Source organism: Ctenopharyngodon idella, chromosome 18 (assembly GCF_019924925.1).
Source record: "Ctenopharyngodon idella isolate HZGC_01 chromosome 18, HZGC01, whole genome shotgun sequence".
In the NCBI taxonomy this organism is placed as follows: Eukaryota; Metazoa; Chordata; class Actinopteri; order Cypriniformes; family Xenocyprididae; genus Ctenopharyngodon; species Ctenopharyngodon idella.
In genome coordinates this window covers 3,704,830-3,980,947 of record NC_067237.1, presented here as the reverse complement: position 1 = coordinate 3,980,947, position 276,118 = coordinate 3,704,830, and the positions used below count along the sequence as shown (strand labels likewise).

General features: G+C 37.2%; 10 protein-coding genes and 1 long non-coding RNA gene across 18 annotated transcripts; 5 read left to right on the top strand and 6 right to left on the bottom strand.

Annotated features, from left to right (window-relative positions):
* Positions 1–2,463: 2,463 nt before the first annotated feature.
* Positions 2,464–22,382, top strand: ap2m1b (adaptor related protein complex 2 subunit mu 1b). 3 transcript variants are annotated; one of them, XM_051870085.1, is made up of 12 exons: positions 2,464–2,667; positions 5,161–5,319; positions 8,821–9,086; positions 11,190–11,272; positions 11,933–12,068; positions 12,211–12,355; positions 14,120–14,134; positions 16,831–16,950; positions 17,056–17,191; positions 17,283–17,380; positions 19,227–19,338; positions 19,924–22,382. In XM_051870085.1, the coding sequence occupies exons 2-12, from the start codon at positions 5,246–5,248 to the stop codon at positions 20,056–20,058; spliced, it is 1,320 nt and encodes a 439-aa protein (XP_051726045.1). In that variant the 5' UTR covers positions 2,464–2,667; positions 5,161–5,245; the 3' UTR covers positions 20,059–22,382. The 3 variants fall into 3 exon arrangements, with proteins under 3 accessions (XP_051726045.1, XP_051726044.1, XP_051726046.1); XM_051870084.1 differs by having other exon boundaries at positions 2,471–2,667; positions 5,205–5,319; XM_051870086.1 differs by lacking the exon at positions 14,120–14,134 and having other exon boundaries at positions 2,471–2,667; positions 5,205–5,319.
* Positions 22,383–27,729: 5,347 nt separating this feature from the next.
* mmp23bb (matrix metallopeptidase 23bb) lies at positions 27,730–41,889 on the top strand. Its single transcript, XM_051870799.1, has 8 exons — positions 27,730–28,492; positions 31,052–31,194; positions 31,511–31,650; positions 31,775–31,942; positions 35,485–35,649; positions 36,706–36,816; positions 37,034–37,160; positions 38,309–41,889. The coding sequence occupies exons 1-8, from the start codon at positions 28,412–28,414 to the stop codon at positions 38,502–38,504; spliced, it is 1,131 nt and encodes a 376-aa protein (XP_051726759.1). The 5' UTR covers positions 27,730–28,411; the 3' UTR covers positions 38,505–41,889.
* Positions 41,203–50,255, bottom strand: pcyt1ab (phosphate cytidylyltransferase 1A, choline b). The gene is made up of 9 exons (XM_051870798.1): positions 50,028–50,255; positions 47,454–47,560; positions 47,256–47,352; positions 47,064–47,180; positions 46,701–46,852; positions 44,299–44,377; positions 44,051–44,193; positions 43,763–43,951; positions 41,203–42,431 (listed from the first exon to the last, which is right to left on the bottom strand). Exons 1-9 carry the CDS (start codon positions 50,089–50,091, stop codon positions 42,231–42,233), a joined length of 1,149 nt encoding a protein of 382 aa, XP_051726758.1. The 5' UTR covers positions 50,092–50,255; the 3' UTR covers positions 41,203–42,230.
* A 3,135-nt stretch (positions 50,256–53,390) lies between these two features.
* On the bottom strand, positions 53,391–145,463 carry LOC127499295 (spectrin beta chain, non-erythrocytic 4-like). Of its 4 annotated transcripts, none has more exons than XM_051869455.1 (37): positions 145,074–145,463; positions 132,133–132,300; positions 131,057–131,208; positions 128,620–128,793; positions 124,242–124,333; positions 124,036–124,116; positions 123,838–123,953; positions 123,560–123,672; positions 123,284–123,471; positions 120,699–120,816; positions 119,552–119,710; positions 119,159–119,461; positions 117,953–118,103; positions 115,750–116,620; positions 112,839–112,976; positions 107,908–108,664; positions 105,044–105,246; positions 101,964–102,054; positions 93,160–93,306; positions 78,305–78,568; positions 74,670–74,894; positions 74,493–74,582; positions 71,658–71,936; positions 71,007–71,137; positions 70,529–70,733; positions 70,203–70,448; positions 68,284–68,418; positions 67,929–68,173; positions 65,635–65,773; positions 65,104–65,188; positions 64,817–65,013; positions 63,238–64,031; positions 60,944–61,004; positions 60,608–60,867; positions 59,563–59,733; positions 59,425–59,467; positions 53,391–56,390 (listed from the first exon to the last, which is right to left on the bottom strand). In XM_051869455.1, exons 2-37 carry the CDS (start codon positions 132,275–132,277, stop codon positions 56,157–56,159), a joined length of 7,803 nt encoding a protein of 2,600 aa, XP_051725415.1. In that variant the 5' UTR covers positions 132,278–132,300; positions 145,074–145,463; the 3' UTR covers positions 53,391–56,156. The 4 variants fall into 4 exon arrangements, with proteins under 4 accessions (XP_051725415.1, XP_051725417.1, XP_051725414.1 ...); XM_051869457.1 differs by having other exon boundaries at positions 59,563–59,730; positions 145,074–145,462; XM_051869454.1 differs by having other exon boundaries at positions 65,635–65,821; positions 145,074–145,402.
* On the bottom strand, positions 108,128–208,481 carry prx (periaxin). Of its 2 annotated transcripts, XM_051869453.1 has the most exons (9): positions 208,343–208,481; positions 198,126–198,175; positions 197,915–198,022; positions 197,695–197,814; positions 197,340–197,505; positions 196,940–197,133; positions 190,833–196,803; positions 189,081–189,185; positions 108,128–108,147 (listed from the first exon to the last, which is right to left on the bottom strand). In XM_051869453.1, exons 4-9 carry the CDS (start codon positions 197,728–197,730, stop codon positions 108,128–108,130), a joined length of 6,492 nt encoding a protein of 2,163 aa, XP_051725413.1. In that variant the 5' UTR covers positions 197,731–197,814; positions 197,915–198,022; positions 198,126–198,175; positions 208,343–208,481. The 2 variants fall into 2 exon arrangements, with proteins under 2 accessions (XP_051725413.1, XP_051725412.1); XM_051869452.1 differs by lacking the exon at positions 108,128–108,147 and having other exon boundaries at positions 186,245–196,803.
* Positions 148,136–153,566, top strand: blvrb (biliverdin reductase B). The gene is made up of 5 exons (XM_051869460.1): positions 148,136–148,379; positions 150,724–150,887; positions 151,978–152,065; positions 152,173–152,304; positions 152,880–153,566. The coding sequence occupies exons 1-5, from the start codon at positions 148,295–148,297 to the stop codon at positions 153,032–153,034; spliced, it is 624 nt and encodes a 207-aa protein (XP_051725420.1). The 5' UTR covers positions 148,136–148,294; the 3' UTR covers positions 153,035–153,566.
* sertad3 (SERTA domain containing 3) lies at positions 153,697–157,114 on the top strand. The gene is made up of 2 exons (XM_051869459.1): positions 153,697–153,846; positions 155,510–157,114. Exons 1-2 carry the CDS (start codon positions 153,789–153,791, stop codon positions 156,337–156,339), a joined length of 888 nt encoding a protein of 295 aa, XP_051725419.1. The 5' UTR covers positions 153,697–153,788; the 3' UTR covers positions 156,340–157,114.
* Positions 159,909–168,313, bottom strand: kcnk6 (potassium channel, subfamily K, member 6). Its single transcript, XM_051869461.1, has 3 exons — positions 167,866–168,313; positions 163,975–164,370; positions 159,909–160,946 (listed from the first exon to the last, which is right to left on the bottom strand). The coding sequence occupies exons 1-3, from the start codon at positions 168,179–168,181 to the stop codon at positions 160,711–160,713; spliced, it is 948 nt and encodes a 315-aa protein (XP_051725421.1). The 5' UTR covers positions 168,182–168,313; the 3' UTR covers positions 159,909–160,710.
* On the bottom strand, positions 171,111–181,557 carry si:ch211-14c7.2 (uncharacterized). The gene is made up of 6 exons (XM_051869458.1): positions 181,159–181,557; positions 177,633–179,462; positions 175,138–175,337; positions 172,925–173,046; positions 172,377–172,500; positions 171,111–172,133 (listed from the first exon to the last, which is right to left on the bottom strand). Exons 2-6 carry the CDS (start codon positions 179,434–179,436, stop codon positions 172,005–172,007), a joined length of 2,379 nt encoding a protein of 792 aa, XP_051725418.1. The 5' UTR covers positions 179,437–179,462; positions 181,159–181,557; the 3' UTR covers positions 171,111–172,004.
* An 11,759-nt stretch (positions 208,482–220,240) lies between the features above and the next one.
* On the bottom strand, positions 220,241–233,274 carry pld3 (phospholipase D family, member 3). The gene is made up of 12 exons (XM_051870432.1): positions 233,062–233,274; positions 231,753–231,822; positions 231,511–231,561; positions 229,109–229,269; positions 228,723–228,903; positions 226,666–226,783; positions 225,978–226,105; positions 225,059–225,256; positions 224,708–224,847; positions 223,206–223,368; positions 222,505–222,604; positions 220,241–221,215 (listed from the first exon to the last, which is right to left on the bottom strand). Exons 2-12 carry the CDS (start codon positions 231,777–231,779, stop codon positions 221,028–221,030), a joined length of 1,455 nt encoding a protein of 484 aa, XP_051726392.1. The 5' UTR covers positions 231,780–231,822; positions 233,062–233,274; the 3' UTR covers positions 220,241–221,027.
* A 30-nt stretch (positions 233,275–233,304) lies between these two features.
* LOC127499824 (uncharacterized) lies at positions 233,305–250,126 on the top strand. 2 transcript variants are annotated; one of them, XR_007926199.1, is made up of 6 exons: positions 233,305–233,390; positions 237,966–238,021; positions 239,998–240,160; positions 242,755–242,838; positions 248,058–248,206; positions 249,265–250,125. It is a non-coding gene; the product is annotated as an uncharacterized LOC127499824 (long non-coding RNA). The 2 variants fall into 2 exon arrangements; XR_007926200.1 differs by lacking the exon at positions 233,305–233,390 and adding an exon at positions 233,404–233,708 and having other exon boundaries at positions 249,265–250,126.
* The last annotated feature ends 25,992 nt before the right edge of the window (positions 250,127–276,118 follow it).

Sequence of the window (276,118 nt, the reverse complement as noted above, 5' to 3'; positions counted from 1 at the left end):
TAAAATGACAGCATGGAAACAACACTCTACTACAACAACTCTTCCTCTCCTCTAAAGCAGCCCAACATGGCCTCACGCCCTTTGTTGTGTGTTCTTGGGGGCAGGGTTTATGTACATTTTAGGGTTAGTGATGTCACTAACCCGGGAAGAAGCTCGTTGTAGTCCCTACCAGCTTTGTTGTTGTTGAGCAACCGAAGCACAAGCTGTTGGTTGTGTTGTGAGAACAAGATATGGCTTAGTGCGATCAGCAAATCGCAAGCGACGTGAGTGCTTTTGTGCAAAAAAACATAATTTACCACTTTATTTACAAAATAATATTATCCAAAGCAAGTTCACGTGTGCATTGTGATGTTCTCGTGAACCCGTGTTGCAGATTAATATTTTCGTAAATAAAGTGGTAAAGTATTTTTTTTTTTGTTGTTGTTGTGCAAAGCACTCGCGCCGCTTCATAAAATTGAGGTTAAACCACTGGAGTCACATGGATTACTTTAATGATGTTTTTACTACCTTTCTGGACCTTGAAAGTGGTAGTTGCGTTGGATCTCTATGAAGGGACAGAAAGCTCTCGGATTTCATCAAAAAGATCTTCATTTGTGTTCCGAAGATGAACGAAAGTCTTACGGATGTTGAATGACACGAGGGTAATAAATGACAGAATTTTCATTTTTGTGTGAGCCCTTTAAGTATTTTAAGAAACACAGTCATGAATGTGTACTATATTTAAGTACACTTAAATGGTCTTTAATTAATATTATATTATCTACAAGTATGGTTTTTTAAAAACATACTTTTAAGATTTGTAGTACACTACAAGTGCACATTCGAGACAACACATTTCTTTTTCAAAAGGGGTTTAATGGTTGAAAATGAAGTTTGTTCTCTTTGGCTCTCAGAAGAGCTGTTCTATGATTTACATTTCCACTGTATCAAAAGAAGATCCAGGGACAAGCCATAATTTATATACAACTCAGACAAAAACACTTACACATGATGAAGCATCTCGAGATGATTATGCATCCTTTATACAGACATAAATCATGCAGCTTGTTGAGGAGCTAGTATTATAAGTGACCAGATGACAATTTTCACCTTTTGACATTAAAACTGAAGATAAATCCCATAAACTTCCATTAAAGGGCTTTTTTTTTAAAGTGTTTTTTGGCAGCTAACACTGAAATGTAAGAAAGCCAACAAGAAGCTGTAATAAACCATGCGGTCTGAATTCATTTTGCTCTTAAAAATGTCTTGGATTCCAGAAAGCAGACAAAGAAGAGGAGCAAAAGCCAGCACAAAATATGAAAACTTACAGTACCTAAGAAAATTATATACAGACTTTTGCTGTGATCTGTAGCCCTTCATTTGACAAGATGAAGCACAATCAATCACACAGTGAAAAACTCTCAACACTACACATCTGGAGTCAAATCCAATCCAGCAGTCTTCGAGTTTATTTACACAAAACTTTAATGTTAAAGAAGTACTCTTTAGCATACTTTTAAAAAGAGTATTATAGAAATAATATACTTTAAAAGAATATGCTTAAGTGTGAACTGAATGTAATGTTTTCAGAAGGCACTTAAATGCATGTTCATTGCAATTGAATGAATAGTTTAAATTTATATTAAATCCATTTAGTTGAACTTTTTAAACCACATCTTTATATGTAATTTAATTTCCTATCTCTATTGTCTTTGAAATATGGTTAAAGAGTACTGACAAGCATTTATGGAAACCTAACCTATACTTTATATAAAATGTATTTTTTATTGAAGCTTGTTATGTCATACATTTAAATATAATACATTTGTAATGATGAAACTTAGTACTTTTAAAATAATATATTAACTTTAAATGTAATATTGAATAACACACTACAGTTAAAATTATACTCAAGTACTTTACATGTGCTTTAGTGTGTTTAGAGATTATTAAAGCAGTGATTTAAAATGTACTTTAAAGTAAAACTTTTATTTTGGCATAAGTGCACGTTTTAAAAGTTTACTAAAGTGTGTTAAGAAACAAGTGTACTCTCTTTTATTAACATTATATTATCTGCAAGTAATTTTTTAAATATACTTTTTAGATTTGAAGTAGTACAATACAAGTACACATTCAATACAATTAAGCACGCTTCTTTTTCACAAGGGAATGCATTTTTAGGACTTAATTATTTAATTACTTAAGTATTATTTATTTAAGCACACCTATAGCGTCAGCCCCCTAAAGCACTATACCTGTGAGCATTTTGTTTTCGTTTGTTACCTGCCATCAAACTGAGGCTTACCTAGGCTACATCTCAAATGTGGAGTGTCCCTTTTACCTAAATGACCTTATTTTCTTCAGCGGAGGTTGGAAAGTCAAGTTAAGGTTAGAGTTCAGCAAATAACCACCTCAGTACGCATAGAAAGCATTGCGCCTATAGGATGTCCTCAGTAATATCGTGAAACCAACATGTGTGTGCGTGCGCGCGAGCGTGTCAGCTGACGGCTGCAGAGGGAGGGAGGAGCGGGCGACATCTTGGATTCATGAGTGAACGGTGACCGCAGCCTGAAACACCAAATACACTCAATAACTCAGAGCTTCGGTCAGAACCGAATACATCTGTCTCTGCTGAGCTGAGCCGGTCCGGTCCGGTCCGGAGGGAGACACAGAGACAGACACGCAGAGGTGAGTGAGTGAGTGAGTGAATCCACCGGTCCGGACAGTCGTGACACAACCGAGCTGGGCTAGTTAGTTAGCTTAACCAGCTAACTAGCCGGACGCGGGGTGTTTTACGTTATATTCACTAAAGGAGATATGTTAAATGAATAACGTGGATTAATTGGGACCAGTTATTTAAAGAAAACGCAATACGTTTAAAATCGTGATGTTTGTGAGTTTGAATGGGAAGAGCTGCGGCTCGCGCCTCATACCTTTACATTCAGCAATATCGTCTGTTTCACACAAACATTTTAAATTAAATAACAATCTCTTCTTCATAACGATACTATAATATAGAGTCTGGATTGAATGTGTTTGTTTATTAATGTCCTGTGATTTTTCGAGGCGACAGGCAGTCCGCAGTGGGCTGGTCTGAGGCTCCATCAGCAAAAATAGATGCGGCAGAGGATTACACATCTATTTAAAATCATTATTAGAAATAATGAAAATTTTATAATATCCCCGCCAGCATTACCATGTGAACTCTTCTATTTTTCCATCAGCAGCCGCGATGGATGCTGTAGAGCTGAGAAATGACATCATCATCAAAATATTCATCTAGTTTATGAATATTCAAATATATTCATAAGCACTGTAACTGTTTTGGTGTCCCAGTAACAATTCCTAATGTTGTTTTGTCAGTGGGGTGTAATCTAGTGTACAAGCTATGCAGACTGACTGTGTATTAATATTAATTTCACTCACAATTCATTGCAGAGGTTACGCCTGACTGCATAATCATGTTCAGGTTCATTTTGGTTGAATTACAACAGCTGTTATCTGTTCCTGTTATTTTTCCGCTTTGTTCAATGGCAGGGGTCCTGTCATCCAGAGAGATGAGTGTGTCAGTGACTGGGAAATGTCAGTTTAACCCTGTAAAACCTGACATATGAAATAATAGTCAAATTCTAGTTTACTGAACCTATGGACCAAATATATAATATACAAATGTTTTATTTTTAACTGAACACAAAAGGAGATGTTTTGCAGAATGTCCACGCTGCTCTTTTCCATCCAATGAATGAGTGCAGTGCTGTTGAACTCCACAAATGAAAACAGCATCGTAAAAGTAGTGCGCATGGCTCGTGTCCTATAAATTTGTCTGTCATCTTAAAGGGATAGTTCACCCTAAAATGAAAATTATTCTAGGGCTGGGACAATACATTGAATCTCATTTCATATGGAGCGATTCTGATATTTTCCGATGCATCGCGAATCTCTCTCGAATTCTGACCTTAGTTTTTAAACAGCAGATGGCACTGTACTATACATGCTTTAGAAACACTCGTACACTGCCTGCTTCCAGTTCCTTTACACACACCACTTAAACCTAAAATAATCATTCATAAAGTTCAAAAAGGTTGAAGCGAATTACAAATCTTGCATCATAAAAGCATTCTGAGCTGAGGTGCAAGTATATTTAACCACTTACATGACTCAGCCGAAAGCACGAGTCTTCTTCATGAGTGTTTGAGAGTGTGCAGTTAAAAACTAGCCTAGAGCGCCATCTGCTGTTAAAACTAAGCTCAGAATTGATTAGCGAGAGAAAATATCTGGATCGATCCAGATTCATTGTATCAATCGAGAATCGATGTATTGTCCTAGCCCTAAGTTATTCCATAATTTACTCACCCTCAAGCCATCCTAGGTGTATGGCTTTCTTCTTTCAGCCAAACACAATCAGAGTTAAACAACATCCTGGCTCTTCCCAGCTTTGTAATGGCATTGAATTGAGTTTTTGAACCTCCAAAAAGCGCATCCATCCATCATAAAAGTAATCCATGTGACTCAAGTGGGTTAATAAAGTCCTTCTGAAATGAAGCGATAGGTTTTTGTAAGAAAAATATCCATATTTAAAACATTACAAACTATAATCACTGGCTTACGGCAATGTCGTGCCAGTTATGCATTTTTCGTAAGTTAAATACGGAAGACTTAAGACGTAGTGTAAGTGTTTTGAAATGCGAGAGGCGTTACACTTTCTTCGTAAGTTGAATACAGAAGGCGGAAGCTAGTTATTTTACTTGTTAAATACGGATATTTTTCTTACATAAACACATTGCTTTACTTCAGAAGAACTTTATTAACCCCCCGGAGCCGTGTGGAGTATGTTTATGGTGGATGGATGCACTTTCTTCAGCTCACTTCACTTTCATTATAAAGCCTGGGATGCATCAGGATATTTATTAATATAACTCTGATTGTGTTCATCAGAAAGAAGAAAGTCATATACACCTAGGATGGCTTGAGGGTGAGTAAAGCTTGGAGTAATTTTCATTTTAAAGTGAACTAATACATTTTTCCTTATTTGTCCTCTTTTTTTTTTTTCTATATTTTTAAATTTAAGCTCAAAAAGAAATTTTTAAAAACTCAGAACAAAAAAAACAAACAGAATAAGCTAAGTTCCATGCAACAAAATATTACCATGGCGTGAACATACAATTAAATTGTTTTTGGCAGATTATCTTTCCAGTGACTGACAGCTTGGCTCTGCCTCTATTCAGTTTTCCAAAATGGCCTGTAAACACTGAGTGAGACCACCACCATGATCGGAGGACTCTTCATCTACAACCACAAGGGCGAGGTGCTGATCTCCCGTGTCTACCGTGATGACATCGGGTAAGTCAGTGTGGTTTGTGAATTGTTTCGGCTGGTGAGAAGATAGATCTAGTAGATCTAGGTTTTAACATCAAGGGTATGTGTTCTTGTATTTCAGCTCTTACCTTTGTGCTCCTTTAAGCTCCTATCATTTTTGGCCTCTGTATAAATAATGGCAATCAAATGTTGCGACCCTCCTCTTTTAAAATTTTTTTTTTTTTTTTTTTTAAATCCCATTTGATCCCAGTATGACCCAGTTCCTCCTGCACTTTCAGTAGGGATATAAAGAGAAAGGGGAGAGTGAGACTTTTAGAACACGGCCTGTGATTGCGTGGAAGTTCCGTTCTGGAATATTCAGGCAGCCGTCTAGTCATGGTCTGTTCAGAGAAGGGTTGCTATGGATACAGTGGGTCTGTACATCGCTGCCAACTCATACTGTCGCAGTGTGTGTGCTCATGCACGCATGCAGGGCTGTATGAAAAAGAGAGATCATTAGATGAAGTAACAGTGCGTGTGCATGTCGAGTGTGCCTGGAGGAGAGAGGGGCTGAAAATGTGTATGTAGCATAAAAACAGACAGCTAAAATGATGCTTATTTTATAAACCCAGAGATGAGCTAAACGTAAGTTTGATTCCAACGTCTAGTAAGTTGCCTACCTAGACAGCATATCTTTAATTTTTAAAAAATGTTTTATCATGTTTAATCAAAACGTCATAACTGGATCTTCCTGTGAAAATGGCAGACTTGTCATGCTAATGCCAAACTGTCGGAATCAACTGTCAATCACTTTTCTTGTGTGCTTTGCTTTAGGATCAATATAATAAGTGTTGCTTTCTCTAGAGTGTTCCAGTCTCATCACTTACGAGGTGTCAGTTCAGTTAAGGTGTTGACTTAGGGTGTGTTCACACTTGGCAGGATTGGTTCGATTAAAACAAACTCTGGTGCGATTGCTCTGTTAGTGCGGTCCATTTGAATAAGTGTAAACACTGCCATCCGTACCCTGGTACACCAAACAAATGGACCCTGATCTGCTTTCAAACAAACTCTGGTGCGGTTCAACAGATATATGAATGCAACACGGACCAAAGACAAAACCAAAAACAGGACACAATGTCACAAGATGCAACCCTAAAAAGGACAGAACGCGTCTCCTCGCAGCAGATCTTCGTTTGTGTGTGACGGAGGGATTTCTGCCACTGTTTTGACTCTTTTACACATTTTCTAAGCTTGTCATGAGTTGTCAGCTCCATCATATACCATACCGTACGCACATATAGCGAGAGCATTTAGCCCAGCACACAGCATTGTTTTGGATGTTCGACAAGTTACTTCGCAAAATATACATCATAAAAGCCTTTTATTCTTTTTTGTATCTTTAGATTCTGTGTTAAGTGAGCCAGGACTGACATCGTGTCCTAACCAACGATAAGATTCCAGTGACAAACAATTTGTCTGTCCACACCAGACGCGACACAACTATGAGAAGCAATAAAGTAAATCAAAAATCAGTGCCAATCAGAAGAATGCATGGGCGGGCTCTCTCTGCAAGCTCCCGGTGTTGTGCCGAATTTTGACCCCCTGCCAAATTATTACCCCCCTCATTGAAGTCGCTAACTGATTGCCTAATCTTAACCCCACCCCTAATCCTAACCCCTCCCCCACACCTACTCCTAAACCTACCAATACTAGGGGGGTAATAATCTGGCAGGGGGTTGAAATTCGGTACAACACTGGCAGTCGCAATGATATGGATGAGTACATAATCAAATTCATGAATATTGCACCGTTTTAACATTATTAAAAACACATACTGAGTTACTGAAATAATCTTTGTCATAGAATACAATTGTCTGTTCACAATAAGTTGACCGTTTGGTCCTTGTTTCCTTTTATTTATTTTGAAGATCTGAGGTGAATTGTTCATTGTTGCTTTCAGTGCAGCTATAAAAGACACACAAAATGATATTCAAACTCATGTTAGACGCTTTTAACATTAAATAAAGTGCATAAACAGTACCTGAGATTATCGTTATCATACTTTGTGTTGTTGTTCCAGCCGTGACGTAGCAGACAAATAGAAACCGTTTCTAAAATAGAATCGTTGTGTGTCGCCGTCGCAGCTAGTTAGGACAAAAACTCTGATTAACATAGAAAAGATACCTTTTATCATGTGTCATTTTTTGATTAGTCGATTAACCTAACGGTTATTTTTAAATAAATCTACACCAACAGGGCTTGACAGTAAGGACTGCCCGATGGCCCGGGGCCAGTGTGAATGATGCTCGGAGCAGTAGACGGAACTGCCACTTGCCCGATCGGGCCAGTGCTGTAGTGTGTGCGTATATTGTCTATGATATTGTAATTGTTGATTTAATGATCTGACATTACAGAGTACGTCCCACACTTTACAAAACCCAAACAAAAACACACACATTGAGTGCACGCATACACTACGTGATGTAGCCTAGAGGGTTAGACTAGTGCGCGTGCATATTTAGTGCACGATTTCACTGCGTGATTTAGTCTATTAAAATGGCCCCAGAATTCAAGATATGGGGCAAAATGCCCCTGTATGTCTTTTATATTTATATAATTTAATATAGTTAACCAATATTACACGAAGAGCGCCATTTTTATCCAAATATAAGTGATTACAAATGTGATTCTGATTTTATACAATGTACAGTTTAATAAACAAGTAGTTTATATTAAATAACTTACATTTTAGACACCAAATCGCTTGTTTCGCTCTATTTCGCCAACGAAAATGGTTCCAAACACAGTCCACCGAATTGTTTTGCGTCTCTTGAGCAACACTGAATGAATCAGCCGTTTGAATGAATCGGTTGAATCTCAATGTCTCCCTCATTAACAGGGTCTTGCTGCCACCTACTGGTGGGTTTAATTTCACATTTAAAGGATCTTTTCATTTTATACGTAATTTCAAATAACACTATTTAACGTTTTATATTTTCATCACTTCAAAACATTATTTATGCATCTGTAACTGCTCTTGACTGATTAACTTTATTAAAGTTTAATCTATAGTTATATAGTTATACATTAGATTACAATTTCTGTACCTGAAACAGATTTAAGCCTACATAACCTGAAAAGCACTGTTTTTATTTTATTTTTATTTTTTATGTTTATTCTGTTGTATTTAGGCTATTTTTGCCATTACTTGTAATTTGATTATTTGTTCCTATTTTACTGTTTACTTGTCTAACAATATTTAAAATTTAAGTGAGTTAATCTAGAAGCTTTTGGTGTCATAACCTTATTTATTAAGGTTACATGTATTAAAAACAACGAAGACCATAAATAGGCTTATTTTATAGGCCCCTTTTCTTTTCTTTTCTTTTCTTTTTATTCTTTTATTATTATTTTTTTATTGTGGGGCCAGTGAAAATTTTGGCAGGGCAAGTAAAAATTTTAACCACTGGCCCAATCGGGCCAGCGCAAAAAATCCTTAGCGTTGAGCCCTGACCAATCTCACACCCTCCCATGGTCTTTCTGCAGGAGGAATGCGGTGGATGCGTTCCGTGTGAACGTGATCCACGCACGTCAGCAGGTGCGCTCGCCCGTCACAAACATCGCCCGCACCAGCTTCTTCCACGTCAAGCGCTCTAACATCTGGTTGGCTGCCGTTACCAAGCAGAATGTCAACGCAGCCATGGTGTTTGAGTTCCTCTACAAGATGTGTGACGTCATGACCGCCTATTTCGGCAAGATCAGCGAGGAGAACATCAAGAACAACTTTGTGTTGATCTACGAGCTTCTAGATGGTACGAAGACTTTCTTCTTCATTCAGCGGAATTATCTTTCCATTATTATTACCATAGTAAAGAGATAATTACCTCTATCTATTGCTTGACTGTAACATTGATTATACTGCAGTTCCCTTCTTTGCCAGTTCCAGCCACGAACTCTTCCCACAACTGTTGTGCTGTTGTTTTTTTAGGTTTTGATTTTTATGAAATGTTGATGAGAAAATCGAAGCCTAAAGAAAATACTGCACAGACAGACAGACATCTCCTCTGCTCCCTGAGATGGATGCTGTTGATTTACATTTGAGCTCAAGTCGTCACATTTATTTATATAGCGCTTTATACAATACAGATTGTTTCAAAGCAGCTTCACAGTAATAAACGGGAAAATAAGTGTCAATGTTGCGAAGTTTATCAATTATGAAACGCCTTCAATTTCAGCTATAAAGCAGCTTTGCAGAACTGTGTCATGACTGATTATATTGTACAATAACCTTAAAATCTCTTGTGACACCTGACGTTTAAGACTCCATGACGTGGATTGGTGAGCATAGTTTTCTTTCCTGCAATGACTTGAATTTTTTTTTTTTTTTTTTTTGGGACAACCATTACCTGTTCAAGATACTTTACTTCCCTTCCCTATAAAACTTCACTTGACAGACTTTACAATGGACGAAAGCAATAATTGCACATTTTTCAAATAAATTCCAGCCTATGATTGTTGGGAAAGTATATAAAATCTAAGCATTAGTGCAGTATATTTTAAAGGAACAAAAAAAAGAGGACAAATTGTCTTTTTGCTTCAATTAAAAAATTTAATAATTACATTTTTTTTTTTTTAATCATATAATAAAAATATAAATAATTATAGTAACAATTACATTTAAATAATATAATTAAGTTTATATTAATAATATTTAAGTTATTATTAATTAAAATTTTGGTTTGTGTCATTTTCCTGAAAAAAATGAGTACATTATGGGTGGGAGAAAAAAATTGATTATCCAATGCATCGCTATTCTCTCTTCAATGTATCTGAGATTCGTTTTACCCTTAGATGTGGAATGGCATTATGTTTGCTGCTTGCTTCCAATTCTACACACACACACAAACCCTCGAACCTTCCATAAAATGATCTTCTATAAAATTGTATAAGATTGAAACGAGTTACAAGGGCAATCGCATGCTTTATTGCACAGGAAATGCGCTGTGAGAAATACGTGCTTTGCTCTGTTCCGATTACAATGTGTGGCCTGCTGGCATTTCAGTGTTTTCCCTTGAAAATGCTCTCCGAAGGCATCATTTTTGCCATTTGCAATGCAGTTAGCCTATATATTCAATACACAAAATTCACTTACTGACAGACAGCTGCTTTCAAATGCTCACGTTCACTTTGAGGAGCACTCGCAGCCTGCGGCTCTGTGTCAGCAGATAAATGCACTTCTCAAAATGCTTTTATGACAAAAAAAAATTAATGTTAACAGTCACAGTAATGCAAACACAGTAATGTCTTAAGGGATTAGATAGACAGGACAAAACATCTGATCTGTCAAAACAGATCTCTGCAATAGTGTGAATGCAGCCTTTTAGATTCCCGCTGTCTATGATGTCATTTAAACTAGCTTCTGGATGACGACCGTACGCATAATGTGCAAGTCGACTTGCGCCAAATGAGTAGCCTGTGACACGATGTATGACACAGGATAATTTTCCTTTTTGAGTGAACTATCCCTTTAAAGCACACTTTGATACCGAAAGCACTCTGTTTATTGCTTTAAATAGTTTCTTTATTATTTCTTTATTTTTTTACGATTTGCTTGTATATTTTGAAGCTATATTTAGTCAGTTGAAAATTCTTAATGTACAATTGTTTTAATGTAATTTTTCATTTGTAATTATTTTAAAAAGTGCTTATAACTAAGTAATTAAATAAAAATGTACAAATAAATTTAAGATTTAAAGTCAGTAAACTTATATTTATTTTTCTTATTAATTAATTAATATCAAGAATTGTTTTGGAATCTGATTGTGACTCCCAGAATCGGATCTGGAGTCTGTAGAGCAGTGCTGCTTTATTAGTTCAACACATACTCATAGTTTGTCTCTTTGTCCGCACTACAGAGATCCTGGATTTTGGATACCCCCAGAACTCTGAGACCGGAGCCTTGAAGACCTTCATTACTCAACAGGGTATTAAGAGCCAGGTAAGTTCTGCTTGACACACCAGCATATGGTTCATTTGGTTTCTTAATATGCTTTATGAGAATGGACACCATTAATGTACCTGTAGCAAAAGTGTGTAAATCTAAGTTTATGGAGCACAGCCTTTATTTGATGCATGTGGAAACTGAACTGTGTGTAATGTTTCTGACACCCTCGTCTTCGCATCACTGCTCACCACGTGACTGATGACCTGTAACTCACTGCGCCCAGCATCATGTAAGCACAGTTATTCTTTTACAATTATAGAGTAGTGGCATTTTTGATGGCCAACCTGGAAGTCACTCTGGTTCCCTCAACAAAACCCCAGTGGGTTTTTTGCATTGGTGTTTTATGCCATTATTGAATAAAATGTGAAAATATTTTGAACTTGTGTTCACCACAGACCTTATTTCAGCCATTTAACCAAAAACCCATTCAAAAAACCCATAGGGTAATGGAACCGGAAGTGCAAAAATGATAACGTTTTTTTCAGGTTTTGGCCTACAAAAGTATGTCATCCCTACAACGCTTTATATCTCACATTTATATTTTCAATGATGTTTTCACATGACAACTCGTAATGTGTAATATACAAAATATCTGGTTCGTATTTTGGCTGTGCTCATGTTTCTCTTGCACGCTATACATTGCGTTCTTCTCAGACGAAAGAGGAGCAGTCTCAGATTACCAGTCAGGTCACTGGACAGATCGGCTGGAGACGTGAAGGCATCAAATATCGCCGCAATGAACTCTTCCTGGATGTACTGGAAAGTGTGAACTTGCTGATGTCACCGCAGGGTGAGTGTTACCGTCCTCTACTGGACAAATAGTTACAGTAGATTCATTGTTGAGAATTACAGTACTACTAATTTTAATGTCATCCATCACTGTGTAATGAAACTGCACATAGTGATTGTATTCTGTGCGTCTGTGTGTGCAGGTCAGGTGTTGAGTGCCCATGTGTCAGGCCGTGTGGTGATGAAGAGCTACCTGAGTGGAATGCCAGAGTGCAAGTTCGGCATGAACGACAAGATTGTCATCGACAAGCAGGGCAAAGGTGGCACTACTGATGACTCAGGCAAGAGGTGAGTTGGATGACACTCGTATGGAAATGTGAGGGCTGCTGTGGTGAGTAAACCATTGAACAAGAGGGGTTTTTACTTATTTACTAATTGCCATATAATGACTCCTCAGAGTAAAGTGTTCTAAATTTAAATTTTAAACATTTAAAAAAAAAAATTAAAGTGAAATTTATTCTAGCTTTGGCATTTGTATCAATATCTCACAAACCCCCTGCTGCAGTTCTATCATGAGCCCCTAGAGGTTCACAGACACACATTTCAGAACCTGAATTGTTTTTAAAAAGCAGGTTTTCACCCCCCAAAAAATTTTGTCCTCATTTACTCACCCTCATGTTGTTCCATACCTGTATGAGTTTTTCTTCAGTTGAACACAAAAGAAGATATTTTAAAGAATGTTGGTAACCAGACAGATGACAAAATTTAGTTTTTGGATGAACTATCCCTTTAAGGAGTGACATTGCACTGTTGATAATTGAAAAATCATATTTTTCAATCCCTTCCCTCCAACCACCTGTCATATTGTTATAGTTTTCAGTCACATGACTGGAACAGAGACCTGGAGAGCAAAACATTCACTGAACTGCAGCACAAGCCTGTTGATTTACCATCTGTTTCAAGCCACGAATATTTAGATCACCTCTAAGAAACAAAGATATGTGAATAGACTGCAAGTTTTGGGCACTTGTGATACATATACAGCACCTGAAGAAGTATTTCAGTCACTAAAAACAGCAGGACATTCTAAAACAGTTAACATGAAAAACACTTAACATGCCCTAATGTACTAAGACAGTGATATTATAAGATCAAATTCAATATACAGTTTTGATGATGCATACTATATACAGGCAAGCACATGAATTCAGAGTATGAAAATAAAGTGTTTTTTCATTAAGCGTTTTATTAATTATGGTTTTCTATGGGAAAATGCTTAACGTGAAATTTGAACTGTTTTATATTTTGGGTTGATCTTACCTGTACATAGCATGTTTTATTAATAAGATGTGTACTGAATTTGGTCCTCAAATATTACTATCTTAATGCATTAAGCACTTTCTTTATAATGGTTTTCTATGGGAAAACTCTTAACATGGAAGTTGGCATGTTGCATTAATATTCTGTGTGCATCTGCATTAAGCTGAGTTTGGTCTTTTGTTTAGTACATTAGTACAAACCTGGTGAGAATAACTGGTGGGAAGCAGAGGAAAGCTTTGTTTTGCCCTCCAGGTGGGCATTCTTATAAGTGTGTAACGTTTAAGAATAGGGACTTTTCACAGTCCAGTCAGTTCCGACTAATAAAGTCCTGTTGAATGTTTTGTTTTACTTGGAAGTGCATCACATTGTTGAAGTAAAATGAGCTGCAAAAGCCATTTTATGTTGACTTTAAGGACTAAATAATTTATAGCATATGCTATCATCATGTTTTGATTATAGCATCCTTCCCAGAATAATCTTTGACAAAGCCTTATGAGCACCCAGGAGAACAAAAGTGCTGAAAGGTAAGATGTGCAATGAAGTGCAGAACATTTGGACATGATAATTACAGGAAATCTCACGTGGAGCAAATTCATTCTCCCTGGCCCCATTATGTTCTGTAACATACCGTCTTAGTCTTGCTCTCCCCCTGTTGCCTTTTGTGCTGGTAGGTATTTGTATCTTTATTGAGGAATGTTTTATTCTGAGGTGCCGTTTGTTTTAGCCCTTTATTTTTTCCATTTTTTTTCTGTTGATTTGTGTGCCTCTTTCCTCTCTCCCGCTGGACTTCAGTGAGTTGGGAGGCAGGTAGCGTAACTCTCACTCCTGACATCACCTGATCTATCACTTCACTCAGTCCTGTCTTAGCCGTTTGTCAGCTGTCTTTGTGTCATGCCATCAAACGTCTCAATAAAGATGATCTTTTTGCATGGGATGACACTGCCTTTGCCTCCTGATATGCGAGGAAGTGTGTGAGTGAGGTGTTTAGCGGCTCTAAGTGAAGGAGCGTAGCTTTTTCTTTAGTTCATTTGTCTCGTCTCATACCGACAGTCTTTCCCCTGTCTTGTTTTACTGAAGAACCTCTTACCTGAACTGATAGCCACTCTCATTAGAGTCTGTGTTAAAGTTGATATCTTTTCTTGTGACCCCTCAAACGCCTCCCCTCCTCAGCTCTGACCACAGCATAATGCTTTATTTCTTCTAATCTGGTATCAGCAAATCACAAACCTTTGCAGTTTTGTTGTGGTCACAGTGCTGGAAGCAAACATCCTTCCCAACATAATGGCAGTATAGAAGACATGTTGTGCATTATGGGTAATAGAGGTTGGCGGTATGACAAAAAAACTTGCATAATATAATCATAATCAATAATCACAATCATAATATACTGAATATAATAAATATACACTACTGTTGAAAAGTTTAAGGGTCAGTACAATTTTGTTTGAAAGAAATTAAAGGATTAGTCCACTTTCAAAAAAAAAAAAAGGAAAGAAAATTCCTGATAATTTACTCACCCCCATGTCATCCAAGATGTCCATGTCCTTCTTTCTTCAGTCGAAAAGAAATTAAGTTTTTTGATGAAAACATTCCAGGATTATTCTCCTTATAGTGGACTTCAATTGGCCCCAAATGGTTTAAGGTCAAAATTACAGTTCCAGTGCAGCTTCAAAGGGCTTTGAATGATACCAGACGAGGAATAACTAAATTGTCATATACAATATGCTAGCGCAAGTATATAACAATTAGTTCAAACTTTGACCTGTGGAGGGCAGTAATACACTTAGCAGCATCTACACTGCCGGAATTCTAATAGAGAAGAAGAAGAGAGCTAGTTCAAGACGAACGTCTATGGTTAAAACGTATACAATTTTTTTTTTTTTTTTTTTTTTTTAGAAAATGACCGATTGTTTCGCTAGATAAGACCCTTATTCTTCGTCTAGTATCATTTAAAGCCCTTTGAAGCTGCACTGAAACTGTAATTTTGACCTTCAACCGTTTGGGGCCAGTTGAAGTCCACTATAAGGAGAAAAATCCTGGAATGTTTTCATTAAAAACCTTAATTTCTTTTCGACTGAAGAAAGAAGGACAAGGACATCTTGGATGACATGGAGGTGAGTAAATCATCAGGAAATTTTTATTTGAAAGTGGACTAATCCTTTAATACTTTATTCTGCAAGGATGCATTGAACGAATCAAATGTGACAGTAAATGCATTTATAATGTTACAAAAGATTTCAAGTAAATATTTTTCTTTTGAACGTTCTATTTAATCCTGAAAAAAAAAAAAGTATCACAGTTTTGACAAAATATGAAGCAGCACGTTTTCAGCATTTATAATAATAAGAAATGTTTCTTGAGCGGCATATTAGAATGATTTCTAATCAAATAAAGGATCATGTGACACTGAAGACTGGAGTAATGATTCTGAAAATTTAGCTTTGAATCAGGAATAAATTACATTTTAAAATATTACAATAGAAAATAGTTATTCTTTGTGCTTGGCCCCTTAATTGCTGCTTGCAGCTATATTTTTTTTAAAATTGTAATAATATTTCACAATATAACCATTTACAGATTACTTTATTAGATTTTTTTTTTGATCAAATAAATGCTGCCTTGGTGAGCATAAAACACCCTAAAACTTTTGAAATGGTAAAAATGGTTTATAATATCACTATTTTATTGTCCTTGTTACACATTTTACATGTACTTACTGTAATTGTAACTAACCCTAAACCAAACCCTATTCCTAACTCTAATTTTATAATAAGTACATGTTGTCAATTAATTTTACTCTGTACTTAAATGTATAAGCACACTGTAACAAGGACACCTTAAAATAAAGTAATAAAGTGTAACCTGGTTTAGATAGAAGACATTTTTGGATAATTCACTGATTAAAAGATACTTAATTTAATTTTTAATTGAATTTATTTTCACTTTGGATCTTGGACATGTACTCAATTATGTTATTGTAACTGATGTCACATTACGCGCAAGTACACAAAACAAATTTTACTCAATTCTCATTGGATGAGCCACATTTAAAGCTGTTATAAAGTACTCCACGTATCAGTTAAAATCTCCATAAATGCGCCAAGTTGCGAGGTTGCTTGGCAATCGTAAACAATGTTAACCCCGCCTTGTGTTGTGCCTAACAACACACATTAACACGTTTTTCTTCATTTTGACTTGTGAAAATACAAAGTGTGATGTTTCCCAAACATTATTCCATGTTTCTTCATCGCTCTAACATGTAAATACATAAAGTAGCCCTTCTCATCAATAGTCATCTAAATATGTCTTGCGTTATATCAAAATCTCTACCAGTTGACACTTTCCTACTGTCACACAGTATATACCGTCATGCCGCCCACCCCTGATGAGTAATATGTGTGTGTGTGTGTGTGTGTGTGTGTGTGTGTGTGTGTGCGGTCTCTCTGCAGTCTCTGCTCATTGCTTCATTGTTGTGTTTCTCTCCTCTGTGTCCCCTGCTGCAGTGGGAAACAGTCCATTGCGATCGATGACTGCACGTTCCACCAGTGTGTCCGTCTCAGCAAGTTTGACTCTGAGCGGAGTATTAGCTTCATCCCTCCCGATGGAGAGTATGAGCTCATGAGGTCAGTGAAGAGTGTGTGTGTGTGTGTGTGTGTGTGTGTGTGTGTGTGTGTGTCTGTGCTGTGTGAGACAAACGCAAGCACACAATGACAGCGCCCTTGTCTCAGGTACCGCACCACTAAAGACATCATCCTCCCTTTCCGCGTCATCCCATTGGTCCGTGAGGTGGGCCGCACCAAGCTGGAGGTAAAGGTGGTGATCAAGTCCAACTTCAAGCCCTCCCTACTAGCACAGAAAATAGAGGTGAGACTGTCAGCAGAAATAACCTTCATTAGTCTTAAAATGACCGATAGACGTGCTATATTGGTTGTACATGTTGTGTGTGTCTCTACAGGTGCGCATTCCTACTCCACTCAACACCAGTGGGGTTCAGGTCATCTGTATGAAGGGAAAAGCCAAGTACAAAGCCAGTGAGAACGCCATTGTTTGGAAGTACGGCTTGATTTTACCTCCAGCACTTGTACAAGTTCATTATCTTAATTTGCATTTTCATCTGTTTTTGGCAAATTTTTGTCCAGTGCAGATGGTGAGACATTTGTTTCAGTATCTGGGATAAAGTAATCAGTACTTGACATGGTAAACAGGGATCAGGCCATTCTCACATTACCCTCAAAATGTTCAGTTTCCAATCCCACTGTTTCATTTTACCCTTCTACTTAGGGAGTGAGGATCTGATAAAACCAAACTCGCTTCATTCTCGCATAAGTGATTTCTTGCAACAACAAATTTTACAGACCCCAAAACTTTGAATGATAGTGTAGTTATTTTTGATGGAAATTAAATAAAATAAAAATGGTTTAGATATTAAATAAGACATATTTTTGGATAAATCACTTGAATGAAAGATACTTAATCTGATTTATTTTCTTGTTATTTGGAACTTGGATGTATACTCAATATTGTAATAAATGAATGTCACATTATGCAACACAAGTACTCAAAACAAATTTGACTCTAAATTTTGATTGGATGAGCCACATTCGAAGCTGTTGTAAAATAGCCATTATCTGGTAAAATCAATGAATCAGTTAAAATCTCAATTAATGTGCCAAGTTGCAAGGTTGCTTGACAGTCGTAAACAATGTAAAGTTTGCCTGTGTTGTGCCTAACAACACATACATTAAATCCCACTGTTTAGTTTTAGCTTTCTACTGAGTGAAGATCTGATAAAACCAAACTCGCTTCAAGACATATTAAACTGTGCTCCAACTGTGAATGAAACCCTGAGAATAGCAGAGAATTTTAAGTTTGTAATTTCCAGGACCGTAAGTCAGGGAAATTATTTTATTTAATCCGTCTGTCTGTCCATACCATTGACTGTAAAAAAAAAAAAAAAAAAAAAAATATATGGATGACGTACCTCCACTCTCTTCCATTGTAGAAAAGTGAAGCCGCCAATGTCCCAATATGGCGATGACATCTTGTGCTGATTCAGGACATGAGTCTGTGCAGTAGTGAGAGTGAAGTGGAGCTGCGGTATCAATACCCCGCCCACACTCCCACAGAATCATTTAGTACAGTTTACTGCAGGAACAACTCATTATGTCGGTGTGAAATAAACACATTTCTGGAAATGTAGAAATTAAAGTTAAAGCTCCGAACTCTCCTCCTGAAAATTCCAAAAATAAGTCCGTTGGAGCCTCAGTGATGACTTCGCTCAGAGAAGCTGTCAATCTCAGCTGTCAATCATGACGTCACACCACCATTTTTATAGCATCAAATAACTAAACAAGTACATCGAAGTGTAATGGATTAGCGTATAACGAATAATTGAATTAGGACAGTCATGGCCTAATGGTTAGAGAGTCAGACTGGTAACCCGAAGGTTGCGGGTTCGATTCTCAATACCGTCAGGAAATGCCCCAAACCTCAAAATACCCCAAATGCTCCCCGGGCACCACAGTAAACAATGGCTGCTCCAGGTGTGTGTTCACTACTCACTACTCCTAATGTGTGTGCAGTAACTTGGATGGGTTAAATGCAGAGGACAAATTCAGAGTATGGGTTACATCATAAAATGTCATAACAGTTATGACATTTTGATCAGAATTACGAGGTCAGTTTTCTTAAAATATGAATGAATCTTTCACACTAAGATCTATAACATCAATTTAGAAAATAGATAGGGTAAATTTTCTTTTCATGCCTACTTTAAAATGATTATAGAAATACTTTTGAGCAACTGGAAAAGCTGTGTGAATTCATTGATCAAAAAGGTGCTGAATATCCATGACCTGCGATGCTTTACATGGAGCTGATTTTTGTTGTTCTTTTGTAGGATCAAGCGAATGGCTGGTATGAAGGAGTCTCAGATCAGCGCTGAGATTGAGCTGCTACCCACTAATGACAAAAAGAAGTGGGCTCGCCCACCCATCTCCATGAACTTTGAGGTCAGCTTGAATCCCTGAAGAGCCCCAAATACTTTCACACATGCAGTCATTGACTTTAAACACACTTCTTGTTCAGGATGTTCTGCAATTCTGCAACAGCTTGATCTCTAAAACTGGATAGAAAATGTTTTATGTTCTGTTAAGTGACACATCAGTTATGCTGATATAATAGTATAGCAGTTTAAAAATGTTTTAGGTAACACTTTACAAAAATGTCTCGTTCATGATCATCAGTTAATGCATTAACTAACATGAATTAACAATTAACAATATATTTTTACAGCATTTATTAACCTTTGTTAATGTTAGTCAATACAAATGTTCATGTTGGTTCACAGTGCATTAAATAATGTTAACAGATACAACTGTTAATTTGATCTTAAAAATGTATTAGTAAATTCTAAGATAAACATGAACAATACCTCTACAGCATTGATTAATCTTAGTTAATGTTAACTAATGTTTACAAATGAAACCTTATTGTAAAGTGTTAGCCTGTTTTGTTTTGAGATTTTGTCTTTAGATGGATGATTTTCTTTAGGCAGTCTCTGTTTAAACAAGTGTGAATTTTCTTTCTCTTTCCAGGTACCTTTTGCTCCATCAGGACTGAAAGTGCGCTACCTGAAGGTCTTCGAGCCGAAGCTGAACTACAGCGACCATGATGTCATCAAATGGGTGCGTTACATCGGCCGCAGCGGCATCTATGAGACCCGCTGCTAACAGCAGCCCCTCCGTGAGGAGGGGGGAGAGACGTAGACGAATAGTTGGGCGGGATGAACCGAGGACGAGGAGAATGGAGTTATTCATTGTCTCACTCTCCCCTCCCTCCCTCAACTTTTTATACGGGGCTCTGTTCACAACGAAAACAACAACAAAGGGAAACACTAAAAGAACATCCAAAACAACATCACAGATCAAAACAAATGTGCCCTTCAGAATAAAACATAAAGTTTATCTGTAATAATAAAAATAGTTTATCCTCATGAGCCCCCTCCAGAAGTTCACTTGCTATGAGATGAGACGTAAACCCCCACTCATTTCTCCTTTCTAATTCTTCCACAACATGCATTCCAGACCCTCAGTCCCCATTGAATCCCAGCTAATGTGGGGCCCCTTTCATCCCGTGATTAGCACTGAACCTGTGTTTCTGCTCACAGGCACTGTCAGTGTGGTCATTTCCTGGTCCTTAGTCTCTAAGGGCCTTTCGCACCGGATAGTTCTAGGAACTAGTAGCCACCAGGGTGGTTCCCCGAGAACTAATAGTTCCCCTAGGATTGTTTTCCTGGCTGCATTAGCACCGCCAGTAGGAACTATGAAGTGATTTAAGCTGTGCTTATTGTTGTGACTTTTATTTTGACGGCATGGCAGACCTTTATTTTGATGGCGCTGAGAACGGCAGAGCCTGAGAACACAGCACTCCCATTCTCCATCTTCATTAGTTTACAATTTGTTTAACAGCCTGTTAAAATCTATGGTATTAGAACTGTTATACAAAGAAATAAAAAACATTAGCGTTTGCGGTGTGGTTGATGTCCAATGTCACTAGCTGAGCAGAAATACAATCATGTTTCGCTTCGTCCCCTCAAAGTTGCATTAGGTTTTCTCCTTAACTCGAGAGGTCCATCTGTCATTGTTTTCCATGTTTGTAGAGTTAGTTTGTGGAGTAAATGTATAGGCTATAAACTTTGTGTGTACTCGGCCTTTTAAAAAAGGCGGGTAACGGTGTTTCGCGTGTGTTCGGCCAATCAGCATACACTTAAGTCACTGATAGTTCCTATAGTGCTGGTTTAGACCCTACTCTGAAGTAGGAGCTAATTTAGTTCCCCCAAATGAGTTCCTAGAACTAAAATCGTTTCTAGTTCCTGCGGTGTGAACGCAGCAAAATGCGGGTACTTCCGGCAATAGTTCTAGGAACTATGAAAAGGTTCCTCCGGTGCAAAAGCCCCTTCTGTAAACATTACCTTTCATACTTCATTTTTGTAGTAGTGTCTCCTAAGAGTATTAGTTAGGTATGGTTCATGTTCTTGTTCTCAGTGAATTGGTGTAAATGTTAAGCCAATGGCCCCACAATGTTCTTGAGCGTAAACTTTTCGTTGTCCATAAAACTGGTTTTACATACGTAAGTTACCATTTTGTCTTAATTTTTTTTTGTCTCAATATAAAAGAATTTCTCAATGTGACCAAAATGAGGTGCGAGGATGTTTGAATTAAAGCAACAAACCGTACTAATGCTTAAGTCCAGCTGTCTGTGTGCATTTACAATACTATATACACTGTAACAAAACCACCACGCCGATTTAGAGTTTCATCTTTCATTTGGTGTCATATAGTGACTGGTGTGTACGTGTGTGGGTCAGGGGTCCCCAACATCTCTCAGGGACTTTGCATTTGTGTGCTAAACATTCTTTCCGTGTCACACTTTAACTTTCTACATTTACCACTTTGTTTACTTGACTGAAGTTTACTGTGCATTTCAACATTTCTCCTGAGATTAGTTTGCCTGCAAATGCAACTTCAAAAGGACGCATTTCACTAAATACATAAGAGAGGGGCTAGAATATTAGGGAGTCCCTCGGATTGTTTCTAGGGATGATCTCTAAACCTCTTTCTTTAGTCCTGATCTAAGGCAGGAGATTTGGGAGATGTCAAAACATATAAGCCATGTCTGCCTTTAAGGTCTATAACACCGTGCTCGTTCCTTTCATGTGCATGAAAACTCTTCACTCTGCGGAAGACTCTGGAGGATTTATCTTAATGCGAAGGCATATTAGTTGAACAGCACAGAGATGGAAGCACAGTTTAGTTGACAAAAACTGTCTGGCCTTGACATTTGAGCTATCTACCTTATGTTTTAGGCAACACTTCAAACTCGACCCTGCAGATTTAAGTGTGCATAATCTTGAACACTTTTGCCATAAACTTACACCGTCTGACCTCAGTGTGTTTCAGCTCTGAGAGATGATGAGGCTCCTTTTGCAGTGTATTGTCTTCATTTGTTAACTTTGTGATGTTGTCTTAATCCTAATAAAATGTGTAATCAATTACTCTTAGTGGAGTTGGTGTTTTTTTTTTATATTATATGAATATTGTTTCATTTGTATGCCATTTTTTAAATAGGGTATTTAAGTCTTCTCTCAATCATTGTCGTGATTGACAATTAAAGAGTTCATCAAATGTTAGGTTTGTATCTACCCCACAGGGGTAGATACAAGGATGTGAATCTATTAGATATCTATGGAAGCTTTTTCTCTCACAATTCTAACTTTATCTCAGAATTGTGAGTTTACATCTCGCAATTCTTACTTTTTTCTCGCAGTTGTGAGTTTATATCTCGCAATTCTGACTTACTTTCTCAGAATTGAGATGTAAAAAACTTGCAATTGCAAGTTATAAAGTCTAATTCAGAGGGAAAAAAGACTTACATTTTTTTAGAATTACAAGTTTATATCACAATTCTAAGAAAATTCAGAATTGCTAGTTTATTTTGCAATTCTTATATCTCGCAATTCTAACTTTTAAACACAATTGCAACTATCATGCAATTCTGATGTTATAACTCGCAATTACGAGTTTATATCGCAATTCTAAGAAAAAAGTCAGAATTGCAAGTTTATATCTCACAATTCTGACTTTTTTTCTCGCAATTGCGACTATATCATGCAATTCTGTTTTTTTTTTTTTTTCTCAGTTGCGAGTTATAAGATCAGAGTTGCATGATATAGTTGTAATAGTGAGGGGGAAAAAAAGTCACAATTACCTTTTTTTATTTTTGTTATTCGGTGGTGGAAACAAGCTTCCATAGATATCTGTGCAAATTAAGGAAAAAGACTGTTTGGAACTAAGCATTCCAAACAAGTGTTTGAAGGTTTACTATCAGCAGGTCCAGATGCATCTGCAGACCTCTTTCTGAAAGTTTTATGGATGGGTTTAAATATTTATTTATATTGGACGCAGTGTACTGTTCTACTCTAGATGCTTTTAATCAACTTTCAGAAAGAGGTCTGCAGATGCATCTGGGCCTGCTGAACTGGAAAACCTCCAAACGCTTGTTTGGAATGGCTAGTTCCAAGCGGTCTTTTTTTGCTTTTAATCAACTTTGCCAAAATATTGAATATGTGAACACACAAGCTGCAAAGAATGTGTAGAATCTTGTGAATCGTTTAAGTTCTGAAGACATCAGTGGAGGAAAGTTGAATGACGTGGAAGCTACGTCAACCACCCAAACCCTCAGCATGAGTGAGACTTGTGACTGAATAGCCTTCAGTATTCAATGGCTTTGTTTTGTAAAAGTGAAGGAGCTTTAGTCAAACATATCAAAAGTTCTGCGTAGCATCAATCTGTTTGGATGGGTGACACCGAGCAAACTGTTACTCAAAACTGAACCATGAAGTTTGACAAAAAGATAATAGAGATAGTTCACCCAAAAATGAATATTAATTTGTCATTTACTCACCCTCATGTCATTCCAAAACTGTATTATTTGTTTTTTCTTTGTGGAACATTAAAGAAGATATTTTGAAAAATGCTGAGGTCAATGGTCTCCAAAACTCTTTGGTTACTAACATACTTCAAAATATCTTCTTTTGTGTTCTGCAGGAGAAAGAAAATCATACAGGTTTGGAACAACATGAGGGGGAGAAAATGATGACAGAATTTTCTCTTTTTTTCGATTTTTATTTTAATAATGCATCAGTTTGCAAATGGGAGAAGATCATGTGTTCATGTCTTTGCTGCACAGCAAAATACAAGATAAATCTGTTTATATTTCGATACTCTACTGTTAAAAAGTTTGGGTCAGTAAGATTTTTAAAAAAAATAGTTTTGTTCAGCAAGGATGCATTAAATTGATCAAAATTGACAAATGATGGTTTCTATTTCAAATAAATGCTGTTCTATTCATCAAAAAAAAATCACAAATGTTTTCACAAAAAATATGAAGCAGCACAACTGTTTTCAACATTGATAATTATAATGTTTCTTGAGCAGCAAATCTGCATATTAGTATAATTTCTGAAGGATCCTATGACACTGAAGACGAGCAATGATGCTGAAAATTCAGCTTTAACATCACAGGAATAAATTACATTTCAAAATATATTTAAATATAAATTGTAATAATATTTCACAATAATACTCATTTTATTGTATTTTTGATCAAATAAATTCTGCTTTGGTGAGCTAACATAACAGAACAGAACAATATTTCTGTAAAACAACCATTAGAAATGCATACTTTTTTACACAGCGATGTATTTGTTGTGTTCGTCGCATTGCTGGTGGTCTGAAGACGCGTTTTGTTGAACCGTTATAGCTGGTTGGTAGCTCTTTTCCTGCAGTAGGGATGGGCAGAGGGTGTTTGTGTGGGAAGTCACTCATTAGTGCGAGTATTTAGGCTGACGTCATGGCCAATCATTAAGTGGGTGCAGGAGCCAGAGGACCTACTGATGGATCGATGGCCAATTAAACTCTCATCTCTCAGGGCCCCTGAAAGAGAATCTCCTGTCCTGCTACTCTTTTTCTCCTCCGTCCTTCCGTCTCCCTCTCCCTTTCTTTTTCGCTCTTTCCCAGAGTGAGTGACAGCGAAGGGTCAAGCAGCCCCCGGTTCCGCAGTCACCTGGAGTGCAGCCAAAGCCTGGGCCTCCAGCCAGATTCAAAACGACTCGCAAAAGATATGAGGCTGCCTTTCAGGTGCCCTTCTCCAAATCCATGTTTCTCTCGGCTTCAGGAATTCCATACTTTATGTTAATACAGTGGTGTCGCTGCAGTTCGAATGAAACTGACTGAAAACCAACCGTCAGCTCACTGAGTAATGTAGAGCTGCAGCTTAAATTGAATTCTATAAAAACGTTTACACCGTAATTTTACTAGGTGATTTTTTTTTGGAAAGCATAAGACCCCACCCTCCCTTCAGAGCGCTCTCCAAAGCCACGCCTTCTTCAAAACACATGAACGCGTACAGCAAACAAAAGTGTTACAAGAGACTGCGTTAAACTACCTCATGTCTCAAAGAACATAACATTACAATAATAATGAACATAAACAACTTAAAGAGCACTGACCTGTACCACCTGACTGCTGCAGATTCATTTCTCCGTTGATAGTGTTGTCATTGAAACATAAATTCGAGTCACGAACCGCTCCGAGTATAACGTCACGGGTTTCCATCTCTTCCAAATTATGGTAGTTATGGCGTGAACGCAGCATAAGCTTGTTGTTTTGGTTCAGGAGGAACTGCTGCTGTTTTTGTTGCGGTGCTTGTGACTGGCGTCTGTCTTAAAGGTGCATTGTGTAAATTTTAGGAGGATCTATTGACAGAAATGCAATATAATATACATAACTATGTTTTCAGTGGTGTATAAAGATCTTACATAATGAACCGTTATGTTTTTATTACCTTAGAATCATCCATTTCTATCTACATTTGCGCCGGCATGTTTCTACAGTTGCCCTAAATAGACAAACTGCTCTATAGTGTGTGTTTCGTCACTATGTTGTTGTTGTTCTTCTTTGTTGGTGTTTTTAGAGGCAGCTTGCATCGTCACTGCGTTGAATACGCACAAAAAAGTAGTAGTAGTAGTAGTAGTAGTTGTCTGGTTTATTAGAAGCAGAGACCGTTCTTTGTTAGAAATAAGAAGAAACCTCATTGCTTGACTGGCTACTCTCTGCTGTCTCAGACGACAAAATCTTTGTCCTGTGTCAGGCACCGTAGCTTCTCTATGTGCTTCGAAAGGGAGGGGTGAGCGCCGTTGATTGCAATTCGCAACCACACCAGTAGATGCCGCTAAAATCTACACACTGCATCTTTAAGGGCTCGTTCACACAGAACGCGGCTTTGCATCTAAAAAACGCGAGACGCAGTGCTCAGGAATAGCTTTAAAAAAACCGCAGTGCATGGCCTCCTCCGCCATGTTGCCGTCAAATAAAACAATTGCCATACCAACTTGCTGCTGTAAACAAAAGCTCACAATGCTTGCCCCGCCTCCGAGTTCCTCTAATTGGTCCACTGTTTTGGAACTGACATTGATGAACGGTGCTGCGTGTAAAAGTTTAAATAATTTTAACTTGACACTGCGTCTTAAAAACGCAGCGCTCATGTGCGAGGCGCTGCAGAAGACGCGAGACGCAAGCGTAACGGTCATACACGTCCGTCTAGGGTGTGTTTACATATAAAAACAATGGGAAAGTAGCGCATTGGAATAGAAAACAGTTGCCACGCCAACTTGCTACTGTAAACAAAAGCTCACAACGCTTGCCCCGCCTCCGAGTTCTTCTGATTGGTCCACTGTTTTGGAACTGACATTGATGAGCAGCGCTGCGTGTAAAAGTTGAAATTATTTTAACTTGACACTGCGTCTTAAAAACGCAGCGCTCATGTGCGAGGCACTGCAAAAGATGCGAGACGCGAGCGTAACAGTCATACACGTCCGTCTAGGGCGTGTTTAGTTAGAAAAACAATGGGAAAGTAGCGCATTGGAATAGAAAACAGTTGCCACGCCAACTTGCTACTGTAAACAAACGCTCACAACGCTTGCCCCGCCTCCGAGTTCTTCTGATTGGTCCACTGTTTTGGAACTGAGGGATATGATTGGACGATCATTTTATGATCCTACGCCTTCCACTGATGATATACATATACATTTAGACCACTTAACTTAGTGATTGCTATCAGGATATGAAGAGACTTTCAACAAGCATAACAAAAAAAAAGTTTTTAAAGCAAATCACCTACCCTGCCTTTAATGTGGAGCTGCTTTGAAACAATCTGTATTGTATAAAGCGCTATATAAATAAATGTAACTTGCTGTCTTCAGACTAGGATTGAGTGAAGAACCTTTAATGGCCTTGTGCTTATGTATACGTAATTTGGTTTTAAAATATTAGATTAGCAATTTGCGGCTGAATGGGTGCCCAGCCATTGTTTTGTATACAAGGCTAACTTTTGAATGCTGCGTCTTTTAGATGTCTACAAAAAGCTGTCTGGTGTATAATGAATGTGAAGCCAAACAGCACTGAACAGCCTGTACACTGACCCTGCAGGTCGAAGAAATAAATCCATCATAAACGACTGACTTCCTCTCAGAAAGACTGACTTCTCTCCATAGTGATGTGAGAGCTAAAGTAAAGCTCTGTGAAAAAACCCAGGCTGTTCCTGAACCCTCTGAAGGTCAACCAGACTAATGAGGTTAGGGCTAGAGACTGAGGGCCATTTGGCCATGAATGCCATGTGTTATGCCAAAATCTGCAATTCTACACAATGGATTTTTAATGAGCGCAGCTTAAGCATGCTTAATTTGTGGCCCTTTCAAAATGCTCCCTTGCATGTTGACTTGGAGTTCTAGCATGATACCAGTGAAAGTGCAAAAATGAGGACACTATCTTTTGGTGTTGAAAGTGAGGTAAGCTTTCCTACTTTCAGTCTTTCTAATGATTTATACCTCTTGCCAAATACTTTTTTTGCAGGCACACGAGGGGAAAAAAACTGTTGTGACTTACTAGGGGTGTGGAGCGGGAAAACGAATCCCAGTTACCATTTCTATAGGGAAAATCAAGAGCAATTCAGATTTTCATGTATTTTGTCTAGTCAAAAAGACATTTATTTTTGCCCTACAACTGAATTTTAGCTAACGTTAATCGGGAAAAATGTATGTTTTTTGCAAGACGAGAAGACAAGGCGCTAAGACAAATACATGTTTGCAGCATTTCGGATAATTATGTTATTGTGAGTGGATAAACAGAGACTACACATGCTTGAAGAGTAAAGGGAGGAGATGAGGAGATCAGATTGGAGCAGGGCGGCGCTTTATGCTCCTGCGGGATTCTTCCTGCGCCCTAGAGAGAGCGAAAGTTCAGAGCAAGAGGCAGAAGTGCACTAAATAAAGTCTAAACAGATTCAACTGAAACATTCGCGCGAATCTGTCCGGAGGCGCGCGGACACATCTGTCTTCAGCACGGGTGCGCGCGCGTCTGGATGCGGTTAGTTCTGTGGAAATACTTTCTTGCTCAAGAATTTATGGATGAAACACAAACCCAAAGTGCAAGGTAAAAAAGTGGAAGTTGTGTGTGCGATTTGAAGATGCGCTGGGTCTGCTCCTGCGCGCTGTTGCTGATGGTGCTGGATAACGCTGTGACCGTGCCTGCGTGGACAAAACACACGGTAAGAGCTCAATATCGTGTCAACTTGATATCATGATCTTTGCTTTTTGGTGTAGTCCCGGACCATTCAGCGTAAGTGTGACATCTGAAATGCCTGTATTTCATCAAAATGATTTTAAACAGCATTTTCTAATTATTTTGTCATTTTCATACATGCATTTTTATGCATGGAATATATTTACTTTTAAAAAATGCATTTGTGCCACAGAGCACTATTAAAGTGAACCACAGAGAAAATGATCTTGAAAGAAATGGTTATGCCTAAAAAATACACTTTCCTTTATGTTTGATATATATGGTGTAGGATTTACAAGCAATTTTCACTCAAAAAATTGCTTGCAAATTTCAAAAATAATTGTAAAGAACACATGAAATAGTATTTTCGTGCTCCAATGAAATGTTTTATTTACAATTATCTTTTTCTACAGTATGTTTGATCTAAAATCTTGATGTCACACTGAAACGTGCATTCACGTGCATTTTTTTTTTCTGGAGAGAGTTGTAAAATCTTTGCAAAGATCAAAAGGAGGAGGAAGAGAGAGAGGAGCAGTGTTGAAGGTCACGGGGGAGGGGGAGCGGGGCCTTCACATATGGGTGACAGATATTCCAAACCTTCGGCTGAATGGAGTTACTGACTACAGCTACTGATATGATGAGCAGGTAGAAGAGAACCAAAACACAGAACAGCTGAACATCTGAGCAGAATGAGGAAGCAGCTGTCATTAGCTCTCCTGATTTAGTTTATTATTTGTTTCTCCAAAAGTTCACATATCTGAGATTAGGTTATGGAAAAAAGTACTTAGCATACTTTTAAAAAGAGTACTTATTATGGAAATAATATAATAAGAATATACTTAAGTGGCAACTGAATGTGATGTTTTTGGACACTTAAAATTAGTGCAATTAGTTGAACTTGAACTGTTTTGACGCACTTAAGCAACAATTACTTCTATTGTCTTTATGGTTAAAGTATGTCAGTATGGTTAAGTGTAATATCGAATAACAAACTACAGTTAAATTATAATCAAGTACTTTAGTATGTTAGTCAACACCTCATAAAGTGTACTTATAAGCATGACAAAAGATTATTAAATACTCTGTACTTTAAAGTAAAACTTTTCATTTGACATTATTAGAAAGTGCACTTGTGTTAAGTGCACTTAAGTGGCCTTTTATTTAATTTCATTATATTATATGCAAATAGTTCAAAAAAACAGAATAGAGATTTAGTTAAAGTTAAACTTTTAGATAAAGTTTTAGTAAGTGTTATCAATGAGATTATGTGGTTTTTATGATCAATTAACACTTCTTTTGTCATTTTTTACAAGATGGACAAAATTTGTCACCAAAAAAGTCATTCGGTTTAACTAAAATTTTCGGTTTTACCGAATTACACTTTTGGTTATACCGAATGACGATATTTTCAAACAATGCTAACAGGCTGATATCTAGCTAGCTAGCAAAAGGACAGTCAAACATTTTATATTTAGTACAAGTTTTTAAAATTTTACAACATTTTCCATGTTTTATAGCGGTTGTACCAAATGACCTGATGCTTCGGGACATGCGTATGAGCAAGTGAAAACCTGAATTTTTCAAATAGTTAAGAGAGAGTTAGTTACTTTGCTTCACGACCATGTGGTCCTTTGCAGGTGTTTGAATGATGTCACATGATACTGACCGCATGATTTGATCCAAAATGGTCCCTTTATATTGGTTACACCGAATGACATCAATGAAATTCATTTTTCCGGACATTCTTTCTCATAACAAAGCATCGACTTCTACACATAATTTTAATACCATTTTGCACTATGTTGATATATGATGTTATAAAATCATGCCAGAATAAAACATATATACATTTATTACATTTTAATATATTTTAATCACAAATGAAATGGCTGTATTGGCCTATGGATGGTTAAACCGAATGACCTTTTTACACTTCAAAATCTTTAAAATACCTTTATATGTAGCAAAATATAATTAAAACCTTTTATATACTTCTAAGATTTGAAGTGCTCTACAAATGCACATTCAATACAATTAAGCACACTTCTTTTTAATAGGGATAAGCTTAACTATCTGAGCACCTGGATGGAGATCTAGCTTCCTGCAGCGTTTAACTTGAACACTCTTGGTGTGTTCAAGTCATGTCGGAAAGATGGTATTTACGAGCTGAACGCACATGAACGCCAAGTTTACACTGGCTTAATAAAATAATTAAAGCAAAACACTCCTGATGCACATTCTTTGTTCTTCATTTTCAAGAAGTAGAGTTAAAAAAACCTTGCTGTATTTTTGTGTAGTTAATTAAGAGAAGGTACGCTGCCATCTTGCTCCGTCTTGAACGCACCTGACATCGTAAACATGACTTCCCAACTCGTGAATACGACTTGAACGCACCATCTCACCTGAAGATTAATCAGGTTATAACAGGGTTGGTGCTCAAATCTCAAGAATCACCCCTAAAATATGATCAGAATTACTATATGTTAACAATGTACAAAATAAAACACACAATATATAAGCTTGCCTTTTTCTATCTTCCTCTCAGGTGGCCAGTATTCAGCTGCATAAGCCATGTGTGCAGGTACCGGCACCTGCGGACACGAGGTCTCATCGAGGTCCGGCCCGATCCAAGCGCTATGCCATCAACCCACTGGGATACAAGTGGGAGCATTTCAACGTCACTTACAAGTGAGAGAGACATACCAGGAAAATCAATAAAGACATTAATTTAGTATACTTTATAACTGACTTTCTGGTGGAAAGCCTTTCTATTAATGGCCATGATTGGTGAATGCTTAAAGTGTGAACAGACAGATGCAGGAGGTGGACAAAAAAAAGTAATCTGGGGTTCAGATGATGATGGATATTTTGGGAGCAGCAGATTGATTTCAGGAGTGTTGTGCTTTTGTAAATGTGCTTTCTGATTGATAGCAGACACAAAGACTCTTTGAAAGCGTGTCATTCGTTTTTGGCTGGAAGTAATTTACGTTTCTCTCGCTTAAAGGATCACGAAGTTCCCCAACACACTGAATAAAGATGATACCCGCAAAGCTATCAGCATCGCCTTCACGAAATGGAGCGATGTTTCTCCTCTGACTTTCACTGAAATCACCAACCCCAACAAAAGTGCTGACATCACTATAGGTAAATAAATCAGCAGGAAAAGAGCCAAAACATCAGGGATGTGCACTTTGGCAGGCTGACAGATTATTTTATGCAGTTTTTTAATCTCCCATTTTTGCATGAAACTCTCCTTTTTCTGAGACAGGGTTCTACACGTACAATCACACCGATTGTTGGTGGTCTCCGTTGCACCCGTGTTTTGACGGACTGAACGGTGAGCTGGCCCACGCCTTCCTTCCTCCACGTGGAGAGATCCACTTTGACAACCATGAATTCTGGATTCTGGGAAAGTCCCGCTTCAGCTGGAAACAAGGTGCTGATCTAATACATTTATTTATGAAAGTGGGTGGATGTGCTGTGCAGAATACAGATATCACTCTGCTCAATGATTATACGTTTTTAGAACTTAGAAATTTTGACAGATGGGTGGCTCTAATAATAATATTAGAAATAGAGTGAATATGCAAAAGTGTTGCTGGTGTAACTTGCTTACATTGACTCACTTTTGAGGTCCTTAAATTGTCTGACCTAAATCTGAATTTTGCACATTTTTAGTGTGAAAAGTCAGTTTCAGACAAAAGATTATGGAAATAGAAAGGACCAGGTGATTTTTGTGTAACACTTTATTTTCATGGCCCACTTTAGACATTGTACTGACTTTAAGTAACTTGTCAACTACATGTCAACTAACTCTCATTTAGACGGTGCCTCATTTAGTATACGCGCTTCTATGAATATGCAAATTAGCCCCGCCTCCACTCCCACCAGCTCAGAGTTCCACTCGTTGACGATCACTCAATAGGCTTGTTCGACTTGATGCAGCACCGTACAGACCGATCGGCAGCTGACTTGAAGCAGTACATGCCGGTAAGAAATTTTGTCCGACTTGAGACAGCGCTGACGCCATGTGACTGACGTATGGCTTCAAAGTACCGCAAGAGCGATTCGAGATAGCCGCCTGAGTTTCTCAAGAGGAGCTGCACGAGCTCTGATGACGACACAGCTGTTTCACGATTGGCCGGATTCACCGCATGACAACGATAACATGTGTTTCGTGTTTAATGTCATGCCTTCAGTTCAACTAATGCTCACAAACCTTTATTTTTATAACAGTTAAAGCTCTTTTCATGTAGTCGCGATGTTATATTGTGTCATGTTTATCAAAAATAATGCTGATTAAAAACTTAGACCCCACTACATTAGTTTTTATATAGTATATGCTTATATTGAACTTTATTCTTGTAAAAACAGAAGCTGTAAGCATAAAGTATTGAATGAAAATGTCTCTGAAACATCGGCGTATTAGTCAAATATTGCATTTACTTCAGCTGTGACAGAGTATGCTAACGCAGCGTGAGCGACACTACGAGAAGCAGAAAGTGTCCGACTTCACGTCTTCACGTTTTCAGCTCCTCCCCGCTCGATCGGTTACATCCAGCCGCAGCCGATGTCGAACACACCTTTTGACGTGATTGGTTACAAGGTAGTTTGTGATGTCAGAAACACCAGCAATTTCAAACCGTGTTTTTGAGACTGTCTTTGGTTTACTGCAGTTTTAAGGAGAAAATACTCAGCAATGGTGTTGACTTATGAATTTGCACATAGTTTGTGTTAAAGCATAATAAAAACACCACATAGACGTATAAACCACATTAAAAACTTGATTTTCACCACATGGGGACTTTAAGCAAACAGTCTACTAATACTCTAATGAGAGTTAGTTGACATGTAGTTGCAAAATTACTTATAGTTAGTAGAATGTCTAAAGTGGACCTTCGAAATAAAGTATTACTGATTTTTGTTTCTAGACCATATGGTTTGGTTTGAAATTTAATTCTAAAATGTACATAAAAATTTGGACTGTAGGTGGTGCTGGAGAGATTGAGATACTGAGGATTTCACAGAGCACTTTCAAAATGGCTGCCACAAACATTTGTCTAGCTTGAGAAGCCTTTTTTCATTAGTGAGTTCACTTTAGTGATGGGAGAAACTAAGCTTTTCAACTGAACCAGATGCTTCGCAAAATTATTCACTGCTGGTCAAAATGTTGTAAATGCACTGTAATCTTAGCCCAAATGTGTATAATGACATCTTTTACAAACCAACTGCAGATGTTTTCATGAAAGTGTAATCTATTAAACGTAATCTACAAATAAATAAATACCATTGAATATTAAGTTTTTGTAAAACGTGTGTTGTTGTGTCAATGTGTAGCAATTTTGTGTAGGCTTGGTAAACTAGGTAAATTATAATCAATTAAGTATCGTTCTCCTTTTTGTATTATACATGCAGAAGTATTAAAAATCATAAAATAAAAAGGTGACCCAAGATACAAAATAGGTGTGCATATTCAGAAAATGTATTTACAAAACGGCGCCACCTTTCAACCAACAACAACAACGACAAGCAACAACAAAAATTTATTTTGGTCCTTACAGTCAATTTTTCATAAGAAATAAAAATATATATAATAGCCGAAAAAGGTGTAGGCTGAAGCCACTGCTTATTATAACTACCCTTTATACATATATATCAAATGAACGTCACTTTTTTCCCTGGACTTGATTACTACAAGATAACACAAGACATTTTCCAACAATATACATAGATAATTTCAAAAATACACATTTCAAATAATAATACAATAGTTTAAATATTACATACACAAATATTTCATATTAAATTATATAATTATTTATCACCTTGTTTTTAAACATTTTCTTGAATTTACAAAGTGATATACACAATTTTAATTCCTTGTCACAATTATTCCATAAATTTACCCCTTTGACAGATATACTTCTATTTTTTATATTAGTTCTTGCCCTTATTTTGTTAAACATACATAATCCTCTTAATTTATACTGACTTTCTCTTATTGTGAATAGCCTCTGGAAACAATTTGGAAGTAAATTATTATATACCTTAAACATTACCTGTGCAGTATAAAAATCCACTAAATCAACTCATTTTAAAGCATGTAATTTATTAAACAATTTATTAGTTGGTTCATAATTGTCAGCGTTATTTATAATCCTTATAGCTCTTTTTTGTAACATATATATTGCATTTATATTAGTTTTATATGTATAACCCCACACCTCCACACAATAAATCATGTATGGAGCTATGAGCGAACAATACAAAACATATGAGTTTTCATTCAAAATATGTTTTGTTCTATTTAATATTGCAATTTATTTTGACATTTTACTTTTTGCATTATTTATATGTGGTTTACAACATAATTTATGATCTATTATAACACCTAAAAATTTATTTTCATATACTCTTTCAATTTCCTCATTGTTAATCCTAATTTTAGCTTTGTTATTACATTGTCTATTGCTAAATATTATGAACACTGTGCCTGATAAAGACCTGACTGTTCAAAACGTTGCAGTGTTTGTAAATAAATATGCTGTAATTTCACTGTGCAGACATCAATCTTTTTTCGAGATCAGTTAAAACCAACAGACAATCACTGATAGGTTCACCAGATCAATGTCAACTAGTGGCGAACCGTTGAATTTTGAAATGCTTTGAAACCAAGCCTTGTTTGCTTGAATCACGTGACTTGCGAAGTTTGATCGAAACTCTGAACCACTAACTCAAAACAAAAGATTTGTAAATGTTTCGAAGCTTCATGAAGCAGTGTTTCGAAAGCACCCATCACTAGTTCACTTTCAATTTTAAATGTTTAAACTCAAAAATCACATATAAGTAACATAAACGACTGAGGAGATATAGATGACTTGATAGTCATGTCCAAAACTGAGGAAACTGAAGAGAAACACTACATCCATTCGTCTTTCCCTTTACTCTTTGATTTGATGGCGTGTTGTCTCTGCACAGGTGTGTGGCTGAATGACCTGGTTCAGGTAGCTGCTCATGAAATCGGTCACGCTTTAGGCCTCTGGCATTCACAGGACCCTAATGCATTAATGCACCCCAATGCAACGTACACGGGTCAGCGGAACATCGCTCAGGATGATATCTGGGGCATCCAGCGCCTTTATGGTAAGCAATGAAATGGAAGTAGTGACAGATCTTTTCTTCTGTATTGTGATGTACATCAGGGTGTAATAGGTTAACGGAAAAAAATGTTGGGTGGGGACTTGGTTCTATACATCGGTTGTTGATTGGATGTTAAAATTAAGGGTGTGATGTCTGTCAGTCATGACACGGATTCAACATTTGAAACAGTTTATAATACGTACTTACAAATCATTTGCAAACAATTAGTTTAAAGCTAATTCATAGTTTATATATTGTAGTCTCTAGATTGTTAATATATTATTAGGCTATACAAATAGTGAGTTTTTCATTCATTGTCACTGTAATTAACCAAATTATTATTGTTTAATTAGCTCATATGTAAAGAGTTCGATAATGTTTTTTATACTTTGTTAACATCTTATTAACCGTAAATAGTTCCCACTTTAGATTGGGTCACAGAAGATCCGGAAATGTCATTAATTAAGTGCTGTAAACTAACCTTTATTGGATATTAATTGCATTAGTATTGTACATTAAGCATATATTAAGCATATATATATATATATACTGCCTGGCCAAAAAAAAAAAGTTGCTGTTTGGATTTTAATAGGCAAATACTTAAGAATCTATCAATGGATCATTATTAAAGTGATTATTATGTTTCTAGCATGTTTTATGTTTGGCAACGGTGATTTTAACCCTAACAGATGGAGTGTGTAGCTTTTCATTTCTTAAACAACCATGTAGGAAGATGAATCATATTCCAGGATGACAATGCCAATATTTATCAGGGTTAAAATTGTGAAAGAATGGTTCAGAGAACATGAAGAATCACCAGAGCTTAAATTCATTGAAAGTCTTTGGGATGTGCTGGAGGAGACTTTACAGAGTGCTCACCTCTTGCATTGTCAATACAAGATCTTGACCAAAAACTGATGCACCTCCTGATGGAAATAACATCACAAAATTTATTTCCATCAGGAGGTGCATGAATTTCATTTAAAAAATATTCACGTTGAACATGTTCACATATCTCTGGAGTTTTGGAGCTTATGCTTGTTTCTATCATCTGTTCAGGATGCTTAGACAAGAAGCGTGTGTGTGATCCTTGGTCCCGGTTGGGTTTCTGTGAGAGGAGACGGAGCTTCATGAAGAAAAACTGCCCGCAGCGATGCGACCTGTGCTACGGTGAGACGCTCAAAACATCCTCCTCCAACATCTCCTGCAGCGCTAACTTCCCATCCAAATCCTTCCACTCACACACAATATTCTTCTTTATGCAGGTGGACAGACTTTGTCAGCTACTTTAGATAAACCAAAGAATAATATAAAGTAGATGGTAGTGAATATTATGGAGAAACACACTCGTACAGATAACTCTTTAAAGTGCTTGTTTACTCCTCAGAGCCTCCGGATGCCGTATCTACCCCGACCCCTCCTCCTGAAAATGTGAAGATCAAAATTGTGCCTCGTGGAAAAGTTGTGGGCTTCCGCTGTGGGACAAAAAATACCAGAGTGCCTCCAAAAGTCAGGTAGAGTATCCTTAACCCTATAAGCCTACTGGATCATATCTGATAAAGTTCTACAGCCTCTAAATGATCAACATGATCAAAACTTTGCTGAAAAACCTGTTGCACACAATCTACTACATGCCTCCTGTCGTCTAATATATGTATGTATCAAACATGATCCATCAGGGTTTTGAGGAACGTTTATTTGTTCATCTCTCAATCATCATAGTATTGCATTGTATTGGACAATAAAAACTACAGAGCTTTGATCATAAATCTAAGCACTTAAATATCATCTTACTAAGACATACTGTATTAGTGTCGCAATTGCATGTTATAAAGTCAGAATAGTGAGAAAAACAATTGCGAGTTACAATGTCAGAATTGCGAGATATAAAGTCAGAATTGCGAGAAAAAAGTCAGAATTGCGAGACATAAGCTCACAATTGTGAGATATAACGTCGCAATTGCGAGTTATAAAGTCATAATTGCGAGATAGTTGCAATTCTGACTTTTTCTCGCAATTGCGAGATAACACAATTGCGAGTTAAAAAGTCAGTATTGCGAGAAAAAAGTCAGAATCTGACTTTATAACGCAATTGCGACTTTATATCTCACAATTCTGACTTTATAACTCGCAATTGCTAGTTTAAATCTCACAATTCTGAGAAAAAAGTCAGAATTTTGAGATAAAACGTGACAAATACTTTTTTTTTTATTTAGTGGTGGAAACAAGCTTCCATACCATATTCTCACTATATTATATTGTATGGGGTATAAAATATATGGGCCTGATGTATTAAATGTTATTAAATTAAATGATATTCAACACAAAAAAATGTTGTTGTTGTTGTTGTTTTTTTTAGAGTTTGTCTAAAGGTTGAAGAAACTCTTCCATTTCATAAAAATAGGATTTATTTGACTATTATGTCATGTCATGCTTTACAAGGTTAACTCCTAATGTACAGATCAAGGGATACATTGAGAAGAAAGCTGTTATATCATTTTCTTTTTATTATTTAAGTGTTTTTTTCCTTCTTACAATGTCAGTACTAAAACAGTCGTTTTGTTTTCACCATTCTTGTGCAAATGTAGTCTTATGTTGATACATTTATCTGGAATGCATCATATTTAGTTTCAGTCAGTTTCTCTCTTTCGTCTTTCGGCAGCTGGTATAAGGATGGTGAGCAGTTGCTGACATCCATTCCTGGCTATATTGTAATTAAAGATCGGGACCTGCGGCTCGTGGCCAACGAATTCAATGAAGGCACGTACACCTGCCGCATCCATCGGCGCGGTAACGTGGTCTCTGCCAACTCCTGGGCCATCCGGCTGAAGCCAGAGCAGTCCTCCAACAACAGCTGATGGAGTGACTGAAGCTCGACACATTGACACTTGCTCTACCTCCAGGGCTCAAGACCACTCAGACCTGCTCTCCTCCGCTGCAGCGCACACATCGCTGTTTGGCGGTCAGAGTCGTAATGGACGACCTGCACAAGCAGTGGATCCTGACCTTCGTAACTCTGAGGTCCCGTATTGTCCAAGACAATATTTGGAAGGACCACCAAATGGATTTCCTGTTGTACTTCTGCTGCACAACGACAAAGGTGCTTGCTTTTTTTTTATTAACATAAATGCCACTTCTGAGGTATAATAAATAGTTTCATAGATGCTTAAAATTTGCCATTATAAACATTGTAGATCAATTGAGGGCAAAACAAATTCAAAAACATCTCAATTTTGTTTGCAAGGGTACAATTTCATTCTCTACAGTGAAAAAAGATCAGTAGTGCATGTGAAGTCCCTGATTTTTAGTGGTTTTAAGGGCTGTTCACACCAAGGACTATAACAATGTTTTAATAATCTTTCTAATTCTATGAGATTATGAAATTCCACACCACAGCGATAACGACACAAGTCAAACTCGAGTCAAGTCCAATGTATTTGTATAGCACTTTTCACAAATACACATTGTTTCAAAGCAGCTTTACAGAAAATCATGATGTTAATGTTTATAATATCTTAATTTCTTCATGCCTTGTATTCGCATTCAGCAGATTCCCAGCTAACAGGGAATGTTCTCAGAACTTTGGCTAATGTTCTGGCAAGGTTCTCTCAAAGATATGAACAAACATTATTCCAGTAACATTAACGTTCAGAGTTATCTAGTCTTTAGAGGGGACCTATAATGCCCCTTTTACAAGATGTAATATAAGTCTCTTATAATATATAAGCTTCAGCTCAAAATACTCCACAGATCATTTATTATAGCTTGTCAAATTTGCCCCTATTTGGGTGTGAGCAAAAAAACCATTTTTGTGTGTGTCCCTTTAAATGCAAATGAGCTGCTGTTCCCGGCCCCCTTTCAAGAAGAGGGCGGAGCTTTAACAGCTCACGCATCGGTTGCTCAACAACAACAAAGCTGGAGAATCTCACTCAGACAAAATGAGGATTGTCAGTAACGTGTTCAGCCTTACATTGTTCAAACCGGAGTCGACACTGATGGAGAGACTCAGGAAGAAGTTTTAGAATGCAACTGGACATTTCTGAACAGTGTTGAATTGACCCTCATTTGTGAAGCAGTCCGGTGTAAAATGACGGCATGGCAACAACACTCTACTACAACAACTACATCCTCTTCTCTAAAGCATCCCAACATGGCCTCGCCCCCTTTGTTGTGTGTTCTCAGGGGTGGGGTTTATGTAAATTTTATGGTTAGTGATGTCAGAAGCTCGTTGTAGTCCCTACCAGCCATTTGTTGTAGTCCTTAAACAGCGAATTCTTTAAAAGAAAATATCTCCCTTTGCATTGAACTTTGAGCGTCATAACTTTGCAGATGTTGTTTATGCTCAAACAGCAACATTACACACTAACTAAAGTAAAAAACTGAAATCATAATCAAGGACCTCCGTAATAACGTTATAAAAAAACATTAGCACAAAACATTTATACATCATTCATTTTTTTTTTTCCTTAAATGTTTTACTTGGCTGTTTATTCAACATTTTGTAAATGTAACTACTTGTTTCAGAATGTTTAGAGAACATTCAAAAGTAGCATTTCCATAATGTTTGCGTTATGATAAAATAACGCAAACATTCAGATAACCAAGAAAAAAACATTTTAAAAACAGGACGTTTTGAATGTTCAGAACATTCAGAAATAACGTTTTCATAACTTAATGGGAACGTTAGTAAAATGATTTTAGATTTTTTTTTTTTTTTACATTTTGCAATGATACAAGCAATCAAGCAGGTGAGATTTGTTATATACTCTATATCGTAAGTGTACTGTGTGTATGTGGATAAAGTTAGAGATACTAAAATCATTTATAACTTTACACAAAGGTACAATATAATTGGAATCATTCAGGTTTTTTTTTTCTAGCTGATGAATGATAAAAACTTTGACAGCCAATCAGAATCCACCTGACTTTAAAGAGCTGGAGCATTTAAAGCGGCAGATGACAAAACTGCACAGCACTTACAATAAACAGAATGTTGGTGTGGATGCCAATATAGTTATCGTTCTTGGTGTGAATGGGCCTTTAACCTTTTATTTGTTGATTATTTTATTATTATTATTTCGTTTATTTCATTTAAATGAAAGTTGTGTTGCGGCCCTTGTTGAAGTTCACTCACGGCCTCTATGAAGTCCTTCAGTTGAGAAGCACTTCGAGGCAGATGTGGATCTGTGAATGGAAGATCCTACTATGTCACAGACTCATAAAATTGTGAAGGGCATGTCATCTACAGTAGGAAGTATGGCCTTGTTTACATGCGCTGCATGATTCCTACTGTACACACAGGGCGACTGACGTGATGCAGCTGCTAGAACTAGTGATAGAATTTGGAAAGCATAAATGTAATTTGAACTATCATGTGTCTGTAACTGATGTTGACTGTATCTGATGTTATGTCCATTTAACTATTCAGAAATGACAGGTTAGTGTTAGTTTTTTTTAATCATCTTTTTCTAAAAGCTTATATTGTTGGACATTAAAGGTTCATAGTGTGTGTCTTTTAGTCCTTGTGAATGAGTAACACACCACAAGACAAATGTATTCTTCTTTCAACATGGTTTAGTGATTCACTGGCATTATTGTTCACAGTTCTTTTGATTCCCAATGATCATCTAAAACAAATCAAATCTTAATCATGTTCCTGACAACAGCCATCTTTTTGCTGGCAAACATGTACAGTAATCCTACTGTCGTCTTCCTGTCCTATGCAAACTTGTAAACAAACAGGTCCTCGTAGCCTTTCGCATTAACACTGTTCCTTCACTGGGCTTGGGTAATGTAAACATTCAGCAGGCAAATCCTTTCCAAAAAGGCTGGGACCCGTGCCACAGAATAGCACAGGGTTTAAATGGAGGTGCCAGACGGCATCACTGCCAGGCCTCAAAATTATTACTTCACATCAGAGTCTGAGAGAGAAGTTCATATGAGGAGAAACAGCTAATGAACTTCAGCAGAAACATAAAAAAATCAGAAACACAAATTGATGTTCTAAACGTACAAGTGAAAAGTAAAAGTAGACTTTGAGACTAAATACAGTGAGAAATAACCATACAGAGACGACTGATCCCGGGATCCCTCCCTCATCCCGGAATTAGTCTCAAATTTGGCCCCTGTTTCCAGTATGAAAAGATCTAGACAATGAAGGCAGGTGAGGGTGAGTTTTATGCACAACCGAGAATGAGATTATGTGCAAACAGACCAAAAAAAAGAAAAAAAGAAAAGAGAGAAGCACTAAAATGCATAATTATTCAAGGTCCAGGCTGAATACAAAATGTATCCAAGGAATAGGCCAACAATATGAAGCCTTTTGGTTTAGTGGTGTGTGGCAAATCTCTGAAGCGAGAGGGAGACGTGGGATCAAAACCTTTAGAAAGTACGGGTGGAATAATTTGGTCACTATTGTGCATTTCGTGAACGCCGGTTCAATGCATTTTCCTTATTCAAATAAATCTTAAGCTAGTCCATCCTTCATTTATATTCTTGGCTGTTCACAATGGCTTTAAGAAAGCATATAAAACACAAACGATGTGGGAAAACTCCAACAGCTGCTTTCTAGAAACAGATGCATCCTAGTCCTCCTCATCTTTGTCTGCGCCGCTGTGATGATGATGATGATGATGAGGAGGCGAGAAGAATGGTGAAGAGGTGAAGAAGGGAAGACGGAAGGTGGGGGACGGAGAGCGCTCCTCGCGTACGGGACTGCTGCTGGGGCTTTGTCTGGGACTGATGGCCTGTAACATCCGTCCTCTTCCCTCCTTCAACATGTGCTTCTGTTAGACACATAATACATGATATTAGAGAATTTTATCTGTGGACAGGAACATATTTTAAGAAACAAGTGAAATGAAAATGTACTCGTATTTGTTAAAAAGCTTTTCTCCACTATAGCGCTTAAATTTAATTTACGTATGTTCAAAAATGGTGTGTGACGTTGCTGCAGATAAGACGTCAATGACTCCAAATGTCATTAGTTTTTGTGGATTATCAGTAGATGACAACTCAAATTTGGGCTTTTGTATGACTTGAGAAGACTTGTGGACCACGTTTTTTTTTTTTTTTGTCCTGTTTGGAGTAGTAAACAGTGCATCATAGGGCTGCAAGATGAATCGAATTAAAATTGAAATCCCGATATGGCTTAGTGTGATTATCAAAATTTTATTTATTTGAATAAATATAAGAGGCGTTGTGTTTCAGAGTGAAGCGCAGCACTGTCATCTTTTTTGGTTCAACCTTAATGTTATGAAGTGATGAGAATATTTTCTGTGCACGAAAACAAAAACAAAATAATGTCTTAAGAGAAGAAATTGTTGAATAAAGTTGTTATTTTGTTTTTGTTTTGTGCACAAAAAGTATTCTCGTCATTTCATAACATTAAAGTTGAACCAATGTAGTCACATGGACTATTTTATCACCTATTTTACCTTTCTGTACCTCAAAAGGTGCAATGACATTGCTGCCTGTGGTTCAGAAACCCTCGGATTTCATTAAAAATATCTTAATTTGTGTTCTGAAAACGAACGAAGGTCTTTGAACGGGTGTGGAACGACATGAGGGTGAGTAATTAATGACAGAAATTTTAATTTTTGGGTGAACTAACCATTAAAAGGGATAGTTCACCCAAAATGTTGATGTAACCAAACAGTTGATGGACGCCATTAACTTCCATAGTATGGAAAAACATACTATGGAAGTCAATGGGGTCCATCAACTGTTTGGTTACAGACATTTATCAAAATATCTTCTTTTGTCTTCAGGAGAAGAAAGAAATTTATACAGGTTTGGAACAGCTTGAGGATGAGAAAATTAGTACAGATTTTTCATTTTTGCCTAAACTATTGCTTTACGACAGGGATTCTCAACTCTGGCCCTCGAGGTCCACTTTCCTACAGAGTTTTGCCCCAACTTTGAACAAAATCACCCATCTGTGACTTTCTAGTACTCCTGAAGACCTTGATTAGCTTGTTCAGGTGTGTTTGATTAGGGTTGGAGCTGATCTCTGCAGGAAAGTGGACCTCGAGGGCCAGAGCTGAGAACTCATGCTTTACATACTAAAACAACAATCTCTGAGATGTATGGAATAGCTGCACATGTCCATACTCACCAGCGCCCCATCAGGCCCGAACATCTGCAGGAAGTTGCCGATGAACTCGCGTGACTTCTCCTCCCATTTCTGAATGAGGTCGATACCCTTTTCCTCCACCTTCTGCACAAACTCTTTACTCTTTTCCTCCACATCTCGGACCTTCTGCTTCACCTTATCGACGTGTTCCTGAAGGTGGTACTTCTTCTCCTGGGAAAAAAGAGAAACAGAGTCAAGTTGCTTTCAAAAGAACTATTTCCTTTCAATGGCTTTAATAAAAGATGTCAGTGTGTAGTCAAGCACACGCACATTGATGAAGCTGACGTTCAGTTCTTTCGCAGTGTAGCCTCTCTGGAGGTTGCGGCGCACATAAACGTCATAGTCACGTACGATTCGTGTGATTATGTCGGATGTGGAGATGCCTTCTGTTCTCTGAGTCGGTGCGAACATACCTTAAAAAAGAGAATTTCAGGAACAAATCTGGTGATTCTGTTGACAAATAAAAACTGATTTATTGTCTACCTTAACTGTATTATGCAGAAGTTTTTGATATCTACCTGCGTCCTTTATATGTTTGTAAACATCATCACTTCCTGCTGAGATGTATGGAATGTCGTCATGGGCGACAAAGTCTATCTAGGGAGAACATGTCATCATGTCAGTGTTTATTAAGACTATGGCTGCATCTGAAATCGCATACTTCCCTAGTATATAGTAGGTGAACAACAGTATTATTTCCAAATTCACAGTAAATAGTAGGCAAAAAGTACCCAGATGACCTACTACTTCTTTCGTCAAGATTCTGAAGTGTGCATGTGATGGACACTTTACTATCCCATGAGGCCACGGGAGAGGATTTGTAAATGGCAGTGAAGTGACACAACTGACGCTGGTAGGTCACGTGAAAAGGGCAACATGGCGAATGTAGTATGTCCGGATTACATTCATACTAAACACACTCTACAAACATGCTTTTTTAGCAGTCGTGAAGTAATTACTTATTCAAAATAAGTACCTACTCAAGAGAGTATGCGATTTTGGACGCAGCCAATCTCTTTCCCACTGAGTTGGACAGTAATACTGAACCACATTCAGGTCAAAATCTGAAATCAGTTCAAAAAATATTTATCTTAATGATTGCTAACGCTTTATTTTACAATGCCGTAGTTACGACATATACTTACTATGGTAATAACAGTAAATTATGCATAATTACAGGTAACTAACCCTAAACCAAACCCTAACCCTAACTGTAACTCTATAGTAAGTACATGTAGTTAATTAATAGTACTCAGTACTTATTTGAGTAATTACAATGTAACTACGGCACTGTAAAATGAAGTGTAACCTAATGATTTATTGTACTTTTGTTGTAAATTATTTTTTAATGTTAAAGCATAAGCTAACACTATTTTACACTGTCCATGTTACACGATACATGTACTTACTATGCATAATTACAAGCGACTAACCCTAAACCAAACCTAACTCTACCCCATAGTAAGTAAATGTAGTTAATTAATACTACTCATTTCGGTAACACTTTATTTTACAGTGTCACTGTTACATATGTTACATGTAGTTACTATAGTAATAACTATAAATTATGTATAATTAAATGCAACTAACCCTAAACCAAATAGTAAGTACATGTAGTTACTTGATATTACTCTGTACTTACATGATTAGTTACAGTGTAACAGAGACTCCTTAAAATAAAGTGTAACCCACATTTGTTATTTGTGTAATCACACTGTAACAAGGACACATTCAAATAAAGTTTAACCAAGAATAAAAGTTCACCCAAACATGAAAATTCTGTCATTATTTACTCGCTCTCGTGTTGTTCCAAACTTATATTATTTTTTCCTGTGAAACTCGAAAGGATTCAAATGGGTCGTATGGATACTTTTATCGGAGCATAACAGGTAACACTTTACAATAAGGTTCATTAGTTATCAACGTTAGTTAACATGAACTAATAATGAACTGCACTTATACAGCATTTATTAATCTTAGTTAGTTAATTTCAACATTTACTAAAACATTATTAAAATCAAGAGTTGTATTTGTTAACATTAGTTAATGCGCTGTGAAGTAACATGAACAAACCATGAACAACTGGATTTTTATTAACTAACACATCAGAACTTTTTTGATATTGTAATTGTTTCCTGCTAGGTCTCTTCTGGGAAGCCATGAACAAGTGTCTATATGGTTTTTACCTGATCTTGGATCAGTTCTATACATTGGTAGACATTTTTAAAGAAACATTTGTATAGTAGAATGAAGAGTTTTAGTTAATAGTCTCTTATTGGCCTGATTAACCAAGCTCTCCATAAAACAAACAAAAAAAGCCCTACAATTTAACAAAATAACCCACATTTTACAGACACTTCATATTTAATGGTATTATGACTTGCTAATTGCATTAAATAGATTACATTTTCAATAAAACATTTGCAATTAGTTTGTAAAGGTGTATTTATGCATGTCTTGGTTGAGTTTTTGTTGCATTTACACCGTTCTGACCAGCAGGTGTCACCAGCGTGTGGTGTTTAGATCGTTTTGAACAGTGAATCATTTTGTGAAGAAACTGGTCCAGTTAATTCAAACTTTCTCCCCTCACTACTTAACAGACGTGTTCCCTGTGAGTTGTTTTTGGATGGAAAATAACTGCAGAAAGATTCTTCACATGGTTGAGAAGGACATGAAGGTGAGTAAATAAACTATCCCTTTAACCACAACATGTTAACAGTTACACACCTCACAATGTCACGTGGTAACCTTCGGAAATTCATATTTGGAAGACGCTTTTCCCCCAAAACATTCAAGCTATATGTTTGATCAATTCATGCATTCCCTGGGAATCAAACCCATGACCTTGGCATTGCTAGCGCCATGCTTTACTGATTGAGCTACAGGAAAGGAAATGTGTCATTGCCATCTGGATACTCACTCTGTGCTCGGCCAGAAATTCAGGAGTCAGCGTCCATGGAGCATTGCGGACCACCTCATCGACATACCGACAGTGACTCACAGCGTCGTAACGTTCATCCTCGTTCATGACAGTGAAACCCTTAAATTTATGCGTCAAATCGTCGCTGCACACTGAAAGACAAACACATTACTGTAACACTTTACTCATTATTAGTTAATGCAATATATAATGTTAACTAATGAAAACTTATTATAAAGTGTTACTTTTGTAATTCTGTTTGGTGACACTAGTGGCACATAAATGAAACGAAGAGCTGATTTCCTGGTTGAATCACACTGCAGGGATGCACGTGACAAAAGACGGCCCTTTGTTGAAACTCACCGCCCACAATGAGATGTGTGTTGGGGAAAAGGCACTTGGCCTGCATTAAAGCACGAGCATGTCCGGAATGGAACATATCAAAGATCCCATCAGCATAGACGCGCACTGGACGGTCCTCTGAAAAGGAGGATTGAAGAAGAGAGAGGTCATACAGAGAATGTGTCAGTGTGGGTAAAACTGCTATTTACGCACCTGGAGTGCCATGACGGGCTTCTTCCATGCTAACACGAACGTATGGTGTTTTTGCAGCCACCAGCTCATCAGAGAACGGTGCAGGTTCACTCATCCCCTGAAACATACACACACACCTCAAGACGAGTGTATGATTTGCACAGGAAGTTATGTCATCGCACTCGAGTGCTGACTGACAGCGACCTTCCCAACACTCACCAAAGTTCTCCGTGGAATTTTCCGGAAACACTCTGCCTCCCTGATCTCGCCATTCGACTCCTCTCTCTTCCTCTTCCTGCCGAGGCCTGAACTGTGCGCATCCATCCCTGCATAGAAATTTTTTTTATCTTTTATTTTATATTAGTGTTCTGAAATCATACAGACAAATTCAAGTATTTACTGAAAATCTTCCCAGCTACTTTTGATTTGTTTTAATTAACTGGTAAAAATCGTAATGCTTTAGCGGCACATTTCATCTGGAAACAGCAGTAATTTACATTTTTTTCCCACGAGACGAGAAATATCCGTAAAGTGTGAATTAAATAAAAAAGGTGAATATATACATGCACATACATTAATAATCAGTTGAATTTAACATGTTAAAGGGTTAGTTCACCCAAAAATTTAAATTCTGTCATTTATTGCTCACGATCATGTCTTTCTACACCCGTAAGTGGTTCATCTTCAGAACACAAATTAAGATATTTTTGATAAAATCTGATGGCTCAGTGAGGCCTGCATTGACAGCAAGATAATTAACACTTTCAGATGCCCAGAAAGATACTAAAAACATTTAAAACAGTTCATGTGACTACAGTGGTTCAATCTTAATGTTATGAAGTGACGAGAATACTTTTTGTGCGCCAAAAAAACAAAATAGCGACTTTATTCAATAATATCTAGTGATGGGCGATTTCAAAACACTGCTTCATGAAGCTTGGAAGCTTTACGAATCTTTTGTTTCAAATCAGTGGTTTGGAGCATGTATCAAACTGCCAAAGTCACGTGAACTTTTGAAATTTCAAAACACTTATGCCATAACAAAGCCTTGTTTACTGAAATCATGTGATTTTGGGCTCCGAACCACTGATTCGAAACAAAAGATTCGTAAAGCTTCGAAGCTTCATGAAGCAGTGTTTTGAAATCGCCCTTCACTAGATATTGTTGAATAAAGTCACTATTTTGTATTTTTGGCGCACAAAAAGTATTCTTGTCGCTTCATAACATTAAGGTTGAACCACTGAAGTCACATGAACTGTTTTAAATATAACGTTAGTAGCTTTCTGGGCATTGAAAAAGGAAATGATCTTGCTGGCGATGCAGGTCTCATTGAGCCATCAGATTTCATCAAAAATATCTTAATTTGTGTTCCGAAGATGAACAAAGATGTGAAACAACATGAGGGTGAGTAATTAATGACAGAATTTTCAGTTTTGGGTGAACTAACACTTTAAAATTGTGTTGTAAATATAGTGTGCAAAAGAAAGCCACTTTTTGTCATTAATATATATTACAAGTATTTATCAAGATAATAAATGTTTCATTTTAATCAATAGAAATAATAAATATGCTCATTTACATTACCAAAGTGTTTATTTTAGGGCTGGGTTTTGACAGATATCACACATCAAATCAATTTTAAATCAAAAGCTCTTGATTACATTTGATTCCGATTTAAATTTAAATTTATATTAATTCATTTCGATATAAATCAGGTAAAGTAGAATTTTAGATGTAAACTAAAGCTGTAATCTATACGGGGAATCCTGTCAGTTGGTACATTTCTTAAAACAGTTAAGTGTCCTATTTCAGTTTCAATTTATTTTTATATATAATAATCACTCAAATGAAAACTGATTTGTATACAAACATTTTAAATTGCACATAATAGTTTATTAGATCAACTTTTAATGATGTAATTATGTGTCTATGCCAATTCATTTTTGAAATATAAACAGTGAAGTTTATAACTGGAGGAACAAGTTATATTTTCTGTAGTAATCGACAGTACAGTATGTTACAGATGCTGTCAAATGATTTAACCAGGAATGTTCCTTTAATGATGGGTCAGTAGATACACATGGACAGTAAAGTGCTCGCCACGCTGACCCAGATCATCTCAACATGATGATGATGATGATGATGTAGGACAGTGAGGGATGAGGCACTAGAGCGGAAAACAATCAATGTTTTCATTCCCCCTTTCTTCCTTCTAAATTGCTTTATTGTTCACTTAAATGTCGTCAATATGTTCAGCTATAAACCTCAGGCATGAGTCCAGGGTTCCCATACCTCTGACCAATCCATTGTTCAGACAATTGTGAACCATGACTGTACTTTTTTTTTTAAATGAAGATTTTTAAAAATCATTTAAAAGTAACTGGACTCAAAAATAGAGCAAATGTATAGTCACTGTAGACATTTCCACGACTTTCTAGAGATGTTTATTTCTATTTTAAAATCTCCTGGACCTCAAATCTCTTTCACTGTCTCTTTAAAGTACTATGTTCAACTAAACATAAAATAATTACTTTATTTTGATTAAAAAAAAAACAAAACAACAACAACATAAACGTTAAATAAAAAACGCAGCAGAGGCAACAAACTAACATAAGTATATTAAAACAGTGTTACTGGACAGAAGTATCAGTATCTTAACCGTATGAAAAGGACTTTTTCCTCAATGCAGAAGAGAGCAAACACAACTAACAATATCACATATATTTAAAATCTTTGTTTAAGTAAGAAAGAGCATATTATTTTAAAATATGATAAGAGATGTAAAGTACTAACCTCGATTCGGAAGCTGGTTTCCTCCTTCTACGCTCCTTTCCTCAGTATCATGGGTTGAAGACATCACTTGGCTTATGAACAACCCATTTCTGTTTGAAAGACTTTATAGAGATGATTCTCCATATGCTGCTGATATGACAGCTCTGCCTTCTCACTGCATTAACATCATCATCACTGCTCTGTAACAACACGCACACTTCCGCTCATAAGTCACACTTCCGCTTTGAAATCACGACATCTAGAGGTCACTTACTGCAACAACCGCTAATAAAACTACAAAATGCAGAGTCAGACCGATAATAAAATACAGCTGCGCAGGGCAACAACTCACTGCGTGATGGAGCCGACAGAATGCAGCTAGAATGCCTCTAAAATTCAAGATCAGGGCAAAAATTTGTGTTTTTTTTATCATATGATATAGTTAAGCAATATCACACGAGTAACGAAAAATCACACGAGTGCTGTTTTTGTCCCGATTCAGTTCAGTCAGTTCAAATGTGATATTGATTATACATCAGTTCAATAAATAATAAGTTAATATTGTGACATATTTCGCACGCAATATTGTCTGTTTTTGCTCAATATTGCCAAAGAAAATATTACCTATAAAGCCAGAGCAGAACTGTTGTGCGTCTTCGAGCAACACAGAGCTGAATGAACGCGCGTTTTGAGCGAATCAATCGGGTGAACCAACGATTCAATGGCCCATTCATAAAGAGAGCCATTTACTTCATTCCGTTTGAACGAATCGAATGAATGAATGACTCAATGACTTACACATTTAGATATTTACCGCCACCTACTGGAAGTTTTAGTTTCTTATTTAGAGTATAATTTCGTTTTTTAAAAAAAATAATAATAATTTAATATTTTTTGGGATAGTTTGCCCAAAAACGAAAATTCCGTTCATTTACATTTACTCACCCTCATGTCATTTCAAACCTGTATGACTTTCTTCCTTTTGCAGAATATAAAAAGATATTTTTAAGAATCTTTGTAAAACTGTTTTTGTCTGTAAATATATTTAAATATAGGCTACCAATTCAAATGCAGCTTCTGAAAACAATCATGGCCGTTGTAGCGTAAAAGTTCATGTGTAATAAATTCTATGTTTAACCAAATAAAATATTTCTTTTTAAAGCTACTTTTTGTAATGTCTATCTGATGCTTTTCATATTTTAACACAATAATGACTTTAAATGATCTTTTGGGGTAATTTCTCAGCCAAATTTGATGTGCGATTAATTTGTGATTGATTTAATTAATCAATCGGAACATCATGCAATTAATTAGATTAAAAAAATTAATCAGTTGACAGCCTTAAATATAATATAATATAATATGCAACCTGCAAGTCTGCAACCCTTTTAGCCATGACTTATTCATGATACAGAACTAGCCTCGAATACCTTATTGCTTTTATAAACGGTTACCACACAATACAAATATTAAAGCCAAAAATATGTATCAAAGCAACATTCATGAAGTAAACTTTCACTAAAAGCCTTCCTTCCGCCAGAAAAAAATAGTCCCTGACCATGAATAGCAACAGAAGTTACATTATTACGCCATTAGATGGCGGCAAACACTGTCTTTATGAGTGTGTCAGTCAGTAGCGAAGACTTTTACATTGAAAAGACTGAATTGTTGTGAACACGGAACAAGACGCAACTGACAAATGCTTTGACTAGCGGCGTCAGTCACGGGAAAACCCCTTAACTGTTAAAAGGTCAAGATAATACATCGGACATTTAAACTGATTTTCAGAATCAAGGACAGGAACTAACCGTTTTATAAAAAGTTATAAATATGGATATTTTTCTTGCAAAAACCAATCGCTTTGCTTCAGAAGGCCTTTATTAAACCCCTGGAGTCATATGGATTACTTTTATGATGGATGGATGTGCTTTTTTCGGCTTCAAAATCTTGGTTACTATTCACTCCCATTATAAAGCTTTTTTTTTTTTTATATAACTCTGATTGTGTTTGGCTGAAAGAATAAAGTCATATACACCTAGGATGGCTTGAGGTGAATAAATTATGGGATAATTTTCATTTTTGGACGAACTAACCCTTTAACAAATTAAAGACAACTACATGCATAGTACTTGTAGAGCTGCACGATTAATCGTTTAAAGATGGCGATCTCGATTCAAACACCCACACGATCTCATTATCTGTCTATTAAACTTTTAACAAGTAGGCCTACAATCACAGCGAACATTCAGATCTGTGTTCGTGCAGGTATGAAACAGCTTCAGTCTTTTCAATCACACAGTTGCCTATTTCTGTAACAATAATTCAAATGATCAAAGTAGTACTGGAATAAAAGTTTATAGTTCGAATTTGTCCACGTTACCGATCGAAAGAGAGTAAATCACGTTTTGAATCTTGACACTTCAATAGTTGTATCAATCACATCTTTACACCAGTAGTTGGCGACAAGTGACTGTTATTTGTCTTGAATATATTTGCCATCGAATCATTCATTCAAGAGATTCGTTTAAAACGCTGATTCATCCATTAATGAAACAAGTCTTTATGAGTGAGTCATTGAATCATTCATTCAAACTCATTAGATATTTATAATAGACTGCAATAATTAAAGGGTTAGTTCACCCAAAAATGAAAATAATGTCATTTATTACTCACCCTCATGTCGTTCTACACCCGTAAGACCTTTATTCATCTTCGGAACACAAATTAAGATATTTTTGATTAAATCCGATGGCTCAGTGAGGCATTCAAAGCAATGACATTTCCTCTCTCAAGATACATAAAGGTACTAAAAACTTATTTAAAACAGTTCATGTGAGTTCAGTGGTTCTACCTTAATATTATAAAGTGAGGAGAATACTTTTTGTGCGCCAAAAAAACAAAACAAAATAACGACTTGTCAACAATATAGCGATGGGCCGATTTCAAAACACTGCTTCGGAGCTTTACGAATCGAATCAGTGACTCGGAGCGCCAAAGTCACGTGATTTCAACAGTTTAGCCGTTTGATAGGAGATCCGAGTCACTGATTCGATTCGTAAAGCATCAAAATATCTTAATTTGTGTTCCGAAGATGAATGAAGGCCTTACGGGTGTAGAACGACATGAGGGTAAGTAATAAATGACAGTATTTTCATTTTTGGGTGAACTAACCCTTTAACATTTTGTTAGAACCTTTAGTAAATTACGTTTTTTTTTTTTTTTTTGTTGGGTTAGTGGACTATTCAGAATAGTGAACTTTATTTTAATAATAATAAAAAAGAATCACGATTCTCAATTTATCCAGAATCGTGCAGCTCTAACTTGTAGCAAGGTCTTTACACGGACATGAGGATGCCAATTACAGAACAAATGAAAAATGAGACGTTTGACATATCACAAGCTGTATTTATCAAGGAATTAACTGTACAGAGTCAGTCAGGATCTGAATTATACAGCATTCATTCATTCACTGTTTCCATGTGTATTAGTGTCACCCTTGTACAGTGGCTGTGAGTGAGAATGACAGTGGTTTCATCATGCACAGCAGTACCATTACAGGGACAATGTTATTCATGCAACCTGAATTGCCCAGTTTCCTTTCAATTTCTTTCCTTTGAGCTTTGGAGAAATAACCCCACTGATATTCAAAACTGATATTAAAACCCATAAAATGTTCTTATTTCACAGCAGAAAAAAAGAGCATTTTTTGTCTGTACAGAAGCGATTACAATTTGTACAGGTCATCGAGCTGCTGAGCTAAAACCAGTGGTGCTTAAGGGTCTGACACTACAGACAGGACAGGGGGAGTGAGATTCAGCTGTACCCACACATTTAAAGAAGATAAAAATACTACTACAAGGGTTCATCTGCCAAAAAAAAAAAAAAAAAAACACATAACATGTGTGATACTTCATATATAAAAGTAATTAAAGAACTTCAAGAATATAGACAACACAATAAACCCCTAAAATATTAGAGCAGGAGCTGAAGTAGACAAATATTTACTGCTAGGGTTGTGCTTTCTGTTGAGTCAATGGTTCAGATCCAACATTTTCTAAACGTTTCCAAACCTTTAAACTTGTACATCTCAACTGATTCATGTCCATCAATTCATATGTGGTAGAAGCAGCAGATATAAATGTGTGTATGAATGAGAGTGTGAGTCGAGGGTATTAGAGCAGAATTTTCGCAAGATATCTATAAATAAGTAGCTGAATGAATGCATTTTGTAGTAATGCTCGTCCCAGACCCTCAAGCACCAATCCTCTGCTCACAATAGCACTGTGCAATGGGGCAGTAATTTAGTGCAAAGGAAAAGTTGCATAAATTTTCTACTTGCAAGTGTATACATTATTTCCATTCGCCACCACGTTGGATACTTTATCTGCATACCCTCTGCCTGTATAAGTTATTCTATTGCATAAAAATAGGATTTTTTTGTACCAAAAATTAGACTTGGAGACAAAACCAAGGGCATCAAAGGAAGAGAAATACAGACCCAGACACAGAAAACTCTTTAGATATATACAGTATACAATACTTTGAGATTGTATAGAGAAATGAGAGCTGACAATTGTATATTTCAAAGCAGGGACATTACAAAAGCATTTGCATGATGCTGTGTTCAGATAAAGGAACAAACATGAACTTGCAGAGAGAAAACAACTTGTTGATTGAACAAAACTTCTCCTCCCTCTGGTTTACATTTCTAGGACCATTGCTTCTAACATTATTTAGCCTTTTTTACATTTAAAGGACCACAGCTGACAGACTTTAGGACAATGAGGCACAAATATGATACCTGAAACCATTCCGTTTCCATTTAACATACTATGACATTTTAACCCTGTATGTTGCATGAAAAATCAGCTCATTTTCAACTGCAGTTTGTGCATGTGTATTGATGGACCTCAAAAGAACAAAATTAGATTTGTGTCATCATTTGTCTAAAGCATATACCACTTTTCTTGCAATATACCTTGCATTTTTGCTAGCTATGGGCTTTCTATACTATTACCTGCAGAACTACACAATTCAAAGACGTATTTCACCCGGTTTCTGCCAATCAGGAAAGACAGTCACATAATAACATCTACATGGCATTCAGTTGTTATCTAACAAACATACATCACCATTTAAACGCCTGCATCCATTCAGTCCTCAGTGCAATGCTTGGAAATAATGTCGAGAGAAACATAATTTGTAGTTAAACTAAATAAGCTTCTGGAGTTTTACAAAACAATCAAGTTCTGTGCTTGGAAGACTTTTGAGGATAAATAAAAGGATGTAAACCCGATCTCGCGTTCAGAATAGCTTGATGACGGATGCAATGGGTACATGCAGAGACACATACACAACTGATTTGGTCGTTATAAGAGCAAATGAACTCACACTCAACATTTAATGCATAATATGAGATTAATGATTGAGACTTGTACGAAACCAACAAACCCTAGAAATCAGATCTGAGAATACACACTCACAGCAGATGAGCTGCTTCTCTTTATTTGAAACAAACCGTTCTTCATTTGAAAGTTAAACCTTGTAGGCATGCTCTGATATGTCATATGGCGTTCAAACATGTGGTCTACAAAGTGGCAAGACGAGAATCAAAATCGTGTGGAAGAGCCAATGAATACAAATCAACACATTAATAGTATAAAAGAGCAAAACAACTTACAAATAAACAGACAAAACATGCTCTTCAGAAAAAAGACCAACCTTGAGAAAGAATTTGGCATATTTCCATTCTCTTCAGCGTGAGATTGTATAGAACTGATGTCGAGACGTACAATATACAAAGAGAGAGACGGGTACACATACATATGGGTCATCGTTTTCACATACGGATTAGAAAATAATCTTCATGAGCTACTTTACTATAACATCTTTCTCTTTTATCCTCCATTTGCCTATGCTATCAGCTCTTTGGCCCATATGGAGCTCCTGAATTGTCTTAGTCCTCGGCAGCCACTAGAGGGCGCTCACTGACACATGAGCTCCGTGCACCTCCGCGCTGCCTGATTCCATACTCAGCTGGACAGCAAGACATAAAGGGAGTTCACAGTGGCGCCTTCGTTTCCTGATTCCGTCAGAGCACTTTCCAGGATTTCCGAAGTCCTGGCTCCTGTCTTGCTGTTATCGGGTGCCTCATTTCTTCTTGCCCGTCTTTTTCTCAGGCTTTTCACCCTTGTCTGAACGCACCGATCCCCCGTCGGCTCGGTCTGACTTTTCGCCTCTTTCCGAACCGCCTGCCCTGCTGCCATCCCTGCGCGTTCCCTCGTCAGTAGATGAGGTAGTTGGATGGGTCTGCCCCCGTTTGGCAATCTCTTCATGCTCGCTTATACTGGCGGTTATACTTGTGATCCAGATTTTCAGATCCTCCTGCAGGCCAAAGAGAGATTGAAGAACATGTTTTCATGCAAAAATGTTTGCTTAATCAATTGAACGAGTTACACGCAGAACCCGAGACCTCCATAGAAAGCTTGGGAGATTTCTGTAGAATTGGAACAGATGTCATTCACAAAGTTCTACACATCCCTCAAATCTCTTGCGTTTTTCTTTATTAAATATTTTGTTGAATTTGATTTCTGCTTTCAATAAGTGTGTAGTCCCTGCAACTGAAAGCAGCTTAGGGTGGAAACTGGTTTTACATGGATTCCAACTGGTCCAAGCTTGTCACTCATAGGCCCTGTTTACACCTGGTATTAAGATGTGTTTTGTTCGATCGGATCACAAGTGGACGACTCTAAATACAGGTGTAAACAGGGTCTAAAACGTTTTGAGCTTGTCCACTTTCGACCACTTCCAGAGGTAGTCGAAAATGCATTCGATCGGATTGCTTTCGTAGTGGAAACGCTCATGTGGTCGAACAGCCACAAAAGACCACCTACTGACCTAATGCGTAAACATTATGGAAAGCACGCTAGCCAGACGGGATTTAAACTTTGTCGGCTGAAGACCCAAGTTTAGTTTGAAGACGAAAAACCAAAGCACAATGTTTTCTCACCATTCCTGATTTCTAACATGCACTCACTGTGTTTGGCGTGATCTTGCGGCAATTAGAGCAGAAATGAAAGCTGCTGCTCTCCGTATGTTTTTCCATCATCTCTGGTCACGTTCATATGTAAATTATTTGAGCTTATTTTGTCTATTAGATCGAAAGATCGGAAAAAGCCCATACATTTACCCACCCATAGACCCTCCTCTTGAAGAAATCAGGACAGAAGTGGTTGAAAGTTGAAAAAAAGAGACAGATTAAAACTCCAGGTGTAAACGGATATGTGTCTCCTTCGCCTACTTGTGATCCGATTGACCAAAACGCATCTTAAGCCACGTTTCCACCACAGGAACTTTCCCCAGGAACTAGGGACTTTGTGGTGGTACTCTGTGTGTTTCGACCGCAGGGACCAGGGTCTAAATGAAGTTCTGGGTAAAAATTTACCCCTCAGAAAGTCCCTGCTCGCAAGGTAGTACTTTTTCAAAGTTCAGGAACTTTCGGGGGTGGGACCTGGGCACTGAACATGCTGATTGGTTGAGTTTATGCAGCATTTTGATTGGTTGACTCCACGCAGCATTTTATTTCAACAACCATTTTTAAAAGTCTGTTGCGGTGCGTGCAGTAAGAGTTGTTTGCTATTCGAATAAACACAGGAGTGTAAAAAATATGACCGACGGACCAACGACGAGCTTCATATATGTGGAGGATGAACAAATAGCCTTGTTTCCACTGAAATTACCCAGAACAATTTGTCCCAGGAACTTTTTTCCAGCAACTTTTTTTCCCCCAAACCTGTTGTTGTCTACGTTTCCATCGCGGTCTAAAGTACCGTGAAGATTAAGTCTGGTGACGTAGGACTGCACGCGAATTTCCATTTCCAGCTGGATTTCATCCTCCACATATAAGCTTAAAAAAGCCTGAACCTCGTCGTCAGTCCATCTGTCATATTTTTTAAACTCCATTGTTGATTCGAATAGCAAACAACTCTTACTGCACACACACCGCAACAGAGTTTTAAAAATGGTGGTTGAAATAAAATGCTGTGTGGAGTAGGGCTGGGCGATATGGCTGAAAACTGTATCACGATATCAGTGTTTCATATCGGTCGATATCGATAATTATTGATATTTTTTATGACCCATTTAAAATAAGGACCAGGAGAAAAATATATTACATTTAAACATTTTTATTTTAAACTTAACCTTCCTCTGATCATAATCCCCTCAGTTATTAAGACAGAAATGTCAACAACCATGGAAAACTCAAATAATTAAAATGTTGTGCGGTGTTGCAGCTACAGATGTTGTTGGTTGAATACGGCTGTGCTCCAAAGGGTGAGCGCAGCTAAGGTGGTACATCAAGTTCGTGGTATTACCAGTCTTGACGGGGACGACGGTCTTGCATAATTTGCAGACGACATTGGTCTGACTACGGTCAGACTTATAATATCCAAAAAACTGCCATACTGGCGAGCTGACTTTTCCTGTTTTATTTACAATTTCCTCGCTCGCTGCGGCACTCATTTTCTGCTTATCAGTCGCCGGTTACTGAAGAGGAATCCAGCAGACCAGCACGAGACAACGATATGGCGCAACCAAACATGATACTGTTACATGATTGGCTGTTAGCATGTCACTCCCTACGTTGCTAGGTTACCAGAGAGCGAGTGCCTTTGTTAATGCAACCAAACTTGCTTCGCAACCTCTGTTTTCTTCCGACGAAGAATAAAAAAATATTGAACGTTTTATCGAACACATTTTTTATTGATATCGATCACGTGTCTATCGCGATACATATCGTTATCGTTTTATCGCCCAGCCCTAGTGTGGAGTCAACAATGTACCCCCCAAAAGTTCCTGAAATTTGAAAAAGTACTACCCCGCGAGTAGGTACTTTCTGAGGGGGAAATTTTTACCCAGAACTTCATTTAGACCCTGGTTCCTGTGGTCAAAACACACAGAGTACCACCCCAAAGTCCATAGTTCCTGGGGAAATTTGCCTAATCTTCACGGTACTTCAGACCGCGATGGAAATGCAGACAGCAACAGGTCTGGGTAAAAAAAAATTCCTGGGAAAAAAGTTCCTGGGACAAATTGTTCCAGGCAATTTCGGTGGAAACGCGGCTTTAATAGCAGGTGTAAACAGGGCCATAGTCATTAGCTTCTCCAAGCTGGACTACTGGCTACTGGTAGGTGGACTGGCTTGGCCAAGCTGGTTTAAGCTGGTAAACTACCTTAAAACAGCAACGGACCAGCTTCTACTCTATGCTCCAAAAGTCTACTTTGCAGAAAAGGCCTGCAGATCCCATCTAGGCCTGGTTATGACTTAATGTATTACCCACTTAAATACACAGATTTTGCCCCCCCCCCAAAAAAACAACAACATGTGAAACCAACTAGTATAAAAAAAGCAACTCACCTCATCTTTAGCATGGAACAGAAACTCACTTCCATCCTTAGTTCTAAAATTATAAAGCAAAATGAATGTTATGAAAAGTGAACACTACACACGTAGCCAATCTTTTTGGAAAAGCTAATAAAAAAGCCAATAAAGTACTTAAGCGTGAAGACATTCTTCTTCTTTTTGTAACCATTGTTGATATCACAGGCACAGCGGCTCAGGTTGATAAGCGGCTCGTTGTTGTAAGGTGTGGCGGTGTTCTTCGCGTCCTTATAGAAGCCTAGCTCACCTTTATTCAGCACACAGTACAGGTTCACCCAAGATCTGCTGTAATGTGGGAAAGAAAACAGAAGATTTGGCCATCAGAGCCCATCTGATACCATGTGCCAACTAGCTACTCACCTACTGAGTCTGGGATGACCAGCCCCAAGACCAAACTGCTGCAGAGATCATTACAAGACTTTTAGACATAGATAGGCAGACCATGGCTTACCTTTGTAGAGAGGGAGAAGAACAGGCATCGGCAAAGAGAGCACAAAAAAGAAGAGAGATTTTGGTTAATGACATATACTATGCTAGCAAAAAAATGGCTTCAGTGGACAGGCAAATTATGTGCACATACATGCTACAAAAGAACAGACAGCCATTCTTTTGAGTTCAGTAAACTCCTCAAAGCAATGAATTGTTTTGTGACTTGGGCTGCAGAGGCGGTGTATCCAGTCTTGTACAAAACGGCTGAATAAAGCTGTGAAGGGTGAAGGCTTCATACCTTGCTAGCCATGGCTTCAGAAACCCAGCATCTGTTGGTCTTCTGACACAGCATCATCCACCAACCAGATTTTAGATGTTACCATGCAAGTGGCAAGCAGTGCTAACAGCTAGCTATTTTCTGCCATTGCTGGATATGAAACTTGTAATCAGTAATGACAGCCAAACAGCTGCTCCTCAGTTTCATTTCTGGAAACATTTTAGGCTTGTAAAGCATTCAAGCATATCCCAGTTTGACTTGAATCTTGGTGAATGAAAATATGAGCTGCCTTGTAATAACAAATGTTAGTGCTCTCAGCATCAGTACACAATGCTAATAACAACATTAGCATAGCTTTGAATAACCAATCATACTGATTGGCATATTTGATTTAGCCATTTCCATGCTAATTCCATGCCATGTGCCCATCATTTTTATACCAGAAAACCCCACCTGTTTGAACTCTTCTTTTGGCCATCAATGTCTATTTTGCGGAAGAGGAATCCTTCATGCTGGGCCGTGTGGGTTGGTGGCAGGGGTACTGGTGGGCTGCTCTGGGCTGGCGCAGACCTCGAGCGTCGCGTTTCGCCAGCTGTTGTCTCCTTGGGTCGTGGTCTTCTTCTCGGTTTGGGTCTGTCGCGAGCCCGTGGCCGGTCAGGTCGAGAAGACTTCTCAGGAAGACCATTGGGTAGACGTGGAATCTCTCCTCGGGCCTGAAATATACAGCAATGTGCATGTGACATAAAATGTAGTTTAAAACAAAAGACAAACATTAGATTGTTCACACACCTGTGCTGCCTCTCTTTCCTGAAGCTGCTCCACAATCTCAGCTAGCGTGGACCTTTTTTCCCTGCCAACAAAAAAAAGGGAAATTTGAGACCTGGAAAAGGTATTTTGCATAAATAGAGAAAGTGCTGCGTCAAAGCTTTAAAGTCAATACGGGAAGGCATTTACAATCCTTTTACTTCCTTAATGAGACAAGTGAAACAGGATGTTCAACAAGACAATGTACAACAGGAGGATTTTATCTATTGTGAATTGATTGGATTAAGAGAAATACACAGTCAATGAGTTATCACATGATTTAGGTATTTTTTAGGTATCTGTGAACCAGTGGCGTGCAGTGGTGTTCTGAAATGAGGAGGCAAATTTTTTATTTATTTATGAATCAATGTAAATTCATGTGCATTACTCTTAACGTTGACACATCTTCCTTGTTAAATGAACATTATTTTACATTACATCAAAAAAGAAAAAAAGAAACCAAATACAATTCTATTTTGTAATTTTACATTAACAATGTATTGTAATAAATGTTCTATTTATCAAAACCAAGTCAATTTCATCAAGTTAGTGTTTTAAGCATTTCTACATTCATTCCAAAATAATAACTAAAGGCAATAATAATTTAAACAATATATTTTATTTGTGTATTGATGTTTTTCTTTTTAATAGTTAACTTAGGCTATTTTGGATCATCAGTCATGCTCTGTAAACACCGTCTGTCACAGACACAAATTGTATTTTTAATTTCACCACGCTGATTGCACTAAAAAACCCCGCAGTCATCTTGTTTTCAGTCCATTTCAAGTTTGATTTTGATGTGACATAAAGCGGTGATATCTAACTGGGTGATCTGTTTACTTACTTTTCAATTAGTCTTCCCATTGACGCCATCATTTGTTCATTCAAACTGACGCGCGGAACGTGCACGTAAACAAGAGGCGGGATTTATCGCACAAACCAATCATAACCAATTACATCCAATCATAGCGCGATGGAGACGTTGCCTCCTCTCATGTGACTTTCCCCCATTCCTTCTCAATTACCCCCCACAAAACCCACCGCACACCAGGGGACTGATGGTTTTCTATGAGAGCAAAAGGAGGCATGACTCCTGCTGTAACTTTACCTGCGGGTGTCACTGTTGGGCAGTGTTCCTTAAGAAATACGAGTGACTTGCGCTCTTTTTAATGTCATAATTTGTAATATTTGTGTTGTTTTATATGTAATATGGATTATTTTCTCATCCTACTTTTTTATTCCTGGTGCACTCGGAGGAAACGCCCCTGCTGCGAACTGACTTAGTGACCAGCATGTGGAAGCCTAAAGGTGAAGTTCACCCTCAACAGAATCTCGACATGTCACTATTATAATACTTCTTTTTTTAAATCAAATCTTAGCGTTATCACTGCTATAACTTTGTTTCAATAAGGATAACTGGAATTAAATGACTTCTTTTTACTATTGGCAAGATTTTAGAAAGGCTAAGTAGAAGGGGTGAGACAGTTAGCTCACGAGACGAGACAACGAGATTGAGTTCACGAGAATCGTTTTTTTTACCAAGAAGAAATCTAGAAAAATAGTCTGCCGGTGCATTTGAAATATTTTAACTAATCATCTTGTAATGAATGACATTTCAGATCTACTTTCTGAGTATGAATTATCATATGCAGTAAAAGACAACAATATCCAAGCACTGTAAAAGGTTTTGCCACAAAGTCATCTGACGGGGTATTGAAATCGTGTTTGAATGCACGCTCGCATTTTACTTTCACTTTCACATTTTACTTTCACTTTCACGATTGCGTGTACTCTGTGAATCGGGAGCGGTAGTGCTGAGCATGCATTCTACAAGATCAGACATTTGTCAGACACTTGGGCTCTGTTGTGCAACGAATCCTCCGCCATGGTTTTGTCAGTCATCTCGTCACTTACTCTCATCACATGGTTAGTGTACTCTGATTCCTGGTGCACTACATACGACTCTGCCACTCGTGTTGGATGAGCTGGATGGAATTGTAGCGACCATTATCCAACTGAATTAAATGGTTTTTATTTCTATAAAAAGCAAAATGACAGTGGAGGCGTAATGTAAATGTAGCGGTGTCATATTCTATCCTAAATTCATGGCAATATCGCGAGACAGCTTTTCCCCTCAACAAGAAATCTCGTTACATCCCTACCAAGTAGCCTAAACTGGTTTGATTTGGCTAATAATGGGTAAGATTAATAGTCGGTGCATCCAAGGTGATGCTGAAAAGGGACGCTGTTTCTAAGGTGGTTTGTTTGCTTTCACTCACCCGCCACCAGAGCGTCTGTCCGACTGCTCCCTGGCCTCATGCTCACTGCTCTCCTGTCTTTCCAGTCTATGTCTGTCCCTACGCCGCACCTCATGACCCTCCTGTTCACTAGATGTCTGCCTCTCCAGCCTCCTCTCTGCCCTCTCAGCTCGTTCCCTCCACACCTCCTGAGGCAGCTCGTCCCTCCGTGCTTGAATCAGCTGCTCGGTAGATAGTTGTCTCTCCAACCGCGACTCCCTCGGTGGGGGATGCTGCTCCACGAGAAGCTCAGAGCGACTGCTCCCGCTCCCTCCCACCACGCTGTTTAGCCGCTCCCTTCCTCCGCCCGGCTCCTGAAGCACCACCTCTGCCATCACGTTCTCATGATACCGCTCCCTCTCTCTCTCCAGTAGGGGGTGGACCACCTCATGGATGTGTTCGATCTTCTGATGTGAGGTTTGAGCTTTGAATTCAGCTCGCAATTGGGTGACCTTATGCTCCATAGCAGTGCCCAGTCCTGCAGCCACACCAACAATCCCAGCATTCCTGGCTTCCTGAAGGCGATAAGTAGCAGCTCCATTCATGATGGGAGTGTAGTTGGCCACAGTAGAACCAAGTCTGCGGGCCACAGAAGAGGGAGAGGGCTGAGGGGTGATGCGCTCCAACCGGGCCTCACCCTGCTCATAAATGGTCTGTCTTATGATGGAGGAAGGGCTACTGCGAGCAGGAGAAGAGTCTTGAGGGTCCAAGAAAACTTTCCGTCCCAACAAAGGAGTTGGGGGAAGCTTACTCTGCTCTGCTTTTATCTTCTCTACCTAAACCATTAAACGAAAAATTTGTTATATGCCCACAATTGCATTCTGTAAAATAATTGTAAAAAAAGGACATTGTTATACACATAATTAATCTCTTAGTAAAATTTTGAGTTTCAGTAGGTAGACTATCAATGCATTTAAACCAGGGCTGGGCAAACTCGGTCCTGGAGGGCTACTGTCCTGCAGACTTTTGCTCCAACCCTAATCAAACACGCCTGAAACAGCTAATCAATGTGTTTAATATTACTAGAAGGCTGCAGTCAGGTGAGTTATTATAAGGGTTGGAGCTAAACTCTGCAGGACAGTGGCCCTCCAGGACTGAGTTTGCCCGTCCCTGGTTTAAACTATGTTCAAATTAACATTTTGTTAAGGTTTTTGACTTATAAAAATTGTTTAAGTTGAAAGTGACTGCCAACTTCTCTTGCCTGACCACCGGAATATCATGTTAAAAAACAAAATGGCAGTCGCCTCATCAGTCAAAGGTAGTTAGGTACACATACTGTTTGATATTGGTAAATTTTCTAAAGCTGTGTGGATCTATTTTGTTGTTATGAATTTTGGCCAGGGGTATCCAATCCTGCTCCCGCAGGGCCATTATTCTTGGAGTTCAGCTCCAATCCTAATCAAAAACACCTGAACCAGCTAATCAAGATCATCAGGATTACTCAAAACTTCTAGCCAAGCGTGTTTGGCCAGATTGGAGCTAAACTCAGCAAGACATTGGCCCTCCAGGAGCAGAATTGGACGCCCCTGCCCCTTGGGTTTAGTTGGCTGGTCGCTGTTACCGTGGTAAGACGACGTAAAGAGCTGAAGCGCTCTTCCCATGTGGCAGCAGCTTTGCGGAAGGCTTCGTGTCGGCGAATCAGCTGCTCAACCTCATCCACACTGCCGCCTAGTTCATTACTACTTATGAAAGGTTCCTGAGCAGTGAGCCAGGCCTCTGCTACTACCGCTTCCTGAGCAAACTGATGCACCTCCAACACTGAGAAGACGCAGAAAGAGAGTGAGATGTTGGAAAGCGCATGAAACTGATTACATGATGTTTGATCTCTATTAGTCTCATTTCACTAACTTTGCTGCAACTCTTCCCAGTGTCTGTCCCATTTCTCAGTCAGTTCTTGCTGCTTGGCCAAAACCTTCTCCAGCTTTTCTTTGATCTGAAACATTCAACAATACCATCGTCAGGTACCGACAGAAGACAGCTTGAAATATCATGCAGTCATTCATCATCTCTTAGGCTGGAAACATCCCTTACACAAGTACACCAACGCAGAAACAAACGGTTGGCCAATGCACTACATACTCGACATGCTTTTTTGAATTGCTGTGGTAGTAACAAACTGCATATACTCATTCAGGATATATTAATAGTCAGGTAGCTACTTATAAACATGTCAACTTTCAATTTTTAAAAGAGAACTGACTGTAGAAGAAGAGTTTATATTAATAGACACTTGAGAATGCAGTGTAATTGTGGTCTGACAGATTTCAGATTGCAACAATGTGTGCAATTGAACATGCATGGAGTATGTTTTGGGCCTTGCAGTGATTTAAAAGTTACAGCAGTTTCTGAACAGGTTGTGCTGGCTGTTTTGTGTGTCACCTCTTCTGATGCAGGGTTGCGGGCGGCCAGTAAAGTCTTGCCCATCTCGATACACTGTAGGACACTCTTGTTGCGGGCCTCCACCTCACTCTTGAGGCTCTGGTGATAGTTCATCAGGACCTCCACAGATGACACATCCCTGCAAGCACCAGAGAGCCCATATCCCATTAAAGCTCTGAGGAAAGAGCTGACAGTGAGAGGAGAGAGAGTTACTCGAGCAAGAATTCACGGGCCATGTCTGCCCACAGAAAGAAACAGCAACAGAAGGCCATTTTAACACGATGAAAAGTGGCTCCTGAGGTTTTGCAGAATTATAAGTTCTTTATTAAGGCTTTCAATATATATATAAAACCTAGATAAGCACTATAGCTGTGTTCCAAAACCCAGTGAGCTGCCTACCTAGACAGCATTTTAACAGCAAAAGCTGTTTCAGTAGGCAGCGACATTATGCTGTCTTCTAAGATAGGGTCTTTTGGCAAAATACCTTCTAAGGCAACAACGCATGTACCCTTTGCAGAGAAGGCCATCCTAGAATGCATTACAACAAACTCAGTGGTGAAAAGATGGTGGATGATTCAAGAAAAATGTTGATATAATTCATTAAATACTGAGAAGTATCAATAAAAAGTTTTTTTATCTAATTATTGTGCATACTGTGATAGGCAAGGCAAGTTTATTTATACAGCACATTTCATACACAATTCAAAGTGCTTTACATAGAAAAGGAGTTAAAATAATCATAAAATAATCGCAACATATACATAAGAAATAAAATATCATGCATGGGAAATAAAAATAACAATCGTATTTAAGTAAAGGCTGCCTGAATCAATCTCTAACGGCCTGAATCACTAAGTTTGGGGCGCCCCTGCCTGAATGTAAGAGTCAAAGATCTTCGATTCGTGAGACACACTAGTAGCAAATATATAGATAGTTAGCAACTTGCAATGTCAGACAAAAAAAAAAATTTACATGAAATGTGCCACTTGAAAAGCATATCAAATTCTCTTTGGTTAGGTCGTAGCCTAAGAAGGTAGTTGCCTATGTAGGCAGTAGGGTTGCAAAGGGGCAGAAAATTTCCGGAAACTTTCCATGGGAAGTTAAACTAGGGGATTTAAAGTTGAAAACTTCATGGGAATTACATGGAATTAATTGGAAATTTAAGGGTAATTCATACAAACTGTATCATATACAAACAAAAATATAAACATTTTGTTTGGTCTTAAGCAGACATGCATGCAAACTAATACAAATGTAATGACATTTAATGACATTTTTGACTTTGATTTATTTGTGAGTACAACTTTAATCGATTCTTTCACTGAACAACAGAAGAGCATGAATGTTGAATAAAATAAACATGTTTGCAAATGTACACAGCCTTTCCTTCTACATTGGCTGAGGTGAAATGCATCCACACATCAGATGGCTCACGTGGCATTGTTCTGTAGAATAAGATTACAAAAAAGCTTGTAAAAAACACTAATGCCATGCACAGATATATATATATATAGTTAGCTAAACAATTGGAATGGTAAAAATATTTTACAATTGATGCTGGACAAATGAATAAAAATAGACTAGATGAATAGATGAACACTTCTCAATCAGTATGCTAAAACTATAAAAATATATTTACCCTAGTAATGTCATCAAAACTTACATGACTGGATGTAGTCCTTGGGCTCAAATGAAGTAGTGTGGCTTCAACAGTCCTGCTGTAGTGTGCAGGATTCTAGAAATTATCTGTGCATGTGATGAAGGAATGCACAGTGCATGCAGGGGGTGTGGCCTCAATAGCCCTGCAGTAAGTATGTGATTGAGGAACGTGCAAGGTAGAAATTCAACTAAATTTGCATTAAATCTGGTTGTTTCAACCAAGATTATACTGCAAGATTTTGCAAATTTAGAGTTTATTCCCATTGATTCCCGTTAATTCCCACGGAAAGTTTCCCACTTTGAAAATTCACAGAATTTTGCAAGCCCTAGTAGGCAGCAAAGCATCTCACTAAATTTTGTAACAGATCTATTGTGTTTCTAACAGAAATCCTAAACAGAGCTCTTAATAGATACTATTACACTTAATCGTAATATGATGTGTAAATACTCTTGTGGTTCATGCACTTACCAACTTATCACTTATTTGTGCTCGTGGTATGATACCTATAGTACCCTCCAGCGGCCACAGAGGCTGCTCTCCAGCTGACCTGACGCAAACCTTCATGCATTATAATGTTAAAGCACCTTAATGATTTCCTATAAGCAGAGAACAGGTGTCCCAGCACGTGTCTTACCTTGGTTTCTCCCCAGTTCCTATCTGACAGATGATGCTGTCCATCCACATCAGCTGATCACGCACCATCCCAAAGAAACGTAACTTGTCAGTCGCTGTGGTGATCTGCATTCGGCAGTCCTCACAGGATATGAGCAGCTCTTTCCACGCCTGCATCACTTCGTGCTCCTGCATGGCGATGGCTTCTGCTTTCTCGCCGGCATAAACGGTTCGGAGCTGGGCTGCACTCTCCTGTAACTGTCTTACCTGAGGAAAACAACTCTTTTTATAAAAATGTTGCCACCTTGTAGAGATCTATCCACAAACTTTACATATATAACTATTTAATTTGTATTCCTTGTGTTGCATTAGTTCACCTGTGTAACAAGTAGCTGAATATCATGTTCAAAAGTCTGCATGAGTCTCTGTAGAGTGCTGGTGTTTGAAGTGCCTCCTTGACAGGCACGAACCTCAGGCAACCTCCGCTGCTTATCCTCAATCTGTGCAAACACCTGAAACACATACACACGCAGACTTGTGTTATTCCACACATGCAGACACATTGTGTGCAGCACATATACCTGCTCTCAATTATCCTGTACACACAGTAAACACAATAACACACACAAACTGAGCCCCAACACCTGCAGCAGAAGGGCAAACACACCTCAGCATTATCCCACAAATGTCACTGTGATAAATTAAAATATATACACAAAAAGCATCCCAGGACAACAAGGAGAACTAGGACTGTTACTCAACCAGTAATATAAAGTACACTGCCCATGCATATGCTTGCTCCTGCAAAAGTTGGCACCACAATAGCTGTTTCCATCCAACTATTGCGAATGTTGGGTTATCGCATAAAAACAACGTTATGTGGTCGATTTAGGCAGATATTTTTTTTTTTATCTGATAAGAAGAGATGCGTATAAACGCAGCATCTAAACGCAAGTTCTAGTCGACTATTAATCGTTCATTTAAGCCATTAGTCGACTAATCACAGATTTATATTAATTTAATTACTTAATTACTTAAATATATACTGAGGAGAATACTAAACCATAATGAGCATTTAATATATATATATATATATATATATATAAAATATAGCCTTGCCGCAAAGCACCAGTAAAAGTAATGACATTTTAATTATTTATTAATAAAGTAGTGTTTTCTGAGTCAGGATCAGCTGCAAAGACTATGTAGATTTTCGCCGCTAGAGGTCACCTATTCAAAACAAAGGCGTAGCTTGATGACACCAAGATTGAGCGCGGATTTATGGGAAATGTCTTCACCTCACAGCCGGTGGAAAAGAATCAGGACAGGACTCGGGCAGAAATCATGTTCATGGATGAGATTAATAACGTTACTGTAGTATGAACGCTATGTTAGCCACTGTTTTTCTCTGAGACATGGTGGAAACATGCAGTCGCGGAAAATCAAGAAAACGAGATTTACACAATAAGACTAAATGTGTTGAGCTATATAACAATAATTACTTTTCTGTCTATAAATATATCCAAACAGTTGTTTTATTGTCTAATAAAACATGTAATATATTAAAGTGTCTTTGGCGTTTCCATGGTTTCTACAAAATAAAATCGAGGGTAATGCACGTATGACGTCACTGATAGGTGACGCACGGACACGGTCCGTGTCCTAGTTAAAATTGCTTATTTCTCTGGATTTAAACATTCTTGGAAACATCTGGGATAATGTAAGTACACAAGTCAACTAAATATATTACACTGTTCTAGTGGTTTTTGGATATTTTAATCCAAAAATCTTACATAAATCTTGTGCCTTTAAGTTGATTTTTTAAATTATTTTTTAAAATTTTAAGTTGTTTCCGCTGTTATCAGAAAAAAATCCATGTCTTGCACGCTATACTTCCACACTCCACACAAACACTTGGATATGCGCCTAATAATAGCGCACATTTATCTAGGTTAATGTTAGAGCGAGTGGCCATGTAAAGTTGCTACTACTTACATGTTTCAAATGATAAGCCATATTTGAGGTCGATGGATGATAGGTGAACGTTTGGATATACCACCAGACATAATTACCACGAAGACCTGCTGTTAACAATCTCTCCCTCACGGACTGCTGACTTCGCCACAAGGTTGTTGTTTTTTCTGTGACTAACCGACTAATACAATTTTGGTCGACTAAGCCTCTTCTAGTTGACTAACGATTAGTCCTAGTTAAGTATGAGAAATAGTCATAGTAATGATGTCCTTTGCAAACTAATTTTAGATGCTCGAATTAATCAGTCTGCATTTCTACATACCTCTCGGCAGTCGGAGAAGAACTTGTGTAACTGGTGTGAAGCAGCGAGCATCTGTCCACGCGTCTCCATCAGCTCCAGAAGATCCGCCCAGGCCTCGTTCACTCCATCCTTCCATTCAGCAATGGTGGCTGCATCCGCGTGGCCGTAATCTATGAGCTCATCAACCATCTGGTTGACAGCTGTGACCCTCTCCTGCCCCAGGCTCCCTGTCTCCGCTGCAAATTCTGTGAATTTCTCCTGCAGAATCTGAGGATCATGACAGGACAGAAGTGTTAAGAAACAGAAGAGCTACTGTTGATCACCTGATGCAACGGTGTAAAACTGACCGTGACATGCTCAAAGTCCTGTCCGAGTTCAGTGGAGCTGGCGATGACCTCCCTCTCTGCTATCCACTGCTCCAGTTCATCCACTTCCCTGTTGAGCTGAAAGAGCCAGTACTGCTGCTCCAGACGAGACTTCCTCTCCTCCACCAGGTCCTTCAGAGACACGTACAGCCTGTCGATCTGAGACTGACGCTTACTGATCTGCTCACTGAGGCACAAGCATACACACACATACTTGGATTTCATTCAAAGGAAAAAAAATCAGTGAAATCTGTTACTCTTGATAGGTTTTATCACTGGAATACAAATAAATGTTTGATGGTAATGACATCTGTGATTACTCAAAAGTGAAAAGCTAAAAGAGTGTTGTGTGTTTGTAAGTTTGATTCGGTCAGCAGGTACATAGAAATACAGTTTTCTTTATAATGGCAGTCAAGGGATCTGTGCTTCTCTGACTGTAAGGCGACTGCTGAACATTTACCAGTCGGGATGTCCGAGCTCCAGCAGCTGTCTACACTGCTGAGAGAGCAGTCCGATGGTCTCAGCATAGTCCTCTATAGTCTGCTCCAGCGCCAGCTGTTTCTTCAGCAACTGCAGAGTGCTGGCTTCATCCTTAAGAGAGAGGACACAGCTCAGATACATTCATCCTGCTCCTGTGTCACCTCACAGCAGCCCAGAAAACTACCTACTGCAGGTGTCCTTGCCAGAAACTAAAGGTTCCTGAAAAACTGCTGTCTACACAGGTCTCAACAATGAGGATTTTTCTTTCTGCTCGCCCAGTGCGAACAGTAGTTCAGATTTTGTACTTGTCCTATACACCGATAACATTATGACCACTGACAGGTGAAGAGAATAACACTGATGATCTCTTCATCACGGCACCTGTTAGTGGGTGGGATATATTAGGCAGCAAGTGAACATTTTGTCCTCAAAGTTGATGTGTTAGAAGCAGGAAAAATTGGCAAGCGTAAGGAATTTGAGTTTGACGAGGGCCAAATTTTTTTATTATTTATTTGATACTATTTAATTTGAACAATATTTTATATCTTTTTAAGAGTTATCGAAACATCATCCTAGTGTGGCTGTCTGGAGTCTCTCACCCCCACATGACCTCTCTGTTCTCCTTTCCTACCTTTCCCGTCTCCTCGTTCATCATGTGCAGTTCCTGCTCGCTGAGCCAGGCCTCCACCTCTCCCACATCAAAGTAGTACTGCTGCGCCTGGTACATGGCATCCAGCATGAGCTGCCGGCGCTCAGTCTCGGCCCACAGCACCTCCCACAGGTGATGGAGCTGCTCCATGCCATCCCTGATGCTGTCTGCCTCTGGACTGCGGATGGACGCGATCACCCCTGCTCGCTCCAGAACATCCTCCACACGCGCACGATGACCATGAAGCTCTTTCTGCAGACTCTGAGAGGAGATGACCATGAGAAACAGATTCAGTGAAATCCATATCTTTATATTTTTCTCTTGAGTGCTCAGTGGCAAAAATAACATGGGATGTTGGTGTCCCTAAATGCCAGTTCACACCGCACAGACAAACATCAACAAACACCAACAAACAAGTTGGATTTAAGATTTTATGAAAAATAACTGTCATGTTCTCATTGTCCCAACAAACACCAGCAAACGCTGATTGAACATGTTCAGTCCGGTGAAAACAAACCCTGACCAATGGCAACAGATGCCGACAGTGATCCGACAAAACCCAACAAACGTGTTTGTTGGCGTTTGTCTGTGCATTGTGAATTAATAACAGTCATTTTAAGTATCCTAACTTTAAGGACATCCTTGGTCAGCCAGTTTCACTCGAAAGATTATGTTGTTAGACTAAAGGCTGGAATACACTACACATCGGAACACGTTTTAAAACATACACTTGCCGACTTCGTAAATTGTACAGAGAAAATCTGGGCATCATAACACTAAACGACACACACTACCAGACACAAGAAGTTCAAGAAGTTCCAAATACAACAAAGGATCTATGAACGGGTAAATGTATGGGCTTTTTCAGATCTTTTGATCTAATAGACAAAATAAGCTTGTGCAATTTACATATGAACGCGAAAGGAGATGACGGAAAAACATGGAGAGCATCAGCTTTTGCGTCTGGTCTGATAGCTGCAAGACCACGCCGAATGCTCTGAGTGTGTTAGAAATCAGGAACAAAGTTTAAATCTCGTCTGGCTAGTGCGCTTTCCATAATATTTATGCATTAGGTCAGTAGGCGGAGAGTAGTTGGTCTTTTTTGGCTGTTCGGACACATTGGAAACTACAATATACTACGAAAGCAATCTGGTTGAATGCGTTTTCTGCTACCTCTGGGAGTGGTCAAAATTAAGGGTTGTCCACTTGTGATTGGATTGATGAAAACACTACTTAATACCAGGTGTAAACAGGGACAAACTCACACAGAAACATGTGCCTCGTTACTAGGGCCACCTGGTATTAAGATGCATTTTGTTCGATCGGATCACAAGTGGACGACGCTAAATACAGGTGTAAACGGGATCTAAAACGTTTTGAGCTTGTCCACTTTCAACCACTTACAGAAGTAGTCGAAAACACATTTGACCGGATTGCTTTCGTAGTGTAGACGAATGTGTTCAAAAAGACCACCTACTCTCCACCTACTGACCGTGTAAACATTATGGGAAGCGCGCTAGCCAGACGGGATTTAAACTTTGTCGGCTGAAGACACAAGTTTGGTTTGAAGACGAAAAACATACCAAGCACAATGTTCTCTCACCATTCCTGATTTCTAACACACACTCACTGAGTTCGCCGTGGTCTTGCAGCTATCAGAGCAGATATGAAAGTTGCTGCTCTCCGTATGTTTTTCCGTCGTCTTCGTCTCCATTCATATGTAATTTTTTGCAAATTTTTGGTGTAAACGGGTATGTGTCTCCCTCGTCTACTTGTGATCTAATCGACCAAAACGCATTTTAATACCAGGTGGATGAAAACAATGTGTTTTAAAATCAGCTCAAAATATCAAGCATGTTTGATCTTCTCCGACTGGATGGAATCATAATCTGAAGCTAAAAAAAATCAGACTCTATGGCAGTCATACACTTTTCTGTGAAATCTGTCAACTTGAAATCTGTCAACTTCTGTAAAATCTGCAGACTGCCTCTGAATTTTGATAACTAGGGCCCTATCATACACCTGGCCCAATGCGACGCCAGGCACAACGCAATTGTTTTTTTTCTAGTTTCAGCCCGACGCAGTTATCATTTTCACTTCCAGCGCCCACGTTGTTTAAATGCACTCGTGCCCATCTGTTCGCCCATGGGTGTGTTGGTCTGAAAACGAGGTGTGTTCAGGTGCATTGTTGGCGTGTTGCTATTTTGAGGCAACTGAAAACGACTGCACCACTGACCAACAAAAAACCTGGTCTAAAGTCAATGACGCAGTATTTTTTTTGTTATTTAAAGGGTGCGTTAGTAATATGCGCCTATAGGCGTGTGCACAACATGCGTACACTCTGCTTGTTACACACACAGGGACCCGCAGCAGCACACAAACAATATTAAAAAATAAAAGGATTCCTCTCTGGAGAAGCATTCAGTCTTTCCGCTTGCAAATTCCGCCATGTAAATAGCAATCTGCAATGGTGCAAGCGCACCTGGCTTTTAAAGTAAATGGGAGATGATACTCTGATTGGTTTATTGCACATCATACCCAAAACACACCCATGACTCATTAAGTACAACCCTTTTGGACCATGCGCCTGGCAAAAGTGGATTCGGACACGCCCTAAGTGCACCTGCGCCATGCACTTCAGACCATGTGATTAGATCATTAAAATAGAGCCCCTAGTGTTGAGTCAGACTGAAAATTGGGTCAACAATCTGTCGTGTATTCCAGCCTCAAGTGAACCAGCTAGACCAGCACCAGACTAGCCTAAACCGGCACCATCTAAGCTGTTCTCAGTAAGATAGAGATTTTGATGTTGCTTACTTGATTCTTCTTCATGAGTTGCTGTACAGCTTGTAAACTTGTCCCATGTTCCTGAGAAGTGGCCATTGGAAGACGCTCTTGTATCCACAACTGTGGACAAACACATACACAATATGTGCAATATATGCACATTAAAAATATCAAAATTAATGGTTGTAATGAGGTTGTTAAACTCACAATTTCATCCTCAAGGTCACGGCCAACTTGGTGCACTTCTTTAGAGGCCAGCAGGATACGACGTCTCTCCTTCAGAGGCTCAATCAGTCGTACAATTCGTGTTTCCACACCGACTTGTTTCTCGGACACCTTTTCCATCACCTCCCCCTGCTGAGGGATGGAAGCCGCCTGTGCCTGCAGGTCTCCAACCTCTTTATACCACTGCTCCATATGACACTCCATCGTCTGAAAGCAAGAGAGTGGTGGAAGTGGAGTGAACATGATGAATGAGCAACGGTTGAGGTGTAGAACAGGAAAGAAAGTCAGGAGAACAAAGTGGACATCCAAGAGAGAGGGACAGAGAAATACACAGTTAAACATTATGACAATACAGACAGTGGGGAAGAGGAGACAGAGAACACCAGAAAGACAAGAGGAGACAGGAAGTGAGTTATGACATCATCATAAACTTTTCAAACTTCCAAAGAAAACGTGTCGGCTTATTAAATTTAAAATGTGCTTGTTAAAAGTTGAAGCCATTGAAAATTGCAAACTAGGTATAATAGCAAAGATATCTTCAGCACATATACTACGGTTCAAAAGTTTGGGTTCAGTAAGATTTTTTTTTTTCCTGGGGAAAGAAATACTTTTATTCAGCAGGGATGGATTAAATTTAGTCGCTCAAATTCAAATTCAGTTCTCTTTCGCAGCTTACTGCACTCGAACGGTCAAATACACACACAATTATGTCAATAGTTCATGAAAACACAGTCGGTTATGTCTTAAGTGAACATAAACAGTTGGGAAAGAAATCGGATGTGTGTCAATAGAATCCGTCCATTTGGTCTTAAAGTGACAGCAGCCTAATACAGTAAACCTGCTGCTGTCTGTCAAACAACAAAACATAAAGAGAAAATCACTCACTGATCTTGACTGAATAACTTTTGTAGCTTTATTATGAAACAATGTATATTTAATTCATGTGAAAACTATGCAGTGTTTTAATTTTACATTTGATTATACAGTTTCTGTATTGTTTTTAACTTGAACGCTACTGTTAAATTGATCTAATGTAGGCCTACCTGAAAAACTTCAAGCTCTGTTTACAGTATTTCATATTTCATTTGTATCTTTGTTTTATTGTATTTGTCCTATTGTTGAAACATATACAGAATATATATACAGTGCTCAGCGTAAATGAATACACCCCCTTTAAAAAGTAACATTTTAAACAATATCTCAATGAACACAAAAACAGTTTCCAAAATGTTGACAAGACTAAGTTTAATATAACATCTGTTTAACTTATAAAATGAAAGTAAGGTTAATAATATAACTTAGAGAACAAAATATTCAGTTTCACTCAAATTAGGGTGATGCAAAAATGAGTACACCCCACTGAAAGTCTCTGGAGCAATGAGCTGCATGAGTGCTGCTGGTGTCGGGGAGCTGCATTTCATTGATGGCATCATGAATTCACAGATGTACTGCTCTATACTGAAAGAGAAGATGCTACCATCACTCCGTGCCCTTGGTCGTCGTGCACTTTTCCAACATGACAATGATCCTAAACACACATCTAAGGCCACTGTTGGATTTCTGAAGAAGAACAGGGTGAAAGTGATTCAGTGGCTCCTGATCTGAACCCAGTCGAACACCTATGGGGAATTCTGAAGAGACAAGTTGAGCATCACTCTCAATCCAGCATCCAGTCTCTAAAAGAGGTCATTCTTGAAGAATGGAAAAAGATAGATGTTGCAAAATGTCGCCAACTTGTTCATTCCATGCCTAGAAAACTTGGTGCTGTCATTAAAAATCACGGAGGCCATACAAAGTACTAGATGTAGTAGTTTTTGTTGTGGGGTGTACTCATTTTTGCATCACCCTAATTTGAGTAAAATTGAAAAATGTGTAATCTAAGTTATATTATTAACCTTACTTTCATGTTATAAGTTAAACAGATGTTATATAAAACTTAGTCTTGTCAACATTTTGGAAATGGTTTTTTGTGTTAATTGAGATATTGTTTAAAATGTTACTTTTCAAAGGGGGTGTACTCATTTACGCTGAGCACTGTATACATACATATATACACATGCACACACATATATATATATATATATATATATATATATATATATATATATATATATATATTGGTGGTATCATTTTCAGTTTTTAAATATATTTAAATATAATTTAAATTGATTTTACATATTTAAAGCATTATCGTGTTGCATTATTTAACAAGTTTTTGTATTTTTTCTTCAATATCGTGTAGCCCTAATTAAATTGATCGAAAGTGACAGTAAAGACATTTATGTTACTATTTCAAATAAATGCTGTTCTTTTGAACCTTCTATTCATCAATGTATCTTGAAAGATGTCAAAAATAAGCACTACAACTGTTTTCAACATAATATTAATAATAGCACCATATTCAAATGATTTCTGAAAGATCATGTGACTGAAGACTGGAGTAATGATGCTGAAATTCAGATTTACTATCACAGGAATAAAGTATATTATGTAAAATGTATAAAAATTTTAATAATATTTTACAATATTACTGTTTTACTTCAATTTTGATCAAATAAATACAGCCTTTGTGAGTTTAAGACAAAAACATTAAAAAAAGTCTTACCAATCCCAAACTTCTGAGAAAGATCCACATGCCCCATTCGTTTAAATCGTTACATAAATTAAGACAGTGAAGTGAACTAGAGTAAATGACCAATCCAAACTCATATATCAAGGGCATTTCTCATAATTACAATAATGAGATTTAAACTTGTGGCCTATTATTGGAAACATGTCATTATTATTGTCACTCTGAAATGAGAAGCAGCAATTCATTGAGTTAAAGCACAGTTAACATCAAACTAAAAGAGACTTCCTGTATTGCATCCCTATAACTAAGTTATTACTAGTATTATAAAATACGCAACTGAACCTTAAAAAGAAAATAGAATTAGAATGACTATACTCAAAATATTTAATTTTGACATGCACACCTAGTATATGGAGAGAGACAGAAAGCTAACAAACTACAAGAGCTCAGTTTGTAATTACAGTAACTCTTACTGAAGGCAAATGTTTCTTTAGTGACAATTTGAAATATGCTGATGTATAAAAGGATAGGAAATATAACACAATAAAAACCACACACTCCCATACACACATATGATGCACATATGAAATATATTCTGGTGAAGATTGATGGGAATTTAAAGAGAGAAAAAATGCAAACTGAAAGAAAGAGAGGGTGTGTGCAAATCAAGAAAGCGAAATGAAGATGCTACAATACCGCTGATGGTGATGTGGGTGGAGTGACGTGGGAACAGAGCTGAAACTGAACTCAGATCAGCTGAGAGCCATGGCATGCTGTCAGAGAGGAGAGCCACACCAGCGACATGAATAACACTCATACGGTGGACAGTGATGAGGCTCATATTACCAGTAAATGCAGCAGTGGAAAACAAAATAAAAGTCTTCAGCACAGGAATCAGAAAGAAATAAAGAGCAAATTAAAGGCATGTTGGAAACCAGCAATCTGATAAAAGCAAGTTCTGGAGGAAACATCATCTTGATGCGCAAAGAGTTTTTAAACACTGAAAGCTGCTGACGCATGTGTCTGTAAAAGAAAGAATCAAGACCTGTAGTTTCTTCAGCTGCTTGTTGACAGTGGTCAGGTCCTGGCCGTAGTCCACATGTGCCAGCTGTCCCTCAAGCTGCTCGAGGCGTTGGTCCAGGCTGGAGTAGCTCTGCACCAGCAGGTCGGCCCGGTTGGCCTCAAACAGCTGCCGGGCTTTGGCTTGGGTGGTGCTCTCCAGATCCTGCCAGCACTCACGGATCTCCTCCAGTTTCTTCTTCACCAGCGCGCTCAGCTCTGGCTTCTCCTGCATTAACCGCTGGCCCTCCTGAGAACACAGAGTGGAAGAGAGAACCATTAGTACTGAAAGGTGAAGACTGTTTCTGTTCCACTCGTGGCCACTGCAATTTGCCCCTATTTGGGTGTGAGCAAAAACACACCATTTTGTGTGTGTCCCTTTAAATGCAAATGAGCTGCTGCTCCCGGCCCACTTTCCAGAAGAGGGCGGAGCTTTAACAGCTCATGCTTCGGTTACTCAACAACAACAAAGCTGGAGATTTGCCTACAAAATGAACATGTACAGCAAACTGGTCGAGTCATGAATCGAATCAAATCAATGAAACATTTTTAAAACAGTTCAATTAAACCGAAAGCTCAAATCGCTCAAGACACGCAGCTCACGAAAGCCAACATGTTCTAAGAAAGGAAACGACACACCTGTAAAAAAAAAAGCACTGGCTAAATCTGAGAGATTAACTAGTCATTACCACATCACAGTAATCACAGCTCAGTTTAACAGAGTGCTGAGGACTGTGATTCACACAAGTACAGTTGGCCGTGTCTGGACTTCAGCCTACCTAAAAGAAAACTGCACCTGCGTCACTTCAGATCAGCTCAGGACACAGAGAGCTGATCTAACAATGAGAGCAGATGCTTCATCACAGACACACATAGATTATAAAACTGCTGAAGTCTATTTGTTCTTAGACACTCATCTGTGCTCCACATTTAGCTTGAAAAGTTAGAACTAATCAAACAGAATACAGTTTTAAAGAAGGTACATCTGGCATGTAGGCCTGTTACTGCATCTATCACTATTACTACCCTTGTGAAAAAGAAATGTGCTTTATTATATTAAATATACACTTATTGTGTACTGAAAGCGTTCACCCAAAAATGAAAATTATCCCATGATTTACTCACCCTCAAGCCATCCTAGGTGTATTTGAATATCTTCTTTCAGACTAACACATAGTAGATATATTTAAAAATATCCTGGATCCGTGCCAGGATTTTGAAGCCCCAAAAAGCACATCCATCCATCATAAAAAATAATCCATACAGCTCCAGGGGGTTAATAAAGACCTTCTGAATCCAAGCGATTGTTTTTTGTAAGAAAAATATCCATATTTAAAACTTTGTAAACTAAAATAACTAGCTTCCAACAGACGACCGTACACACACTGCACAAGTCAACTTGCGCCACGAGAGTAACCCCTGACACGATGTATGACGCAGGATGTGGGAGTATCGTAAGCTCTTGAGGTTTAAACAAATAAGGCTGGGCAACAAACTCAACTTTCTCTTCTCTTATATCGAAATCCTCTGACATTTCTCTTTAAAATATCTCATTTTAGACTTCTAATTCATGACCTGTGTTTTGTTTTGCTCTATCCTCTAAGCTTCCGCGTTTGTCATTACGTCATGCGTCGGGTCAGAGGTCACTCTTCCGTGGCAAATCGATGCATGCAGCCGTCTGCTAGAAGCTAGTTATTATACTTAATGAAGTATGGATTATTTTTATGATGCATGGATGCATTTTTTTGGGCATTTGCTACCATTATAAAGCTTGGAAGAGCCAGGATATTTTTTAAATATAACTGTGATTGTGTTCGTCTGAAAGAAGATAGTCATATGCACCTAGGATGGCTTGAGGGTGAGTAAATCATGGGATAATTTTCATTTTTGGGTGAACTATCTCTTTAAAGTATGTTAAAGTAAAACCTATTTATATCTCATCGTTTCTTTGTTTTTTTTCCTCGTTCATTACAAATACTCTTGTGCACAGGCAGTTTTTTGGAACATTTTTCCATATTACAGACAGTGCCAAGGTCTACAGAAGCTGGCATGAGCGCAGACTAAACTGGTACACCTCAAACACACATTGTCCCTCCCCCACCTGATCTCCACACAGACCATGGGATCCTAAAACACACATGCACATACACAGACATGCAGCGTTCCTCCCCCAACACAGTGAACCATTATAACTCATCCTCTCTGTCAGGACTGGGTGAGGGGGAAGGGGGTTGGTACAGCGATACAGCAGTGACCATGGAAATGATGCCCAAGAGCACAGGAATCAGACCGGCTGCTTCCCACTCAAACACACACACACACACACCGTCAGCCAATCAATGACATCACAGGCTATCTGAAGTGTGTGTGAAAAAACAAAGATGGAAGTATGTAGCTATGCACAATGAAGTGAAAAAATTGTGTAGGATTTACTTTGAAACCATTTTCAATCAGGATTTGAATCTAATTGAATGCAACAAGAACACAACAAGACTAAAACTGTATTTTCTTGCAAAACATATTCCAATATTCTGCTTTAACAACTTCAAAAAGCATTTTTTACAGTGTATGTACAGTGTACAGTCAACAATATGTTAAAGCCTAATTACATAATGTACAGAAAAATGAGCTAATTAATCCCTTGACCTTTTTTAAACCCTGGGTTCAGACAGTTTCATCTCTGGATTAAGCAACGTTTTCACATTTGTAATTTTAAAAGAGGTTAGCACCTTTATGAGTCTTGCCTGAACTGCAGTGCTAAATTAAACTATGCTTATATCATTAAATATTCGTGCGTTTTTTTAAATATATGTAAATGACAGCTTAACCAAGGATGATGACTATGTCAGCCAAACACAGAATTTAGCTCACACAGACTTATATAATAAAAATAAACGATTAGTACTGCATTACAACAAATTATGTTATTACTACTTATTAACATGAAACATCTAAGGGGATCACATGAGTCTAAGGGGATCACATGAGATTTGCATCCAGTATAGACGCATGTAACGGCAGTGTCTGTCCACATTATAAGTGCCCCTCAGTGATGTTGCATATGTGTAATCTGATGGGAGTCTGTGCCAGTCATGCATGTCACATTGCAACAGCTGCCGCAAAGTCTTTTTTAGATGTGAGAAGAGAGCTGGGAAATAGGACAAGTGATCTCTAAAGGTTACATTAGCTGTGGTATTAGAAATGGATTCACAGGCATTTTTATTGTTCTGTATGCCTGAAGATGAGGACAGAACAGACTGTATGGGTAAATCACATGTCCAGTCACATTACACCCCAAAACATTACAGAATAAGACATTTGGATTAAACATGAAGCCTTTTTAATGATCATTAAGACTGTATTTTGACTTTAATAAAAGGAGCTACCAGTGACGTAAGTGTACGCTGATATGTTGAAACACCAGCACCCGCCATTTTTAAAAAGCTGTGTACACAGCCTATATATTTACTCCACGAACTAACTCTACAAACATGGAAAACAGTAATAGATGGACCTCGTATGCTAAGGAGAAAATCCAGGGCGACTTTGAGCAGACCAAGCAAAACATGATTATGTATTTCTGCTAAGCTAGCGACATTGGCAAGCTGACCAATACTTTTTCATATACTGTCTACTTCCTTTGTATAACAGTTCTATCTAATAACGTATTAGACAGGACTGTTAAACAGATCGTAAACTAATGAAAACGGAGAATGCGAGCACTATGTGCTCAGGATCTGTCTGAACTGTTCTCAGCGCCGTCAAAATAAAAGAAACAACAACAAGCGCAGTTTACGTCACTGCAGGCTCTAGGGGAACATTAGTTCTCGGGGAACCACACTGGTGGCAAAAGCCCCTATTATTATACCATGCATATGTTGACTTTTTTTATTATTATTTAAAGAAGAAACCAAACCAATATATAGTTGACATCTGAGGTTTAATGGTATAGAAAAACAATAAAAAATTGTGTTTTCAGATTGTTTTTTTTATTTTTATACAAAAATATGGGCATGCAGTTGCTTCAAAAAATGGTATAAAGCTATTCAGTACATCATTAAATGTTAATTGTGATAATCAAAATTAATAATCGCAATTACAATTTCAAGGGAATAATCGACAATTTTGATTTTTGTCTTAATCGTGCAAGCATCCAAACATTTTACTTTCGATTTCCATTCATTTCCAGATCCACCTTTTTGTGTGTTTTTGGAGTATGGGAAAGCAGCACTGCATCTGCACTGAAAATAAAGGTTCTTTATTGGCATTGATGGTTCCGTGAAGAACCTTTAATAACCATGGAACATTTCTAGAGCACAAAAGGTTCTTTACAGTGGAAAAAAAGTTCTTTAGATTAATAAAATGTTCTAAGAAAAATGCCTCTTTTAAGAACTGTTCACTGAGACGTTCTTTGGGGCACAAAAAATGGTTCTTCTATGGCATCTCTGCGAAAACCCCCTATTTTTAAAGGGATAGTTCACCCAAAAATGAAAATTCTGTTGTCATTTACTCACCCTCAAGTTGTTCCAAACCTGTATGAATTTTGCTGAACACAAAAGAAGATATTTTGGAGAATATGGGTAACCAAACACTTGATGAACCCCATTGACTTCTATAGTATGGAAAAAAAAAATACTATAGAAGTCAATGGAGCCCATCAACTGTTTTGTTACCGACATTCTTCAAAATATCTTCTTTTGTATTCAGCAGAAGAAAGAAATTCATACAAGTTTGAAACAACTTGAGGGTGAGTAAATGATGACAGAATTTTTATTTTTGGGTGAACTATCCCTTTGTGAGTGTGTGAGCTATAGAGACGAGGACTGTAGAGGTTTTGGTGTGCAGTAGAGCCGCTTTACACAACAGAACTGGGTTAAAAATGGTGCTGCGTGAGGCTTTATGTAACAACTCTCTTGGTGACGGCATTACTTGTTCTCTGCCTCCTCAGGAATCTTGCCTGAGCTCTTCCAACATGCACTGGATGTGCGCAAAATCACATTGTTGACTTTTGTGTCACCGTGCTGTGGCAGTGACAAAACACTAAAGAGTGAACACTTGAGAGAAGAATTGGTGTGGGAGAAGTGGGTGGTAGGAGGAATAAGACATAATCTGTGTCTGAGTGTGTAATGAGTCACAATGTAGGACTCTTGAAGTTTCATCAAAGTGATAATGTCACTGTGATTTTGCAAGTCCTTTTGAGATGGCAGCAAACAAAATTCAGATTATTGAAATGTTGGCAATTAATATGCGGAACACCAGCAAATCATGTGTATGTGAGTCCACAAGCAACCAATGATACACAACATTGAACTAGTAAGGTGCCATATTGCTCTGGGAATTAGTTACCCCAGGCCCAGCTGTTAGCACGATTCCCAGAGGAGCAAACCATGATAAATACCCTCCGGGAAACAGTGTTTTGACAGAGGGCTGGAGATACATTATGCTAATATCAAAAAAGTCCTTCAAGGATGTAAACAATCATTTAAGGACAAGTTTCAGAAATTGAGCAGGAATAATTGAAGCTAGATTAAGAATTTATAGGGATAGTTTGCAATTGATGACAGAATTTTAAATTTTGGGTAAACTGTCCCTTTAAATAGCGGCCAGGAAAAAAAATCTTATTTTGGTGAATTCCTCTGTTTTTAATTTATAACATCTGATGTAGTTTAGTAGTATGTTCTAGTCCTAGTTATGTTAATTTTATGGGCAAGAGGTAATAAATTATTAATTTAGACTGACAGTTTGTCTTTATGAGTTACTTAAATGGAAGTATTTACCAGAGATGGACAACAGTGTATATAGTTTATATTGTTTAGGGCTGTCACTAATGATTATTTTGGTAATCGAGTAATCGGTCGATTGTTTTGACAATCAATCGAACAACCGGTCGATTATTTTGGCGACTAATCAAGTAATCGGTCGATTATTTTGATGATCAATTGAGTTACTGGTCGAATAATTGCGTGATTGGGTGATTATTTTGACGGTTAATCAAGCGAACGGTCGATTTTTGTTGATTAATCCAGTAATTGGTTGGTTATTTTGACAATTAATCGAGTGATTGGTTATTAATATGGTGGTTGAGTAATTGGTCGATTATTTTGACGGTTAATCGGGCGATTAGTCTGACGATTATTCGAGTAATCAGACAATTATTTTGGTGGTTAATCAAGTAGGATATTTTTTGTGGTAATAAAAATATACCTAAGCAAAGACCTAAGCCTTTAAAATGGCTTAAAATACATATATAATAACAATGAGGCAATAATATTTGTTTCAAATAAAGTATCAAAAGCGAGTAATCATATGGTTTTATAGAACAACACTGTTAAAATACATAATATACATAATATAAACAATCATCTTATGTACATTATGTATTATTACAAATGTCTGCAGAGGGCGCTAATGGCCTGGTTTTGTTACACTTTACAGCAGATCAAATCCTTGTTTAATACTGGCCAAACAACATTTAATTCAAATGTTTACTTAATCTTTAATATTTGGCCAATTCTTTATGATAGAAGTGCTACAGCCACTGTAATTTCAAACATGCAAACTCAGAGGGCACTATGCTATAGTTTTTAAATGGTTTTAATACATCGTGCAGCCTTAGAAAACGATCTAGTAATGCGGGTCATGGATTCTTTGTCTGTGGAATGTGCCACTACGGTATTTTGCCGGTTACTCAACATGGGTAAATTGCAATAGAGGATTTTTTTTTTTTTTTAAATCGAGTACTCGAATTTAATTCGAGGAATCGTGACAGCCCTAATATTGTTAAAAAAAAAACAAAAAACAAAAAAAAACTGATGCGGTCGTGAATGTTAAAAATGCATCTGACAATCAGATCCAGGGGGCCAACATTGTCCCTTAACAGAGGTAATTTCAGGAAATGTATATATACATTAATATACATTATATTCTCAAATATAACAAACAATAAAATCAGAGAGAGCAAAGAAACTGCATGGAGGAGAAGGCTGTAAACAGAGAGAGATCACACTCACAGATCTTCCCTCAGGCTTTAAAACAAACAGGTCCAGGAAATTGTGTGGTTAATTGGACATGCTTGCTAGATAAATCCCAATTAAATAATGAGGTCGTTTAATTATCTGCCTTGATAAACACACCATCTTATGTGATTTGAGTAAAGAAAAAAGTTTTTGTAACAAATAAACATCATTATCCCAATATTACTTCCTATATTTTCTTGCTTTTTGAAGAAACATTTCTGTATATAGAGGGTAAAACCTGACAATAAGGTTTGATTTGTTAACATTAGTTAACTATATTGGTTAAGATTGGTTATCTGTTAATATTATTTAATGGACCTGAGCTATAACATGAACTAACAATGAACATTATTAATCTTTGTTAACATTACTTAATAAAAATATTAAATACTTTGACAAAGTATTAGTTAACGCATTAACTACGGATATCTTTATTGCATAAAACTGCAAAACATAAAATGTGTTAGATTTGTTTTCTGGCACCAGGATTATTCCGGTTCATTCTGACCTGGAAGTGCATCTCATCACTTCCTGTGAGCTACAACAAAAAAGGATGTGCGAGGATGAGGTAGTACAAATGACCTTCACACATGGGAGCTCTAGGGTTTGGGGGGTGGGGGGGATGAGGAAACTGTTACCTAGCAACAGATACTCCCCTTCCCTTCACTTCACTTGGCATGACTGCTCCATCTGACAGCTGCCGGGTTAGTGACATTGGAGCAGAACTAGTCAAAACAGCATGTTTGTAATTATAACGCATGTGTCCATTGCAAAGGGTGAATCGCTGCACAACACTGTTTACTGGAAAATACAGACTAATGAGCAGAAGCTCTGACTATGAGCATGTAAAGAAGATATTGCTTCAGAAGGTCAAGGTCAGGATTTTCATTAGAAAATACATTAAATTTAATATCACATACCCCCCAGAACACTTGGAATATACAGCACGTGTCGCATGGGATCGTTCTGTGATACTTTTGTGTCTTTTTGATGCTGGTCGCGATTCACTGCCATTATATGGACGAACGCAAGCGGGACATTTAAAAAAAAAAAAAAAAATCCTTTTGTGGTCCATAAAAGAAAGAAGGGCATACGGCATTAGAACAACACCAGGGTGAGTAATTTATGACTCAATTTTCATTTTAGAGTGAACTATCGCTTTCATAACAGTGTTATTCTTACACGCACATTCTTCGTAAAATACTTTTTTTCCCAACATAATTGCAATATAGTGAAAACCTCATGAAGTTTCTCAAAAAGAATGAACACTATCCCAAAATGAAGGTCATATTTATGCCCACTATCACTCAATACCACCAACTCAAAATTGTGTATGAATATGAAATGAATTGTAGACAATGGAAACTCAACAAAAGCAACTTCTCTGAGTATCCTAATTCAGAGGCATCAATGTGACTGACCATGAATTTGACATTTCTGCCTGTCTAAATGTCAAACACTTCCACATCCATGAGGATATAGTCGATCATATCATAATTTGATGTTTTATTTTCATATTACTATATTGGAGAAAGTAGGGATAACTTTAATGCAAAAATGTGACATTTCAGAGGTACATTTCAGTGCATCAATGCACTGAGCATTTTTTGTTTAGCAACTGTGTCCTTAAACAGTGCGTGAACTGGAAAAAATATGCCGGTACTCTCTTGTACACGGTAGTGGTTCTGGCTTATTTGGTGTCCGAAATCAAACATCCCCCCCCTGCAAGTCTGTTCTGATTGGTTGATAACTTCTGGCAACCTTAAATCCAGGAGAGAGGAGAATTCTAGGGCCAGAATCTGTATCTTATTTTGTAACACAAAATTAGCCTATTTTCTTTGAATGTGTGAGACTTCCGATTTGATTGCCACTATATAGAAAGTACCTGTCATATACAGCTGCCCGTGATTGAGCGATGGACATGAGAAAAGTATTTTTAATGCTTAAAACAGCTTGTAACATGTCAAAGTAAACTTTTTACATGGCAGGTAAAATTAATTTTATATCAAAGCTAATTTATCCAATATTATATATGGTTGGTGAATGCGTGAATCATTTAGAAAGCAGGTAAAGCAAGGTAAACCTGTCCAAACAGGCCAAATTCAGCAGAAAATACGAGCTTAGTACATGAATCCAGGGCGCTCTTATAAATATGTAGCCAGCACAGTTCAGCATATTTCTATTCCTGGTAACTAGTTTAAGGTTATATGACAGAGAAATGGGCCCCAGCATTCAGCTGTCTGCAGGAAATACTAGGTCAAGAAGACAGAGCAGAGAGAAACCTTCACACACACTAATCTCACATACTATCACACACTGTGGCTGTTCAATATCAAATATTTACAATATATTCATGATCATTTCACTGGCAATATCAAATTAATATCAAAGGCCATGTACACACTGCAAGGTTTCAGGAGTGACCGCCACATTTAAATACAGGAGTGAATCCCCTAAATTATAGCTCTGTGTGTGTACGTAAAACAAATCACTCCTGAAATTGAGATGATTGACAGCATGGTAACCATAACAAAGTTCGGGTGTCTTGCGTATTTGGTATCCACTATTTTTGACTAAAGTAATATTCCATTGACCAAAGACTCACTGTGTTCTGCGATTTTAACTCAACCACCGTCTACTGAGGTGTTGTGTTTTTTATGTTTGTAAGGATGCTTCACAGGGCATGCTTGAAGTGTTGTCATTTCCACTTTATTATAAGCATTTTTGGACTTATTATTTGGGTTTGGTTCATAAAGCGATCAAGTTTTATGAATTCATTCCCTCGATTCACTAAATCATGCGCAAGATTTATGAATTTGTTCCCTCGATTCGCTAAATCATCCGCACGATTTACTAATTTGTTCCCTCAATTTGCTAAATCGGGCGCAAGATTTATGAATTCGTTCCCTCGATTCGCTAAATCATCTGCACGATTTACTAATTCGTTACCTCAATTTGCTAAATCAGGACGCAAGATTTATGAATTCTTTCCCTCGATTCGCTAAATCATCTGCACGATTTACTAATTTGTTCCCTCAATTTGCTAAATCGGGAAGCAAGATTTATGAATTTGTTCCCTCGATTCGCTAAATCATGCGCAAGATTTATGAATTCGTTCCCTCGATTCGCTAAATGATCCACACGATTTACTAATTTGTTCCCTCAATTTGCTAAATCGGGCGCAAGATTTATGAATTCGTTCCCTCGATTCGCTAAATCATCTGCACGATTTACTAATTCGTTACCTCAATTTGCTAAATCAGGACGCAAGATTTATGAATTCTTTCCCTCGATTCGCTAAATCATCTGCACGATTTACTAATTTGTTCCCTCAATTTGCTAAATCGGGCGCAAGATTTATGAATACGTTCCCTCGATTCGCTAAATCGTCTGCACGATTTACTAATTCGTTACCTCAATTTGCTAAATCAGGACGCAAGATTTATGAATTCTTTCCCTCGATTCGCTAAATCATCTGCACGATTTACTAATTTGTTACCTCAATTTGCTAAATCAGGACGCAAGATTTATGAATTCTTTCCCTCGATTCGCTAAATAATCTGCACGATTTACTAATTCGTTCCCTCAATTTGCTAAATTGGGACGCAAGATTTATGAATTCGTTCCCTCGATTCGCTAAATCATCCGCATGATTTACTAATTCGTTTCCTCGATTTATAAATTGTGCTCATGGTTTAGCAAATCGAGGGAACAAATTAGTAAATTGTGTGCACGATTTGGCCTACTAGTTTTTTCCTGCATATCATGTGCAGGGCTCCGTAAAATTGTCTCAGATATCAATAGCGACTTTAATTTAGTCTTCAGAAGCAAAAATGGGGTTAGAGTTATGGTAGTAAATTCAAATCCTTTCTGTGAACGTAACGATTATATTCTGTTATGTTCTGTTTCGGCTTAGTTTCATTGGGCCTAATTTATCAATCTAACATAGAAACACGCGAAGAACTCATCTTACAACAGGGTTCACGTGTGATTCATGAAACATTTGTATGCTGCCGTAATGTGAATGATCGTACATTGATAAATGTGGCAGCTGAAAACAATCGTCATTTAAATATCACAGCCCTAAAAATTCACGGTTTAAAAGCCTTGCCCCTAGAGTTTACGACATGGAGAAACGTAACCCGGCCAAGAAGAGGAAGTAATCTCATGAAAGAGAAATTGATCTTACTCCAAAAACACCCGTTAACCTCGTAATTGCAAAAATTAAATAAATTTCTATAAATATTAAATATCGGTAAATAAAATGAAACATTTACAAACATTATAAATACTAAACATAACCTAGGCTATTTTAGTTCCCCTCACTCCACAACAAATCCTTTAAATTTATCGGTAGGCTATTCAGACCAGAACAAGAATGAAAAATAAGTAGCTATTAAATTATAAAACACATTAGGCTATAGTGACATTCAATATAAACAACATACAAATGTCAAGCCAAAATGAATTTATTTAAAGCGAAACTGAAACAGCATTGGGCTCACGTAGGCTACATCTCTCATTCAGCACAAATTTAATTGTTTCCATATTCGTGATCTAACATTTGGTTGCTAAACTATTATTTATTATGTAAACAAGGCTTCACTCATGTTCCAATACTATCCACATAAAACATCATCCTTGAAAATGCGATACACCTTCTGCCGTCTCAGTTTCTGTGAACTTGTTTGTGGAGTGTGTTGTTTATGCTGCTATTTGTGCATGTAAAACTAAACACCTGGAGAAAAAAAATACATTTGTGGTATTTTTAAAGGGTCACAGACACCTATCTATTCTAATTGAATTGAATTTTAATTTGACATTTTAATTAAGGAAAATAATCCTAATGAACAAAATGTTCCACCAGATTTGCTATGCTGCGCGCAAGTTCAACTCAAAAACTTGCGTACACAAGCCGAGAACTGACGTGAGATTTGATCGTAGCCACCGCTCACGTCCATATTGATAAATGGCAAGTTTTGCACAGAAACAACCGTATGGTAGAGCTGCACGATTCTGGATAAAATGAGAATCACGATTTTTTGGTTTCAAAAAGAGATCACGATTCTCCCACGATTCTGAATATACAACCAAACAAAATAACGTAATTTACTAGAGGTTCTGACAAAATATAAATTGCTGACTCTAATTGCTGGAAAATTTTAGATTGAATTATTTAAAAAATGGTTTTGAATGAATTCAATGACTCATTAATAAATACTTGTTTCATTGCTGGATAAATCAGTGTTTTTGAACGAATCTTTTGAATGAACGATTCAATGACAAATACATTTTTTAACAGTCAGTTTTCGCCACCTAGTGGAATTAGATGTAATTGATACAACCGTTATTTGACGTGCCAAGTTCGTTTCAAAAGGTAGTTTGCTCTATTTTGATCGCTATCGTCGACATCGGTGTTCAAATACTAACTTAAAACTTATATCTCAGTACTTCTGTGATAATGTGAACATTTGTAACACAGAAATAACTAATGTGTGATTCAAAACGGCTCTCTCTGGCTCTGGCAGCACGAACACAGATTTGAACGTTTCGGTATGATTTTGTCAAAGGTTTAATAGACGCTGGAGAATCGTTGTCATTAATAAAGTAGGATTGCGTGGATGCTTGAAGAGAGATTGCGATCTTGTTACGATTAATCGTGCAGCTCTACCGTACGGCCAATTTTCTGTCGTACATTCATTTCAGAAATGAGGGACATTGTGTTTTAGTTCTGTTCCTGTTTGCCTGTGTGCCCTGTCATTTGACCTAGTTTCCCAATGTGTTTGATTAATGAGTCCTTTCACCTTTTGTTCAATTAATTAGCTCTTTTGCTCCTCTGTGTATTTACATCCTGTCTTCATTCAGTTCTTTGTTCAGTGTCGTCAACGTTATAGTAATATCTATTTCCCTTGTTGAATCAGTTCAAACTGTCTATTTCAATTAAATCTGATTTAACCGTTTGTACCATGTGTCATGACTCAAAAACATTTACTGAAGTTGCAATGCGGCATTTTTAAAGGGATCATGAACTGCATTATTTATTATTTTATAATGTTTCCTTGGGGTGCAATTATAATGTCAGTATGATTTTTACATCAAAAACTGACTTAATTTAGAAATAAAAGGCTACCCTGATTTTAGCCCTCTGATTTGAACGCTCTGTTTTAAGGGGCGTGTCTGCTGTGAGTCTTCAGTGTAAACGCCCACTGCTGTGATTGGCTGACATCTTTGCATATGAAATAGTATTACATGTGGAATTCTCTTTTAGCATGTTTTTACTATTACAGTTCTCAAGGTTAACTAATCATGTAAAGTGTTGATTATATTTAGATCTATGGCATCATATTTAGATCGTGGCATGAAAGGTTGCAGTGATGAGCATGTAGCTGAGCACATTAATGCAGTGACCTCGTCACTGTAACTCGATTTCTGCACACTAATGAATGCTTTCATCATAACTAACAGTGCAAACACAACGTAAATAAGATTCGTAGTTTCTGTTGGGAGTTTTGGCACGAGTCCAGAACACTCAAGCTGTTTGATTGACAGCTCCAGTGACTGCAAAGGGAGCGTTCTTTGATCAGTTTCTATTTATAATTTAATCACAGTTTAAATAACAGATTATTTTCATCCTACGAAGAGAAACATTGTGAAGTTGACTGTGTAGTCACTGGTTTGATTTACTGACAACAATCAATGATTTAACCAAGAGATTTAACCGTTTGTACTGTATGTGTCATGACTCAAAAATGTTTACTGAAGTTGCCATGGGGCATTTTTAAATATATTAATATATTTTCATCAAAATATGCAGTACGTTAAATTATATAGACAAATATTGCTGTTCATTCATATGTATAATTCCACTGGTTGATTTAATGAGAAAAATGAAAGATTCACAGACACCTTGCTTCAATGTCTGTTTCTGAAAAAAAAAAAAAAAAAAACTGCCTTTTGAGCAATTTCATATTTTGAGCAATATATTGTTCAATTTCATTTTTTTTTTTTTTTTGGTTATGTCACCAAGCCCTATCACACACCCATATCATCTGTTCACTCAGTGTTTCTGATTCATACACATTTATGCAGACTAAAATGAGTAAAGGTGCCTGAATTGTTCCTGGTATCCCACGCTTACCGACACGCACAACCTTATTCAACAATAACAAACAATAAGACTCTTATGCTTTGTTATTGCAGCTGATCACAGAATATAATGATTAATGGATTTGTGAGATGCCCATGATCATTCAAGATGGCCTTGGCAGCTGAAGACAGTCCATTCAATCCACCAACAATGTCAATAAAACAGCGTAACTGACAGATTAAACAACATCAGTCTTTCAATCAGACATCAGTGAACTGCAAGAATCAGGGCTTTTACATCTATCTAAAATGCATTTCAGAAACACTTTCAGTTATAGAAGCTAGCTATATACTATAATATAATATAATATAATATAATATAATATAATATAATAAGCTGAACAATATAGAAAGTGCGTGCGTACCACTAAATATAACACCAAGCGGATTTGCCCTTGCTAAATGCTATGCCATCTCTGCTATTACAGTAATGCTATTACTGGCTCTGTTTCACTTGAGTCCTTCACTAGAATGGAATATGAGTCAACAGAGAAAGACTTTCAGCTGAGTTGTGTTTTCATTTCAAGGTGCCCAATAGCATTTTTCAAGCCAAGCGAAGAAGGGCACTGAGCATTCAAACACTTAATTATCTGACAGAGAAAAGGCTAATATATTAAACAGTATCAACTACTATTAGCAAAGATAGTGAGCACAGCATAACCTTGAGAGCTGAACTTACATTCTCGATCTTGTCCAGCCACTCCTTGTTCTGAGCCAGTTCTGCCATGAAGGTCTGATGTTTCAGCCACTTTTTATGAAGCTTCTGAGTCTCGTCGCGGGAGGTGTCGCGCGCCATTAGCATCTTTTCTGCCACCCAATCACCAATCTATTAAAAACATACAAAACCATAAACACGTGTTAGGAATCACACTCATAACTCACGTCTCCAAAAAATTTATTTAAACAAAAAAACATTACAAATGGATTTCAGACTAACTTACATATACCTTGTCTATAATAAATGTTTTAAATTTAATATTATAATATCAATATATTAACATTTGAAGAAAAATCTAATTCAGTGTGGTATAACCAAAAATGCATATTTGTAAAAAAAAAAAAAAAAAAAAAAAAGAAAAAAAAAGAAAAGGTGTGTGTATATTGAAATGACCTTATTGAAATGCAAACATGTACAGTATGTAATCAGCACACCAAGCTTCCGCCAAATCATATAATTATAATATTACAACACACAGAAAACAACACAAAACATTTAACCCAGTAAACACTGTTAAAATACTTTTACAAAAGACTATGAAAATAATCCTCAAAAAGTTTACCATGCACAAGTGATCCCAAACAACGTATCACTTTATTATACATTCCTGCACAAACCACCAGTGTTGGGGAAAGTTACTTGTAAAAGTAATGCATTATGATATTGCATTACTCCCTAAAAAAGTAACTAATTGCGTTACTTAGTTACTTTTTATGAAAAGTAATGCGTTACAGTACTTTTGCGTTACTTTTTCACACCTGGGCTGGGCTTGCTTGCTTGTTTTTTAATAACAACAAAAAAAGTTAAAAGTCACCAAAAAGTGAAATGAATAAGCATCAGGATGAAGGAAATGCACTTTTACTCCTGTACAGTAGAGGGCGCAACTCAAACAAATCTTTCAGCTGTGCTGCCATTCTGGATTGAAGAAGAATAGGATACAGAAGGAAGTTCAACACTCTTATTTCTAAATCTGATCTAAAGTAATTTTTCCTTATTAGTATGGTTAAATTAGATCATTGAAGGTCAACAGCAAAGACATTGGTTAATAAAGTGAGATTAAATACATAAAGTATATTTGTGTAATTTAATATAGTTAAATATTACAGGTTTGCATAAAATTCTAAGATTGCGTTTAACTGTTTTTATTCATTTTGAGGAATATTGAATGTTTTCGTGCAAGTGCGATGAGTAAATGCATGTTCACATTTAGTGTAAAACTACAATAACCATCATGTTCACACAGCGCTCACTACACCTCTGCGGTTTATTTCTCTCAACATGAGGACAGGAGAGCTGTCAGTCAATAAATGTGAAAAAGTAACTTGTGTTACTTATTTGAAAAAAGTTACAAATTATGCGTTACTTTACTAGTTACGTGAAAATGTAATCTGATTACGTAACTCAAGTTACTTGTAATGCGTTACAAACCACAATATATCATATACCTTTTGTTATATTATATAGTAGTTGACTTCCTAAAGTAAATGTCAAGCAGTGTCCTGCTGTGTGACATGCATTACTTAATCTAAAACTATTTTAAATTTTAATTATTATATTTGTACTTATAATGACTTGCAGGACTATTTAAGTGAACTGCAAAAAGCTGATTATTAAAATAGTGAAAAACAAAATGATCACAAGTCACAGCACCTAAAACATACACTTTACATACAATAACATCAGAAATGTATATACATATTTCATTATGCTATATATAAAAATATAATGTTTTACAATAAAAAAAAATGCTTTGGGAAAAAAAGTTCATGAACATGTTATTTGTGAAGATACATTATTATGTCATGTTATAATTACCACCTGAATCAGGCTGTGGAGAATCTGTCACTCAAGTTCCCAAATCCACATTGTTCACTTTCAGCCCAGGTGAGCAGCAAAACACAACACACACGAGCAGTCCAAAAACTGTGCTGGATGAAATATTCAAGACATGTGCAGAGAAATCAGCGTGCACTATTTTTGGACCATCTGTATTAAATCCAGTGAAAACAAGAAGTGGTTTACATCTTAGTAAAAAACAAAGAAAATCCCAAAAAAGGTACAAGACTTGCAGTCTTGAGCCCGTGCAGAGGCCTGACTGAGTTACAGCGAGGAGAGAAATGAGCCCAGTAGCAGTGATTATTGATGTTACAAACGCTGGCCACGGACACAGAGAGAGAGAGAGAGAGAGAGAGAGAGAGAAAGAGAGAGAGAGAGAGAGTGGGCGTTGGAGAGTGCCAAGAGGGAGGATGTGGGGACCGTTTTTCCCTCCCCTCCTCCGAGCGATCCAGACACACTCTTCACCCCGTTTGTACAGCATCTTGCATCTCAAACAAATCCATATTGTCTTCTTTCAGTCCGCGCTGCCCTCTTTTCTCTCCTCCTCCTGTTTTGTAATATAAGCTTGACTCAATACTGCAGTGCCTCTTCTGCCTGAGCTGAAAGACCCAATTTCTCCCGCTGCAGCATCCACGATGAGAGAAAAGCATGCGGAGAGACAGATAGACGGAAAGCGAGGAAGAGAGACGAGGAGGGAGGGGGAGAGAACCACATAGAGAGAGAAAGAGAGAGAGAGGGAGCCTACGTAGTTCCAAGCGTCACAAGGACAACACTAGGCTCTTTAAGCAGGCAGGGAAGCGAATACGAATGAGTGATTGAAACGGAGGGAAGGGAAACAGAGAAGCAGAGGTCCAAAAATAAGGGAATGAGTGGCAAACGCTCATAATCTGTCAGATCACAACAGTCTTTTAAAAATAAAGGTTGCAAAAGGGGATTTTCGTAGCAATGCCATAGAAGAACCATATTTGGTTACCCAAAGAACCTTTCAGTGAGCAGCTTGTAAAAGAACAATTTTTCTTAGTGTGAAGAACATTTTAATAATCTAAAGAACCTTTTCCACAATAAAGAACCATTTGTGGAATGCAAAGGTTCCATGGATGAATGATAAACATTCTTTATTGGCATTTATGGTTAACATGAAGAACCTTTAACGTTATGGAACTCTTCCATTCATTTTAAAGGATTAGTTCGCTTCAGAATTAAAATTTCCTGATAATTTACTCACCCCCATGTTATCCAAGATGTTTATGTTTTTCTTTAGAAAAGACCCTTATTCCTCGTCTGGGATCGTGTAGAGCTCTTTGAAGCTGCACTGAAACTGTAATTTGGACCTTCAACCCGTTGAACCCCAGTGAAGTCCACTATATGGAGAAAAATCCTGGAATGTTTTTCTCAAAAACCTTAATTTCTTTTCAACTGAAGAAAGAAAGAAAGACATAAACATCTTGGATGACATGGGGGTGAGTAAATTATAAGGAAATTTTAATTCTGAAGTGAACTAATCCTTTAAGAGCTGGTAGATGGCAGTTTAAAATCATTCATACTTTAGGACTAACTGTGCTTTTTAACCTCTCTCTAGTGCCTACTAAACACTACAGTGACCTCTGCCCTCATGAAGCACCCGGCGCTCTCACCCATAAAGACATTTAGGTCAATCATAGTTATTCCTCAAAGAGACCCTGGGGGGAATGAAGCAATAAATCCAAGGAAGAGCGAGTGACCATCCAGGGACACAGGAATTAATTATCCAGTAAACTGATGGTTAACTACACCATCACCACCAACACCAGAGAGTAATTTCAACTACCAAAGACAGTAATGGGATACTTTAGATCAGGAAACATCTCAAAGGAACAGAAAGCAAATCAGAAAAAGTGTCACATAAGCTGTTTATAATAGCATTCAATCGTACGATGATATCCTGTACAGTATGCAATTTTTTGGAGTATATGAAATGCTGAAGGGAAGACATACAGGTGCATCTCAATAAATTAGAATATCATGAAAAAGTTATTTTTTTTCTGTAATTTAATTCAAAAAGTAAAACTTAAATATATTCTAGATTTATTAAACAAAGTAAAATATTTCCAGTCTTTTTTGTTTTCATTTTGATAATTACAGCTTGCTGCTCATCAAAATCAAAAAATCAATATCTCAAATTATAAGAATATTTAATTTCAAGTTCTATTAAATTACCATTCTCAGGGTTATAAATACTGGGTTTAGGTCAGTAATCCCAACAGCAGTCATGGGGAAGTCTGCTGACTTGACAGCTGTCCAGAAGACGATCATCAAGACCCTCTACAATGAGGGTAAGCCACAGAGGGTCACTGCTGAAAGAGCTGGCTGTTCGCAGAGTGCTGTGCCAAAGCATATTCATGGAAAGTTGACTGGAAGGAAAAAGTGTGGTAGGAAAAGGTGTACAAGTGAAAGGAATGACCGCAGGCTTGAGAAGATTGTCAGGCGAAGCCGATTTAAGAACTTAGGAGAGCTTCAAAAGCTGGAGTCAGTGCATCAAGAGCCACCGCACACAGACGTCTTCAGGAAATGGGCTACAACTGTCACATTCCACAAGCCACTTCTGAACCAAAGACAACGTCAGAAGTGTCTTACCTGGGCTAAGGAGAAAAAGAACTGGACTGTTGCTCAGTGGTCCAAAGTCCTCTTTTCAAATGAAAGTAAATTTTGCATTTCATTTGGAAATCAAGGTCCCAGAGTCTGGAGGAAGAGTGGAGAGGCACAGAAACCTTGTTGCTTGAAGTCCAGTGTGAAGTTTCCACAGTCAGTGATGATTTGGGCTGCCATGTCATCTGCTGGTGTTGTTCCACTGTGTTTTCTGAGGTCCACAGTCAACGCAGCCATCTACCAGGAAATTTTAGAGCACTTCATGCTTCCTTCTGCTGACAAGCTTTATGGAGATGCTGATTTCATTTTCCAGCAGGATTTGGCACCTGCCCACACTGCCAAAGGTACCAAAAGCTGGTTCAATGACCATGGTGTTACTGTGCTTGACTGGCCATCAAACTCACCAGACCTGAACCCCATAGAGAATCTATGGGGTATTATCAAGAGGAAAGTACTTTAGTCTGTGTGCATTGAATTTATTTAATACATGAGTTCCACAATTTGAGTTGAATTACTGAAATAAATGAACTTTTCCACGACATTCTAATTTATTGAGATGAACCTGTATTTTTGTAGACCATAACCTGGAATCTAGTTATCATTTTAGCACTTCTGTTTCCATCGTCCTGAAGTCAATGGGTTTTTTAAAAGGGTTTTTGGTTAAAGGCCTGAAATAAGGTCTGTGTGACAATACCAGTATCACCGGGATGGGGGGAGGGGGTGTTCCCTCTTTTGCACCTCGTTTTTAAATCGCTAATTCAAAAGCGAAATGCACCCCGAATTGGCGGTAATTTTAAAGCGAAAGTAAAATGTGCAAGGCCGCACGGGCATTTATAATGGTGCGGAGCAGAGCGAGCATTTTCAATTAATTATGTGCTGAGCTTCCATAGGAATAAACTGAAAACTCTCCGCGGCAGTAGACACACACTGTTATGAATGGCCGTGCGGCCGTGCGCATTTTACGTTCGCTTTCAAATTAGTGCCAATTCAGGGCGGCAATTGCTTGAATGGTGGGTTCATTATTATTCTTAATGAAAAACAACATCTAGAAAAACACAACTAATCCTCTGCAGGTTCCCTATTAGCACTGGGTTTAAATCCAAAATACTGCAAACATCCAAAAACCTTCCGCCATCGTCTTGTCAGTCAGCTCCTCACTCTCGTGATAAATGAGATCTGACTCCTGCTGCTGATGTGCTGCGACTCTCGACACGTTCAGTTTTTAAATGCAGTGTCTGTTTTCTAACTGAACTAAATGATTTTTATTACTATATAAAATCAAAACGACGGTGGGGGGCGGTGCCGCAGTGGGCAAGTGATGTAACCGGCTGAACACCGGTAACATCGTCAACACCGACTATCACAGCAAGCCTAACACACACTGCATACACATATGGCATAATTACTGCACAGCATACATACATACTGAACACTTTCCATTCTGAACACACACTGTTATTATGAAGAAGACACAATATGGCATTGCATACTGTATGCTGGATGTATTTCCACAGTGCATAAGAGGAACTGATCCAATGCACTCTGATCATGCTGTTCTCAGTCTCCACACGTGTTTGACAGCTCTTAGTGAAGGCAGAGATCCGTCCTCAGCCCTGCAGTGAACACAAACACACACACACACACACACACACACACACACACATTCACCCACACACTGCTGAAGTTCTCTCCCTCTCAACTGAATGAGTGATGAGGAGACCTGCTAAATAATTGAACGTGAGAAAGGAAGAACAAGCACAGCCCAAATAAACCTTCAGGTTTGAGCCACACCGGGAGCCTCCTACTGTATAACTGCTTTCACACAGCATTTACCCACAATTCTCAGCTATTCAGAATCATTCCAAAACACAAACAAGATGCCACACGTTAGGGCTGTGCGATTAATTGAATTTTTGTTTCTGGCTTCCAATAATTATAAAAACATAGTTATTGTGCCGCATTCCATTCCTAAACTAACCCTAATGGTGAAATACACACAAAAATATGTCGAAATGATGGGTATTCATGTAAACACACTCAGTTATGTCTTAAGTGAACGTAAACATTTGGGAAAGAAATCGGATGCGTGTTAGTATATTAGATCTGTCTAGGGTGTCTTCACACTTGAGTTCTCTTTAAAAGAACTGAATTCAGACCCCTTGAAGTGGACCAAGACGTGAACCAAGAGGAAAAACATCAAGTTCTCTTTACGTTCACACTATCCCGGTCCCTGAAAGAGGACTCAGATCAGATCAGGTCCACTTAATGGGGTAGTAATGGGGTCTCAGACCTCTTTGTGTTCATACTTTTGCTTTTTGGATCTAGCCCAATTCAGTGGTTGATGGCTGACTCTATACCATCCAAAATTTTATCCTATTCAGTTACATTGTATGTCTCACTGTAACCAAGATGTGTATTTTTAAAGTAAAAAAAAAATTTAATAATTTATTTAATATTGTTTCTTTTATTTTGTAAAACAACATATGACATAAGTACATTTTGTCATTTTATACTTCTGTTGTCTTTAAAATATGATCAATGTACCGACAAGCATTTATTGTATATAAACTAAAATATTATGTAAAACTTTAATGTCATTTATATTGAAACTTGCATGTCATGATATACATATAAAATTATGTGTAATTAATTATATTTGTAATGAAGTTACACTTTTAAATTAATTTATATAATAATTTTAAATGTAATATGAAACAATACAGTTAAAATAATACTTAAATAAGTACTTTACATGTGCTTTAGTATGTTAGTCAACACATCAAATAAATGTGTACTTTAATCATGAAAAAAGTTGATTAAAACAATGTTTTAAAATGTACTTTAAAGTAAAACATTTAATTTGACATTATTACAAAGTGTGTTAAAAGTGTACTTAAAGCTGAAGTCCGTAAGGTTTGCCTCTTTGTCGCCTTCTCTGTTTGAAACATGCAATTGTAGTTATTATTCAAAATGATAAGTTTAGTTATTCCAGCTGCTGTGAGAAAAGGCTATACAGTTGCAAGAAAAAGTATGCGAACCACTTGCAGAATCTGGGAAAATGTGAATAATTTTAACAAAATAAAGGAGACAATACAAAATGCATGTTATTTTTTATTTTATTTTATTTAGTACTGTCCTGAGTAAGATATTTTACATAAAAAATAGCTGAATTTATTAAAATAACCCCATTCATAAGTATGTGAATTATATGTAAACATCTTTTATGTAAAATATCTTACTCAGGAGAGTAAGATTTTGTATTATCTCCTTTATTTTGTTAAAATTATTCACATTTTCACAGATTCTGCAAGTGGTTCACATACTTTTTCTTGCAATTATAAATGATCCGTCACCTGCAGCATCCTCACATGATATAGTCTACCTGCTGGGACTTATTCTTTATGTAAAAAGACGTGATGTAATGACGCAAAGACGAACGATGGCATGCTCAAATTTCCTGCGGAAATCCACCAGTACCACCTGAATTAGAAAACATTATTACAAGCTTACCGTTGTGAATCGGGCTGAGGTAAGGAGATAGTTTTGAACACTGGCTGGTTATGTACTTGTTCAAAAATGAATTTTGGATAATTCTGGATAACTTTTATCCAAAAAAAAATTATGGACTGCAGCTTTAACTGTGTTAAGAAACAGTCATTAAAGTCTAGTCTCTTTAATAAGTACACTTAAGTGGCATTTTTTTTATTAATATTATATTATCTGCAAGTACAGCTTTTTAATATTCTTTTCAGATTTAAAACACACTCCAAGCGCGCATTCAATAGAATTAAGCGCACTTCGTTCTCACAAGGGTCAGCAAAGTTTCAACAATTTGTCCACGCTGAAGTCTGTGTCAATCACAGTCAATCAAACATATCTGATGTTTAATATGCAAACATACTGAGCAGGATTTTGGACCAATGAAATTTCACTGTGGGCGGGATTACACAGAATGACGCCACTGTAATTAAAACCAAGTGAAAGTTAAAATGTCCTTACTATCTTGACCAGTTAGAAAAAAAAAAAAAACACAAAACATATCACTATCACATCGCATTTGGTTAGGACACTCTGTAAGAGCATTATATTTTTGTTATGCTACTTGCAAGAAATACTTTCTTTCTTTCAGAAACCTGCACTGTGGCGCATCCACACTTGACTGTGCAAACTGATCATTTACTTAGAGAGGCAAACATCTTTTGATTCAAAAATCATCTCTCACACAAGCTTCACACATTTTCCAAAAGCAAAGACAAAGTATGAGACAGATTTTATTGTTTGTGCTCAGTTGGCACTCATCCTACCTCATGGCAGTCTTGTAGAAACCTCTGGAGCTCCCACTGGTCATTGAGTTTATGAAGCCACTGCTTAGCGTGATCACGGTTCTGGTTCCCTCTGTGAGTGGCACAGAAATACAGAAACGATCAGAAACTCTTTTATTATTTGTGCTAAAAGAATAATAAACTATTATCAATCAATTGTAACAGTGTTTTATAGCGGAGTCTCTGTTTGAAACAGAAGGTAGACTGTGCCGTAACAGATTCCATTTACAAATGCGCTTCGAAATCCAATTTCACGCTCCTCACCGAGACTGCATTCAGATCAGTGACTGTGGATTCTCAGCGAGTTTCTTTGTTATGCCTCTATGGAAAAACATTTTGAATTCAATGCTGTCTATAGGAGCAGCTGCCTGGTCAATAACAGTGAAATGGAGGGCAGATACAGACGTCAGGTGGTGGGTCGTCTTAGAAGAACAACAGCACTGCTTTTACAATGACATGCTAAGTGATAACAGAATAGAGGTTTTGACATAAAGAAGAGTGAAAAACAGTTGAACACAATACAACAACTAGGTCATTTTCAAGAAATGGTGCCATTTCTGAATCATTTATGTCTCTATGACATACTACGGATTAGGGCTGGGCGATATGGCAGAAAAAATTATCACGATAACATTTTTTCATATCAGTCGATATCAATAATTATCACGATTAATGTGAAATCTTTATTTCTTTCAAGATTAAAGGCAGATTTTTGCTCCTGAGTGAAAGATGTAGAAACCAGAGAGTTAAAGGGTTAGTTCACCCCCCCAAAAAAGTTCTGTCATTAATTACTCACCCTCATGTCGTTCCAAACCTGTAAGACTTTCGTTCATCTTTGGAACACAAATGAAGATCTTTTTAATGAAATCTGAGAGCTTTCTGTCCCTCCATTGACAGCTACACAACTTTGACGCTTCAAAAAGTTCATAAAGAGATCTTAAAACTAATCCATATAATTTGAGTGGTTTAGTCCAAATTTTCTGAAGAGACACGATCGCTTTATATGATGAACAGATTTAATTTAGGCTTTTATTCTCTTTATGAACTTGTTGAAGCGTCAAAGTGCGTCAGCTATCAATGGAGGGACAGAAAGCTCTCAGATTTCTGCAGAAAGATCTTTATTTGTGTTCCGAAGATGAACGAAAGTCTTATGGGTGTGGAACGACATGAGGGTGAGTAAATAATGACAGAATCTTTCATTTTTGGGTGAACTAACCCTTTAATTGTGGTTTTATCATTAGAACAAGACAAGCACTTTACAAATTAATATTACATGTTTTGTCTCTTAGAAATGCACATTCTGCAGTAGTTTGAGTTGGGATATAGATGTAAATTTATGTTCATTAACAAAAACAGTAAATTTCTGTAAAAAAAGAGTAAAATTTTATAGGGTAAAATTAGGTCTTCCACAGTATTTGGATCATGTTAACGACAGGTAAAATCACACATTGTATCTCACTACTATGGTAAAAAGTAAAAACTATATTGTTTCTATGGTATTTGCTATGAAAAACAGTAGTCTAAAGACATTTAGTATAATACAAATGCACAAAAACTGCTATAGCTTAATAACAAAAGATTATATTCCATTACCCCTTTAATACATTTAATGTCTACATTAATATAATAAAATTCGATATGAATATCCCACATTTCTGCCACAATACCATGGTTACAGTTTGTCTTATTAGAGTAAATCCATGGTAAATGTTGGTGATTTGTGGATTGAAAAGCCTTTTAACTGTATTGTTGTGGCTCAGTGTTTCTCCTGTTTTCCGCGTGAGAATGTCACTGCTGTTTCAACTGGCTTTAAACTAGTTTAAATTCCAACAAGGCATTTGATTTGTGGTTTGTATGGGAGAACTCTGCACCAAACTCGAACACTTTTCACTGGATCTCACAGCGTTTTTTACTGGTCATGTGATCGAGACAGTCAGCAAGTAAACGTATTCACTCTAAGCTCACGCTGCGGTGTGTTTTTGGCCGAGCTAATAAATGGTCCGTTTGGCACGGTTCAAACAAGCATTTTGCCGCGTTTGCCGTTTAATGTTAATGTTTCTCATATGCAACAGAAATGGCAGTGCTTATCAGGAAAATTGGTATTGGCACCAGTGCGACGGCCTGCAACATGCATGTGCAGCATTATTTGCATAGTGCATAAACATTATATTGCATTATAACACTTATCGAACTTTTGTTCTAATTTTATTGAGGGAAATATATTGCGATAATTATTGTTCTCGTTTTATCATCCAGCCCTACTACGGATATAATTAACAGTATACTAAGTTTAGTCATCTTATTTGATAAAGTCACAAAACAATGTTTTTATATGTGATGCAAAAGAAAAATAATTTTTTTCATCTGAAAATTCACCAATTTTTCTACTCATCACCATTTAATTTTAATAAAAAAAAAATGTAAAATGTAGATTAGATTGGATAAACAAACAAAAATGACATAATTACCTAAATAAACTTTAAAAGAATATATACTTAAATGCAAACCGAATGTCATGTTTTCGGACACTTTTAATTTGACAATATTACAAAGTGCACTTTTGAAAAGTGTGCTTAAGTGTGTTAAGAAACTGTATATGAAGTGTACTCCTTTTAAGTGCACGTTTGTGGCCTTTTATTTCATTGATGTTATATTATCTGCAAGTACAGCTTTTTAAAAATATACTTATAAGGACAGTTTAATCCCAAAACATTTAAATTATTTGTAAATACATATCTTTTAAAATAGAAATGTCATGGATTAGTAATACATATTATGATTATACTTGTTAACTAATAACTATTGTAAAGCTGTAACCACAGAATCAGGATTGGGAGAATCGGCCATTGAAAAACACATATTTATTGACCACTAATTCTAATATTGGACGTTACTGGACTTGACCAGACATGGGAAAATATGATTTCTTAAATAAAGCAGTAATGTTTTAAAATGAAATAATTAACAAAAATCCTGGATGTTTCAGGCACAAATGGCACTGTTTCCTGAGAATGATCCAGCTCTACAGGGTTTAAATATCATTATAGGGGTTTAGTTTTGACCTGTTAGCGAGTAGATCCACTCTCTCTCTGATGCGCTCTGAATAGATGTTGTTCTGACTGATGAGGCTCTCTCCTGCCTCTATGACGGCTTTAATGCGGTGCAGGTTGAGCTCCATGGTGGTGGTAAAGTCCTTGTGCTTTTTGATGGCTGCCTCCACGGTCTCCACGGTGGTGGGGAGCTCCACATGGGCCAACGCTGACTCCTGTGGAGAGGAGAGAAGGAAAGGGTGGATATACAAAAAGCATCTAAAATGAGGCCAGATCAATTACACTAAAAGCAAATCCATAATCATAGCAAATGGCAAGCCGTTGGTGGTACTGCAATAATAAACACTTTGAAACAATATCAATGCTCCCATATCCTTCTGTAGATATGTTTTCATCCAAAGCTGTGAATTTATGCGCAAAATTGGAATATTGTCTACGTCACGCAAGACCTTTCCAACGTGATTATGTAATGCATGGCGCAGTGCAAGACGAGCAATTGTGGATAAAAGTATATAATTTTTATTTAAAAAAAAAAAAAGAACTTTCGTTTCACTAGATAAGACCCTTATTCCTCGTCTGGGATCGTGTAGAGCCCTTTGAAGCTGCACTGAAACTGCAATTTGAACCCCAGTGAGGTCCACTATATTGAGAAAAATCCTGGAATGTTTTCCTCAAAAACTTTAATTTCTTTTCTGAAGAAAGAAAGACATAAACATCTTGGATGACATGGGGGTGAGTAAATCATCAGGAAATTTTAATTCTGAAGTGAACTAGTCCTTTAAAACCATAAATGCCAACTGTTTAGTTGTCCTTACAGTGTTCTCGTGTAGAAAAGTGAAGCTCAAACATTCTTAAGGAAAAGAAAAGAGGCTAATGAATGCCACTGCCATGTGTGTTCAACGCAAACCAGTTCTTGCTCGATGACATGTATTAAAGTGTGGATTCAGATGGCTCTTATTCTGTGCCCGCAGGAAACAGAAAGTGACTCTAGGCTTTTAGCAAACCAGAATAGACACAGCTTCTAACATACACCCAGACAGGGTTGAGGAAATGCATGTCCTCTGACATTTAAACTGCATTTAAGATATTTTTATGAAGTGATGACCCGACATAAAAGCAGCAAATGTCTCAGAATAAGAACTGAGCAATGACCTTAAACTGCCCTGATGCCCCTGACATTTACAAATGTGACCCCAAAAATATCAGATCAGTTCTTGTCTCCTAATGGCCAGCTAACTCTAATCCACAGAAAAGAAAAGTCATACATGAAGCCCTTTAAAATATCAATTTGTTTCAGCAATGAGATCTAAAGGAGAGCAAATGGAGAATTTTATGTTTTTTTTTGTTTTTTTTTAATTTTGCACTTCATATGCATTTTACATTTTTCCTGTTTCACATTTGACTTTTGCCTCAGTTTTCCTCATTTCCGGGGGTGAACTGGTTTACATTAAGCAGGCACAGCAGTATTCAAACTTGCCATGTTGTGATTGCCTGTTGACCCCAGTTTCAGAAGAGATCTCAAACTGTTCTCAGATTTGCCAAGATATCAAATTCTGTAGCATTTGAGACTTCAATATGATGCAAAAAATTTCTCAGATTCTTTCAAATACCAAATTACCCCTGTTAATTTTCATAAATAAAACTATTAAAATGTATTTTTAATTGTATGAGAAACATTTGAGACAAATCTGATAATTAAATAGAACTATATATTAAATGTAACTGTATTTAAATATATTTATCATCTTCTGTCTTGTCAATTTTTTATTAATTTGTTTAAAAGTTTGGAATAATTCAGATTTTTTAAATGTCTCTTATGCTCACTAAGACTGCATTTATTTGTTTAAAAATAAAGCAACAGCAATATTGATAAATATTATTACAAATTAAAATAATTTTATTTTTGAATATTTTTAAAATGTAATTTATTCCTGTGATCAAATTCCTGTGTTATTCCTGTGTGTATTTTCAGCATCATTACTCCAGTCTTCAGTGTCACATGATCCTTCAGAAATCATTCTAATATGCTGATTTGCTGATCAATTATTATCTATGTTGAAAACTGTTTTTGCCACTTAATTTTGTAGAAACTACAATTTAACAACTATTTACAACTACACTACAATTTAAAAGTTTTGAGGTAATTATGATTTAAAAAAAAATAAAGAAATTAAATTAAAGGGTTAGTTCACCCAAAAATGAAAATTATCCCATAGGTCACTCTTCCGCCAAAACTTGTCTTGCGTATGCGCATTCCGACTACTGGAAACCAGTGATTATAGTTTATAAAGTTATAAATATATACTAGTTATAAGTTATACACAGTTATAAATATACACTTCAGAATGCATTTATTAACCCCCTGGAGTCATATGGATTACTTTTATGATGGATGGATGTGCTTTTTTGGGCTTCAAAATTTAGGGTACCATTCACTCCCATTTTAAAGCTTGGAATATAACTCCGATTGTGTTCGTCTAAATGAAGAAAGCCATATACACCTAGGATGGCTTGAGGATGAATAAAATAATTAATGAAAATTATGGGATAAATTTCATTTTTGGGTGAACTATTCCTTTAAGACACTTATTCAGCAAGTACACATTAAATTGATCAAAAGTGACAGTAAAGACATTTATACTGTTACAAAAGATTTTGATTTCAAATAAATGCTCTTTTGAACATTCTATACATCAAAGAATTCTGGAAAAAATGTATCAAGGTTTCCAAAAAAATTGTTAAGAAGCATAAATGAGACCTCCATTCAGACTTCTCAGCTATGAAAGAGTAAATTCTGAGCAATAACATTTCGGGGGGGGGAAAAGTCTTCAAATTTGAACAGTACAACTGACATAAAGAGGTGTGAGGGGCTTTACCTGGTTATTAAGGAAAGCCTCAGCCTGCTTGACGTCCCTCAGGAAGAGATGGAAGATGTGAGCTTGTACCAGCACCTCCCTCCTGCTCTCCCACATCTCCAGCAGCTTGTTCCAGCCCACATCCAGCTTGTGCAGCCACTGCTGCAGAGCTCCATGAGGCAGCGGCGCTTCCTCGGACTCCAAGAGCTCATTCACAGCCTGCAGACGCTCGTAGTCCTCTTCATACCTTCCGATCTCCTCCTTCAGCGCGGCGTGTTGGTTAATTAGCCGTTCTGCATCCTCTAAAGCATTGGGAAGCTCATCGGAAGCAGCAGCTGTCTGAGTCTGCACCAACCAGGTGAGAAAGGAATCTAAGTCCTGGATGAATTGTTGCAACCGGCCAGCGACGGTTAAAGAGTCCTCGCAGCCTTGCAACGTGCGCTTTAGTTCCTCCCACTCCACACTGATGCCCTCGAAGGGAACCAGGATGTCCACGGCCTTGTCCGGATGGGATGTGGCAAGCTCTTCCGCATCCTCTTGAAGGCGAAGGAGCTTGGGCTCAAGAACCGCCAGAGCTCCCTCCATGGTGGAGAGACGGCGCTGCAGGGCCAGAACGCTGCCCAGGTCACTGCCCACATACTGCGTAGCATCTATGGCTTTCCGTTTGTCCTGAATCTGGGACTTGATTTCCGTGCATTCCAGCAAGTAGTTCTGGATGCGCAGGATCGAGTCCAGGTGATCTTTCTTCTGCTCGACCAGCTCGACGATGCGGTTCCACCTGTGATGTGCAAAAAGAAAACAATTTAGCCTGTTGTTGGTTTGATCATTGCGTGTAAAGACTCTTTAAACACTGATCTCTGATATCTTTCAGGTTATGAATACACTAGTACACTCCTAAATGCTTACATTAGCTTTTTTCATTCATAAGTGCATGTAAAATGTACAGCTTTTTTCTTCTGGGAAAATGGCCTCACAATATTGATGACTCATTGTTCGCAGCAGGGTTATTATACGTCACTAAAACTAAAACAACCATAAAACCATTTTTGTTATTGTTAATTGAAATAAAAAAATAAAAAATATATTATACACACACACACACACACACACACACACACACACACACACACACACACACACACACACACACACACAAGTCAAACCAAAATGTATTCAGACACCTTGAACATTTCATTCATTAATACAGTTTATTCACTATTGTTTAAAAAAAAAAAATGGTAATAAAATATGAGATCTCAGAGTTAAACTGTGTCAGAAAAAATTTTTTTTAATTATGTCAGATAACACTTGAGCAAAACATGGTCAGATCAAAGTGTCTGAATAATTTTTGGTCCCAAATTTTTATAAATTTTACTGGTAGTCCACTGTATGAAGAATTTTTGGGTATAATATGTCACAGTTTACTTTATTTTGCTATCCTCACTTACATAAATGAACTATAGTGTCCTGCATCCACTAGTAAAAAATATACAAAAAATATCAAAAATGTCTGAATAATTTTTGGTTTGACTGTATATAATATAATATAATATAACATTTTATTTATTTTATTTCAGCTATTTGCCAAAGGAAATTCATTCGCATTTAGCTTAACTTTATGTACTAAAATAACTAAAACTAAAAACAAAATAAAAATGAACAACTATTTTATATAGACATTAAAAAACAATAACTAATAAAATGACAAAACACACAAAAAAAATCTCTAAAATTGTAACTAAAATTGAAACAAAAGAAAAATAAAAACTATTCAAAATATTAAAAAATAACTATACTGTAATAGTAATAGTATCTCAATTATACTATAAAAATTGCCCTATTAAATACTGTATAAAATGTACTTTATACATTGATTTAAAGTGCACTTTGTAATAATGTCAAATTAAAAAGTTTTATTTTAAAGTACATTAAATCATTATGTTTTAGAGAATATTTTGTCCTGCTTTACCTTTTGGTGTTGATTTACATACTTAGAGTAAAACACTTGATTATCATTTTAACTGTAGTGTTATTTAATATTACATTTAAAGTTAATATATTTTAAATGTACTTAATTGCCACTTCATCATTACATATGTGTAATTACAAATATATTTTAATACATGATATACAAGTTTCAATAGAAAAGACAAAGTAAATTTTAGCATACCATATTTTACCATAAATGCTTGTCAGCGGAAAGTAGTAATTATGAAATTACATATTTTGATGTATTTAAATGCTATTTAAGTGGGTCCAAAAACACTCTAAATTTTAACTAACTGCATTTCATATAAATTCAAACTCTAATATATTTTTGTTCAATTGTAAATGCAATTAAGTGTCAGAAAACATTATATTCAGTTCACACTCAAGTATATGCTTTTAAAGTACTTCTAAAGTGTACTTCTTTTTTCACAGGGGAATGTATTAATTCAGAACAGCTTTGCATACAAGATCTGTCCCAATATCCCATTGTTAAGTTCATATTTATATCATTCTATTTCATTCCACTTGGCAATCTAGAGTATGGCTAGAATGATAGATAATAAAAATGACTCGTTTCCAGAAAACATGACTCAGTCTGAATCATTCTCAGTTCATGGGTAACACACACACAGATCAAGGACCCACCCACACAAACACACAAAAAACAGTCCAAGGGCGCACCGTTGGGCCACAGTTCAAAACCGGAGATCCAACATCACAAATCAAACACACAGGAACTACAGGGCACGCTTAAATGAAACATTCTTTTAAATACACTGTGGCATTATATAGTGAAGAACACAATAACTGTGAATGTGTTTGTGTACGGCCCATAGTGCTCTGTTTTGAGCCGGGTCAGGCGCGCCTTGTATGTGGCAGTCACAGCAGATGGCAGCACGCTGAGAAAAGCTATTTATGCCAAGGTCGGTCTAAAACGGATCACTGGAGTTTTTCACACATACGTCACAGCTTGCCAGTTTCAGTGAAAGCTTGTGAAAGCAGCAGCCCATTTTCTAAAGACGCTCATGTAGAGCTGTGTGTTAAAAGTGATGAACAACAGCAATATCAGAAACAGGCTTTTCTGGATGAAACCATTTTAAAAAAATGGATCAACTGAAAGCAAATACATATCAGGATAAGGAAAGACTAGTAAAAGACAAAATGAACAACTGGCCAGAGATATTTGAATAGAAAATTATGATGTTGAATAATTAATTTGCATAAATAAATAGTGCATTTTTGGTTCGAGTCCAACTGTTCCCACCCACTTTTTAGCAGCTTTGGTTATGGTTGTATTTTTTCCATTAATTTTCTCCACAGAAAAAACAATGACATTTTAAAATAAAAGAAACAATGAAGAATTTGATGATAATGAACCAAAACAACGAGCTCCAAGATCACAACATTACAAACTTTTTTGAAGCAAAAAAAAAAAAAATATATGAAAACTTGGAAAAGGCTCTATGAACATCTATGAACTACAATCCCATGAAGCACTGCAAATGATGTGATACAATATTTTTTTATATAGCCACTGGTGATAAGCATAAATATATTTGTAGTATATAACTACCGGCCACTTTATTAGGTACACCTTTGTTAGTATCAGGTTGAGCCCTCTTTTCACTTCAGAACTGTCTTAATTCTGTGGCGTAGATTCAACAAGATGCTAGAAACATTCCTCAGAGATTTTGGTCATTATTGACATGATAGCAGATTTGTCGGCTGCATATCCGTGATGCGAATCTCCCGTTTCACCGGATCCCAAAGCTGCTCTACTGGATTGAGATCTGGTGACAGTGGAGCTCATTTGAGTATAGTGAACTCACGGTCATGTTCAAGAAATCAGTTTGAGATGATTTGAGCTTTGTGAAATGGCATGTTATCCTGCTGGAATTAACCATCAGAAGATGTGTACACTGTGGTCATAAAGGGATGGACATGGTCAGCAACAATACTCTGGTAAGCTGTGGTGTTTAAACAATGCTCAATTGATATTAAGGGGCCCAAAGTGTGCCAAGAAAATATCCCCACACCATTACACCACCAGCAGCCTGAACTGTTGGTACAAGGCAGGATGGATCCATGCTTTCATGTTGTTTACACCAAATTCTGACTCTACCATCTGGATGTCACAGCAGAAATCGAGACTCATCAGACCAGGCAACATTCTTCCATTCTTCTATTGTCCACTTTTGGTGAGCTCGTGCAAATTGTAGCCTCAGTTTTCTCTTCTTAGCTGACAGGAGTGGCACCGGTGTGTGTCTTCCGCTGCTGTAGCTCATCTGTTGTGTGTTCAGAAATCCTCTTCTGCAGACCTTGTTATTTGAGTTACTGTTGTCTTTCTATCAGCTGGAACCGGTCTGTCCATTCTCCTCTGACCTCTGGCATCAACAAGGCATTTCTGCCCTCAGACCATATTTTCTCTTTTTCGGACCATTCTCTGATGGTTGTGCGTGAAAATCCCAGTAGATCAGCAGTTTCTGAAATACTGAGACCAGCCCATCTGGTACCAACAACCATGCCACGTTCAAAGTCACTTAAATCACCTTTCTTCCCCATTCTGATGCTCAGTTTGAACTTCAGCAGATCATCTTGACCATGTCTACATGCATCGAGTTGCTGCCATGTGATTGGCTGATTAGATATTTGCGTTAACAAGCAGTTGAACAGGTGTACCTACTGAAGTGGCTGATGAGTGTATATTTTAAGTTAAGTGCTTCATCTGAGTAGGATCGTTGTGTTGATCAAGATAAAATTACACTAACCAATAGGTCAACAGAAGCATATATCATTGATTAAGCTCATTAAGTCCGCCTTGAAAAGTTTCTGCACACAGTTTAAAAATCTCTATGGAGGAAATAAAAGGAATTTTTACTTCCTGTTTTGCTCCACTGTATTTGACATTAAAACCGAGCCTAATGTTATACGTCACACAAACTGTACATATGATGTGGAGTTACCTGCTGTTTAAGTGATCTTGACAGCCTCTGACTTCAGTGGAACTGGGGTGACCGCTGTCTAAAAGCTGCTGGACGATCTGATTAACGTCTAGTATCCTTCCCATCAGGCTGTTCATCTCCTGGTCCAAGCTCTCAAACCTAAAATGCAGAGAAATTACTTCACAGATATAGATTAATTAATAAAGACTTATTTTCACACGATTCCTTGCACAATACTATGTTATGACCACACTTTTACCAGAGAGCATGATTTGTAAACTAATACATGTTGATGTTTGCATCAGATAATCAGCTCCATGGTATGGCTTTTCCAATGTAGTAAACTTGCTGGTACAGCACTGCAGCATTTGGGTACAAGTCCCGTGAAATGTGAGTCACAATAAAAGAGCTAAAAGACATGTTGAAGCCTGATAACATGGCATGGCGCCTTCAGCAAATGCGTTTTTATTTCACTATCAGTTACATTTAGGGCGGTGTTTAGAGTAGGTGATGGGTTTTTCAAACATGGTAGAGCATTAATCTTTTAGTGCCACTCACCGGATATTTCTTTTCTGAACTGCTGTACGCACAACAAAGGACATAATAAAACGTTGCCAGATTCACATTCATCTGTTTCGAATCAAACTGAACGCACATTTAGTGACACTCACTGGACATTTCTCTTCGAAAGTGTCAAGAAACGTGAAAGAAATGTAATATAATTTGCAGAAACGTCACCACCAGTGTCGCCACCAAAGGCTGCTCGAAAAGTCGCTAAATGATGTTATGCGCCAATTAGCATATTCTTGACATCATCACTTCGTATTTGCATTCTGCCTAATATCGGCACTTTGCATCTGTTTTCTGTCCTAATCTGTGCTCACATACTGTATTTTAAAATGCCCCTATTATGCTTATTCAAATATTACCTTTCATGCAGTGTGTAAAATAGCTGTCACTTCCTGTTTCATACCTACAGTATGCAACAATGTAACACATTTGCATAATACCAGCCTATGGTCTTCATTGGCTGCCCGTGAATGAGGTCTAGAGTTTGGTTCGTGTTGTCGACATATCGATAAGCTACCGTGGACTCGTGCTAGAATTAATATGGGAAAATTAACACCATCATTCGTATAACTGTGTATCATGAAAGATCCAGAGCTGATATAAATTCAGATATGGTAATGAGCGTTTTTTTTTGGTAAGTGGTAGACCAATCACAACAGGCTGGGCCGTCTGACCAATCAGAGCAGAGAAGACCAATCACAACAGACTGGGCCGTCTGACCAATCAGAGCAGAGGAAGCTCTCGTAAAGGAGGGGTTATGGGAGATTGAGGCCCTGTCCACACGGAGATGCGTTTCTGTGTATACGCACAAATTTTGTATCGGATAGACCTTTCGTCCACATGGATCTGGCGTTTTCGGAAGGTGAAACCGCTATTTTTTGGTCCCAGAGTGGATAAATCTGAAAACGCCGCCTTTGCGTTTTCGTGTGTACAGCCTATCCGTATATTTTGTGAAACGAAGATGTCATCACGGCACGTGTCAACCCTAGTCAGACGCCGCTAACAGCACAAAACAGCAACAACAAAATCAATAGCAGACTCTAGATGCTTGTGTTCATGCTGCAGAAGCTACTGAGCCAAAATAAAGCGTTATTTCTAAGCTTTACTAATGTTCGTATACAGCGCGCAAGGTTTATGCACATGCACCAAGTCTTATTCTCTGTTTTAAGTGTATCTCTGTGGCAGAATTACAGTGCCACATACTGGTCTGGCATGTATACTACATTGTTTTGAGTCGTGTCAGTGGTTTCGTGTGTATGCAGATATTTCTTGAGACGAGGAAAAAAAAAGTTCGGATAGGGAAAGATCTGGCTTCGTGTGGACGGGGCCTGAATCCTTGAACAAACCTTTTTCAGACTCTTTGAGAAATGAGGTGATGTGCAATGTATATTATGAGAAAATTAAAGTGTTTTAACATTGGATACATGTATACCTATTGTAGGAGACCTCCAAAACAAAATTATGAATCTTTAAAATAACATAATAGGGTCACTTTAATATAATACATAGCCGAATGTCCAATAAAGCTGTTCTCATTTACATACTTTATGTCAGACAAAGGAATGAGTATACATATTAACCAGCAGTCCAAAAAGTTGCTAGATTTGTTGCTAGGTGCTTTTTTGAAGAAAAAAAAGTCACTAACTTTAAAATTTAGTGACAAAGTCGCCAAGTTGGCAACACTGGCCGCTGTCACGAGAAATCGAGTCCTCCCAGGAATCGGGTCTCCTTTAGGACCCAGTCAGTAATGCCTGATCAAAAGTTGTTATCGTGACGTCTTGACTAATTATAACCTTAATTTATTACATTAAGTACACAAACAACATGCTTGAAATACAAAATGAATGCCTATGTATTACATAAAAACAAACTGGAAACAGATATTGGAAGCAAAAAACATACCTAATATAATAGCTAGCAGGCTAAGCTAGCAGGCTAATCAGGTAGATGTACAGTATGCTATGCTAGTACATAAGCTAACTAAAAAACAGTAAGAAAGAGAAATGCTTGATTTCACTAACCTATAGCTTCAGTTATATAGTATTTTATGAACCTTGCAATTTAAAAGTCATTAATGGTCATTATAACGCATTTTAAATTGAATGATATAAATCATAACGTGATTTTGAAGGAATTATAATCAGGCGCTAAAAATACTACACATTAAAAGTCAGTTGAACCAATGGGATCACTCAGGGTCCTAAAGGAGAACCGATTACTGGGGGGACTCGATTTCTCACCACGCCGCATTGCAAAATTGCAAAAATGACTCAGAGAAGTGAAAGTATGTGTTTGTTATCTAATGCAGTAACATTCATAAACATTTTTGGGGTCAGTGTAGACAAGCAACACCTGCTCCTACCTGTGTGCGATCACCTCCACGTCCTCTAGTCTCTCAGGAACCTCTATTTGGTTCAGCCACTGCTCTTTCTCATCGATCCACACCTCACAGGCGTTCACCTCACTAAACATGCGATACACAGCCAGCGCGTCATGCAGCCACTGCTGCCGCAACACGGCAACTTCCGCCACCTCTGTGTAGAGCTGCTCCGTCTCTGACATGCGTACTCGCACCTCATCCAGCTCCCGATAATACAACGGCAACGCAACCATGTGTTTCCGAAGGCCCACCACTTGTACACGGTGTTTATCGATACTCTCTCGGACACCTCTGTGCTTTTTAAGAAGAGATTGCGTAGAGTACTCATCATGTCCGAAGTCCTCGCTAGAAACAAGGCGGTAAGTGTCCTGTAACCAAGCTAGTAGATCGTCCGTCTCTGTGCTGAACTGAAAAAAGTCCAGCGCCTCTTGTAGGTTACACAGCCTCTGTGCGGCCTGGTCCTCCAGTCTCTTCCACTCAGCCTTGGCCTCCATTAGTCTCTCTTGTATTCCTGCCGTACCAAAGCTCTTCTGGGTGAGGATCTGCTTGCCCTTCTTCATGGTCTGCTGAAGTAGCGCACGCCGCGCCAACAGCTCTCCAGCTAAAGTTTTGTGCTTTTGTAGCAGTCGCAGGACGCTGCTCAGGTCTTTTCCGCAGCTCTGCGTGGCCAAGATGGATGTTTTCTCCCGGATCCAAGCCTCCGATTCCTCCACCTCCTGGAAAAAGGCCCATAGCTCACGTGAATCCTCCAGCTCCAAGCGGCGCTTTGCAGCCAGCTGCTTTAATTCTTCTAGGCAGGTGTTGACGTGGTTGACCCGGTTACAAATTACCTGAGGGTCACACGGCTGGTAACCTGAGCGAGAGACAGACAGAAGAAGAAAGGGTGCATTTCACTGTATGAAATAAAAATCCTCATTTGCCATCAATATAATGTTATTTAGCTGGCTAACATAGATGGGTTTTGTCAAATTAGAAAAAAAATGACTTATAAGCACCAATAAGAAAGTGTTAAAAACTACAAATCAATCAGTATGTTCTGCATCATACGTTTTTATGAATTTATACATTATACATATACACCGATCAGACATAATATGACTACTGACAGGTGAAGTGAATAACACTGATTATCTCCTCATCACGGCACCTGTTAGTGGGTGGGATATATTAGGCAGCAAGTGAACATTTTGTCCTCAAAGTTGATGTGTTAGAAGCAGGAAAAATGGGCACGTGTAAGGATTTGAGCGAGTTTGACAAGGGCCAAATTGTGATGGCTAGACGACTTGGTCAGAGCATCTCCAAAACTGCAGCTCTTGTGGGGTGTTCCCGGTCTGCAGTGGTCAGTATCTATCAAAAGTGCTCCAAGGAAGGAACAGTGGTGAACCGGCGACAGGGTCATGGGCGGCCGAGGCTCATTGATACACGTGGGGAGCGAAGGCTATCCCGTGTGGCCCGATCCAACAGACGAGCTACTGTAGCTCAAATTGCTCAAGAAGTTAATGCTGGTTCTGATAGAAAGGTGTCAGAATACACAGTGCATCACAGTTTGTTGCGTATGGGGCTGCATAGCCGCAGACCAGTCAGGGTGCCCATGCTGACCCCTGTCCACCGCCGAAAGCACCAATAGTGGGCACGTGAGCATCAGAACTGGACCACGGAGCAATGGAAGAAGGTGGCCTGGTTTGATGAATCACGTTTTCTTTTACATCACGTGGATGGCAAATATATAATGTATACCAAGATTTAGATTGTTCTTCAGAATTCCAGAAAGCTCTCAAAAGACCTAGAAAGTTCCATAAAGTTCTAAACATTTCTAGAAAGTTTTCTAGGAAGTGCTACTTACTTATAAGCAGTAAGGTTTGTTATACGGTTGTTCCAGTTTTTTTATCTCTGTGACCAAAACTTAATCGATTTATGATACAGGAAATCTTTTATTTGAAAAATAGTCAAAAAGTTAAAACCCTAGTGTATACGGAATAGACAGCAACCCAGCAGCCCTCTTGTGGAGCAATTTGCAAGTTCCTCATGTCATACTATTTTACACACTCTACCCTGCAGAGGTCTCTGGACATCTCTGTGAAAACAGATCCAGAAACCTTTATATCACAATCCTCCATCACACCCTGACCCCAGACAGTGTCTCTGAATCTATATTCATCATGCTACTGTTTTAAGATGCACTCACCTTCAATGGTAGTGAATTTGAGAGCTGCAGTGTTGAGGGTTTGAACTCTCTCTGCCTGTATAGAGATGTCGGCCTCCTGTAAACTTTGTTTCTGGAGCATGTCCTCCACCTCAAGAAGATGTTTACCGTAGTCCTTAGATAGAAGCTTCACCTAGAGTGAGAATATAGCACTTTGGTCAAGAGATTGTTTTGATTGTGTCACCTTGACTATTGCTGTTTATGTTTTAAAGGGGTGGTTGATTATGATTTCACTTTTTTAACTTTAGTTAGTGTGTAATGTTGCTGTTAGAGCATAAACAATGTCTGCAAAGTTACGACGCTCAAAGTTCAATGCAAAGGGAGATATTTAAAGAATTCGCTGTTTAAGGATTACAACAAACGCCTGGTAGGGACTGCAATGAGCTTCTTCCCAGGTTAGTGACATCACTAACCCTAAAATTTACATAAACCCCGCCCCCTAGAACACACAACAAAGGGGGTGAGACCATGTTGGGCTGCTTTAGAGAAGAAGAAGAGTTGTTGTAGTAGAGTGTTGTTTCCATGCTGTCATTTTATGCCGGACTGCTTCACAAACGAGGGTCAATTCAACGCTAGATTTGCACAAAAGGTTAACATGACGGCACATGCTAGTCAATGAGTTGAATCAACTCCACAGCAACTACATAAATTTATCCACTAACCATTCAGAAACGTCCAGTTTCATTCTAAAAGCTGTAACTTCTTCCTGAGTCTCTCCATCAGTGTCGACTCCGGTTTGAACAATGTAAGGCTGAACACCGTTACTGACAATCCTCATTTTGGCTGCGTGAGATTCTCCAGCTTTGTTGTTGTTAAACAACCGAAGCACGAGCTGTTAAAGCTCCGGCCTATTTTGGAAAGTGGGCCGGGAGCAGCAGCTCATTTGCATTTAAAGGGACACACACAAAAACGGCGTGTTTTTGCTCACACCCAAATAGGGGCAAATTTGACAAGCTATAATAAATGATCTGTGGGGTATTTTGAGCTGAAACTTCACAGACACATTCTGGGGACACCAGAGACTTATATTACATCTTGTAAAAGGGGCATTATAGGTCCCCTTTAATACAGGACAGTGGCATAAACATAGAATTAGATTTTGATTATACTGTCTTGATGTAAAAAGACAAAGTTTGTTTTTTATGTTTTTTAATCACAAATCAAGTAAAATTGATGCAGTCAACCCACTTGCATCTCCTCCATCCAATCGATCATGTAGACCATCTCTTGGAAGGTCTTCTGCAGGGCGAGGTTCTTCTCCAGACGGGCTTTACGTCCCACCACCAGCTCCTTCAGAAGAGTCCACTGGCCGAGGATGTTTTCTTTGCGTGCCGAGATGCGACGGATGTCATAATATCCTTCTGACTCCATCTCCGTCGCCAGCTCCACCACGACACTGATGCGCTCCTCGTATGACAAGATGTCTGCTTCGATCGCCTCGTGTTTCTTCATGGCAGCTTCTACCGCTGGCAGGTCATAGCCGAAGTTATCCTGAGAAAAACGCAGCACCCGATTAAGTCAAAATTTTTACCTGTTTTATCTTATACAGTACACAACTTTAATTTTTTCCATTCTCCACACCTGTGAGACGAGACGCTGGTTTTCGTTTAGCCAAGCTTGCCTCATGGTGGTTTTATGATCGAACCGTTGAGCAAGAAGTTCTAGCTTTTCCTGACGAATCAGCTCTTTTCTAAGAGCCACGCCCCTCTCGTGCTCCGCCTTCTCTAGTCTCTCCCACGCCTTTCATGAGACAAACAAAATACATAATATAACATAATATAAGGATTATTCTGTGGGACAATGTAAAAAAATTATATAATAATTTTAATTAATTCAGTCATTCAAAATTAAAAATCTAAAATGTGAATAGCTAATATAACAATAAGTTCCATTAATAATTTTAACAAAAATTATAATATTTTACAAAAAAATTCAAATAATTAAGATGTTTTTGGAAGAAGTCTTTTATGCTCACCAAGGCTGCATTTATTTGATTAAAATACAGTAAAACAGAAGAAAGTAATACTTTAATTCAGCAAGATTTAAAGGCAAGAAAAAAGGCATTTATAATGTTTCAATTTCAAAAAAAAGCTGTTTGTTTTTAAATTTCTATTCATTAAAGAAAAATTGTATCACAGATTCCAGAAAAATATTAAGCAGCAAAAAACTTATATACTTATTTATATATTTTCACTTTTTTTTTCTGAAAGATAATCAGCCCTGTATGGAAGCTTGTTTCCGCCACTAAATAAAAAAAGGTAATTGCGACTTTTTATCTCACAATTCTGACTTTTCTTCTCGCAATTGCGAGTTTTTATCACGAAATTCTGACTTTTTCTCAGAATTGTGAGATATAAACTCACAAATGTGTCTTATAAAGTCAGAATTGCAAGATATAAACTCGCAATTCTGACTTTTTTTCTCATAATTTTCTCAGAATTGTGAGTTTATATCTTGCATAACACACACACTTTAGTTATAAAGTCAGAATTATGGCATATAAACTCACAATTCTGAGAAAAAACTCTTTTCCCTCACAATTGGACATCATAACATGCAATTGCGAGTTTATATCTCACAATTCTGACTTTATATTATGTAATTCTGACTTTTTACCTTTTTTATTTTTTATTTCATGCCAGAAACAAGCTTCCATAGCCCTGCTTTAGTTATACAAAATACAGATTTTGTAACCAGCTGAAAATCAGTTTCACTAAGCAGTGCATACCTTATTGATGTCTGAGATAACTTTCCCGTCATGAGGCACATATGGCTTCTGATTGTTAGCTCTGAGCTTACTTTGGATGGTGAAAAGCAGCACCTCCAGGTTCCCTTTCTCCTGGAATCTGGCAAAACACCAATCCACACCATAAATAACCACACAAACTGCACTACATCTGTCATACAAATCCCTTTCCTAAGACATCCTGTGCGTTTCTATTAAAAACTGCACAGATACTTGCCACATAACAAACTGTATGTGACTATCAATGTACGGCAACTTCGGTCAGTAGATGTTAAACAACTTGCATTACTCGCATTGAAAGTAACAGCTCTCCCAAGTTTCAGCACATTCCCTGATTGCGATGTCTGATCAGTGCAACAGTATGAACAGATCTTTATGCCAAACGGACTAATGTAATTAACTCAGAGCTTTAGAAACATGATGACGCACAGAGTAAAGGCATCCAATAAACATTAGCACATCAGTTGAAGGAAGTTTTGATGTTCAAATGCAAATGGCTGATTCTAAAAGGGAGTTCAGACTGACAGTCTGCGGCCAGAAATTATTCAGTTTCATCAAGAGCCATGTTTGTTCATGATATGAATATGCAAACACTTTCTCGACAGAATGTTAAGCAGCAAGAAAAATTACAGTAATACAGACTATGTGTGGTCAGACATTGAATAGCTAAGGTTAATGGCCAATAACCAGCAGTACCCTTGTGAAAAAGAAGTGCACTTTAGCATACTTTATTTTGGAAATAATATAGGTACTTTAAAAGAATATACTTAAGTATGAACTGAATGTATTGTCTTCGGACACTTAATTGCACATTATTTACAATTAAATGAAAACGTATTATAGTTTAAATTTATATTAAATGCAATTAGTTGAAATTAAGAGTGCTTTTTTGACACACTTAAGTAGGACTTAAGTACATCTTTATATTATCTTCTTTAATTACTTATTTAATTACATCTTATCTCTTATCGTCTTATTTAATTATATCTTTAATTACTTTTATTGTCTTTGAAATAAGTGTACTGCCGAATGTACTGTAAACAAACATTTACGGTAACTACTTTCATGTAAATTTTATTGAAACTTCTATATCATGTATTTAAATATATTTGTACTTGCACATTTGTAATGATGAATTTGCAATTTTGTACACTTAAAATATATTAACTCAATATCAAGTAACACACTACAGTTAAAAAAATAATCAAGTACTTTACATGTGCTTTAGTATGTTAGTCAACACATCAAAATAAGTGTACTTCTTTAAAGCACAACAAAAGATTACTAAAACAAGGGTTTAAAATATACGTTAAAGTGAAACTTTTAATTTGACAATTATAAAATGCGGTAACACTTTATTTTAGGGTCTTTTAACTAGCTGCTTATTAACTGCATATTACTAGAATATTAGCTGTTTATTAGTACTTATTAAGCACATATTAATGCCTTATTCTACATTCTTAATCCTACCCAATACCTAAACCTTACTATTAATAAGCAGTAAATTAGGAGTTTATTGAGGGAAAAGTCATAGTAAATACTAAATAGTGAATATGTGTTACCCAAAATGCATTTTAAGGGTGTTAAGAAACAGTGGTGACACTTTATTTTAGGGTTTTTTAACTAGTTGCTTATTAGCAAGCATATTAATATAATATTGGCTATTTATTAGTACTTATTAAGCACATATTAATGCCTTATTCTACATGACCTTATTCTACATGCTTAATCCTACCCAATACCTAAACTTAACAACTACCTTACTATTAATAAGCAGTAAATTAGGAGTTTATTGAGGGAAAAGTCGTAGTTAATAGTTTATACGTGTTCCCTATACTAAAGTGTTACCGAAACAGTCATAAAAGTGTACTTTCTTTAAGTACACTTAAGTGGCCTTTTATTTCATTAATATTACATTAGCTGCAAGTTCAGTTTTTTAAAGAATATACTTTTAAGATTTGAAGTACACTACAAGTGCACATTCAATACAATTAAGCACACTTCTTTTTCACAAGAGTAGACACACACTGTAAACCCTAATGCTCAAAATACTTAATTGTTTTGAGTAGGACAAACTTAAATTTAACAAATTAGTTCAGTTAAATTAACTGTTATGAGTATTTAGAACTTTCTTTTTCTTTTGAGTTCACAACACTGACATATTTTAAGTAAACTGAACTGTTTTATTGTTTTGAGTTGTATGAACTCATTTCTTTTAATTTAGACTAACTTAAGTTTAACTGAAACTGGGCTGGGATTTCTATTTCCCAGCATGCTTTGCCCATGGCACTCGTCAAACGCTGGAAACGCTCAATTCGCGCCCACGTCATTCGCGCCGCCTCATTCGTGCGAATCGCGCCGCAGGATGTCTATTCGCGTCTTTGCATTGACTTAACATGTAAATAACTCGCGCTTAACGCTTCATTCGCGTCTGGTGTGAACGCACCATTAAATGGTAGTGTAAGAAAGGGCTGAAAGAACCAGATGATTTACAGTCACAGTTTGAGTATTTTCCTGGTAGTTATGAATCGTCTGCCAACACCTCTGTTTCATTCATTCTCTCTTACTTGATAGGCTTCTCAATGGTGCAGTAGGTGGTAAAGGCTTGAAGCTGTTGCTGAACACCCGATAGCGAGTTTGCAAACTTCTGGTTGCTAATGATGCTTATGGTTCTCTCAATCCACTCTAACAGGTCGGACGCTAAAGCCTCGTAGCGCTGAATTATCTTCTGAGCTTCTATGGCATTGTCCAGCACCTAAAAAAATGTGTTAAGAGAAAAAAGTGTGCATGTATCCGATAAAAGGTAATAATGCTTTTAACAAATGCGCACAAGAACTTCTTACCTTTCCAATTCTCTTCCCTTCCACAATAAGTGCCTTCATTTTGGAGAAGTAATGATAGTAGGAGACTACATAAGTGATGATGGACTTCTCATCTGGATTCTCTGTGTTTACATCTGGATGGGAGAAAATGGTTTTGAGTGATCAAATCAAGCATAAAATGTGCAGCTGCTTAGCTGAATCAATATAGCTACAAATATCAAATCTGTGCCTGAACTGTGGTATTTAAAGGTTCATATTGTATTAACTGTATTTATTGAGAGTAAAATGACATTTGTTACCCTCAGGGTCTAGTAGTTTGGTGAGTCCAAGACTCTGTTCAGCTATGTTAAAGGCTTGCTGGAGGTTGTGTGTTGCATTTGATCTGGTCAACTTGTGAAATTCAATTAAATCAGGTCTGTGAAACATACAAACAGAAATCAACGAAAGCAAAGTCAGTATGATGTACGAGGTGAGTGTGTGTCTGTCTGACTGCTAACCTGTGCCTGTGAATAAGAGCGTTGAAAGCCAGGCCGTCCCTCCAGCAGGTGGTGAAGTTGTGAATGTTGACCTCAGGGTACCTGGAGAAAAGCACAGGAAACACATCACAGCATCATGAAAGACTTCTCATGTATAGGAAAATCATGTCTTTTTCTATGAAGGCTATATGAAATGATTGTCTCTGGGTTGTTTGTGAGATAGTTACCCTGCTGTTTTCATCTGACACCACAGAAGTAGGGCATCTTTAGCTGAGCGTGTCTCTCTGTTGTCCTCGGTCTCAATCTTAATCACCTGAATCTGTTAAGCATGAGAAACAACAATGAAAAGTTACTGTAATCTGAAATGCACAGATATTAAAAGATTGTGTGGCCAAATACTGGCTTTCCTTCTTAACTAGCCTTATAATACACATCTTTAACATGTCTGCTGGGATCACGAAGCTGAAAAACTTCATATTCATATTCATTATTGCATTGAAAGAATTGATAGTACATCAGGATCAGCATGAAGTATCCCAATCTGAAGCTTTTCGAAAAAGGGTCACATCTTGGCCTGTTCACAGTGATTTTTGACCGAGAACTATAAGAGTGTAACTTTTTTTCTAATCAAATAAAGTTGTAACACTAAAATCATGCACATCTCTTGGTATTTTAGGTCATATAGATATTATTTAAATCTTATTTATGTGTAGATTTCTCTATTTTACCATCATTCGTATAAACAAATGCGTAAACACTAAAATAAATGTCTACACTTCTGTAAGTTGAAACTTAAAGAAAATGTATCATGTATTTGGGTCAGACTGCTGCCATTTGGTGAAAAAAGAAAAATAGCATAAGGTCATATCAGGTTAAAATCGTGTTATGACATTATGGCCACTTACAGTAGTTAGCTAAAGTGTCATATGGATCCACCCGCTGCACATGAATTCTAGATTTAAAGCTTAGAAAATATACATGTCGATATTTATTTAGACATTATCCAACTATTATTTGTCAAAGTTTGGTATATTTTAAATCATTTTGAAGTGTAATTTTTGCAGTAATGCTTATAGTCATATACTCCCATTCATTTCATGCTCTCTCTGTAAGAGTGTGTTCATTCAAAATTGTGGCTGATATATATAGATTTTATTCAACACAAATTTCTTTAAAAATACTCAGCGTTAGCACCTTTCCCATTTATTTCCTATAGTCAGTTAAATTAATCTAAAATACCCAGTCTGTGACTTTATGACATCGAATGATGTCAGGTTAAACTTCTTTAAATTGCATATCTAAAAAAATGTCACCCTGTCCCTGTTTTGTACCACTCAGAATTTATATATATATAGATTTTTATATTTTCTGAAGAAAATGGTGTTTGGCAGTGCAAAAGTTGCCACCATGGTGCCTCTGATATTCTCAAAAATTGTGGGGACATTTGCAGCATTTTTTGTGTTGTTTTGCAGTGAAAACCCACCAATAATCTTTATGTATTTATGTAATTAGTATTGGTGACAGCGAGTATAATTACCTGTAAATATTTAGCAACACTTTATTTCGATGGTCCACTTTAGGCATTCTACTGACTATAAGTAACTTTGCACCTACATGTCAACTAATTCTTCTAACCCGAACCCTAACAGGTCACCCTAAGAGTCTACTAATATTCTAATAAGAGTTAGTTGACATGTAGTTGCAAAGTTACTTATAGTTAGAAGAATGTCTAAAGTGAGCCATCGAAATAAAGTATAACCAAATATTTCTGTGCATAATTACTGATATCATCTGTGTTCCTTAAAATTAGCGGTTCGTACAAATCCCTAACCCTAAGTATGAGCAATAATAAAACTGTAGTTTGTCTTAAGTAGCACTAACTAGTCATACATTGTTTACAGTATTTAATGTGATTGCATTAGCTTAGTGTGTGTTGCTTACTAACTGGTCTGTTCTGTTATCAGCACACATATGTCATACTGTGTTTGGTGTCGTCTCATCATCACATATGACAGCAACTGCACCCATTTTGTTACTCTGACATGATACATACTAATGAGTGACACAAGGACATGCTTTCACAATATCATGCCTTATAGTGTGGCATATGTGAAACTTATCTCTCTCTCAAACACACACACACTCTACACAAACACTACTTGTATATGTGGTTTACAGGGACTCTCCATAAGCATAATGATTTTTTTACTGTATAAACTGTATATTCTATCCCCCTACACTAACCTAACACATATACACATTAGTGTCTTCATAAACCATATATACAAGAACACACACACACATCCCTGAACACATTTGTGTAAGCACATTATAAAACTACAGTGTCTCCTGAGTGTCCCAAGATCATTCGTCATATTGAATTTCTTGCATCATGCAGTCAATACATGATCAATATCTACAACCTCAAAGAACAGCACTGCAAAAGTATGTATTTTAGTTTTGTTTCCCAGTAAAAATGTCCAAACATCCTTAAAACAAGATATATTTACTTGAGAAGCAACATTAGGTTAGATAAGAAGACATTTCCTTAAAGAATATATCGTGAATAAAGTTCATTTTTCTTGCACTGTTGGGTGAGACATAAATTTAACCAAAATTTACAGAGCTTTATGCTTAAAACAAGAGTATCTAAGAAGCAAAATACAAAGGGAAGAAAGGAAGTGTAAACACAGAATTATAATGAATAATACACAACAAGAGAAAGCAAATGTGAAACCTTCATCGAACTATACAGCGTAGCTTAAGTTGTGAAATATATTTTAACATCTGTAACACTTCTGGTCCACAAGATAGTTTCCATGTTTCTTTTGCCTTACCTCTTTCCCATCCTAATTCCTCTCTCTCCCTCTCTCTCCCTCTCTCTCTCTCTCTCTCTCTCTCTCTCTCTCTCTGTTCGGCTGCTGCAGTGTTAGGCCTTACCTGCTGACTGAGCAGAGTGAACTCCAACAGAGATGGGGAGGGTAGAAAAGGAGATAAATAGGGGAGCGGAGAGATGTTCCGGCATATATGGAGACATGATATAAAGAGGAATATCAAAGAGGGAGGCGGGAGAATGAACGAGAGAGAGAGAGAGAGAGAGAGAGAGAGGAAGAATCAAGAAAGGACAAGAGGTGAGCGCGAACGACAGCCCCACCCCGTGATCTCTACGGCACGCTTGGTGGATCGAGTGACACTCCACCTCTCTCAGTCCCTGCATCCAGAAATCTCCACAGCATCAACTTACTGGGCTGCTGTCGAACGGCATTCTGGGTAACCTGCCACTGCTTTACTGACAAAGCCAAGAGATGACAGACAATACAAACCCAGGAGCTGCTCTGCACTTTGTCGTTACATGGACACGGAGCTCTTTAAAATATTCAGGATAGGAGCAAGATAAGAAGATCCTAGTATACCTTGTAAAAAAAAAAAGTACACTTTAGCATACTATAATATACTTTAAAAGAGAATACTTAAGTATAAACTGAATGTAATGTTTTCAGACACTTAATTGCATGTTATACAATTAAATGAAAATGTATTATAGTTTAAAATTATATTAAATACAATTCGTTAAACTTAAGTGTGCTTTTTTTGACCCACTTAAGTAGGACTTAAAGGGATAGTTCATCCAAAAATGAAAATTATCCCATCATTTATTCACCCTTAAGCCATCCTAGGTGTACATGGCTTTCTTCTTTCAGACGAATACAATCGGAGTTATATTAAATAATGTCCTGGCTCTTCCAAGCTTTATAATGGCAGTAAATAGAGGATGAGATTTTGTAGCCCAAAAAAGTGCATCCATCCATCACAAAAGATATCCACATGGCTCCAGGGGGTTAATAAAGCCCTTCTGAAGCGAAATGATGCATTTGTGTAAGAAAAATATTGGATCAGATCTTGGCAGAGTAAAGGGATAGTTCAACCAATAATGAAAATTGTATAATTTATAAACCCTCATGCCGGTCCAAACCACAAAAAAAGAACTTCATCAGACTGCCCAAGCTCTTCTTTTTCACACAGTGACAACATACAGAGACCAAGGGCTGCAAAACTAAAAAAAAAAAATTATAGAAAAACACCCCAAAAAAACGTTAATATGACTTATGTGCTATATAAACGTTTGCAGCTGTGAAGAGGGCACTTGCAAGCCCTTCTGAAATTTAAAATGAAAAATTGGTCACTCTATGGTCTTGTAGTGTTCACGATCACACGCCTACTGCGGCCAGTGTGAGTACACATGAAGTTTATCTTTTGGGACAGGGCCTTTGACTCTATAGTATTTTGCCAACTCCACTGCTATCTTTCAGTACGTAATGTAGGTATTGACAATCGGCCATACAGCCACACCGGCACCACACAGACAGTGATCACACACTCAACAGGGGACAAAAAGGGCAGAGAGGGATCAAACACCCCCACAGATCAAAAGATGCCCACCTCTTTACAGATCAGACCGCATCAGATCACATAAATCCAGCACTAGCATACTGGAAAAGACGGCCCAGGGTTCAGTACACAGAGCTTTCTCTTAAAGTCAAATTATATGGTGGCGGCAGTCTCAAAAATCCCAAAGAAGTCTGAAGAAATCCAAGCAAATCTTACCTGGAAGCGAAGGATGATGGTCCAGATGAGGCCGAGAGTGAGACGGTGGTTTCCATCAACTATATCATGAGAACCAACATTTTCTAGATGAACCCTCTGTTCTTTGAGGAACTGAAGAGCCTTATCCACATTCTCCAAACAGTGAATCCTCATCCTGCCTCTCGTGGGCCGAGGCTTAAAACAAGAACATATCAAACATGTGAGCATATTCATCCATCAAAAGACAGTTCATAAAGCATAGCACAGATGCTAAATCAGGGATATTATCGTTAACTAAAAAAAAAAAACATTATAAACATTTTTGGTAATTGTAATAAAGCTTAAATAAAATAGCATATAAATATTAAACAAAAATTATAAATGTCGTAATGGCAACTAACTGAATTAAGTTTAAGTTGAGGCACTAAAATTACTAACTAGAAAATAAATAAAAACTAAAACCGAAATAAAAATGCATTAAATCAAAATGACATAAGCACATCAAAAGTACAAAAGCACATGCTGATGCTCATGTGCCCACTGTTGGCACTTTCGGCAGTGGACAGGGGTCAGCATGGGCACCCTGACTGGTCTGCAGCTATGCAGCTCCATAGGCAACAAACTGTGATGCACTGTGTATTCTGACACCTTTCTATCAGAACCAGCATTAACTTCTTGAGCAATTTGAGCTACAGAAGCTCGTCTGTTGGATCGGACCACATGGGCCAGCCTTCACTCCCCACGTGTATCAATGAGCCTTGGCCGCCCATGACCCTGTCGCCGGTTCACCACTGTTCCTTCCTTGGAGCACTTTTGATAGATACTGACCACTGCAGACCGGGAACACCCCACAAGAGCTGCAGTTTTGGAGATGCTCTGACCCAGTCGTCTAGCCATCACAATTTGGCCCTTGTCAAACTCGCTCAAATCCTTACGCTTGCCCATTTTTCCTGCATCTAACACATCAACTTTGAGGACAAAATGTTCACTTGCTGCCTAATATATCCCACCCACTAACAAGTGCCGTGATGAAGAGACAATCAGTGTTATTCACTTCACCTGTCAGTAGGTCATAATGTTATGCTTGGAATACCCCCCGATGACGTGTTTACTGGCGCGAGGGTGGGACAACCTGTCACTCACATGAGATCAACCAATAGTAAACCACAACCATTAAATGATTCAGTCAATTCCCCATGGACAAAATTAAGTCCAGCCCTACTTTTTTTTCTTGTTTGAGAAGCCGTTTCAATCAGATATACACTCATTAGCCACTTTATTAGGTACACCTTGTTAGTAACAGGTTGGACCCCTTTTGCCTTCAGAACTGCCTTAGTTCTTCGTGGCGTAGATTCAACAAGGTGCTGGAAACATTCCTCAGAGATTTTGATCCATATTGACATGATAGCATCACGCAGTTGCTGCAGATTTTTCGGCTGCCACATCCATGATGTGAATCTCCCATTCCACCGCATCCCAAAACTGCTCTATTGGATAGAGATCTGGTGACTGTGGAGGCCATTTGAGTTTAGTGAACTCATCATGTTCAAGAAACCAGTTTGAGATGATTTGAGCTTTGTGACATGTGCGTTATCCTGCTGGAAGTAGCCATCAGAAGATGGTCAGCAACAATACTCAGGTAGGCTGTGGCATTCAAATGATGCTCAATTGATATTAAGGGGCACAAAGTGTGCCAAGAAAATATCCCCACACCATCACACCACCAGCAGCCTGATCTGATACAAGGCAGGATGGATCCATGCTTTCATGTTGTTTACACCAAATTCTGACCCTACCATGAATGTTTCAGCAGAAATCGAGACTCATCAGTCCAGGAAATGTTTTATAGCCTCAGTTTGCTGTTCTTAGCTGACAGGCAGTGGCACTGGCGTGGTCTTCTGCTGCTGTAGCCCATGTGCTTCTAGTTTCGACGTGTTGTGCATTCAGAGATGCTCTTCTGCATTCTCCTTGACCTCTGGCATCAACAAGGCATTTTCGCAAACAGAACTGCCACTCACTGGATAGTTTCTCTTTTTCTGACCATTCTCTGTAAACCCTAGAGATGGTTGTGCATGAAAATCCCAGTAGATCAGCAGTTTCTGAAATACTCAGACCAGCCCATCTGCCACCAACAACCATGCCACGTTCAAAGTCACTTAAATCACCTTTCTTCCCCATTCTGATGCTCAGTTTGAACTTCAGCAGATCGTCTTGACCATGTCTACATGCCTAAATGCATTGAGTTGCTGCTATGTGATTGGCTGATTAGATATTTGCGTTAACAACCAGTTGAACAGGTGTACCTACTAAAGTGGCCGATGAGTGTCCGTCACAACAGGGAAGAAAAGACTATCCCAACTTCTGTTTCATGCCAACTTTAGAAAGTCAAAACCTTTGGGTGGAAGGTTGTTCATCTGGTGTTTTCTGATTTTTATGATCATTAAACAGAGAAACTCACCAGCATCTCTCCTGACAGCACCTCCAGCAGTCTGATGAGCATGTAGCCGTCTCTCAGGTCATTATACAAGTCAGAGATACGACAGGACACACGGGCCAAGTGAGAGTTCACCCACTTAGTAAAGGTCTTCTTCTGTACTGCGTCCCTCTCATCTATTAGGATGACAGAAAGACACAAACAAAAATGTACATGTTTATATTAAGTTTACACAATATCGGTATTAAGAGTTTTTTTCATTTATCAATCAATATTGTATATTTATTTGTAAATGATATAAGGTTCTCTTTAAAAAAAACTGCTTTCTAATCTAGTTGGCTAATAAAGCTTGCATTGTATATTACGAATATTGTTGGCTCTTTGACGAATTGCTTTTGTAATTCACTTTGTTTAAAAGCATCTGCTAAATGCATAAATATAATTATAAATCTCAGAATTGAGAAATTAATGATCAGGTAGCATTAGCATTACAGTTAGTATTAGCCAAAATTTTAATACCATTTAATACCATATCATTCAAAAGTTTAGGGTCTGTAAGATTTTTTTCATGTTTTTGAAAGAAGTCTCTTCTGCTCACCAAGGCTAAATTTATTTGATCAAAAAACAAAGTAAAACAGAAATATTGTGAAATATTATTACAATTTAAAATAACTGTTATATAATTTAAATACATTTTAAAAAGTAATTTATTCTTGTACTCAAAGCTGAATTTTCAGCATCATTACTCCAGTCTTCAGTGTCACATGACCCTTCAGAAACCATTTTAATATGATGATTTGCTGATCAAGAAACAATTTTTTATAAATATCAATGATAAACAATTGCGCGGCTTAATATTTTAGTGGAAACTGTGATCTTTTTTTTCAGGACTCTTTGATGACTAGAAATTTCAAAAGAACAGCATTTATTGGAAATAGAAATCTTTTGGTTAGCCTTTTGATTAATTCAATGCATCCTTGCTGAATATAAGTCTTAATTTCTAACAAAAATCTTACTGACCCCAAACTTTTGAATGGCAGAGTATATTTGCTTGAAGTTTAGACACATGCAGCCACAGAACTAGCAGATCTTTCATGTACCGGCTAGTGCTTTGATGCGGGAGCACTCAAATAGTTTGGCACTGGTGGTCTCTGTTTCCCAGAATCCTGTGCTTGCAGGCCTGTTGTTGTTGTTGAGCTGTCTCTGGGCCTCAGCATTGTCCAGGTCTGTTGAGGCATTGGCCATCGCGCCTGCTTCCTCAAGCAGCCCTGCATATAGTGTAGTAAAAGTCAGTATCCACAGAACCAGCTAAACAGAAAAGCTGTAAAGCCAAACAAATACACACACAACCCTAAAAGAATCCAAAAATAAAAAAATACAAATACGATGGAAGTCAATGGGGCCCATCAACTGTTTGATTACCGACCTTCTTCAAAATATCTTCTTTTGTGTTCAGCAGAAGAAATTCATACAGGTTTGGAACAACTTGAGGGTGAGTAAATGATGACAGAATTTTCATTTTTGGGTGAACTATCCCTTTACGGTACACATTTAGATTGACTGTACGGTATAAGGAGGCAGGGCACTCACAGACAAATGAATGGGAGAAATGGCTACTCAACATGGCAGCTAACTGTAAATTCGGCTTTAGCCAAATGCATTTTTGACATTTTACTGTCAGATTTTTTTGCTGATTTGTCATGTGTTTTTTAAATATAAATTTGACAAGCAGCTTTGGAGATTTCATTCTTTTCCCACTCAAGTAGAACAGAGGTGTAGTAGCATCACTAGGAAGTAGCATTACCAAGATGGCCGCCAGGTGAACTAACTTGGCTTAAAGGGATAGTTCACCGCAAAATTTAAATTCTGTCATCATTTACTCACCCTCAAGTCATTCCAGACCCATAAGTCAACCATAGGATAATTTCTGCAAAATATTATGTTGCTTCTTGCACATTTCTTGACACTTTCAAAGTAAAATGTCCAGTGCGTGGTGCTAGAAGCAGTTCAAAACAGATGAGCGTGAATCTGGCTACATTTTATTATGCTGGTTGTTGTTCATAGTGCAGCAGTTACTCCAAATGAGATGTGACATTAAAAGGTTACCTACCACCTACACTAAACCCTTCCCAAAACCTGACCGATAGTGTTAAGAAAAGCAAACGTGAGGAAAAAATGTAGTTGCTGAAACAACCATGTCATTTTAGCTTATTTCTACAAGTCTTCGAGCTCTTTTATGGTGACTCGTGTTTCACGAACCTTGTACCCGAGCATATCACAAGTGCAATGTTGTACCAGGTGAGCTACCGAGAAAGTTTTCTGTCAGAAAAGCTGTTACATAAGTGTATGGAGCTGTTTATGTGATGCAAACATCAAAATGTATTTGATTACAAATCATGCACTATGGTAAAAGTGTTTTGTGGTCAAAATATAGCATCGTGTAAAGAACCACGTGAAAATAAGTCTTTAATAATCAATAATCTGCCCCTGCAGAGCATGTTATCCATGAGTATAATATGTAAATAAAGGGCTAAATTAAATCTGTTCATCATATAAAGCAATCGTGTCTCTTCTGAAAGATTGGATAAAACCACTCAACTTATATGGTTAGTTTTACTAACTCTTTAAAGGGACTTTGAACACATAAAGATACACAAAGTTAAAGTTTCACAAAAAATACCACCAACAGCAAAACAGCACCTAAATTTAAATGACTGTCGCAATGTTTAATATGAAAATAAATGTGGTTTTAGGTGGTTAAAGGCACTTTATACTCACAAAAAAGTACCTATCTAGTGTCTAGTAAACAAATTAAGATTAATAAAAATGCTCATTTTGTGTTATTTTAGTCACTTCAAGTAGTAGTGAGGTAGTGTGCAATGACTGATGGATAAATATACGATAAAAGATCGGACTGAGCCTAAAATCGTCTTATAATTTGAAGTCTCACTTAAGATAGCTCAAAACCCTGTCAGTATGAAGTCCACTTTGCAAGGCACTATGGAGCAACTAGAAAGTAGCCATGCATGGTTCCTCACATGTCAACTAAGGTAAGGTGTTTTGCGTCACATTTGTTAGCCTACTATGTTGCCTATTGTAGCACAGAACGATTTGTTGTACGAGACAGATATTCCTTTGAAACCACAACAAATAACTGTTCCAATTCCCCTCAAGCTGATGTACAGTAGCTTCATGAGAAGATGACGTCAAGTGACCTTTTTACAGGAGTACAGAACAACTGGGTCAATTCACCTACTCCTCACCACCAATATGAGAGAGCAGCCCTTTTTTCTTCAGGATCTTGATAAGTGAAATTAGTATGAATGAATTTATAATAGATTTGGGAGGCTAATCCTTCACCCCATCCCCCTTCCAGAACCCTTTCCACTGCCTGCCGGTGAACAACCAGACCATCATTGGTGTGCAGTGTCTGTCATATGTGAAATTTCATGAATTTCTATCCATACAGTCACTGTTCTCATGGTTATAAACAAACACAGAGACTCTTTGACAGGTGTGATCTGCTCTTTTTCCTCATATGTTCATTGAGATGTCAGTCATTATTGTCTTGAGTGAATGCAGCACAAAAGTGCAGAGCGCTCCCCTCCCCCAGCTTTCATAAACCCAAAATCTCACTGTCCCCATCCCCCATAATAACACACACACAATGTGGGTTGTTTTTCGACACCCTCCTGACAGATATTCCAAATGGCACATCAAGAAATAGAAAGAGATCAGCAGAATTTGTTTTGTGTGATGAATTTTTGCCATTTTTATTTTAAATATATATTTGCTATATATAAATGTGTGATTTATTAATTTTTTTAAACCCTTTTAATGTTTAAATAGACATATGACTCATATATGGAAGTGTTTCAAATGTTTCACAGGTGGCCTCGTTTCTAATGGGGAGGTACGGTTTACAGGCCATGTGTTTTATGCAAAACAGAATTCATCTCTTTTAGGCACGTTGACATTTTCCCTTTTTTCAAAGAGTAAAATTCACAAAAACAATCCACTCAGCCCATTCTTTTGAAACTTCATTTGATTTATGAATGTATTAATAACACAAAAATACCCAAAATAGACACTAAAGACCTTGCAAAAATCATTTTTAGAACAAACAGTTGAAATGAAAATTCTCAAATACTCTGTACCAAAAGCAAGCAGCAGAATAGGGCATTGAGATCACTCAAGAGTTATTTGAAAAGGAATGACGGACAGATACTCAATATAGTTTCAAAGGAATCGGTGAGAGACATATGGAAGTTTTCTCATCACATTAAACAAATTCTTTGTGAATTAGGCCAATCACTGCAGTCTCACCAATGGAGAGTTGTTACGCTGAGCTGCAGCAGATAATCCAAGAAAGACGTGATGCAAGAAGACGATCAAACTCACTTATAATGAATACCAGGAAGAACAAAGCACTACACTAACGTTAACACTATACAAGGAACTGAGGAAAACTCATGGCTTAAATACATAAGGGACGTTAATTAACATGACGGAACAGGTGTGTAACACATTAACAACCATGGAAACTACCAATGACAGGGAACTCAGGCAAAGAGGAACGGAACAAAACCAACCTAAAGCCTTGGGTATACTTCATTTTTTTTAGCGTACACACACAGTTGAACGCACAGCCTTGCAAAGCCTACTTCATTTGATTTGTATGCGTACACAGGCGTTAGACGCATGCGCAGTTGTGAGCAATCTCTCACCACGAGTTACGACCCATGTAAATATATTTGTATTCTTTCATGTTAGAGTTGTACAAATAAGGGTACTTTCCAACCTCTTCACACAATCTCTCATCTGTGTACTGTAGGCCTCCATTGTCACTGTAGCTTGCATGCATTCTGTTCTGTTTATGCAGGTTTTCTTCGACTACCTTGTGAATCGACGCCCCCAGGGCACGGTTGCCACCTTGTGGATAAAATAATTACTGAAAAAAAAAATTAAATGTGCATGTGCAACCTTTACAAAAATCCGCCGGTGCACGTACAGTATGCACGTACTCTTCTCGTCGCATACGTGTAAAAAGTGAAGTATACTTTGGTGCTTAAGGGGCCGTTTACCTGACCCCGTTTTCAACTACTTTGAAAACTTTGTATGCGTTTTGGCATTTCATTTACAAGACAATGGCGTGGGGGCCTGAAAAAGCAAACTTTTGAAAACGGATTTCAAACTGCAAGTTTTTGAAAACGACACTTTTATCATTTCCGTGTAGACTACAAAAACGCGAATTTGGCAGTGTCACGTCTCCACGTAAGAAATATCATATCTGGCCCCGGACGTCGAATTCCTGCCAGAAGATATCCCATCTTGCCTGGTATCCAAAACCAGTCAGCAGTCTTTAGAGTTTTGTCTAATACCCAACACCTGTTAACAGCAAGTCTGGTCTGGTACCCAAAACTATATTAACAGTCTTCTATCAGCCAAGAAATTGACTGAGAAAGCCAAGAAGAGCAGAAAGCAGGAGACAAAGTGATGGTTATAAAATGAGCAGAGTTGGTTTATTGAATAAGCTTAGTTGCGTATGTTTCAATGCTCAGACTGTGTCTGACCAGCACAAATAGAAAAGGTTGGTTATACCAAACTGCTTCACTACAACATCCCAAAAACCCTTGAAATGGTGATATTTCTCTTATCTCTTCTTTGTGAAGACAAACATTTCACATTCTATGAAACCCCACAATCATAAGATTAAACAACAATAGAAAGGAAATAATAAGTAATTTAAAATAGAAAATGACAAATGAATAACAAAAAAAAAACGATTATGAATAAATGATAAATCAAATGACAACTGCATAAATGACTACTAATTATAAATGATTATAAAATTAAATCATATAAAAACAAAGAAAATAAATCAACACGGATGAATGGTTGCTCTCTTAAAGTAACACACACACAGGTTGCTTTTGAGAATCATTAGATCCTTCAGCAGCCTCATTTGATTGAATGTGGGATGACAGACAACCAAGCACATCAGAGACAAACCCTGTCTGTAACATACAACTTCTGCAGGAATCCCATTCCCCACATATTCACTAGTTTGCGCTTACATATAATCAGATAAGGTATGGAATATGCGTATTTGGCGTGCTGTCCGGGGAGAGGTCTCCGAGCTTGGAATTTGGCCCGAACCCAGAGTACCCCCCCCCCCCATCCCTAGCTGGGATAGGAATAATCGAGAGTGAGGAGTTGGGGTGGAGGAGGGATGCTGGAACCGAGGTGAGTCGGCTCTATATATGCTTCCTCTCGCCCTGATTGTTTAGATTATCTGAACGTGCTCCTACCGAACTTTGTCAATAAAACATAATTTACGGCACAACAGTTATTCCATCAGTTCCATCAGCAAAGTCCGTAAGTGCCAATTTCCAAATGGTTTGACAAAAATAATTTTGTTTCCTTCTATGTTGAATATTTCCTACTGAAACAGGAAGCTGGAGCGGGGCTTATCAAAATAGCAAATAGTGTTTAGTTTACATTACATCCTGTCAAAAAATATTATCAGATATGATCCCATTGCCCTTTTTATACAGTCATGTAGCCTTTAGTTTACATCACAACCTAGCAAAACCTCACTTGACAGCTTAAGCTCTGGATGAAAGCAATGAAGACACTTTTAAAAAAAAAAATCCAGCCATTTCCTTTGCAATCAGTTGATGGCTGAGAGACAAAGTAATGTTTGAGAATTGACAGAATTTAAAGGAGACCTATAATTCCCCTTTTACAAGATGTAAGTCTCTGGTGTTCCCATAATGTGTCTGTGACGTTTCAGCTCAAAATACCCCACAGATCATTTATTATAGCTTGTCAAATTTGCCCCTATTTGGGTGTGAGCAAAAACACGCCGTTTTCGTGTGTCCCTTTAAATGCAAATGAGCTGCTGCTCCTGGCCCACTTTCCAGAAGAGGGCGGAGCTTTAACAGATTGCGCTTCGATTGCTCAACAACAACAAAGCTGGAGAATCTCACGCAGCCAAAATGAGGATTGTCAGTAACGGTGTTCAGCCTTACATTGTTCAAACCGGAGTCGACACTGATGGAGAGACTCAGGAAGAAGTTACAACTTTTAGAATGAATCTGGACGTTTCTGAATGATTAGTGGATAAATTTATGTAGTTGCTGTGGAGTTGATTCAACTCATCCACTAGCATGTGCCGTCATGTTAATCTTTTGTGCAAATCCAGCGTTGAATTGACCCTCGTTTGTGAAGCAGTCCGGCATAAAATGACAGCATGACAACAACACTCTACTACAGCAACTCTTCCTCTTTTCTAAAGCAGCCCAGCATGGCCTCACCCCTTTTGTTGTGTGTCCCCGGGGACAGGGTTTATGTAAATTTTAGGGTTAGTCATGTCACTAACCCGGGAAGAAGCAAAAAGTATTCTCATTGCTTTATAATATTAAGGTAGAACCACTGAACTCACATGAACTGTTTTAAAAATGTATTTAGTACTTTTATGGATCTTGAGAGGTTCGGTGGCTTTGCTCTCAATAGAGGCCTCACTGAGCCATCGGATTTCATTAAAAATATCTTCATTTGTGTTCCAAAGATGAATGAAGGTCTTACGGGTGTAGATAGACATGAGGGTGAGTAATAAATGACATTATTTTCATTTTTGGGTGAACTAACCCTTTAATAATAGATTAAAACACACAAATTAAGATACACTCTCAGAAAAAAGGTACGAAAGTGTATAAATAAAATGTACACTTTAGGTACAAATAAGTACAAAATATGCATCCTTAGGGGGTAAATAAGGTACAAAGGTGTACCTTTTGAAAGGGTACCGCCCCAGTGACAGCTTTTGTATCTTTTTTTCTGAGAGTGTATGAAACAAATTTGCAATGTATCTTTTACACAACCTCTGTATCAGATAACATTGGGTATAATGTACCCAGGGTTTCCTTTCCCACTTCTCTGTTACTACTAACAACTTGACCTCATGTCAGGCTCTCTTGTCCTTACTGGGCCTATCAGGGCTTTATTCCTCCCCAGCACCTGGTGTCCACGGACATGACAGACTGCAGGATCTAACTGACATGTGTTTCTCCCTGACAAACAAACACAGCTGTGAGAGAAGCACGAGACTTCAGGCGTTCACACATTCACAATTAACTCCACTCCTCGCAAGTCTTGAGAAGAATCAGAAACTGCACCACACACACACAGTGAGTACATTTGATTCAGGTCATTTATCTTCTGAGCTTTAAGGCAAAATCAGTATAGTTCTGGTTGATGGACTGCGGATTTTACCGAGTAGATGTGTCGAAAAGGCCTGTTTGTCTTTGGAGGTGGGTAAATCAAGGAGCTGAAGCCTTCATTCTACTGCTGTCCCTTGCAGAGTATTGCTCATTATTATACAGCTTTGGCTGTGCTCTGGACCTTCCTGAGTGTAGTGGCCAGTCGATAAATCTCACCCTCTTTTAGCGCTGACAAACATAAACTCTGCTCAGGCACCTCCTTAGAGATGCACAATTTCACCAAGAAATGATATAGGGACAATGATGTAATCAAAAGGACATACAAAATAAACCATGATTCCCACACCGAAAAATGTTAAACGAATTGTCAATATATTGGTCTTATCAAAAATCAAGTTTTCTGTTTTAAACATGTTTTGTTCAGTGTTCAGCTGTTCAAACTCCAAATAGAAAAAATTTAAAGAAACAATTTTGTTTAAATAGTATTTTCTCTTGATATTATGACTGTTAATGTGCAGAATACTGGCTAGCTTTACTGACTACAGAAATGATTGTGGGATTATTCATTTTTCTGGTGTTTTTTTTAAATACATAACAGAAAATATGATGCATATTTTAAAAAGACCTTACAATTAAGATCTTTATTTATACTATTATATTATTTATAATAAGTATATTATTTATATTAAGTAAACTTAATTAAACATTGACTAACAAAATATTTTAACATTGTAAAAAAATCTCAACTAATTATATATTTTTTCTTTTGTCGTTTTTTTGAGTTTAACTTACATCCCAAAAGTTTAGAGAACTTTTTTAATTTTGTGAATTCAAATACATTGGACAAATCAGTTGGATAAACAGAGTAAATTAAGTTTAGTTTAGTTTACTAAAATCATATATTTTTTTTATAGTGTAATTTTATCTTTTTTTCATATTATAGCTAATTTAGATTTTGTTTATAGTGAAATTAAGGCCAAAAATTATTATATTGGCCTTCATTAAATAACATTGTGGCTTATAATAAATAATCTTACTTTGCATTAATGTTTTTGTCTTTGAGAAAATAAATATTTTTGATTAATATTAAAGGGGTCATGACATTGCCTTGATGTTTTGACATATAAGAGGTTTTTATACCATTAAAACATCCTGCAAGTTTCAAAGCTTAAAATGTCCTCCTCATTATAAATAAAGCATTCATTTAATCAAGCTCCAAAAATGGCTCGTTTGGATATTGGGGGACTTGTGACGTCACAAAATGCATTTTTGCAACTGACTGCCTCCAGACCAAGACATCGACAAATAGATATATATCATCGCATGATAGACCCCGCCCACAGGCATTCAGTCCCTTAAAAGCTGACACTTGCATACACTGCGAGCGTCACGTCAAAAGCAAATATAACCCATTATAATAACTGATGCTGTCTACACTGGATACAGTATACAGATGCGCGTTCAGTTTCTGACATACTCCAGGCAGCAGGACAACAGGACACATGGAAGAGTAATTAGAAGCATAAAGGAACACTTGCTTTGATGTGTCCTGTTTAAACAGCTCGTTTGCGTCTCTTTACAGACTTTAGAAGAATACCAGCATCAGGAACAAGTGGATGGTTTATTTTAAAGGGGTGGTTGATTATGATTAACTTTTTCTTTTACTTTAGTTAGTGTGTAATGTTGCTGTTTGAGCATAAACAACATCTGCAAAGTTACGACGCTCAAAGTTCAATGCAAAAGGGAGATATTTTCTTTTACAGAATTCTCTGTTTAAGGACTACAACAAATGGCTGGTAGGGACTACAACGAGCTTCTTCCCGGGTCGGTGACATCACAAACCCCAAAATTTACATAAACCCCGCCCCCAAGAACACACAACAAAAGGGGGTGAGGCCATGATGGGCTGTTTTAGAGAAGAGGAAGAGTTGTTGTAGTAGAGTGTTGTTACCATGCCGTCATTTTACGCCGGACTGCTTCACAAGCGAGGGTCAATTCAACATGACGGCACATGCTAGTCGATGAGTTGAATCAACTCCACAGCAACTACATAAATTTATTGTCATTTTGGCTGCGTGAGATTCTCCAGCTTTGTTGTTGTTGAGCAACCGAAGCGTGAGCTGTTAAAGCTCCGCCCTCTTCTGGAAAGGGGGCCGGGAGCAGCAGCTCATTTGCATTTAAAGGGACACACACAAAAACGGCGTGTTTTTGCTCACACCCAAATAGGGGCAAATTTGACAAGCTATAATAAATGATCTGTGGAGTATTTTGAGCTGAAACGTCACAGACACATTCTGTGGACACCAGAGACTTATATTACATCTTGTGAAAAGGGGCATTTTGCTTTGTCAGCGAGGCACAGTGTAATGGAGAGTTTGCAAAGAAACTTTTGTTGACAGATGAAGCAGCCAACTGTATTTGAACTGACAGCAGCTGCATCACAAACTGTAAGTAAATGATTTCACAGTGCTTTGTCTGTAAATGATGGTTTTATATGGATAATGTTTTCAATAGACTTATTCACTTGCAATAGCGAGTGGGTGTTGATACTGTTTCCTATGCAATGATGTTAGCCAATCATAACAGTGACCATTTACTGACACGCCTTAAAGGAGCTGCCCCTTAAAAATGGATCATTTCAGACAGAGGGTCAGAATAAGGTTTAAAATTAATAGTTTATTTTTTGTATGTGTTTGTGTGTGCAAATAACTTTATTAACATTATAAGCAAACCTCATATTAACATATGTCTAGACCCCTTTAAATATAAATGTAAGGTTTGAACCAAACCATAAATAGAATTTGAGCAAAACTAATACATTTGGCTGTAACAAATTAGATTTTTTTTAAAAGTTGGTCCAAACAAAGTATAATTTTTTCAGTGCATATGAAATCTGCGCTGACAACAAGCACTGCAGATTCTGTCTGGACGTGCTTATAATTAATTAGCTCTTTTGAATTTATCAAAGCAGCAGGTATCATCCACCCTGTCTCCTCACTGTCAATATATAAGCATAATAGGAGAAATCTGCATTGACATCATCACAACATCATGTTCCTAAATCAGTTTCCAGATGTGAGACAGAGGGACAGACGGGCTGGACGAGGATAATCTGACGGAAGAATCTGCCTCAACAAGAACAGCGGTTGCCCTTTAAAAAGGACATTCTACATTTAAACTCAAATAGGTCAGATATAGATCAGGGGCTGGTGCTTCTTCTTAGACTGTAGGGTTGCTTTCAGGGGAATAAAAAAGTGATCCAGTCCTCAAAGAGACGAGGAGGACCTGAGGGAGATCATGCCATGCTGCATTAACATGAAGGCCGTCACTCCCTGGGCAGAGGACTTCTCTCTCTCTCTATGCTTGCTGCCACCTTTCTTCATTTCTTGATCGAATTGACAAGTAAATATAGACATCTTGTTGAATTTGTTCGACTGAAAAATCTGCTTGGGGATCAATGACATCAGTAGAACTGGTCTACACTGGATATATTCACATATACACAAATCGGTGTATCTTTGACTAGAATTTCAGAAACCCAATATGATTTGATTGATTTTAAAAGACAAGACATAGAAGATGCAACAGTGAACGTCAGCAGACAGCGTTAGGCCTCTGACATCACACTATGCCACTGTACTCACAGTTCAACAATTTGTTGTTACAAAATCCACTGCTAATAAAGCAAGCCTTCAATCTCTTGTCACTGTGAAAGACATATACATATACCTCTTATTTTAAAAAGTATGCATTTGCATCAATCCAACTGGATTTAGGAGTATAAAAACAAGTGCTTGTTGCAAAGAACAAAATTATAGTGCTGTAGCAAAGTTAACTAATTTATACCAAATAACTATTAGAAATTCGCAGACTAAATGAATATATATTGTTTACAGTTAACATATATAATGACATATATTCGTCCTGACACTTGGTTTCATATAAATGAGATTTGGTGCATTTAAAGTCCATAAAATATTTTAAAATGTACAAATAATTAATCATTTTATAGATTTTAATTTTATGTTTTAAATTGAAATTATTCATTATTAAATTGAAAAATATATGTTTATTGTAATTAAGATTTTGCATAATTTTATATTTTTCAATAATCATAAAACATTATTGCAATTATTACTGCATCTATTCCACCTACTGTATGTGCAGCATTTAAAGGATTAGTTCACTTTAGAATTAAAATTTCCTGATAATTTACTCACCCCCATGTCATCCAAGATGTTTATGTCTTTCTTTCTTCGGTCGAAAAGAAATGAAGGTTTTTGAGGAAAACATTCCAGGATTTTTCTCCATATAGTGGACTTCACTGGGGTTCAACGGGTCCAAATTGCAGTTTCAGTGCAGCTTCAAAGAGCTCTACATCATCCCAGATGAGGAATAAGAGTCTTATCTAGCTAAATGATTGGTCATTTTCTAAAAAAAATAAAAATGTATATACTTTTTAACCACAAATGCTCGTCTTGCACTGCTCTGCGATGCGCCACACATTACGCAATCATGTTGTAAAGTACCACAGTAGGGCAAAAAATCTAATTTTCTCCTTCAACTACTTCAAAATCGTCCGAAATCGTTGTTTTACCTTTTTTGTAAAGGACGTTTGACTTAGTCTTTGCACGTTCGCTAGACACTGGATCGGTACTTCCGCCTACGTCACGTGATTATGTAATGCATGGCGCATCGCAGAGCAGTGCAAGACGACCATTTGTGGTTAAAAAAGTATATACATTTTTTTTTAGAAAATGGCCGATCGTTTCATTACACAAGACCCTTATTCCTCGTCTGGGATCATGCAGAGCCCTTTGAAGCTGCACTGAAACTGACATTTGGACCTTCAACTCGTTGAACCCCAGTGAAGTCCACTATACGGAGAAAAATCCTGGAATGTTTTCCTCAAAAAATGTAATTTCTTTTCGACCGAAGAAAGAAAGACAAACATCTTGGATGACATGGGGGTGAGTAAATTATCAGGAAATTTTAATTCTGAAGTGAACTAATCCTTTAACAGTCTGTATGAATAGACCTTTTTGTGGCATATATGCTGCTTTAGGTGCAGCTTCTGTGCCTCTTTTGCAGTCTAAATACTATATACAGTAAGGTTGTACATCAGTTTCAGGAGACAATACAACCAGGAGCAGTGCATACACAACCTACTGTTTGCATTTAACCTTAATAGGACTCAAATGTCCTGCCTCTTGGTTTCAAGTAACTGTAAATTAGACATCCTCACCTCAGACTCTTCCTTGTATGCTGCAGAACAGGTCATGAATGACAGCAAGTGTTTCATGTTTTACAGTGAAAGTGCACTGCTGCTAATTTCTGACACATACTATGACTGGAGCTGTAGGTGCAGCTATAGCCTTTACCGCATTGTTGACCAGTATTCCCATCACCGTTTACACCCAGCGCTGTTTATTCTCATCAGCTTACATATCTAATGTTCATGTTATATTTCTTCCATTCAAGCCTGTCACTTTACATAGCCACTTATTTGAGCTTACAAGCAACTTTCCTCAATGTAATCCAATGTGCAGTGTGTTGGAAAATGCAGCACCGTGCAAATATAAATACCAGGCCTTTCTTAAACACAAAACAAACGCAGCTGACATTTAAAACAAGCACTCCACCTCAGACACGCGACAGTGAAATATCGGCTCAAGACACGGCCCAGAAATGACTGCAGTATGTGGCCAGCACAGGCCGGTCGCTGCATTCACCATACAGGAATCAGCGGACATTACAACAATGTATGTGAATCTCTGTTCTCCAGTACAGACATATGCGATTCACCGCGTCCTTACCTGCACACCCACTCCTAAGGATGAATGATTATTCCACAGATCAATGCAGTAAAATGCTTCTCATGCTATGTATGAATAATCCCGGATGGATTCAGCGCTGTCTCTTTTCTCTGGCATACTTCAGTCAGGTACACGGCGCGCGGATGCGGTGAGAAGGGGATGCGTGGCGCAAAACGACACTCGGTACATTCGATGACACCGGTCAGTACGCGGCTTCTTCAAGGGTGATGTCACACGCATCACATTCAAAATGTGTCTGAGGCCAGATTTGCTTGCTCGGTCAGATCGCCGGTGTGCTCGGATATCCCGTGCACCGGATACACGCGCGCGCTCCCTCTCTCTCTCTCTCTCTCTCTCCCTGCGCTCTCAATAACGCGGAGGATACAGCAGTGATGGGGAAGCCACGCGTGCGCGCGTGGGCGCGCACATACACGCACGCACACACACACACTGACTGACACAGACACACTGGTAAATTTATGCCTTCTGTTGTCATTAAATTAAGCTGATTACAACTGACTACTACTCTTCTGAAAATATCGGTCTACAGCCTAAACTGGTTTGCTGGGTTATACTGGTCTCACAGACTGGCTAGATAAAACGTGCCCCAAACCCCTCTAAATCTAGCCCATGGACTAAGATATTTATATGCAATTTCATAATTACTTCGTTTTATGTCTTTGAAACAAGTGTATGTCGAATGTACTGAGAAGCATTTATGGTGAACTAAAATATACTTTAATGTCATTTCTGTTGATACTTGTATGTTATGTATTTAAATATATTTGTTATCAAATTATATTATTTGTATGAAGTTGCTATTTGGTACATTTAAAAAAAAAAAAAACTTTTATTGAAAACACTGCAAGTATAACAAAAGATTATTAAAACGAAATGATTTAAAATCTACTTTAAAGTAAAACTTTTAATTTGACGTTATTATAAAGTGCAAATTTTAAAAGTGTTGGCTACTTGAGTGTGTTAAGAAACAGTCATGAAAGTCTAATTTTATTAAGTACACATAAGTGGCCTTTTATTTCATTAATATTATATTATTTGCAAGAACAGTTTTTTAAACATACTTTTTAAGATTTGAAGTAGTCTACACTGAGTGCACATTCGATACAATTAATTTTTTTTTTTTAGTCATCTTGACATGTGGTCCTCTGTTTTATCATGCATTAAGGAAGGCTACTATGCTACTATATTTAAGGTATAAAGAAGATTCTAGTAGTTTGGTATAGGTTATATTAACATATCATATCACCATATTCATCATATAGCCTATATAACTATGAACTGTATATACAAGAACGAAAACATGATTTTTAACCCTGGTTTGAAAAAACCATCCTCTAGTCTAGCATGTGGACAGTACAACGGGGTTGAAGGCGCATTTGAAATTATTCTCTTTCAAACCACTAGATGGCACAAAATTTTACCTCAGCACTTTCCTTAAAGGGATAGTTCACCCAAAAATGAAAATTCTGTCATCACCCACAAGTTGTTCCAAACCTGTATGAATTCTTTGCTCTGCTGAACACAAAAGAATATACAAGTGCATCTCAATTAATTAGAATGTCGTGGAAAAGTTCATTTATTTCAGTAATTCAACTCAAATTGTGGAACTCGTGTATTAAATAAATTCAATGCACACAGAACGAAGTACTTTTAGTCTTTGGTTCTTTTAAATGTGATGATTTTGGCTCACATTTAACAAAAACCCACCAATTCACTATCTCAATAAATTAGCAACGGATAGCAACGCAAAGTCGATTCTGCGCTAATTTGTTCTAATAATATTCAATGTTTTTTTAAATGTTGTAGATTTATGTAGCAAATGAGAATCAATAAAATTATTGACTATATTTTGAAACAAAGTTTTTTTTTATTTTTTTCAGTTTTGTTCAAGGTAATTAAAGGGATAGTTCACCCAAAAATGAAAAAATGAAAAGTTGTTCCAAACCCGTATGAGTTTCTTTCTTCTGTTGAACACAAAAGAAGATATTTTGAAGAATGTTGGTAACCAAACATTTTATAAGGTGTGCCTTTAGCTCCGTTGTATACATTGTAATTTACTAACCCATCCTTTATTGACAGTATTAGCAGTACACTCTAAAAAATGCTGGGTTAAAAACAACCCAAGTTGGGTTGAAAATGGACAAACCCAACGATTGGGTTGTTTTAACCCAGCAGTTGGGTTAAATGTTTGCCCAACTATTGTTTAAAAATTACTGTACTGTTTGCTTAAAATGAACTTAAAATATGTTGGAAATGAACATAATTAATATGTTTAACAAATGAACATTTATCAATAAGTTAAATGATTAATAATTAAACAATAAACATTTATTAAATTGCTTATTAATAAATGTTCACCTTTTGATTATTATTGTTGCCTCTAGTAATTATGTGTCTGATTTTTAATTTCCAACCTATTTGGGGTTTATTTTAAGCCAGCCATATAGTGATTTTTAATCAATAGTTGGGTTAAATAAAACTACCCAGCAGGTTGGGCAAACATTTAACCCAGCCGCTGGGTTTTTCCATTTTCAGCCCAACTTGGGTTGTTTTTAACCCAGCACTTTTTAGAGAGTAGGAACACAACAACACAAATTTATGCTAATCTGTATAACTAGTTACAAATTATGGCATTAAAATGAACTATTTCAAGTGAGAAAAGCCCAAAACCCACTACATTTAAAGACTGGTGGTGATAAAAAAGACCCCATTATATTCTGAAAGGTAGTCAAAAAATTGGTCTAAAATACAAAGTAATATTTTAAAGCTATTTAGAAGTCGTTTCACCTTTAAAAACGTTTTAGGAGGAGCGATTCAGTTACAGGCGTGTGCTACAAAGATGGTTTGGTTACATTCACCCACCCACCGACAAGCTCCGCCCTGGACCTGATCATTCTTTGCTATGATTGGTTAGCGCTAGTTTTAAGCACTCAGCGATTGGACAGATCAGAAGTCATTCATGTAGCCGTAGCAACAACAGCAAACAGAGATCAGATCAAGGGCGGGGCTTGTCAGAAAATCAGTGGGGACAAAAAACGCCCCTTTAGTTTTCCTAAAAGAGGCGTTACGTACATGACAGCATGACATAACGTTCAAGATCAGGACTGCAGCTAGACACACTGCTAGTGCCTGAGCGTGTGTTTTACAGTAAAATCTCTCTTTCTAAGTGGACTTGACCAAGAGCCTTTCAACTCGCCGATATGTCTGATGCTATAAAAAATGTGGCAGTATTCGGCTGCACGGGGATGACGGGGTTAGCGACCTTACCTATTGCAGTGACCGCAGGTACTCTTACACAATGACATTTGGAATAGAGCTGTTATTATAACCTTTTCTTCTTCTCCTGTGCTTCACAATATTTCAGTGCAGCAGCTGTCTTTGACCTTTTGTTGTAAAACAGAAACTGTTGTGTCGAGAGTTGTAACATATAGTGAATGAAAACAGTATTAACATAGTCTTTTTGAGTTGTATATTAACAAGCAGATGTTGAACTTGCATTTTTTGTGCGTTAGTTCGTTGTTAAATTGTTATTTTTGTCTTAGTTTTTTTCCCAGTTTATGCACTGAGATCACGAGACTTTTGCGAAACTTCTCGGTCATGCATAATAACTAATCTGCTGAGTCATAAGAGAATGCATTTTAAAGATAAGCATACACCTTCTTGTCTGCTTTTATCTGGACATTACAGAGGTCTTGATCCGTTAGCCTCCACTTTAGTTGGATTATTATAATTTTTGTTTAGAGTAAGTAACTATACAGTATATGGCAATTTCCATGAAAATAATACAAATTAGTTCCAAGATAGTGGTCAATTTTTTTTCTTTTTTTTTCTTCTTTTTTTTTAAATAAATTGTCAATGAACATAGGTACTTTTTAAAAAATGATAAACGCCTCAATTTCATATGCGCTGTTTTTAAAATAAACAGAATAGTTGGTCTTGATTATTTTGGCTCTAATTTGCTTGATTGTTGATTTGATTGATAGTTGGGAAATACAGGTGCATCTCAATAATTTAGAATGTCATGGAAAAGTTCATTTATTTCAGTAATTCAACTCAACTTGTGTATTAAATAAATTCAGTGCACACAGACTGAAGTACTTTAAGTCTTTGGTTCTTTTAATTGTGATGATTTTGGCTCACATTTAACAAAAACCCACCAATTCACTATCTCAGAAAATTAGAATACTTCATAAGATCAATAAAAAAAGGATATTTTAAACAGAAATGTCAGGCTTCTGAAAAGTATGTTCATTTCTATGCTCTCAATACTTGGTTGGGCCTCCTTTTGCATGAATTACTGCATCAATGCGGCGTGGCATGGAGGCGATCAGCCTGTGGCACTGCTCAGGTGTAATGGAAGCTCAGGTTGCTTTGATAGTGGCCTTCAGCTCATCTGCATTGTTGGGTCTGGTGTCTCTCATCTTCCTCTTGACAATACCCCATAGATTCTCTATGGGATTCAGGTCTGGTGAGTTTGATGGCCAGTCAAGCACAGTAACACCATGGTCATTGAACCAGCTTTTGGTACCTTTGGCAGTGTGGGCAGGTGCCAAATCCTGCTGGAAAATGAAATCAGCATCTCCATAAAGCTTGTCAGCAGAAGGAAGCATGAAGTGCTCTAAAATTTCCTGGTAGATGGCTGCGTTGACTGTGGACTTCAGAAAACACAGTGGACCAACACCAGCAGATGACATGGCAGCCCAAATCATCACTGACTGTGGAAACTTCACACTGGACTTCAAGCAACATGGTTTCTGTGCCTCTCCACTCTTCCTCCAGACTCTGGGACCTTGATTTCCAAATGAAATGCAAAATTTACTTTCAACTGAAAAGAGGACTTTGGACCACTGAGCAACAGTCCAGTTCTTTTTCTCCTTAGCCCAGGTAAGACGCTTCTGACGTTGTCTTTGGTTCAGAAGTGGCTTGGTACGTGGAATGTGACAGTAGTAGCCCATTTCCTGAAGACGTCTGTGTGTGGTGGCTCTTGATGCACTGACTCCAGCTTCAGTCCACTCCTTTTGAAGCTCTCCTAAGTTCTTAAATCTTCTCAAGCCTGCGGTCATTCCTTTCACTTGTACACCTTTTCCTACCATACTTTTTCCTTTCAGTCAACTTTCCATGAATATGCTTTGGCACAGCACTCTGTGAACAGCCAGCTCTTTCAGCAGTGACCCTCTGTGGCTTACCCTCATTGTAGAGGGTCTTGATGATCATCTTCTGGACAACTGTCAAGTCAGCAGACTTCCCCATGACTGCTGTTGGGATTACTGACCTAAACCCAGTATTTATACCCTGAGAATGGTCATTTAATAGAACTTCAAATTAAATATTCTAATAATTTGAGATACTGATTTTTTTATTTTGATGAGCAGCAAGCTGTAATCATCAAAATGAAAACAAAAAAGTCTGGAAATATTTTACTTTATGTCTAATAAATCTAGAATATAATTAATTTTTACTTTTTGAATTAAATTACAGAAAGAAAAAAAACTTTTTCACGATATTCTAATTTATTGAGATGCACCTGTATTATGGTCATCTTGACCAAACAGACATGGCGTCTTGCATGATCTATTTTACAGAGTCTTCTCACTTCTTCCATTTTTATTTTTTTTTTGCTGTTCCACAGGTTACAATGTGACGGTGCTGGTGAGAGACGCTGCAAGGCTCCCTCCAGACCACAAGGCCTCCAGAGTGGTGGTGGGAGATGTTTTGAACAAAGATGATGTTAAGAAGACACTGGAGGGTCAGGATGCTGTCATCATCATTCTGGGGACAAGAAATGATCTTAGTGAGTTCACTTAAAGGAACAGTTCACTTCAGAATTAAAATTTCCTGATAATTTACTCACCCCCATGTCATCCAAGATGTTTATATCTTTCTTTCTTTAGTTGAAAACAAATTAAGGTTCTCCATATAGTGGATTTCACTGGGGTTCAACAGGTGAAAAGGTCCAAATGTCAGTTTCAGTGCAGCTTCAAAGGGCTCTACATGATCCCAGACGAGGAATAAGGGTCTTATCTAGAGAAACGATCAGTCATTTTCTAAAAAAAAATAAAAATTTATATGTTTTAACCACAAATGCTTGTCTTACACTGCTCTGCGATGCGCCACGCATTACGTAATCACGTTGGAAAGGTCACGCGTGACGTAGGCGGAAGAAAACTCCATCTCATTTTCTCCTCCAACTTCAAAATCATCTGAAATCGTTGTTTCACCTTTTTTTTGTAAAGGCCGTTTGACTTAGTCTTTGCACATTTGCTTTGTAGACACTGGATCGGTATTTCCGCCTATGTCATGCGTGACCTTTCCAAAGTGATTACGTAATGCGTGGAGCAACGCAGAGTAGTGCAAGACAAGCATATGTGGTTAAAAAGAATATAAATAAAAATTTTTTAGAAAATGACCAATCGTTTCGCTAGATAAGACCCTTAATCCTCGTCTGGGATCATGTAGAGCTCTTTGAAGCTGCACTGAAACTGACATTTGGACCCGTTTAACCCCAGTGAAGTCCACTATATGGAGAAAAATCCTGGAATGTTTTCCTCAAAAACTTTAATTTTTTTTCGATTGAAGAAAGAAAGACATAAACATCTTGGATGACATGGGGGTGAGTAAATTATCAGGAAATTTTCATTCAGAAATGAACTAATCCTTTAACCTAAAACCAAATTCACTTAGTAATGTAACTATTTTTATTCTTGGTCATATATACACCATTACAAGAAATGAATGAATTTTACTTAAAAGTTTAAGTAACGTCAGCATGAAAACCCTATTTTATGTAATTTGATGCAATTTAAAGTAAAAAAAAAAATGACTGCATTTACTGGTGAACTAATTGCACATTATTTACTTGTTCTCTGATTTTTTCTTTGCTGGTCCCACAACGATGATGTCTGAGGGAACACGGAACATTCTGGAGGTCATGAAAGCCCGTGGAATCCGCAAAGTTGTTGCATGCATGTCAGGTATCAATGTCTGAGGTGTTTCGATCCATATTTCTCCTTCATTAGTGTGTAAGTGCATACTTGTATATGAAGTCATTGCAATCTCTCTCTCTTTTTTTTTTTCACAGCATTCCTCCTGTGGGATCGTGCCAGAGTTCCTCCTCGTCTGGTGCCGGTCACTGAAGATCATGACAGAATGTACACTGTCCTGAAGGAGTCAGGACTGGACTATGTAGCGGTCATGCCTCCACATATTGCTGGTAATGAGCGTTCAAATGACCTACATCCCTAAAATATGAATTTCAGTTAAATATCTAGTTAAGTCATGAAACTGTAGATGGCGCAGGTTGATAGGTCCTTTATGTGAAATCTGTAAGTAATCACATCATTACCACATGCACAAACTGATTGGCTTCTGCTGATCCTGCAGCCAATGAGATTGCTTGCTCAACATTTAAATAGTCTGGTTCATTGTTTGCTGTAAGCTAGTCCTGCAGTGCACTTCCTCTGAAACCCTCCACCTCCCCAGCTCCACCTGCCTAGATCTGCTACTGGATTTATGTCTATTTATGTCCATACTTGCTACTGCTATTACAGCAGCAGCAATAATCAACATCAGCAGCAGCAGTGTAGCAGATCTAGTTCACCAAGACCAAATACATCAACATTACCATATTCAATAACATGCTAAAACTGTTCCGAGAGTTGTCATGATTGAATTATGTTTAGACTGTTTTTTGGTTAGATATATTTTGCTGCCAGGACCTTGAACACCAACAGTTTATCAACAAATACTGTATGTTTAAGAAAATATGTCATTTTTGTTATTTTCTAGATGACAAGCCTCTGACAGAAAAATACACCGTGACTGAGAACATGTTAAAAGGAAGAGTCATCTCCAAATATGACCTGGGCCATTTCTTTGTCAAGTGCCTTTCTACTTCTGAATGGGATGGAAAGACAGTTGGAGTTTGTGGAGAATATAGTTAATCTACTCAGGGCTTTGTTTAAATGTATTGTCATTAAAGGTGCACTCAGTAGTTTTAGTGTATTTTGCACTGTCCAAAATGACTTTATTTTTGAGAGGCTGTTCACTGCAGAGACAATGGGTGGAGTTTGAAAGTCCAGCCATACCCTAACCCTACCCATAACCCTATCCCTAAACATAACTAGGTCAAGCTCCACCCATTATGTCCAGAGAGGGGGACATCATTTAACAGGTTGTTACTGATAACAGAGAAACGAAAAAAAAAATTAAAAAAAATGATTGATTGCATTTTTTTCATGAACGCATATGCTGTCCAGTAATAATTGTACTTTTAGTTAATCATTGTTTTGAATTTCATTTAAAAGTTATTTTGTACTAAAAAACAGATGGCTGGATTGAAGAATTCCTCACTGTTTTTGTTTTGCCTTAAGAAACATTGAATTAAAATCTAGGCTATGTAATTTGCATAATAATGTAGATTTTTTTTTTTTTCTGTTTTTAAATAAAGAAGTTTTTTTCTTGTTTTTCTTTTTACTTATGTGTATTATGTGGCGTTAACACTTATTTTGTATCCGCTTTAAGTAACCTTTTTAGGTATTTGTACCTTTAAGAACTTGTAAGTACTTACACAACTACAATACCCAGCATTCCTATCGCGCGTGACGTCAGAACTGATTGAATCACTGGCGGGACAAAAAAATTCCAGCAAACGATTCCGACTCTTCAGTAGCGTTAAATCATTTATATAGGGGTCATATGACTATAAAATTAGAAAAGTTACATCAATTCTGGAGTTGGTTTACATACTTTACAGGTGAGTAAAACATGTCATCCAGACAGTGATAGTGGATAGTTAACATGCTAAGCTAGCGCACTGATTTCTGCTTACACAACTTCTGGATTCGCCAGATGTAATAGTGTAATTTTTTTAACGAATGACTTTTTTAAAAAAAAATTCTAGATTAAAAACGATTCTTGGGTTGTCGCTATATTTACAGGCCCAAGTTGTCTTCGAAATACACTTCGAAAGAAGTCTAAGTTAATTAAATTAAACATGATACATTTTGTCCTAGAGTTTGCAAAACAATTGACTGTCGTTTCTATCAGTTGTAGTTTAGGTGTGTATTTAGGTCACTGTATTAAATATTATAGGTCAAAATGACCCCCCACATCTTTCTTTTGACCATATCTCAACACGTCTAATGTTTTTGTAATATCATCTGAATATCAACATCAGTGTGATTCAGTCAGTCAAAACTGTTTTGAGGTTAATTGATCTAATTTTGTGTCTGTGGAAAATAGTGATCTGTGACATTGTATAATGTTGAATATCAACATTTTTGTGTGTGTGTGTGTGTGTGTGTGTGTGTGTGTGTGTAAGGCCTATATTTATTAATGAGGTACTTGTAGACATTAATGTTTTTAGATTTGTGGATTGAAAATGTTTTAATTTTGGCATGTTGTTCCTATGTTATTGTTTTAATTTAGTACTTATTGTAATTCATGGAGTTGTTATTGAATATTTCCATGAGTTAGATGTACATTTCATACATTGTTGCTGTTCATTAAAACCAGTAGGCTAATTGAGTGAAATAATTTATTTAGAATTCACAATGTTGCTTTTATGACATTTTAATAATAATTTATATATATTTTATATATATTATATTACATTATTAAATTTGGGGAATTAAATATTTATATATTCATATAACTGTACGTAAGTTATAGAATAAATTTACCTTTCAGATAAATCTTTTACTCTGTCAATTAAATTTCCAAAACAATTTTAAATAGAATAGTTCATTCAGTATTTTACATTAATTAATGATATCAAAAGTCATTATTTAATACTGTAAAAGGTTGGGGCGGGGGCATATTTTATTTATTTTATTAATATTTTTAGTCAGTTTTTATTTTTATATGTCCCATTTTAATTATAATTTAATTATAATTTTTACATTTTAGTAATTCTGTTGTTTTTTTTTCTTTTGTCATTTTAATAGTTTTTTTTATTAGTTTTATTTCAGTTTTAGTTATTTTAGTATCAAGTTAAACCCAATTAAAGTGAGAAGTGCTGAAATAAAATAAGTTTGTTTTATATATTATGTTTTCAGTTAACATTTATTTTATTTCACATTTTTTAAAAGTTTTTACCCTGCTTTCCTCCCAGTATCAGGGTAAGATGGCCTCTTTGAATCATTTTACATTTTTGTTTGCTAATCTAAATTAGCAAATGTTTCTATTTATGTCTCTTAATAACACATTAGCTTATGCATCATCATAACCTGTATCTAAATATGTTACAGTTTAAAAGTAAATGCACATTGTTCTTAAGCAGGGCATCTTACTCTACCGTACGAAGTGTCTGTTTTGTATTTATGTATTTTAAATGTTTCGTTTAATGTTAGGAGAAGTTCACCAAAAGAGCAGTCTTATATTTGCACTATAAACTCAAACACACTGTTGTTTTACAGAGTGTGAAATGGTGGCCAAAGGACAGAAGCGTAAACTCCACAGGGAGGATGAGGGAAGAGGTGCAGTGTGGGAGAGTCAGCTGCAGTCTGTGCTGGACATCTCCATGGATAAGTTCCACCGTGACCAGGCCCTCGTGGAGCCCAGCTTACTGCGCTCGGTTCTTATCAGCAACACACTGCGGCAGGTTCAGTCCGAGGTCCGGGCACAGGTAGAATCGCTGTCCGCTGTGAAAATACCCACTAAATCACAAACCCACTCTGAGTTGGAGCCTGATTTTCCCAGAGGGCCCCCTCCATCAGAGCACAATGCTCCTCTGTTCTCGCTGAATGCTGAAAATATGGAGGACGATTTCATGGCCTGGACTTCAGAGGAGGATTTCTCTTTATCTTCAGCCATCTCTGTCATTCTCAAAGATCTAGACACAGTCATAGATGCCGGCGGTCAAGGGCCTTGTGCACCTCAGCGAGCTCCGCTCGGCTCTGTGGAGAATCTAACAGGAGATGCCAGGCTCGCACAGTATCCTCTGTCGGGTTCGAGGACTGAAAAAACGTCCGACATGGTGCCATCTGTCAAAATGGAAGCAGCGTGTCCAGGTTGTCCTCAGGATGTATCTTTAGATAAACTTCTCCTGGACATCGACACATCTGTGTTTGAACCGGAGGTGAATCTTCTGCAAGGTTTATCTGATGATCTAGTGAATTATCTACCATCCCTGTCCAAATCTCCATCAGCATCCTCATCTTTAGACTCTCATGGTCAGGCCACATGGGAAATCCAGGAGATAGAGCATGTTATGGACATCCTGATGCGGACGTACCCGCAAAGCTGATTATGTCATGTTTCTGATGTTGAAGTAATAGCTGGAGTTATTTGATAAAAACAGTTTCTAGAGGTGTACTGAAGACATTTCCACTGAAATAAGACTGCGTTCTCTACCTGATTATGATTTACTACCTCATTTCTACCAACTTGTCATGTTCAAAGTAGTTGATCTCAATGTCAGCTGATGGTTAATAGCAGTCATTAGTCATCTTGATGGAATATAGATATTCACATCTCTAGTTCTGTTTCAAGAAATGTTCTTTCATGAAGATTCGTTCCTGAACATGTCAATTAACAGAGGGAAAAGTCCAGATGACTTTTGAACACAGTTGTTTAGAAGCAATTGTCTCTCTATATATTTTTTACTTTTCAAAATGATATTGTTCTCTAAGATATGCACTTTCCATTAAGTCAAATCCCTACATTTATAATGGATGCTTTTGATATGTCGTTTGCAGGTTACCATTAAGAGTGTCCTGAAGATTGGATTTAGATGGACAATGGTCATTAAAATATGAGATTCTGTATATTTTTAGTTTAAAGAATTTATATATATATATATATATATATATATATATATATATATATATATATATAATATGCAGTAATTGTTACATGAGCATTATGAATATACTGGTGCTGCTTCAGCAGACAAACATGTAGATTCCTATGCAAAATATTTACTATTGACAGTATGAAATTATAATGTGAATATTTTCTCTTTTTGTATTCTATTGTTATACTTCAAATAAAGTGTTACTTGGTGACATCAAGTGGCTAAATGAGGAAGTATATTTAAGAAAGTGAATCGCAAGAGTGAAATGCCCTTTTGAACCAAATGCCATGCAGATGACTTCATATTTTAATTGGAATAATAATATCATATATGAAAAGTAATTAGAAATTCCAACAATAAACGTATTTAAAGGTACAATATGTAATTTATCACCGCTAGAGGCGGAATCACGGAAGGTGTTGTCTTCACATCTACAGCCGGTGGAAAAGAATCCAATGGGACTCGGGCAGAAATCATATTCATGGATGAGCTAATGTATTAAAGATTTACTAACATTACTGTAGTATGAAGCAGGGTGTGGCTGAAAGCTGTTGGAGCAGAACGAGGCCACTGGTGCGATTGCTAATTGAGAGACGAGCGCGACACACGGCTCGAGAGCAGCCGAGCTTTTATTATGCCGTTCCCTACCTTCCACTTCTGGTCAAGCATATGTGAGTGCTGTTTTATCATATTAGATACATTTGTGTGCTGAGTTGTCAGTTGTTATAATGCTACTCTGTGTTCGCTCTGCAGCTTCTATGAGACAGTTGTTGCACACTGCAGTAAGCTAGATCAATATTAGGCATGGTAAAACATGGTACTTGTGGTAAATAAAGAAAACAAGATTTAAACAATAAGACTTACTGTGTTGAGCTATATAACATGATTAGTTTTCTGTCAAAGAATGTATCCAAACAGTTGTGTCACCTGTCTAATAAAACACATATTAAAGCGTCTATGGTGTTTCTGTGTTTTTTTTACAAAATAAACCGGAAATCGAAGCTAGCGCGGATATGATGTCATTGATAGGTGATGCACGGACACGGTCTGTGTCCAGAGGTGCGTCCCAAATCGTGTACTCATGCACTACTCTATGACGTTTTTAAGGAGAAATAGTGCGACTAGTGCGTTCACACAGAAAATTCCAAAAAGAAAAAGTGCACTTTAAGTATCCGGATGATGCATTAAATTAACGGAAAAAACTAAGTGTGGAATGTTGGACACTTCATGCACTCAGCGGTCGCAGCTTTAATTACATTGCTGAGGGGGAGGGGGTATCAGATGTTCAAAGACAAAATAAGCTTATAAAATCCATACACTACATGGATGAGTACATAGTGCATAAGTACATAGTGCATAAGTGCATAGTGTATAGTGCGTCATTTGGGATGCAACTCAGGTTAAAAGTGCTTAGGCCTGTTTGCCTGGATTTAAACATTCTTGAAAACATTTGGGATAATGTAAGTACACAAGTCAACAAAATATATGACACTGTTCTAGTGGTTTTTGGATATTTTAATATAAAAATCTTACATATTGTGCCTTTAAAGGTGCAGTAGATCTGGGAAATGCTAACGTTAGACTGCTAGCATTGAAAGCATACGATCCCACCCTCCCTGCAAATCGCCGTCCAAAGCCACGCCTCCTCCAAAACACATGAGCACACACAGCTTCTCTTGGCAAAGCGTCACATGAGAGCGTGTTAAACTTCCTACATCATGTCTAAAAGCACATAACATTACAATAATAATGAATGTAAACTGCTTAGAGAGCTTGTACCTAACTGCTGCAGATTAATTTCGGTGTTGATAGTGTTGATATAGAAACGCCTAATTCCGTGTCTGACTGACCAGCTCCGGTTAGAACGTCACGGGTTGCCATCTCTTAATTACCGTAGTTATGCTGTGAACGCAGCATAAGCTTGGCAGGGTTGCCAATTGCTTTCAATTGAAAGTAGCTAAAACTGGTAGCTAAATGTCACTAGATGACATCATAATGGCAAATTGATCTATATAAATATGAATAGACATCAGTGGGCAAAATAAGTATCTAGATAAGGTTTGTCCAAGAAGTTGCTAGATTTGTCCCTAAACTTTTGAAAAAAGTCTCAAAAGGGGTGGGGAAGTCATTAAATCTAGTGACAAAATCCCTAAATTGGCAACACTGAAGCTTGTTGTTCTGATTCGGTAGGAACTGTATGGCTGCTGACTGTTTGTTTGCGGTGCTCCGTGACTGACATCTGTCTGTATAAACTCTACAAAGCCTGAAACGTGCTGATGACGTATGAAGTCTGCACGAACAGGGTGCGCGAGGGTATGTAAAAACATACGTTGACAGGCAGGTAGGACACCGTATTATTTCATTCGGACCGAATATAATGATTGGATGAATATTTTTTGGTCCTACGCCTTCCACAGACCATATATATTATATATAAAAAATACATTTAGACTGTTTAACATAGTGATTGCTAGAGAATCTGTAGAGAATCACCTATTGCACCTTTAAGGAACTTCCAGCAGATTACCAAACAAGACATCCATACCATTTTCAAGCCAAAAAAAGTCTACAGTAAAAGAATGAGCCTTTAGAGTCTATAAATATATTACATAATTTGGTGATACTAGTGGTGTAGAATTCTCACATTTAAAAAAAAAAAAAAAAAAAATCTTGAAAAATCTACTAAATTTTGTTAAAGAAAAAATACAATATTGCTTTATTTCATATATCACTATTAGTTTTTATATAACTAGTCTTAAACGAGAACATGTACAAGAACTACACGTGTGACAGGAAGGAAGCTGTTTTCTCTATTTATAGGAGAGATAAAGGTTCTTTTTTTAGATTGAGTAAATGTATTTACATGTCATGTTTATTACAGCTATTTTCAAAACCTATTTAAAGTGCTCAAGAGATAAAACAGGATGTGTAAAATGAAAGCTTCCTCTAACGCCACAGCTACACAGACTCATGATACATTTCATCACACCTGCCAAAGAAATTACATCAAAGTCACAAAGTACCAAAACAGTTTTTATTTTTTTTCTGTGCATGCATTTCTTAAAACACCTTTTGTTCTGACGTGAAAATCAGGCACCTTTTTTTTGTTCCCTACCATCCAACATTTACTATACAATGGCAATGATACAAAGAATAATTAATGAATGTACAGTACTACAATAAAGACAAAAAGACTGTTTCCAGCATAACAGTCATTGGCTGTCAAATATAAAGTGTAAAAAGCCAATTATAAAGTGCATCTGAAGTTCTCCACATCTCTGGACATCAAAAACCATTAACTAGCTATGAAAACAATGATTCAATTTATTTCACACTCATTGATGAACAATACTGGACGGGTGCTATCTCTTCCTGTTTCTATGGTCCAGAGAGGTCTTGGTCCAAGCAAAAAAAAAAAGTCATTTAATAATCTGGAAATACATTAGAATATGAAAATAGCCATCAGATACAAATCCTAAACAAAACAACACTAGAGAAGATTCACACTTATGACACAATGAGCAAGTTTTCAATTTCCTTAAGCCTTGAAGATCAAATTTGGAAACTCCAAACAGGGGAAAAAACAAATATTGGTTCAAATATTGGTTCATGAAAATGTTACAATCCACCCTGATGCTTTGTTCCAACATAACATCAGAAGCAGTTCTGCCCAACAGTGAGGTGTACTGTATTGCACACGTTCATACTCGATTGTCTTGATCTTGGAGGTGCTGCAGAGGCAAGCTGTTAAATTGCAACGTGTTGATGTTCAAATAATTTACAAACAAGTCACCTTATTTGAATGAGGAAAGATCTAGTATTTTATCTATTTATCGAGTTGTAGGACACTTGAGAGCTGGGATCCAGAGGCTTATGTGAGGCCTTCTCAGCCTCAGGTGATTCGTCATCAGGCCCGCGATCTATTATTGGCTCTTTATCCTCATCTTCCTCCTCGTAACTTGGCAGCTGGAAGAAAGCGGTCCACCCGTACACATCTGCAAGCTTGTGGAAAGTGCGAAGGACCAGGAACATGACCATCAAACCCACAAACAGGTACACTGTAAGAGAAAAGAACGAGAATTCATGTAACCAAACAACAATTTCAAGTACTTACAAAGGGAGACAAAATTTTTCAAAGCTTTGTAGAATGGAAAAATTATTTATATTTAGGCCTATAATATAATATACAATAGGGCTTTTCACACTTGAGATAGTTAACCCCGGGTCATTCTAAATCCCTGGTAAACGGAATCCTGGGTTATCTTTATTCACAATTCACACTGCTCATACTATACCCGGGGTTAACAGTTAATCCTGGGTATTCATAAGCTACCGTTTCACATTGCACATTCCTTAACCCTGGGTTAAAGTCCTTATCTGCATATCTGTGGTGTCAGTGTCACTAACTGGGCAAACGCAGCATGTGACCTGTGTACATAAAGGCTCTAGCATTGCGCGTCCTCATATTACACATTGCTGACTGTAATATCAAGTTTTTTTTCTGAGCGAACTTTTCGAACTATAAAAGGTAAGAATGATGGTCTCTTCTTTACTCTAATTGTCGCGTTTTCCATCTCCATTTGACATTTTTTCTATCACACGCAGAAACCACTGTTTATACGTCGCACAGTGGTTCCGAGACTACTCAAAGCACGTGAATATAAGGCATGCGATTGGTTGTCGGTTGCTAAGCATCTAGTTGTAATATTCTAACACCGCATCTTTTCACACTGTACAAGTTTGGCACCGCAAAAGTTTCATAACCCTGGGTAAAAAACGGTGCTAACCCCACCTCTAAAGTACAAGTGTGAAACCCTCGTTTACCCGAGGATTAGTTCACTTCAGAATGAACATTTCCTGATAATTTACTCACCCCCATGTCATCCAAGATGTTCATGTCTTTCATTTCTTTTTGACTGAAGAAAGAAGGTTTTTGAGGAAAACATTCTAGGATTTTTCTGGACTTCAACAGGGTTCAACGGGTGAAAGGTCCAAATTGCAGTTTCAATGTAGCTTCAAAGGGCTCTACACGATCCCAGATGAGGAATAAGGGTCTTATCTAGTGGAACGATTGGCCATTTTTAAATAAACAAATGCTCGTTTTGCATTGCTTTGTGATCCGCCAAAAAGATCACGTGTGTCGTAGGTGGAAGTACCGCGGTAGGGCAAAAAAACTCCATCTCATTTTCTCCTCCAACTTCAAAATCATCCAACATCGTTGTTTTACTTTTTTTTTTTGTAAAGGCCGTTTGACTTAGTCTTTGAAAATGACCAATGGTTTCTCTAGATAAGACCCTTATTTCTCGTCTGGAATCGTGTAGAGCTCTTTGAAGCTGCACTGAAACTGACATCTGGACCTTCAACCCGTTGAACCCCAGTGAAGTCCACTATATGGAGAAAAATCCTGGAATGTTTTCCTCAAAAACCTTCATTTCTTTTCCACTGAAGAAAGAAAGACAAACATCTTGGATGACATGGGGGTGAGTAAATTATCAGGAAATTTTTATTCAGAAATAAACTAATCCTTTAAAAGTGGTGTTTAGAACGAAGATAACCCGGGGTTTAGCCCTATTAAGGGCCAGCCCTCTGGCATTTATTATGCTGGTATGATATGTATAAGTTTCCCATGGCAATAATAACATGGACGGGTACATGGATAAAATAATAGTGGTAAAAAAGAAAATTTCACAATTGCACCCAAGTTTCCTCAGAATGATTATATTATAGATTAGATCATATTAGCAAGTTTGTGGAACGTATGAAGGACCAAAAACAGGTACACTGTAAGAGAAAAGAACGAAAATTCAAGTAAACATCTATAGGCAAAAACTACTATAGTAAATGATACAATATTATTTTAGACCTTTGCAGTACAGAAACATACATACACACTATATGGACAAAAGTATTAATGTATCATAAATTCACTTTTTACACCTAATATTTTTCCTTCTACCCATCCATGTTTTTATTGCCATGCACATCTTATACACATCATATACTAAATGCCTGCAGCCCATGTTGGACATCGGACATTTGTCTTTTACACCCCTCGGTTTCAGTCTTATGAGACACATTATCAGTACATGGGATTCTGACATTAATCGCATAATACTGTGCATCAATTTTTCTTTTTCATGTAACTATGAATGACATAACCGTAAAAGGGGCCACTGCATGACTGTAGGTCATAAAAAAAAGACCTTCATAACTTCAGCTTTAATCCTCTTAAGAGATGAAAATTACTGTTCAGATCATATTAGTTATGTTTCCATCCAAATTTGCGAATTTAACTGATCCACAAAATTGGAATATCACATAAAACATTAATGAATAAAGCAGCGTTTCCATCCAGTGAGTTGAAGAGAACAAAATTGTCACTTCCTGATAAACTGGTGCTAAATATCACTAAGAAAAGTAGGAGAAGCCACTGTATATAATATTTTCTTAAGTACTTGCGCCTCAGAGCATGCAGACAAAATGCAACAAAGTTATCTTGCTTTCGTAGGGAGATGCCTGCTGTTTTTGATTGCAGTCGTGTAAGAGTTCTGGGACATAATTATACCGAACCTCTTTGATGACAGACATTGCTCAGGCTTTTCAGAGCAAACAAAACAGCATTTCAGATGCTGTGCAAAGAGATCAGTCCGCTGGTTAATCCAGATATGCCGTTCCATCAAAGTCATATGACTTTTTTTTATGTGCATCAAGGAATTTATTCAGTAAATGTGTTTCCATCGTAGTTTATGTGCATGTTTTCTTATTGGATAAAAAGTTTATCTGACTTAGTTGAGCACAAGTTTTTTATGCGCATTTTGGCGTTTCCATCCAGCATTTTTTTATACAATATCCCAAAATGTATAATAAAAAATAAATGTATATAAATATATACACACATAAATACACATACATACATCTTATAAGTATAATATAATGAATTTGTTTATATTTTATGTTTTGTTAAATAAAGGAATTTGTAAACTATTGCCTTTTCTGTTGAAAACTTACTTTAAAAGCCCTATCTTGGTTAAAGCCCTCACACCCTCACTTTTCTTTGAGCTAAAGCAAAAGGTTCGAGTCTCTTACCCATGACTGATATCTTGTACAAAGCTCTGAGTCTCTGTCCTGGCTTTTCTGCTGGCACAAAGTCCCCCAGTCCTATAGTGCAGAGGGAGATGAAACAAAAGTAGAAGGCGTCTAAGAAAGACCAGGATTCTTCTATGGCGCTGAACACCAGCGCAGGTATCACGAAGAAGCCGAGCACCACCAGGACCAGCAGTACGATGAAGTGCACGACGCTGGCTGCGCGGGGCTGCAGGCCTGCCCTCTGCTGGCATATGGAGATCGGCCCGTAGGTCAGAGGGTGCATGAGGCGCTGGACACAGGCTGTGAGCACGAGCATGGTGAAGGGCACTCCGATCAAAGCATACACGATGGAGAACGCTTTACCCGCATCAGAGAGTGGCGTAGTGTGGCCGTATCCTGGAAGAGAGGAAAAAAAAAAAAAAAAAAAAAACTTTGGAGGGGAATGTTTCCAACAGACAAGACAAGGCATGTCGAGTCAAATTTATTTGTTTAACGCTTTTTACAATACACACAGTTTCAAAACAGCTTTACAGAAAGTCATAATATTATGTCTATAATGTCTTAGTGCTTTACTATAAAGCAAGTTGGAAAACATGGCTGGAATGGCTGGAAAACATGACAAACGATGATACGAGTGATTTAGATCTAGTTATATTGTATTTAGAGGGTTGTCTAGCACATCTATCAGTGCCACAGTGTCTTTGGCAAACCGCAGAGTCTGCAAAGCGTCATGAGATGAGAGATGACATTAAATTACCTCATGTCTCGAAGCACATAACATTACAATATTAATAATGAATGTAAACAACTTACGGAGCACTGACTTCTACCACCTGACTGCTGCAGATTCATTTCACCGCTGATAGTGTTGACATAGAAACACGTAAATCCAAGTCTGAGGACGTGAACAGCTCCGGGTAGAACGTCACGGGTTGCCATCTTGTAATTACAGTTACGACATGACGTGAACGCAGCATAAGCTCATTGTTTTGGTTCAGGAGGAACTGTAAAAGGCAGCTGCTCTTCGTTTGTGGCACTCAGTGACTGTCTGTCTACAACTGAGCTGATGACGTGTGATGTTTGCGCAAGTAGGCAGAGGTGTAAAGTATTTGAGTAAATGTAATTAGTTACTGTACTTAAGTATCTTTTTGGCTACTTTGTAGTTGTATCAAAGATATCGGCAACTTTTACTCTCTACTTGACTACATTTTTGAGAAAGTAAATGTACTTTTTACTCCAATACATTTGTATTGAGTAATGCAATTACACATTACATTTTGCATGGCACCTAACTTTTTCTGCAGCGGTTTGTTACTGCTATAAAGAAGCGATATCGGCATCTAAGGTCATTGAAGGAACTATGTCTTGTGCGTTTTGCCTTTACTCACCCAAATTTGTCAACAAGGCTACTTTACATGAATGTGAGTGCATTAGCTGGTAATTGTGAATCGCAGATGTTTGGTTTATGAGAAGAGGTCATGACTGCAGCCAGTGATGAGGCCGAAACCAGCACATCCAGTGCAAGTAGACTTTGACTTTTTAATTTTACTTAACATTATTCAATTTATCCGCTATATTGACAAAATCTTTTTGATGGATATTGGTTTATTTATGGCCTTTTTGAACACTTGATCTTAACTGAGACTTAAGAGTTTGTAGACGTTTAAGAGGCTGTTGTGTTGACCTTGATTTATTGCAATATTGAGGTGTTCAGTTTTATTTTGATTTTAGAAAATAAACAATTTCTCATCTTACAAATCAACCGTTTCTTATTTTCACTGGCATGTCTTTCAGGTGTCAAGGACTAGTGTATCTTCTTGCCGACATTCAGCACGAGTGAAATACTTAAGTACTGTTAAAATCAGATATTCTAAGACTTTTACTCAAGTCGTATTGGAATTGGTGACTTGTAATGAAGTAATTTTCGCTGTAAGGTATCTGTATTTTTACTCAAGTATGGTTTTCAGGTACTCTTTACACCTCTGTGAGTAGGTGCGTGGAGCTATGGAAATACATATGTTGATAGGCAGGTAGAACATTGTATCATTGTATTCGGACCGAAATTCGGTCCTAGGACTTCCACACAAGACATATGTACATGTTTTAAAATTTAGACCACTTCTGTTATTGATTGCTATCAGGATGTGAAGAGAGAGGGTGAGTAAATTATGACAATCTTTATTTTTGGCTGAAATTGCTAATTATACAACGCATGTGATTTCCTGACTGCATAAAGCTTTTAGCGTAATCTAATAGAGAGCAGGGTCAGCTACACAGGTTAACATGCTCAATGAAAGGAAAGCTTTATACAGACAAACAGGTCAAAGGATTGATTTCCCATGATACTGTTTGCAGGAGCAGCAGGATCTAAACCGAGAAGCCCAGTTAAAGCAAACAAAGCTTGCACTGTGCCTTAACTCAAAATAGTTAAAAAAAAAAAAAAAAAAAAGTGTCATATGCAAGTTTGACAAAAACAAATATCATGAAATAACCTTACACCTTACAATCACTTTTTTAAGGATAACATGAATACATTAAATGTGGAATTGCTGTAATACGTAATCGGTAACCACAAACAAGTTTCTGACGCACGCTACAATTTGAATATTAGGGCACACATTTGCCTCCCAAGCTAATTTTTTTACTTCCTCCATCAATGACAAGTGAAAGCTCAAAGAAACAGTAATTTATAACTAAACAATAATTAAGAGGTATTTGTTCACACCACTATAGGTGCAGATGGATGAAAAACATATTAAACTCACCTCACAACTACATGAAAAATATTTAAGTTATGTACACACTTGCACTCTAAATTTAACACTAGCTTAATTTCCATTACCAGTCCAATTCTGTGCATTTATCTAAATACAAACCTTAAATATGTCATTAAACCAGTAATATTTAAAACAAACTGAATATGAAAACAACCCGCTGAATAACGGGTTGTTGTTTGTTTTTTAAATGTAATCCTGCCATTTTAAAGGCATGGATGCAATAGATCAATACCATAGACAGCTATCACACTTATCTAGTTGACAAATGTAAATGGTTGTGTACTAAGCAAGAGATTCATTCAACATTTGATTTAAAATAGGATTCCATCTTGTGATGTTCCTTTGTTATTATGGGAAACTTCTCATTTGAAACCAATGTTATGGTTCACCTCTACTTCATTTACAGGTGATTTCTGTTATCAAATATGCAAAATTCAAATACGGATACTAATACTAAGATGTAAAAAATGAAATTAATTGCTTTAATAAAAGCAAGCTCTATTTTCATCCTGTTAGGCTAGGAGGTTTCAAACTAAGGTTTTCTTCTGCAGTCTAAACACTGATCAGAAATCACAAGATTAATCAATTTTATATATATATAAAAAAGCTCTAGTTTTTAGTTCACATTCTTTATAAATGAAAATATATGTCTGCATTTATATTTTAGAAAGGGGTTCCACACAAAGGGGCATCAAAACGTTTTAAGACCCCTGTGTTTGCCAACATTTCCATCCTGTTGAACATCCTGTTAATCTTGCCATACAGTTATAATGAGTCATAAAGTGCTTAAGAAGTCTCATACACCTTTACTTAGAAAAATACGTATAGGATTTTAAGTAACAGATTTCAAAAGTATATAAAATAAAACAGTCTCTTAATAAAAATGCTATTGTTTACACTTACAGAAGACACTAGTATGTTTCTGGCGAACTTTGGAACTTTGTTTTGTTTTGCAGCACTTCTAATGTTTGTAATGTTCCCTGAGATGAATAGCTTGTAGTATTTTACACTCGCTTCAGATAAAATGGGCTACTAAACGTATACATTTCCGACATGAACAGCATCAAACAAGCCAAGCGCAACATCCGTGAAACTTTGTTCTTGTGAAACTCACCCACTGTCGTGACCATCGTGTTGGCAAAGAACAGAGAAGACGCCAAATCCCAGTTCGTACGGAGCGAGGCGTTTTCAAGGACCGACACGCCGTATTTATTCGCTTTTAAAACTCTATCTAAGAAACTTTCAAGAGCCGTGGCGTTGATGCAGCTCAGGTTGAGGAACTCGGCTTTCAGAGAGTTCAGGTCTGATTTCAGGGTCTCTTCGACGGGCCGCTCGATGGCAGAGAAAATAAGCGCTCCCAATATCAAATAAGTGATGTACGCTAAGATAAAGCCGCCGAGCACAAAGCAAGACCTGAACGCCGTGGACATGGTGGGATTTGTGAATAACGCGATTACAGCGATTCTTAATTTGTGGCGGTGATGTGTTCGACTGATTAAACCCCACCCTTCACAATCCTCCACCCTCTGACAGAAGTTGGCCACGGTGGCCAGGAAATAACTGTACTCAGTCACATGGGTGATGCTTTGAGTTTTGTGGGGTTGTAAAGGTGCAGCACAAACTTTTCGTTCCTCACATGAGCGCTTTCATTTACACCCTACAGAGAAATCCATTATATACATAGTGTGAACACTATCAAGGGCTCTCAAGGAGTCTGGTGTACTCAGTACGTAAAAAAGTATAATACACACCTACAGAAATGAATAATATTTTTGGGAAATCTCATTAAAATGATGTAGTCTTCAGTCATTTCAGTCTTCTAGAAAAAACTTTCTGAGTACGCATTTAAAAATGTACTTTTGGATTAAAATATTCAAAAACCACTAGAACAGTGTTACATATTTTGTTGACTTGTGTACTTTTTCCAAGAATGTTTAAATCCAGAGAAATAAGCAATTTTAAAGGGTTAGTTCACCCAAAAATGAAATTTCTGTCATTAAGTACTCACCCTCGTGTCATTCCAATCCCGTAAGACCTTTGTTCATCTTTGGAACACAAATTATGATATTTTTGATGAAATCCAAGAGGTTTTTTATCTCCCATAAAGCAACGTAACTACCACATTCAAGGTCCAGAAAGGTACTAAAGACATCGTTAAAATTGTCACCGTGACTACAGTGGTTCAACCTTAATGTTATGAAGCGACGAAAATACTTTTTGTGCACAAAAACAAAATTAACAACTTTATTCAACAATTTTTCCTCTTCCCTGTCAGTCTGTTACGCAGTTGGCGCAGTGAACGCAGTGCAGAGCTTCCATGTTTACGTCTGAACGCTAGCTCAGTATTGGTCAATGCCTGTTCACATGAGCAGCACCACGCATGCGTGTGATGCTGACGCAGGAGCCCGCCAATAATGAGTCGGCGTTCTGACGTAGAACACGCGCCAACTGTGTCAGAGACTGACATAGAAGAGGAAAAATTGTTGAATAAAGTCGTTAATTTTGTTTTGTTTTTGCGCACAAAAAGTATTCTCGTCTCTTCATAACATTAAGGTTGAACCACTGTAGTCACGTTGACTATTCTGGACCTTGAATGTGGTAATTTCGTTGCTTTCTATGGGAGATAAAAAACCTCTTGGATTTCATCAAAAATATCTTAATTTGTGTTCCGAAGATGAACGAAGGTCTTACGAGTTTGGAACGACATGAGTGTGAGTAATTAAATTTTTGGGTGAACTAACCCTTTAACTGCGGACCGTGTCTATGCGTCGCCTACCTGCGTTACCCCACATACGCTTGACCGGAAGAAGCGGAAGTGTTTGTCTGCAGCACAGTAAAAGCTCCACTGCTCTTGAGCCGTGTGTCGCGCTCGTCTCTCGTTAGCAATCGCTCCAGTGGCCTCGTTCAGCTCCCACAACACTCGGTCCTGCTCTGCTTCATACCACAGTAACGTTAATAATCTCATCCATGAACATGATTTCTGCCCGAGTCCCATCGGATTCTTTTCCCATGGCTGTGAGGTGAAGACGACAACTCCCATGATTCTCAATCTCGGCGTCATCAAGCTACGCCTTTGTTTTGAATAGGCGACCTCTAGTGGCGAAAAATTACATATTGTGCCTTTAAGACAACACTATGTCGTTTTTCGACCTTAAAATAATGTCTCTAAAATTATTTCAGTGGTAGAACTCTTAACCGAACGAATTCTACTGCCGCTGCTACCTGAGCAGCCTCCTAGTGGCTACAACCACACTCTGCAAGTTTCGTGTTCGGGCCGGTATACACAGCCCCACCCATCCCCTGCCAGCGGAAGAGTGCGACCTGCTTTACGGCATACGTCACATATTTTATTCGTAGCCTGGGTGGAGTTAACCAACAGCTAACTATCAGATGAAACAATCTTATATGCAAGTCTCAAAACCAACGCTATGGCTACTTTACCTGGTCAGTGGACATGGTTTCCAAACGAGGTTTCTGCATTCGCCGGTTCCGTCAGCTTAGTCAACAAATTCACGTGTATTGCGCTGCCCACTGGCAAGCTTATACAGCGACAGTATTTACGACACTAGTAACAGACAATTGCGCTTATCGACCACATGGGGGAACTGTGAGCAAATGTTCCATGGTGTTGCTTTAAGAAGCAATTTGTTTAACAGATAGGCTGTAAATGTTTATTTATATGTCACATGTACTGTACTAGGAACTGATGCAGTGGTTTGGATTCATTTGCATAGGGTGTATTACAGTAATAAGGGAGATTTTTTTGCACCGACTGTCATGACAGATCAGACCAATAAATGAGACCTTCATCACATCACTTGTCAATAGTCTTGACTGCATCCCAGATTATCCTACTTTCTTGATTGCATCCCAAATTATCCTACTTTATAGTTTTCTTTTGAAATACAAAATAACACAGAAAGAAAAACAAACTCGTGATGGAGTCTGTTGTGAAGATGAAGTGAGGGAGAGAGTCACATGTCGCTGAGGGGATAGAAATAGCTGCAGTCTCTGTCAAAACAGTTTAGTGGTTTCTGTTCATATCCACACTTAAGTAAACAGACCTCATATAAACTCACGATGAGGGTGTACGAGGACAGCAGTGTGAACAGCTGGAGACAGTGAACATTATCTTAGTAAACAAGCGGCCAAGTCACTCCGATTAGGCAAAGTTAACCAACACTTGTTACATCTCGGGCCAAAGGATTAAGATTAGGTCCAAACTGGAACTAAATAAAGCTTATGAAATGTGTTTTATTTTAGATATGTGCAGATAATCAAAATGGCCTAAAGCTATTTTGTGTTCAGGTCACTTACGCAACATTGAATGGTTGATCCAACAGTTATCCGCTTCATTCAGTCCTTTAAAGGTCTTTTAATTACATCAATCAACAAACAAGCTTACAGGTTCAATTTAAAATGTTAACATTCATTTAAAACACTTCTGAAAATATGGTCTCTATTCTTCAGGAGTTAAAAATGGTACACTACAGTGTCATATTTAGTACTTCAATCACAGGGAGAAAAGACATGGAAACAAGAAAATGGATTTCTCTGTGAGGTGGTGTATGAAAATACATTTTGTGGAAATTTGCTAGCTTTTGACAATTTTCAGGTGAAGGAGAGCTTTTTGGGAGTAGAAAGTAATCTAATCTCTCTCTCTCTCTTTCCCCATTAATATATATATATATTTGTATTTTTGCCTTTATCATGTAATATAGTAGAAAGGAAGGTTAGGGTATGGGATTGGGACTTGACAGGCCAGATTTGAATCTACAGGTTCGCCATGGATTGGCTCCAGCAAAATAATCTTATTCTAACAAATGTAATCCATAGATTGAAAGTAATACAAAAATGCATACTGTCATATTTGATAAAAATGGGTCAAATAACCAGAATCAATGCTGCACAAGTCTCCTTACACCTGAACTAAACAATTGGGCAAAAGTTTTTTTTTTTTACTTGACATTTTAGTATATTTGTCCTAATTTAACCCTAATATGCTGACATACTGAAAAACATATATTTGGTTGAACATAAGCATTGTGTTTCTTGATACACAGCTGAATGAGAAACAGAATCTACCAGACACAGAGTGAGAACAGACATTGAAAGAAGAAATACACTTTAAATAAACCTTGAATAGAAGTCAATCCAGGGAAATTCAGTTTTTCAGCGTGTATTATTCCTCTCCCCTGAATTTCCTTTTTTCAAGGAAGCATAGGTCAAAGATGTTTTCATCAGATATAGAGACTAAGTCATGATATTTCTGTTGAAGTCATATGACAGTCTTCTCTTAGCATTTGCAGCTAATTGCTGGTTGGATGTTGGGAGATTTGGAGAAAACCTGGCACTGGTCTTCAGTCGAACTGTCACACATTCCTGAGGTAGAAAAGGATGATTATGTGGTTATAACATACTTATTTATGGTAAATATACTGTATTATACCAATTCCAAGCCCTATTTATAGTAGATGCAATATATATAAATATAACATTTGCTTAGTCAAATAATATTACAAGTGACTGATGTAGTAAAAGCTCAACAGAGTTCGGTTTTAATATCAAGGAAGTTTTTGCAATATATTATTGCAGTGTTTTCATCATTCATTACAGCAAACTCACAGAGCTGGGACGTTCCAAATGCAGTGACTGAAGGAGAAGTTTACAGGGCAGAGACTCCGCCCTCTTATATTTCACACCAATCATCCGGTCCAGATCCTGGAGGCCATCAAGTAAGCTCTGTTGCCTTTGGGCCAAAGCAAAATGATTAACTCTGAATTTTATAGCATGTAACAAGAAAAACAAATACCATTATTGTATGTGAAATTGTCAAAGAAAGATTTGTTTTTAAATTTTCAGTCATCTCAAGAGGATGAAATACAGAATTTCATGCAAAACAGTCAGGCCTTTGTTTTTTATCTGATGCAATGCTGTAGTATCCTGAATTACCACAAGGTGGCAATAGATGATTAAAATACTGTATGTCAGGGTTTTTCAAACTACTCCTGGAGCCTTCACAGCACTGCACATTTTGGATGTTTTTCTTACCATCTGATGAGTTAATTCAGCTGAGTTACATAAGGGAGACATCTAAAAATCCCTAATAGTAACTATAATAACTTTATAAATAATAAAGTCATAACTTTACAACTACAAATAATGCAACATACTTGTGATCCCCTATATTGCTGTTTTCAGCTGGTCCTTGCAGAAGCTGCTTTAGTGTAGGAATGTATTCAGGATCTTCACAGGTGGACTTGTCAGAGGGAAAGGCCTCTAGAAACACATTTGACTACACACACAAACACACACAAACAGTAAGGATCACTAGTCATCAACAGTGATGAGTTTTGAATGAGTTTTAGTTAACATTCATAAGCTTACAACAACATTCTTGAATTTAAAGATATATTAGTATGATACTAAAATCATAACAAGTCTTTAATTAATGTTTGTAGAGGGTGAGAATTAGTATGTCATCAGGGCTTGACATTAACTTTTTTGCTCATTGCACTGTGGCTAGTGGTTTTCCAAAGTTACAAGCCACTTAGCATTTTTACTGGCCACAATTTTGATATCGATACCATGGGGAAAAATGGCCATATAGATATTTTTTAATATTATCTCATAATTTGGCAGCAGGTATATTAGGCTGCTGTCACTTTAAGACCTGACACACGGATCCATTACACTGTTACACATGCGTTTTCTTTCTCAACTGTTTACGTTCACTTAAAATATAACTGACTGAATTTTGACATTATTTTGTGTGTATTTGACTGTTTAAACTCAATAAGCAGCGAAAAATAACTCAATTTAGTACTGAGAGGCGGCTTTATGTGTGCGCACTGTGGGTTTAAGCACAGGAAATGAGGAAAATTATGTGTAATACACGCAATTCCACTGAGAAATTCAAGCCCTGTAACACCAACAATATTGATCAGGAGCAAATGAAACGAGTGAGTGACGGGAGGCGGGTTTGTGTGTCAACTCGCTGTTGGAGAGATGAGAAAGAGAGAAAGAGCAGCTGGTATAGTGTATCTGTTCTGCGGAAAATGAGTATTGGAAGTGTTTCAGATATCTCAGTATCAATATGTATCGAAAAAAATCACTACATTTCACTTTGTTTATTATTTCAGATATCTTTTTAAAAGATTACAATTTAAAAAAGTATATATTATATATAAAATTGAACGTATGTTAATGTTAAGCCCTGTATGTCATTGTATCTCATGGCTCTTTGGAATATTTCTGATAAAATCTTGTAAGAACTGTACAATTTCTTTCTCATAATCACATGGTATCTTTCATTTCACACGCTGTCACAAATGTCATTTTTTTATTTAAGTAGTCTAATAAGTGGGATAATGTACATTCATTAGGTCAGGATGTTCAGGACTCCAGCACAAAGTGACGGAAAATAGTGTGGTGCAGGGATGACGTCGAAACACGGAAGATTAATTCGCCAGTGGTTCCCTCGAGATTTTCCTATAGGGTTTTGTAATACGGTTTTCCAATTTATGAGTAAAATGAGGTCTGTGGTAAACTTAACTTGACGATACTTTTTAAAATAAAAATAACAGCTTCAGAAATCGCGTTTTCAATATGGGTGTGTGTAATTTACATTGTATGTTTACCACAGACCTTATTTTACTCATAAATTGAAAACCCCCATTATAAACCCCATTGGAAAACCTGTGGCGAATTAGTCTTCTGGTTTTTGATGTCATCCCTGCACCACTACATACTTATGCTGCCTTCATGTGCTATCGGAATTATAGTAAATATGAGTTTACTAGTTAAAAAAACTGGACATGAATGCCCTTTCAAGTCGTATTTACCATTGGGAAGCTGTGGGATAATTCTGATACCCAACTTCCCGAGTTGGGCGTGCCATTAACTTTAAACATGGTGGAGGGGAGAACGATTGCTGCTGTGACTGGTATTCTTTCCACAACAGCTGCATTGCCTCGTCTTGTCATTAAAGTAGTGCATATTTACCTATATGAATAATCATTTGAAGCATACACAACGAAAATAGTCCGTATTCAACTCCAGAATTGCCAGGAAGCTGCCTATTTAGATAGCAAGGTGAATGTTTATATGGTTGTCGATTAATAGGATGTTAAATATCATTTTGGATTTAATAAGATTTTCCCAATAAATAGGCAAGAATAAACCTGGTGTCCTCCATGATTCCTGTTCTTTCCAACAACAAAGCACTTAAATTCGACAAGCTTGTAATCATGACTTCAAAAGTGGGAAGTAGGAAATTTCCAACAACACGTGAAGGCAGAATTAGTATTAACTGCACTATTTTCAGTGTCTTTAATACTTTACTAATCGGAAAACATAATTATTATAACAGAGTATAAATCTTTACCACATTATGGAGAGGAGAGAGGAAAAGGTTTGGCTTTTCAGTAGAAGGCCACCACTGGCCATCAGGCACTATCTTCTGCTCCACAGTCTCCTGGCTGAAGGCAATCCATGTGCTCTCTGACTGCTGGAATGACTGGTCTGCCGTCCAATCAGATGCCCAGGATGCGGGTTCATTTGCATCAGTGGAACTTGTGCATTCATCTGAGAGGAGAGGAGGGTTCATGTAAGTCTTTATAGTTTCATTTTCTCTGATCTCATACAAAAACTCTTAACAAAACCAGTAGGCATTATGTTAATGCAAAGAGCTTCTGCTAACTGAGGTGGAAAGGTTTCACAAACTCTAGCACCATGGACATGTGCAATAACTGACAGGCAGTGAAAGAGTTTACCCATACTTCAGTTCTCTGTGAACAAAGCGTATAATTAGTTATTTATAGACCATTGTTGAAAGGTAGCAACATAGGCTCATTCGGGAAAATGTGCCTCTGGTACCAACATACAGTACAAATCACTGCAGTTTCCAGGTGAAATTACCAAAAGTGGCAGTGAAACACCAACAACTTTTAATCAGTTTCACACAAATTATGATTACACATATGTTGCACTTGGTGAATTCGGATTCTGCTGAAGGTTTCGGGTAAGTATCCAGTACATGATAAAAGAGCTCAAAAACTTCTAGAAGCAACTAAAAATGGCATGGTTGCTTCAGAAACTGTTTTCATCTCACGTTTGCTTGTGTTAACACTGTTGGTTAGGTTAAGGGTTTAATGGAGTTGCTTTTTGAAATGGTAGAAGATTTTCAAATGCAATTAACCTTAAAGGGTTAGTTCACCCAAAAATGAAAATAATGTCATTTATTACTTACCCTCATGTCGTTCTACACCCGTAAGGCCTTCGTTGATCACAAATTAAGTTATTTTTGATGAAATCTGATGGCTCAGTGAGGCCTCTATAGACAGCAATGCCATTGAACTTCTCAAGATCCAGAAAGCTACTCAAAACATATTTAAAACAGTTCATGTGAGTTCAGTGGTTCAATCTTAATATTATAAAGTAACGGGAAAACTTTTTGTACGCCAAAAAAACAAAATAACGACTTTTCAAGGATATCTAGTGATGGCCGATTTCAAAACACTGCTTCGAATCTTTTGTTTCGAATCAGTGATTCGGATCGCGTGTCAAAATGCCAAACTGCTGAAATCACGTGACTTTGGCGCTCCGAATCACTGATTCGAAACAAAAGATTCCAAGCAGTGTTCTGAAATCAGCCATTACTACATATCATTGAAAAGTCATTATTTTGTTTTTTTGGTGCACAAAAGGTTTTCCCGTCACTTCATAATATTAAGATTGAACCACTGTAGTCACATGAACTGTTTTAAATATGTTTTGAGTAGCTTTCTGGATCTTGAGAAGTTCAGTGGCATTGCTGTCTATAGAGGCCTCACTGAGCCATCAGATTTCATCAGAAATAACTTAATTTGTGTTTCGAAGATGAACAAAGGTCTTACAGGTGTAGAACAATATGAGGGTGAGTAATAAATTACTTTTTTTTTTTTTTTCATTTTTGGGTGAACTAACCATTTAAGCATTAACCTTATAGCGGTTGTACAACAACCAACATAATAAAGCGTTACCAGATTCACGTTCATCAGTTTCAGTTAAAACTGAACATGCTTTTAGTGACAAGTGTCGTGAAAGTGTCGTGAACTGTGCAAGTAGCAACGTAATATCATTTAGCAAAAATGTCACAGCAGGCACATTAATCCAATGAGACTGTGTTAGAAAGATGTTAAATGGCTTCCACAAATAACTTACTTGTCATATAAAAAATGTCCTTGCATGACCTGATTTCAAAACTAAAAACTCTATAAAAAAGTAGGTTAAACCTGTTTATGTTGACTACCTGAATCCCCTGGTTTTCACCTTTTTAGAGAGCAGGATTAATCCTGCGGATTATGATTACACAGTAGCTGCCAAAAATGAGTGTAAGCCCGTAAGATTATTAAGGGGAAAAGTATTTGGTTTTGACCAAAAATTATGGGCAGAAGACATAGTAGATGAATAAATAATGTTGTGTTTGTCCTCTATTTTGATCAAGCCGTTCCCTCTAGACACACTGCCTTTGGCATTGTGGAGATTGGCCTCCCCTCTTGTCCCAATGGCCTTGTGTTTGCATGTCTTTTTAATGCTGCCTCCTGCCTTAGGCTGGTACACAGCAACAGGGGGAGTGAAGGGTTGAGGGGGTAGGAATTCCAAGCAGTGCTTTAAATAATTAATATCTTCACATGAGGTCGGGGGAAGCGAGGGGGTCTGCAGGAATCCAGGTCGATCTAGACAGACTATTTAGTACTGGAACACTGGGACTGCATGTTTATCTGCTCACTCAACCCAAACAAAGCCAGGTTCCTGCTCCAGAAGACAACTTACTGTACCTTCCGTCTTAAGTGACTAAATGTTTTTATTTCCCTGCTACTTTCAAGACAGTGTACTTACCACAGTTGTAATCCTCTCCCGCAGCCAACTGTTGGACTTCACTGAACCCGTCCATCCACAGCTGCTCCCCACCTGCCTGCATGAACGCCCCAAACTCATCCTCCTCCTCCTCGCCCACATCAAGAGACCCCTCGTCAGTGGCCACCTTGTCCCTGTCGTCAACTCTTGCCGGCTCTGATAGCAACTCTGAGTTCACCAGAGGCAGCAAGTCTCCACCTCTAGCCCCCACCTCCCCATTGCTTAATGCTGGGATGGCTGTTGCTATGGCTGCAGTGGTGGTAGGGGCAGGATTAGGCTGCGAGTGAATAGTGGTTACAGTTATATTGGTTGTTGGTGTGCTAAAGCCTTGTGAAGAGGATTTGTCAGACTGCTGAACTTCAAGTTCCACATGCTCTGTGATTAATTCCTCCCATTGCTGAGGTGAGCACATGGGCGCCCTCCACTTCTTCTCTGTAGTGCTACATTCAGCATCCACTGGAGTGAAGCCCTCCGGCATGACTGTATTCTTTGTATCTGAAGAGCCGTCTCTCTGTGTTGTGAGGTCACGGGTCTCCACCGAATGTAGATTCTCACGGTCCAGTAGGCGGTCATCTGGCCTGGATTCTTGATTCTTCTGAATGCTGACAGGGACTTCAGAGGGAGTTTTAATGGAAGAATGATCTATGCTTGGCGCATTATTACAGTTTGTTGTGGTTGATTTTATTTCTAGACTTTCAAAGTTAGCCTCAGATGCTACAGATGATCCTAGGTTTGGCACATCAGCAACAAAGTTATGAATGTTCAAGTGATCATTTGATTTAAGGTCATGTCTGCTAACCTTAGGGTCTCCTTGTGCATCACCATTGGCACAACTGGATCCTTCATCAATTTCAGAACAGTTATCGGATTGATTAATACTCATCTCAGCTGGTTTGGCACATGGTTTGGCAGAAGAGCAGCAGGTTTGTGAATCCATGCTCTCGGGTGCAACAGTTTTGCAATGAGCCCTTTTGTCTTTGCCCAACTCATTGATATCTTCCTTACTTGGATAGCTAGCACTGCTACCTTTCTGGCATTGTGTTATTGTGTTACATGGTGTGTCTGTAATGACTGCATTTTTTTGGTCACCATCTTCCGGCTCACAGTGCTGATTGGCGATTTCCTCTTTGCCGTGAGCTATTGTTCTTTTCTCCGCTGAGCCTGTTGTTTTACTGCACTTCCTCCATTTTCTTACGGCCCTGGGCTTGGCCTTGAATAGTCCTCCATCATCTGTCCCATCCTGGCTCACCTTCGGTCCCCTAGAGGAACATGTAAGCTCTTCTTTTGTCCCCTCAAGAATGACAGTGTGAGTCCGTGGACCTGTGACTCTCGCTCCAGCCCCTCGGTTTCCAACAGCACAGATGTAGCTGCCCCGTCCCTGGGCCTTGAGAAAGAGGCAGCGTGTCTGAGTCTGCCTGCCACCCCCCTCAGTGCCTTTCAAAGTGGCCACAGTTACAAGAGCACCAAGACCGCCTTGCCTGACCCCTGGATTTGTACTGTCCAATGTGTGCCCATAGCCACTGCTAACCTGACCTAACCAGCTTCTCTGCCCCACCCTGTTTTCAGGAGGCTGTTGGCACACGCTCTGTGCCCGAGATCCATTAGCAGCCTTTCTCCTGGCTTTAGAGTAGCCTCCACTCACAGCCCATGCTCTCAGGCCTTTAATCAGGGGTATGGCTCCAAACTCAAGGGCACTGGTCAATGAGACATTGGTTCTTCGGCATTCATGCAGTAGCTCCCGATGGGCCATGTCCAAGCAGTTATTGTTGTTGTTCTGTTGCAGCATTCTTCTTGGGGGAATAATATCAGATGCTGTGGTGGGTAAGAAGGGCATTTAGGATGTCAAAATCTTAAAATGTATCTGTTACAGCACATCTTTTATCATTCATTTTTAGCATTATCATTGCATTCATGGAATGCAAATGGCATATATCTTTATGTAAGTTCAATATCTGACAATTAAAAGTCAATACAAAACAAGTTCAACAGCTCAAATATTAGTTTAATTCTAAACTGTCTTCAGATAAAATTAGTTTATTTACTATGCCTGTTTTATTTGAAATTCATTTGCCTTGTGTTTTATTCTGGATTTCACATCATTTGTCAAGTCATTAATGTCTGAGTAGATGTAATTATATACTAAAATTGAAAATATATAATTTTCTAGCATTCATTATAACTGTAATATGTATTGTAATATTATTAATCTGTAATTGTATATACTAAAATTTGGTAGTTTATATTTTTATTATAGTTTACTGTATTTTTTTTTTCTTCTTTGTCTGTTTTTAAATCAAAGCTTAAATCTTATTTATTTGAACCTGGTGGGTTAAAAGTTAATCCTAACAGTTTTATTGTATTGTTTTTGTAAATTTCTACATTTTGTTTATTTGTTTTATATTATCTTAACTTTATGTACAGCACTTTGTTCAACCTACACTCTAAAAAATGCTGGGTTAAAACCAACCTAAGTTGGGCTGAAAATGGACAAACCCAGCGGTTGGGTTAAATATTTGCCCAACATGCTGGGCAGTTTTATTTAACTCAACTATTGTTTAAAAATGACTATATGGCTGGCTGAAAATGAGCCCAAAATATGTTGGAAATTAAAAATCAGACACATAATTACTAGAGGCAACAATAATAATCAAAAGGTGGACATTTATTATAAATGTTCATTGTATTATTATTATTTATTAAACTTATTAATGAATGTTCATTTATTAAACATATTAATAAATATTAATTTCCAACATTGGGTTCATTTTAAGCAAGCAATACAGTAATTTTTAAACAATAGTTGGGTTAAATAAAACTGCCCAGTATGTTGGGTTAAAACAACCCAGTTGCTGGGTTTGTCCATTTTCAACCCAACTTGGGTTGTTTTTAACCCAGCATTTTTTAGAGTGTATGATTGTTTTTAAATGTGCTTTATAAATAAAAATATATTATATATATATATTTATATACACACTAATAACTATTGAATATTGTAATATTCAATCAAATGCATATACAATATGCATAATGTATTTAATTTTTATACTTACTCTTTTATACTTTATACTATAATTTGATACTGTCATATCAAACCACAAAAAGATAGTTCTGTCTTTGTTCTTCCAATTTCATTCAATATGATTTTTAAAAAATATTTTATAAGTAGTTATTATAATTGCATTTTATATAGACTTTCGATTACCTTCTATTGTATACTGTTACTGTCTTGTACAGTTATTTTTTTCTCAAATTTTATTTCGCATGTCACAAACTATGTCACGATGATCGGAGGACGCTGCGTTACGTAGTCTACACACACTACGTGATCACATCACTTGCACCAAATCGAGAGTCTATCATTAACTAACACTTGCCCACACAGATGTAGCCCATCTTACATGAGGTAACCTCGGGGAGGGGAATTATGGGCATCGATTCTTTTTGTGGTTTGATATGCTAATATCAATCTTTTTAAATCATAAATAACCCATCTTTTGTTTCTTCTTACCTTTAGACTGTGCCAGTCATTTTCCTCACGCCGATGCGATGTCACGAATCACACAATTCCAGCTGTCGCACGTTGTGAAGATGCTGCTGTGCTGAAGGATTTTGGCTTTAACCTTCATGAGGATTTTGGACTGTCTAGAAATTATGATATCCATGTCACCACGTCGTTTTAAAACAGCATATCCGAATACAGAGCAACGAAGATTTGTATCGTAACCTATTAATCCCATGTACGTTTCATGTGCTCCGTTAAAGTGAACGTCATGCTACACCTCCGTGTCTCCTGATAGCGCAGGCTCCTCTCACTGGCAAAGCAACGCAGAGCCTCCGCAATCTAGTGCGTGCCATCAGCTGACCAATAGCCGAGCGTGCATAACGCGCGCGCGCGCTGTCAGTGCTTTTATGCTTACGCACGAAGAGGACACGCACACGCGCCAACACATACTTCATTTAGATCTTTAATCATATGTTACCTTTATGTCGTCACCTTCTGAAACCCTCTTTTGCTAGACTTCTTTCTTTTAGACAAATAATTGGTAGTTCATCAGAGCTCCATACAATACAAAGACTTTGTTAAAAACGTGGTAACCTATGTCTTTACATTAGGCACTTTAAATATAATTAGAATGATTCATGTCGCCTATATTAGTGTCACTTATGTAGCTGCAATACATTATTTTAATTTGAAAGGTATAGTGCACTCAAAAGTGGAAACTGTCATCATTTACATTTACTCATCTTCATTTTGTTCCAAACCTGTATGACTGTATTTCCTCCGTGGAACATACAAATAGAAATTAGCCTATCTTCATTTTTCAGAAGACTTATAGAGTCTATAGCACAGAATGGATGGATTATTTTTTTCATCTCACATTAATGAGACATTTATGGTGTTCAGTTGTAAGCTAAAAAAACTCGGGTCATTCCGTGTCAACTCAACCAGAGGTCCCCGGATTAAATGTTTGATTTTGTTAATATTTATTCTGTACAAAGACAAACATAAATAGTGATGAAAGCCAAAATATTAAATGTCACAGATGTATATTTATGTATATTTATCCACTATTTTGTAGAGGGGGGTCAAAATGACAATTTTCACCTGAGATTTGGAGCCAATGTAAAAATGACTTTAGAAGGATGGCAGCGTCATTATTTTATTTTTACACAGAGATTGGTCGGTCTATTAATAAAATCTGTTGACTTTAGCAATCTTTGTTTCATTATATGCCAGCAGTGACAGTTTAAAAATGGCAAAAAGCACTTCTTGTGTTTTTATGCCTCAAGTTTGCATGCCTGTAACTCAAGAAGTATTGAATATATCTTAATATCCTTTTAGATTCTGGTTCTAAACAAACTTTCCTTTTGGTAACTTCATTTTAAAGGCCCTCGATGGTTCAATCCCAGAGATATGGAGATCTTAATGTGGCTCCATGAGTAAATTGGTAAATTGTACACATTTTCAGTCGTCAAAAACCAAAAGTGGGTCACTTTGCATACAGCTGATACTTTTTTCTTTTAAAGAGGAATATCTGAAGAACAAATAATGTATACCTGTTTAACATAACATAGCTCAGAGAATTATGTTTTATGCAATTCTTTTGATAGAGGGTAACAAGATACATTTCTAGTTTAAACATTATTTAGTCTTCAGACATTCCTCTTTAAATGCAATAAGATTCAGCTGTGTGCAAAGTGAACCACATTTGGTTTTCGTTCACTGAAAATGGATAAAATGGAAAAACTTGATATATGAGTTTCAACATTATTTGTTCTTCAGATATTCCTCTTTAAAAGAAAAAAATTATCAGCTGTATGCAAAGTGACCCACTTTTGGTTTTTGACCAATGAAAATGTGCACAATTTACCAATTTGCTCATTGAGATCTCCATATCTCTGGGATTGAACCATCAAGGGCCTTTAAAATGATACGAAAAGGAAAGTTTGTTAAGAACCAGAATCTAAAAGGATATTAAGATATCTTCAATACTTCTTGAGTTACAGGCACGCAAACTTGAGGCAAAAAACACAAGAAGTGCTTTTTGCCATTTTTGAGCTGTCACTGCTGGCATATAATGAAACAAATATTGCTAAAGTCAACAGATTTTGCTAATAGACCTAACAATCTCTGTGTAAAAATAAAATAATGATGCTGCCATCTTTCTAAAGTCATTTTTACACCCCTGTAAATTGGCTCCAAATCTCAGGTGAAAACTGTCATTTTGACCCCCCCTCTACAAAATAATGGATTACTCAGTAAATATACATCTGTGACATTTAATATTTTGGCTTTCATAACTATTTGTGTTTGTCTTTGTACAGAAAAAATATTAACAAAATGAAAAATTGGAGCCAGGGAAGTTTCTGAAATTTGGTTGATTTGACACTGAATGAGGCAGTCTACTTTCAAAGTAATTGCATGGACAAAATCAAACAATGCATTCTTTAAAATGTCTGCTTTTGTCTTTTCATGGGAGAAAGTATGTAATAGTGGTTTTGAATGACACAAGGGTTAATAAATGATGACTGAAATCTGGATGTAGGTTTCATCATTCATAAATCATTTTTACATGTGTTCATTTTTACTGTATATTGCGATCTTGAGGAAAGCACAATGTTTGTATTGTTTGTAATTTTGCTTGCCATGTCGGTGTAAGAATTGGACCACTACTCATTATTACTACATTAGTGCTGTAATTATGTGAGAATTAAAAATGAAAAAGATCAGGAAATTAAAATGTTAATATTTTATTTGAGTATTCTATTTTTTGCATTAGATGGAGATAAGCATCCTCTAAATGACGGTTTCAGAAAAGCAACACATTACAATCATGCAGTTCAAGTCTAAAACCTGCCTTAAATATAATATACATATACATATTCCTAGCATGTAGGCTAAATCCATCAACACATTAGAGTTAATTTTAAAAAGAAAATATTTTTTTTCACACTCAGTGTTCTCGAACAGAGAAAGGCAATCTGGTACAGCATATCACAATCCTTAAAAAATGTGATGGGGAAAAAAACTTTATATTGTTTGAATATTTCACAAAAATATGTATCACAAAAATACTCAACATCACAGGCTTCCTTTTTTAGTGTCTTATCTGTACAGATCATGCATATAAATACGTAAAAATAGTACATATCTTTCTAATAGTATCTAAAATAAACAGAATTCCATAACAACAACCAAAAAACCACATAGACAAACCAATCATCAAAAAAAGCAAAGCAATATTTCCAAAATGCTATAAAATTCTACAATTTAAATGGCATACTGCACAATAAAAGCATAAGCAAAAACAAAAATAAATAATATGTCTAAATGCCTAATATGTATCTGTCTGTTTTGCACAGACTGTTTGTTTTTTATCTACAACAAAATGTGTTTGATCAGAGAAATATCTTTACAGAGAAATCAATTCAAAGTGTCATATAGTGGCAAGTTACAAAACATGAAAATAAGGTCTACAATAAATAAATACTCTTTTTGTAGCAACATTTTAATTATGCTTAAGTCATGTTTTTTGGTATAATTTATTGTTTATATATTTTTTGCTTTATTTGCTTTAAATATAAAACCAGCAAGATGTATGTCAACTGCGATGCTTACTGTTTCGAACTGCTACTTTTTGTTTCTGTATACTTTGTTGTCTTAGTCACTACAGTAAGAGTTCCCTCTGTTTTAGTAATCAGATGCTCTGAGGACATTTCTTGGGTCAAAAATTCTACGCTTGGCATCTTCACATAGAAACCTCCAGAGGCTTCCTCACTAGAGCCAGGAAGAGAGGACTTGCTTCCTTTTGGAGAGCTTTCTGGTGTGATGTGAAGGATGCCAGTAGAATGGGGACTAAGGGTAACCTTGGGTACTTTGAACCATGTTGTTTCCTCTCTTTCTTCACTCTTCTTTACAGTGACAAATCCAGCTGATACTGTAGGTATTGGGGACTCTGATCCCTCCCGTTCTGCTAGCATTTCAGTCCTTGCTTTTGAATATACTAAAGTATCAGCCTCTCTTATTGTACCCGATATTGTCTCCTTGCTCTCTTTGCTTTCCACTGAGGTCTCCTTCCTGAGATGTGTCATGCTTGTTTCCATTTCCTCTTCCTGAACTGTATCTTTTGAGTATGGTGAGAAAAACTCCAGTTTGGGCAATTTAAGCTTTCCAAACATTGCTTTTTCATCTTTGTCACCATTTAGACTTGAACTTGTTCCATCATCAGACCCACTTGGCGTTACATCAAATGATCCTCTCTGCCCAGATGAAAATGTGACTTTGGGCAATTTAAGCTTACCAGTTTTTGACTTGCCTTCAGTTTCCACCTCCTCTTCCAAATGTACTGCTTTCCCCTTTTCATTTGATCGAGACTTGCCAAAACTCGTCTTCATTTTTGTCTTTGGCAGCTTGAACTTCTCATCTCCAATTTCTGCACTTGCTTCACCACCTACATTAGCACTAGAGCTCTCTGTTTGTGGATCCACCATAACAAATACAGCTTTTGTTACCTTTGGCATACGTGGGCCCTCATACTCCACCTCAGAGTCTACATTTATAGAGTGACCTTTTACCTGAGATGATGTGATGTTAGCTTCAGGTGAACTTAAAGATGGCAGAGGTATCCCAAACTTTGGAATTTTGACTTTACCCGTTTGCTTTTTATCTTCTTCAGAATGATTAGTGTCAGCTTGGGCAGTCTCAATGTCAAAGTCAAGTTCAGAAATCTTTGGTGCTGGTAAATTAGCTTTTAAGTTTGCATCAGTTTTTCCAGTTTTTACTTTTGGCATTCCGATATTAAATTTTGAACCTTTGACTTTTGGCCCTTTTATTTGTTTTTTTGGTGCAGTGGGGCTAAGATCAATTTCTGGAAGTGCAGTCTTCTTTTTATTTTTTTTTCCTTGTTTCGATAAGCCAAGATCCAACTCTAGATCCACATTAGGGCCCTCTATATCTGTAGTTGGCATCCTCATCTTTTTACCCTCTTTATGTGCATCCTTAAGACCCGCATCAGTAGAAGGAACTGATATGTCTGGATCTCTTGACATTACTATATCTACTTTTGGGACTTTAACATTTGACATAGTGAATTTTCCACCCCCTCTTCCAGATTCTACTTCTTTAGTATCAAATTCAACAGTTTTACCTTCTGGTAATGAAATGTCTACCTGTGGTATCTTAATATCAGGCATTTTACATTGTCCACCTTCTACTTCCACAGATCCTGAAGCCTCAGTGTCGCCCTGTTTTGCCATAGGGTAATGATATATCCACTTTAGGCATTGTTATTTTCGGTAACTGAAAGTTGCCACCTTGTTTTCTGACCTCTGTTTTTTCTGTATCCTCTTGTTGTCCTTCTAATGATATATCTACTTTTGGAATTTTGATATTAGGCACCTTGAATTTCCCTTCTTTGCCACATGCTCCCTGTTCAAGAGTATCACTGTCTTCTATTTTACCATGAGGTAATGAGATATCTACTGTTGGTAGTTTAATTCCAGGGATCATGACTTTACCTTTTCCTTCACCAGGCTGAATTTCTGGAGCAACGCCTTTAGATTTTATTTTAGGAAGGGATATATCAACTGTTGGCATCTTTAATTTTCCACCTTCTAGTTCTGAATCTGGCGCATGACTTTCTCCTTTGCTTCCATGAGGCAGCGATAAATCTATCTTAGGCACTGTGATGTCTGGCATTTTTAATTTACCTCCTTTAGCTCCAAATTCTGAATCAGGATCATCAGTTTCCTTTGTTTTTCCATGAGGCAAAGATATATCAACATTAGGCACTGAAATTTTTGGCATTTTTAGTTTTTCACCTTTAATTTCAATGTCAGCATTAGATGTGTCATTTTTCACATGAGGTAACGATATTTCCACTTCTGGCATTCTTAATTTACCCCTCCTTCCAATATCCACCTCATGGTTACCTGTGTCACCTGTTTTTCCATGTGGAAGTGAAAGGTCTACTTTAGGGATTTTAACATGGGGGAAATTTACTATACCTCTACTACTATCAATGTTTAAGTCAGAAGTGTTTGACTCCATTGGTTCATGAAGTTTTAACCTAGGCAAGGAAACATCTAAATCAACTTTTGGAACTGATATGTCAATAGTTGGCATCTTAGGAATTTTTAAACTGCCCTCATAACCTCTGATATCTGCTTCAGATACATCAACCTCAGTTTTTGGAAGCAATACCTCACATTCTGGAATATTTGATGTTGGCAGTGATATCTCAACTGCTGGCATTTTGACCTTTCCTTTGTTATCCACTGCAGGCATATCCATTTCTACATCTTTGAGTTTTGCTTTTGGAGTAGTTGTCTTGAATTTGGGGAATTTGAGCTTGTATCTGACCTTGTCATCAGGACCTTCCACTCTGATTTCTGGTTTTGTAATTTCTCCAGAGCCTGCCTTTATCTTCATTTCAGCTTCAGGGCCAATTATTTTAATATCCTTTTTAGATGCTCCAATAGATGGCATTTTGATTTTGGACTTATTCATTTTGGCATCTGTTTCCACTGATGGTGATGTTTTTTCCAAGTCCAAATCTACAGATAAGCCTGGACTCTCTAGTTCTAGTTTGTCTCCACTTTTCAATTTTCTGCCAAATTTAGGGAATGAAATTTTGGGCATTTTTACAGAGACGTCTGGAACATCAAAACTTGCCCCAGATGAGGGTCTTCCACCCTCTGCCTTAAGAAGTTCAATATTTTCTCTATCACTGCCCTTTGCCTTTGGAAGACTAAAGCCCAGGTCAACTTTAGGAGCAGATATGTCAACAGTTGGGATTTTCACTGTTGGCAGCTTGATGTTACCACCTAAAGTGGTCTCAGGGACATTTAAGTCACTCATTTTGGCACCAGTAGCTTTGGTCTTAGCATCAGAATCATAGGTCATTTTAGGTACTGAAATGTCTTTGTCTTTCTTCTCTGACCCAACTTTGAGTTCACGCTCTGTAAGTTTCATTTTTGGGAGAGAGATATCAACAGTGGGCACGTGAAATCTTAAACCTTTTTTAGTATCATCATCCAGATCAAGCCCTCCCTCTGTGGTTCCTGGCAGAGAGATATCAATAGAGGGCATGTGAATCTTTCCACCTTTGATATCGGGACCTTCAATGTTGATTTCACCCCCTGATGGTTTTAATTTGGGCAAGGACACATCAACTTTAGGCATTTCAAATTTTCTTCCTTTTCCTGCATGTCCTTCAACATCTACACCACCTCCTGCTCCTCCTCCTGGCAGAGAGATATCTATAGAGGGCATGTGAAACTTTCCACCTTTGATATCGGGACCTTCAACATTGATTTCACCTCCTGATGGTTTTAATTTAGGCAATGACACATCAAATTTAGGCATTTCAAATTTTCCTCCTTTTCCTGCATGTCCTTCAACATCTACATCTCTTCCTGCTCCTCCTCCTGGCAGAGAGATATCTATAGAGGGCATGTGAAACTTTCCACCTTTGATATCGGGACCTTCAACATTGATTTCACCTCCTGATGGTTTTAATTTAGGCAAGGACACATCAACTTTAGGCATTTCAAATTTTCCTCCTTTTCCTGCATGTCCTTCAACATCTACATCTCCTCCTGCTCCTCCTCTTGGCAGAGAGATATCTATAGAGGGCATGTGTAACTTTCCACCTTTGATATCGGGACCTTCAATATCGATTTCACCCCTTGAAGATTTGAATTTAGGCAATGACACATCAAATTTCGGCATTTCAAATTTTCTTCCTTTTCCTGCATGTCCTTCAACATCTACATCTCCTCTTGCTCCTCCTCCTGGCAGAGAAATATCTATAGAGGGCATGTGAAACTTTCCACCTTTGATATCGGGACCTTCAACATCAATTTCACCCCCTGATGGTTTTAGTTTAGGCAAGGACACATCAACTTTAGGCATTTTCAATTTTCCACCTTTTCCTGCATGTCCTTCAACATCTGCATCTCCTCCTGCTCCTCCTCCTGGCAGTGAGATATCTACAGAGGGCATGTGAAACTTTCCACCTTTGATATCGGGACCTTCAATGTCGATTTCACCTCCTGATGGTTTTAATTTAGGCAAGGACACATCAAATTTAGGCATTTCAAATTTTCTTCCTTTTCCTGCATGTCCTTCAACATCTACATCTCCTCCTGCTCCTCTTCCTGGCAGAGAGAAATCTATAGAGGGCATGTGAAACTTTCCACCTTTGATATCGGGACCTTCAATGTCAATTTCACCCCCTGATGGTTTTAACTTAGGCAAGGACACGTCAACTTTAGGCATTTTCAATTTTCCTCCTTTTCCTGCTTGTCCTTCAACATCTACATCTCCTCCTGCTCCTCCTCCTGGCAGAGAGATATCAATAGAGGGCATGTGAAACTTTCCACCTTTGATATCGGGACCTTCAATGTCAATTTCACCCCCTGATGGTTTTAACTTAGGCAAGGACACATCAACTTTAGGCATTTTCAATTTTCCTCCTTTTCCTGCATGTCCTTCAACATCTACATCTCCTCCTGCTCCTCCTCCTGGCAGTGAGATATCTACAGAGGGCATGTGAAACTTTCCACCTTTGATATCGGGACCTTCAATGTCGATTTCACCTCCTGATGGTTTTAATTTAGGCAAGGACACATCAAATTTAGGCATTTCAAATTTTCTTCCTTTTCCTGCATGTCCTTCAACATCTACATCTCCTCCTGCTCCTCCTCCTGGCAGAGATAAATCTATAGAGGGCATGTGAAACTTTCCACTTTTGATATCGGGACCTTCAACATTGATTTCACCTCCTGATGGTTTTAATTCAGGCAAGGACACATCGACTTTAGGGATTTTAAATTTTCCTCCTTTTCCTGTATGTTCTTCAACATCTACATCGGCTCCTGTTCCTCCTCCTGGCAGAGAGATATCAATAGAGGGCATGTGAAACTTTCCACCTTTGATATCTGGACCTTCAATGTCGATTTCCCCCTCTGATGGTTTTAGTTTAGGCAAGGACACATCAAATTTAGGCATTTTCAATTTTCCTCCTTTTCCTGCATGTCCTTCAACATCTACATCTCCTCCTGCTCCTCCTCCTGGCAGTGAAATATCTATAGAGGGCATGTAAAACTTTCCACCTTTGATATCGGGACCTTCAATGTCGATTTCACCTCCTGATGGTTTTAATTTAGGCAAGGACACATCAAATTTAGGCATTTCAAATTTTCTTCCTTTTCCTGCATGTCCTTCAACATCTACATCTCCTCCTGCTCCTCCTCCTGGCAGAGAGATATCTATAGAGGGCATTTGAAACTTTCCACCTTTGATATCTGAACCCTCAACATCAATTTCACCACCTGATGGTTTTAATTTAGGCAAGGACACATCAACTTTAGGCATTTTCAATTTTCCTCCTTTTCCTGTATGTCCTTCAACATCTACATCTCCTCCTGCTCCTCCTCTTGGCAGAGAGATATCTATAGAGGGCATGTGAAACTTTCGACCTTTGATATCGGGACCTTCAATGTTGATTTCACCTCCTGATGGTTTTAATTTAGGCAAGGACACATCGACTTTAGGGATTTTAAATTTTCCTCCTTTTCCTGTATGTCCTTCAACATCTACATCTGCTCCTGCTCCTCCTTCTGGCAGAGAGATATCAATAGAGGGCATGTGAAACTTTCCACCTTTGATATCGGGACCTTCAATGTCGATTTCCCCCCCTGATGGTTTTAATTTAGGCAAGGACACATCAAATTTAGGCATTTTCAATTTTCCTCCTTTTCCTGCATGTCCTTCAACATCTACATCTCCTCCTGCTCCTCCTCCTGGCAGTGAGATATCTACAGAGGGCATGTGAAACTTTCCACCTTTGATATCGGGACCTTCAATGTCGATTTCACCTCCTGATGGTTTTAATTTAGGCAAGGACACATCAAATTTAGGTATTTCAAATTTTCTTCCTTTTCCTGCATGTCCTTCAACATCTACATCTCCTCCTGCTCCTCTTCCTGGCAGTGAGATATCTACAGAGGGCATGTGAAACTTTCCACCTTTGATATCGGGACCTTCAATGTCGATTTCCCCCCCTGATGGTTTTAATTTAGGCAATGACACATCAAATTTAGGCATTTTCAATTTTCCTCCTTTTCCTGCATGTCCTTCAACATCTACATCTCCTCCTGCTCCTCCTCCTGGCAGTGAGATATCTACAGAGGGCATGTGAAACTTTCCACCTTTGATATCGGGACCTTCAATGTCGATTTCACCTCCTGATGGTTTTAATTTAGGCAAGGACACATCAAATTTAGGCATTTCAAATTTTCTTCCTTTTCCTGCATGTCCTTCAACATCTACATCTCCTCCTGCTCCTCTTCCTGGCAGTGAGATATCTACAGAGGGCATGTGAAACTTTCCACCTTTGATATCGGGACCTTCAATGTCGATTTCCCCCCCTGATGGTTTTAATTTAGGCAATGACACATCAAATTTAGGCATTTTCAATTTTCCTCCTTTTCCTGCATGTCCTTCAACATCTACATCTCCTCCTGCTCCTCCTTCTGGCAGTGAGATATCTACAGAGGGCATGTGAAACTTTCCACCTTTGATATCGGGACCTTCAATGTCGATTTCACCTCCTGATGGTTTTAATTTAGGCAAGGACACATCGACTTTAGGGATTTTAAATTTTCCTCCTTTTCCTGTATGTCCTTCAACATCTACATCTGCTCCTGCTCCTCCTCCTGGCAGAGAGATATCAATAGAGGGCATGTGAAACTTTCCACCTTTGATATCGGGACCTTCAATGTCGATTTCACCCCCTGATGGTTTTAACTTAGGCAAGGACACATCAAATTTAGGCATTTTAAATTTTCTTCCTTTTCCTGCATGTCCTTCAACATCTACATCTCCCCCTGCTCCTCCTCCTGGCAGAGATATATCTATAGAGGGCATTTGAAACTTTCCACCTTTGATATCGGGACCCTCAACATCAATTTCACCACCTGATGGTTTTAATTTAGGCAAGGACACATCAACTTTAGGCATTTTCAATTTTCCTCCTTTTCCTGTAGGTCCTTCAACATCTACATCTCCTCCTGTTCCTCCTCCTGGCAGAGAGATATCTATAGAGGGCATGTGAAACTTTCCACCTTTGATATCGGGACCTTCAACGTCGATTTCACCCCCTGAAGATTTTAATTTAGGCAAGGACACATCAAATTTAGGCATTTCAAATTTTCTTCCTTTTCCTGCATGTCCTTCAACATCTACATCTCCCCCTGCTCCTCCTCCTGGCAGAGAGATATCTATAGAGGGCATTTGAAACTTTCCACCTTTGATATCGGGACCCTCAACATCAATTTCACCACCTGATGGTTTTAATTTAGGCAAGGACACATCAACTTTAGCCATTTTCAATTTTCCTCCTTTTCCTGTAGGTCCTTCAACATCTACATCTCCTCCTGCTCCTCCTCTTGGCAGAGAGATATCTATAGAGGGCATGTGAAACTTTCCACCTTTGATATCTGGACCTTCAACGTCGATTTCACCCCCTGAAGATTTTAATTTAGGCAAGGACACATCGACTTTAGGGATTTTAAATTTTCCTCCTTTTCCTGTATGTCCTTCAACATCTACATTTGCTCCTGCTCCTCCTCCTGGCAGAGAGATATCAATAGAGGGCATGTGAAACTTTCCACCTTTGATATCGGGACCTTCAATGTCGATTTCACCCCCTGATGGTTTTAACTTAGGCAAGGACACATCAAATTTAGGCATTTCAAATTTTCTTCCTTTTCCTACATGTCCTTCAACATCTACATCTCCTCCTGCTCCTCCTCCTGGCAGAGAGATATCTATAGAGGGCATGTGAAACTTTCCACCTTTGATATCGGGACCCTCAACATCAATTTCACCACCTGATGGTTTTAATGTAGGCAAGGACACATCAACTTTAGGCATTTTCAATTTTCCTCCTTTTCCTGCATGTCCTTCAACATCTACACCTCCTCCTGCTCCTCCTCCTGGCAGAGAGATATCTATAGAGGGCATGTGAAACTTTCCACCTTTGATATTGGGACCTTCAATGTCGATTTCACCTCCTGATGGTTTTAATTTAGGCAAGGACACATCAACTTTAGGCATTTTCAATTTTCCTCCTTTTCCTGCATGTCCTTCAGCATCTACATCTCCTCCTGCTCCTCCTCCTGGCAGAGAGATATCTATAGAGGGCATGTGAAACTTTCCACCTTTGATATCTGGACCTTCAACGTCGATTTCACCCCCTGAAGATTTTAATTTAGGCAAGGACACATCAAATTTGGGCATTTCAAATTTTCTTCCTTTTCCTGCATGTCCTTCAACATCTACATCTCCTCCTGCTCCTCCACCCGGCAGAGAGATATCTATAGAGGGCATGTGAAACTTTCCACCTTTGATATCAGGACCTTCAACATTGATTTCACCTTCTGATGGTTTTAATTTGGGCAAGGACACATCAACTTTAGGCATTTCAAATTTTCCTCCTTTTCCTGCATGTCCTTCAACATCTACATCTCCTCCTGCTCCTCCTCCTGGCAGAGAGATATCTATAGAGGGCATGTGAAACTTTCCACCTTGGATATCAGTTGCTTCTATATTGATTTCCCCCTCTGAAGACTTCATTTTAGCTGAGCTAATATCAAATTTAGGCAACTTAAGTTTACTTGCCCCTGTAGTTTTGCCTTCAAGGTCAGTGTGTCCTTTCACCTTCCCTTTTGGAAAGGAGATTTCAACTGATGGCATATTTAACTTTCCTCTGTGTATCTGAGGATCTTCAGCTCTCATTTCTCCCTCTGGGGCTGTTACTTTTGGCAGCGAAATATCAATTTTTGGCATTTCAAACTTTATATCTGTTCCAGAATGACCTTCCATATCAAAGTTTTTCTCAGTTTTATCTTTAGGCAAAGAAATGTCAATGGAGGGTGTGTGAACTGTGCTTCCTTTTAACTCAGGTCCTTCAACATTGACTTCCACTGGTCTTGATTTAATCCTTGGAAGTGAAAAATCTAATTTGGGCATGTGAAACTTTCCTCCCTTTTTGACATGACTATTGACATTTTTGTCTCTTTCATTTGTTGATTTCGGCAATGAAATTGAAACAGAGGGCATAGCAACATTAACAGTACTCACATTAACAGTGCCATCTCCCTTTACTTTTCCTTGTGGAAGAGAAATGTCAACATCTGGCACATCTATCTTTTCACCCTTCACTTCAGGTCCTTCAATATTGATTTCAGTCCCTGTTGATTTCATTTGTGGTAAGTTAATGTCCAATTTTGGCATTTTAAATTTTGTCCCCTTTTTGGTTTCTCCCTTGAGACAAACATCACCCTCTGCTTTAACCTGTGCTGAGGAGATATTATAGGAAGGCATATGTAATTTGCCACCTTTGAATTCAGGTTCTTCCATGCTGAGTTCTCCTTCAGTTGATTCAATTTTGGGTAAGGAAATATCCAGTTTTGGCATATCAAATTTTCCCATTTTTCCAGAATGTCTCTTGACATCTACATCACTTGTGCCTGTTACTTTTGGAAATGATATATCAACAGATGGCACGTTGAATCTTTTGCTGTCAGACTCTTCAATACTAATGTCACCCTGTGATGACTTCATTTTTGGCAAGGAAATCTCAACACCAGAAGCTTTCACTGCAGGCAGAGAGATATCAACATTTGGTATTTCAACCCTTCCACATTTACCAGAGGGTTCCACATTAATATCTCTTCCTTCTTTTTTATGTGGCAATGAAATATCGATTTCTGGCATGTGAAACTTTCCAACTTTGGTATTGGGTGTTTTAACATCAAAGTCACTTTCTCCTGATTTGAGTTTAGGTAGACTTACATCAAATTTAGGAATTTGAAACTTATCTCCATTCTCAACCTCAAGATTAATGTGTTCATGTGTTTTTCCTTTTGGTAATGAAATATCAACTCCAGAAATGCTTACATCATGACTTTCAGAAATTTTACCCTCTGGCAATGACATTTTCAGATCAATTTTGGGCATTTCCCCTTTTCCAGAATGACCCTCGACCTCAACACCAGCCTCTACTTTTCCTTTTGGTAATGATATATCAACGGATGGCATTTGGAATTTCTCACCTTTGACCTCTGGGTCCTCAGTATTGATTTCACCTGTGGATAATTTCATTTTTGGAAGCGAAACATCTAGATGTGGCATTTTGAATTTGCCTCCTTTCCCAGATGGTTCTCCAACCTCAACATTTCCCTCTGTTTTTCCTTTAGGGAGTGAAATATCAATTGATGGCTCAGGTAATTTTACATTAGGTAGGGAGACACCTACGCTAGGCATTTTAAACCTTTCCCCTTTTCCAAAATGGCCCTCAATATCTGCACCCCCCTCTGGCAAAGATATGTCGACATTTGCTCCTTTCTCAGTATGACCTTCCACTTTTCCCTCTGCTTTACCTTTTAGTAATGAAATACTGATATTTGGCTTGTGAAATTTTCCAATTTTTGCTCCAGGTTCTTCAACCATGACTTCACCCTCAGGGGATGTTATTTTTGGAAGAGAGATGTCTAATTTTGTCACTTCAGATTTTACCCCTGTACTTGCATGTCCCTCAGTATCAATGTTTTTTGCAGCCATCTTTGGTAATGACACATCTAATGTAGGAAGATCAATGTCCACATCTGATGTCTCTATCTTGGGAACTGCAATGTCAAGTTTGGGGAGAGAAATCATATGCTCTTTGACCATGGATCCATCAATGTCATCTCCAAATTTTTGTTTTGCATCAAGGTTTAGCTTTGGTAATGATATGTCAAGTTTGGCCGTGTTGATTCTTTCAGCATCTTTGGATTCATCCGTGCTCTTAGTTTTTGAGAGATTCAAGTCCAAATCCACATTTGGTGCTTTGATGTCAATCTTAGACATTTTCATTTTATTTTCATATGTATCGTTTTGTTTACTTGCCTCTCCATCAATTTCATCTGAATGACAAGAAAGTCTTACCTTTGGTAGTTTAAACTTTGGGATTGTTATCTTTGTATCTGAGACATCCAAATTCATTTTTGGCATTTTTATCTCAGGACCCTCTCCTTTTCCTTTAACACTAACCTCAAGATTAGGAACTTTAGTTTCAGCTTTGCCCTGAGGCACGTTCAAATCGCACTCTACTAACGGAGGCTTAATTTTGGCTTCTAAGTCTTTCACCTCGAAACTGTCATTTGAAGATTGTACATCTAATTTTGACTTTTTCAATTTGGGGAAATTCATTCCAAATTTTGGACCTTTCGCCTTGACCTTTAGCTTTGCTCCTGAGGCCTCTCCCTCATGTGTTGCAACATCTACACTGACATTCCCTTCATCGGCAGCAGTGTCTGAGGCTTTTATTTTTGGAAATCTGGTCTTCCTCTTCTTCTTGCTACTAGCGATCGCGCCCTCCAGATGTCCTGATACATCTGCAGTGGCCTTCCCATCTTTCCTCATCTTGAACTTTGGGAACACAAACTCAACATCAACTGGACTGAGGTCTGATCTGCCTGGTGAGCCCTCAATGTCCAGCTCTGCCCGTGCTCTTGCTTTTTTGTTCTCTTTTAGTCTTTTCAATCCAAATCTTCCTCCTCTCCTTTTCTTGGCTTTGAACGGTTTCACACTTTTGACGCTCTGCAAGAGAAAGGTTATCAATCCTTCTAGTTTCTACTGTTGTAATTACTTTTGTTTAATAATATGAATTCACTTTGGGCAATACTGTGGATGTTCAAAATGTCATTCTATTGTATAGCAATATTTCAGCATGTACCATTCTTTGCATCTTGGCCTTAGGTCCTCTGAGCTCAAGATTTTGTGCACCTGGACGTATGCTGACTTCACTTCCTGGCACAGTCCTCTTCAAAAAGAAGGACACTTTGTAGGGTTCTGCACACTGAAGAATTTTTAATGCGTCCTCATATTTCACGTTATCAAAATACACCCTGGCACTTAGCAGTTGATCTCCTGCAATAACACATCATCAAAAATTATATATAACTTACATGATTTCTCTTTGTATTCTTAGTAAATCAAGCAAAAAAATTAATTCAGTACACCCATATTCAGTATGGAAATGTTGTACATTAAAGTTTGTGAGGTTAAAGTTGGTTCTCAACTTTATATTGTACTTGACATTGCCCTTTGTAATGTAAAATACAGTCCCTGGGTACCTTTCTGTAGGCTGAGGTGCTTCGCTGCTGGGGAGTCTTTCAAGACTTCTTTGATGAAGATGCCACGCTCCCCTCCACCCACCACACTGTACCCACTAGCTCCAACTTCAGCCTGTGTTTCAACAACCACTTCCACGAGCTCTGACAACTGGTTATCCTTTTCCGCCTGCTCATAAAATTTCAAAGTAAAAATGTGCAATGGTGAAGGGTGAGGGTCAAACAAGTCATTTAATTTCAAATAGACGTTTCTAAGGTTTTGTAAAAGCTATTAGCTTTTACATATGCTTTGAGTGGTATACCTTCATGCTCAAGATGTTCATATTGTATTCCACAACAATGTTTTTTTTTCTCTTACCTCATTCTTATTGTCTGTGTTGGAGGGATCCTCCATGTCTGTGGATTGGGTGTCTCTAAGCTGGCTTCTCTTCTGACTCAGAACTTGTTTCAGTTCTGCATGGAGTTTTTCCTTCTGAACCTTGGAAACAAATGTGGAAATAAGATCAAGAGAGGTTAGAAATCCACATCTCCACATGGCTGGCTCACAAAGAGCTTGGAATTATATTTGTAGTACTCACAATTCGCTCTGGGCTGTCCTGTTCATCAGCAGAGATGCTGTGGTGTGTACTTAGATGAGGGCCAAAGGGAGGTCTATCTGAGGGGGGAGAGCGTCTTTTGCTGTTTACCTATTTGTAAAGTGGCAAACAAGGCAGAGATAAGATCAATAAAATAAAACAGCCACCATCTATTGACTTTAAAGTGGTAATGGTTTGGCAAGTGGCTACCTACGGGTGAATCTCTGGCTTCTGTATTCCCATGACTGTCCTCTCTGTCAGAGTCTGAAATTAGATGTCAGCAGCCATCAGTCAAAATGACTTGTTTGTAATAACTGTATTATAGTTGTTTTGTAATAATACATTTCGGCTGATTTACACTAGTGTTAATTTCGTTAATAAAATCTATGATGAAAAGTGTTAACAGCCTTGTTTTTTCCATGATGAGATGACACCAACATCATTAATCGATAACTGTGATTATATCAGCATGCATTATCATTAACGAAAAAAGATGAGACTAAATAGTTAAAAAAAAGTAAAAACTTTACCGGAAAAAAGAGCAGACTAAATATTACAGACTGTTTTTAACAAGCCTTTACTATGAGGTTTCATGTTTGCGGTTGCCAGATGTCAAGATTTTAAATCCGTCAATCAGAGCTTTTCTCAGTTTACAGCTGGTTGTAAAAGGCATCTTAAATGTATCTTCTGTGACCAACTGTGTTTAAATTTCAAAGGTGGGGGTCTAATTTAATGACTGAATACTTTCTTACCCCAGTGTGTTTCTGCATGATTATGATAAGCAGGGGGAAAAAGTAAGCACAAAATAATGTTTGTGCTTTATCTGTGAACCTCTTGAAACTTAATGATATTACAAGACCTTAATGCATGTCTCCAGCTTTGGCTAGCATAAACATACCTCACTTTATACAACAGTTCTTTGGTTCTCGAATCTGATTGGCTGAGAGCCGTGCAATATTCTAGTGATAACAACACTCCTACCTTTCATCGTTTTTGTCACTTCGCTTGAAGTGACTGTCGTGGCAGCTGACCAAATCCACTGTAATTTTTTACAAATACTACACTTGTTGTACCACGAACTGTAGTTTTAAGAGTCTTTTAGGCTAGAATGTAGTTGTTTAGACCTGAAATATGTGACTCATATTTAATCATAGTCAGTGATGGGAATAACGGCGTTATAAATAAACGGCGTTACTAACAGCGTTACTTTTTTCAGTAACGAGTAATCAAACAAATTACTTTTCCCCCTGTTACAACACCATTACCGTTACTGACAATAAAATGCGGAGTTACTATAATTGAGCTCACTGAAGTGGTTTTCATCCGAGTACGCTCTCTCTCAGTCATAGGACCTGCAAAGTTTTTCTCTGGTGTGTGTTGGGGCGGGACACATAGGCTAACTGATGATGATTGGTGTGTGACTAGAGATGATGGACCTGCAAAGTGTTTGTAAAGTAATAGTACAGGTTAGTCATATACAAATATAATTCTAAACTGATAATAATGTACGATGCTCTCTCTGTGTGTGTGTGTCAGAGCATGCGAGCAGAGCGCAAGCTCAAACCAGAATACCCTTTGTGACATGCTGGATCAAAAATATGTGAAATAAGTTTTTTCTAGTCGACTAGTAGTTGTTCATTTAAGCCATTAGTTGACTAATCACATTTATATTCATTTAATTTCTTAAATACTGGAGAGAATAAACCATAATAATGAACGTTTACGTAATATAGGCTTATATAGCACTCAAGCGCACGCATAAAGCTTGCCATAAAGAACTGGCAAAAGTAATGATTATGAATGTGACAAAAAACAGCAAGGAGACATTTTAATTGTTTATTAATAAACTAATGTTTTCTGAATCAGTGTCGGCTGCAAAGATGAAGTTGACATTGCTGACTCTCATCATCTCCGCAAGTGGACGCGCCTAGAGAGAGAATGCGCATTTCATTCGGATTACATAATCAGAGAGTAGCCTATTTCTTTTAGTTTTGAATTGATATATTGATATATTTCTCATGTCTGTGAGGCAAGCAGCCTATACGCTGAGTTTCGGAGACGCGCTCCAGTTCACGTGGAAGTGAACGCGCCGGCGCCTCCATGTCATGATTATATTGTCTGCTATATTTGCTTCTTATTTATTAAATCCAGGCAATTGGTTGATGAAACATTGATTAAAATTAAGATGCAATTTTTACAAGGCCTATTTAAATATGAATAAATATGAAACTACGTTTTCTTTAAAGGCTACTAACACGTATAGTACAGTACAGAGAAATTTAATGTTGTGAGCAAGAGCGGATCATGAGTCACAAGTCGGATCAAGCATCATTTATTTTTAGACTTATATTTAATATTGGGGGCATCCAAGTTATTTGACAAGTTATTTTAAAGTAACGCAATAGTTACTTTCCCTGGTAATTGGTTACTTTTATAATGATGTAACTCAGTTACTAATTCAGTTACTATTTGTGAGAAGTAACTAGTAATTATAACTAATTACTTTTTTAAAGTAACGTGCCCAACACTGATCATAGTGCCTATTTTACAATTTGTTCTGACGATGCGATTCGAGCTCCAGGCCGTTCAGTGCTCGTGTACTCAACCAGAACAGCTTCATCTCGGCCAGTGCTTCTGGGATTTGCCGCTGTCACTTATAGTGGTTAAACATGAGATATAATTCATTTTGTGTACATAAAATGGGCAATCTTTGGTCTTATTAATCTATTACTTGTTCCTGAGCAAATTGAGTTGGGCTATGTTAAATTTAATAATTTAATATTAAGGCTATATTTAACTTACATCCTGTAGAGCACTGCTTTTGTACGTTTGACTGAATTGTACATTTGTGTTTATTTCCTATTGTCATTTATAATGGCTATTGTTGTTAATTTAAATAATGTTGTTAAATAAATTTTGTTTTATATAAATAATATGTTGTATTTGGTATTGAGAAAGGGTCCATTAGTGTGTAATTTGGATTGAGTGAAAGTTACATTAATGTATGAGTGAATGAGTGAAAGAGACTTTTAAATTGAAAGGGACTTTTGTAAACAAAGGACGTTGTTTTAGCACTGTTTAGGGGAATTTCCTTTAATTGTAAAAAGGACAAAATACAAAGATCGCTTTCCTCAGCGGACATTCAAACGGATTTTTATAATGGATATAATATTATGGACATCGACCTGAAGAATGAATGTTATATCAGACACAGGTAATGCTCACTCAGGCGATTTCTCTCTCTCTCTCTCTCTCTCTCTCTCTCTCTCTCTCTCTCTCTCAATAATACTGTACAAAATCAATGAGTTTCAATGGAGGGACTCAACGTTTCTTCTTACTAGTTCTAAAGTGACGTTTTTAGAATTAGTAACTTGAGATTAGAATCCGTGGCGGAGGGAAGTATTTCTGCAAAAAAGAGGGTTTTAAAGACACTCCATTGTTATTTCTTATTTATTTACACACTTGTGCCGTCGAACTGTTGTATAAACGCAATATCACACTCGTAGCCTTGCGATATGGCTGTATATCAACTGTGTTGTTATCTATGAGACTAAAAAAAGTCTTGTCCCTCCATAGATCATCAGGTTAGTAGGCTTGCAAATGGTGTCCTCTCTCAATCTGCATGGTTCTCATTCCTCATTCGGCAGTGGTGTCTGGTATCTGTCTCTGCCGTAAGAATGTGTAACCAACATTAAGAGATCTTTAGACCAGCGAGCGGGTAATTTCTAACCGGCTCAGTCACCCACATTGGATAACCTGTTACACAAGACAGGCACACATAACATGGCGCTAGCAGGTGTTCTTTTATCATGCTGTACCAGCTGTGTACTCCCCTTTTTTTTCTAATTTAGGCTCACAACCCATCAATAAAATGGCAAGACAATGAAATATATGTAACTCATGTTATTATATATATATATATATCATTACAGTCACTCTTATAAAATAAATACAATTGACACTGTAGGTGTCCTTTAAAAGGAACTGCAAAATAATATTTGTATATGCATGTCTGTGTGCCTGTGATGTTTCCCTGTCAATGTCCTGAGACCCTGAGATAGGCTCCAGCATCCCCACAACCCTACATAGCACAAACAGTTTGGAAAATGGATGTGTTTGTGTGTGTGTGTGTGTGTGTGTGTGTTTCTGTTTCTGTTTGTGAGTGAAAGAGGCAGCTGTTCCCTAGTGATGCTATGTGTCCAGAGGAGGGGACAGAAGACTGGAATGGTGCTGCACATATCTGATCTTTATATAAACACGCGCTGGCCTGACCTACATGTGTTTCTGTAATGACAGAGCTGTTAACACTAGAGATCCTACAAATGCTGCCATATAATAGGGAAACTAGGTACACATCAGCCAAACATAAAAGCACTTACGCACAGCTAACGAATGCTCCCAATATATAATTAATACCTGATGTACTTGAGAAAGTTCAAAGTTTTTTCTGGAGGTAAGAAAAGCTCATTTATACACAGAATGGCACCAACTGATTTAAGGGTACTGATGCATAACATAGAGAACAGTGATACAGAGGGAATTAAAATGTGACTTTCCACTTCAGAACACACATAATTGAATTTGTTTGTCATGAATTTAAAGTAAGACTTTAGTTTAGGGTCCAATTTTCACTATTAACTAGTTGCTTATGGCATGCATATTACTAGGATATGGGCTGTTTTTGCATGACCATATTCTACATCCCTTAATCCTACCCAATACCTAAACTTAACAATTACCTTACTAACTATTAATTAAGAGTTTATTGAGGCAAAAGTCATAGTTAATAGTTTGTTAATAGTGAGAATTGGACCCTAATCTAAAGTGTGACAAAGTTTTGATCAAAGACCTGGCCAAAAATGTCCAGCCTAGGAAAATGGACATCTTCACCCATTATTCAAATATTATTAAAAAATTTGTTATAGATTTTTTTAGTACATTGCATAGTTGTGCTTGGAGTCAATTTTTTTGTTTGTGATAAAGCAATGAAACATGTCGAACTGTGCGGACACAAGTTTTTAACAGGCTATCAGACAAATAAATTATGAACACATGCAAAAACAAGAGAGAAAGATAAGTACCTTGACCAGGTTTAGTGTTTTGTTCTTCCCTCATTATTAATATATATATATATATATATATATATATATATATATATATATAATATATATATATATTATCTTCCTTATATTTTGATGGTTTAATCAAACTTGTAGGGTTATTAAACAAATTGAATTATTTCTGATTCAAACCCACTGCCTCAACCTCCTCTGTTCTATTATGTCCTATTGAACACACATTCCAGCCACTTACAAGGACAGCAGAGGACAGGGATGTAATTCTGTTGCTGTTGATTCAATACAGTCACAAGATCATTTGGTATGAGAATAGGCACTTGATAATGACACAAGAACTACAACTAGACCATAAGCCAGTTGCCCACATGGGTATTTGTCCATCCCTAATCCAAACAAAGACACGAGGATCTGTGTCTGATATCCAGTGGTCCAAAATAAACAAACTCTGTATGAAACTTTGTGAAGGGTCTCAAAAATATCCTAATTTATAGATCTAAATTGCATTTTGTGTTTCTGAGAAACACGTCAAGTCACTGATGGTCGCTGTTGTTTCTGTTTATAAGAGGACAATGAGGGGAAGCATTGCTGACATTGTCAGAAAAGATCCGAGACTGAATTTGGATGCTCAGAATACGAGTTTTGATTCTGATTGATAATTTGATACACGTGCTAAAGTGTTCATCTCTGAAAATCATCTCTTTTGGTGGTTTAATTTTGTATTTTGCAAAACTGAGAGTCTATTATAAAAGCAAACGTGAGGCAAAAACAAATGAGTCCATTATAAAAAAAAGCGTTACTGCAGACACAAAATTAAAATGACTAAATTAAATCAAAATTAGAGTTTTGAAACTTTTAGCTTTGAGGTCATGTTCGTATCCTCCTTAATGTTAATTAAATTCATTTCTAGCATATATGCTCTCATGTACATGTATACTCTCTCCCAGGAAAATAGAACAAAAATATTGTTGACTTGTCCTGTATTTTTGTCCAATCAGATTCAAGGAAATGAGTAACAGATTTATAAAATATAAATATATCTTTTGTTATCTGTGTGGGTAAAAGTGGAAAAAATTCCATTCTCAATTTGTCCGAATTGAGAGTATTTTTTCTCAGCACGTCCGTCCTGCCTCAGGGGAGGTATGATGGATCTCCTGAGGGTGTGTAAAGCTAAGGAGGAAATGCCTCCCTTTAAACAGGAAACTAGGATATTTCTTGAGATAAAATAACACCCAACACCAAATCTGAGAGAAAAACAAGTTAATTAGCAGTTAGTTAGTCCAGTCAACCAAGTCTATTTTGAAGAATGTTGGTAACCAAACAGTTGTTGGGTCCCATTGACTTCCATAGTATGGAAAAAAGAAATTCTTCAAAATTTGTTGCTTTGTGTTCAGCAGAAGAAATAAATTCATACAGGTTTGGAACAACTTGAGGGTGTGTAAATGATGACAGAATTTTCAGACTGAATTAATGCTAGATTTTTTTCTATAAATTACAGTAATGGTATCTGAGGAGTTGCCTAATTCTCATTTTTCACAGTTGTTTTGCTTTTTTTCCAGATTCAATCATTGGCTCGTTCTTAGAGCATGTACGCACATGCGCACTCTTCAAAAACAAAGTTTTAAATCTCAACAAACTAAAAGTCATAAAATAACATTCATATATACTTAAAAAAAAAGATAGAGATTGTACTGAATCTTGCTTATTTCGCTCAAGATAAGGATTCATGTCATTCAAACAAGAAACTATTCTTCTAACTACACCTGTTGTTCCAACCATGCAAATTTGCGATATTATTTGCGAATGTTCATTGGAACTATGGTTTCGAGAAACACCGACTTGTTGAACTATGCTGATAACGACGGAACTTGCGACCATAGTTGGCTAACAATGCGTTTAGGAAATGTACCCCAGAATGTGGTCAGCCCTTTGGGCTTTCATTTCTGACCCGATAATAAAAGAAAAACTAATTCTCACTCTTTATAAATCAGTCATTAAAAATGTGTAAAAGCTGAATATCGCTAATATTTGTAACATTAATATGGTGCATTATTAATTTACTTTAAAGAAAACACTTGATAAGTGAGTAAACCTATAGCAAACCCAGATACAAAGTCCAAAGTTCCCAGAAACATTTTTACCGTTGGTGCAGCATGATATAGGGCCCTATCATACACCCGGTGCAATGTGGCGCCAGGCGCGATGCAAGTGTTTTTTGCTAGTTTCAGTTTGACGCAGTTATCATTTTCATGTCCAGCGACATGTTTAAATAGCAAATGCACTCACGCCCTGATCACAAATGGGCGTGCTGGTCTGAAAATGAGGTGTGTTCAGGTGCATTGTTGGCGTGTTGCTATTTTGAGGCGACTGAAAACGACTGCGCCATTGACCAACTGAAACCTGGTCTAAAGTCAATGGCGCAGTATTTTTTTGTTATTTAAAGGGTGTGTTAGTAATATGCGCCTATAGGTGAGTGCACAAACATGCCAAATATAAAAAATAAAAAGATTACAATGTAAAAGATTATTATTGTGTACATAAAGATAAAAATACCTACATGTCATAATGGATAGTCATTGCATGTAACAGAATTAGCTGTTTGCAGTAATGATGAATGAAATTGGCTAATTATTTGACCAGTCGTGGCAGTACACACATGTATTTAAACTGACTCTTCAGGTTGAGGGCGTCTATATTCTGCCATGTAAATAGTGAATCCGCCATGGTGCAAGCACACCTGGCTTTTAAAGGAAATGGGAGATGATACTGTGATTGGTTTATTGCACATCATACCCAAAACACACCCATGACTCATTAAGAGACTAGCTACAGCCCTTTTGGACCATGCGCGACCGACCATTTTTTCTGTCATTAAAGTAGCAAAAGTGGATTCAGACACGCCCTAAGTGTACCTGCACCATGCGCTTCAGACCATGCGTTTAGATAGGTAAAATAGGGCTCATAGATATATGGTTCAAAACTGTATATTTGGACACTTTCTGCAATGACACTACATATAATTTTTGGCAATGCTACATATAATAATCGACAAAATTACTCAAAGTTTCATCCACAAAAGCAGCATCCGTCTGAACAACAGCATGTGGTTGTTCTTCTTCTTCCAAACAGAATCTGACTCGCATGCATATTTCAGCGGCATCACAGCCTATCTATAGCGACTTAAACAAGTCTCGACTCCAAACCCCCCGTACCCCGATTCGCTCCTCAGTGCAACGGTGTCCCATTAACACATCTGACTCCTGAAACGTGGCAGGAATGGCACTTGTATCACACACACAGACATTATTAACATACTCGTGTTGGGAGGAGCTGGCTGAGAGCTGCCTGAAGCACATGAAGTATCAAAACATATCAAACATCGCTGACAGAGTCTGCGAGTATTTCAGCACTGGATTAGAGATTACATTCCCCTGTGAAAAAGAAGTGTGCTTAATTGTATTAGATGTGCACTTGTGGGGTGCTTCAAATCTTTTGTTCAAAAATTGCAGATAGTATAATATTAATAAAGTAAAAGGTCACTTAAAGAGAGTACACTTTCATGACTGCTTTTCTTAACACTTTTTAAAAAAATGCACAGTTACACTATTTGTTAACACTTTATTTTACATTGTCATTGTTACATATGTTACATGTAGTTACTATAGTAATAACTATAAATTATGCACAATTACATGCAACTAACCCTAAACCGAACACTATAGTAAGTACATGTAGTTAGCCTTAATATTACTTAGTACTTAAATGTATAATTACACTGTAACAAAGTGTAACCCACTATTTTATGGTGTCCTTGTTACAGTGTCATTATCATTTAATGCACTTTAGGGTTAGAATTATGGTTTGGTTTAGAGTTAGTTGGATATGTATAATTTACTCTTATTACATGTAACATGTAACAATGACAGTAAAGTCAAGGGTGACTACACGTTACTACATGTACTTACTATGTAATAACAGTAAATTATGCATAATTACAGGTAACTAACCCTAAACCAAACCCTAACCCTATCTGGTAACACTTTATTTTACAGTGTCATTGTTACATATGTTACATGCAGTTACTATAGTAATAACTATAAATTATGAATAATTACAGGCAACTAACCCTAAACCAAACCAAACCCCAATCCTAACCCTATAGTAAGTACATGAAGTTACTTAATATTACTCAGTACTTAAATGTATAATTACACTGTAAGTCAACTTAAAATAAAGTGTAACCCCCTAACCATATCTCTATAGTAAGTACATGTAGTTAAGTATAATTACTCAGTACTTATTTAAGTAAGTACAATGTAACTACATCACCTTAAAATAAAGTGTAACTAAGTTAATATACTTTAAGTGTATGAATTTACAACATCATAACAAATGTTTAATTACATATATATTTTTAAATACATGGCAGAAATTACATTAAAGTATATTTTAGTTTACCATAAATGCTTGTCAGTACATTCTTCACATTTCAAAGATAGTAGAAGTCGTTATGAAATTACTGCCTGCATATAAAATCTTGGTTCTTGATGAATCTGATCCTGTAGGAAGGCTCTTGTCCTTAACTCTCACTGTATTTCATCACATGCTGCTATCTTAACTATGGCATGTTGGGCCATGAACTCCACACAGTACCGTGAGACTGATCTTATGACCAGAGCAGCAGCTGTTGCAACCGTGTAAGACTAATACACACACATACGCGCATTGGGTTTCCATGTTTTATGGGGACTTTCCATATAATGATTTTTATACTGTACAAACTGTATATTCATATATTATCCCCTGACCCAGGAAACTCTGCATTTTTACATTTTCAAAAAACATAATTTTGTATGATTTATAAGTTGTTTTCCTCATGGGGACCAAAAAAAAAAAAAAAAGTCCCCACAAGGTCAAAAATTACTGGTATCACTATCCTTGTGTGGACATTTGGTCCCCATAACATAGGGAATACCAAGACCACACACACACACACACACACACACACACACACACACTTCAATGCGACTCAACATTTCAGTGCCTTCAGCAAGTATGAGGAACATTAAGACGCTCAGGTAAGCTTCATCTGGTCTGCTGTTTAAAATCGTAATCAGCATTGAGCGTTTCTTGAACTTCTAATAACTTGATTTAGCACAAATTAAAGAAATGTACAGCAGCCAAAAGCAGTCATTTTCTTCAAGTTTGTGCAAATCCTCCATTCACCAAGAGCTTAGTCTATCATATTTAGCTGTACTAAAGTTTCCATGTCAATCTGAGAGTCTTGTCATTTTTGTCAAAGCTCCACACAGCAATGCCACCCAACGTAACCCAACACAAGTCATCTATTACCTACCTTTATTGAGTGTTTCCTTGTGCAGAATGAATTATTCCCTCAGTAACAAACTCTCTCTTTCTCCCCTCACTCAGAGCCAGCTTATTCTCTGACTGACGCACACTGACCAGGACATTTGCAGTATTATTATGGACTCTGATAGGGGAGGCGGTCAGCAAGCCAATTGGACAAAGCCAGTGGGATGCCCCATATACAGAGGGTGTGAAAGTGGGGTTGGAGTAACGTCTCAATTGGCAGTCTTATACAGACACAACCAGTTTACTATCATAACACAAAAGAATATGGCCTGAGATTTACTGCACGTGAAATCAACAAAACTCTACTCAGACAAACAATATCTGAACGTGTGGTGATTGGTGAAGTGAAAAGACGTATTTAAAAATGAAATGGAATGGCTTGTTTTTAATTTTAGGGAAAAATAGTTTCACTTTTTTCGTCTGGTAGCTGTTGTCTCGGGCTTAACACCTGAGTTTAACCCGCTTGAAGTAGCTTTCTGTCCAACAGTGAGGTGTGTCTGCTTGTTTTTTAGGCATCCTGCCCATGTGGAAACTGAGCCGGGTGGTGCCTAAACAATTCTAACAGGTCACAAGATGCTGCCAAAATTCATTAGCCTCTCAGCGTGACATACAGGTGGATCGACGGGGTCAAAATAGCACTTAAAGCCTCAAGCTGGGCACCCACCGGTTGGGTGTTCACATTGTTGTAATACTGTTATTGTTTAGTAGGATAAGCAGTATAAAAGGTCAGATAAGCATTTGAATGAGGCAGGGAGGTTTCTCTGGCACAAGGTGAGGTGTCCAGTTTATTAGCGAATGCACCTATCAGCAGAATAGCAGCCAAGAATCTGCAGACAGCTGGCCGTGGACGTCATGTGACACTGATGGACTAACAGACAGACAGTGTGATCACATGACAAAGCAAGCCAGAGGAAAGAAAAATGTATGTTTGTGTATATTGTCGCACGATTTCATATCTTAAGTCTTCGACATTGATTCATCGCTGAAATCCTGTTCAAGATAAGCAAATATAGATCTCACATACTTCCTTTCCTTCTCAGATATTTGAAAGTAAACTTTGCCATGTCAACCACTTCCTTCTTGAACTTCACCTCCCTTTTAAAATAATTTATAGCTGACGAACTGAAGAGCAGATTAATTTTAAAAAAAAATATTTTTAGTTAGTTCTTTTATCACAATTAAGTGAAAATAGAAGTGAATATTAAATAATTTAAGTAACTGAATAATTTTAAAACTTTGTACAGATGTTGTGATTATTGTTGTGCTCATCTGACATGAAAAATTGGCAATTAATAAATAATAATTTGTTATTTATTATTTATTATGGTTTTCCCGTTAGTCATTTTTAATATTCCCTTAACTAAAAAAGCCCAGTCCTTAATGACGTCCTCCAACAGGAAGTGACATCATTTTCAGCAAGAAAACAACACAAATGTCAGTAAGTATTAGCTTGAGGAATTCTGTGATGTTTTGTGATACAAATTGGTTTAATTAAGCTTATTTACAAAAACAGCATCCTGTTTGATATAATTACAAAAATCTTTAACTTTATTTAAAATTCAGATTAACTAATTAACTAACTCTCGGTTCCTTGCTGAGTAATTGTTAATTTTAGCTTTTTATTTTCTGTAGGTTTTTTGAAGTTATAATTAATAATGTTAAGGTGGGACTTTGGCACCCTTGTGAAAAAGTAGAAGTACACTTTAGCATACTTGTAAAAAGAGTACTTATTACGCACATAAAAGAATATGCTTAAGTGTGAACTGAATGTAATGTATTCAAACTCTGAGAATGCCATATTTATATATATAAAACTACTAAAATTAGCTTATGAGACATTAAAGACATGATAGGTGATTTGCTTCAAAAACATTTTTTTTGTTATGCTGGTTGAAAATCTCTTTACATCCCGATAGCAATCATTAAGTTAAGTGGTCTAAATATATTTATATGTATTTATATCATCTGTGGAAGACGTAGGACCATATAATGTTCGTCCAATCATATCCCTCGGTCCGATAGGATGTCCTACCTGCCTGTCAACGTATGTTTTTACATACACTCATCATACGTCATCAGCGCGTTTCATGCTATGCAGAGTTAAGACAGACGTCAGTCACTGAGCACTGCAACAAAAACAACAACCAAAACAACAAGCTTATGCTGCATTCACGCCATAACTACCATAATCTGAAAGAGATGGAAACCCGTGACTTTATTTTTGGAGCGGTTCGTGACTCGAATTTATGCGTTTCAATGGCAACACTATCAACGGTGAAATGAATCTGCAGCAGTCAGGTGGTACAGGTCAGTGCTCTTTAAGTTGTTTATGTTCATTATTATTGTAATGTCATCTGCTTTGAGACATGAGGTAGTTTAACGCAGTCTCTAGACGCTTTTGTTTGTTCGCTGCTGTACGTGATTATGTGTTTTGAAGAAGGCACGGTTTTGGAGATGCTCTGAAGGAAGTGTTGGGTCTTGTGCTTTTTAAAGCTAACTTGCTATTGTTAGCCTCTCCGAAATTTACCTACCCTACCTTTAAACTTATGTAAATGCTGTCTTCAACCTACAGTATATAGGCAATGTACTACAGCCACACACTTCTATAACTGCATTTCTCTATATCCGTTTGACATTACATGGATAATGAGCCAATTATACACTGATGTCACCTGTATGCACTTTAAATATCATGCGTTAAAAAGGGCTAATAGTGCTTGGCAAAAGTAATGTAAGGCAGCTAAAAAGATTAAATATAGCAACAAAATAACACCGGACTGCTGATCCTTTATATATTAACTGATCATTTACACATGCAGTCCCTTGTGAAAAAGAAATACACTTTAGCATACTTATTACTTAGTACTTATTAAGGAAATAATATACTTGTGAACTAAATGTAATGTTTTCAGACATTTAATTGCTTGTTATTTACAATTAAATGTACAATTATTACAGTGTAAATTTACTTTAAGTGCAATTAGTTGAATTTGAGAGTGTTTTTTGTGACCCACTAAGTTTGGACTCAAGTACATCTTTATATGTAATTTCATAGTTACTTCTATTGTCTTTGAAATATGCCTGTCAAGCATTTTTTGAAAACTAAAATATACTTTAATGTCATTTATATTGAAACTTGTGTCATATATTTAAAAAAATATACATGTGTAATATTGTATATACAATTTAAAAAAAAAATTGTGTTAAATAAATGTAATACCAAATAACACACTACGGTTAAAATTATAATCAAGTACTTTACATGTGGTTTAGTGTGTTAGTCAACACATCAAAGTAAGTGTACATCTTTAAAGCATGACAAAAATAATTAAAACATAATGATAATTTAAATGTAAAACATGGTAACACTTTATTAACTACAAATTATGCATGATTACATACAACTAACCCTTAACCACACCCTAATCCTAACACTATAGTAAGAACATGTAGTTAATTATTATTACTTAGTACTTAAATGTATAATTACACTGTAACAATGACACCTTAAAATAAAGTGTAACCAAAAACTTTTTAAAAGTATACTCTTTAAGTACACTTAAGTGGCCTTATCTCATTAATATATCATCTTGAAGTACATTTTTGTAAAACAAAAAGTACTTTCATGATTCGAAGTATACACTACAAGTGCACATTCAATACAATTAAGTGCACTTCTTTTTCTCAAGGGGTATTATGTCAGCAAACCCACCTGCATCTGAAGAGGGTGTCCAGGAGATACGGAAGATCCCTCGCAGACACTCGCACATGGCAGATGACGGGATACACGCTCACACACACCGAACATGCATCACATGCACCACTACTAAGGGTCAGACCTTGGGCCGGGTCTCTGCCTGGGTCTGTGAGCAGATCGCTTCCAGCGAGCATGAATGGGAGACGGTCACTGACTCGAGAAGTGAGGGGAAACAGATTCAGGAGGGGGTCAGGGATCGAGACAGAGAGTGTGAATTCGGGTTTCTTTGTTGGGGGGCATGTTGGTGTCAAAAGTGAACGAGAATGCGGTCATGGGTGGAGAAAAAAAGAGATAGATGGACAGAGTCCGACAACAGGGAGACACAGGACAGAATGCTGCATTAGCTAGCACTGAGAGTCAGCAGTTTGCGGCCCCTGACTAAAGCTCCTGTCTTTTGTTCATCCGTGCGGTGGCTTTAGTCCCGGCCCAACAGGGCCTTGTTATTGGGCTTAGTGAGAAGCAGCTATCAGGGCTTCTGTCAGACAGAGCTCAACAGCTCCCACAATATAATTAAAAGAAAAACACATTCCCTCACACGCAGTCACAAACAGGCTAGAACAGGCACAGGCCTCTGCCAGCACTTCCTTAAACTGCCTTTGATTCTCAGTTTGAAAAGGCAAGAATCTACAACCATGAAAGAGGATCTGACAAAGGATATTTTGACATACGACAATATGTGTGATTATGGTTATTTAGTTCCTGTCCTGATAGGTCAAAACAGCATTGTAGTCAGGAAATATAGAAACAGCTAACACCAAAGACCAACATCTGTTTACATGTCATTGACTATCAATCTAGAAGTTTGACACTTACTACACATGTAGTAATTGTTTGAAAAGGCAGTGTGTAAAAAAAGTCCTCCGCTTTTGTGTTTATGTTTATAGTATCCCTTTTGAAAAAGTACAAATTAGCACACTTTTTAAAAGTAATTATAACAGAAATAATCTCCTTTTAAGTGCAAACTCAATTGAATGTTTTCAGACATTTAATCACATGCTATTTACAATTAAATTAAAAAAGGGTATTATCATTTATGTTAAATACAATTAGTTTAACTCACTTAGGACTTAAGTATGTATTTTCATAACCACTTCTATTGTCTTTGAAATATGGTTAAAGTGTGCTGCTGAATGTACTGACAAGCATTTATTGTAAACTGAAATATATCATTTCTATTGCCCTTATATGTAATTTATTTAAATATATTTGTACTTTCACATTTGGTTGTAAGTTGCAATTTAGAGCATTTAACTTTAAAATATAACATCAAATAGCACACTATAGTTGCAATTCCAAAAGTGATTTACATGATTTAGTATGTTAGTTAATATATCTTATGTTAATAGTAAAAGTGTAATAAACATACTTAAACTAGTAATAACATGTTATTAAATATAGTCATGAAAGTGCTTTTTAAGTACACTTAAGTGCCATTTTATTTCATTCATATTATTATCTTAAAGTAGTTTTAAAAAAAATACTTTTAAGATTTCAAGTATACTAAAAGTGCACATTCAATACAATTATAAAATATATGAATATATAATATACAAAAATGCACATGTGGCACATTATAAACCAACAGTCTCCCACTAAAACATGTTCTGGACAGAAGCAGCTTGAATAATCTTCATTTTTCACGCATTAGAACCAGTGAATCCAAGCTCGTGTTTGTAAACATATTTATAATTCATGCTCAGTGAATACTGTCTTAAAAATGCATGACTAACTCAACAACAACTAAAGCTACATTTTTGGAGTAAAGACCTTTATACATCAGCCTAATTAATACAAAAATTAAATGCTAAAAAACTTTATCATTCTATTGTTTTGAACTCAAAGCCTTCTAACTACACTAAAAATACCTGACGTATAGGCCTACTGCTGTGCAGGATACAAAAACATGATCCCTCTTGACCAGAATGTATGCTGTTTAACTGTTTCAATCATATAGTTTTGGCATTAAATGACAACGATTTGTCTGTCTATTAAAGATGCAGTTTAGCGATTTCTGAAAAACGCTGTTGAAAGTGGATTGCACCGAGCACCACAAAACACTTGTAGCCAATCAGCAGTAGGGGGCGTATCCGCTCATGAGGTGGGAGGTGCAGAATTTGGGGGCGGGGTTATCAAGATAGGGGTGTGATCCTTTTGGATAGGGGCGTGTTTGTTTTGGTGATTTCAAATATCAACAGCATTTCTCAGAAATCGCATACTGCACCTTTAAACCTTTGACAAATACGATCACAGCCAAACATTAAAATCTGTGTTGGTGCTGCCGCTGACCTTCACAAACAGTCTTTTCAACCACACAGTATCATTATTTCTGTTACAATAATTCAAAATATCACAGAAGTACTGGGATAAAAGAGTATGGTTCGCATATAAGCACTGATGTCTAAGGTAGCGATCAGAATAGAGTAAATCATCTTTTGTTAGTAACTTGACCCTTCAAATAAAGATTGTATTATTACATCGTTACACCAGTAGGTGGCGACAAGTGACTGTTAAAAAATTATTTTGAAACATTTGAATCATTCATTCAAGAGGTTCTTTCAAAAACACTGATTCATCCAGCAATGAAACAAGTCTCTATGAGCGAGTCATTGAATCATTCATTCAAACTGATTTTTTTTTTTAAAGTATTCAAATTAATTAAACATTTTAAATAGACTGCAGCAATTAACATTGTCAGAACATTATTTTGTTTAGTTGTCTATTCAAAATCGTGATTCTCAATTTATCCAGAAATTTATGCTGAATCATCTACAGACAATGCAATCTTTTATTTAACAGGACAATTTATTTATAGTGGCAGTGGCACAGAGAGATACAAAGAGTGAAATGTTCTTTACAAAACCCTATGCACAATAGTTATTTTGTATTACAATATGATAAAAAATCATTCTCACGTTCTTCTTCTATACACAATCAAATGTTTATCCCTAAAACATATTTACTATAAATAACTACTTCCATGTCTTCATAAAAGCTGACTTCCTGTCCTTTCAGTCCATTCATCTCAGTGGGTGTCCTGCAATGAAAGATTAGTGAGGATTATGAAGGCAGACAAAATGTAACTTAACTGATTAATAATAATAAATAAATTACAAATAAGGAAGAAATATATCAAAACACATCTGACAAAAGTGTACACGTCAATTAGACCAGCAATTTAGATTAGAATCTCCTGTAGCGTCATTTTGAGGGTGTACAACCACATCACACCTCCACCCATCTTCCCATGGGTGCTACACACACCCACTCTCTCTAGAATACACAAACACACACTCGTGCTGTCGAGGCGACCCCAGCGGCAGAGTTTGAGCATAGTAAGCAGGTGCTCTGCGATGTTTGGGGAGCCGCTCGGGATTGCTGTATGCACCCTCGTCACCACACCGGCCCACTGACAGGACTGGATGGTAATTAAAGTGCAAGAGGAATCACACTCACACGGACAGAAAGCTACAGTCTCCCAATAAAATACTGTGGACGTTGAAATGGTTGAGAACCTAAAGGTTGTAGATTGATTTGTTAGCTAGTAGCTTTTAAGGCACTTAAACTCTGGTTACTCCAAAAGAATCATTCCTGTAGTAAAACATACTGTTAGTCACTTCAAAATAATGTGTCAGCTATAGATGAATAATGTCATTTAATGTCAGCATGAGGTACATGTACCTCTTCTGCTGACCAAGGCTGCATTTATTTGATCAAAAATACAGTAAAAATAGAAATATTGTGAAATATTATTACAATTTAAAAAACTTTCAGTGTCTTCAGTGTCACATGATCCTTCAGAAATCATTCTAAAATGATGATTTGCTGCTCAAGAAACATTTCTTATTATTATCAGTGATAAAAAAAGCTGCTCCAAATTTTTGTGGAAACTGTTTTTTTTTTTTTTCAGGACTCTTACTTTGATCTTTGATGATTAAAAAATGTTAAAAGAACAGCATTTTTTTAAAAATAGAAATCATTTGTAACATCATAAATGTCTTTACTCTCACCTTTCACCAATTTAATGCGTCCTTGTAAAATAAAAGTATTAATTTCTTAAATTAATACTTAAAAATTGTACTAACCCTAAACTTTTGAAAGATAGTGTATCACAGTTTCCACATAAGTATGAAGCAGCACAACTGTTTTCAACATTGATAATAATAAGAAATGTTTCTTGAGCAGCCAATCAGCATATTAGAATGATTTCTGAAGGATCATGTGACACTGAAGACTGGAGTAATGATGCTGAAAATTCAGCTTTGATCACAGAAGTAAATTACCTAATTTTAATTGTAATAATATTTCACAATATTACTGTTTTTACTGTATTTTTCATCAAATAAATGCAGCCTTGGTGAGCAGAAGAGACGTCTCTCAAAAACTTTAAAAAATCGTAATTATTCCAAACTTTTGACCAGTAGTGTGTGTGTGAATATACAGATCCACAGTGGTCTGGACCTGAAGTGCGAATTTATTCCCAAAATAATCCCATAGTAGTCAGTTGTTGCTTTATTGAAGTGGACTGTGGGCACAGCAAAATAAAAAATAGTCAACTCTGTGATCTTTAAGACCTCATGGAGGTCCAAAAGTGTCGATGATTAAATGTAGTACCCAATCAGACAGACCCAAGAAGACCAAAACAGAGATTTTACAGACAATTTAAAGAGGAGGGTAATGTGTATAAACACAGGACATCCTTGCAGTGACCCTCAGCATCCAGTGTCCAGTCAAAGACACACCCTGACAGACCACGTACATCAGCAGGGCTGGCTAGTGATCGGCAGACAAATAAACAGGCTGGGTCCAGTTACGGTCATAGAATTATATATTCTGTAGCCTTATTATGGACAGTTTATAATATAACAATATGCCTTATGCTTACATATTCTTAAACTTGTACAATACAGACTGGGAGTTCAAATAATTACATTTAGGTAAATATACCCTTATAAAAGAAGTATACTTTAGCATAAATTTCACAAAAAGTGTACTGTTTAAATACACTTCAGTGGCCTTTTATTTCATTAATATATTATCTGCAAGTAGCTTTTTTTTATATATAAATATATATACCTTTAAAATTTGAAGTACACTGTATGTGGCGTGCACATTCAATACAATTAAGTGCACTTATTTTTCACAAGAGCAATCATTCTGAAAAGTTTTATCACATTAAATGGGATGTAGAACATTAAAATGTTAAATTTAACAAAACAGTAAATATTGTTTTTGTTCACTATACTTTTTAACTATACAGTTATCAAGTATTAAAATTTTTTAATCTAATTTAGAATTCCATTGTATAGTTAAAGGTGCAATATGTAAGATTTTCTGTCCGCTAGAGGCCTATTCAAAACAAAGGCGTAGCTTGATGACGCTAAGTTTGAGCACAGAATCTTGGAACATGTGGTCTTAACCTCACAGCCGGTGGAAAAGAATTGGAATAGGACTCGGGAAAAAATCATGTTCATGGATACGATTATTAACGTTACTGTAGTATGAAGCAGAGCAGGACCGAGTGTTGTGGGAGCTGAACGAGGCCGCTGGAGCGATTGCGCAACACGCCGTGAGCAGCAGAATTTTTATTATGCAACAGTCGCCGCCGCCGCTTCCGCTTTTCCGGGCATGAGTATGAGGTAACACAGCTCTGTTTATCATATTAGATACATTTGAGTGTGTTGAAATGTTATAACGTTACTCTGTGCGTTCGCTCGGCAAACACTTGTTGCACACTGAAGTAAACTAGATCGATTTTAGAATATCATATTAAATGCTGGATGGCTTGTGTTGATAAATGGCATGCAATTAATTTTAAAACGTATGATGGAGAAAATGCTGTATTACTGTTACTAAAAATAAAGCTGCATCTGATTATGCTATGTTAGCTACTTCACAAAATAGTGTTTTTCTCTGAGGCATGGTAAAGCATGGTACTCGCAAAAAATCAAGAAAATTAGATTTAAACAATAAGACTAAACGTGTTGAGCTATATAACAACAATTAGTTTTCTGTCTATAAATATCAAAACAGTTGTTCCCTTGTCTATTAAAACATGTAAATATTAAAGTGTCTTTATTGTTTCCCTGTTTTACCATGGTTTCTACAAAATAAAACGCGGGTATGACGCAATTGACAGGCAACTCCTCACACGTCCTCACACGGAGCCTTGGTTAAAATTGCAATTTTCTCACGATTTACAAATAGTTGCAAACATTTGGGATATTGTAAGTAGTCAAGTGAACAAAATATATAACACTGGCCTAGTGGTTTTTTTTTTGTTGATATTTTACTGCAAAATTCTTACATATTGCACCTTTAATGGAAACTAAGTAATCAGAACCCTTTAAGTCAGCATGAAATGGAAGTTGCAATAATTATTTCTTTGTATATGTATATTTGGAAAAAAAAAAAAAAAAAAAAAACGACTTGAATGAGAAAAAAAAAATTAGGGCTGGACTTGATTTTGTGTATTGGGAATTGATTGGATTGTTGTGGTTTGCTATTGGTCGATCTCACTTGAGTGACAGGTTGCCCCGCCCTAGCGCCAGTAAACACATCATCAGAAAAGAGATGTCTGCAAGAGGGAGGGGAAATTTAACTTCCTAAGTTGTTTCGAGGAGACATGAATTGTGATTATGTACAGATTGATAATAAACACTGCAATATTCAATAAAAAACAAGAATTGTCCATTTTGATTTCATGCTGATTAAACTATTTATAACAGGACTGAAGGAGCCAGATTTGTGGATTATATACTGCCCTCTTGTGTAAAGTTGTATGCCAGACAAAAGAAGATTTGTAATCTCGAATGAACTGTATTTTTTAAACATTAGTAAAAGAGGCAGAACTATTTAGCGTTATAACAACATACTGGCGATAAAAATACACAAAATGAATTATGCGTGTTGTATTTATTATACTGAGAAACAATGTTAGAGCGAAAACCAACAAGTGTCTAACGGACAAAATCCATGCGTTCACTTCAGCGTCAGTGTGACTAATAATGGTAATAATAGTCAGTGTAATAATGATTTAATTATCTCACTTTCCGTATGGTCAGAACAAACGCGACTTTACATTCAATTTTCATTGAGAGTGGATGAAAAAACCCTGAAATAATGAACAACACCCACATACTGCTCTCATATTAAATGATATGAGCCATACTCATATAGTATATCACATATTATATAGATGTGTGAACCATTGTGTAATTTACATTATTTTCCATGTTTTAAGTTTGCATTTCTTTAAAATAATTCAAACTTTACAGTTTCTCGGTCAAACCGGCCGGGCTGGACATATGATAGTCAATTATGAATGAACTTGGAGACGTTGATACCCAGTTCTGGGATAAAAAAAAAAAAACACGCTTATATAAATGATCTCTTATTGTATATTCAGAGAACACTCACCGCCATCTTCAGCTCCTTGTTGCGCTCCACCTCCACAGACAATCAGTTTTCCAACGGTATTCTGACAAGTCCCGCCCTTGATTCATTACTCTTTGCTATGATTGGCAAGGCTCTATGAACGACATCTTAACGGTCCAATCGCAAACTACACTTAACTCATATTAGCCAATCGTATACAAGGAGCTGTGGCAATCTGCTGTAATACGTGTGGTAGAAAGTAACGCACAGAACACGGACAGTGTCCACGCGAAATGTCCATTTATGGGAATGCTGCCAATTTTAAAAATAGGATCTAGTTGTCTTGGCAAATAAATAGTGCCTAAGTTTCAGTACAAAACGAGCATGTAAAAAAGAAACAGAACTGAATAGAACGGAGGCGGAGTGGATAGTGCAAGCACATGATCACTCCAATACAGTTTAAATATAATTGTCAAAATATGAAATGGCACTACATTTGTCATAAGTCACAGCAATCAGAATAATGAATATACCATGTACATTTTACATTGCAAATGGGACTACAATGGGTTTCTTCGTTCTGTAGAGAAAATTAACAAGGTGGTGTATGATTCGACTATTTCTTGGCATTTATAATTATTTTCAGCATCAGAAAAAATAATCATACAAGTCCTTGAGGCCATATGCTAATACAAGAATATTGCAAAATTAATCAAATTCCACATTTGAACAATGTTAAATGACTAGAAGTTGCATTGTCAAGTTTTTGTTTATTTAAAATCGGTTTACAACTTAAAACATTACCCTCAAAGACAAAAAGATCTTAAATGTAAAATGAACTGAATCTGAAAAAAAAAAAAAAGTCTGCAGATTAACAGCAAAAAAAAAGTGTGTGCATTTTCAAAAACAAAAAAGGTTATAAAACTTAAAAAGACGCTCACACATCCCTCATTATTGCTCACTATTCCTCTTTATATTTATGAGCTGTAACTACATAAACACTGTGGCATTTTCACTTCCAGATTTAAGACCTAAAAAAAAAAAAAAATTAAGATTTTTTGAATTAAGTCTACTTAAGCTGTATAGGACAGCACACAGCAATTATGAAATCACTTTAGAAAGAGAAAGCAGCTATGAACGATATTTTCAAACAATGGTAAAACGATTCTTCCTGAGACACTATAGATTTAACACGCTAAATATGATCAATCAACAGGAAGACATTTCTGTTAAGAGGTATTGCATATCATTTAAAAGACATTTTGTGCAAAATATATGCAACTGGTTTGAAGTGTGACAATTATTATCAAAAAAATGTCTTTAACTCCCAACTCTTGTTTAGTGCACTTATAGGAGTGCAAAAATAGCTCATAGCAAGATGGTCAGGGGAGCAGGAATTTTTGAGCCTAAAAATGGAGCATAAATCTATGCTGTACATGCCCTGAATACCATACTCCAAATGCCATTCGCAGTGTTTGACACAGCACTCAACAGCGCCTCCTGCAGTGTCAAGGCCACAGCACAGACGCAGCCTTGACTAGCAAATGACTTTACGGTTGGTTCTGTGGTTAATGTCAGTGCTGTACGGAGAGTCCCAGTCTCTCTCAAACACGGCCTGTAACTGCTCCTGGACTGTAGGGCTTTCGGACTGAGCTGAAGTCTGGTTCACCACTAAAGCAGAGCCAGCTGTGTTCACAAAGTAGTCACCTGACCAGTTAGAGGTACCTGGAAATTATAGAGGCAGAATATCAGTATAGCAACTAGAAAATATTCAGTCCCACTTTATATTGAATATCTTTAACTACTGTGTACTAACATTTAAATTAATAATTTGATACAATGCACTTATTGTGTACATATTTTTTTTTTACATTGTACTTATATTTTAAAAAATACCTGCATGTAATTACAGCTGTAATTATATCCATAATTACACTGTTTACCCTTGCTTACACCTTAAAGGGGACCTATAATGCCCCTTTTACAAGATGTAATATAGTCTCTGGTGTCCCCAGAATGTGTCTGTGACGTTTCAGCTCAAAATACCCCACAGATCATTTATTATAGCTTGTCAAATTTGCCCCTCTTTGGGTGTGAGCAAAAACATGCCATATTTGTGTGTGTCCCTTTAAATGCAAATGAGCTGCTGCTCCCGGCCCACTTTCCAGAAGAGGGCGGAGCTTTAACAGCTCGTGCTTCGGTTGCTCAACAACAACAAAGCTGGAGAATCTCACGCAGCCAAAATGAGGATTGTCAGTAACGGTGTTCAGCCTTACATTGTTCAAACCGGAGTCGACACTGATGGAGAGACTCAGGAACAAGTTACAGCTTTCAGAATGAAACTGGACGTTTCTGAATGGTTAGTGGATAAATTTATGTAGTTGCTGTGGAGTTGATTCAACTCATCCACTAGCATGTGCCGTCATGTTAATCTTTTGTGCAAATCCAGTGTTGAATTGACCCCTGTTTGTGGTAACAACACTCTACTACAACAACTCTTCCTCTGCACTAAAGCAGCCCAAAATGGCCTCACCCCCTTTGTTGCGTGTTCTCGGGGGTGGGGTTTATGTAAATTTTAGGGTTAGTGATGTCCCCAACCCGAGAAGAGGCTCGTTGTAGTCCCAACCAGCCGTTTGTTCCTTAAAAAGCGATTTCTGTAAAAGAAAATATCTCTCTTTGCATTGAACATTGAGCGTTGTAACTTTGCAGATGTTGTTTATGCTCAAACAGCAACACTACACACTAACTAAAGTTAAAAAAGTGAAATCGTAATCAACCACCCCTTTAACTTTCCTTTAAACCTACCCATACCACCAAACCTATCCCTAACCGTACCCGTATCTCACCTCAATAGCAGCGAAAGTGTTTTGCAATACTTGAACACAATAAGTACATTGTACCTAAAACTTTTTTCTGATGCAAATAGAAGTTGCAAAGTTACAGATCATACAGGAAAATTAATTACAAATTTTATAGAATTTAAAAACAAAAAGTAAGAGAAAAATGAGGTGTACCTATATAAGCAACCTTATCTGTGACCATGTACTTGTTATGGTTGACTCTGGCAAAGGGAATTTTCTTCTGTCGAGGGTTTGAAGGCACAGTAAAAATTTTCTGTGAGGGGAAAAAAAATAGTTTGTATTAGCTTATTGCAGTCATACACTAGTGTTTTATAAAGAAATTAATACGTTTAAGAGAGGCGGTCACACTATACTTTTCATTCCTTTGACCTTCCATTGATATGCATGCAAATGTGGGAGACAGGAAACGCAAGCTCAAGCAAAGAAGTTCACATTGTTTTAAAAAAATTCTATTATAAAGAAATGCGATTCTTTTGAACTTCATATTCATCAAAGAATTCTGAAAAATTTCAGAAAAATTTGAAGCAGCACGACTGATTTCAACATTGATAAATGTTTCTTGAACAGCAAATCATCATATTAGAATGATTTCTGAAGGATCATGTGACACTAAAGACTGAAGTAATGATGAAAATTCATCACAGGAATAAATTACATTGTAAATTAAAAATATTTTACTACATTTTTTAATTAACTGAATGCAGTCTTGGTGAGCATAAGAGACTTTTCAAAACATTACAAAATCTTCCTGACCCCAAACATAAATGCAATGCAACACAAGGTCTGACCTCTGAAGTAACATACAGACTACACAGCTTGTCAAGCACTTGAAGAGCCTCCCTGATGGCACTCACCACTTGAACATCCAGCTTGTTCTTGTCCTGTAAGGAAGCGAGTGAGCGGAGGAAAGGGAACATGATTGGGTTGGTGCTTTCCCAACAGCTGATCAACAGACGCACATGAACCTTGCGCTCATAAGCCACGCGCCGCAGCTGGGTATCAATATCCGTCCAATACCTGCGGAAAAACCAGAGAGAGCCAGGGTTAAATTTGATGGCCGTTACAGAGGTTTACTTTGAAAGTTAGGAATGTCCAACGGTCAGACAACTCCATGCAGACTGAGACCATTTCGCTACTGTTCCTTTAAGACTTCTAAGTGAACTACTGGGTCCTTTTTGCTTCACTCTGTCTGGGAGAACCAAGATACTAAACATAAAAAATGTGTTGTTGCAGCAGAGTTATTATCAATCACTAAAACTAAAGCTAAAACCATAAAAAACTATTTTCATTACTTGAAATAAAATAAACATTAACTGAGAAACAGCTAGTGGCCAAAGCAACATTTCTCATTTTTTCGTTTAGTTTAAGTCAGTGAGATTTTAGTATCATTGAGATGCTGTTAGTTTTTATTAATTTTGTCAATTTTATATTTTTTTGTTTTTAAATGTCTATATAATGTTTTTTATTTATTTTATTTCTATTTTTGTTTTGTTTTGTTTTTTTAATACATGAAGTTGATGTACTAAACGTATTTCTGCCATTGAATAAAAAATAAAGGTAGCTGCGACTTTTTATCTCACAATTCTGACTTTTTTTCTCAAAATTACAAGTTAACATCAGAATTGTGTGATATAAACTCGCAATTGCGAGTTATAAAGTCAGAATTGCATGACATAAAATTTCAATTGTAAGTTATAAAGTCAGAAATGTGGTATATAAACTTGCAAGATATAAACTTGCATTTAGTTGCAATTATCTTTTAAATTGTTTTATTCTGTGGCAGAAAGAAGCTTCCATACTAAATGACATGATCTTAATGAAAATGGGGAATGTTGTTTTTGCAACTAGCTGAAATAAAATGTTTTTATTTTATTTCAAGTAATGAAAATATCTCTTTTTATGGTTTTAGTTTCAGTTATAATAACCCTAGTTTAAGTTGAAGTACTAAAATAAACAAAATAAACTAAAACCAAAAACATAATAAAAACTATATAGGCATATTTAAACAAACAACAACAAAAAGTAATAAAATGACAAAAATACAACAAAATGACTAACTAAAATTAAAAAGAAAAAAAAAAAAAGAAAAAAAAGAAATCTAATTCAAAATATTAACAAAAACTATGATGGTATATCAATGATACTAGAATAACACTGTTGCAGTTTATACGTTTTTTTTTTTAGATGCAAGAATCCTTTTTGGACTGGGGAGGAAGTTTTGAGCTCCCTCATGATATATATCCCAGAATTACTGATTCAAAAATCATATGATATGCACATTTCATGATGACTATAGGTGCTTTTAGTCTGGTTGGTTATGAAACATAAAGAGGAAGTGAAGACTATAATTACAGACCTCTTGTGGCTGGAGAACTCCATAGTGGGAAGATAGTTCATCACAGCGATGTAGACAAACTGCTGGGCATCAGCGATCACACTGAGGATAGACTGCAGGTCTGAAGTCCGACCCTCAGCGCACAATGAAGGAGGAGAGCTCTGTGTGACAGGGAAAAATAGACGGTCCTTTAACTTCCTCTATCTTGACCCAGTAATGCCAAGAAAACTGCAACCAGCAGAGAAAACAACACCAGAACAAGGAACAATACAAGCCACAAAAATTCCAATGACAGTTACATTCATCTTTGTTTTTGCTTCAATCCATTTCATGGTTGAGCTGAATTTATACAGTGTGTCGGCTCTCTCTTACTGATAGATAGACACTGGCATCGGTCCCGTTGAGTGACAGCTGCATCGGTGTGTCTTTATTGTACAGGGTGGAAAATTTGCTGGGCCAGTGTACAGGAACTGTTGTGGTCTGATTCAGGTACCAATAAGCCTCGAAGATCTTCCCAAGGTCCTCAGCAAGACAGCTGCAGTCATACACAACTGCACCCAACTCCTTCACCTGAGCAGAGTAAACATATAAAATATACACAACATATAAGATCATGAAGATGCGAAATATGTAGAGTATTGGTGCAATCTCTATAAGTTGTGAGTCTTATTGCTTAAAAAAGTACTAGCACCTCTCTCCTCCTGTATAAAAACAATAAACATCTATATTTTAAAAGACATCTTCTGCTGTCCAAGGACGCATTTATTTAATCAAAAAATACAGTAAAATCAGTAATCTTGTGAAATATTTTTTACAGTTTAAAACAGCTGTTTTCCACTTGAATATATTTTAAAGTGTATTTTAATCCTGTGATCAAAGCTGAATTTTCAGCATCATTACTCCAGTCTTCAGTGTCACATGATCCTTCAGAAATCATTCTAATATGCTGATTAGATGCTCAAGAAACATTTATTAATATTAATATTGAAAACAGTTTTGTTGCTGTTTAATTTTTTTTTTCTTTTTTTAAAGGAAAGCTCAAAAGGACAGCATTTGTTTGAAATAGAAATCTTTTGTTACATTATAAATGTCTTGACTGTCACTTTTGATCAATTTAATGCAAATAAAAATATACATTTTACTGATCCCAAGGTTTTGAACAGTAGTGTAACTTATTTCTGTATTACTGTGGCATGTATGAGTAGGCGAGGAAGCAAAAATTCCCAAACACTGATATCAAACCATGTTATAGGCAGTAATCCATGAAAAACTGACCAAAAATATGACTGACCTGTGTTAGTGACCTCCAGTCCATATTTGCACTCCCTATGTAAACATGCTTTTTATCCACGATCCAGAATTTAGTATGCAGAACACCTGTCGTCAGCTCTCGCATATTCACCATCCGCACATTAGCTCCTGTGGAAAGCAAGACATTTACATCATACAGCATTCTGAGGTTTTCTCATAATGTTTACACCTCTGTGCTGATATATTTGATGTTATTTTTGCATGGCTGTTAAAGGATTAGTTCACTTCAGAATTAAAATTTCCTGATAATTTACTCACCTCCATGTCATCCAAGATGTTTGTGTCTGTCTTTCTTCAGTTGAAAAGAAATTAAGGTTTTTGAAGAAAACATTTCAGGATTTTTCTCTATATAGTGGACTTTAACGGCTACCAACGGGGTGAAGGTCCAAACTGCAGTTTCATTGCAGCTTCAAAGGGCTCTACACAATCCAAGCCGAGGAATAAGGGTCTGAAGCTGCACTGAAACTGCAATTTGGACCTTCAACCTGTTGAACCCCAGTGAAGTCCACTATATGGAGAAAAATCCTGAAATGTTTTCCTTAATTTCTTTTCGACTGAAGAAAGAAAGTCATAAACATCTTGGATGACATGGGTGTGAATAAATTATCAGGAAATTTTAATTCTGAAGGAACTAATCTTTTAAAAACCTCAATGTTGCACTGACTTACCAGAATTGACCAGGAAACTAATGTCATCCAGAGGTTTTGTCTCTGATGGTTTATCGACTGCAATTCGGACAGACACTTTCCCCGAGACCTGCCCCAATTCCTGCAGAATCCGCTCACCCTAAAACCAACAGATCACTTGGGTAAAGGCCGTGACACACCAAGACAACGTAAAACAACTAGTGGCAATGAAAGCTGACTGTTGTCGCCTCAGCCAAAAAGCGCGCTTGAAAACACCAAAAGGACTACAGTCTACTGTCAACTAGCATGTGTCCTGCGCCTGCGTGTAAGTAAATATCTGTCTAAATCAGCAGGTATCAATAGTCTATATCCATCATTCAAAAAGAGAAACTAGGACTGCAGAAATAAAAACCGTAAACAAAGCAGTGCTTGTTTACTTGATCACTTTCTTCATTCCAGGCCGCTCATGTTGTTATGAAAATATTTGTGCATTGGAATCTCAGGTAAAATTAAAGTCTGCGCCATTATGACTTCTTTGCTAGCTTTCATCACTTTTGATTTTATTCTCGTTCGCTAAGCTGAACAGCCAGTCAGAGTTCTCTCTCTCTCACCGACGCCAATTCAACATGCTCAATCGGCCAAAATACCCCCGACGGGGTCCAACTAGTGTTGATGGTGCATAACACACCACAAAAAATGGCCAGGCCCACGCTCAACAACAGCCTGACATTGGCCAACAACCGACCTTTGGCTTGGTGTATCAGGGCCTTAAAGGAATAGTTCACCCAAAAATGAAAATTATCCCATAATTTACTTGTCCTCAAGCCATCCTAGGTGTATATGACTATATTCTTTCAGCCAAACACAATCGAAGGCATGTTAAATAATACCCTGGCTCTTCCTAGCTTTGTAATGTCATTTCACTGGCATCCGGCAACGGCCGTACGCAAGTTCACAAGAGAGTTGAGTTCCGGCAAAAGGGTGACCTCTGACCTGACGTAGAACATAGCGTAAGCTCAGATGAGAATTGACAAATGCAGAAGCACAGAGGATAGAGCAAAACAAAATGTTGGTCACGAATTAGAAGTCTAAAACGAGAACTTCTGAAGAAAAATGTATGAGAATTTCAATATAAGAGAAGAGGAGCTATGCCCACATACGTCGGTTCAGAGGTCACTCTTCTGGCCGGTGTAGTGACAAATTACTCTTTAGTGACTGATTAGAGTTCCTACAAAATCATGTTATAATAAACACTGTTTCAATTATGTTTTAATGACCATTTATGTCTGTATTAGTTTGCTTATATACTAGCATAGCATACAGATAAGCGATTTGCCTGATAGCTTAGTTTATACACACATTTGCACTACTTACCCTACGTATATTCTGAATCATCTTTAATTTAATGATGTTAAATTAAGTGTTAAATGTCCAAATATTTAAGTTATAAATAAAACAAATTAATGATGTTCAATTATTCACCTAATAGGCTATTATTATTATTATAAGGCTATTTATTTATTAACAGTTAATCAAGTGTAAGAAATTACGTTTAATTGGTTTTATTATGCACTAATGTATTTTCGTACACATTATATAGTAAGCTATGCGTATTTTATATTAATATCATTCGTATATACTTAGAATAATCATTAACTGACAGTTTGGGGAGGACCCGATTTGTCATGACACAGAACTCAACTCTCTCGTGAATGCATGTACGGCCGTTGCCGGAAGCCAGTGATTATAGTTTATAAAGTTTTAAATATGGATATTTTTCTTGCAAAAACCCATCACTTCACTTCAGAAGGACTTTATTAACCCACTGGAGTCGTATGGATTACTTTTATAATGGATTTAATGGATTTATGCACTTTTTGGAGCTTCAAAAACTTGGCACTATTCAGTGTCATTACAAAGCTGGGAAGAGCCAGGATATTATTTAATATAACTCTGATTGTGTTCGGCTGAAAGAAGATAGTCATATACACCTAGGATGGCTTGAGGGTGAGAAAATTATAGGACAATTTTCATTCCTTTAAGACGTCAATAACAAAGCCTATTATTCAGTGAGAATTCAGCAAACTTCACATCCAAACCTGACTAGCTGTGGCCTCTTGTGTGTGTGTGTCCTCATTGGTAAGAGTCCAATAGAAGGAGGCGATGTCCAGACTGGTTTGAGCACCAGATATAAGGTTGAGCCAGGCCTCATATATGGACTGATGAGTGGTAGTGGAGTTAAACACCAGGTCTTCAGGAATACTCTCCACTAAAACAATCCTGTAGATGACACATGTAAAATATAGTGGGTAACAATGCCACAAAGGCAGACTTCATTAAAAGTGCAGATGTGAAACCATGTGCTACGGTTAACCTCATTTACCAGTGGACCACTAAAACACTCAAAAACATGAAGGTATGTGAGACAGTTCAACAAATCAAATGTGTTCGGCGCATAAATAAAGCTCCCTTGGTGGGCGTCTACCTGCAGGGATCAGTACAGGTTTCTCTGATTAGAAGATGCTCCTGCTGTCCACATGATTTTGAGGAGGAGGATGTTGCCATTGGAACAAGCAGGGTTTGAAGTGACAGGAGTATCAACAAGACTGTGGTTACACAGCTGAGGATGATCAGACACCTGTAATACTAAACACAGAGATGGGATATGTTCAAAACAATAGAGATATGAGGGATAATGTACAGTTAACTTGCCATTATTTACAAAACAAACAGGACCCCAAAGTGGTTCATTTGTATAATGGCCATTTGTACATTTTCCTGCTGATTAGAAAGATTCTTGCCAAATAAACAGACATGTAATATCAATTTGAACTGAAATTATTTCATCAAAGTGAGAAGAAAAAAACAATGGAGTGAAACATGAGGTACAATGTAATTAACAGTAGTTATACACAATATATGGGTAACAAATCTGTTACTGGCTAATATTATAGATTTAATTTATCAGTATCAGTCGATATTGGACATTTATCAGCTGACAATGGATATTTAGCCCTCCTAAGCTTTTCGAACTTTTGCAGTCGTTTTTGTGAAAATGAAATGATATAAAACTAATTTCCCTTAAGTAGTTACAATAAAATGTATGTATACATTTCTCTTTTTCACCATCATTAGTATAATATGCAACATTTTAGAACTTTTAAAAGCAAAAATCTACACTGTAAGTTGAAACAGAAAGAAAATATGAGAATTTATCATGCATTTGGGCCAGATAGCTGCCATCTGGTGAAAGAGGAAAAATAACATGACTTCATATCAGGTCAATATCATGTTATAATGCGCAAGAATTCTAGATTCTAAGCTTAGAAAATATACATCTGAATTTTTGTTCAAACATTAACTAACTATTATTTGTCTATTAAAATATTATTATAAGTTTTGTATACATTATTTTTTTACATCATTTTTAATATTTAAAATATTTTAATGTTCATAATATTTCACATTTTTCAGTATGCTTACAGTCACAGACTCCCATTCATTTCTCTCTCTGTCTGTCTGTGTAAGTGTGTGTGAATCTTTTGCATTCTGGATGTTTTATAGTCTCACCCATTCATTTCTCTGATATTGATTTATTCAACACATTTTAGAAAAAAAAAAATGCTCTTCATTGGAGTCTTTCCCATTTATTTTATTGGCCAATTTTGACCACGAACACCCAAAATTTTATTTTATGGCCACTTAGATTCATGAAATGAAGTCCAGTTTTTTTGTTTGTTTAGATTGTATATGTAAAAAAAGCCACCAAGTTTTGAACCACTCAGATTGGAGAAACCCATTTTTCTATTTAAGAAAAAAAAAAAGAAATCTGCCACAAATGACAGAACAGCTTATTATTAAGGCCTGCTCACACCAAGAACGTAAACTATAATATAATTATATTATAGTTTATAATTATATAATTATAATCTATAATATCTATAACGTTGTTTATTCTAAGCGCGCACTACAATGGAAGCTTGTTTCCGCCACGGAATAAAAAAAAATAGCGGATAATTGCGACTTTTTAATCACACAATTGCGTGATATAAAGTTGCAATTGCAAGTTATAAAGTCAGAATTTCGTGATATAGTCGCAATTGCGTGTTATAGTCAGAATTTCGTGATATAAACTCGCAATTCTGACTTTTTTCTCACAATTATGACTTTTTTTCTCAGAATTGCAAGTATATATATATCTCACAATTCTGACTTTTTAACTCGCAAATATGAGTTTATATCTTGCAATTTTGACTTTATAACTCGCAATTGGATGAACATCAGAATTGCGATGTAAACTCAATTCTGAGAAAAAAAGTCAAAAGCGTGAGATGTAAACTCACAATTGCGAGAAAAAAAAAGTCAGAATTGTCAGATAAAAAGTTGCAATTATCTTTTTTATTTTTATTCAGTGGCAGAAGCGTCCATACACTGCAGTTTTGTTGTCTGTCTCTTTAAATGCTCGAGCTCCTTAAAATAGGATGGATTCTGATTGGCTGTCAATGTGTTTATTATTCATCAGCTGGAAAAAAATGATCATACTGAAAGTCATTCCAACAATATCGTTCCTCTCTGCTGTAATCGCTATACTTGTGGTGTGGACATTTTTAGAACTAGAATCTTGATCGTTATAGTTATCGTTCTTGGAGTGAACAGGCCTTTAGGGTTAATTGTGCATGATCATTTCTTACTTTTACATGTAGATTACCTTTGCCATCATCTAAATCTCACTTAAAGCTGATGTGTAAAAACACTAATAAACAGCAAATTTTGCAAATCTTACAGATTTTTCATATTTAATGCTGTGATGCCCACCTTCACTTGTAGCATTTAAAACAAAAACTTTAGTTTGAGTGACCCATCAGGATAGATTGATTAGTTTGATACCTTTTGTGAGCCAACATGCCCTTCTCCTCTGCTTAGCTCCACATCAACAATCTGGAGCAAAACGTGAAAACAAAGGAATTATAGTTAATCAAACAAACTGTCTTAAGTTTGCACATAAATTTGTAAATTACAACCAACAGATAACACTTAAACAATAAGTGAATTTAAGGATTGTGAAAGAATCACAATCAATTTTATATCATTTCAATGAAGAAATAAGTAATCATGGAACGTATAATCACCTTTTCGTATGGTGTATCTGACTTCATTGCGTCTACAGGTTCACCAGCACATTAGGAGGAAATACAAATCCTAAAAAATACAAGATGAGTCAGTCAGACAGAATCTGTGTTCACGACTGGGTTGTGTTCGTGTTTGTGCACGTCTGTGTATGCCGCCATTCACTGTTCTCTCATGTGCCCAGCATTTCTATAGACACAGGCCTTTTGCCAATTCATTATACAGAAAGAGCCAGATGTCAGCATTAGTGGCTACAGACAGGCAGGTGACTGACCCACGAGCAGTCTTGATGAGCTTGGCAAATCTTTCACACGCAGCTGGAACTCTGGGATATCATCTGACTTAAAAGTGGAAGTGTTTTTGAAGATGTAGAGAAAATGAAGAAATGCTGTGCAGGTTATGAGAGTCATGAGCACAGGGTCACGTGACTACGGTTCCTGATAGTAACGTGATCTAAATGTGGTGCTTTCTGTTGTAGTTTGAGTAATCTTGTTGACAGGCGGAAATGCAAGCAAACATAACCATAGTTTCATTTAACACACTCATATATTATTTTTTGAACTGCTTCATTAAGTCTAATCAATTTTCACAGTCCGTTTTAATGGTTAACCCTATAAAGCCTACTGTATGCATGAAATTTGAAAGCCTCAACATGATTAAAACTTTGCTGAAAAACTGGTTGTACACCATTTTCTACACACCTTCAGTCTTCTGACTGATAGTTTATACTTTTTTAGCAAGTAAAGGGACTTTTAGTATAATTGAAAAACCGTCCCCCTTCAGCTCGTGGTTTTGCTGTGAAAACTTTAATGATTATTATAAAGCAAACTTAAGAATACTTTTTGTATTTTCATCCAGATTTACTAGACTGCAGCAACTTGATTATCCATACATTAATATGATCAACATTATATGTTTTGCTCCCAAAATAAAAACTACAGAGCTTATCATAAAACTAAGCATTTAAAAATCATCTTACTGATATTTATGATGCTCTTTATGGCAGTATACTGTTATACAGATCTCACTAATTTACATGATAAGATTTCAGCATTTCTTCTTACTTTTTGGCCATATAATTAAACAACATCTGCACCAAATCGCATTTTTGTGCTCAGTTTGGGCCGTCTAGAAAATGCCGCCTAGATAGGCACCTCTCTAAGGTTTAAGACACAGCCATGGTCTATTTTTGCTTCCGTAAGTGTACTGTACATCTAGTAAAGGAAACATTAGTAGATTGAATGTGCATACATAACCTATGTCAACACAGCTGAACCTGAATAGGAAAAGGATATGAAATGAAGGACATACCTGAGATCTAACAGCTCACAAAGCAAACCATCCCGTCTGAGGCGCAGCGGTATTTCTGCTATCAAGGAGCTCTATTTACAGAGGAAAACAAGTGCTCTCTGTTGAAAATAACGAGGAGCAAGCGGCGTAAACAATGAGCTGCTTTCACTGTTTTCAGAGTACACTGTTGCCTTCCTAGCGAGTTCACTGTATTGGGTTCGTAAGTGTCACGTGATCATATTTTAACTAACCTATGGGGGGAAGCCATGAGAGTGACGTAGGCTGGAGAAATTCACTTCAGTTTTGTCAAGATTTATTTATGTCGATGAAAACGGCAACAGAAACAACAGGTTAACTTTTTATTGTTATTTCGCGTATTATTACAAGATTATTTTCATTTCCCTCAGGTCATACTTAGTTGTGCTGTCGTTTCTGTGAATTTAACTTTGAATTTGAACCACATGGTTTTATTTAGTACGTTATATTAAACGTTAGCTAAACTGACTAATCTGAGCTATGTTGCTATATTATATTACTTTTTGTTTTTATTTATTTAGTAGGCCTAGTATAATCATAATATATAAATTTTTGACATTTAAGAAGAATATACTTGGTTTGTATTCCTGAAAAATTGGCGAGTACCTCGTGTTACCAACAATCAATGTTGGGTAAGTTACTCTAAAAAAGTAATTAATTACTAGCTGGGTCATTATACGAAAACGTGCCATTTTGTGTCCCTCAGAAAAAAAAAAGCTCTGTAAATCTTAATAAACCATAAAACAAATAAAATACTTTATAATTTAGTTTCCATAATATGTCTCATAATATAAGAATAAATTAATTTCTGTTTCTTTTGTTTTTAAAGGATTTTAATCACATTTTTGTGCAAAGCATCTTGCAGAAATGTTGAAAATGGCCTGTCCCTCAGTATGATTTTTCTACTTCTACTTGCTATCGAGGCCAAAAAAGTCAAACTATCATAAAAAAACATATACTTGTATAAAGCCTTAAGTGTCAGTTCAGTAGTCATGAATGGATTTTATTCTTAACATGTGTCAAATTTAGAAAAAAAAACAAAATTTAGTCGGGTCCCTAGGTTCTCGTCAACCCTGTTACTTTTTATGAAAACACCTCTTTAAAGATAATGGACTGTTCCAAAAGTTGCATCAGTTCCAGGAAGTGACATCATCTGCCTTTCATGAAGTTGATGGTAGAAGACAAGTAAGTATTCTCTTCTTTTTAATGAATTTTCTTTGAGTTTATGTAATGTCTGAAAGACAGGGACACGCTCATTGTGTCAGCCCTGTTACCAGAAAAGCATACGTTAAAAAGTTATTTGTACATATTTAAAAATGTACATATATAACAACATTTAAGCCTCTCATTAAGGCACGTAATGTGGTGTCATTACCTATACCTCATGGCTAGTAATGGCCGCCAATAACCTTTTTCGTCAACCCTGTTACTGTCAACCCTGTTACCATTCCAGGGTAACAGGGTTGACGCAAGTATGCTTTTGTGTGTCTTACCCATGTTGTATACCCAAGAAGGGTTAAATCAAGGGCAACTGGACTTGGTACTTCCATATTTGAAGATATTGCCTCTAATCCAAGGGGTTTCTTCAGTTCTAAATGACTGATGGGGAGTGCCAGGTATTTAACCTCTGTGGGGTTGTCACCCCTGAGCCAACCCTTCTTGGATAACTATGACCTGGATGACTGAGAATTTTAACAGACATACTTTTCTTACTAATAGTATTTACATAATATACATGTTTTTACAGTTTTCATCCCTAAAAATCATGTTTTTTATTTATTCTACTGATAGGTAGGCTAAAATGTGTTGAGGTTACTGATCTATACTGATACACACAAGTGCATTGGGTTTTATAAATGTGCTTTATAAACCAAAAGTCATTATTATTTTTATTATGAGGTCAATAAATTAACAAGGTTGCTGTTAAAGTGTTTTATGTATTTTTATTTGATTTGATTTTGTTAGGATGCCTCTTTCTGCAGCTTAGAAACAGCGCAGATACAGACAACGTAGAGATGCTGATCCTGAGAGACGAGAAGCATATTTACGAAAAGAGAGAGCAAAATGGAGAAAGGACAGAAGCACAGGGAAAAAGCGGTCAGTTAGTGAACTAAATGACAGAGAAAGGAGAGCCAAGCGGCAGAACTGGAGAGCAGCACAAGTGAAAAGCAGAACAGCCAAAGCAGCAAGTGCAGCAATCATAGATCAGTGCATGACACCACCTCTAAGTCCAGAACATCTGGTCAAAACTTGTTGGGTAGGCAGACAGGAATGTTACATTAAGTGATCATTGACTTTTGTTTATTCTGTTAAAGCCAAACATGTTCAACAGTTAGCTTTTCCTTTACCGAGTCCTTTTGCTCCGGTCCTGAGCGCCAGTACTTAAAACGTTGTTGTGGACGTAGTTGAGGACTAACGACTGTCTGCTGGGCGGGAATGGTTAACAAAAGAACTCGCTGCATCACCATTCACCTTCAGGATAGAATCAGGAAATGGCCACTCTGAAATGTTGATATGTGTCTAATCTTTAAACCCAATTTCTCTAGACATAAGATTTTTCACCAGTTTACTTCCTCCATGTTACAACACACTCACCAAATGCCTACATAATCATTATATGATGATCTGCATTTTGTTTTTTATACTTTTTTATAGTGGCCTTTAGTAAGTGATCGTTAGTGGTTTTTGCCTATTCTGTTAAGGCCAAACATGTTCAATTGGTCATTTAATTGCAATGTAATGTTAATGTTTTAATAAAACAATTGGTTTACATTTACATCCGCAGAATCATCATCATTTTTCATCATTTTTATGCTAAAATATCTCAATAGAGCTTTCTACAAAATATGCTGATTAGTCATGTTGAATTAAAGGTTTATGAATGTCCAATTAAGACTCCATTACAACCATAACTGTAACTCAAACAAGCGGTATAACCAATACGGTAACTGTTGTCAACCCTGTTACTGATGTGTCAACCCTGTTACTTGTATAATATTCTAATATCATTTAAAAAATGAAAATAAAAATGTAATCAACTAATTGTAAATGTTTAGTAAGAGAGGCTAATAATCCACTCAAAAATGAATTGAGGTGTTTTATTTTTATTTCCATACATTTTTCTTAAAACAGAAGATGCTGGGAGAGTGTCATTTGGAAATGAACGTATCCATCCACTAAAAAAAATAAAACTTTCAATATTCTCAATTCACAAACACTCTTAATGTAACAAGGGGGGGTTTATCTTTCACAGTATATCAGATTTGTTCTATATATGTATTTAAAACCTTTTCAAAAAGTAATTAATATGTCGGTAACAGGGTTGACCAAACACACACATTTACGTTGGTTATATGAAAAATAAATAAATAAATAAGATAGCCTGAGATGGCACGGCACATTTTCCTGAGAGGTAAGGATCTACTTCATCCAAAAAGGGGCTTAAAGATTTTCAAAACAGTACTTTGAAAATCAAACATTAAAAGTGGGAAATGGCACGTTTTCGTATAATGACCCAGCTACTAATTACATCTCCAACAGCGTAATTAGATTACTCTACTAATTACTCTCTCTAAAAAGTATTGGATTACTTATTACTAAATACTTTCTAAATCCCATATCAACCTCGACCAGTTGAACAATACAAGGTTAGATGAAACTGCCCTTTTAATTCTTTTAAATAAACAATAAATTATTCTTGAACTGACCAAAGTGTGTAAATGGAGAAGGTTACATTAAAAACATACATTTTAACATTAAATTTTGATGTTAAATCCACTATTGTTTTCTATGGAATTGTCCTATAGTCCAAGCAGTATTTAAAGGGATAATTCACCCAGAAATGAAAATTATGTCATTACTCACCCTCATGTCGTTCTACACCCGTAAGACCTTCGTTCATCTTCAGAACACAAATTAAGATATTTTTGATGAAATCCGATGGCTCAGTTAGGCCTCTATTGCCAGCAATGTCATCAAACTTCTCAAGATCCAGAAAGGTACTCAAAACATATTTAAAACAGTTCATGTGACTACAGTGGTTCTACCTTAATATTATAAAGCGACGAGAATACTTTTTATGCGCCAAAAAAACAAAATAACGACTTTTCAACAATCTAGTGATGGCCGATTTCAAAACACTGCTTCATAAAGCTTTGAAACTTTACAAATCTTGTGTTTCAAATCAGTGATTCGGATCTCGTATCAAACTGCTGAAATCACATGACTTTGGCGTTCCGAACAACTAATTCGAAACAAAAGATTAGCAAAGCTTCGTTGCTTCATGAAGCAGTGTTTTGAAATCAGCCATCACTAGATATTGTTGAAAAATTGTTATTTTGTTTTTTTGGCGCACAAAAAGTATTCTCGTCGCTTTATAATATTAAAGTTGAACCACTGTACTCACATGAACTGTTTTAAATATGTTTTGAGTCCCTTTCTGGATCTTGAGAGGTACAGTGACATTGCTGTCTATGCAGGCCTCGCTGAGCCATCAGATTTCATCAAAAATATCTTAATTTGTGTTCTGAAGATGAACGAAGGTCTTACGGGTGTAGAACAACATGAGTGTGAGTAATAAATGACATTATTTTCATTTTTGGGTGAACTAACTAACTCTTTAATGCAATTACATCAGAAGTAACTGTAATTAAATTACAGAAAAATTAAGAGTAATCCCTTACTTTACTTTTTCTTGGAAAAAGTAATTAAATTACAGTAATTCGATTACTTGGTAAGTAATTACACCCAACACTGCGAACAATAAATGTTTAAAACAGTGGATATATTCATACATAAAAAAACTGTATGCCAGATAATGAAAAATACTATAGTGTATAGTTAATGTTAATATGTTTTATGTAAATTACTTACATGCATTTATGTTTTAGGAACTCCCTTCAACTTCTGGACCATGAAAAACATCTGCTGAGAACTTGCAGAACAGGTGAAGTCTGTTTATTATGTTATATGGTCTTTTCTCCAGCAGAGGGAGATATAGGACTACACTTCATTGTAAGACTAACTCAGTGTGAAGCTGATAACTGAATTTACTAGTTTATGATGCTAAATAAAATGTGGTGAGGAGAGAGAAGCAGACATGAGAGCAAATGTTTTATTCTTTACTCATGTTAATATCTGGAGGCAGCCCCTTTAAATAATACTTCAACATCATAAAAGTGGCAGACAAAACTATACAAATGGTGACTAACCATGTGGATAGTTTATAAACATAGTGGTTTATGAAATGGCACACCAGAAAACTTATTTATAGAGATTAATTAAATAATACTATATTTGATAATGCTCAGTTTGAAAGATTCAGGACTGAATTAAATGTCATTCAAGGCTAGCTTGGTAACTTTATTTTTCTCAATATTTTTTATAAGTCACAAAGCTTGAATCATGTAGTTGGAAAAAGCCACATAAAAAGTATCATAAATCATGAAATGAACAAACGTGTGAAAAGTTTCTATAGAGTGTTTTAGAGTGGTTCAGACCGGTATATCTGCCCTAAGGCTGTACGGCAGTTATGGGAGAGTCAGGAACTTGTCGCCTGTCCAGGATGCAGTCAGGTGTCTATCCTTAAAAAAAAAAAAAAAAAAAAAAAAAAAAAAAGAAAGAAAGGGAACCTTCCCGTTACGACACTGACATTAACGGATTAGTTTAGCATTTGGACTACCCCTCTTCTTTTTCTGTTAGCTTTTAGTAATAATTTTTGTGCAGAGTTCAGTAACCCTAATAAATAGAAAGTGAATAAACATCTATTCAGTCGTTTAACAAAAGATAATGTTGTGTTTTTCTAAAATATTGTCTAAATACTTCATGTTTTTTATATAAAAAATAAAAATGCATCATATAGTGGTTCATAATTATGACCAACCACCAACAACAAGAACATATTGCTACATTTTTATGACCCACATCCTCCAATAACTGGATTTCATGGATGTTATGCACATATATTCCTGTGCAAATTTTCCAGGAACTCTAACTAAGTTTTTTTTTTTTTCATTGACGTTGTTTGAAATACTGTAATATTACAATATAAGTATTACATTATGTATATATTAATATTCTGTCATTTTGTCTTTTTAAGTAATTAAAGAAAGTAATCACTTTCGGTCAAGGCTACTCATAAATGATTTCTCTGTAGGCTGTTGGACTGCTATACGTTAACCATCCGTGTCATGTCTATTTGTATCAGAGGGAGCGAATGGTGTATGTGTGCATTACAACTGGTTACTTCATTAGTATAATCACCTGTAAGAAGACACTTCAACAAGATCTAAGATCACAGTCAAGTCACAAATGATACAAACAGCTCTTGCTTGGTTGTCTGCATTTTGAGCACAAAAGTAGACATTTGATTTGTTTTTATGCTGTTTAAAGTGATTTTTAAATTCCCTATGACCATGTCATGACTGTTTATCCGTCGTCATAATGCCTGCATTCTCCTTTCTTGTCAAGTTTTGCTCCCCTGTACACATCATAAACCCAGGTTAGTTATTTCCCACCTGCCCATTTGTTTTTACCTGTTCTGAAACGAAACCTGCGTTGTAAACCTGCCTCTCATAATCCCACAAAACTTATGCAATTTCCTGCCAGATGAAAGGACACTTTAAAAACACACTTTATTGGCAAATATAGTCCCCCTCCACCCTGCCATTGGAAATCTCCTTCAAACAGCCTGTGCGCGTGTGGAGAGAGAATGAAAACAGGACAGTATTTGCTCTCTCTGTCTGTATCTCTGATAAATGTCACCTGTATTTTCTCGGCAGGGTACATTCATCCACAATAGAGACTCGAATGTGTGTGAAATGAGCGTGAAAAGACCGATGTAAATGTTGACAGAGAGTGATTGTAGGCATGTATTGTCATATGTGTTCGGAAAACTCTTCACCTTTGCCTGTTTGTCTTCAGACTTTTTTTTTCTGCCAGGATCAAGAAAAAGAGAAAAAGCTACATCTGTGACCACCCAAACACGGAAGTAACCAGGACACACCTGGAGTCATAAACTGTGGCAAAGGGCCAAACCTTTGGATCATATGCGGATAGAGAGGCAATACCTGAAGCACAATTCCTGGTAAATGAACAATAGTACAAAAGAAATGAATGATAAACGCAATAGTGGAAGAAAGAATGATGTGGATATGTGTAATACGGTTCACTCCCCCATCTGAAATGGTTTACAATAGAATATAAATAGTTTGGATGGTAATTAAGGCTTTTATGTTTCCTTATGTGACCTAAATACTGTTTCTGTTATCATACACTCTAGAAAGTTTCTTATAATTTTATATCATATATATAATTTTATATATATATATATATATATATAATTTTCATGATTTTATATCATACATATCACCTTTTGATATGTGTAGTGATAGTTACCAACCCACATTTGTTCTGAAATACTCTAAACGTGGCTATGAAATAACCTGCACATCAGGTTGTTGCGTTGGCCACCTGCATCATCCCTGACCAGGATACGGTTTGTAATCCTGCGGCTCGGAGCGGACCATTGTCAAAGTCACAGAGCGTGGAAGGTTTTTCAGACACAACCTGTACACACCCGCTGCATTTATATTACACAGCCTCTGGCAGACCTCGCCCTTTCCAATACCGATTCATCCCGGCTTATCTTTACAGTCCGGTTCTCACGGGTCAAATGTCGGCTCCGCTTCAACCAGATCTTGATTAAGAGAATTGATCATTTCTGATACTGAATGATCTGATGCTTAAGGTGAACACAATATTTTTTAGTCTTTGATAGGTTTTATACCTTGTAGTTTTTCCTCAATGCACTACACCAATAAACCTTCTGAATTTAAATATAATTAAATAAACTGAATTGGATAAAAAAGAATGGAACAAACAGCTATGATAACCCGTTACCCTTTTATGTTTCTCTCAATGCACTATACCAGGAATTCACAAACAAGATTTGGTAACACTTTAGATTAGGGACCACATATTCACTATTAACTAGGAGTTTTCCCCTCAATAAACTGCTTATTGATAGTTAGTAAGGCAGTTGTAGTATGTTTAGGTATGGAGTAAGGGATAAGGTCATGCAGAATAAGTACTAATAAACAGCCAATATGCTAGTAATATACATGCTAATAAGCAACTAGTTAATAGTGAATATGTGTTCCATAATTTTAAAGTGTTACCCAAGATTTTAACTTAATATTTTTAATAATTTAAAAAACACATATTCATGTTCACAGATCTCTTATGTTGATTAATGGTCACATGACATGCAGGTAAACTAATAAAACATTTAATTTAGAATTATTTATTTTAATTTGACATATTTATGATTGAATGCTTTTTTTAAGGAATCCCAGTTTGGGAAACCCTGCACTGTACAAATACATCTACAGTTTAAATTGATTTGAATTGAGATGAAATTGACTGAATTGAGGCTCACAACTTTAAAACTGTAAGTCAAACAAAAACCTTTTTGTTGTTAGTTCATGTTAGCGCAGGTCCAATAAATAAAGATTAATAAATGCTTTAGAATAATTTTTCATTGTTAGTTTTCATTGTTCCCCAGTGAACCTTTCAGTGAACATTTCTTAAAAGAACCAGCTGAAGAACATTTTAAAAATCTTAAAGGGGACCTATAATGCCCCTTTTTACAAGATGTAATATAAGTCTCTGGTGTCCCCAGAATGTGTCTGTGAAGTTTCAGCTCAAAATACCCCACAGATCATTTATTATAGCTTGTCAAATTTGCCCCTATTTGGGTGTGAGCAAAAACACGTCATTTTTGTGTGTGTCCCTTTAAATGCGAATGAGCTCCTGCTCCCGGCCGCTTTCCAGAAGTTGCTCAACAAGAACAAAGATGGAGAATCTCACGCAGCCAAAATGAGGATTGTCAGTAACGGTGTTCAGCCTTACATTGTTCAAACCGGAGTCGGACACTGATGGAGAGATCAGGAAGAAGTTTTAGAATGAATCTGGATGTTTCTGAATGGTTAGTGGATAAATTAATGTAGTTGCTGTGGAGTTGATTCAACTCATCGACTAGCATGTGCCGTCATGTTAATCTTTCGTGCAAATCCAGCGTTGAATTGACCCTCGTTTGTGAAGCAGTCCGGTGTAAAATGGCGGCATGGCAACAACACTCTACTACAACAACTCTTCCTCTTCTCTAAAGCAGCCCAACATGGCCTCGCCCCCTTTGTTGCATGTTCTCGGGGTCAGGGTTTATGTAAATTTTGGGGTTTGTGATGTCACCATCCCGGGAAGAAGCCTGTTTGTTGTAGTGCTTAAAAAGCGATTTCTGTAAAAGAAAATATCTCTCTTTGCATTGAACTCTGAGTGTCGTAACTTTTCAGATGTTGTTTATGCTCAAACAGCAACATTACATAACAATTGAAATCATAATCAACCACCCCTTTAAGAACCTTTTTCCACTATAAAAAACCTTTTATGCAATGGAAAGTTTTCATGGATGTTAAAGGTTCTTTATGGAACCATCAATGCCAATAAAGAATGTTTCATTTTAAGAGTGTATGAAACTTTTACCCCTTATAGTTTTTCTCAGTGTATTATACAAATAATCCTACATTATATTCAACTGAACTACTGAAGTAAAGTCATTCACTTCACAATTCAGTTCAGTTGTTTATGAAGGTCCTAACTGTATTTTCTGTATATTTGCAGGTGACCCATGAGTGGATGAAAGAAACCGAGAGAGAAAGAGGGTCTGAACAGTTTGTTCACCCGGGTGAAGGCTAGAAGATCAAGGTGGGTCATAGTGTGGAGGAGGGGATGCTAGGGTATAGGAGGATTGGTTAATGGGGGTTTGAAGGTGCAGAGTGGCATAAGTAACTCATTACCCCGCCTGGTCGAACAAGGACCGTGTGCGGGAAGAGGCGGACCGGTAGGAACCTGGTTATTGATCCAGTCTTCAGTGTGTGGCCCACTCACACTCCATGACACAGAGTGATAAGCCATGATTGAGCAACAGAGCTGTGCAGACATAGAAAACCTGCAGAGTGAAATTAAGAAATTAAGGTTGAATCAATGATAAACACACAATACACAATTTTTAATGTCAGATTTCAAAATTCAGAAGTACCTACCAGAGCCATCACATGCATTATCAAACAGATCAAGAGTTCCAGTTGTGCTAAATACATCATATAGCAACAATTTTGTGTGTATTTAGGATCAAATGTTTGCTATGAAATTACCCTTAGCAAGACAAAGGAGTTGGATATTTTATTTAAAAAATGCTCAAAATGTCAGAGCAATAGCCTTGTTTTCAGTGGCGAATTGGACTCATGGTCCTTTCCTGATCAAACTAAATAAATAAATAAATAAATAGTAGACACTGTTTATTTATTTAAATAAATGACAACAATTACAAGATTTTGCTTTGATGCATGTATGTTCACTGTTGGACTATGATGGTAGACAAATAAAAAACAATTAAATTCATTTAAAAAGACAAACTTAATTATTCTGTTTATTTGTTTTGTTTATTTAAATGACAAAAATGACAAGATTTTGCTGTGATGCATGTATGTTCACCGTTGGACAATATTAGTAGACAAATAAATAAAAAAAAAAAAAATTAAATTTAAATAGCAGACAAATTTATTTATATTTATTTAAATGACAAAAATGACACGATTTTGCTGTGATGCATATATTTCACTGACAATGTTAGTAGACAAATAAAAAACAATTAAATACATTAAAATAGACAATTTTATTTATTTATTTGTTTCTTTATTTAAATGACAAGAATAACAAGACAAGAATTCTGTGATGCATGTATGTTCACTGTTGGAAAATATTAGCAGACATTTAATTTATTTCTTTATTTAAATTGCATAAAATGACATGATTTTGCATATATTTCACTGTTGGACAGTGTTGGCAGACAAAAAAAACAACAACTAAATCAATTTAAATAGTAGACTAATTTATTTATTTAATATGTATGTGAAAGTGTGTTTTAAGAGAGTTTATTTTCCACAAGGAAAATATAAATATATAAGCCCACAGGGCCAAAAGTGCCTTTAGTTAAGACAACCATTAATGAATGTTTTATGTTCTTAATTATTTTGTTATGCAGTAACCATTTCGTAAAAGGTGCTCGAGGTATATAATGACTGTAGTTGTGGCTCAGTGGGTTGCAGGCGTTCCGCTGCGCATCGGGCCTAATGTTTTTCCGTTTAGCCCTCTTATCTACCTGATTGCTAAAAGGTGATGCATAATTTTTTCATTGTTAAAATACTTCTCTAATCTCCTATATCCAACGGCTCTATAGTGTAAAAGGCACGTAGGAGTGGGCTGGATACCGTTATATGCTGATGAATCTAGGCTGGTCTCTTAGTAACGCCAGGTCATTGATATCTCTACAACACCTCCTCCAATCCTCTGTTTTGCAGTTGTTCTCTCTTCTCTCTTTCCCCCCTCCCCAGTCATGTCTAGTCTTATCAGCTGCTGTCCTTGGCCCCCACACCTGTAACAGAGGGCCACAACTCAGCACAGGCTACTCATTAACCAGTATTTCCTCCTGCACAACAGACACAGCTGAGTTTGGACGCCGCACACTCACACCAGGCCATCGGTCTGGGTCTCGGCCATGCAGAGGTCATGTGTTTTGGGTCTTGGTCTGCCAAAACAACACAATCTCATGGCAACTTTTTTACATTTTGGTAAATTTGTGGATAAATCATATAAATTTGTATGATCTCATTCTTGCGTTTTCACATGATCTACTTATTCCCCACTGATGGATATGTTTAGGGGTGGACACTCATGTTTACTTTTTTCCCCTAAAAATAGCACACTGTAAAAAAAATATTTTACTGCAGTACATTTTACAATACTATTTCAGTCATTCTACTTCAAAATTTCTCATTTAATTCAATGTGTTAATTGCCGTTTCTTGTAATTATTTGTGAAATTTACTAGCAATTACTGAATGAAAATTGTTTCAAAGTAAATCTGACAAATATATATTTTTTTCAGTGTACATTTTTGTATGCATCACATCATCTGAATTTATACAAAAGCACCACTTTGTAAAATAATTACAATTTCTCGTGAGATCAGGTTGTCAAAACCAAACCCAAAGGTTTGATGTTGTTTGTGATTGCAAAAATCCAGCAACTCAAATCTGGTTGCATGTATATAATACATTAGGGTGACCTTATTGACAACAACAGTTGTTAATACCTTATGCATTAACTAATGTTAACAAGTCTTATAGTTAGGTGTTTAATTTAGTTAATTAGGCACACTAACTCACTCCTGCTTCTAAATGATTTACACTTTTATTTGATTTTGACCAGGACGAAAGCATGAGAATTTTTCAGCGAATATATGTTTTTGTTTGGGCAGTGTAAATGGAGTCAGCCATTGAATGGGTGAATGAATGGGGCAAATTCTGGGTGTGAATGCTGTGATCTGTTAATATGAGTGTATGTGAATCTGGCATTATGCAGAGGGCAGTGACTGATAGTTTGACCAATAGGGTGCAGGCATTGTACATAATCAACCAATAAAGTGCTGCAGTAATTATGTATTTTTTGTACCAACAAAAATACGTTGGTAAAAATACACCAACCCTAAAGTTATCATCATCCTGGTCTTCTCGACTAAAACCCACAAGGTTTTTTCCATTGACTTTTGGATTATTGCAAAAAATAAGCTCTGTGACCAAAATTTTTTGATTTTTGAGTTTTGTTCATCATGATAATCTTCACAAATAAACACAACTCTATAAATTTTGAATCCTAAATACAATTGCCAGAATTGAAAAGTTAACGTATGCTATAAATGAAGTACACCATGGTTGTATGACTTCTACATCACCACCATTAAGCTTCCAACAACTCTTTCGGTCTTTATTTAAAAACATTTTCAATGAAAGTTTGAGTTAGAATAGTTTGCAAGAGCATAATTATGAACATAAATATAGCTGCAAGCAGCCATTAAGGGGAAAAAGCACAAAAAAGCAAGCAAGAAGTAAAATCAACAGTAAAATATAGCATTTTATTTCATATACTTTATTGTAGCTAGTGGCAATTTAATATTTTGTTCAGTTATAGTGCCACCAACAGTCGCAATCCCACCACTTTTGGGTGTCCTCAGAGTGTGCCCATAAATAAGTGTGTCAGATTTGGTGAAAATATCTCATTTCGTTTAGGAGTTATAGATATGTATTTGTATGAGTACGTAGAAAATGAGCCATGCACAACTTTGCCACTTACTATCAAAATTTTGGCATTTGGGCTTTAATGTTTATCCAACAACCTATGTTTCCCAATTTCCTACAGTGGTTTCATCTTGATCGGACTAACGGTTTTGAAGGTATTCGCAAACATTGTTTTAAGGCTAAATCGCAACGTTGCGCAAACCATAAGGCGTTCACTCCCATGAAAATAATTTTCACTCCCATGAAAATAAGTCAACCACATCAAAAGTTATGAGCATATGAATATTTGATTTCACCACTAGGAGGCATTGTCTCGAAACTTCTCAGGCTCCTTCAGGTCATCGTGCTGATGACCCATACTGAGTTTCGCAATGATACGCTACTGCTTTCAAAAAATAAAGCATTTTGCTACAAAATGCAAAATGGCCAACGCCCAAAATGGCTGATATGTTAAAATTGGATATCATTCAACTCAGCATGCTGCCCTGAATCTTACAAGACAAGTTTTATTATTTTTGGCCAAACCATTCGGAAGTTATAAGCAAAAATAGCCATTTTTGCTATCTTCGGACCAATAGGTGGCGCTGTGCCGAAACACAGCATGTAGCCTCAGATCATGCTTGTGATGACATGTACCAAGCTAAAGCATTGCGGAGATATAGCCTTGCATCCAATTTGGCATGCTCTTCTTCAAATTTGTTTGTGTGTTATTCGAGAATGGTTGGGTTTATCAAAAAGCTTTTGATAACCTTTTGCCTGCATAGTCTGAAGATGATCTGATTTGATTTTCATGAAAATTGAAGCAACTGTCTAGGAGGAGTTGGAAAAAGTAGCTTTTTTGGTAGGAAAATTTGGCAGGAAAAGTTTCATGACAGAAAATGACATAATAGGGTGCAATCGAATCGTATTGACCCAAGGAATCTAACCCTAATGTTTCTAATCCTTATGGTTCAAAAGTGATTAGAGTAAACATGAGTGAAACTTTGGACAAGTGGTGGCGCTAGAGTGTTTGATCTAGAGACACCAAATTTGCTGTAGTTAATGTTGAGATTGTCCTCTATCAGTGTGCCAAATTTCATAACTTTCCTGCAAGCAGTTCTGTGGGCTCCCATAGACTCCCAGAGCGGCAGAAGAAGAAGAGGAACGCCAACAGATACAATATTGTTTATTGTTTATTTGGATCCCCAGTAGCTTCCACAAAGTGGTTGCCAATCTTTCTGGGGTCCACCTTCGGTGCTTGGCCTCTAATGAGGCTGTGAAGGTTTACCTGTTTGGCGTGATATTAAAACGTGAAAATATCTTGAGCTTGCATTTGCCACAGACCTTATTCAGTGGATTTAATCAAAAACCCATTGACTTCAGGAAAATGGAACTAGAAATGCTAAAAACCTGCTTCCAGGTTTTGGCCTACAAAAATATATAATCTCAACAGCAATGTATTTTGGCATGTGAGAAAGCGGGATCTACAGAGAACGGTCAAAGCAATGTATACGCGTACATAGAATGTATAAGAGTAGAGAGCACATCAATATCCAAACAAAGCCAAATCCTGGACATGTCAGGCAATTTAGAAATCCATGCCGGACTCTTTTTAAGGTCTGATAAAGACCTTATAGACCCACATAAATGTCAAATTTTCCACATGATTTATGTCTTATAGTTGAAATGCTGCATGTTAACTAATTAACCAATGTTATCAAGATGTTAGAGTGCCTTTCATGCCATGTCTAATACCTTGGGTGACGTAAGCTTCCTTATACAGCCTTTTTTTTTTTCCTTCTTTCTTAAGTTCCTGAAGGAATGTTGCCATAGCAGTGTTAGAATGGATTGCTTTTGTCGGGTGGAGCTCAGATGTGGTCATTACGGAAAGATCCTTCATCTTACCTGCCGGGGGGTTCGTGCTCCGTCCCAGGACTTGACCAATCATTAATAAAGATGGTATGTGACTCTGTTATCAGTTGGCTTTGGGCCAGGCCTGTGAGTGGGGACTGAAAGAGTGTTATCTGTCCACAGTGGACGACACAAGCACCTCTTAACCTCTCCAACTTTCACAATAAATGCTCAAGAGAACACTTACCTGAACCAGGGGTCGCTCAATAAAATTTAGTTTACAAACCCTTATTTACATGCTTTGCACATTGCACTTCAGAAAATATATCGAAAACGTGTCATTTGCATTAGTTCCAGCTCTGCCTGTGGTGTATGTGGTGAGTCACATTTAAATGGACCAAACAATCAATAGATTATCAAGAAGAACATTCAGAGAAGAACAGCCTCTGTTTTTCTGTGTGGAGATCTGGAAAGAGACACTTCAAAGGTTGGACTTCAAATATAGAATTTAAAGGGATAGTTCACCCAAAAATTACAATTCTGTCATCGTTTACTCACCCTCATGTCTTTCCAAACCTCTATGACTTTCTTTCTTCTTCAGGAATACAGAGTATTTGGAGGAATGTTTCAAATGTTTTTGTCTGTACAATGAAAGTCAATGGGGTCCAATATTGTAAATATTTGTTACTTTCAATATTGTGTTCCACAAGTCATACAGGTTTGGAATGACATGAGGGTGACTGAGGCTGTGTCAACCAAGGCATTTTTATTTTTATGAAAACACCTAGCTGTGGGCGTTTGAAAGCACAGTAAAATAGACGCTCAGCTGCTCATCACGCTGCTGCCATTTTATATGTGGTGCTCCCATTGAAAACAACTGAAAAAATTTGCACACAATAGAAAGAAAAAAAACACTTTGGTTGACACATGGTCTAAGTGAATTTTCATTTTTTGGGTGAACTATCTCTTCAAGTGCAGAGCAATAAAACTCTCTTGTTTGATTCGACCCCAGTTAACACAGCAGGTTACAATAGGCCTAGTCACACATGAGTAAACATGAAGGCAAGTAAAAAAAATTCAGCTCCTCAGTGGCATCAGCAATTCTTTGGAATTCAGATCCTTTATCTCGCTGTAAGTCATAACCGTGTGCTGTGTTCTATGGTCAGACGAGTCCAAATTTGACATTCTTGTTGGAAATCACGGACGCCGTGTCCTCCGGGCTAAAGAGGAGGGAGACCTTCCAGCGTGTTATCAGCGTTCAGTTCAAAATCCAGCATCTCTGATAGTATGGGGGTGCATAAGTGCATACGGTATGGGCAGCCTGCATGTTTTGGAAGGCACTATCAATGCTGAAGGTATATAAAGGTTTTAGAGCAACATATGCTCCCCTCCAGATGACATCTATTTCATGGAAGGACTTGTGTATTCCAGCAGGACAATGCAAAACCACATACTGCAGCTATTACAACAGCATGGCTTCGTCGCAGAAGAGTCCGGGTGCTGAATTGGCCTGCCTGCAGTCCAGATGGCACATCATTAAACGAAAAATACGTCAAAGACGACCACGAACTCTTCAGCAGCTGGAAACCTATATCAGGCAAGAATGGGACCAAATTTCAACACCAAAACTCCAGAAACTCATAACCTCGATGCCCAGACGTCTTCGCACTGTTTTGAAAAGAAGAGGAGATGCTACACCGTGGTAAACATGCCCCCGTCCCAACTATTTTGAGACCTGTAGCAGGCATCAAATTTGAAATGAGCTCATTTAGTGGATAAAAGTGTAAAATTTCTCCGTTTAAACATTTGTTATGTTATCTATGTTCTATTGTGAATAAAATATTGGCTCATGTGATTTGAAAGTCTTTTAGTTTTCATTTTATTCAAATTTAAAAAATGTCCCAACATTTCCGGAATTCGAGTTGTATTTTGTTTAAAATAATTCTGTAATGCAAATGACTGATGGAAATTTTAGAATAAGATGTCCGGCTCCTTAATCCTGATAAGGCTAATTTTATAGTTATCACTTTATTTAACCTATATACACAATTAAGTTATATTTTCACACTTTTTACATAATTTGTCACTATAAAAGCTTGATTAGAAATGATGCACAATAAAAATATTGTTCACAAGGAATTTTTACCTTTAATTTATCTGAATTTTCACTGAGACTGTTGTCTATTTTGTAAACAAGTACCTTAACTTTCGAAAAAAAAAAAATTGTTTGAAGTTGTGAAAAGGATGCCTGAAATCAACTGAAATAAAACAAGTTAAAGTTTTATATATATATATATATATATAAAATATTCTTTTGAGTAACATTTTTTTCATGGTTTTAGTTTTGAGTTAACTATAATAACCCTGAAGAGACCTTCATGTAACAAAGAAAAGGCTGAAATCTGTTGGATTTGCCATGTTAGAAGTGTTGGTCAGCGTGTCCTTCGTCCCATCACAAAGGTGTCTGTGCTGCTGAGAGTGTATGTGTGTTTGCATTTACGTGTGCTGGATTACACGGGCTCATTCAAGACCAGTAATGAGAAGTGAGCTTACACTTACCCGACATCCCGGTGTTGGCCAGGGCAGGGCTGACTCTCACAGAGGCCTCGAGTTGATCCCATTTAAAGCAATCAGCCTACTGTTTGCACAGTGGTAAAAGCTTTAAAGCTGCCCTCCTCTCTCGCTTTACTCCCCCTGCTCTCTCTCCGACCAGGTGCGGGTACTTCAGTTCTCTAAAGCATACTGCACACAGTATATACTGTTGTTTTGCTTTGGAGCACGATAAATGAATACATGTGCATTTACATTTACTAGGTTAATTATAGATATTTGAAAGAAATGAGACTTCTTAAAATCCTATGAGATGATCCTATGTCTCAACTGTTATTCTACACAACAATTGTTATTCTATACAAACCGATTACTCCTATAAAAAACACCTTCGTAATCTCACATAGGCCTACGTATCCTTGAGGATTCTCAATATTGTCCCAGAATGTGCTACGAGGAGTCTGCATAAAATATCCGTTGCATGTAACGTTGCATGTAATTATGCATAATTTGTAGGTATTACTATTGTAACTACATGTAACAAGGACACTAAAATAAAGTGTTACTAAAAACTGCATGTTAACGTTACCTAATAAGTTAACATACACTACCAATGCTCAGTTGTGTTTTAATAAAATACTGGATTCACACTTTATTTTAGGGTGACGTTGTTACCGTGTAGTTACACAAATAATTAATATTAGGGTATATTTACACAACGACGATGTACTAAAAATGGAAAAGTTTTTACTTTGCGTTTCTCGTGTACAGATGAGAACGCTGTCAAAACGATCCCCGTTCACATGAATCCGCGAAAATGACTAAAATCGCTGTATTATGCTGCCAGGCCAGTAGTTGCCGATGTCACTTTGTAAAGAAACACTAGACTGAACATGTAATACGTTTTAAAACATGTTTTTGTAGTTTACGCAGAGATGATAACGGTATTGTTTTCACAAACTTGCACTTTGAAACCCGTTTTCTGTCGTGCAAATGAACGACCAAAACGCATAAAAAGCTTCCCGTTTTTAGTTGAAAATGGTGTCGTGTAAATATACCCTTAATTAACTAGATGTTCTTATTATAGGGTTAGGATTAGGGTTTGTTTTAGGTTTAGTTGCTTGCAATTATGCATAATTTACTGTTATTACTATAGTAAGTGTATGTAGCTTCCGTAACAACATTTCCTCACCATTGACGGAATTTTCCAGCTTATATGGTAGGGGGCGCTATTACGCATCTTCTGAAAGAGTACAGAATCTCTGGCTCAAAACACAGGCAAAAAAGGAGCAGAAACAAGCGATAAAAACATTGCTTTTGTACGTTGAAAAAAAAATAAATTTTTGTTCAAAATGTTGCTGTTTTTAGGAAACTTACCCACTTTCAAGTGTTGATAAAAAAGAATCCATGAAGCTAAAACAGGATATACAACATAATATTCTGGGAGCCATTAAATTTGCGTGAAAATGATAAAAAAAAATGCTGGCGGTGGCTGGCAACTTAAAAAAAAACACTGGCGGGGAAAGAGTTAAAATAAAGTGTCACCAAACACTTTAACAAATGTATTATGTAAAAGTAATGTAAATGCATTAGCTAACATTAACTAATGGATCCTAATTGGCAAATTGTTACCAATATCTCAGTATGAACATTTCTCATCAAATTCTACCTGGAGAACACAGTCTTAAAACTCTAAAGCTTTAAATCTCTAAATCAGTTCTAATTTTAGGAGAAACATCTGAGACAAAGTTGATATTTAAATGATATTTTAAATGAGAACTCAATGAAGTATCCACAGTGAAGGATCTAACAACAGATACTGAGCAATAAAATTTCCTTTGGGATGTCCTGATTGGTTCATTGTCACAATAGAGTGCCTACCTCCCTTTTTTATTCAATCACATTCTACACTCTCAGAAAAAAAAGGCACAAAAGCTGTGCACTGGGGCAGTATCCTTTCAAAAGGTACACCTTTGTACTTTATTTACCCTAAACGGTGCATATTAGTATCTTAAAGGAAAATATTTTGCGACAGCTTTTGTACCTTTTTTCTGACGGTATATTTCCACCCTCATCTTCATGAATTCATATTCATTCTCTTGGTTATGAAAAGCCAACCTATTTTTCCACCAGCACACATTCTGCTCCCATTATTGTCTCTGTCCACTACATCTAATCAACTGCTCAGGTGTCAGTGAACAGATGCATCTGCCTGCTGGGTGAGCAAATAGTAGGTACAATGCCTACAGCCTGACCAACCATTCCCGTTTCTCTTCTCTCTCCCTCTGTTCTCAATCCCCTCTGTTTCTTTGGAGTGGTCAGGCAATGTACTTACCTGAGCGATCTCCCTCCTCATCCCTTCTTCATTCCTCTCTGGTGGCTTTAGTCCATGACCCCACCCTTCTGCTGATAAGACTGTATAACACTTCAAGACTCACTGTTTACTCCAGTTAAGAACTCTAAAAGCAACATGAAGAAAAGAAACCTGATGCTAAAACCTTGGCTCTCCAAGTAATCCTGATCACTGATAGTGAATATACATACAGAGCAATCTTGAGTATTTGGGTGAAACTTATGAAACTGGTCAAGAATGTCCAGATCATATTTCCCCACAAGATCAAATGAAGGAAATAAGAAATTAAATTTTAACTTTTTCCCCGCCAGCGTTGCCAGTCAACACCAGAATTTTGATCATTTTCACAAAACTGTCATGGCCCCCAGAATATTTTGAGAATAAAACAAACAGACAACAACAACAAAAACACATTTCATTCTGCTCCATGCATTCTTTTTTATCAATACTTGAAGTTTCATAAAAAAAAGCAACATTTTAAACAAAAAGCTGAGAAAATCTGTTTTTGTGAAAAGACTTAGTCCAGATTGAATTCTGAATGATGATCAAAACATAGATGGAGTAGATTGAGTGCATCAACACCACCAATGCAGTCCTGTACTTCGTCCTGGGTCGACATTTCATTCGGTAACGTTAGGCAGTTTTGATTTATATGCTGTTGAATGTTTGATGATTACATGTGTGTAAGCAATGCTTCTATCGCTTGTTTCTGCTTCTTCTTCACCTGTGTTTTCTTCTGTACTATTTCATAGCGCCCCCTACCATAAAACATGCTGAAAACATGGATTGGTGGGGAAACTCATTAATGGCGGTGAAAGAGTTAACATTTGCATAGAGAAAGCAAAGCCTATTTTAATTATCATTTTTTGCAACTTTTTTGTGATATTATTTCCATGTTTTTGTGTGTGTGTTCACATAGCAAGTGCCAAAACCTTTACCAAGTTTTTCCAAAAATTTCTAAAAATAAAAAATGAAACGTGACATTTTTTGCTCAAAAATGACCAAAGGGCACCAGAGAGTTAAATTGTATTTATATATTGGTTGTACTGTCTTTGTTTTATGCATTAACAATTTGTGGGGTTTTTTAAACTTTATTTTTTTAAAAATATTATTTTATTACATATTTTTATATATTACTATTTTATAGTACAGTAAGAATCTAATGAAAATCACTATTTGACAATAATGGGAACTACAAAAACAACAACAACTTAAAATTAAAATGTCCAGATTGATTAATCAACAAAATGCAAAGACTGAGTGAAAAAAGTGCAAAATGTTTTTTTATTTATGAAAATAATCATTTGTAAGAGTTTCCTCTTACAAAGCAGCTACAGGTTTTATTTTACTATGCAATAAAAGAAAAAGCTCACAGGAAAAAACATACATTGATTACAACATAATCAGTTATTAAATTTTAGTTGTCTCTTGTTTTTGCACAATTTGGCATGTTTCATTGCATCATCACAAATAAAACAATTGACTCTAAACACAACTAATATGCTTACAAAATCTTTAACAAATTTTTAATAGTATTTGAATAAAGCATGAAAATGTCAATTTTCCTAGGCCGAACATCACTTTTGGCCACTACTCTCCTCAAGGATTTCCAATGAATGTCTAAAATGTGCTATGATTCTCAATATGAACTCAGACATTTCTCATCAAATTCTTCCTAAAGCACATAGTCTATCTTGAAACTCTAAAGCTATGTCAGTTTTTGAATTTAGGAGAAACAGACAAAGTTGATATTTAAATAACACATAAATGAGAACTAAATAAAGTATCCACAGTGACGGATCTAAGCATACAGATATTAACAATTAGTAAATATATGTGACCCTGGACCACAAAAAAGCAGTCAATTTTCAAAAGGGTCAATTTTTTTTAAAATTTAGATTGATACATCATCTGAAAGCTGAATAAATAAGCTTTCCATTGGTGTATGGTTTGTTAGGATAGGACAATATTTGGCAACTATTGCAACTATTTGAAAATCTGGAATGAGGGTGCAAAAAAAATTCAAAATACTGAGAAAATCACCTTTAAAGTTGTCTAAATGAAGTCCTTAGCAATGCATATCCACTCACAAAATTTACGGTAGGAAATTTACAAAATATATTCATGGAACATGATCTTTACTTAATATCCTAATGATTTTTGGCATAAAAGAAAAATCGATAATTTTGATCCATACAATGTATTGTTGGCTATTTCTACAAATATACTTGTCGACTTATGACTGGTTTTGTGGTCCAGGATCACATATTTAAGTTACAGAATTTTAGATTTATTGTAATGAAAATTGCACAAAAAGACTCATTTCAATTTTTATATAAAATATATATTTTCCATAACATGTTTTAATATAGAACTGTTAGAAAATCAAAGCCATAAATCTAAACAAGTTGTGTTCCAAATTTCAGGTTGATATCTCAATAAGATAAGATATTTCAATAACATTTTGTTTGGGCGCAGTACCAAACGTTTCCACTAGATGAAATTCGTTTACCAAAAGTTTGCATTAGATGAAATTCGTTTAGCAAAAGTTTCCACTAGATAAAATTTGTTTCCTATTCTATATATATATAATTAGTAAATATTAGTAAATATATTTGTAATGCAGTAAAATATTACTTTTTTACAGTAGTGCTTTTTAGAACCTAACGAGAATCACCATTTGACAGAAAGGGCAACTACAAAACAACAGCAACAAAAAACAATCAAAAGTAAATGGTCCACATGCATAAATTTCACAAAAATAAAATGGGTCACGCTTTAGTTAAGGGTCCAATTCTCACTATTAACTAACCATTAACTATGACTTTTTCCTCAATAAACTCCTAATTTACTGCTTATTAATAGTTAGTAAGGTAGTTGTTAAGTTTAGGTATTGGGTAGGATTAAGGGACCCTAAACTAAAGTGTTACCGAAATATGATTCTGGACATATTATGGTGAGATTTACCCAATTACTGTAATACCCAAATTATATGTTGTGACCTTAGACTGACCTGAATTTATTGGTAATGCTCATAATAATGTCTGTTTACATGCATATTACATGCATAGCTCACTAAGGGTCTTGGCTAGTGCCCTAACTAGCACAGTGCAGGTCACTGTGGTCCCTAAGACCCTCCACCCACATGCCATATTGAGCAAACACAAGGAACAAACAGTGGGGTGTGCCTCAGATACCCCTCGCTCTGTCTCTCTCTCACCCTCCTCCTCTCGTCTCTCCATCTCCCGAGCACTCCGCCCAGCACCCAGGCCATTAGCAAACACTCAGAACAAAGGGGCGGATGAATAATCGGAGGGAAATGTCAACGTTTCATCATGGCCGCCCGGCTGAGGCAGTTATCCATTAACCACACAGAGAAGTGCTGTATCGGCCAACCACCTAAACCACAGCACTACAGTCACAGAGACAGGTGGAGAGAAACATATTTCCCTATTAGGGAGGTAGACAGAAAAAGAGAGACACATTTTGGATAATGAGGGAAAAAATAAGAATACAATGAAAAATGCGTATTGTTCTTACAGCATTCATACATAATGAAATCTGAACCGTAATTCTTTTGATAAGCAAAGTCAGGAAAGAAAAATCACAAATGAGATCTCTTTAATGGTTTATCGTGAGTAAATTGAGACTTACTAAAATGTCCTGCATCTCAAATGTTTCTCCTGAGACCCAAGTAATGTCATATGCATCTGCTAAAATTTCAGAAGAAATCTCAATAATGACTCAGATTATGCTCAGATTTGCCATGATATCAAAATCTGCAATCAAAACACAGATATCTAAAATTGAACACAGAAAATGTCTCAATAAATTCTTCTAAGGCCAAACTATCAACATTATTTTAGCTCAATAAAAGTTTACTGTATTTCCAATATTGTGTCATTTGTGTCTATTTTTATTTCTTGAAAGAATTTTTTAACAAGTTGATATTTGAATGAAATGGGTAACACTTTACAATAAGGTCCTTTTAGTTAATGTTAGTTAAAGCATAAACTAACATTTACTAACAGAGAGCAATATATTTGTTACAGTGTTTATTAAGTTTTGTTAATGCTATAAATACAACTATTCATTGTTATGTCATGCTAGTTCATGTCCATAAAATAATATAAACAAATTAAAGTTTTTTTTTTTTTTTTTTTTTTTTTTTACAATTTATTTGTAAATGTTCAAATTAACATGAACTAATATTGATACATGCTTTAGAAGTATTTTTCCTTGTTGGTTCATGTTAACTACTGTAATTAACTATGTTAACAAGTGGAACTGTATTGTAAAGTGTTACCAAAATGATACATAACTGATAAACGTAAGTTTGCTGAGCTATAAAGAGCAACTACTGAACAATAGAATTGTAATTTAGTAATAATTTTAACTAGCTATTTGCAAACATCATCTCTCTTTTTTCTAACCAACACTCATTGATATAAATGAGGCTCCAATCTATATATTTGCTTTCATTAAATATAGGGGCACTGTACAAAAGACAGTGTGTTGAAAGCAGAAAGTTTGGGGGAGGGAGAAGCAGCAGCACACCATGTTTTTTATTCCAAATGAAGCTGAGCTGACGACCTGGAGAGCCAGAGGCCTGCAGCCCAGGGCTGGGGAGGTAAATAAGATGTCTAATTCATGGAGCGGATGTTTTGAAGGAAACTGTCTGAGGATGTCGCTGTGCAGACCTGCTCTCCGACTCTGCCCTTCCAGCCTCCGTCTCTGTGCTGCCATGCCCGTCCCACTGGCGTCACAGCATGCGTGTAAGTGTAAATGTGTGTTAGTGCGAATAAAAGTGTGTGCATATGGCCCCAAAAAAGTATTTTGACTCCTAAGGCACACATACAAAATGCATTTATCATTGTATTTCCCTATGCGCTATTATACTACAGTAAATATGCACCTGTCCTGTACTTCAAATATTAGTATATTTTTTAAAAACTGTACTTGCAGATAATATAATATTAATAAAATAAAAGGGATAGTTCACTCAAAAATGAAAATTCTTTCATTATTTACTCACCCTCAAGTTGTTCTAAACCTGTATGAGTTTGTTCTGTTGAACACAAAATAAGATATTTTGAAGAATATGGGTAACAAAACAGATGCTGGTCACCACTGACTTCCAAAGTATAGAAAAAAAAAAGTACTATGGAAGTCAATGGGGACCAGAAAATGTTTGGTTACCTGCATGCTTCTGAAACTTAATCAGTAGCTAAGGGAACTACATAGCAAACAGAACTCAGGCAAAGCAGAACAGGAAACAGAATGAAAATGAAACAAAAAAGGAAAACTAAACAGACTGGCAAAGGGTAGGACTCAGGCGGAGATGACAGCGGGAGAGACCATGGCGACGATTAAGGTAGGAGGAGCCAGGGAGGATACAAAAGCAGGAGGAGCCAGGCGGGGACCCAGAACACAGCCAGGACGAAGTGGCGGAGTTGAAGGAGGGAGGAGCCATGGTGGAGACTTGGCTGGTAGACCCAGGAGGATGACAGACTGAGATGGATCTGGAGACTGAGGCAAAGCCGCAGTGATGAGGTGGAGCAAGGATGCCAGAGGATTGAGGTGGAGCCAGTGGAACTGAGGACCAAGGCGGAGTCGGAGGGAAGGTGGAGCCTAATGGAGCCAAAGAGGTGGAGGGATGAAGCAACTGAAGGCCCGGAAGTCTGTGGCGCAGGCAGAGTGACGACTGACCAAGGCATTGATGGAGGGACGAGGGAGCCCAGTGGAGCTGTAAGGACAATGATCCCAAGTGGAGCCGAGGGAGGGAGGATCCAAGGTGGAGCCGACTGGTTGACAAGCCAAGGTGGAGTAACGGGCTCAGCAGCTGGAGATGGAGCCAGGGGATCCTCTTGCCAAGGTGGAGCTGGAGACCGAAAGACTCGAGGCAGATCCACGTAGCAGAGTGGAGTCAGAGGAGGAGCCAAGGGACTGAAGGGAACCAGCGGTGGTGGGGTGAAAGACTGGATGTGGGATCACTTCAGATGTAGAAGACTTGGAGCTGGGCGGAACTATCAGAGACGCAGGAGACTTGGAGCTGAGAGACTACGGGGATAATCTTCTTCCAAATCCTCATAAAAAATACAGAGGCCAGCTGCAGCTCACACTCAGCACACTTTGAACTCCACGATCACACCCACTGGCACAGACCATGTTGTGGCTCGCACACCTGGTCAGACTCTGTGTTGGGTTTGTGTTCCTGGGCAATGGTTGGCTTATCACTCTTTCTGGCGCTGACATTACGGCAGGCTCGGGCTCTGTGTCTGCGGTGGGCTCTGGGATAAGCTCTGTGCAGGGTGTGGGAGGTGGCTGGCTGGGCTCTGGGTCTGAAGTGGGGCTGGTGATGTCCTCCTCAGTGGGGCAGATGATTAACGGAGATCTGTTATTCACTAGCACCCACTCCACAAATGTGGCAACGTTTTTTCAAAGACAATAGAATTAAATTACATGTAAAGATGTAAGTCCTACTATAGGCGAATCAAAAAGGCACTCTTAAGTTCAATTGATTTTAATACAATTTTAAACAATAATTGGCACACGGTAGCTGTATAAATATACGCACAACGAAGGGAATGCTATAACAACAATCTTTAATATAATCACAGGGGAAGTACAACCGCTCAAACAAAATCAGACAAAGAACTGAAAGAACACAGGGCTTATAAACACTAGAGGTAATCATGGGAAAAACAGAGCAGGTGTGAACTAATTAACTAATGATCAGGAACACAGGCAAACTGAAACAGAGCAAACAAAACCAAAACAGAGTGAAACTGTTACAGTAGCTCCCCCGCTTCCGGAAGACGTGTCCTCGTGCCCTAACGTATACACCTGAGGAGGGAGGGGGCTTTGGAGGAAGGTGTAGAGCTGGTAATGGGCAGCGAAGAGGAGGAGTCAGTGGAGACATACACCATGGTGGAGCTGATAGTGGGAGGAGCCAGGGTGGAGTTTTGGTAGAATTCACAGGTGGAACCCGGAGACCACCTGACATAGGTGGAACCAGGGTGTGTAGAGTATTTTGGCGAAGCAGAGAGGCTGATGGACCAGGACGACATCCACGGTCCGGAAGCCCAAGGTGGAGCTGCCAGCTCGTGGGGCTCTGCAGACCGGGGAGACGATGGAGGGAGTGAGGATGACGGGGAAGCCGGAGGGAAGGAGAAGCCCGGTGGAGCTAAAGGGGTGGAGGGTTAAGGCGCAGCCGGAGATCTGAAAGTCTGTGGTGGAGGCAGAGGGACGACTGACTAAGGCTGATCCAGAGGGACGAGGGAGCCTGGAGGAGTCTTAGGGCTGATGGACCGTGGTGGAGAAAGGGAAGGTAGAGCCAGGGTGGAGCTGATGGGCTGAAAGGCCGAGGTGGAGACATGGACCTGGAGGCCCGAGGTGCAGCCAGAGACTCAACGTCGCGCTGAGCTGGTGGAGGGGAAGTCTGAGGCAGAGCTGAAGAGACGCATAGAGCTAGCGGCTGGGGCAGAGCCAAGGAGCTGGACAACACCAGTGGTGCCAGTGGATCCAGGGGACTGGACATAACCAGCAGAGGGGATGGGATCAGGCAGCTGGGCGGGAACATTGGATGAGGAACATTTTTGGATGGGACCAGAGCATCCAGATCCGTAGAAGGCGAAGACTCGGGAGGGAACTGGATCTGCGGACCACAGATCTATAAGTCAGAGGTCCGCTCATTGCTCTGGGATGGACTGAGCAGCGCACGTAGACTCCGTGGCTCTGATGGTAGCCGGCTCTGATTCCGGGACATTCACTGTGGCTGCCTCGGGCTCGCAGGCCGTGATAGAGAGGCTGCTGTTCCAGAGCATCCAGCTCAAATACCCCAACAAACACTGGTTCTCTGGGAGGAGGAGGAGGAGACACAACGCTAGTGAGTCCATAGTTTTTCTTACTCATCTTTGAGGGTCTGATCTTCTGTCACACGTTGGCTGTATAAATATACGCACGAAGAAGGGAATGCTATAACAACAGTCCTTAATATAATCACAGGAGAACTACAACCACTCAAACTCAAATGAGATCGGACAAAGAACTGCTTATAAACGCTAGAGGTAATCAAGGGAAAAACAGAGCAGGTGTGAACTAATTAACTAATGATCAGGAACACAGGCAAACTGAAACAGAGCAAACAAAACCAAAACAGAATGAAACATTACAATAATACATTTTCATTTAATTGTAAATAACATGCAATTAAGTGTCTTAAATATCTGAAGTGTCTGAAAACAATTCATTCATTATGTTCGCACTTAAGTATATCCTTTTAAAGTATATTATTTGCGTAATAAGTAAATGCAAATAAATGCTTTTTTAAAGTATGCTGAAGTGTACTTCTTTTTCACAAGGGTTAGATCACCAAAGAAAAAAATGTAAATTTATTTTAAAAACTTTTTTTAACTCCCCCCCGTAGTTAACGTGATGAACTACACCTGTGCAGACGCTGACAATCAGACATTTTAACTGTGGCTTACGTGTTCAAATACTTCTTGTAGCCACAGAATATGTGGAGACGCCAGCATGGGCGAAATATATTTCTGTTCTATTTATCATCTGTTAAAATGAATGGCAAGAACGCAGCTTGGCATAGGTGGCTGTTCTTTTTCCGGTCATTAGTGTTCCAGGCAGGTAAGAATACTTCCTCTAGGTGAGATGCTGGAAAATTAGCGTCAGGACGGCTGAAGTATGGAGACCCTGAGCAGAGCCTGCTAAACTTAACTGACCCACGCTGGTTCAACCGACACATTAAAATGCTATTTATCCTTTCCTATTTGTTCACCTATTTATGTTGCCAAATGGGAAGGATTTTTTTTTCAGTGTGGAATGTCTGCATGACAGAGATAGAAAGAGAGAGAGCGACAGAGAGTGGGGAGAGAGAACAGTGAATGAGTCGGTGTTATTTATTTAGTTTGGAGCAGTGAAAAATCACCCGCCGTATCACTAATTCCGTCTCCCCCCGGCCACCGGACGAATGAAAGCACTTTGAGGGCCAAACAGACCAGAGCAGTGTGTGCCACACTACAGTGGACATACACCATCCAGCCGCTGTCACACACTCACACACTCCCTCTCTGTCTCTCGCACAAATACTCACACGCAAACTCACACTCGGGCAGAGGTGTCAACCACACCGCACCCATTCAATGGAGGGAAAACTGTGTTGTTTGTACTTTTATGATTTAAAAACACTGATTCTTTCTCATTTCTATATATTTTTCTCTTTTTTGGCAATATTTCATTATGATATAAGAATTATATGAATACACACACATACACATATATATGTGTGTGTGTGTGTGTGTTTTGAACAAATAATTTATAAGGTTTTTACTTGGATTAATTATTATTATTGTTACTGTTTTATTTTTTCATATCTAATTAATAATACATTTACTATATATATGTATACAGTCAAACCAAAATGTATTCAGACAACTTGAACATTTCATTCATTATTGCAGTTTATTCACTATAGTTTAAAAAAAAATGGTAATAAAATATGACAAGATCTAAGTTAAGTTAAACTGTGTCAGAAAAAAATAATCTTAATTATGTCAGATAACACTTAAGCAAAACATGGTCAGGTCAAAGTGTCTGAATAATTTTTGGTTCCAAATTTTTATCAATTTTACTGGTAGTCCACTGTATGAAGAATTTTAGAAGTATAATATGTCACAGTTTACTTTATTTTGCTATCCTCACTTACATAAATGAACTATAGTGTCCTGCACACACTAGTAAAAATATATCAAAAATGTCTGAATAATATATATATATATATATATATATATTCTAATATACAATTATTTTATAAATATTACCATATATATATATATGTGTGTGTCTGTGTGTGTGTGTGTGTGTGTGTGTGTATGTATATAATGTGGGAATATTTATATAATAGTTATAAGTATTTCAATATTATATATAACTATTATATATAATTATATAAGATTATATGTAATAAATGTATAATTCTAAAATAAATAATATTAATTAAATATTTTAACTATAATAATTTTAAATAATATAAATAATTATATATTTTTTAAAATATAAATAATTAAAAAACTATATAATAGTAATAATAATTAATACAGGATGGCCTGTATGTATAATTGTAAGCTACTATTTAAAAGTAAAAACCCATAAATTGTTTTATTTTTTCGTAAAAATATGTACATAAGTGTATATAAATACACAAAAGTTGACATATATTCATAATATATTCATATAAATATTTAAATAATTAATGCATTAAATGGTTAATCATATATATATATATGATAATACATGTATATTTAAAATTTTATGGCTACATTTTTTGTGATCTGTTTGTGATATGATTGAGTTATGTAATATATTGAACATTTTAGTTGAAAGAAATCAGTATCCATTTACATGTTCATTCATTCATCACAGTTTTTAAAAGCAAAATAAATAAACTGAGTTAAATGGCAGACTTTGGCTGAATAAAATGATACAAGTACCTCTTATATGAAAAAAGTGATGATATAGAGAAAGAGAGAGAGAGAGAGCGACAGAAGAAGGCTAAAAGGTTGAGAGAAGTTTAAGCAGCCATGAGTCATGAATGAGCACACATTGTTAGCTCAGTGAAAATCCTCGCAAGTTCTTGGAAAAAAAAGTCCTGCGTGACACCAGGATGCAAGACAGAGCAGAAAAAAGAGCAGAGAAGAACACAGCTGTGCTTCTGCTAACACTGCAGCTCCAGTGTTAATCTACAGCACAAACGATCCTGCGCTGCAGCAGACATCTGCATCAAATCATCCTACACAATGTCTGATTACAGATGGTCAGACTACTGCATAAACGTCTTAATTTGACTGATGACAGCTCATGATCGAAAGAGTTTCCATATTTCCTCTCCTAATTTAACCTTTGCTATTTTTTCATCTTATACCTTCCTCTGTTTATCATCTTTTTTTGGCCTTCACCTTTCCTTCATTTGAATAAAGTACACAGCTCATTTACGGGAAATACCGTGGAAAACCATCACTCCTGGCCCCTGTTTTCCGCTCTCAAAATCTCCACCTTTTTCCAAATGGTTTTTGCGAACCCCACCGTTTAGAAGCGCTTTTAATTTTACTCTACACAACTACCCGCACCTAAGAAATGGACAGCGGTGAAGAAGGAGGCTAAATATAAACCTGTAAAAGGTAGCTTTGTGAAGGCGGGCGCTGGAGAGAGTGAGAGCTAGAGAAATTCTCCCTGCGGCCTAACTGCTAGGAAGGAGCCAGGGGCCGAATTTTTTGCCTTCAATGAAAGAAGCGATTGTCCGGGGCCCTGCAGAGCCAGGAAAGTTACCCCAGTGGTCTGGTCCTATCTGGCAGGAATGCAAAAGAGAGAAAGAGAGAAGGACAGACAGACTCACATTCGTTCGGTCAGATACCTTCAACCCTTCAGGAAAAAAGCAGCTTTTGAGGTGTTTATAAATATCACCTGTGAAGAGTGCAGCAGGCTGACTTAAAATGAGCATGTTGGGAATGTTCAAAAAAGACTCTCAACTTGTTTGTTTAGACAGTGGCCAGTAGGAGAGGGACAGGGGAAGAACAGGTATTTTAGGAGCAGACTTCACTGAGAAGAAGGCCCCATTGATGATGATGATGGTGAGAAGGGGATGCTCTTAGGAGAACATGTTAAATGTACAGGGAGCCACGTTGAGCTCAACACTGCTCTGTTGTTTTGTCCGGTCACGGAAATCCACAAATCTCTGTGCCGCACTATTGCCTTTTCAAAACCCTTGTGAAAAGTGCACTTAATTGTACTGAATGCGCACTTTTTAGGGAGTAGACTTTCATGACTATATTTCTTACACAGTGCACTTTATAATAAATTCAAAGAAGTACACAAAGTAAAGCACATGTAAAGTACTTGTTTAAAATGTACTAAATTTAGAACATCACAGTGTTATTGATAATATATGACATATATTTTACATTACATTCACAAACATTAACATTACATTCAGTTCACACTTAAGCATATTTTTTATTTTATAGAGTTTATTATTTGTGTCATACGTACTCTTTTTAAAAGGTTGCTATGTGTACTTCTTTTTCCACAAGTGAAGGTGTCTTCCTATTATAACACAAGCACTGACCTGAGAACAGTAAGCATCTGTGAGCATATGAATACTTAAAAACATAACTAGAGAAAGGCATTTTAAACACTGCTTGCACTGTAGGTATTAAACATTGGGGGTAATGTGAGTCTTTTTTTTTTTTTTTTTTTTAAAGCAATCAGACTTTTAATTGTTTTTCTCACCTGGCAGATGATAAAAAAACATCCAAGACTCATTTTTCAAACCTTTCACTCAAACTTTGGCAAGTAACTTGTCCTCAAGGTACTCAAAAAGCTAAAAGCAACCCGTAAGATAAGGTAGATAGTGTAGTTAGCAACACTGAAACTATACTTCATCATTTTTTATTGTGATGTATTAAAAACAATAAGCTGTAATGCCTGTTTATTAAAGGGTTAGTTCACCCAAAAATGAAGACTATATCATTAATTACTCACAGTGTTTTGAAATCGCCATCACTAGATATTGTGGAATAAAGTCGCTATTTTGTTATTTTTGGCACACAAAAAGTATTCTTGTCGCTTTATAATATTAAAGTTGTACCACTGTAGTCACATGAACTGTTTTAAATATGTTTTTAGTAGCTTTCTGTGCATTGAAAAAGGGAGTGTCATTGCTGGCGATGCAGGCCTCACTGAGCCATCGGATTTGATCAAAAATATCTTAATTTGTGTTCCGAAGATGAATGAAGGTCTTACAGGTGTAGAACGACATGAGGGTGAGTAATTAATGACATAATTTTCATTTTTTAGTGAACTAACACTTTAAAACAAAAACATCTACAATGGTACCTCTAAAAAGAAACAGCAACGTACTAACCAGAGTAGATGAAAGGAAGGTCAATAGGAAAAGTTTCTAAGAAGTACATTGCGTATATTTGGGTAATTTGCAGTGCTGAAATGAAATTAAAAATGAACTGTTTAATCCAACTTTTAATCCGAAAAAGAAAAAAAATTTGTAGAAAAAAAATAAGTTTGAAGGTCCAACATAACCGGCATTGAGGCGTAAGCAGATCATACAAAAACATACGAATTAACCACCAATTTGACAAAATGTAAAATAGTGACAAATTGCATGAGATTGTGTTGGTTGAATCCTTAAAAACTCATCCACATAGCAACATGCTAACAACCACTTTCACATCTCAGCAATGCTTTGGCAATCCGCCACAACATGATAGCAAAGTTATGGTAAGTTTTGCACAGGCAAACACTATTCAGATTTTCTTCAGAAACTACAAAATCTTGTTAAAAAGTGCCTTAATGTGGATTAAGACTCATCTGTGTATGACGCTCACAGAAACAGCGACAGTTCCAGTGGCAGGACATTACCTCTATTCATCCCTCACCCTCTCTCCCTTTCCCCTCCACTCCAGCCACGGCTGTTTATGGACCCCAGCAGCCTAAAAACAGATACATGGAAAAAAGAGAGGGAGGAGAGGAAAAAAGGTAAAACTCTGTTCTGTTTGGGATGAGCTACTTCAGTAGAGGTTCTAGTGGGAAACCTCCACTCATAAAGGGGTGGTTGATTATGATTTCACTTTTTTAACTTTAGTTAGTGTGTAATGTTGCTGTTTGAACATAAACAACATCTGAAAAGTTGCGATGCTCAAAGTTCAATGCAAAGGGAGATATTTTCTTTTACATAAATCACTTTTTAAGGACTACAACAAACGGCTGGTAGGGACTACAACGAGCTTCTTCCTGGGTTGATGACATCACAAACCCCAAAATTTACATAAACCCCGCCCCCGAGAACACACAACAAAGGGCCATGTTGGGCTGCTTTAGAGAAGAAGAAGAGTTGTTGTAGTAGAGTGTTGTTACCATGCTGCCATTTTACGCCGGACTGCTTCACAAACGAGGGTCAATTCAACGCTAGATTTGCACAAAAGATTAACATGACGGAACATGCTAGTTGATGAGTTGAATCAACTCCACAGCAACTACATAAATGTATCCACTAACCATTCAGAAACGTCCAGTTTCATTCTAAAAGTTGTAACTTCTTCCTGAGTCTCTCCATCAGTGTTGACTCCGGTTTGAACAATGTAAGGCTGAACACCGTTACTGACAATCCTCATTTTGGCTGCGTGAGATTCTCCAGCTTTGTTGTTGTTGAGCAACCGAAGCGCGAGCTGTTCTGACGTCATTTCTAGCGAGAAATTACATTGCCTCAGAAGTCTGTCCAAAATCAATTTCGTGAGGTACCTTCATGCGCAAACGCTGCCTGCAAAGTCATTGCCTATAAGGCAGCGAGACAACAAGTCAGCTGCCTAAGTTTTCGGATGCAACCAAAGTCTTTACAATGGCGCGCACTAAATAAAGGTCCTAGATCACTTAATTCACTTAAACTCACAAATTTCAAAACAATTTATGGAGTTTTTGTTCATTTTGTCCATTTTGCCCATTTCTACAACCCTACAGAGGACACACGGTTTGGAGAATATGGATGGATAGATAAATGGATAGGCAGATCTAATTTTCATTAACATTTGCTTAACCTGTACTGAACTGATACATTTATTTTTCTATTGTATTTTTATAATTATTGCCCTTTTTTTTGTAGTGTTCTTATATGGCTCTCACAGTTGAGGGGTGTTTGGTAACACTTTACAATAAAGTCCCATTAGTTAACATTAGTTAATGCATTAACTTACATTTCTTAAAGTATTTATTAATCTTTGATCATATTAGTTAATAAAAATGTTAGCTCAGCTCTTTGATTTTAATATATATTCATTTATATTTAATATAAAATGTGTTAGTAAATGCTGAAATTAACATTAACTAAGATTAATAAATGCTTCAGAAGTATTCTTAGTTCATGTTAACAAATGAGACCTTATTGCAAAGTGTTATCGGCTGCAGTTTTCTTTTCATTTAAAACATAAAAGAAGATATTGAGAAATGTCTCAGTGTTTTTTTTTTTGTTTTTTTTTTGTGTGCGTACAATGAAAGTCAATGGGATATGATGTTGTCTGGACCCCAGTGTTCTTCAAAATAACTTCTTTTGTACTGCAGAAGAAGACAATCATACAGGTTTGAAATGATTTGAGGGTGAGTAAATGATGACAGAATCTTTATTTTGGGGTTAAATATCTCTTAAAGTAAGATTGATGTACTATTCTTTAAATATTACATTGTAAAGGTTGTGAGGCAGAATGTCACAGAAGTCACGAGACAAATGCAACCTCAGAGAATGATCTATTACAGTTTCTGGTGAGCATAAAGAAAATGTGTGTTTGAAATTATTGTTAGCTACTTATAGCTGGCAATGCATACGTAAAGAGATGTATATGTATGTATGTGGGAGTGGAATGTAGAGATGTGTGTGTATGAGAGCAGACATGAGAGAATGTGTAAGTGCATGAGGAAGGGAAGTATTCGACGCATTCCAGTGCTACGGCTAGTGAATGATGTGATTCTCTCTTTCTCACACGCGGGTGTTGTTTTTAGACCCTCGCGCTGCTATAAGGAGAGGAGGGTGCTGGTGGACCATTAATTTGGCCCAGCTGGATTCCTGTCATTGCTAATTGGTGCAAACGAGGGGAACCTGAGATTGGCAGGGCACGAAAACAAACCCCCCAGTAACGGGACCGTGGCAGGGGCTGGGAAGCTGGAGGGGGGCTGAGAACTTGGCGAGACTTTCACCTATATTCACCCAGAGATGTTTATCTGACCATCTTTAGTGAGGTGTCATGCACTGCTACGCTTCAAATATAATTGTCAAGAGCTACAGTTGTGGCCAAAGGCGATTGAATGCATCACTCAATTAGCCGAGACAAGCTGGTACACTACAAATATTGCGATGTTTCTTAACTGTTCCCCGGGGCGGTACATGCAAATGAGAAGCTGCTTTCAAAGAAGTTTACTTAAATGAAGAAATACAGGAGCTGGCTTTTCAAAGTAAGCGCTTTACTGTTATAGTGAGCTAATATATTAAGATTAAGATATTAGATTTGACAAGGAAAGTTGTGAAAGACCTGACAGTCTGTCTGTGGCCAAATATTGCACATAATAATAAACACTAAATTGTTTAATTGAATTAAACAGCAGTTAACAGTATAGTTCTGCCTTTAAAAGCATGTAGATTAAGGATTTAGACAGCTTTGCAGCTCAATTAACACATTTTAGGGAATTAAAATGAGCACTTTAAAACCTCCACAATTCCTCAACACAGCTTAGTTTAGAATATATTTTGTAGTTTGTTAAGAGAAACGTAAAGGTATTGTTACTGCTTATTAAACAGGTTTCTACAGTTCTCTAGGGAAATGCAGAGGACAGTTAAAGTGCAGCAATTTAACATGATAAATAATTGATTGAATCACTGACGTGAGAATGAGTGTTCGTGGTGTGGATGAGGTCATACATGAGGGGGCGGAGCCTGTAACTGACTGTGACCAATAATTCTAGTGTTTGTGTGGATGACAGTGTGTGAGCAAGGAAAAAGGGGCGTGTCTTGCTTCAGCACATAATTCAACACAATATATCTGCACCTGCTTGTTATCAGTCTGCCATATTTTTATGTTTGTGTTATGACCGACAGTCATTCGGCTGTAGTCTTCTGGTCAAACTCCACTCTAACACTTTTAGTTTAGACCTACTAACCTTAGCATACTCTAGTCACTATCACTCAGATGAGCAAGCTTTTATTACTTACGGAGGCGTGGAAGATGTAAAAGCCTGGCTATTGGCTACTTATTTAGTAAAATGCAGTAATATGACAAAAATGAGTAGCAATCCTAATACAAAGATTCGATAGGTTTCAGTGCAGATAAATGAAACATTTCTTGGAAGGGCCTTTATCAATTCAGTTAGTTATTTGATCTCAAAAGTGTCTTCAGAGGTCAAAGGTGAGGTTTGAGGGTTTGTATGTGTGTTTGAAGACACTATGGGAATGAACTCAACAGGAATGTCTGTGCACATCTGGGGTCCATGTGGACATAAGGGGACAGATCAGGAAGAAAGTGTCAGTCTTGACTAGACCAAAAGACAACACAGCCTGACTTGACAACCACTATCCATGGCCTCGTAAATCACCAAAGCACTAATACACACTCACACATATACACACAAACACAGCCTTCTCTATGTGACTTTTAGACCATATAAACCTCTTTTCTTTAACACAAAAGAGTAATTTCAACATAGCTTGGTCAGTTTTACCGCCACAAAGTCAGGCACACACACACACACACGCACACACACAAATGTATTCACTTAGTCTGACCTGATTAAAACCAGGGGTGCAAAGTACTTGTACTTAGATAACAATACTATATTTAGGCATTATTTTAGGGATTTTCAAAAACTTTACATTTACAACAGTACTGTTGCATACTTGTTAAATATGTATTTAAAATTTCATTTAGACCATCTAAGTACACTTTACAGGTCATTAAAGCTGCAATATGGAAGATTGTTTGGTTAAAAATTAACAAAATTCTATTTTAAGCCAGTAGCCTACATAAAAAAAAAAAAAAAACCTCAGTGTTCAAACTTCTCTTCTTGCCTTATCCCGATATATTATGATAGGCTTATCAAATTAAGTTCGATTTTGAGCTGTGGGGTCGTATTTCGCGGGAAATCCCTAGCTTACATGTTCTACTAGTATATCACGTGCGTGGGCGTAGCTTGTTGCTACAAGAACTAGGTAGCTAGATAGCATTTAACATAGAAAGCTCTAAACAGCAACAATTACCCTTCTTGGGGAATCACTTATTGTCAAAATATAGCTAGAAACATTGAACTGAAGAGTCTGCGATCAAAAAAAGGAAAGCCTTACAGAACAGATACCAAAAAACGATTCGAACAACAACGGTAGATGTGATATCAAATTGCTCAAATGACTTTCTTTCTTTCTTTCTTTCTTTTTTGGAAATACATTTTGTGGTAATTTTTCTTACTGTCCAAATCCGCTGTGATATGGTGATCTCTGGCAACCATGGAGATTCAAAGGCATCATATTAATCCTGCAGGAACGCAGTGCAGAAGCACAACTGACGTTAATATCTACTCCACAAATTACATGTAATTTTATGTATCAACCACAGATGGCGATAAAGAATTTATTAGTAGAGTTGCACAAAGTTCCTTAGTGCAGCTTTAAATCTTCGTTTTTTATCGTTCTAACAAGCAAATCAAATAATTTTTACTTTAATTAAAAAAAAAAACATTAAACAAAACATAATTCATTAGAGAGCAATGAATACATATTATGAATACACCTCTATAAGCAATTTTGACCTAAAGCATTTTTTATTAATGCATTAAATCATTTTATTTATACACATCATTAGTAATAAACTGTGAACAATAATTGTTTTTAAATAAATGAGGTTAAATTTTAAATTAATCAATTTCAGAACAGGTTTCAGGAAGGACTGAGTTTAACTAGTAGCCTTGTTGTGAAACAGGTTTCTTTACAAAGTTTGCGCATCAAGATACTTGAATGAGAAAATCTCCTCTGTCTCTGAAGAAAGAAAAGTTTACTTTTAAATAAGTACATTTAAACGGAAATACTTTTGACTTTCACTCTTGTTTTTAATTTAAAATAAAACTTTAAATAAAAAATAACCCATATTTTAACTTAAGTAAATTTCTATGCACTTTGATTACAACTAAAAAGGAACTTGACATTTGAAGAGAATATTTAAATGAAGCTATGTGAAGGATTTAGAGCGTTTAAGTATAGCTCTAATGTGTGTCAAGGTAGAATGAACTGACTCCATTGACAGACTGCATTTGACTGCGGCTATGAGGCCTATACAGTGACGAGAACACCAGGTCTCTGTTTTGTTGACACAGTGATCAAGCCAAGATCAATCTGCCTCTGAAAGGAAAATTTAATCATGCTGTTCGGCTGTCGTTGTCTCTGTCTGGCCTAATCAGCAGCCATTTTACCTTCACCCACAGCATGCCATAGAGCAAAGTCCAGCTCTTTATCTGCCTCTAACCTGCACACTATGAATGCTCCCTGTGACACACGCTCGCTCGTTCGCTCTCTCTCTCTTTCCCGCTCTTGTTTATGTTCTTTTGCTGGCTTAGTTTCTTCACCGAAACTTGTTGTAGACAGCCAGCCAATGGAGTGACAGTAACTTGTGCTTGAAATAGTTTATGGATTGCTTGAAGTAAAAATACACTGAAAATATTGTAGTACTTTGGGGTGAACGAAATAGACATTGAGGGCACATGCAATACAAAGAAGAGTATTTCAAAGACTGATTCTAAACGTTTTACATTTGGACCCACCCACCTTGATTATTTGGTTTCATTCTTGATTAGATGTCCTGTAGATATAAATAACAACAGTTCACTCAATATTACTGGACCCATTTACTGGTCATTCACACTAATAACATCACTTTCCATTTCAGAAAAAAAACATTTTACTGATATGCAAATGCTTCAAATGAATGTCACTCTGGCAGACTTTTAATGACTAATATGCAAATGGCTCATTTATCATCACAAATGACTCAAACTTCAGCACTCATAAAGAGAACAGAAATAAAAGAAAGTCTAAATCCATCTGCCTCAGGGCACACCTTGAAAAAACCTGACACCTAAGCAATCGCCTGTGGCATGAACAGGGTGTTGCTCTGAGAGGCCCATGCGAGCACGTCTTTAAAGAACACCCGCAAAAGTCAACAAAGCACACCCCTTCTACAGGATACAGTTAAGGATGCTGTGATCGTCATTTGCATAGCACATCTTCTGGGACAGCCGTGTGTGTGTGTTTTAGGTCACCTTTTCCTTATATTCAGTTTTCTGTCTCCGTCCATCTTTGCCCCTTAACCGTTTTACACAGGCTCAATTCAGTCTAAAAAGTGGCAAACAGGATAGAGATAATGAGAGACGTGGCAAGACTGAGGAAGTAATAGAGATGAAAGTGATTTTATACATGAATGTCTCTTATCAGCGTCTGTTGTCCTATCAGCAGAATATGGCTCATAACAACCAGGATTAATACAGCAAGAACGGAAGTTATTACTCACCTTCACGCTGTCCGGTAAAAGGCCAACGTCACAAGTGTGATGTTTTTCCACTATCAGCATCAGCACTGTGCAGCACCTGTCGCACTTTAGGAACAATGGTGGTTTAGTGCATGATACTGTTATAGGCTCTAACATGGTTTGTTATTATTAATATTCCTTGTGGGGGAAAAAAGTGCACTTAATTGTATTGAATGAACACCTGTAGTGTACTTCAAATCATAAGGTGATGTAGTTACGCTGTACTTAAATAAGTACTGTGTAATATTAATTAACTATACTATAGAGTTAGGGTTTGGTTTAGGGTTAGTTACTTGTAATTATGCATAATTTACTGATAGTACTACATGCAGTAACATGTAACTGCACTGTAAAGAGAATTGTTGGTTTAACTTAAAAAAGTAAGTTTAAAATTTTGAGTTCATTGAAATAAAAATGTGAGTTAAACAATGAAGGCGATTGGTTTAATCAACAGAAACTCAAAATATTATGTTATCTGAACCACATTAATTATTGAAATTGATTTTTACAAAAGAAAAAATGTTGTGATAACAAATCATGAAAATATTTTTTTACAGTGTGCCACCTTAAAATAAAGTGTTACCAACTATATATATATATATATTTTTTTTTTAAATGTACTTGCAGATAATATATCAATGAAATAAAAGGCCACTTAAGTGCACTTAAAGAGAGTACAATTTCATGACTGTTTCTTAACACACTTAAGTACACTTTTAAAAAGCGCACTTTGTAATAAAGTCAAGTTTTACTTTAAAGTACATTTTAAATCATTGTTTTAATAACGTTTTGTCCTGCATTAAAAAAAAGTGGACTTATCTATTTGATGTTTCACAAACATACTAAAGTACTTGACTATAATTGCAACGGTTGTGTATTATTCAATATTACATTAAAAATTAATATATTATAAATGTTTTAAACTGCAAGCGTGTACTTACAAATGGCATACAGGTTTCAATAGAAATGACATTAGAGTATGTTTAGTTTACCATAAATGCTTGTCAGTACATTTGACAGTACAGTTTAACCATGTTTCAAAGACAATAGAAGTAATGATTATGAAATTACATATAAAGATGTATTTAAGTCCTACTTGAGTGGGTCAAAAAAGCACTCGAATTTAGTGTTCGAAAACATTACATTCAATTCGTACTTAAGTATGTTCTTATTTTGTACTACGCTAAAGTTTTTTAAAATGTCCCAGTGTTTTTTAGGACCCTATACTAACTTTAATTGCATGCAAAACATATTTCTTCGAAATATCTTCTTTTGTTTTCTACAGAAGAAAGAAAGTTATAAAGATTTGGAACACTTTGCGGTGAACTATTCCTTTAAAATTGAGATAATTAAAGTTCTTAATTAGGTCACAAAGGAAAAGGTATGCTCCAGTTTAGTCATGTTGGGAAGGGCCCTCTGTGCCTTGTCCCTAATTTGCCATTGTGTCACCCTGGAAACCATATCAGTGGTGTATTGGCGTATCTTATCAGACTGGTGCCCCAGCAGCAAGGTCCCTTTGTGTTTCTCATGAAGAAATAGCTACTATAGATTCCCACCAGGAGACCCAGGGCAGAGTCTACTTTACATTCTCTCATATTCTCCAGCCCCGTCTATCTTTCATCCTTGCCTCGCTTTTGCATGTGATCCGCTCTGCCTTTGAAAAAGCTCTACAGAGTGACGTGACAAGAGAGAATGGTTTCACAGCTCTCTGTGATAAAGCAAAAAACACTGAGCTGAACCGCGTGGCTTGAGAGTTCTGCCTGCCATCAGTCTCAGAGGACCAAAAGAGACAGGGTGGGATATTTCACACCAAAATAAGAAAGAACACAATAAAATACACGTTTAAAATCATTATGAAAACTTTTTTGGTTCTTGTGGTATAGATGATTTATTATTACCGGATGCTCTTGGGGACAATAAAACACGATAGGGCTATTATCCTGGCAGATGGAATATGTCTGCAACATGGTTGTTATATTGCTCATGCTCTCATTTTACAGTAAGGGTCTTCAAAATGTCACCCTTCAGATTGTGATTGTTTTATTTAGACATACAGTGGGATCCATTAGAAAACGCTTCTGTTTTTCAGTGTTTTCTAACTTGCAGTGCATTTTAACTCATATTATCAGCATAACAATTTGACAGCAGCGCTTAAAGAGATAGTTCACCCAAAAATGAAAATTACCCCATGATTTACTCACCATCAAGCCATCCTTGGTGTATTTGACTTTCTTCTTTCAGCCAAACATAGTCAGGGTTATATTAAAAATATCCTGGCTCCTCCAAGCTTTATAATGGGAGTGATTGGAGGTTGAGTTTTTGAAGCCCAAAAAGTGCATCCATCGATCATAAAACATACTCCACGCGGCCTTCTGAAGCAAATAGATGCGTTTGTGTACGACAGATATCCTTATTTAAAACTTTACGTACTACACAAAGCCATCTACGCTAACGACGCTACTTTATAACACGTAGTATATCATGTCTTTGTGTACTACGCCGTGCAAGTTAACACTTTTTGGACATAAGTCGAATGCCTGTGGCTGTCGTGCCGGAAGCTTGTTATTTTACTGTATGAAGTTTTAAATAAGGATATTTGTCTTACACAAACGCATCAATTCGCTTCAGAAGGCCTTATTTATTAACCCCCCCAGAGCCGTGTGGAGTACATTTTATGATCGATGGATGCACTTTTTTGGGCTTCAAAATCTCATCCAAAACTTGGAGGAGCAAGCATATTTTAAAATATAACTCAGATTGTGTTCATCAGAAAGAAGAAAGTCATATACACCTAGGATGGCTTGAGGGTGAGTAAATTATGGGGTAATTTTCATTTTTGGGTGAACTATCCCTTTAAGCTGCACATAAGTTATGCATAATTTAAGTTTATACATGTTTATGTCAAACCTGATGATTTCAAATGTCAAAATGGGGCAATTCTGGTGCAATTACAATTCTGTATTAATCTTCAGTTCTGCAATGATC

Coding starts and splice junctions, on each gene's coding strand:
- blvrb (XM_051869460.1), top strand. CDS start 148,295: ATGTCTGATGCTATAAAAAATGTGGCAGTATTCGGCTGCACGGGGATG. Junction 152,066..152,172: donor AGTTGTTGCATGCATGTCAG/GTATCAATGTCT, acceptor TTTTTTTCACAG/CATTCCTCCTGTGGGATCGT. Junction 152,305..152,879: donor CATGCCTCCACATATTGCTG/GTAATGAGCGTT, acceptor GTTATTTTCTAG/ATGACAAGCCTCTGACAGAA.
- pld3 (XM_051870432.1), bottom strand. CDS start 231,779: ATGAAGTCAGATACACCATACGAAAAG. Junction 224,848..225,058: donor ATGCCAGTGTCTATCTATCA/GTAAGAGAGAGC, acceptor CCTGTCACACAG/AGCTCTCCTCCTTCATTGTG. Junction 222,605..223,205: donor ACAAGCTGGATGTTCAAGTG/GTGAGTGCCATC, acceptor TTCCCCTCACAG/AAAATTTTTACTGTGCCTTC.
- sertad3 (XM_051869459.1), top strand. CDS start 153,789: ATGACTATAAAATTAGAAAAGTTACATCAATTCTGGAGTTGGTTTACA. Junction 153,847..155,509: donor TTGGTTTACATACTTTACAG/GTGAGTAAAACA, acceptor GTTGTTTTACAG/AGTGTGAAATGGTGGCCAAA.
- LOC127499295 (XM_051869454.1), bottom strand. CDS start 132,277: ATGGCCAATGCCTCAACAGACCTGGACAATGCTGAGGCCCAGAGACAG. Junction 123,472..123,559: donor AAGGGAAGAGAATTGGAAAG/GTAAGAAGTTCT, acceptor ACATTTTTTTAG/GTGCTGGACAATGCCATAGA. Junction 71,138..71,657: donor TGAACGAGGAGACGGGAAAG/GTAGGAAAGGAG, acceptor CTCTCTCTTAAG/GATGAAGCCAGCACTCTGCA.
- ap2m1b (XM_051870085.1), top strand. CDS start 5,246: ATGATCGGAGGACTCTTCATCTACAACCACAAGGGCGAGGTGCTGATC. Junction 9,087..11,189: donor GATCTACGAGCTTCTAGATG/GTACGAAGACTT, acceptor TCCGCACTACAG/AGATCCTGGATTTTGGATAC. Junction 19,339..19,923: donor CCATCTCCATGAACTTTGAG/GTCAGCTTGAAT, acceptor TTCTCTTTCCAG/GTACCTTTTGCTCCATCAGG.
- prx (XM_051869452.1), bottom strand. CDS start 197,730: ATGGAGGATCCCTCCAACACAGACAATAAGAATGAG. Junction 197,506..197,694: donor ACACAGACAATAAGAATGAG/GTAAGAGAAAAA, acceptor TTTTATGAGCAG/GCGGAAAAGGATAACCAGTT. Junction 196,804..196,939: donor AGGCCAAGATGCAAAGAATG/GTACATGCTGAA, acceptor TTTCTCTTGCAG/AGCGTCAAAAGTGTGAAACC.
- kcnk6 (XM_051869461.1), bottom strand. CDS start 168,181: ATGTCCACGGCGTTCAGGTCTTGCTTTGTGCTCGGCGGCTTTATCTTA. Junction 164,371..167,865: donor CACGATGGTCACGACAGTGG/GTGAGTTTCACA, acceptor CCTCTCTTCCAG/GATACGGCCACACTACGCCA. Junction 160,947..163,974: donor GTACAAGATATCAGTCATGG/GTAAGAGACTCG, acceptor TTTCTCTTACAG/TGTACCTGTTTGTGGGTTTG.
- pcyt1ab (XM_051870798.1), bottom strand. CDS start 50,091: ATGTCTTCAACCCATGATACTGAGGAAAGGAGCGTAGAAGGAGGAAAC. Junction 47,353..47,453: donor AAATTCCACGGAGAACTTTG/GTGAGTGTTGGG, acceptor TGTATGTTTCAG/GGGATGAGTGAACCTGCACC. Junction 46,853..47,063: donor CACACATCTCATTGTGGGCG/GTGAGTTTCAAC, acceptor TTTGTCTTTCAG/TGTGCAGCGACGATTTGACG.
- mmp23bb (XM_051870799.1), top strand. CDS start 28,412: ATGCGCTGGGTCTGCTCCTGCGCGCTGTTGCTGATGGTGCTGGATAAC. Junction 31,195..31,510: donor CATTTCAACGTCACTTACAA/GTGAGAGAGACA, acceptor TCTCGCTTAAAG/GATCACGAAGTTCCCCAACA. Junction 36,817..37,033: donor GCGATGCGACCTGTGCTACG/GTGAGACGCTCA, acceptor TTTACTCCTCAG/AGCCTCCGGATGCCGTATCT.
- si:ch211-14c7.2 (XM_051869458.1), bottom strand. CDS start 179,436: ATGCTGCAACAGAACAACAACAATAACTGCTTGGACATGGCCCATCGG. Junction 175,338..177,632: donor GGGAGAGGATTACAACTGTG/GTAAGTACACTG, acceptor CTCTCCTCTCAG/ATGAATGCACAAGTTCCACT. Junction 172,501..172,924: donor AGCAATATAGGGGATCACAA/GTATGTTGCATT, acceptor TTTGGCCCAAAG/GCAACAGAGCTTACTTGATG.